General features: G+C 42.3%; 1 protein-coding gene and 3 non-coding genes across 5 annotated transcripts; 3 read left to right on the top strand and 1 right to left on the bottom strand.

The window, feature by feature from the left end:
* The first annotated feature begins 27764 nt into the window (after positions 1-27764).
* LOC119948559 lies at positions 27765-27902 on the top strand. Its single transcript, XR_005456948.1, has one exon. It is a non-coding gene; the product is annotated as a small nucleolar RNA SNORA7 (small nucleolar RNA).
* Positions 27903-58636: 30734 nt separating this feature from the next.
* LOC119948327 lies at positions 58637-58774 on the top strand. Its single transcript, XR_005456731.1, has one exon. It is a non-coding gene; the product is annotated as a small nucleolar RNA SNORA7 (small nucleolar RNA).
* Positions 58775-82939: 24165 nt separating this feature from the next.
* Positions 82940-208295, top strand: ANXA1 (annexin A1). 2 transcript variants are annotated; one of them, XM_038769939.1, is made up of 14 exons: positions 82940-83030; positions 135359-135533; positions 196404-196483; positions 196609-196717; positions 198314-198408; positions 199234-199347; positions 199867-199957; positions 202166-202245; positions 202428-202484; positions 203831-203924; positions 204197-204292; positions 205066-205124; positions 206643-206765; positions 207931-208295. In XM_038769939.1, the coding sequence occupies exons 3-14, from the start codon at positions 196418-196420 to the stop codon at positions 207985-207987; spliced, it is 1041 nt and encodes a 346-aa protein (XP_038625867.1). In that variant the 5' UTR covers positions 82940-83030; positions 135359-135533; positions 196404-196417; the 3' UTR covers positions 207988-208295. The 2 variants fall into 2 exon arrangements, with proteins under 2 accessions (XP_038625867.1, XP_038625866.1); XM_038769938.1 differs by lacking the exons at positions 82940-83030; positions 135359-135533 and adding an exon at positions 190799-190871.
* Positions 142574-142709, bottom strand: LOC119948379. Its single transcript, XR_005456779.1, has one exon. It is a non-coding gene; the product is annotated as a small nucleolar RNA SNORA7 (small nucleolar RNA).
* Positions 208296-216693: the final 8398 nt, after the last annotated feature.

Below are 216693 nucleotides of genomic sequence, written 5' to 3'. Positions count from 1 at the left end.
CCCTTCCATTCCCAGCAAACCCTGGCAGTATAGTCCATGGGCAGTTAATTGTCTACAGTCTTCACGTATACTCTGCTTAGCTGGCGCCAATGTCTGATAGGCCTCAGGGTTCAGAGGTAGTAAGGGAAGAAGAGGGGCAAATCAAGGGCCAGGGCTACAGAACTGCATTCTAGAGGTTTCTGATGAGGTCAGGTATGAGGACATCTCTCTGGACTGGACTTTGATTTGCTCAGGATGAATCATTAATGCTTCCGTAAGTTTGAGTTCCCAGTGCCTTGGGGGGAAAATGACATTTTCAGCCATTTACTATGAATTAGTCTCTGCTAAAAATAGTTTCCCTGGTCAACTGCTAAGATGTTATGCTAAATATTTATTTGTGTGTTTTATCTTGCTATTTATATGGTGCCAAGATAAACAGCAAGAAGGAAATATACTCTTATAAGGTTTTGAAAAACAATATGAGGTTTCCAATCAAATGGAGTGCTTCAACTGCTATTCCTGTGGAAATAATGTATGTCAGTGACTTGAATTAATCTTTCTCTCATCAGCAAAGGCCAGCACAGTAAGAAACTTTCCATAGTAAGGTGCCATTTCACATCGAATGCCTGAGATTCTGAGATGTGGAAGCTTAATCCAATAATAGACCTAATCAGTGATATTTGCTGAGCTTTTACTGCGTGCAGAGCACTGCACTAAGTGCTTGGGAGCAAACAATAGAGTAAGTAGACATGATCCCTGCCCTCGAGAGGCTTCCAAATGCTTTTCTTCTGGGAGGTGGTCTATTGGATTTCAGATTTCCTGTTCTCCATATATATATAATTTCAATCAATGGTATTTAGTGAGCATCTACTGTGTGCACAACACTGAATGAAGCACTCAGGAGAGTATGGTAAAGTTAGAAGATACAATCCCTGCCTTCAAGGAGCTTCCAATCTAGCAGGAGCTTATGTTCTAGTACTAAGCTATTTAGGGCAGATACATATGAAGGAGGAATCACATCCTATCCCCTTCTTGCCCCTTTCCTTTTGGAAAAATCCACTAAGGAAGAGCAGGAAATCTTGTTTATAACATGAGAACCTAAGAAATGACATTATTGGGTCAAAACAACGATAGTCCATCCGGTCTAGTATTTTGCCTCCAACGAAGGCAACAGGATACTAGGAAGCACAGTGCATTTGGTGATGTTCTCCTCCCACCTACCCTGACATCCATCTTTATTGTTAAAGATGACCATTAAACAGCCCTAACTTTGTTTTCTATGTTCATTATTCCCTCAAGTAATCCATCTCTTATGTGCCCCGTGAAATGCACAGAATATCTCAGTGTAGACACAGCATAGGTTTATATAGTGGCCAATCTATCCCTTGTGTTTTCTACCCCCTTCCTCATGATATCCAATACTTTGATGGCCAGCAAAAGAACAGGAGCCCTATATGCCTCTTTGGACTGGGATGAGTCCAGTTCAGTTCATTTTGACTCCCACCCCAAGAGCTGTTTTGTCCAAAGTGCTGCCACTAATTTTGTTTTCATCACCTTCCTCATCTTCTCCACACTCCCAGTGGCTTGACTTCAAATTGGCTCACTCTAAACTCATTTTAGTTCATACTGTGTCTCTCACTAGTGTCCTGGCAAGCCCATACAGGAAAGAAGGGTCTAATTCCACTTGAATCCTTTGAATTCATTTGGAAGCAGTCAACCCAGAGCAATCGATCAATCAGTGCTATTGAGTGAGCACTTAGTTCAGAGCATTGCGCTAAGTTCTTGGGAGAGTACAATACCATAAAGTTAGCAGATATGACCTCTGCCCATGAGAAGCTTACAGTCTAGAGGGGGTGGCAGATATTGAAAGACATTACCCACATCCTTGGGGGTGTCCTGGAGAGTCAGTCATTGGTATCTGGGCTATTCTGGGATCCCTTGTGATATGTGGTTGTTTCCAGATCCTCTGGGGTGGGAAAGATGGGAAGGTGTAATCTTAAGGTCACTGAGTTCAGGGGCTTCTGTTCATTCATCACCCAGGTTTCGGGCTACATTGTCTACTTAAAGTTTATGATCACCCTGGGCACCTCCATGGGGTCCCAGAATTCTCCAGTTTTCTCAGGAGGCTTGATTTCTATATTTATCCACCAAGGAATACCTGAACTGGACCACTGTGAACTTCTGATTGAAACTATGGTGTTATATTAGAAATGGACCACACAAAGAGAAAAAAATAGACTTATTCTGAAAAACTTGTGGAAAGAGTACTGAACTGGAAGTCAGGAGACCTGTGTTCTCCTCCTGGCTCTGTCACTTGCCTGCTCTGTGATTTGGGGGAAGTCAACCTGTCTGGTCATTGGTTTGTTCATCAGTAAAATGGAGATAAAATACTGGTTCTCCCTCCCTTTTAGATTGTAAGCCCGGTGTAGAATAGGGACTGTGTCTGATCTGATTAACTTGTATTTACTGCAGTGTTTAGCACAGTGATTGGCATATAGTAAGTGCTTACTAAAAATGTCATTATGAAACCCGTGAAAGAAATCCCATTCAAGAACAGTTTGTGTCTGTGCCCTTCATATCTCTTATATTCTGTCTCTCATCTCACATTTGTCTGTATCTCTCATGCCTCTCTCTGTTTTTTATTTTGTTTAGGCCTCAGCCCATCAGTAGTCAGTGTCCTTGCAGTTGCATGGAAGTCCTTCAGGGACTAAATACAATCGTTCATTTAAGAAACACTGGCCTAGAGTCAACATAATTTGGTTCATTGTTCACTATGTGCAGAAAACTCTATGAGAAGCACAAAGGGTTGACACTGCCTAAACTGTACATAGTAGGTTTTTCACCTCTTAATGTCCTTAAATGTCAGATGTCATAGGCCTCCTCACTCCCAAATCTGGGAAAGTTACAACGAGTCTGGGGCAAGTCACAATAACAGAGATACCCCCAAACTGGTTAGTCCACTTTGAAATGCATACCTGCCATTAGTCTCTAAGGAGAAGGATAAAGGTCTTGAGATCCACAAGACATAGTTCATTTAGAGTTTGGGTACAAATGGTAATAACGTATAAAGTCGTATCCAAAAATGGTTTCTAGTCAACAAACAAGTCTAAACAAGTCCTGTGATGTACAGTGGTCTCAAGGGGCGGCTCACAAAAGCATTTCATTATTTGTGATAGAGTTCAGAGCTATGTTAGTATTGGCACACTGTAGGTAAGAGATATGACTATAAATTTTGTCACATTGGGTTATGTAAACTGAAGGATGAGGTAAACTGGCAGCTTTAGAGGACAAATGTCCAAAAAGATGCTGTATCATCTCTGTTAAACTCCAACACGTGGGAAATAAATCAATCAATCATATTTATTGAGCGCTTACTGTGTGCAGAGCACTGTACTAAGCGCTTGATAAATAAAGTACCCCAGATGGACAAAAGGGTCACTCCCTGGTGTTTAGAATACATCCAACTGAAACCACCTCAGTTTATGGTCTTCTGGGTTAGATGTTATGCAATGGCTCGTTTTCTCGAGTGGAATCTGCCGTGATGTACTTGGTGGTTATTAGAAAGGTACTTCCATAAACTACATGTTTAATACCTGTTCTCCCTCCTACTTAGACTGTAAGCCCCACGTGGGACCTGATTATCTCATATCTACCCTAATGCTTAGTACAGTGCTTGGCACATAGTAAGCACTTAGCAAATGCTACAATTATTATTAATTATTATGACCCCTGGAAATTCCATTTGAGGAACCTCTGATTCCACGGAGGAACCATTTGCATTCTTACAAATGACACAATCCATGTAGGTCCTTAGTTTGAACAATATAATCCGAGGCTACGTCCTAAAAGGCAAACTGAACACCAAGCTATTTCTTAAAGGCACAGACCATATTTAGCTCCATAGTCAGCTGCTAGATAATTTGATAGTCATCCTTCTATTGTAATTCAGCATAGAAGGGCTTGAAAGCATGAGGTTGTGGTTGGGCAGACAGGATTGGTTTTCTGTGAGACTGTGCCCTTGTACTTGCCTCTTCTGAGAAGCAGTGTGGCTTAGCGGAAAGAGCATGGACTTAGGAGTCAGAGGTCATGGGTTCTAATCCCGACTCCGCCACTTGTCAGCTGTGTGACTTTGGGCAAGTCACTTAACTTCTCTGTGCCTCAATTACCTCATCTGTAAAATGGGGATTAAGACTGTGTATCTACCCCAGTGGTTAGAACAGTGCTTGGCACATAGAAAGCACTTAACAAACACCAACATTATTATTCCGAGGAAAGGTGTAGTTATTGCTCTTTTTATCTCATCTCTAGCCTATTCCTCTAGTAACATGTTGTGGACTTAGCATCTGATCCTGCCTTAACTCTGCCCTCTCCTTTGCCAGGCAAAACTGTTTCTCCTCCCTTTTTGAAACCCATGCCCATCATCCCCATCAGCTCTTCTGTACATTTAACTCCTTCTCAGGCCCCCTGTTCCTCCCCCTCCTCCATCCCTCACCCCCAACGATCTGGCCTCCTACTTCATTAAAATTAACTCCATCAGGTCTGAGCTCCCCAAAGTCACCCCTCTCCCTTCTCCATCCCCACCCTCAACCCTCAACCCTCTCCGCTACTCTCCCATCCTTCCCAGCAGTATCTTCAGTTGAGAGCTCCTCCCTCCTCTCATGTGCTACTCCATCCACCTGTGCTTCAGACCCCATTCCCTCTCATCTTATGAAATCTCTCACCCCTTCCCTCCTCCCCTCCCTAACTTCCAACTTCAATCATTCACTCTCCACTGGTTCCTTCCCCTCTGCCTTCAAACATGACTATATGTCTCCCATCCCAAAAAAACCATCTCTTGATCCCACCTCCCCTTCTAGTTATCGCCCTATCTCCCTCCTACCCTTCCTTTCCAAACTCCTAGCACGAGTTGTCTACACCTGCTGCCTTGAATTCCTCAACGCCAACTCTCTCCTTGACCCCCTCCAATCTGGCTTCCGGCCCCTACACTCCACCGAAACTGCCTTCTCAAAGCTCACCAATGACCTTCTTCTTGCCAAATCCAACGGCTCCCACTCTGTCCTAATCCTCCTCGACCTCTCAGCTGCCTTAGACAGTGTGGCTCACTCCCTTCTCTTCAAAACGCTATCCAACCTTGGCTTCACAGACTCCGTCCTCTCCTGGTTCTCCTCTCATCTCTCCGGCTGTTCATTCTCAGTCTCCTTTGCGGGCTACTCCTCCCCCTCCCATTCCCTCACTGTAGGGATTCCTCAAGGGTCAGTTCTTGGTCCCCTTCTGTTCTCTATCTACACTCACTCCCTTGGTGAACTCATTCACTCCCATGGCTTCAACTATCATCTCTACGGTGATGACACCCAGATCTACATCTCTGCCCCTGCTCTCTCTCCCTCCCTCCAGGCTCGAATCTCCTCCTGCCTTCAGGACATCTCCATCTGGATGTCTGCCTGCCATCTAAAACTCAATATGTCCAAGACTGAACTCCTTATCTTTCCTCCCAAACCCTGCCCTCTCCCTGACTTTCCCATCACTGTAGACGGCACTACCATCCTCCCGTCTCACAAGCCCACAACCTTGGTGTCATCCTTGACTCGGCTCTCTTGTTCACCCCTCACACCCAATCCATCACCAAAACCTGCCGGTCTCACCTCCGCAACATTGCCAATATCTGCCCTTTCCTCTCTATCCAAACCGCTACCTTGCTGGTTCAATCTCTCATCCTATCTCGACTGGATTACTGCATCGGCTTCCTCTCTGATCTCCCATCCTCCTGTCTCTCCCCACTTCAGTCTATACTTCAATCTGCTGCCCGGGTCATCTCTGTGCAGAAACGCTTTGGGCATGTTACTCCCCTCCTCAAAAATCTCCAGTGGCTGCCTATCAACCTACGCATCAAGCAAAAACTCCTCACTCTCGGCTTCAAGGCTCTCCATTCACCTTGCCCCCTCCTACCTCACCTCCCTTCTCTCCTTCTACAGCCCAGCCTGCACCCTCCACTCCTCTGCCTCTAACCTCCTCACTGTACCTCGTTCTCGCCTGTCCCGCCATTGACCCCTGGCCCACGTCCTCCCCCTGGCCTGGAATGCCCTCCCTCTGCACATCCGCCAAGCTAGCTCTCTTCCTACCTTCAAAGCCCTACTGAGAGTTCACCTCCTCCAGAAGGCCTTCCCAGATTGAGCCCCCTTTTTCCTCTCCTCTTCCCCATCCCCCCTGCCCTACCTCCTTCCCCTCCCCACAGCACTTGTATATAATTGTACAGATTTATTACTCTATTTTACTTGTACATATTTACTATTCTATTTATTTAGTTAATGATGTGCATATAGCTTTAATTCTATTTGTTCCGACGATTTTGACACCTGTCTACATGTTTTGTTTTGTTGTCTGTCTCCCCCTTCTAGACTGTGAGCTCGTTGTTGGGTAGGGACCATCTCTATATGTTGCCGACTCATAGTTTCCAAGCGCTTAGTACAGTGCTCTGCACACAGTAAGCACTCAAAAAATACGATTGAATGAATGAATTCATCTGATCATACATTAACTTATCCAAACTCTTCTTGAATGATTGATATTTTCTGCTTTCACAGCTTCCAATGGTAAGACGCTCCATATGCTTCCCACCTGTTGAAATAAGCAAGTCTTTCCTTTTATTTCTCCTGAACCTAACAGCTTGCAGTTTCAATGGGCTCCTTGCCTAAATAATGATAGTAATAGTGATAATAATAATGATATATGTTAAACATCTCCTATGTGCCAAGCCCCGGTCTTAGTGCTGAGGTAATCAGGTTGGATATAGTCCCTTTCCCACAGGGGGCTCACATTCTAAGGATGAAGGAGAGCAGGCAGTTAATCCCCATTTTAGAGCTGAGGAAACTGAGGTCCAGAGAAGTAAAGTGGTTTAACCAAGGTCACATAGCAGGCAAGTGGCAGAGCTGGGATTAGAATCCACCAGACTACCAGGACTGTGTTCTTTCCATTAGGCAGCACTTCTGATGGTCATGACAGAAACTCACTGTGGGCAGGGAATGTGTCTGTTTATTGGTATATTGTACTCTCCCAAGTGCTAAGTACAGTGCTTTCCACACAGTAAATGCTCAATAAATATGACTGACTGAATGAATCCTAGTGAGGGGAGATTTTGGCCAACAATGATTTCAAATTTTCCCTGTCCACCCTTTTTATGATTTTGTTAAACCTTCACCCTGTGCCCTCACATTGTCTGAAGATTGGATTGTCTTAATTTTCTCAGTCTACCTTTCATCCCTTGACCATTTTCATTATTCTTCTCTGCACTTTTTTCAGCTTGTTACAGCCTTCTCAAGACTCAGAAACCAGAGATGTGCACAATATTTCAATATTTTATATTTAAATGATTCATATTTTTTTCCATGAAGGTGTACCTATCTGTGGTTAACCACACCAAATTTAACTCAGTGGATAAGAACCACTTACGTTACTAATATTTTAACAGTACTTGGGGTTTCCTGTTCCTCTGAATTTTGCACAAGTGCTTCTCAGTCTTGAAGAATATTGAGAGAAATAATTGCAGATTATGCAATTGGGTGAGTTATTAAAGTTGCTTTATTCCTGGTCCATAGTCATTCAGCAGAATTAATATGTCTGAATGCCTCCTTTAACTGAATTTTGATGGAAATCATTCTCAAGTTCCTTAAGATTTTTCTTTCTTCAGTGGTAGGGTGGCCTGCCAATTTCCTACTGCTTAATATCCTATGTTAATCCGGGGAGATTCTAATCTGTGTTTAGCTGTTTAATGATTATATTTCTTGATTTAGCTCCACTCCTAAATCCTTTGATCTTAAACAGCAGTTTGCTGGGGCCACTACTCACAGAGACTACCATTGTGTGTGTGTGTGGGGGGTTTCTTTCTGGAAATTGTGCTCTGAATAATTTTACTCCTGTTCTACCTTAGTGTTCAGATCTCTATCTGATTTCCCTTTGCACTTTGTGTTATAAACGATTTTCAGCTGTTACAAACACCACTCACTAGAACCTTAGTAATATGAAATGAGATGTGTTTATGAATAACTAATGACCTTTCTCATTATCTCTCTGTTGTATAAAAAAGCCTTTTTTCAGCTAACCACACTCTTCTCTTAGTTTGCATAGGTTAAAATTCCCCCAAGAGATGCAGACCACTGCTCACCCCTTCTTCAAAGTCCTACTGAAATCACTTCTCCTCCAGGAGGCCTTCCCCAATTAACCAATTAACCAATCATCACCCTACTCTTTTTCTCCACAACTGCCATTTCAGCACTTCTGCTTCACCTAAGCACTTGGAGACCCACTGCTCCCAACCCCAAAACACTTCTGTATGTATCTTATACAATCTATTACTTGAGTACTATCTCATGTTCACACACACACACACACACACATACACACACACACACACACACCCCTCCCCTTTCCTTCTTTCTCCCATCTTTAATTTATTTTAGTGTCTGTCTTCAGATCAAAAACTCCATGAAGGCAGGATTATGTCTCCTAACTCTGTTGTATCCTCCCAAGAACTTAATACAATGCTCTTCATAAAGTAGGTGCAGAATGAATTTTACAGACTGAGTGCAAGAGCTGAGAGGGACACCCTGGTGATTTCTCAAAAGTTGCTGCGTTGAGGGGGAAAGGGATGACTGAGCACCCCCATGCAGAAATGGTCAATTAGACATCACCAGGACAATCAGGAACCACACAAGAGGACACACTCTTCCTGTAATCCTGTTCATCTGCCTTGACCTCAGCCTCTGGTTTTTTCAGCCTTCGTGAGCTGAGCTGAGCTGAAAGAAAAAATATATTTAGCACCAAATCCTGGCTCATGAGTCACTTGGTGCCTGTGCTGTTAAAAGACAGGTGGGTTCTATGAAACCTTGCAAACTGTTATTAATTGGCCCAGTCAGAAATGGTAACTAAGACAGGCTGATAGGACTGCACTGGCCTTCTCCCCAGCAGCCAAATGTCAGGTGCCTGAGGAAAGAATATCACAGTGACACCAGGCTTACATTCTTCCAATGCAAGTGGGGAGACTTCTTAGCAATCTAACACGGAGATAAGGTTACAAATTATGTAGCGAGGAGCATGAGGAACATTAAAAGAGGTTTCTATGAAATGTAGTAATTTTGTTCTGTGCAGGCACATCCTGTTGTGTAGTGTGGGATAATTGATCACCAAAGTCAGGTATCTTACATTCCACTTGACAGCCATTTAGTTGGGAAAACGTTTGTTGCCTGAGAAGCTGACTATGTCTAAGGAGAAAGGGCAAATAAAGTCATGCCAGGTCTTTCATATCATCTGCTGCTACAAACACACACGCCACTTTCCTTTGTCATTCCCATCCAGCCAGGCAGTAATAGCAACAGGAGTGTTGACATTGCCAAGATCCACCCTTTCCACATTGCCAAGATCCGCCCTTTCCTCTCCATCCATACTGCTACCCTGCTCGTTCAAGCTCTCATCCTATCCTGTCTGGACTACTGAATCAGCCTTCTCTCTGATCTCCCAACCTCGTGTCTCTCCCCACCTCAATCCATACTTCATGCTGCTGCCCGGATTGTCTTTGTCCAGAAACACTCTGGGCATGTTACTCCCCTCCTCAAAAATCTCTAGTGGCTACCAATCAATCTGCGCATCAGGCAGAAACTCCTTACCCTGGGCTTCAAGGCTCTCCATCACCTCGCCCCCTCCTACCTCACCTCCCTTCTCTCCTTCTACAGCCCACCCCACACCCTCCGCTCCTCTGCCGCTACTCTCCTCACCATACCTCGTTCTCGCCTGTCCCGCCATCAACCCCCGGCCCACATCATCCCCCGGTCCTGGAATGCCCTGCCTCTGCCCATCCGCCAAGCTAGCTCTCTTCCTCCCTTCAAGGCCCTACTGAGACCTCACCTCCTCCAGGAGGCCTTCCCAGACTGAGCCCCTTCCTTCCTCTCCCCCTCGTCCCTTTCTCCATCCCCGCCATCTTACCTCCTTCCCTTCATCACAGCACCTGTATATATGTATATATGTTTGTACGTATTTATTACTCTATTTATTTATTTATTTTACTTGTACATATCTATTCTATTTATTTTATTTTGTTAGTATGTTTGGTTTTGTTCTCTGTCTCCCCCTTTTAGACTGTGAGCCCACTGTTGGGTGGGGACTGTCTCTATATGTTGCCAACTTGTACTTCCCAAGCGCTTAGTACAGTGCTCTGCACACAGTAAGTGCTCAATTAATACAATTGATTGATTGATTGATTGATTGACTCCCAGTTCCCCTGATCCCAGTTACCTCCATCATCGTGTTCTCATCACAGTACCTGACTGTGAAGTGTATGCAGGAGGAGATAGGAGGGGATGGCAGCAGTAACAGCAGGGCTGGTACAGTCACTACCACATCAGCATCATGAAGGTCTGTAGGAAATGCCCATCTTGGGATAAGCCTAGGAGTTGAGGTTGGAGTGGGAGAAATGAGCTTCAGGGATAGGGAGAAGAGCCTGAGGGGAGGCATGAAGTTGGGAGGAGAGGAGGAACTTCTGGAAAGGGGACAGCAAGTAAAATAGCCCTCAATCCAGATAACCCCTCCAAGGACTTTTTTGAAGTCTCTGGAGTTTAATACTTCTTCTGTGGCTGAATCACGGAGAGCTTTTCTCCAGAGTATTGCTACCAGATGGACTAGAGGCAGTGTCATACCTTGGGAACTTTGGGAATACGAGTTAGTTACATTGGAGTGGAAATGCACTCCAAATGCATTTCTCTGGATTTTTTCAGAAGCCAAATTTTGAAAATTAAAACTATTGGTGGTATTCCTGTTATAGCCTCCTTAGATGCTAATATTTTCCATTATTGGCACAGGGGACTCCCGCCTCTCAAGGTCATTCGACCTCATTCTAGAGAGGGCGGGGATCTTTCATTCATTCATTCATTCATTCAATAGTATTTATTGAGCGCTTACTGTGTGCAGAGCACTGCACTAAGCACTTGGGGAGTACAAGTTGGCAACATATAGAGACGGTCCCTACCCAACAGTGGGCTCACAGTCTAGAAGGGGGAGACAGAGAACAAAACAAAACATATTAACAAAATAAAATAAGTAGAATAAATATGTACAAGTAAAATAAATAAATAGATTAATAAATACATACAAACATATATACATATATACAGGTGCTGTGGGGAAGAGAAGGAGGTAAGGCGGGGGGAATGCAGAGGGGGAGGAGGGGGAGAGGAAGGAGGGGGCTTAGTCTGGGAAGGCCTCCTGGAGGAGGTGAGCTCTCAGTAGGGCCTTGAAGGGAGGAAGAGAGCTAGTTTGGCAGATGTGGGGAGGGATGGCATTCCAGGCCAGGGGGATGACGTGGGCCAGGGGTCGACAGCAGGACAGGCGAGAACAAGGCACGGTGAGGAGATTAGCGGCAGAGGAGCAGAGGGTGCGAGCTGGGCTGTAGGAGAGAAGGGAGGTGAGGTAGGAGGGGGCAAGGTGATGGAGAGCCTTGAAGCCTAGGGTGAGGAGTTTCTGCCTGATGCGTAGGTTGATTGGTAGCCACTGGAGATTTTTGAGGAGGGGAGTAACATGCCCAGAGTGTTTCTGGACAAAGACAATCCGGGCAGCGGCATGAAGTATGGATTGAAGTGGGGAGAGACAGGAGGATGGGAGATCGGAGAGGAGGCTGATACAGTAATCCAGACGGGATAGGATGAGAGCTTGAACGAGCAGGGTAGCGGTTTGGATGGAGAGGCAAGGGAGGATCTTGGCAATGTTGTGGAGGTGAGACCGGCTGGTTTTGGTGTGGCTTGGATGTGAGGGGTGAACGAGAGAGAGAGCGGAGTCGAGGATGACACCAAGGTTGTGGGCTTGTGAGACGGGAAGGATGGTAGTGCCGTCAACAGTGATGGGAAAGTCAGGGAGAGGGCAGGGTTTGGGAGGGAAAACAAGGAGTTCAGTCTTGGACATGTTGAGTTTTAGGTGATGGGCAGACATCCAGATGGAGATGTCCTGAAGGCAGGAGGAGATACGAGCCTGGAGGGAGGGAGAGAGAGCAGGGGCAGAGATGTAGATTTGGGTGTCATCAGCATAGAGATGATAGTTGAAGCTGTGGGAGCGAGTGAGGTCACCAAGGGAGTGAGTGTAAATCGAGAACAGAAGGGGACCAAGAACTGACCCTTGAGGAACCCCTACGGTAAGGGGATGGGGGGGAGGAGGAGCCTGCAAAAGAGACTGAGAATGAATGACCGGAGAGATAAGAGGAGAACCAGGAGAGGACGGAGTCTGTGAAGCCAAGGTTGGATAGCGTGTTGAGGAGAAGGGGGTGGTCCACAGTGTCGAAGGCAGCTGAGAGGTCGAGGAGGATTAGGATAGAGTAGGAGCCATTGGATTTGGCAAGTAGGAGGTCATTGGTGATCTTTGAGAGGGCAGTTTCCATGGAATGTAGGGGACGGAAGCCAGATTGGAGGGGGTCGAGGAGAGAGTTGGTGTTGAGGAATTCGAGGCAGCGCATATAGATGACTCGTTCAAGGAGTTTGGAAAGGAATGGTAGGAGGGAGATGGGGCAATAACTAGAAGGTGAGGTGGGGTCAAGAGACGGTTTTTTTAGGATGGGAGAGACATAGGATCTTGCAGTGAGGATGGTCCTACTTGAAGCAGGTTTTTGTGTAACCTGGAACAAGCTCTGCAGAATGCCTCCATTTCTGCAACCAGTCAGCTAGGAACAGATCGATCAGTCAATCAGTCAATGATATTTATTGAGTGCTTACTATGTGCAGATCACTATACTAAGCACTTGGGAGAGTGGAATACAACAGAGCTGGTAGATGTGTTCCCTACTCACAAGGAGCTTATGGTTTATCTTATGTCTGTTTCCCTTGTGTTCATGGGTTTTGTTTTTTTTTGAATGGAGGGACAGAAGTTCCTAACCCAAGACATGGGCATGGGCACTTAACCAGTAAGATAAAGGTGGTGGCTACTCACTGATAGAGTCACTAGGAAGAGCTTAGTAGAAACCTTCATTAGCAGCCCATTCACTCATCACCACATCAAGCAGAAACCCCTTACCATCAGCTTTAAGGTATTCAATCAGTTCTCTTCTCATATCAATCCTCTCTCTTCTCTTATTGGAACCCAACCCTCTAATACCTCTCTTAAACCAACCTACTCACTGAGCTTCAGTCTCATCTCTCTTGCTGCCAACTCCTTGCCCATGTCCTCACTCTGGGGTGGAACTCCTTTCCCCTTCGCATACCGACCTCTACTTTCCCCATCTTCAAAATCCTACTAAAATATCTCCTCCAGGAAGCCTTCCCTGATTAATCATTCATCTCCCCACCCTATTTTCCCTCCCTACTCTTCACCCCTAAGCAGTTAGTTACTCATTCCACCCACAGTCCCATCGCCCTCATGTACACATTTTCTACACTAGCTTGCTTTCCCTACTGGTAATTTAATATTTTTCTCCCCTACTAGATTGTAATCTCCTTGAAGACAGGGATTGTGTTTCCTTACACTCCCACGTGCTCCCACGTGCTTTATTGTTAAATTGTACTTTCCAAGTGCTTAGTACAGTGCTCTGCACACAGTAAGCACTCAGTAAATGTGACTGAATGAATGAATGTGTTTAGTACAGTGCTCTGTACAGAGTAAGCACTCAAATGATACCATTGATTGATTGGCAGTTGTCATGGGGTACAGAAAAAAAAAGCATTGCATCAGGAACAGCTTTTCTCTTCTTGTCCTGCTATGGGGTGGGTATTCCAGTGGCCCACAACCCAATATCATGTTTGAATCCTAAAGTCTCACGCAGTATATCCTTTCTCTCCATCCCACCTCACTGTGGGTGAGGATGTGTTTGCTTGAGGACTTATGAGAGTGTCTTGAAAATGTGTCAGGAAAGGGCACCCTTCCCTAAATAACCATTGGATCTGCTTGTCTGACCTGGTGTAGTAATAATAATAATAATGGTATTTTTTAAGCACTTACTGTGTACCAAGCACTGTACTAAGCACTGGGGTGGATACAAGCAAGCAAATCGGGTTGGACACCATTCCTGTCCCATGTGGGGCTCACGGTCTCAATCCCCGTTTTACAGATGAGGTAACTGAGACACAAAGAAATGAAGTGACTTGCCCAAGGTCATACAACAGACATGTGGAGGAAACAGGATTAGAACCCATCACCTTCTGACTTCCAGGCCTGTACTACATGGGAAGGCCTCTGCCTGAATCAGACAGGAAGGAAGTGCCCAGATCTGTCCCTTTAATCTAAAAACATAAAGAAATAGCTGGAATAAACGAGTCACTGCCCCTTCACCCAACTTTTCCCTTTCTCTCTACTGACCTGAGCCAGAGAAGAAATGAAGGGACCCAGGGACAAAAAAAAAAAAAAAAAGAGGCATGAAGGAATCAGGAAAAATGACTAGAGTCTCCTGATTTGTAAATTGTGGCTTAGAATATCTACTCCCTGACACTGCTAAAAGGGATTCTATGAGGTGGGAATGGAGACACTCCTCAATCTATTAAGAGATTGTATTTATTGAGCACTTACTGTGTGCAGAGCTCTGTACTAAGGAGTGCTTGGGAAAGTCAAATGCAATAGAGGTGGTAGACATGATCTTGCCCTCAAGGAGTTTACTATCTAGAAAGTGCAAGAATTATAATCCAAATTCTATCATTTCATTCTTTTTACAGATAATTGACAGTGGCTAATTTGAGCAATGTGGACTCTGCACTAAAAACTTAGTCAAATTGATAGATTTCCCTGACAAACCTTAAATGAGTCTTTTGCTCCTCCCTGGGCCTGCATAAATATATTTGCCTTACATGTGGCATTAGCCTCAGTTAAGAGTGAAATTGTTTTAAGAACAATTTTGATAGGAAAAAAGGCATTCACTCTATAGTGTAGAAATCTTTCATATCTTTCACTATATCGCTAATGATTTTCAGTAACCCAACAGGGGACTATGAAGGCTTGTAAGACCTCAATTGCATATTAAAAGAAAATAGGCAAAGTAACAATTAACGCTAGAGCTCTTCCTAATGAGAAAAATTAAGAATTTTAGATGCATCATTTCATCTTGCAACAAAAGTAATTATTGATTGAATAAGGTAGGTTAAAGTTTTCTCAAATAATTGTCTTATGCATAAACAAATAGATTTAAGCCACAGGTTGCAGATAAAGTTGTTAATTATCAACCTTCATTGCTATTAACAATAGCTGCTGTCAAGCCGCTTTAGTCATTATCTAAAGACCCTTTGTTTCAAAGCCAAGTTTTTGACAGCCTCACTTGATTTTACATAATTGTTATGTGTACTTTATCAGTCAGTGCAGTCCTGGAATATTATTCCCCTTATTAACTTGGATGTTGAGGGAAGAAGCCTTGCCTCCTTTTTTGGAGAAGACTTGAGGGAAGATTTCTTAAAATGTGGCACATCCTATTAGGTAGGTGGTCAAAGGCAGCACACATCCCCCTCTGACATTAAGCTGTTACACCATGAACAGATTTGTGCTCCAAAGTTTGCTTATGTTTTATCAGTGTAGATTAATTATGGACAGTCACATGAATTGAGTGCTAAAGTCCATAAAGGAGGTACATCCTTCTAGGGTAAAGTCCTGCCTCCCTCTTACCCATACCGCTCCCTGATCAGAAGATTGGGCAACCCAGTAATTTATACTCTGAAGTTGATCAAACAGGAGCCACTATAAACTGCTCATTTATCACATCATCTTGAAAGATTTCGCCTGTTGGTTGGGTACTAGGGCAAAGTGAGCCAATCCTTAATGGAACCCTTCTAGCCAGTTAAGCTCTTTAAGTTCTAACAATTCCGATAACATATATGTACCTATCATTAGCCCCCTCTCAGGAGAGTTTCCAGTACTCTTACAGGCTCCATTACAGGAGGGAGAGTCAAGCAGAGGCATACCCATTCCATTCCTAGCTTGGCCAGTGGCTAGTGAGTGGAAAGCAATCTGCCACAAGCCAAAACTCACCTGTGCTGGGAGGAAGTGGCATGGGAGAGAGTCTAGGCCGGAGACTCGAGTTTACTGTGTGGATGAAGGCAATGTTAAACCACTTTTGTATTTTTAACCATGTGGAGGAAACAGGATTAGAACCCATGACCTTCTGACTCCCATGCCCGTACTACATGGGAAGGCCTCTGCCTGAATCAGACAGGCAGTGCCCAGATCTATCCCTTTAATCTAAAAATATAAAGAAATAGCTGGAATAAACGAGTCACCATCCCTTCACCCAACTTTTCCCTTCCTCTCTACCGATCTGAGCCAGAGAAGAAATGAAGGGACCCAGGGACAAAAAAAAAGAGGCATGAAGGAATCAGGATACACTACCAGAATGAAGGCATATGGAGAGTAGGGCATTCTGGGAGAGATGTGTCCATGGAGTCGTTATGGGTCAGAGACAACTTGACAGCATGAGACAAGACAAGACCTATCGCAATACTCTATTACTTCCTTCTAAATGTAAATTTTTTGTCTGTCTCCACCACTAGATTTTAAGCTTCCAGAGGGCAGGGATTGTGTATCCTAATTCTAATTGTATGAAACAGAATGCTTTGCACAGAGTAGCTATTCAATGCTATTTGACTGACTAAGGCGCCGCCGCCCTTTCCCCCCTCTGACCCTCACCTCCGGGCCCCTCTATCCATTTTCCCTTTTCCTCTCCCCTTCCCTCTCCCTCTTTCTATTATTATTATTACTATTATTTAAAAAGGAATCTCATTTCCATCTTAAGGCTCCCCACTCTAAGTCTTCCCCAGTGTGTCATTCAGTTCATTCAGCCTCTTGCTTTGAAGCATGGGATAGGGTTACATGCCCTGTATTTCATTTCAGTCCACTGGTTATTTATATAGTCTCTCCTGGAAGTCGACCTTACACTTTACCAAAAAAAGAAAAAATATATAAATACTAAATCAAGTCAGATATCTGACAGAGTTATAAAAATGTGTTTTACCTGGATTACATTTGACAATAACCCAAAAGGATAATGACAATCTAATTGTAACTAACAGAGCTGTCTGTTGAATAACTTCAAAAGATTTTTGAAGAACAATCAGAATTTGACATCAAATTTCTCTCCTTTCCTCTTGATTTGAGAAGTCAAATTGAAACATGCACTTGAGTCATACTTATTCACTGTGATAATTTGTCAAAAACAAATGGTTTTCATAGTTACAGGTAAGACTCTGACCTTTGACTTAAGCAATCACAGGTGAACTTCACCATCAGTGGTGTCTTCAAATATGAAAAACAACTATATATAAATCTATCTCCCCCACGAAATACATACATATATGCCAATCAATGGTATTTATTGAACACTTAAATGATGTGCGGAGTACTGTACTAAGGTCTTGGGAGAGTTCAATACAATAGAGTTGGTAGACATGTTCCCTGACCACAAGAAGCATAACTTGTACTTCCCAAGTGCTTAGTACAGTGCTCTGCACACAGTAAGCGCTCAATAAATACGATTGAATGAATGAATGAATGAGCAGAGAGATTAGAAGAAGAGGAAGACACTGAAATGAATTAAAGATGGATATGAACAAACATTCTGTGGAGCTGGGGTAGGAATGCATATCAAAATGCTTAAGGGAACTATACACACACACACACTTTAGACAATCCTTTAGGAGGCCTTCCTCTATTCATTTCTTAGTGTCTTACTGTATATAATGATATTCAATACTTATGGTATCTGTTAAGTGCTTACTATGTATGACTACTGTTCTAAGTGCTGGGGTACATACAAGTCAATCAGGCCAGGAACTGTCTCTGTCCCACAGGGGACTCAGAGTCTAAGTATGAGGGAGAAAAGGTTTTGAATCCCCATTTTACAGATAAGGAAACTGAGGCCTAGAGAAGTGAAATGATTTGCCCAAGGTCACAAGCATTCGGCAGAGCTGGGATTAGAGCCTAGGTCCTCTGACTCCCTGGGCTGTGCTCTTTCCACTAGGCAACATGGCTTCACCATTCTATATCTCCCAAACTGCCACTTCAGTACTCCTACACGACCTAAGCAGCTGGATACTTACATCTCCTACCCACTGCTCTTAAGAATGTAGTTTTACACTCCATTACTTCCTCCTATCTATAATTTATTTAATGTCTGTCCCCTCTGCTAGATTGTAAATTTTATGTGGTCAGGGGCACAATGCTTTGAAGACAGTATGTGTACAATATATACTATTTGTTGAAAGAATGACTGAAGAATGCATATTCCACACCAGTGTTTGAGATTAACCCAAAAGAAATATTTGTGCAATCTACTAATACCTGAATTTTTCAAAGAAAACGAAAAGCTAAAATATAATTAGGAATGAAAAATGGAATATTAACTTACAACAATATGAGGGAAAATTTAATTTAACTTGTAAAGAATGACTAAAGAGAGAATAAAGAAGGCACTAACTTGAGGATAAGACCACTAGGGGAAAGAGGAGATTGACATTGATCAGATGGAAGGGATAGCAAATAAGAGAGGGGTGAGTACCTGAAAATTAAAAATACTGAAAACAGAAGAGTGCACATGCTGTTAATGCCCCCAAGGAATCAAGAGAAATAACAGAAAAATAAGAAGTGTGATTCCTAAATAGATGCTCAGTAAATTCCTCCAACTCTTAGCATGTACCAAGCAGTATCTGTAGATATAATAACTAGCTTATTTTCAGAGACAAGACTGCGTGATTTTATTTCACATATAATTGCTTCCGTTGAATACTTTTTTGTAGTTTCAATTTGTTGACTATTCAAAAAAAAGCTCCTATGTAGTATATTTTTAGTGGCATGCATTACATTGCTGCAATAAGTAGTAGAATGCCTTCCTACGCACTCAGTACCGTAAAGAGGAAAATGACAAAGCCTTTATTTTCTTTGAGAGGAAATTACTGACTGCTGCAATTTTCAGAGAGGAGGAGGAACAATTTGTGAAACTGGTTGCCCATGTCATCTGCCAGCAAATGTCACACGAGTTCATAACAAGTAAAATCCAGTTTTAAAGTTGCCATTGTGACTAACAAATCTATAGCCCTGAGATACTTGTTAATTGAGAATCTCAACCTGATTGTTAATCGAACACAGAAATATGAACATTTCATCAGTGACTGCTTGTGTGTGGTTAGAGAATGGTGAATTAAAAAAGGGTCTGGCAAGCCAGGAAGATAAAGAATGATAGTTTCGTCCAGTTTGGGATATGAGGACTTTAAAGTGATATATGAAACAGTTTTACAAAATTGTTCCCTTATAAAAATGTTGCCCATTTTCATTGTACCATTTGGAATATTAAAATTTATGAGAAAGGACAACATGCTATTTCTGCTCTTCTGTTTACTATGGGAGGAGATTTAACAGAAGTATTTGCACTTAGGATTTACTCTCAATCCTCAGAGCCACCTGAACAAAGGAACCACAGCATTTAATCTGTATTTGATGTTGAACCAATGACTTGGGAAAACAAATATTATTATATTTTACATTCCCTATCCTAGATAGAACATGCTTTTCAGATTTTCTTTGACCCTAAGTGATGTTTAAGGCTTTGTAAAAATTCATAGTATAGAATAAGAAAATAGGTAAAAATAGTTTGGATTCATACATCAAAGTAATGAAGCTGATTTGTTGGAATATGAACATTATGTAATTTATGACACACTGAGGGATGAAGGTAAAAAGAGAGGGAAACTATTTCAAAATGTAATGATCTTTGTTGCTGTCATGGCAATAGCAATAAGAGCATGTTTAACTGAACAAAGCGATCCAAACCTGGGAAGACAGAAAAGGTACCTTTTCCCTATGAAATGTTGTCTAAATATTCATGTGATTAGGTTCAAGGCTGAAGAATAGTTTTACAATAAACTCATCATTCAAAACTTTCATTTTCCTACTTATTTCACTTGCACTTCCAAAAATAACCAAATTGTAGGGGATATTGCATTCAGGACACCCCTCTTCTCCAAAATTTGATTTCCTGTCAGCTACAAATCACTTGTCTCACTTCTGAAAACAAAGAAATCTCAAATAGGAGAAAAATACATTTCTTCTGCAGTCATATGTTTATTAAGAAAAAAAATTTCATTTATTATAATGCTGGCCACTAAAAAGTGGTTCATTCGGAAAGGATAAATATCTCAGACATAATAACTTTGCAGTGTATACATTATTTATTCTTTTCCTTTTATTTTACCCTAGTATAAACTCGATATATCTTGCTGATCGGATTAGTTGTGACATATACCATAGCTATACCGTAGCTGTACCATAGTAGTTTCAACTACTTGGAGTGGCCATTTATTTCAGGTCCTGAGTATCCTTCTATGGTATTTTAAATCAATATTCTCTAGATGCTATGCTCTATCTTGAAGTAGCCGATATTTGATAGGGTTATTCTACTCCATGCCTCCCTGGTGATTGGGAAATATTCTGGAGTTAACAAAAGAGGTGAAGAGAAGAGAAGTTTAGCTAATATTGTACAAAAGTCCTTAAGCTCAGTCACCTAAATTTTTGAAAAGAAAGATAATGAAATAGCCAGAACGAAACACTTTATGAAACTTTATTCATATCCTACAGAACTGCTGGATGATCCCAACATTGCATCTATCACATGATTTGGGGCAAAAGTCAGTGCATGTTTGACTGTGTAATTTTACAAAAGAACATTTTCCTGAAAAGAAATCTGGATATGAGATCGTTTTCTTTCTAACTTCCCAGATGGTTGAGGAACCTGTTTCTCTTGGTGAGTTTGATTTATATCGATCTGGGAGATTGATTGATTGATTCATTCATTCATTCAATCATATTTATTGAGCACTTACTGTGTGCAGAGCACTGTACTACGCGCTTTTGGTCCTTGAACTCCACTTGCAGGCCTGATTATAGATTGCAAATACATTCATACTGAATTATGCTTGTAGGCTGAGACTTTTACGGTAACAGTTTCATAGCAAATCTCTAGGACATACCACCAGAAGATTGATGCCTGCACAATATTTACAAAGAGGTTTACTATTCAGAGATAAAATGGTGTAGCTGTACAGCAAATGTAGAAAGGTGGAGTAACATTCTTGGCTTTCTTATATCTCTGAAAGACATCACTATGGGACAGGGCATTTATGCCATCAATCAATAAATCAATTAAATGTATTTATTGAGTGCTTACTGTAGGCAGAGCACTGTACTAAGTACTTGGGAGAGTACAATATAACAACTTAACAAAGGTGGTAGACACATTCTGAGCCCAAAAAGAGCTTACAGTCTAGATTGTCATCTAGGTTGTCTCGTAGGGCCCTTCACTCTTCTATTTATTGAGTAAAATACAAGTCATTAAAAACTTTTAGGTATCATCAATAACACAAGATAAAATTGCTTCTATTTTATTTTGAGAGAAAATTAGCCACCAGGTGAATTGCTGTTTGAAATTTGTCCTGGCATGATTCCACAAATTGGGTCCTTTAGTCAAACAATTTAAGTATAACTATCATTATTACTTGAATTTAGTTCCGTTTTCTAACTAAGACCATTTTAATGCCAAACTTGAGCCTGGTACTGAAGAAAATAGCAGGCATACTTATTACAGCATCATCTGTTCTCTCCAGGTGCTCCATGATATTATAGAAAAGAAGATCATTTGGGGAAATGATTTTGAACTATAAATAGATGTTATCATCACCTAAATATACACAGCATACATATTAGCATTTACCATATTGTAAAATTTTGGTTAAATTGAATTAGCTGATTTCTTTTTTAACCAGAGGACCTCGACTGTGCATTAAAAAATGTTCTGGAAAAACAACTCATAGAGGTCCATCTTAAGAGAAAGGGCATTTATGTTTCTCTACTCTTCTTGTCTATTTTATGTATCTAGTACTGTACATTTGTTTCTCTTCACAAGTGCTCCATAGTCCCTCTTCAGTTTAACTTTCCCATTCAATTATTTTATCTGGACTTCTTGAGGGGAAAAACTCTTTAAATTTTTTTTCAGTTATTGTTTCTTCCCTGCTGTGAGTGCTTTCCTGGGGTTTTTCTTAGTTCAGCTGTATTTGTAAATTAGGGCAAAAAATCAGAATATAATAATAATAATGGCATTTATTAAGCATATATATATATATATATATATATATATATATATATATATATATATATATATATATATATATATATATATATATATAAAGCAGCCATAGCAACAAGTGAATATTGAGATCCTTACTTCAGTCTCACATTTATCAAGTGATATTACTCATAGAAAGAGATCCTTTAAGCAAACACTTAATCTGCCTTGAATTGGGATAGGATCTTGATGCCACATTGGAAAAAAGGAGCTTATTGTACAACAAGCTCAATGAAACTACCCACAGCTTTTGCACATACCACTCATTCTGTTAATCACGTAATACACATTGTCATTTTGACGTGTGGATCATTTCTCTTCTTCCAACACCTCCACATCAATCCAATTCATTAATTCTTACCAGTGTTGAAATGGGGAAAAAAGGGAAACTTGGAAAGGTTGTTATCCTCGATCTTCATTTACAGGACATTTTCAGTCCATTGAGATTAACCATTGGGAAGATGTTAGCTTGATAAGGGAAGCCCCACTGGCATTCTGTCTCCTCGAAACAATGAAATGACATAGCTGTGTCTGAGTTTCTCTTTTCAATTGCTCTATCTTAACACATAACAGATTGAGAACTAGCTACCAATCCTAATTAACTGAAGTTAAACAAATCAAAGGAGTGGGGAGGGGGAGTAACTGTGTGCTTTGAAGAAAAAAAGGAAAGGGCTCACCATTAGGAACACAGAGGAGACGAGATAAAGCATAGCAAAAAAGGAAGTAGGGATATACAAACTCTTGGACTATTTCTTTGTTGACTGCAACATCCAGGAGAACTAAATAATGGTTCAAAAATTACTTTTCTTCTACTTAGTCTTCAGAGTTTTACCAGAAACCAGTTCAGCACCTGGAGAAGAACAGCTCAGGTTACAAAATTAGGACTCATTTACAGATAGTTTTATCTTGAACTCACTAATGCACTTGCTATTTTCTTGGAGTGAAAATGTTTTTTCCGATTTTGGGAAATCCTACAGTCCATCAGATTCCATGAAGTATAGAGAAGGAAGACACGATTGGCATTTCAAGAGGCAGTTGAATGTTGGAAATGTAAGGAAAAAATTGATTCCGTGTCCCCTTTTTTGGACAATGTCTATTTGTTATTTGCTTAAATGATTTAAAAAAGAGATCTTGACTCTCCTTTTTGCTCAATGAGTGCACATTAACCAGATTTTTCATCCACATCCCCCCAAAAGAGCAAATTATAAGGTATCTTCTTCCCGATTCTTTTTTATCCTTGAAATAAGCGTCACTTACATGGTCTTGTGTTCTTTACTGAACGTATTAGAAACTTAGTTATGGATAATGATGCTGATATAATTGCAGTACTGTTTTGGATCTTTATGGTATGTTTCCACTGGCAAATGACTTTGAGAGTTGTTATCCACTGAATTCTATGGAATCAATCAACCTGGATTATTTAGGCTAAAAAAGATAACCTCTTTTCTCCGTGACATCTTTATGCTTGAGTTGTCTGGAAACCTGCCAAAATTCTTTCAATTACTTTCCTGTGTAGTCAGAGCCACAGAGCACATCTTATACCCCAAATCTCACAGTGCTTAGTAGATACCATTATGTCACATCTTATCTAGCAAATACATTTGGGGAATCAATACCTTTTTGGACCAAATTATCTCCATAATAGCTTCAGTTTTTCACTTAGTCCATTTTGCAGGTGGGAAACCACGGGTATAATTTCTTTTAGATATGGAGATCAGTATTGCAGAGTAATAAAAACAAAGGGGAAATTAGGCAGAAAAATGAAAGGGGTATGGAAACATCAAATATTCTTTTACAAAGGGCTCAGCTCTTTTCTGAATAAGTAGTACTATGTGGAAATGATCTGATGGTCAGTTACATTTCATTTCTTTCAATCAATCAATCAATCATCTTTATTGAGCGCTTACTGTGTGCAGAGCACTGTACTAAGCACTTGGGAAGTACAAGTTGGCAACATATAAAGACAGTCCCTACCCAACAGTGGGCTCACAGTCTAGAAGGGGGAGACAGAGAACAAAACAAAACATATTAACAGAATAAATTAAATAGAATAAATATGTACAAGTAAAATAAATGAATAAATAGAGTGATAAATACGTACAAACATATATACATATATACAGGTGCTGGGGGGAAGGGAAGGAGGTAAGGCAGGGGGGATGGAGAGGGGGAGGAGGGGGAAAGGAAGGAGGGGGCTTAGTCTGGGAAGGCCTCCTGGAGGAGGTGAGCTCTCAGTAGGGCCTTGAAGGGAGGAAGAGAGCTAGCTTGGCAGATGTGGGGAGGGAGGGCATTCCAGGCTAGGGGGATGACGTGGGCTGGGGGTCGACGGCGGGACAGGCGAGAACGAGGCACGGTGAGGAGATTAGTGGCAGAGGAGCAGAGGGTGTGGGCTGGGCTGCAGAAGGAGAGAATGGAGGTGAGGTAGGAGGGGGCGAGGTGATGGAGAGCCTTGAAGCCGAGGGTGAGGAGATTCTGCCTGATGCGAAGGTTGATTGGTAGCCACTGGACACATGCCACATGAACACAGAGAACATCATCTATACATGAATAAGGAAACTATACATTGCAGTGTCATTAGAGGAAACTCCCCCTTTATAAGAAAATTAATTAATTTCCCTTCCAGTTCTGTGCATATGTGTGCATTTCTGTGTGTTGAGGAGGATCAGAGAGGGAAGGCTGGGGGGATTTGGGGGGGAGGGGGTATGAAGGGGCATGTGCATTACTCTTGCATACCAAGTGACTCATAGGAGATTAGCAGTGCTGGCACTATTTTTAGACAGGATTAGGTAAGAATAAGGCAGGACAATACTTGGGAAGAAAGATGGAGAAAAGCAAATAAAAACAGTTAAAGATCAGGAAAGAAAAACAGGATGAGGTAAGAGGTTAGGGAAAAAGAGGATCCTTTTTAGTATAAACACAGGTAGCTATTTAAGGGGGCATTGTTATATGGAACTGCTTTATACAAAAGTATTTTAAAAGCATATTCAATTTTCCCTTCCCCTTCATATCCATCAAACGATCATTCTTCCCACTTTCAAAGCTCTATTAAAATCACAACTCCAAGAGGCCTTCCCTGACTAAGCCATCATTTCAGCGTGGCTTAGTGGAAAGAGCCCGGGCTTGGAAGTCAGAGGTCATGGGTTCTAATCCCGACTCTGCCATTTATCAGCTGTGTGAGTTTGGGTGAGTTAAGTTACTTAACTTCTCTGTGCCTCAGTTACCTCATCTCTAAAATGGGGATTAAGACTGTGAGCCCCATGTGGGACAACCTAATTACCTTGTATCTACCCCAGAGCTTAGAACAGTGCTTGGCACATAGTAAGCACTTAACAAATACCATCATCATCATCATCATTTCCCCTATTCCTTCTCCCTTCTGCGTTGCCCTTGCACTTGGATTTGTATACTTGATTCACCCCATTCTCAGCCCCACAGCACTTAAATACATGTCCATAATTTATTTTAATATTTTTCTCCCCCACTAGATTGTAAACCCCTTGTGGGCAGGAAACAGGTCTACTGACTCCACTATATTGTACTTTCCCAAAATCTTAGTACAGTGCTCTGCACACAGTAAGTGCTCAATAAATCTGACCGATTGACTGATTGACAGTGCATTTCTGGGATCCGCAGAAAGCTTTGTCATATGGTGGCATTCATGATCAAAAAAGATTATCAAATGGGGCTTTACTATAATGGTAATGTAATGGATATCTGCAACTGCATTATTCTTGGGAGGAATTATTATTTCCCTTTTACTGTTTGTAAAACAGATAAAGAGTGTTCAAGTGAATTGCAGAGAAGTACAAGGGAGAGGCAGGAGAGAGCTGGGAAGCAATTGCTACCCACAACAAGAAACAATGGGTGAAGGGTGCACCCCTCTCTTTCAGCCCACATATAGTAGAGGGTATGGCTACAACCAGCAGAGAGTGTCATTTCAGTGCTTAGAACAGTGCTTTGCACATAGTAAGCGCTTAACAAATACCATCATTATTATTTCAGGGTCAGTCCAAGTTTAAAGTTAATTGAATTGGAGATTTGGAGAAGAGGGTAAAAATGTTTTTTTCTCTTTTTATGCCCAGGAGAACACATATTTAGGAAAGAAGACTGGCTTTGGGGTTTCCCCCTATTCTAAATCAAATTCAGTGAGAGGCTAAGATTATTTGTACATGACAGCAATGAACACTTTGAGAAAAAAATTAAGCTGTCCATATGTGTGTGGGAGATTTTTTTTTAACTTGGGAACTGGTTCCATTCTAATGTTCTAAAACATTGATCTAGAGGGAGGATTAACAAACAGTGAATCTTGTTATTGACCATCATCATGTAATTGGCCAGCATCTCGTGATTGGTCTTGAGCTACCCCTGATTAAATTCACAGACCAAGATCCCTAACCTGTCAGGCGAACACCCTCTCGTGGTTCTGTATAGGTGATCTCTATTGGGCCAAACAACCAAGTTCAGTATGAAAATGTTGGCCTCACAGAGACCAAGTTACTATCATCTCCATCTGTGCCTCTCCCCTTCTGTTCATGGGCCTGAAAGGAGTTAATAAAGGCCTGCCTCGTTATGCCAAGTGCAAGGGAATGTGACAGGTAACCAAGAAGGAAATTGCTGCCCGCCTTTAGTTGGCTGAAACTCTTTGTGCCTAACGAAGCCAACCCGTCGCCAGCCCGTTTGGAGATGAAATGAAGCGTTGGGTTGATGCAGGGGAAAGGAGGCGCCGGGTCCGAACAGGCCGAGGTGTGACCTGATGAATCCTAACCATTCCAGACATCTTCAGAAGAGCAAGTGGAGCTGGTCTAGGGGAGGGGGCAGACAGAAAGCCCAAGAGAGCTGGAGAAAGGGCAAGGGAGATTACAGATCATCTGGTTCTCAGATCTTATTCAAAGCAAACTAAAAGCACTACAGCAAATAAAGCCCCTGAGCTTTAGGCCTCTGAAAAGTTGTGTATTTGCTGAGTGCTTTGCTGCCTGATCTCCAGTGACTTGGTTAAAAGAGAGGGGTTTTTTTGGTTTGCTTTTCTATGTTTCTTCAGACACATCCACATGCAATTGGCAACATGTTTTCCTGACACGTCTACCCTAGTCAAATAAAATAGCAATTTTCTTAATGTCACTTTTGGCACCATTATTTGTATGGGGTTTTGTCAGGGGGCAGACACCTGGGTAACTTTTTTAATCCTTTTTTTTGCTATTGGAGATCTGACGAGGGTTATCTACATTTCTCTGAACAGTCGGTAAGACCCACAAGATCAGCCTGTAACCCGATCTGTCCTTGTATTTTCAGCATGCTTGAATTTTCAATATGATCATCACTCTAAAGGGACAGCATCAATGGGCTGATCTTTAAAGCATGACTCCTGGACATCTTCCTGTTTTACATACTCTGGCATGATCTGCTAAAAAATAATGGCTTTCATTCCAATAATCATTTTTCAGTCATTAAAAAATGATCAAATAATAAATAATATCATCTAATGAGGAAGGAATTTCCATTTTTTCCTGCCTTGGGGGTGTTGGGGCTGGAGTGGTGGCAGATTGATGAATGGAGAGAAAAGATGCAACTGCAGATTTAGCTAAATCACTTCAACCATTTGAGAATCAAGTAGGTAAAAACATGACATCAATACAAAGAAAAGCAACCTCACAAGGGCTATATCTATTTTCTTAATTCTCATAGCCCCCTCTCAGCATTGCATGTGGAGAGTTTCCAGTACTCTACCAGTCTTGGTGATGGGAGGGAGAGTCAAGCAGAGGCATACCCATTCCATTCCTAACTTGGGCAGTGGCTAATGAGTGGAAGGCAATCTGCTTCAAGTCAAAACTCACCTGTGCTGGGCAGCAGTGGCATGGGAGAGAGTCGAGGGTGAAGACTTAAGCTTACTGTGTGGAAGAAGGCAATGGTAAATGATTTCTGTATTTTTACCAAGAAAATCCTATGAATACACTACTAGAATGACTGCAGATGGAGAGTGGAGTGTTCTGGGAGAGATGTATCCATGGAGTCGCTATATGGGTTGGAGTGGACTTGACAGCATAAGACAATACAAGTTCTCATAGCTGACTGAATAGAGTAAGTAATTTTAAAATGGGTAGCGTTATATTCTTCACTAAGGAAGCATTTTTATATTCTACATTTTGGCATTTCCCCTTCTCCCACTAAGGAAGATATCAAAGCATTTTAGCTTACTCCTTCAGCTAAAGACATCTTTCCTTTTCTTTTGTTTCTTCTCTCCTCTCTTAAAATATGGGGGAAATGAGAAAATGGAATATCAAAAAGGAAAGCACTACTTGGATTTCATAGAGTTATTCTCCTCCATAGGTTAAGGTTCTTTAGATATCAATCCTCTCTCCAAAATGAAATTTAAAATTGATTCATCAATCAAAATTTAAGAAAAACAGGGGCCATTTCTGGTTATTTTATTTACCCCTAATTGTCACCTTGCTCTTTACAATTGTAGTTTATGCATCATCAACAAAGCAATAAAACAAATTCCAACAATCAAAAAGAAAACTTGATCAAATCAAATGTTTCCTTTATTGCACCCAAGCCTATTTCATCTTATTCCTTTCTCTTTCTCAGATCTAATTTATGTTTTTTAAAACTTTGCTGCAGTGAGTAATCCTTGCTTCTCATAATTCTAACCCACTACAATTTGTATTTATTGTTTTCTGTAGTTTTTAGTATCTTCACACATGACTTTCCTTGAAAATATCTCAAACCACTTGCTTATAATTTCTGTTGATAAGACATTTTCAAACCCATTCCTGATTTCTTTTAGAAAATTGCTGCCACCAGTTACTTACAAATTAAATGCTTTTTGTATTTCTGTGGTTCCTGCACATGATGCTCTAGGGAATGTGGGATTTTCACCCCTCTCGTCTTGATGTTCAGTCTTACTTTGTTGTAATTTCCCATAATGAATCATGCACTGATTATTTTATCTGCTTCTCAAGGACTCTTAATTCTAAAGTCGTTACACATCACATATTTGTACCTCCACTCATTCCCTTCCCCACAGCACCTGTATATATGTATATATGTTTGTACATATTTATTACTCTATTTATTTATTTATTTTACTTGTACATATCTATTCTATTTATTTTATTTTTTTAGTATGTTTGGTTTTGTTCTCTGTCTCCCCCTTTTAGACTGTGAGCCCACTGTTGGGTAGGGACTGTCTCTATATGTTGCCAACTTGTACTTCCCAAGCACTTAGTACAGTGCTCTGCACACAGTAAGCGCTCAATAAACACGATTGATTGATTGATTGATTCCAGTCTACTTAAAATATTTTGTCTCCCCCACTTGTCCCTTCTTTCTCACAAATTTCACCTCATATTTTTCAGAATATGGATTTATGTTCATCCTAATTCCTCTAAAGCTCCACACTGCCCTGTAAAATAAATGTTATGGAAGATTTTCCTTCTCTAGTTATTAAGATTGAAGCTAATAAATACAAAATCCAATGCAGTTTGGGTTTAACGTTTGTAGATTGTATCAATTTCTTTTTAAATATGCAATTGCCTTTTTGTAGGTTATTGTTTCTCAAAAGTGAAAAGCACTAGCTTCAGTGTCCAGTGCTTAGAACAGTGCTTGGCACATAGTAAGCGCTTAACAAATGTCATCATTATTATTCAGAGTGTAGCTGGGATACAGGCAACTGCATTCATTCATTCATTCAATCGTATTTATTGAGCGCTTACTGTGTGCAGAGCACTGTACTAAGTGCTTGGGAAGTACAAGTTGGCAACTGCATGTACTTTCCTAGTGGGGAACCTGAATAATAGGCGGTTTAGTTATCTTGCACAGCTTCCCACTTAACTAATATGTCGGATTCAAGTTGTGTGCCCTACATACTTTTCCCAGCTCCTTCTTAAATATGGCTGGAATTGGCTTAGTGTCTGTGTCCCTTTTTTGTTGGAAATAAGGCATCCTTTGAAACTGGGCTAATTTGTGTAGGCCACTATGATACCTTAATATCAGTAGATGGAAAAACAAGAGATGACATTTCTGTTGTTTCTTCCCGAAGAACATTTCTCCCTCCCTTTACTGAAAATGTCTAATGGAAAGTATATGGTACACGGCATCAGAAGACTTGTGTTCTAATCTTAGCTCTACCACTGACCTGCTCTTGGGCAAGTTACCCAACTTCTCTGTGCTTCAGATTCCTCAACTGTAAAATAGGAATAGGATAACAAGCAATAGATCAATCAGTGGCATTTATTGAGCACTCACTGTGTTCAGAGCACTGTACCAAGCGCCTGGGCGAGTGCAATGCCAGGAAGTTGATAGAGGGGAAGATAGATATTAATACAGATAAATTAGTTACAGATATGTACATATGTGTTGTGGGGCTGAGAATGATGTGAATACCAAGTGCCCAAAGGGAACAGATCCAAGCGCTTAGACGATGCAGAAAGAAGAGGGGATTGAGTAAAATTCTGCTCACAAATTATTCAGAAAGTCTTCTAACCTGACTTTTAAAATATTTTATTTGATAGCTTGTTAACACGACAAGGCTGCTAGCAAAGTTCTCTTACTGTAAATATCATATATATATAAAATTGAGTTTGGTTAAGCTACTGCTTATTTCAAAATTTACAAGGTGATTTAGGCATTTCATTGGAGGTTAGGTTATTTGACGTAACAGGACTTTTTAATGCCAGGTTTGTTTTAGTATACTTTTTAGATTGTGAAACTATGAATTTATCACTTGAAATATTATGTTGTTAAACATACCATTCCACTGCTATCAGGCCACTAATCTTGAGATTTGCTAAAGACATGATTTCTGTATTTTCCAGTAAAATTGCTGATTTTATCTACATAAGCATCCTGAATGCCATCAATCATCTTGTGGTGTCCAGAGGAGCAGTATAGCCTAGTGGGAGTCAGAGGACCTAATAATAATAATAATAATGAATAATAATAGTACTTATTAAGCACTTACTATGTGCCAAGCACTGTTCTAAGTGCTGGGGTCGATACAAGTTAATCGGATTGGTCACAGTCCCTGTCCTACATGGGGCTCACACTCTTAATCCCCATTTTACAGATGAGGTACCTAAGGCCCAGAGAGGTTAAGTGACTTGACCAAGGTCGCACAGCAGGCAAGTGGTGAAGCCGGGATCAGAACCCAGGTCTCTCTGACTCCTAGGACTGTAACTCTATCTACACTGCTTCTAATCCTGACTCTGCCATTTGCCTGCTGTGTGACCTTAAGCAAGTCACTTTACTACTTCCCTGTGCCTCATTTTTCTCATATGTAAAATTAGGATTCAGTATCTCCTCTCCCTCTTATTTAGACCATGAGCTCCATGTGGAACAGGGACTGTATCCTACCTGACTGTCTTGTACCTACCCCAGGGCTTGGTCCAGTGCTTGGCACATAGCACTTAAATTATCACAACTATTGTTATTATTATTGTTATTATTATTATTATTATTATTATTATGTGTGTGTGTGTGTGTGTGTGTGTGTGTGTGTGTGTGTGTGTGTGTACTTCCATGGATAAAGAAAGAACACTCGTTTAGATTTATTTAAGAGCCTACTGCACTATATTAATATCTGCTTGTATATATCAGCACTTTGCACACAGTAAGTGCTTAATAAATGCCATTATTATTATTATTATTATTATAATGGAAAGAAGCAGCTCAAGTGAAATCTTTAGAAGGAATGAGACAAGGAAACAAATGAGAAAACAGCAAGGAACAGTCTTTTTGCATACACACTGTGACCGTGGCCCTGGGTCCTGTATTGGCCTTTTCATCCTTACCATGCACTGGAAGGAGAATTGCACCATCAGTGGTGTTTTTGTCAATCAATCTGTCAATCAATGGTATTTATAGGGCGCTTACTATGTGCAAAGCACTGTACTAAGTACTTGGGAAACCAGAGACACTTAGAGGAAAGAGCCCCTTCTTGGGAGTCAGAGGACGTGGGTTCTAATCCCGGCTCCGCCACTTGTCTGCTGTGTGACTTTAACTTCTCAGTGTCTCAGTTACTTCATCTGTAAAATGGGGATTAAGACTGTGTGCCCAATGTGGGACAACCTGATTACCTTGGATCTACCCCAGCGCTTAGAACAGTGTTTGGTACATAGTAAGCACTTCACACACCTCTCAGGGTCACACCTGGAAAGTTTCCAGTACTCTACCAGTCTCGACAATGGGAGGGAGAGTCAAATGGAGGCATTTCCATTCCATGCCTAGCTTGGACAGTGGCTAATGAGTGGAATGGAATCTGCTGCTAGTCAAAATCCACCTGTGCTGGGCAGCAGTGACATGGGAGAGAGTTGAGGGCAGAGACTCAGGTTTACCGCACGGAAGGAGGCATTGGTAAACCACTTCCACATTTTTCCCAGAAAACTCTATGCATACACTACCAGAATGATTGCAGATGGAGGTGGGGCATCTGGGAGAGATGTGTCCATGGCATCACTATGGGTCTGAAACAACTTGACAGCATAAGACAACAACAAAAACAAGCACTTAACAAATACAATCATCATCATCATTATTATTATTATTACAACATAGAATTAGCAGACCTGTCCCCTACCCATAACGAGCTATAAAACCTGCTGGACTGTAAGCTCCCTGAGGGCAGGGATTGTGTCTACTAAGTACTTGGAAGAGTACAATACAATAGAGTTGGTAGGTACAATCCCTGCCTTCAAGGAGTTTACAATCTAGTAGGGGAGACAGACATTTTAGAGAAGCAGCATGGCTCAGTGGAAAGAGCCCGGGCCTTGGAGTCAGAGGTTATGGGTTCGAATCCCAGATCCGCCACTTGTCAGCTGTGTGACTTTGGGCAAGTCACTTAACTTCTCTGGGCCTCAGTTCCCTCAACTGTAAAATGGGGATAAAGACTGTGAGCCCCCCGTGGGACAACCTGATCACCTTGTAACCTCCCCAGCGCTTAGAACAGTGCTTGCACATAGTAAGCGCTTAATAAATGCTATCATCATCATTTGGAGTCAGAGGTCATGGGTTCAAATCCCGGCTCCACCAATTGTCAGCTGTGTGACTTTGGGCAAGTCACTTAACTTCTCTGGGCCTCAGTTACCTCATCTGTAAAATGGGGATGAAGACTGTGAGCCCCCCGTGGGACAACTTGATCACCTTGTAACCTCCCCAGTGCTTAGAACAGTGCTTTACACATAGTAAGCACTTAATAAATGCCATTATAAAAAACATTACAGATTGAGGAAGCAGCTGAGTATAAAGCTATGGACATAAAGTGCCATGGGGCTGCAGGTGGGGTAAGTAACCAAGCTCTTGAGAAGCAGCATGGCATAGTGGCTAGAGCCTGGGCCTGGGAGTCAGAAGGTCACGGGTTCTAAACCCAGCTCCGCCACTTGACTGCTCTGTGACCTTGGGCAAGTCGCTTTACTTCTCTGGGTCTCAGTGACCTCATCTGTTAAATGGGAATTGAGACTGTGAACCCCCACGTGGGACAGGGGCTGTGTCCCACTCATTCATTCATTCATTCAATCATATTTATTGAGCACTTACTGTGTGCAGAGCACTGTACTAAGAGCTTGGGAAGTACAAGTTGGCAACATATAGAGACGGTCCCTACCCAACAATGGGCTCACAGTCTAGAAGAGGGCTCACAGTCTAGATTTGCTTGCATTCACCCCAGTGCTTAGTACAGTGCCTGGCACACAGTAAGTGCTTAACAAATACCATCATTATTATTATTATCATCATCACCTACTCTAATGTTCTGTACCCTACCAGGTGCTTAGTACAGTGATCTGCACACAGTAACTGCTTAATTAATACCATATATATATATATACTGTATCTGACAAGTCAGATAAAATGTATTAAGCCTAGAAAAGTGGGTGTCTAGATTTCTGCTAATATTGACTAAACCATCTGTATTATTTCGTATCCTACAAATCAAGTTCTGCTCTGATCAAGGGATTTTTAGATGACTAGTAGTCACGAGTATAACACACATGGTACAACAATAGTTCTTAATTGTAGCTCTTGTTTGGTAATTTTCCTTTCTAGGGTATAAGTAAAATCAAGAAGATGGGCAAGAATCCAGCGTTTGTCCTTACTAAAGCTATTTTAGCTCTTTTTAATTTTTTTCCCTTTCTTTGGAATATGGGATTCACAGTTCTGCAGGAACTCTGCCAAAACTGCAATCTCAGCATTGATCTCCTTGTTGCCAAATCCAATGGCCTGTACTTCATTTTAATCCTACTGCCTGAGGCTTTGTTGACCATCCTCTTCTCCTGGAAACATTACCCAACCTTGGCTTCACTGACACTCTTCTCTCTTAGTTCTCCTATTTCTCTGGCCACTCATTCTCAATATATTTCACGGGTTCCTCCTCTGCCTCCCACCCCTTAACTGTGGAGCCCCTCAAGGCTCAGTTCTGGGTCCCCATCCATTCTCTGTCTACACCCACCCCTTTGGAGAACTCATTTGCTCCTGTGGTTTCAAGTATCATCTCTGTGCAGATGATTCGGAAATCTACATCTCCAGCCCTGATCTCACTCCTTCTCTGCAGTCTTGCATTTCCTCTTGCCTTCAGGACATCTCTACTTGGATGTCTCACTGACACCTCAAATTTAACATGTCCAAAATGGAACTTTTCATATTCCCACCCAAACCCTGTCCTCCCCATGACTTTGACACCACTGTAGACAACACCACCACTCTCCCTGTCTCACAGGCCTGTAGCCTTGGCATTAACCTTGTCTCTCTCATTCATCCCACATATTAACTGTCACCAAATCCTGTCGATTCAACCTTCACAACATTGCTAAAATCCACCCTTTCCTCTCCATCCAAACTGCTACCACGTTAATCCAAGCACTTCTCCTATCCGGCCTTGATTACTGCATCAGCCTCCTTGCTGACTTCCCTGCATCCTGTCTCTCTCCATTTTAATAATAATAATAATAATAATAATAATGGCATTTATTAAGCACTTACTATGTGCAAAGCACTGTTCTCACTCTGCTGCCTGGAACATTTTTGTACCAAACCTTTCAGTGCAAGTTCCCCACTCCTCAAGTACCTCCAGTGGTGGCCCATCCACTTCCACAATTTGTTTTAATGGTATTTGTTAAGCGCTTACTATGTGCCAGGCACTGTACTAAGCGCTGAGCTAGATACAAATTAATTAGGTTGGTCACAGTCCCTGTTCCATGTGGGATTCACAATCTTAATCCCCACTTTACAGATGAGGGAGGCAAAGAGAAGTTAAGTGACTTGTCCAAGGTCACATAGCAGAGCAGTGGCAGACCTGGGATTAGAACCCACATCCTTCTGAATCCCGTACCCATGCTCTAGCCACTAGGCCACGCTGCAACTCAAACAGAAACTCCTTACCATCAGCTTTAAAGCACTCAATCACCGCCTCCCTTCCTACCTTACTTCCCTGATTTCCTGCTGCAACCCAGTTCGCACACTTCGTTCCTCTAATGCCAACCTAGTCATAGAAACTTGATCTCATCTATCTCATGGCCAACCTCTAGCCCATGTCCTGTCTCTGCTCTGGAATGCCCTCCCTCCTCACATCCCACAGACTAACAATCTCTCCACCTTCAAATCCTTATTAAAAGCACATCTCCAAGAGGCCTTCCACGACTAAGCTCTCATTTCCTCTTCTATCACTCCCTTCTGCGTCACCCTTGCACTTGAATTTGCCCCCTTTATTCACCCCTCCCTCAGCTCCACAGAGCTTATGTACATATCCATAATTTATTTATATTAATGTCTGTCTCCGCCTCTAGACTGTAAGTGCCTTGTCGGCAGAGAATGTATCTACGAACTCTGTTATATTGTACTCTTTCAAGTGCTTAGTACAGTACTCTGTACATAATAAACACTAAATAAATACAACTGATTGATTGATACTCCAAATACGTCAACTATACTGTTGGAGGGAATCCATAGAGTAGAATGGTAGTCATCTATTTTGTGGGATAGGATACCTAATAGATAGAAACCCCCTCTCCTGGAACACAAAGGTTTTGAAAAACTTTTTTCACCTCTGCTGTAAAATGTTGTATTTATCTTTTCTAAAATCCTAGCATGAGTTACATCTGAAGAGACAGTGGTTTCAGTCTGTGATGTGCAATTAGACTGGCACAGATCAAATAATATAGCTCAGAGGTAAGTATTTGTAATTATTTCTTTTGCAAATAACATTATCTATGCTATCCCATTATTGCCTCATTAATGTTCACAGCCCCATGCATACAGACATCAAAGGGAACTCAATAATGTATTATATATAGCTGCCCTTCCTATTCAAGTAAAACACCACTGATAGCTAATTCACCCTCTAGTTCACATGTGATTGAAAAGATTAATGCAGAGCTCCCCCATCGTGGCCAAATTATGCACACAAAATGGCTGCTCCTTGTTGCGTAGTCCCTTGATGTTTGTAGTGCCTGATACTGTTTTCACTCTTTCTTCCTTGTCTCTGGTTCCTTATGAAGTTTTTGCTCAATGAGCCAAACTTCTCCATCTTTTGATTCAGCTATATGTACATCTGGACTTTCAACTGCTCCTGAAAACTTGAATTGGCAAGAAAACAGATTCTGCACAAGTCACCCCTCTGTGGAAATGTCATTTAAATGGCCACAAATTACATTTAATAAAATTTAAATGACCAGGTGTAACATTTACATTTCAAAGTCACATTTAAATGACCAGGTGTAACTAAATTTTGGTTTATTGCCATCTTGCCAATCACATTCTCTTAAAATCACTTTGGTCTACAAATGTCCCTTTAGATGAGGAAATGGCCAAAATATTGCTTTTGTTTTTTTGTTTTTATTGGTGACTCTGTGAATCAATTCAGGCCCCAAATCTTGGAGTGATCTTTAAGGTCTCCTTATCCATCAAACTTAAATCCAGTCCATCACCAACCTTTGCTGAAAAGGCCTTGTTTCCTTTTGCATTTTGTGACAGTAAAGGGATCCAGCTGTACAAAGGCCAAGAAGCTGTTGACCGGAGGCAAAGTTTAAGATTAGCTATGTTGCTGAATATTCACGGATTCTATATTTTACCCTCAAACACCAGGCAAAGTTAAAAAGATCTATTGTTCCACAAACTGCCTAGGCATTCCACAGACTGTTAGAATTTCAAACTTGGTCTTAGGCTTACTTCAATAAATCGATCAATCGTATTTATTGAGCCCTTACTGTGGGCAGAGCACTGTGTTAAGCACTTGGGAGAGTACGCTATAACAGAGTTGGTAGGCACATTTCCTGCCCACACGAGTTTACAGTCTAGAGAGGGAGACAGACATTAATATAATAATTGTCGAATTTGTTGAGGGCTTACTATGTGCTAGGCACCATACTAAGTGCTAGGGTGGATACAAGGTCATCAGGTCAGACACAGTCCCTGTCCCACATGGGGCTCAAAGTCTTAATCACTAGTTTACATTTGAGGGAACTGAGGCCCAGAGAAGTGAAGTGACTTGCCCAAGGTCACACAGCAGATAAGTGGTAGAGCTGGGATTAGAATCCAGGTCCTTCTGACTTCCAAGTCTGTGCTATATCTGCTCGGCCACACTGCTTCTCTAATCTCCGTAAATGCATTAATTTGATTCAATATTTAATATATACCTTTAATATTATGGCCACAAGGCAGCCTACTGTCTCCCAGCGGCACCCTCTGTGGAAGTGGGGGAAGGTTACAGGACATCTCCTCCATTCTTACACCTGCCATAACTACAGAGGTAGGGCCAGACAAACACTCCAGGCACTTGCGCTGAATCCACCAGGCTTGGCTCCACTCCCTCCCCGAGAGCTTTAATCGGGCTCTGCTCAGGGAATAAAAGAATGGACATAGCCTCTAGCTGAATCTACACAGATTCACAATGCATTTGGCCTTATCTTTTAGGTTATTTTGGTATTTTAATTATTTCCTTGTTTCTTTTTTTAAAATGGTATTTTTTAAGTGTTTACCATGTGCCAGGCACTGTATTAAGCACCGGGATAGATACGAACTTATCGGGTTGGACACAGTCTCTGTGCCACAAGGGGCTCACAGTCTTAATCCTCATTTTACAGATGAGGTAAATGAGGCACAGAGAAGTGAAGTGACTTTCCCAAGGTCACAAAGCAGACAAGTGGCAAAGCCAGGATTAGAACCCAGATCCTTCTGATTCTCAGGCCCGTGCTCTATCCACTAGGGCATGCTGCTTCTCAAGTTTCTTACATATCCATTGACAGTCCCCTTTCCTCTATATTTCTAGATTGTGGGTCCCTTGAGATCCAGGGATCTGTGTCTCATTCCCAACTCTGTCTACTTTCCCAGCACTCAGTAAAGTGTTCTGCCCACAGTAGGAGCTTCATAAATACTACCACTGTTACATTCATTCATTCATTCAATCATATTTATTGAGCGCTTACTGTGTGCAGAACACTGTACTAAGCGCTTGGGAAGTACAAATCGGCAACATATAGAGACAATCCCTACCGAACAACAGGCTCACAGTCTAGAAGGGGGAGACAAACAATAAAACAAAACAAGTAGAAAGGCATCAGTAGCATCAAAATAGATAAATAGAATTATAGATCTATACACATCATTAATAAAATAAATAGAGTAATAAATATGTACAAATATACACAAGTGCTTTAGGGAGGGGAAGGGGAGGACAGAGGGAAGGAGTGGGGGCAATGGGGAGGGGGGAGGAGCAGAGGAAAAGGGGGATCAGTCTGGGAAGGCCTCCTGGAGGAGGTGAGCTCTCAGTAGGGCTTTGAAGGGAGGAAGAGAGCTAGTTTGGAGGGTGTGTGGAGGGAGGGCATTCTGGGCCAGAGAAAGGACATGGGCCAGGGGTCGACTGTTGGACAAGCGAGAACTAGGCCCAGTGAGGAGGTGGGCAGCAGAGGAGCGGAGTGTGCAGGTTTGGATGTAGAAGGAGAAAAGGGAGGTGAGGAAGGAGTGGGCAAGGTGATGGAGAGCCTTGAAGCGGAGAGTGAGAAGTCTTTGTTTGATTTGTAGGCTGACAGGCAACCACTGGAGACTTTTGAGGAGAGGAGTGACATACCCAGAGCGTTTCTTCAGAAAGATAATCTGGGCAGCAGGATGAAGCATAGACTAAAGGGGGAAGAGACAAGAGGCTGGGAGATCAGAAAGGAGGCTGATGCAGTAATCCAGTCGGGATATGATGAGCAATTGTACCAGCAAGGTAGCAGTTTGGTTGGAGGGGAAAGGCAGGTTTTGGTTACGGATTGGTTCTGCTGTCATGGACAGAATCCAGAGCCCAACGGGCAGTGGAGCTAAAGTAGCATGGCCTAGAGGGTAGAGCACAGGCCTGGGGGGTCCAAAGATCATGGATTCTAATCCCAGCTCCACCACTTGTCTGCTGTGTGATCTTGGGCAAGCTGCTCCACCTCTCTGGGCCTCAGTTCTCTCATCTGCAAAATGGTGATTACAACTGACTGTGAGCCCACTGTTGGGTAGGGACCACCTCTATATGTTGCCAACTTGTACTTCCCAAGCGTTTAGTACAGTGCTCTGCACACAGTAAGCACTCAATAAATACGATTGATTGATTGATTGATTGATTGACTGTGAGTCCCATGTGGGGCAGGGACCGTGTCCAAACCAATTACCTCGTACCTACCCCAACGCTTAGAACAGTGCCTGGCATGTAGTAAGCACTTAACAAATACCATTATTGTTATTATTAAGGAGTGTTCCTCATGTTCTGGTATCCACATCCCATTTTCCTGGTCCCACCTGCCCACCCCAGAAGGGTATCATCCCAGGAGTATAGGGCACCTCCTTAGGTGGTGTAGTGCACTACGACTACGACTACAACTTCACAACTTTGCCCAGCAAAAGTGAAGTGCAGCATTGGCAATTGTATCCGGTGATTTGGGATTATGGAGAGAGCTGATAGACATTTTGCTCCTAAATGATCTGGTTGGGCTTGTGCATACAACCCAAATTCACTGGCTAATTGATTGCTCTCTGTTTCCCTTTGTCTGTGTAAACATGGGCTCAGTAACCTCAAAACTACCACAGAAGGGAAGGGGAGGGAGTAGAGGGAGGTGGAAAAAGGGTCTGGAAGAGGTGGCAGAGATGAAAACAGAGTCAGAATTTTTCGAGGTTTACTTTTTAAAAATATACATTTGGAGGATGAGTCACCACCAGACATTCTCAAGACACCTTTAGCTCCATTTGGGCTTAACTGTGCAGCCTCTGCAGTGCAGAATATGAATTGTTTAGGGTAGGTGACCCAAGCAGTATTTTTGGGTTCAGCAAAATATCTCAAATACTTTTTTTCAAATGCAATCGGCTCAGCCAAAACTCAAAACACATTTTGCATTGTTCTGGCATTTTTAAAACCTTGTGTATTTTGAAAGGAAATCTAATCTGTGGGTTTCTGATTCATTTACACTTCACTCTCAAAAATGTTTTGTAAGAGCCATTTGATGTGCAAGGAGCCTTGTGAGACTTTTTTTAATAAGCTTTTGTCAAGACTATTCCTTTGAAGTAGAATGCTGTGTTTTGCCAAGAGAAACCAGAACTCAAACCTTGGTGGGTTAGAGTTTCGTTCAAATGGGCTGAAAGTCTGGCACAGTGTGCCCTCCCGCCCCTAGAATTGCTTTCTTTCAATAGGAAATCTCAGCTTGCTGACTGTAATAGAGAGACCTCCACCGTCTAGTAAAAAGTTTAACCAGCAGAGTGGTCCTCTAAATTTAGAATGGGCAATTGAGTCCACATCTCACAAGCCAAGCAATTTATGTCCCTGGTCATTTTTCTCCCCTGACCTAGGCTTAATATTTTATCCTTCCTTCCTTACGGTTAAACACTTGGCTAGTCAATAACTGGAGCAGGGGTGTGGCTCTGCAACTAATCTATTATCTACTAAACCAGTTCTCTGTGCACTTGCCTCCTCATTTATAGTCTAATTCAGGTTGAAGAGTTAAAAAAAAAGCCATAACATATTTACTTATTCATTCATTCATTCAATCGTATTTATTGAGCACTTACTGTGTGCAGAACACTGTACTAAGCGCTTGGGAAGTACAAGTTGGCAACATATGGAGACAGTCCCTACCCTACTTGACTTCTTACTCGTTTGCCAATTAGATTGTTTAAATATTTTCCTCCTCCTTTACAACTTAATGCGAAGAGCAAGTACCTGGTTAATCTTGAAAAAATTCCCAATCATTTTTCTGCCTAGTTAACCTTTTCCATATTATCCTCTGGCTGTCCTTCAAATGCCAACATTTTAACCTACCCTGGAAGGGGTATTCAGGTTTACTAAAGGATTAAATTTAATATGAGGCTTTCCAATTCCATAGGCTCTGATTTCCTTATTTATATAACAATTCTCAACTTTCTCCTCTCCCCTCCCCCACTGTTTCTGTCTGGGTCAGATAACATTTGATCATCTGAAATGTTGATCATTAGGTGCCACCATATTTCTTTATTCTTTTCCTTTCTGTAAATTTTCTCTGAGGAGTAGAATAGTTAAGCATAGGACTTTCCACTCTCCTCCATCCTCCACTATCCTTGTTCCAAGTCAAAGCAGCATGGCCTAGTGGAGAGAGCGTGAGCCTGGGAGTCAGAACAACCTGCCTTCCGATCCCAGCTCTGCCGATTGCTTGCTGTGTCACCTTGGGCAGAGCACTTCACTTCTCTCTGCCTCAGTTTCCTCGACTGTAAAAAGGGGATTAAATACCTGTTCTCCCTCCTACTTAGGCTGTGAGCCCCAGGGACTGTGTCCGACCTAATAGTCCTTGACATGTAGTAAGCACTTAACAAATACCATTAAAAAAAGAGAAGCAGCATGGCTCAGTGGGAAAAGCACGGGCTTGGGAGTCAGAGGTCATGGGTTCTAATCCCGGCTCCGCCACTTGTCAGCTGTGTGACTTTGAGCAAGTCACTTAACTTCTCTGTGCCTCAATTACCTCATCTGTAAAATGGGGATTAAGACTGCGAGCCCCACGTGGGACAACCTGATTATCTTGTATCCCCGCAGCGTTTAGAACACAAAGTAGGCACTTAACAAATACCATTATTATTATTAGTATTATTACTACTTAGACTGTGAGCTCCATGCAGGACAGGGCTATGTCTGACCTAATTAACTTGCACCTACCCCAGTGCTGAGAACACTTTTTGACATATAGTAAGTGACAAAAAACAACAAACAAACAAACAAAAAAACCTACCATGGAGGCACCTGGTTACAGAGGGATCCTGTGAGAGCTTTGGAGCCCTCATTAAAGGTGAAAAAATAAGTCCTGTGGCTGGTGGGACAACCATGAATGCTTCTGGTGGAGCCCATTAGGTTTCCATTTGGGGCTGGGATGACAGGAGGGGATTGACAGCTGTGGCAATGGTGTGAGAGTAGGAGGGTTGAGGAGAGGTAGAGAAGTAGAATGGCCTAATGGTTAGAGTACAGGCCTGGGAGGCAGAAGGACCTGGGTTCTAATCCCCCCTCTTCCACTTAGCTACTGTGTGACCTTGGGGAATTCACTTAGCTTCTTTGTGCCTTAGTTACCTCATCTGTAAAATGGGAATTAAGACTGTGAATTCCATGTGGGAAATGGACTGAGTCCAACCTGATTAGCTTATATCTCCTCCAGCACTTAGTACAATGCCTGACACACAGTAAGCACTTGACGAATACCATAAAAGGAGGGCGGGAGCAGATATGGACAACTTGCTAAAAGAGGTTGGAGATTAATGATTAAGGGAGGTGAGATGGGGTGATAACTGGAGGGAGTTGTGGGGTCAAGGGAGGGTTTCATTTTAACTGTTCCCTGAAAAACAGGTAAAACAGCACAAGCAATATCATCTGACAATTTCACTCTAAGGTAGTGGGAACAGTTCGAGAACTCCTGAAGGAAGTAGATCGGCATCTCTCTCACTGCCCCCCTTCAAACACAAGAGTCCCACAGTAGCTTTGTTTTTATTTACTTCTTTCCCCTTCCTTCCCTTCGTTGTTTCTCTGCTCGTCAGTGCCTTTGTCTGAGGGTAAGGAAAAGAAAAAAGAGGTGCAACTCAAATCAATCTCTTTAGCTACTTGTTAGCCGCTCTGTGCACTAGAAGCACACACCCCTCCAAAAGACATGAAGTATCAGGCGAGAACTCTGGAATAGTGAGTCTGAAGAAAATGAAAGTAACACACTCAGTTCTTTCAGACCGTGGGCTTTTCCTACTTGTTTACTTCCTGCTGTGACAGCTTTTTTTTAATGGTATTTATTAAGCACTTACTACGTGCAAAGCACTGCTGCAGAGTGTAAGTAGCATCATCTGATCACGCATGTGTGAGAGGGTGTTTGTTTCTATCTCTTCCTCTCTTTCCTGCCACATTTTCCCCTATGAATCTTGTACTACTGACTGTCCCAGCCCCTGTGGGAGCCCTGGCCACTAACACTGAATCTGCAAGAAAAAAAAAAAAGAAGGTAGTTCCATTGGCTAATTTCATTTTGGTTTCTTTAATAATAATGTTTTAGGTTGCTAATTAATTGCCAAATCATTTATTAGCCTGTCAGTTTTTTAAAAGTGGGGGCAGCATAGGTTTATTCACGTTTGCAGCCTATCCATAAGAATGAGCTTGAAGTGCTTTGTCAACACACTGGTAGAGATCATCCATTGGCATCACAGAGCCGAATGAGATCACGAAATTCTGCTTTCTGGGCAGAGAAGTAGAAAACTTTGGAAGACTACTGGATGGACTATTGGCCCATGTGGCATTAAATACTGAACCGAATTGAAGATCTAGTCAGCTCTCTGCTATTTCATTCATTCATTCAATTGTATTTATTGAGCGCTTACTGTGCACCAAGCCTTGTACTGAGCACTTGGAAAGTACAGTTCAGCAATAAAGAGAGACAATCCCTGCCCACACCGGGAGTTGACCTCCTATATCAGGGGTGGACACAATACAGCCTGTGGGTCAGATTCAGCTCAAGTGATTGAATAAGGCCAGCAGTCTGGATTCACCCACAGTAGCTCCTAGCCAGCAGCAGATACAGTTAGCCGTGCCTTGGAACACTGAGGATCAGAACGAGGGCATGTGGGGGTTATGGAAGATACCCATGGCCAACTTAGAACCAGGAAGGACGCTTTTCCAGGAGATGCAGTTAGCTGTGCCGTGGCACATTGAGTTTCAGAATGATAGCATGTGGGAGTTATGGAGGATACCCACGGCTGGCTCAGAACTAGGGAGGGGCAATTAGCAATGCCTTGGCACCATAAAACTCAGAATGATTCATTCATTCAAAATCGTATTTATTGAGCACTTACTGTGTGCAGAGCACTGTACTAAGCGCTTGGAAAGTACAATTTGGCAACAGATAGAGACAGTCCCTACCTGGTATGTGGGAGTTAAAGGGGACTCTGGTGACCAGCTCTGAAGTAGGAACCGGCCTCATGCCACTGCCGGGAGTCACTTCTGCTTTTCATATCGTTGTGGGTAGGGAATGGGTCTACCGACTCTGTTATAGTGTAATAATAATAATGATGATGGTATTTGTGAAGTGCTTACTAAGTGCCATGCACTGTTCAGAGTGCTGGGGTAGATGCAAGGTTCTCAGGTGGGACACAGTCCCTGGCCCACGTGGGGCTTGCTGTTGTAGTCCCCATTTTACAGATGAGGTAACTGAGGCACAGGGAAGTGAAGTGACTTGCCCAAGGTCACACAGCAGACAAGTGGCAGAGTCAGGATTAGATTCTCCCAAGAGCTTAGTACAGTGCTCTGCAGACAGTAAATGCTCAATAAATATGATTGATTGAAAGATTGATTCAAATTCGCCCCCAGTCCTTCTCTTGCAATCACTTCTAACCCTGTTCTTCAATGATGGCTGGCTAGCTCCCATTTACTGTGGTATGTAATTCACACACCAAACTGGTTGCCCACCCTAGCTCGACAACAAAACCAAATTTTTGAGCAGGTCCATCATTGTCACCTGCACATTGTACCCAGCCTCAAAAAGTGAAACACAAAATGAAACCCTGGCACAAAGTCAGCTTACCAGCTTTCCTCAATCTGTCAATCAATCTATCAATGGTATTTGTTGAGAGTTTACTGTGTGCAGAGCACTGCACTAATTGGTTGGGAGCGCACAATAAGATTGGGTTGGTAGACAGTTGCATGGGTTTAGATCCCAGATCCCTGTCCTCCAAGAGCTTGCAATCAATCAATCAATCAAGCAATCAATGGTATTTTTTTAGCACTTACTATGTGCAAAGCACTGTACTAAGAGCTTGGGAGAGAACAATACAATCTCGAAGACCCACCTTACTCGGTGGGATGTGTGTCCAGAATGAATTTCAGTAGGACAACTCGACAGCTGTTCATTGGTACAACCAAGAAGCAGGCTTGACAGAGGATATACCGTCTCTATATGTTGCTGACTTGTACTTCCCAAGTGCTTAGTACAGTGGTCTGCACACAGTAAGCACTCAATAAATATGATTGAATGAATGAATATGTTTTTAGGGTGTAGTTAAGTGTAATCTCAGACAGCTCAGTATGGCAGCTGAATGTTGGGAGACCAGCTTCTGTGAAAAAAGGAGTTGCTCTTTCCTAACAGATATTGTGAGAGGATCATGAGATTAAAATGATAAACTGAAATGAGCACCAGGTATTGCAAACAGCAGTCATGCCCAGTGCAACAATGGACAGTCTTTGTGTATGTGCGAATAGTGGGGTTAGAACTATTGGTCATGCAAGACATTTTCAGCCACACCCATGTGTAAAATTCACCATAAGCACCACTAGCAGAATATTATGTATATTTAATGTTATTTGTAAAGCACTTACTATGTGTCAAACACTGATATATTTATATAAGCCTGGTCAAAATGGTGAAAAGTATTGAATAAATTTTTTTTGGATTATCAGTGCTTTTAAATTATCCATGCTATCAGCCAATTCATTATCAATTAGGTAGCCTGTCATTTCAATTATTTACAGATTTGTACTTCCCAAGCGCTTAGTACAGTGCTCTGCAAACAGAAAGTGCTTAATAAATACGATTGAATGAATTATTTACTGAATAGTTCAAATGCCATTCTTTTAGTTCATCCCTTTCCTGGAATTATACTTCTGGATACTCCATATTTTAGAAAATTGCAAGTGTATGTTATTGGATAGCAAATTCTGCACAATCTCGTAACAGGGTATAATAAATCAGGGGTTGGATGGACTAAGGACGGAAAAAGGATAGAGAAGGGGGGGGGGTTAAAAATAGTGGGGGAGAGGAGTAGAAAATGATGGAACATTACCTTTGCACCTAAACTGTACTGACAACTAAAAAGACCTGGAAATGAAAAAGAGCAGTGGGGCTTCAATTCTCCTAGAAAGAACAGTGGCACCTCCTGGTGGCATGAAGAAGGAGTAATCATTCTCGGAGATACAGAATATCAGAGTGTGTGTGTGTCTCTGTGTCTCCATAGTAATAATAATGATGGCATTTATTAAGCGCTTACTATGTGCAAAGCACTGTTCTAAGCGCTGGGGATGTTACAGGGTGATCAGGTTGTCTCACGGAGGGCTCTCAGGCTTAATCCTCATTTTACAGATGAGGTAACTGAGGCACAGAGAAGTTAACTGACTTGCCCAAAGTCACACAGCTGACAATTGGTGGAGCGGGGATTTGAACCCCTGACCTCTGACTCCAAAACCCGTGCTCTTTCCACTGAGCCATGCTGCTTCTCCATCTATATTGGTCTCTGCAAATCTCTCTCCTGTCTCTGTTTAATTTCCATGTAGCAGGTTGCTAGTAATTGTACTAATAATGTGTTTGTAATTTAGAACTTTTAAAAAGTGTGGCCCATGCATAAATGTATAGTGCTTAAATAGACCAATCATAGAAATGAATTGGACATACCTGCTCTTCCTGTTCACCTTATCTAAACTCATGCCACTGCTCTTTCTGAACTCTGTTAAAAGCCTTTCTTCTCCATGAAGGCTTCCCAGATAAATTCTGTTTTACCCTGGCCATTCCAATCGTTCCAGCTCCACCCTAGTCCTTATACATCGCTGAAAAGTTTTTACATGTTGTTCAGCCTCTTATGTATAAATATCCTTTCTGAACTAGCTATTTACTTCTTCCACTTTTTGCCCTCCATTAGAGTAAGCTTTACAAAAATTTGATCTTCATAAACTGGGGTAGATACAAGATAATCAGGTCCCACATGGAGCTCAGATTCTAAGCTGAGTTCTACATAGGGGAGAGAACAGGTATTGAACCCCCATTTTGCAGATGAGGGAACTGAAGCACAAAGACATTAAGTAACTTGCTCAAGGTCACACAGCAGATAGGGGGCAGAGCTGGAGTTAGAACCCAAGGCCTCTGACTCCCAAGCCCGTCCTCTTTCGATTAGGTTATATATTTTTTTCTTTAATGGTATTTGTTAAGTGCTTACTATGTTCTGGGCACTGTACTAAGCACTGGGGTAAATACAAGATAATCAGGTTGGACACAGTCCCTGTCCCACATGGGGTTCATAGTCTTAATCCCCATTTTATGGTTGAGGTAACTCTGGCCCCAGGAAGCTAAGTGACTTGCTAAAGGTCACACAGCAGACAAGTGGCAGAGCCCGGATTAGATCCCTGGTCCTCTGATTCCTAGGCCCATGCTCTTTCCACTGGTCTATACTGCTTTAGTTGGAAATCAGGACACCATTCTGATTGGGAAATCGGAACACCTAGCCCTTCCCTCTTGAGAAATCAGGGAGAGGAGGAAGGGACTAAGAGAAGTCTGCATCATGGGATTTAAACGTTTGGGACTTATGAGAGGCATCTGTTCATTCCAGCGGGTATGGTTTTAGGGGTTTTTGCTATTAGCTATTGCAATAAATCAATCAATGGTATTTATTGAGTGTTTACTGTGTGGAAAGTACTGTACTAAGTGCTTAGGAGAGTACAATATAACAAAGTTGCACAATATTACAGCCTCAATCTCTTAGACCCCACCAAAAATAGAAACACAGAGCGGGAAGAGAGCACCTCCTGCTACAGTTATTTGGGTCTGAATCCAGACTTAACTCACGCCTGGCTTTGTCCCTCCCACCAGCGAGTTTATCAACTGTGGTTTTTTGCTGAATGCAAGCCACATTGGATCTCTACCCCATCTGAGCATAAGCTCCTTGTGGAAATGTTATTCCTACTGCTATGGCTACCAGCCTGAATCAATCCTTCTGGCCCCCAATACCCAATTGTCTGAACATGTAAGTTACTAAGGCTGCTCCATCAAAGGTCTGTCAAAACACTAAGATCCAACAGTGCACAGTAACTAAAATTGAATCCTGTCCTTTGCGATTCTAAGACACCTAGTTTTCCCTTCTCCTGACCACCACCTGGTCTCCATTAGGACTTTCAGGTGCCCTTTTCTTTGGCCACCAGGGAAACCTGATGAGTCTGAAGGAGTTCTGGGAAAGTTTCAAAGAGAAATTATGTTTCTAACCCTTGAAAAATCCTCCCTCTTGGCCCCTCATTTGAAAAGCTGCCAATCTGGCAATATTTCTTTGGGTAACCAGCAGTGGGATGGGGGAATTGCCGAGTGTAGTACTAACAATGTGTCTGAAATAACTGAGATATTTTGACACAAACGACTGGGGAGGACATGGAACTTTTGCTTTGTTTTCTTTTCTATCCCATCTAGTCCATGAGAATGCTTTCCACCCTGCCCAATGAGGTAAGTGGCTAGTGGTAAGTAGGTCAGTACTTAGAACAGTGCTTTGCACATAGTAAGCGCTTAATAAATGCCATTATTATTATTATTATTATTATTATCATAAATCTAGCATGGCCTAGGGGAGAGAGCAACAAGCTTGGGCATCAGAGGACCTGGTTTGAATTCTGGCTTTGTCACTTTGCTGTTGTGTGTCCTTGGGCAAATCACTTAACTTCTCTGTGCCTCAGTTTCCTCTTCCGTAAAATGGGAATTCAATACCTTTTCTCCCTCCCCTTTAGACTGTAAGCCCCACATGGGACCGGGACTTTGTCCGAACTGATTGTCTTGAATCTAGCCCAGCACTTAGTACAGAGCTTGGCACTTAGTAAGTGCTTAACAAATACCACGATTATTATATTATTATTATCATAAGAAGGATCAGAAAGAGTATGATCCTGCAGCCACTGAAGGCTACAGCTTCCGACTAGGTTTTTGTTTGGAACTTGTCCAATCATAGTCCCTCCTGACCCATCCTTGCCTCGCAGGTCCCTTGCAGCACTATCCATCCAAGACCAGGAAAGCTGTGGAGCAGCAGGGGGACTAGACTGGACAGAGGAGGAGGCCTGGGGGAGGGGACCACTGCTGCCACCATGTGCCATCTCCACCAGTGCAAAGGTGGCACTGGGGCAAGGGTGTGCTTCAGGAGATACCTGCAGCAGGACAAAAGTTTTTTGTTTTGTTTATTTTGTGTGTGTTTGTTTTTTCTTTAAGGACAGGCTCAGGGTTACAGGGTTTTGCATGAGAGGGCACAGGAGAGATGTGGGTTGGATATTTTAAAGATTAACAATGGGCTGGGCATATCAAGAAAAACAAACAATAGGCTTACCTGAGGTGTGGGTGACAGTGTAAGAGGCCCATGACAGCAAGTAAAGATATCCCTTTGAGGGTCACCTTCTTTGAGAAGGGTTCTTGTGAGGGAGGTTGTGAGCAAGGAGTTGAAAGCAAGACGAGGTCGAGGTACAGCGAGTAGGTTGGCTTTGGATGAGCGAAATGTGCGGGCTGGGCTGGTGGGGGAGAGAGTTGATGGAGCTGATTAAATCCCAATGGCATATTTAAAGGTGGCAATCATGTCAGATTACTGTTTAAGCTTCCTGTCGACAATCTGAATTCGGAAGTATTAAATGGGAAGAAACGGGGCACAAGTCTCAGTGATTGATCAGATTCTTTCCAGCCAAGAATCAATTTCTGAGGATACCTGAATTTATCCTGGAGACTCTGTTTCAGCCTGTGACCCTTCCTGAGGGTTTCCATTACCCCCATTTACATATGATCCCATTTACCGCAAAATACCCAAAACCCACTCTAATAATAATAATAATGATGGCATTTGTTAAGTGCTTAGCACTGTTCTAAGCACTGGGGGGGATACAAGGTGATCATGTTGTCCCACGGGGGACTCACAGTCTTAATCCCCATTTTACAGATGAGGTAACTGAGGCACAGAGAAGTGAAGTGACTTGCCCAAAGTCACACAGCTGATAGTAGATCTTCTCCTTGGTAACTCAGCAGGTTTTAAAGGATGGGGTTGGAGGGATTGCATGCAAGAGGATGGCTTGAGGATGCTGGAACTTGAATCAACTTTTAATAATAATGATGATTATGATTGTGGTATTTATTAATCACTCGGTATGTTTCAAGTGCTGTGCTGTGTTAAAATGCTGGGGTGAATACAACATAAGCAGATCAGACACAGTCCCTCTCCCACATAGGGCTCACAGGCTAAGGGAGAAGGAGAACAGGTATCCTATCGCCATTTAGCAGATGAAGAAACTGAGGTCCAGTGAAGTTATAATAATAATAATTATGGTATTTGTTTAGCACTTACTATGTGCCAAGCACTCTTCTAAGTGCTGGGATAGATACAAGGTAATCAGGTTGTCCCACGTGGGGCTCACAGTCTTAATCCCCTTTTCACAGATGAGATAACTGAGGCACAAAGAAGGTAAGTGGCTTGCCCAAGATCACACAACAGACAAATGGTGGAGCCGGGATTAGAACCCGCATCCTCTGACTCCCAAGCCCGTGCTCTTTCCACTTAGCCACACCGCTTCTTGCCCAAGGTCATGCAGCAGGCAAGTGGCAGAGCTAGGATTAGAACCCAGGTCTCCTGCCTTCCAGGTCTGTGTTCTATCCACAAGCCTACCTTGTTTAAAGAGTTGGTGGTTTTCCACCGTCACTCCCAAACCAGCATTTAGAGCTCTGCAGTTCTGGTCTTCATATGCACCCTGAGGGGCCGACACTCAGTTTCAGAAACTCTGCCTCACACAGACTGCACATCTGTGACAAAGGTAGAAGAAAAATATGAACGGAAAAAGGAAGTTGAGTTTCCAAGGGAGATGTTGGTTAAATTTTAAGGTTCTTTAAGGATTCCTGTGTTTAGATAGGGGAAGAACAAATGATTAACTCAGAAGGTCATAGGAGTATAAATCAACAAGTGTTTCTGGAGTTACTGCAAGGTCATCGCCCTCAACTTTGGCAGTTGTGAGTGTGTGTGAAAGTTCTTTATTCTTTCTCTGAACAGCTGGGAGAATTCCAGAGGGAAAGGCCTAGCCTCCACATTCATTCATTCATTCATTCAATCGTATTTATTGAGCGCTTACTGTGTGCAAAGCACTGTACTAAGTGCTTGGGAAGTACAAGTTGGCAACATATAGAGACGGTCCCTACCCAACAATGGGTTCACAGTCTAGAAGGGGGAGACAGACAACAAAACAAGTGGTCAGGTGTCAAGTCGCTAGATGCACACCATTGACAAATAAAATAGAATAGTAAATATGTACAAGTAAAATAAATAGAGTAATAAATCTGTACAAACATATATACAGGTGCTGTGGGGAGGGGAAGGAGGTAGGGTAGGGGGTGGGGATGGAGAGAGGAAAAAGGGGGCTCACTCTGGGATAATTTTGGTATTTGTTAACTGCTTACCATGTGCCAAGCACTGTTCTAAGTGCTGGTGGAGATACAAGGTAATCAGGTTGTCCCACATGGGGCTCACAGTCTTAATCCCCATTTTACAGATGAGGTAACTGAGGCACAGAGAAGTTATGTGACTTGCCCAAAGTCACACAGCTGATAAATGGCAGAGCTGGGATTTGAACCCATAACCTCTGACTCCCAAGCCTGCACTCTTTCCACTGAGCCACACTGCTCCCTACATTAGCTCCCTACTCCACCTCAACTTTGGAAAGAATTTCTGTTGGAATGGATTTTACCTATGTCAACCTATAAAGAAAAAGGCATCCATTCTGAATCTTCATTTCTTCTTCTCAGTCGTGTTGGATAAGAATGAGCTCTTTCTGGACATTATTCTGTGTTCTCCCTGCCACAGCAATGAGACTTTTTAAAATGGCCTTAATGTTTTCTAAAATATCACTTTTCTTTCTATCAGTGGAATTAGATTAACTAAAATTAATTTAGCAATGTGATACATGGAGCTGGGTCAACTTACAAACATGAAAATGTTGTACTGATAAAGTAACTCACATGAACAAAATTTTGCCTCTGATAGCAGTTATCCTGGTTTTTACTTCAAAATAATGAATGAGCTTTCTTAAATTTTTATTAATTTAAAGTGTATGGGCACACTTTTTATGGTATTTGTTAAGAACTTATTGTGTGTCAAACACTGTTCTAAGCACTGGGGTAGATACAAGTTAATTAAGTTGGACAGAGTCTCTGTCCCCCGTTAGACTGTAAGACCATTGTGGGCAGGGATTGTCTCTGTTGCTGAACTGTACTTTCCAAGCACTTAGTACAGTGTTCTGTACACAGTAAGCACTCAATAAACCTGATTGAATGAATGAATGAGGCTCACAGTCTCAGTAGGAGGGAGAACGTGAGAATGTGTATTCAGGTACAATATTATATTCCTGTAATACTCTTACAAAAGTCTACCTTGCACTTTTTATAAGGTGCTAGGAATACACCAAAAGACTAAGTAGCAAGAGGAGAACAGTTTGGCTTGGTAATAAAAATTTGGGATTTTTCAATAAATAATTTTAAAGACAAACATATGGGGAAACAAATGGGAAAATGAAGTACTTCATAAGGATTTTCAAATATGTTTGAAAATTATTTCAAATCATTAAAGACCTTATTTTTGTAGCTGTAGACTCTGTAAGTAAAAACAGATGCACTAAACAGGCCCTCAGTGCTTCTTTAAGGCACAAATATAGTAGGCAAAAATCCTTAAATTCTTTCCTTATTACTCATTTTAAAACAATAGACCTAAAATTACTGTGTTTAAATTTCATTAAGAAGATAGATACCATATATGACATAAAATATTTAGAAACATGGATGAGCTGGAAGAGAATTTTGAGTGGTCATCTCAACTAGTCCCTTGCCTCCAGGTAGATGAATGACTAAAGCATCCAGGACAGACAGTTGCCTATTATTTTCTTAAAAAGCTGCAAGGATAGAGAATCCACAATTTCCCTTTTCATCTATTTTTATTACCCTGAAAAGTCAAGGGATTCTTCTTTTTGTCAAAGTAAGATCTCTCCTGCTACAGTCTAAAACCCTCTCTCATTTGATCCCCAAGGAACATGGAGAATACCTGGTCAACATCTTATCCATAAAGAGACCTTTCAAAAAATTGAAAACCATTATTAAGTCACCCTGAAGTCTTCTCAAATTCTTTTAAATTTTCCCTCTCAGGGCCTATTTTCCCTTCCTTCAATAATTCTTTTCACTCTGCACTTGGGCCCTCCTTAGGTTGTGGGTTCTTGACATTATTTTTGTAGAGTAATGTAATGAAGTCCTTAAGAGGGGCTACACCAGCTGATGGAAAATCTTTCAGGTTTCTTTTAAAATCTGAATTTTGGAGGACATTTCTAACACTTTCTTGCAGTTAGGTGGCCATTAACCCGCCTTGTATTTGAAAGCAAACTTATTGCTATGAGCCAAAGGAACACCACAACACCCCCCCGCCACCAAACCCTACCTCCTTTGACTTAAAGAGAATGCCCTCAAAGTGCCTTTAGAAATGGAGAGAGACATACAATAATAATTATAATGATATTTTGTAGTAATAATAATAATTGTGGTATTTGTTGTGTGCTCACTATTTGCCAAGCAGTGTTCTAAGCAAGAGGGTAGATACAAAGTCATCAGATCAGACACTACCCCTGTGCCACATGGGGCTTAAAGTCATAATCCCCATTTTACAGATGAGGTAACTAAAGGCCCAGAGAAGTGAAGTGACTTGCCCAAGGTCACACATCAGACCTGTTGCAGAGATGGGATTAGAACCCTATTCCTCTGTCTCCCAGGCAAATGCTCTTTCTCCTAGGCCCTATTGCTTCCCCATTTGTTAAGGGTTTACTATATGCCAAACACAATACTCAATTCTGGGGGAGAGACAAAATAATCAAGTGGGACACAGTCCCCATTCCACGTTGTGCTCACAATCTAAGGGGGAGGAAGAGCAGGTGTTTTGAGTACCCATTTTATGGCTGAGGAAACTGAGGCCCAAAGCTTTGGCTTCAAAGTTCTCCATCACCTTGCCCTCTCCTACAGCCCAGTCGGCACCCTCTGCTCCTCTGCCACTAACCTCCTCACTGTGCCTCATTCTCGCCTGTCCTGCTGTCAACCCCTGGCCCACGTCCTACCTCTGACCTGGAATGCCCTCCCTTCACACATCTGCCAAACTAGCTCTCTTCCCCCCTTCAAAGCCCTACTGAGATCTCACCTCCTCCAAGAGGCCTTCCCAGCCTGAGCCCCCCCTTTTTTTCCTCTGCTTCTCCTCCCCTCCCCATTGCCCCCTCTCCCTTCCTCTGCCCTATCACCTTCCTTTCCCCACAGCACTTGTGTATGTTTGTACATATTTATTACTTTATTTTATTAATGATGTGTATATATCTATAATTCTGTTTATCTATTTTGATGATATTGACACCTGTCTACTTGTTTTGTTGTCTGTCTCCCCCTTCTAGATTGTGAGTCTGTTGTTGGTTAGGGACTGTCTATCTGTTGCCGAATTGTACTTTCCAAGCACTTACTACAGTGCTCTGCACACAGTAAGTGCTCAATAAATATGAATGAATGATTGAATGAATGAAAGGCCCAGAGATGTGAAGTGACTTACCCAAACTCATGCAGCAGGCAAATGGCAGAGCTGGGATTAGTACTTAGGTCCTCTGATCCCCAGGCCAGGACTCTTTCCACTAAGCCACGCCGGATATGGTTTTCAAATAAAATTAGGTTCATTGTAAATAGTGACCCAAAGAGGCATATTTACCTACTTACTGATTCAAATCATTCAAAGAGAAAGCTTTCCTTGTAAACCAGCTCTCCAAACGTTTTCTCTAATAGAAAATGAGAGGAAACATCCTTCAGTGAGAATTATGGGGAAAGATTGAAACTCCACAAGAAAACTGCATAGAATTCCCAGGGAAATCTGTCTTTATGAGGCCCCTAACTCTATCCGGCCCCAAGTATCAGAAGAACTAATATGATTTCAGACATCTGAGCTAGTGTATGATGGCATCACGGCATTTCTCAGTCTCTCTGCCATGAACGCAGCACCTTCATTGTTTCATTATTAATTTGTCATTTGCATCCTTTTCTTTGGAAAAAAGAGTACCAACTCTATGACCTCTCTTTCCACTGGATTGCTGAGTAAAACCACCGGGAACCACTCCTGTGAGATCCAGGACCCCCACTCCTGAAAAAAACCTTGTGTATGGGGCGGGCCATGGGAAATATAAACTGCAGCAGCGCAGCCCTAACAATCAATCAATCAATCACATTTTTTGAGCTCTTACTATGTGCAGAGCACTGTACTAAGCTCTTGGGAGAATGCAGTACAACGATAAACAGGTACATTCCCTGCCCACAATGAACTTGCAGTCTAGAGGGGGAGACAGACATTAATATGAATAAATATGTTATGACTATATACATAGGTGCTGTGGGGCTGGGAGCGGGGGTGGTGACTAAAGGGAGCAAGTCAGGGTGATGCAGAAGGGAGTGGGAAAAGAGGAAATAAGGTCTTAGTCAGGGAAGGCCTCTTGGGGGAGTGTTAAGCCCTAGATCTCTCTCTCTCTCTCTCTCTCTCTCTCTCTCTCTCTCTCTTCCCCCTCCCCCCCCACCCCCAGTGAAATCATTGGGACTCCAGCCACCTTCCTGCAACATCCCAGGGCTCCAGCTCCTGACATGCTCCATGCATGAGGAGCTGTGAGGGATTCTAGACTGTAAGCTCGTTGTGGGCAGGGAACATGCCTACCAACTCAGTGATACAAACTTCAGGATTTTGACTGTTTTCCTTTTGATCATTTGGCGACAACATAAAAGCAAAGAGTCTACTAAGCCAAGTGGGAAACAGGAACTGGAGGGCCCTTAGAGTGCTACCACCCGCATCATTTAAAGTCCAGTGATGGTCAAAACTTCCCTCACATTCTAAAATATGTAGGGACTGCACTCAGCACTGCTCAATTAATCAATCACTTAATCACATTTATTGAGCACTTATTGTGTGCAGAGCATTTTGGACAGGGAATGTGTCTGTTTATTATTGTATTGTACTCCTCCAAGTGCTTAGTACAATGTTCTGCACACTGTAAGTGCTCAATAAATATGACCCACTGACTGTACTAAGCCCTTGGGAGAGTACAGGTTTCAGATAACGATCAAGTTTTGCCACTAAGTGATCAAAAGGAAAAAAAAGTCAAAACCCTGAGGTTTGTATCACTGACACCTTTCATCTGCTACAATAACCTTAGAAAATCTAAAGGTCATTGGTCTGAGGAGGAGACAGTGGATAACAAATGTAGCCACAACAACCACTGAAAGGGTTGAAGGTTGAAGAAGAAGCATGTGGAAAACCTGTTCTGGTGTCTCCTGGCTTCTGTAGTTTGCACCTCATTTATTTGGAGGCAAACAATTTCACAGTAATACAGTTAGACCTTCCAGTTGGCATTAACATTAAATAGTTAATGCCAATACCTGCTACACAAACCTTTTTTTAAAGAGAATCATGTTTGCAATATTACTGATACACTGAGTGTAGTGTGTGAGAAGAGTAAAATCTGAAGGGAAAATGCTATTGCAACATAAAAATAGATTGTTTCCACAGTCTACAACAAATAGTTCACAGGAATATTGTATTTTGGGGATTGTTTCTATGATTTCTCTTACTATTCCATCATTTAGGAAAACTTCTGAGCATGTTTTCTGTAGGACTGACTCTTCATGGAATTATAGCATTAGAAAGGATGTTGAAGTCATTTCCTCTATTCCCATGCCTCGAGGCAGGACTGCACCTGAATTTTTCCAAACACATGGACCTATATGCCAGACAAGTAGCTAATTCTAGCTTCTTAAAATAGTTAATATCAGGAACCTTTTTCTTCCTTCTAATCTCAATGTTTCCTGCTCTAAATGAAATCAATTTCCTTATTTTCTGCACTGAGTGAAGATGGAGAGCACCTGGATAAGAATTTTTGCAGTTTTGCAAATAGTATAATTTGATACTAATTTCATTACTTCAAATCCTATGTATCTCCTCAGGAGAGGTTGATCAAGTGTTCTCTGTCTTTATAGATGTATTTGTAAGATTAAATGTTTCATGTTCCATGTAGAAACATTTCAGTGCAACAAGTTAGATTGTCCCAATTTAAGGAATAAAGCATTCAGAGCTGAGGAACAAAGTTGTGGGGCATTCTTGCTTACAATATCTTAGTCCCACATAAATACTACAGACTTGAACTGATATTACCTTCACAGGAGGGGAAAATTGAATGCACCATTTTATTTTTCTAATCTAACTTTTTATGCTAGCGAAAAGACTGATTTTTACTTTAAAAAATTGTGTCATCATTTCTTTAGAGTTTGCCACCTATCATGCCTTGGTGCATTTAATGACTGTATCAGGTGGTTAATCAAGGGTATTTATTGAGCACCTAGTGTATGCCAAGTTCTGTACTAAGGTCTTAGGAAAGTACATCAGAAACAAAACACAAGCTCCTTGTCTATGAGGAGTTTACAATATAATAGAGGAACCAAAAAGTTTACAGATTTGGGAGCAGTAGAAGGAAGAAGGATCTGATAGGTAATAAAGTAAATATGCCAAGATGATGTAACAAAATCAATTAGCATAAATAATTCAGCACAGTATGGATATGTATTCAATTATATGTGTGTCAAGGATAACTATACTTCATTTCATGCCTACTTCTGTTCAAGTAAACAGGATTTCTTTTTCTTTTCAATTAAACACATTAGGAATAACTGAAACAAGTCAATCAATCAATGGTATTTATTGAGTATTTATTGCATGCAGAACACTGTACTAAGCTCTTGGTAGAGCACAATATAACAGAGTTGGTAAATACAGTACCTGCCCACCAGGAGTTTACAATCAAGAGGGGGAGACAGATATTAAAATGAATTACTGCTACGTACATAAGTGTTGTGGGGCTGAGGGTGGGTGAATATCAAATGCTTAAAGGGCACAGATCCAAGAGCATAGACAATACAGAAGGAAGAGGGAATAGGAGAAATAATAGCTTAGTCAGGGAAGGATTCTTGAAGGAAATGTGATTTTAATAAGGCTTTGAAGGTAGGGTAAGAACATGGGTGAGGGGTCAGCAATGAAATAGAAAATATTAAAGTACAGTGAGCAGAAGGGGATCCACAGTTTAGGCTTGAGGGACACCCCATTTGGGGAGTGGGAGACAGAGGAGCCAGTAAAAACAAACCAAGGAGTGTACAGAGATAGGAGGAGGACCAAGAAAGGATCAAGACAAATCAAGATTAGAGAATGTTTCCAGGAGAAAAGGTAGTCGACAAGTCAAAGGCTACCGAATGGTTTAGGAGGATTAGGATGGAGTAGAAGTCTGTTCTCCTCTCAGGGTTGCACCTGGAGAGTTTATAGTACTCTACCAGTCTCGACTACGGAAGGGAGAGTCAAGCAGAGACATATCCATGCCATTCCTAGCTTGGGCAGTGGCTAGCGAGTGGAAGGCAATCTGCTACAAGTCAAAACTCACCTGTGCTGGGCAGCAGTGGCATGGGAGAGAGTCAAGGGCAGAGACTCAAGTTTACTGCACAGAAGGAGGCAATGGTAAACCACTTCCATATTTTTACCAAGTAAAATATGGATACACTACCAGAATAATTGCAGATGGAGGTGGGGCATTCTGGGAGAGATGTGTCCATGGTTTCTCTATTGGTTGGAGATGACTTGACAGCATAAGAGAAGACAAGATGTCTGTAGGAATTGCCAAGAAGGCCATTGGTGGTTTTGGAGAAGGCACTTTTAGTGGAGTGAAGGGGGCAAGAAGCCAGACTGAAGGGAGATCAAGGAGAAAGTTGGAGGAGAGGAAGTAGAGGTAGAGAGTGTAATCAGCCCTAAAAAGGCCTGAAACCCGGCTACTCCTGTTGTAATTATTGTCATCCTTGTCTTTTATATTTCTGTTACCTTTTTTCCTTATGCATCTGTAACCAATCCCTTTTCCCCTTATTCTTAGATTGTGAGCCCCCTAGTGCTCTATTCCAGCATTTAGTAAAAGTCACATAAAATTGGTTTTTTGCTTCCAATATAAATCATACTTATCCTCTTAATTTACCTTACAACTTGCTAAACTGAATGCAGAAATTTATAGTAATAAGAATAATAATTCTAAGAATTTATTAAGCACTATGTTCCAGACACTGTGCTAAGTGCTGGGGTAGGTACAAAATAATCCTACTGGACACAGTCTGTATCGGTCTCACAGTCTAAGAAGATGGAGGAATCTTATACCTATTTTATGACTGAGTAAACTAAGGTACAAAGAAGTTAAGTGACTTGCCCAAGGTCACATAGGCAGTGCCAGATCCAGAACTAGAACCTGGGTCCCCGACTCCCAGTCCTGTGATTCCACTAGGCCATTCTGCCTCCTCACAGATCAGAAAGATTGTTTCAAGTGTCTGGCTTAAAGCAGGTTTTGATTTTTTGGGGTCACCAAATCTAAAACATTTCCTTTAATATCAACCAATTAAAGATCTTGAAGAGTGCCTTTGTATCATTCTAATCCTGTTCATAATAACTGCACGCAGTAAGTGCTGAATGATTGATTATCAGAAATTTGGATATGAAGTGTCATATGAAGCATCGGTTATAAGATAGACAAGGTCAAGCTACAGTGAGTATGTTGGCATACTGTTCTCCCCACTGCTTAGATTGGTAGCTCCAGATGGGACAGGGTCTGTATCTGATTGGGTTATCATGTATCTAGCCCAGTGCTTAGTACAGTCCCTGGCACATTTTATGTGCTTAACAAATATAACAAATGCCATTATTATCTCTAGCACTTAGTTACTGATTTACACCCATCCTCAGTGTTTGTTTATATGTGTTTATTTCAATTATGCACTCAATCACCCAATCAATGGTATTTATTGAACACTTACCTTGTGCAGAACACTGTACTAAGCGCCCGGGAAAGTACAATACAATAGCATTGGTAGACATGATACCTGCTGACAGAGAAGCAGTGTTGCCTAGTGGATAAATCAAGGGCCTGGGTGTCAGAAGGACCTGGGTTCTAATTCTGGCTCCCACACTTGTCTGCTGTATGACTTTGGGGAAGTCACTTCACTTCTCTGTGCCTCACTTACCTCATCTGTAAAATGGGGATTAAGACCATGAGCCCCGTGTGGGACATGGACTGTGTCCAACCTGATTAGCTCAAATCCGCCCTTAGAACAGTGCCTGGAACATAGTAAGCACTTAAAAAATACCATTAAAAAAAGGCAGGGTGGGGATGGGGAAGTTTACAGTCTAAAGAAAGAGACAAAGAAATAAATTACTGATAGGGGAAATAGCACAGTAAAAGGATATGGACATACGTGTTATGGGATGGTGTGAGAATTCATTCACTCATTCAATCAATCATATTTATTGAGCGCTTACTGTGTGCAGAGCACTGTACTAAGCACTTGGAAAGTACAATTCAGCAACAGAGACAGTACCTGCCCACAGCTGGCTCATGGTCTAGAAGGGGGGAGACAGACATCAAAACAAGTAAACAGGCATCAATAGCACCAGTATAAATAAATGGAATTAGAGCTATATATACACATCAGAACAGGCAAAACGGGCATTAATATAAATAAATAGAATTGTAAATATGTACATATATACACAAGTGCTGTGGGGCGGTGGGGGGTGGCGTAGAGCAAAGGGAGCGAGTCCGGGGTACAGTCAAGGTGATGCAGAGTGGAAGGCTGGTAGAGGAAATTAAGGCTTAGCCAGGGAAGGCCTCTTGGAGTTGTGATTTTAGGAGGGTTTTGAAGGTGGAGAGAGTGGTGGACTGTAAACTGTAAGCTCCTTGTGGGTAGGGAACATGTCTACCAATTCTGTTGTATTGTACTCTCCCAAGCACTTAGTACAATGCTCTGCATGCAGTAAGTGCTGAATGATTGACTGTCGGATATTTGGATATGAAGTGGGAAGGAATTTCAGGCCAAAAGGAGGGTGTGGGCAAGGGGGCGGTGACAAGATAGACAAGATTGAGCTATAGTGAGTATGTTGGCATTAGAGGAGAAAGTGTACGGATTGGGTTATAGTAGGAGATAATTGAGGTAAGGTAGGAGGGAGAGAGCTGATTGAGTGTTTTAAATTCAAGGGTAATGAGTTTCTGTTTTATACAGAGGTGGATGGGCAACTACTGTAGATTTCTGAGGAATGGGGAGACATGGGCTGAACGGTTTATCAGAAAACTGATCTGAGCAGCAGAGTGAAATATGGACTAGAGAGCAGAGAGACAGGAGGCAGGGAGGTCAGCGAGGAGACTAATGCGGTAATCAAGTCAGGAAATGATAAGTGCCTGATCAGTGTGGTAGCAATCTGGATGGAGAGGAAAGGGTAGATTCTAAAGGTGTTGTGAAAGTCATTTTTACCATTCCATTTGAAAATATTTTTACGTCTCTCCAATTAAGAATATAGTCCCTTGTGAGAGGGAATGTGTCACTTCTTTGTGTTGGACTGCCGAAATGTCTAGAAGAGTACATCATACCCAGAGGGTGCTCAATAAATACCCCAGTACCCTTTTCTGTTTTTCCCTTCTTTTCTTCTCCCCTCTCCCTCCCTCTCTCCCCACCAAAAAATGACAAAGGTTGGGTCACTTAGGGAACAACTATTCTACTAACATTTTATGTGGTAAGGCCTTTCCTAGATTTTATCAGCAATACTACCGCTCCTAACTTATAAGCTTAACAGCCATCACTCAAAAGGCAAAAATCCTTGCTTCCAAATATTTAGCCAAATTGTGCTGTGAACTACAGGTTCCAAGATTTTCTTTCTGTCATGTAAATTACCAGTTTATACCAAGTAGAAGATCATCAAGGTCTTCCTAATTTGCAACATAATTCTAGCACCTTACAGGTGCTTTGTCAATTTTATAATAATAATAATATTAATGATGGCATTTATTAAGCACTTGCTATGTGCAAAGCACTGTTCTAAATGCTGGGGAGGTTACAAGGTGATCAGGGTGTCCCACAGGGGGCTCACAGTCTTAATCCCCATTTTACAGATGAGGTAACCAAGGCACAGAGAAGTTAAGTGACTTGCCCAAAGTCACACAGCTGACAATTGGCTTAAATCCTTCACAGTGAAAAACAACTTAGGTAAACTAAGGAATGGACTTGGGCTTTTACCTGTAATTCAAAAACTTTGTTTCAGCAGTTACTGGGATCCAAAGTATACAAATAAAATCATTTTGCACAGTTTCTGCTTCAGTTAAAAGCAACAATTACTAGCAATTTTAAAGAATGTCAATTATGATGACAAACTGAGAATGGTTCTAAAACCATAGAAGTTTAGAAAGGATCAGCATAAGCAAATTAACTTATGGGCTCTTATTGGCATTTTGAAGCCAATAAGCCTTTTCTAAGTTCCAATTCAATAGAATGGCAAAGAATGCAACTTTTTCATGATTTCCAAACTCAGTCAGATATCAAAACCAAACTTTTAAAAAATTTTCTAATGTTTGAAATATCCTTAGCAAAAGATATGAGCCAGAATCTTAAAGAATGTCCATGACCGAACACAAAATTGAAAAATGTCTTTTGATGAATAAAGGCTTAGTTGGTGGGTTACAAAGCAGACAGTATTCACCGTTCAGGGTTGAGAGGTTCTGTACACAAAATTCATTAACAGATGTGGGAACTGTCCGCAGATAATATTTTAACTTTTGGCAGATGAATTTGAACAGCAGCCAAATTGAAGGTGCTGAACAGGTGCCAAATCTTTAATCTAAAGGTAGATGTTTGTGTTACACATCATGATCCTGTCTCTCCCCACTTCAGTCTATGCTTCACTGCTGCCTGGATCATCTTTGTGCAGAAGCACTCTGGGCATGTTACTCCCCTCCTCAAAAATCTCCAGTGGCTGCCTGTCAACCTACACATCAAGCAAAAACTCCTCACTCTCAGCTTCAAGGCTCTCCATCACCTTGCCCCCTCCTACCTCACCTCCCTTCTCTCCTTCTACAGCCCAGCCCGCACTCTCTGCTGCTCTGCCGCTAACCTCCTCACCGTACCTTGTTCTCGCCTGTCCCGCCGTCGACCCCTGGCCCACGTCCTTCCCCTGGCCTGGAATGCCCTCCCTCCACACATCTGCCAAGCTAGCTCTCTTCCTCCCTTCAAAGCCCTACTGAGAGCTCACCTCCTCCAAGAGGCCTTCCCAAACTGAGCCCTCTTTTTCCTCTCCTCCTCCCCATCCCCCCGCCCTACCTCCTTCCCCTCCCTACAGCACTTGTATATATATTTGTACAGATTTATTACTCTATTTTACTTGTACATATTTACTATTCTATTTAGTTAATGATTTGCTTATAGCTTTAATTCTATTTGTTCTGACGACTTTGACACCTGTCCACATGTTTTGTTTTGTTGTCTGTCTCCCCCTTCTAGACTGTGAGTCCATTGCTGGGTAGGGACCGTCTCTATATGTTGCCAACTTGTACTTCCCAAGTGCTTAGTACAGTGCTCTGCACACAGTAAGTGCTCAATAAATATGATTGAATGAATGAATGATACAAGGAAACACAGAAGCCTGCGGCTTTTCTGCTCTTTTTTTCCTGGTCAACAGCACACTGATCATGAAAAGAAAATAGTTTGCCAAGCAAAGAGGAATAAATTGTCTGAACTCTCCCCCAACGGTCTAGAGAAGCAGCATGGCTCAGTGGAAAGAGCCAGGGCTTGGGAGTCAGAGGTCATGGGTTCAAATCCCACTCTGCCACTTAGCTGTGTCACCTTAGGCAAGCCACTTAACTTCTCTGTGCCTCAGTTACCACAACTGAAAAATGGGGATTAAGACTGTGAGCCTCACATGGGACAATCTGATCACCTTGTATCCCCCCAGTGCTTAGAACAAGTGCTTCACACATAGTAAGTGCTTAACAAATACCATAAAAAAGGCTCTGGCCTTAGGGCTCTAGCAAAATGTTTCCTGGTAACAATAGGATTCAGTAGAATCAATGCAATTACAAGAATAATGCCCAGACAGATATAACTGTTTCAGCCCTAGTAGTCTGTAACCAACCAATCAATCCTATTTATTGAGCACTTACAGTGTGCAGAGTACTGTAGTAAGTGCCTAGGAGAGTACACTATAACAGAGTTCATAGACATGTTTCCTGCCCAGAACAAGTTTACTATCTAGAGGGATGAACTTAGAGTCTAGAGCTTACAGTATATACTCAAAATATACTATTAATTGTCTGCTAGATGAAGTTCCTGGAGGGTAGGGATTGGGGCTCCTAATTCTATTGTACTCCCCCAAGTACTAAGTACAGTTCTCTGTACAAAGTAAATGCTCAAGAAATCTTGACGATTTATTGATTTGACTCTATGCATTCATTCATTTAATTGTATTTATTGAGCGCTTACTGTGTGCAGAGCACTGTCCTGAGTGCTTGGAAGAGTACAGTACAACAATAAACAGGCACATTCTCTGCCCACAACAGTCAATCATATTTATTCATTCAATAGTATTCATTGAGTGCTTACTGTGTGCAGATATTTAATATCCTCACACTTGATGTCCTATGGAGTTGATGGGAAGAAAAGTAGCCATCTCCGAGATACTCAAATGGGAGCCCCCCAGTTAAGATCTGACTGGGCCCCATCATTCTTCTCGCTCCTTTAGAATGAATGGTCTTGGAAGATTCCACTCTCATGGTGTCTGACTCTGTATTAAAGTTTTCCCAAGATAGCACAAATTGACTAAAGTAGGCTAATTATACTTTTAGAAAATGATAAAACACACTAAGTATAGTTAACACTATTAACTTACATGATCAAATCACAATAAATATGTACCAAGAAGAACATATGAAATTAAACACATAAACGTTCAAATATGCATACATAAAACATCATTAATTGTCTGTACCAAAAGCCCTGCACGAGTTCATTTGCTGCTCAAATGAGTTGAGGCCCTCCAACACAACCAATTTATTATCTGCTAGACTTAAACCCTTACAGTGTTTGCCTCCTGTAGCATCTGAGACTGGTATTAGAGACTGCATGTTTATCTTAGTCTTTTAGGAGATCCAGGATTAGACAGCAAAGGGCATTAGGCAGAGTTCCAAGGATGGAAGGGAAATGAAGAGGGTCGAAGACATCCTGCCTTTCCCTAACTCTGCACCCCAACCCCAAGTTGGCAGGGGTTGGGGGAGGGGTGGGTATGATAATGGGCCTTTATGGTCTTGCATTTCATTTTCACTGATGTCCCGCTGTGTATTAGAACTCGTGTGGGGGAACAGAACATAAAAAATTGTCATGATAACTGTGGTATTTCTTACCTGCTTACTCTGTACCAAGCAGTATACTAAGTGCGGGGGCAGATATAAGATAAACAAGTACCAGATGGGGCTCACAGTTTAAGTAGGATGGACGGAGGGACATCCAAGAAGAGATGTCTGTCAGGTCAGAGGAAATGAGGGACTGCAGAGAAGGAGAAAGGTTCGGGCTGGAGAGAAGCAGCATGAGAAGCAGCATGGCCTAGCAGAAAGAGCGCAGACTTGAGAGTCAGAGGACCTGGCTCTAATCCTGACTCTGCCAACTGCTTGCTGAGGGACTTCGGGCAAGTCACTTAACTTCTCTGTGCCTCAGTTTCCTCAACTGTAAAATGGGGGTGAAATACCTGTCCTCCCTCCTACCTAGATTGTGAGCCCCTTGTAGGACAAGGACTGTGTCCACCTTGATTAGCTTGTATCTATCCCAATGCTTAGAATAGTCCTTAACACCTAATAAATGCTTAACAAATGTAATAACAATGATAAAAATTATCATTTTTAATAATGGAAATAATGATAATTATGATATTTGTTAAGCACTTACTTTGTGCCAGGCACTGTACTAAGTGTTGGATACAAGCAAATCAGGTTGGGCACAGTCCCTGTTCCACGTGGGGCTCACAGTCTCAATCCCCATTTTATAGATCAGGTAACTGAGGCACAGAGAAGTGAAGCGACTTGTCCCAGGTCACACAGCAGAAAAGTGGTGGAACCAGAATTAGAACCCACCACCTTCTGCCTCCCAGGCCCATGCTCTATCCACTACCGCCATGCTGCTTCTCTAATCTGCATTGAAGTAGATGTTGAAGCCATGAAAGTGAACAAGTTCTCCAAGGGAATAGGTATAGGTAAAGAATAGATGGGGACCCAGAACTGAGCCCTGCAACAAATACCACAATTAAATTCCTTAGCTGGTTATCAGATTCAAACATTCTCCTTGAAGAAGTCCAGTTTTCTTTTTAGGAAAATGTCTGTGATCCATCTCAATGTTGTCAGTTGTAATCTGTGTATTCCCTTTTCAATTTTGAAAGATGGCCACTTAAACTGTTTGCTCTCCTGAAAAAGCAACCATTATTTTTTGCAATTTGAATTAAGATTTTCTACATAAATTTTTTCCTAGGCATTAATACCATCTTAACTGGCTTGCGGTGGCCTTTTATAGGCTTAATTCAGTTTCTCCAAATCAGATACCAATATACCAGAAATGCCATAGGGATAAGTTAAGAAAGCAGCAGATTCTATTTTAGGGGATATGGCTGATTGAAACTTGGAGTTTCTGTTACCTCGGGTTCAATGGAACAATTATCTGCCCTACAATTTTCTCTTGTTTCCATTAATCTTATCTTGTAACTAATGAATATAAAGTATAAATTGAGGCATTACCTTTTCCATTAAAAATGTTATTTTTATGTTCTCTTACATTCATGTTCTTGTTTATAGAAAACAAATTGATGGTCTGCATTAGAGTCTCAGCCTTTCAATAATGTAGGGCTAGCCACTTTTCACCCTTTCTGCACTGTTTTCTCTTTGGTATTTTGCCTCAATTAACATTTTCCATTAAGCAAGTTTTTGAGCCATCAAAATGGAAAGGTAACCAATTTCAGACAACCACAATTATTGAGAAGTAACCCACTCAGAGCAAGAATGTTAAGTAATAAGAAAACAGTAACGTGGCCATACACTGAGACTGACAGACAAGATCGGCAGCATTCGTTCATTCATTCATTCAATCATATTTACTGAGCACTTACTGTGTGCAGAGCACTGTACTAAGCACTTGGAAAATACAGTTTGGCAACAAAGCATTCCAACTTGAATATAAGTTGGAAGGATCTTCATTTCATAGCCTTTCATTAGAAGTGACTGAGAGATCACGAGGGATCCCCTAGATTAAAATGGAAATTGTAGAGATCTCGAAAGCTCCTTCAACCACAGATTATATTTTGATGCTGTTGGATGTCTGGTTCTATGCAACAATCTCTGACCAAGACTTCAATTTCCATTCATGTGGCATTCAATAAAAGCTAGTGAAAGATATGTGCCTTCACTTTCCCAAGCACTTAGTATAGTGCTCTGCACACAATAAGCACCCAATAAATACGATTGATAGATTGATTCTTCCAGACATCTTCGAAACAGCTCAAACAAATTGAATTACCTACAAAGGTAGAAAAAGAGAAGAAAGCTAAAACCAAATCTAAATGCTTCAATTTCAGGATTTATACAGATTTCAATAAATAATACATTCATAAACTTCTATAAATTCACAAAACTTCCCTAGATACCCAAAGGTCTATGGACCCCAGGTCCCCGGGGTCTGAGCATGTCAGATTTATGAAAACTGAGTAAAATTGGAGCAGTTTTCTCCCAGAAACAATGTTCTAAATGTGGGATTATGAAAATTACTCAGAAGAGCGTACTCAGTGAATTATAGATGAGTGATATAACTACATTAATGCATTTATGTTGAGTCAGAGAGGTTTGATGATAGGGTAGATGACTTCATCGGAAGTGAAATGGATGTGTCATCTCTCTCTGGTAATCAAGTAACCCCTTTCACCCTCCTTAAACTTTCCCCACCCCCCCGCCATTAATTCACTTTTAAAATGGTTTCTCCATTGTCCTGCAGCTGCCATTTACCTCCTCAACTCCAGTGAATATTGCACTATAGGTGAGAAATGGTAAAATTTAGATCGATATGCTGTAAACGTGAAACAGAGTATAGATTTAGATATGCCATATGTATCATTTGTTATTCAAATCAATTTAAATTGAGGATTGCCTGTATTTACAATTCATCATATAGAGCAGGCCATCCAGTTGAGTTGCGAGGGCATGTCTCAGCAGGCAAAAAACAGGTGAGGCTCAAAGCCCCTCTCCTCCTGAATTTAAAAGTTCTGTCTTCCTTGCTGAGTGGTTATAATTCCCAAAGGATTATGAGAAATGTAATCTCTGGTCCCTGTAAAACAGAGTTCCTTATAGGCAGGGAATGTATCTACCAACTCTGTTATATTATCAAATTGTATTCTAAGTGAAGGCACATATCTACCACTAGCTTTTATTGAATGCCACATGAATGGATATTGAAGTCTTGGTCAGAGATTGTTGCATAGAACCAGACATCCAACAGCATCAAAATATAATCTGTGGTTGAAGGAGCTTTCGAGATCTCTACAATTTCCATTTTTAATCTAGGGGATCCATCGTGATCTCTCAGTCACTTCTAATGAAAGGCTATGAAATGAAGATCCTACCAACTTATATTCAAGTTGGAATGCTTTGTTGCCAAACTGTATTATCCAAGCGCTTAGTACAGTGCTCTGCACACAGTAAGTGCTCAGTAAATATGATTGATTAGTAAAAGAAACTGTAATAGGCTATTACAGTAATAGACTGTAAACTCGTTGTGGGCAGGGAACATGTCTGCTAACTCTGTAGTATTGTAGTATTGCATTGTAGTATTAGAAAAGCAGCATGGCTCAGTGGAAAGAGCCCAGGCTTTGGAGTCAGAAGTCATGGGTTCAAAACCCAGCTCTGCCAATTGTCAGCTGTGTGACTTTGGGCAAGTCACTTAACTTCTCTGTGCCTCAGTTATCTCATCTGTAAAATGGGGATTAAGATTGTGAGCCCCACGTGGGACAACCTGATTGACTTGTATCCCCACAGCACTTAGAACAGTGCTTTGCACATGGTAAGTGCTTAACTAATACCATCATAATAATTATTATTATTTTTATTGTATTCTCCTAAGCACTTAGTACAGTGCTCTGCACATAGTACATCCTTAATAAATATCGCTGATTGATTGATTGATTAATGGATGGTCAATCTTTTTGTCAAACCACAGCACTGTGCTGAATCTACAAAATGGTTCATAATGATCCACATGACTTGTGCAGGTGTCTCAAGAGCAGAACCACCAACACTCTGGAGATCCCAATTAACAAATCAATGGTGTTTATTGAGAATTTACTCTGTGCAGAGCACTGTTCTAAGTACTTGGGACAGTACAATAGAGTAACTGTCTGTCTGAAGGATAACTGTGTCAAACACTTTGATGGTGCTTACTTGAGTTAGAAGTTTTCTGGTGCACCCAAAGCATATTCTGATGTTTGCCGCCAGATTCCTCATTACATCCGCAAGCATGGCAGGCTAGAATATGTTGAACAGGACTGGTCCTAGAACACAGCCCTGTGTCATGTTAACGGTGTTGGGGAAAGGGCCAGCTCTGAGTTTACTAACCACACCATCGTGGAGAAACATACTTGGTGAATTTTTCTGGACAGCCAAATTTGCTTAGCTTTTGCCTTGCCAAAGCCCCAGTCTATTGATGGTGTCAAATGGTTTTGTAAGCGTTATAATGCCTATGAAAACAATATAGAGGTCTTGAATTACTCCTATTTGCCGTGCTGGGATTCTGTAGAACATACACTGGGCTTTAAGTAGCGCACGGTTGACTCGGTTCTTCAGAAATCTGTTCAGAAGGATTCTGGCTGGAATCTTGCCTACACTGAAAAGCAGAGTCTCAAAGAAGTTTCCACAATCAGCTCTCTTCTCTTTCTTCTCGAAGATGGTGATCTTTAAACTTTAAAGCAGTCTATCATACAATTACTTAATTCTGCAAATTTTCCCTTGGAAAATGATATCTTTTCTATGTTCCTTTTGGTAACTATATTAAGTACAGTTCCTGAAAACCACATCTTTTAAGCTGGAAGGTTGTAAATCAGAACCAATTTTTTCATAGGAAAAAAATGTTACAAATGGAGTATTGGCTCCTGAGCCAAGGTCAAAATACCTATTTTTACCAAAATTACCTCAGATTGTGTACTCAGTCAATTCTAGATGATAATAGAGCTACATTAATGAATTTATAATGTAAATATCAATCATAGGGTCATAAGTATCACATAAAACATAATGCTGTACTATACAATGTAAATTACTTCTAACAACAAATGACAAATGTTCATCTCATGTTACTTTACATACCCTGCATTCATCATTCCTTGGTTCATGGGTGGATCTGATTGGTGAGGTTTCCGGGGGGGTTTGAGGTGATTTAGAATGACTTTTTGAAAGGTTCATGGCTGGAGTTTTCTCAGGAGTCGTGACTGTTGCATTTTTTTTTTTTTTTTAGTCTTGTCTGCTGTCTTAGAGAAAGCATCCAAGGAAGTTTGGATAGGTGTTTTCCTCATTTCCCTGTACATTTATCTGTAGCAGCTCTACATGTTGGCTCTCTCCCTATTCACTGATGGGTTTCATTCAGTATCGGGTCATGTTCCTCAAATAGGTACATGGCAGCTTCCAAATATTGAAACACTTCAGTCAACACTTGTGTTGTCAAGACTTTCCAAGAAGGAATCTCTTCAGTACAGAAATAGTGCAACTTCTTCCTCTTTGGAAATGTATGTTCTTCAAGGTATATTTTTCTAAAAGTGACCAGTCATTTCATCAATCAATCATACTTACTGAGTGCTTACTGTGTGCAGGGCACTGTACTAAGTCCTTGGAAGAGTACAATATAACAGGGTTGGATTGGCACATTCCTTGCCCACTAAATCCTCAAATGCATCCCCGTGGGGAGGTTTTTGCTCTATCTGCCTCGGATAATAGTGAACATTATATGGTCAGTAATTTTAGCCCTAGTTCAGCCGTGTACACCTGGTGGCCCTAACTTTGATACTTTGTGGAAAAAGCCATGGGGGAGTCTAATAGTAAGGAAATTTCAAATTTTCAATGTATAACTCTCAAAGACTTTCAGATTGTTCAGCCCTGGAAGGTTTCTAAGTGAGAGTGGCAAAGTCATTAATAAAATTTGTGGTCTTTATCACCTGCCTGCCATGTGCCAAGTACTACACTAAGCACAAAATCAGCAGGTAACACATAGCCCTGTCCCACATGGGGTTCACAGTTTAAGTAGGTGGGAGAACATTTCATCCCAATTTTACTGATGGGGAAACTGAGTATAAAGCAATCAAATTTATTGAGCGCTTACTGTGTGCAGAACAGTGTGCTAAGTGCTTGCAAGAGTACAGTGTAACAGAGTTGGCAGGCATGTTCCCTTGCCCACAAGGAGCTTACAGCCTAGAGGGAAGTTAAGTGACTTGCCCATGGTCACACAGCAGGCAAGTGGTAGTAACAAGATTAGAAGACAGGTCTTCCAACTTTCAGGCCTGTGTTCTTTCCAAAAGGCCATGAGATTTGTCTTTCCATGAGAGATCGGGGCCCACATTGCAGCAATCTGCTGAACATCATCTCCTGAAGTGGTAGAAGTGAGAACAGAGTCCCCGACTTCCTTGGAGATGTATTACAGTTCTTGGCACATAGTAAGCGCTTAACAAATACCATCATTATTATGATCGGGGAGGGGATTAGGGGCAAGTGAGACAACAAAGGTGGGGGTAGAGGAAGGAAACAACAGATAATGGCAACAGTAATAATAACAATCCTGATCCTGGTTAATTGAAATCTGTCATTGAATTTGTCTCCCCAATTACAGTGCAAGCTTCTTGTGGGCAGGAATCATGTCACTTCGTTATTCTGAACTTCCCAAGCATCTAGTATAGTGCACCACACCAAGCAGGCACTTAGTATATTTTGCTGATGCTATTACTACTACTACTATTACTACTACCACCTGCCCTGCCGCTGACCCCTGGCCCACGTCCTCCCCCTGGCCTGGAATGCCCTCCCTCTGAACATCCGCCAAGCTAGCTCTCTTCCTCCCTTCAAAGCCCTACTGAGAGCTCACCTCCTCCAAAAGGCCTTACCAGACTGAGCCCCCCCTTTTCCTCTCCTCCTCCCCATCCTCCCACCCTACCTCCTTTCCCTCCCACAGCATCTGTATATATGTTTGTACAGATTTATCACTCTATTTATTTTACTTGTACATATTTACTATTCTATTTATTTTGTTAATGATGTGCATTTAGCTTTAATTCTATTTGTTCTGATGACTTGACACCTGTCTACATGTTTTGTTTTGTTGTCTGTCTCCCCCGTATAGACTGTGAGCCTGTTGTTGGGTAGGGACTGTCTCTATATGTTGCCAACTTGTACTTCCCAAGCACTTAGTACAGTGCTCTGCACACAGTAAGTGCTCAATAAATATTGAATGAATGAATGAATGAATGAATTTTCAAATGGTTTGCAGCTAGAGAAGAAGTAGGAAACCAAATCAGGAAGCACATCAGTTGCTTTGGGAAACTGGATTATGGCCCACTTTAATTAATGTTTACAAACTCATGAAGGGAAAGGAAAGGGCAAACATAAATTGTTGTTCCCTATATCCCACAACATAAGAAACCATTGGTGTACAGTTCAAAACAAACAAAAGAAAAAACATCCATATATACAAGACATGGAATTTGTCACTACAAGAAGTTAAGCAGGCCAAAAATGTTGGAAAAATTAATGGATGAGCAATCCAAAATGAGTTATTGTAGAGAAAGTTAGGGATTTTAGAGGGAAGAGTTAGATACAGGCAGCCTTTGGACTTACAACACTATTGGTTTCTAAAAACTCTGCCTTAAATTGAAATGTAAAGCAGAACCAATTATTGAATGTGTCAGTAACTCCAGGAATGAAAAAAACTCTTCTAGAGCATTGATCTTATTTTTCTGCCAGAGGACCTAGTCATTAGGTAAAGGGCATATTAATGTAATCATCTGTACCATAAGCAAATCATTTATAAGCATGAGTCATGTGTCATGCCATTCACCTCTGCCTAGAGATAGGTTATTAAACTCATACATACTATTTTGTACTTCCATTTTCAAAGTACTTTATGCTCACCTGTCATTTTTCACATTTCTGATGTAACATTGGCTAGAATGAAGAACTTCATTTTTCAGATTAAATAAATTGAAACGTAGGGAGATTCAATTATATATCCGTGGTTGTCAACTTTTGCGTTTATTTTCAGGACTGACTAGATAACTACGCAAGTTGTCATGGGGAGGAGAGAGAACTTTGCTTAAATATAATTTTACTACACTGCCATCCTCCTGCTTCAAAGTCTCTGGAGAGCATGGCAAATTTTGCAGAGAAGGATGTGATCGTCTTATTAATGCAATGTATCAGGACAACTATAGGATATTATGGCGGGGGGTGAATGAGGTCTGGATACTCTCCCCTAAACTCTGGCATTCCCAGATCCTATGCCCTCTACTACTCCTAGTGCTGCCAGACTTCTTTCTCTTTCCCCAGACTCAGTGCTACCAGACCCCTGAACCTTTTTCCCTCCTCACAGAACTATGTATCAGGTACATCCTAGCTTCCATTCCATTCCATTCCATTCCATATTTATTACTCCATTTATTTATTTATTTATTTATTTTACTTGTACATATCTATTCTATTTATTTTATTTTGTTAATATGTTTGGCTTTGTTCTCTGTCTCCCCCTTCTAGACTGTGAGCCCACTGTTGGGTAGGGACTGTCTCTATATGTTGCCAACTTGTACTTCCCAAGCTCTTAGTACAGTGCTCTGCACACAGTAAGCGCTCAATAAATACAATTGATTGATTCCATTCCCATTCTGTGAGCCCGTTGTTGGGTAGGGGTAGAGATCATCTCTGTTGCCAAATTGTACTTTCCAAGTGCTTAGTACAGTGCTCTGCACAAGGTAAGTGCTCAATAAATATGACTGAATGAATTCTCCTCAATCTGCCAGCTACCCTAAGTGGGAATGTTACCAGGAGTGAGGAAGCCCAGGGCAGGGCCAGGCTTGTGTTCAGCTGATCCAGCAACTTGGGGCAACTAGGTCGAATTTGTCAAAGGGCAACAGCATTCCTAGTGTTTGTGTAATTAACTGTAATAATAATAATAATGATAACAATAATTATGGTATTTGTTAAGTGCTTACTATGTGCCAAGCACTGTTCTAAGTGCTGGGGTAGTTACAAGATAATCAGGTTGTCCCACATGGGGCTCACAGTCTTAATCCCCATTTTCCAGATGAGGTAACTGAGACCCAGAGAAGTTAAGTGGCTTGTCCAAGATCACACAGCAGACAAGTGGTGGAGCCAGGATTAGAACCTGCATCCTCTGACTCCCAAGCCCGTGCTCTTGCCACTAAGCCATGCTGCTTCTCTACCCTGTACCCTCTCACCCTTCTGCTAAGAGTAGGGAAAACTAAGGGATGGCTTAATATATGTCTTAAAGTAAATGAAAACATTTGATGAGAACAATAGCTATTCGCTCCTCATGACTAAAGAGAACCAAAAAGGGGAAAGGTGCTTGAATGAATACAGAATAAATATAGAATAAAGAAGAATGCCTTGACTGTCAAGAAGATAAAAGCTGGAATGGACTTCTGAAGGAGGTTGTGGGGTCTCCATCCTTAGGACTGTTAAGTGTTTTCTATGTGCCAAGAATTATACTAAGCACTGGGATAGGTACAAGATAATCAGGTCAAGTAAAGTAGCTGTCCCACATGGGGCTCTTGATGTGAGGAAACTGAGGTGAAGAGATTTGAAGTGACTTGCGAAGGTCACACAGCAGGCAAGTGGCAGGGATGGGATGAGAACCCAGGTCCGCTGACTTTCAAACCCATTCTCCTTTCCATTAGGCCATGCCACTTCAGATAATCAACTTCAGATTGCCAACTTTCTGGATGATTTAGGCATACCACTACCTGAATCAATCAGTCAGTCAATCAATCAATCAAAGGTATTTAGCGAGTACCTACTGCATGCATAGGACTCTACTAAGTGCTGAGGAGGTCACAAATGAGTTAGAAAATACTATCCCTGTCTCAAGGATCTTACAATCTGACAGAGGGATAGGGGACAGACACAAAATAAATTACAGATAGGAGAAGAAAGAGAATGGAAAGATGGTTATGTTGTTGGTACCTTTTCAATAATAATAATAACAATGATGGCATTTGTTAAGTGCTTACTATGTGCAAAGCACTGTTCTAAGCGCTGGGGGGATACAAGGTGATCACGTTGTCCCCTGTGGGGCTCACAGTCTTCATCTCCATTTTACAGATGAGGGAACTGAGGCTCAGAGAAGTTAAGTGACTTGCCCAAAGTCACACAGCTGACAATTGGCAGAGCCGGGATTTGAACCCATGACCTCTGACTCCAAAGCCTGTGCTCTTTCCACTGAGCCATGCTGCTTCTCTATACACTAAAGTGCTGCAGAAAGTTGAGAGGGCATAACTGTTGGGGTGGTGTGAAAATGCAGAGGTGGTGGTTGGAAGGATATGACCTGCGGAGAAGAAAAATTAATAGAAGAAGGCTCCTAGAAGAGGTGGGATTTCAAAAGGACTCTGATGGCAGGAAATATAGTCCCCTGACTGATGAGAAAGATAATGAAAATAAGATATGCTGTTGATATATCAGAAAATAAGAATATGCCTCTCCAGCTTTTTGCTGTAAACAGTCCCATATCACTCTACTTCTGACAAACGATAAGTATTCTGGGAACCACAGAGGTTATCATCATCATCATCATCAATCGTATTTATTGAGCACTTACTATGTGCAGAGCACTGTACTAAGTGCTTGGGAAGTACAAATTGGCAACATATAGAGACAGTCCCTACCCAACAGTGGGCTCACAGTCTAAAAGGGGGAGAATAATAATGAGGTTATCCTGTCTCAATGCTAATTAAAGAAACTATTTCCAACAAATACACTGCTAATGCCAAGATTCAAGTTCAGCACAAATTTGCCAATAAAACTACTTAGGTGATCATAGCAAAAGGACCAGCATTTCATGAGCACTGCTAATGCTTTCTCCAAACCTAATCTGTTCTCTGCATTTGGCACTTGAATAGGTCCTTTCACAAAGATTGTTGTGTCTGTTTTTGGAGGGATTTGTTTGTACCGCTCACTCTCCACTGGTTCCTTCCCCTCTGCCTTCAAACATGCCCATGTCTCTCGCATCCTAAAAAAACCCTCTCTTGACCCCACCTCACCTTCTAGTTATCGTCCCATATCCCTCCTACCATTCCTTTCCAAACTCCTTGAACGAGTTGTCTACACGCGCTGCCTAGAATTCCTCAACAACAACTCTCTCCTCGACCCCCTCCAGTCTGGCTTCCGTCCCCTTCATTCCACAGAAACTGTGCTCTCAAAGGTCACCAATGACCTCCTGCTTGCCAAATCCAACGGCTCATACTCTGTCCTAATCCTCCTCGACCTCTCAGCTGCCTTTGACACTGTGGACCACCCCCTTCTCCTCAACACGTTATCTGACCTTGGCTTCACAGACTCCGTCCTCTCCTGGTTCTCCTCTTATCTCTCCGGTCGTTCTTTCTCAGTCTCTTTTGCAGGCTCCTCCTCCCCCTCCCATCCTCTTACTGTGGGGGTTCCCCAAGGTTCAGTGCTTGGTCCCCTTCTGTTCTCAATACACACTCACTCCTTTGGTGACCTCATTCGCTCCCACGGCTTCAACTATCATCTCTACGCTGATGACACCCAGATCTACATCTCTGCCCCTGCTCTCTCCCCCTCCCTCCAGGCTCGCATCTCCTCCTGCCTTCAGGACATCTCCATCTGGATGTCCGCCCGCCACCTAAAGCTCAACATGTCGAAGACTGAGCTCCTTGTCTTCCCTCCCAAACCTTGTCCTCTCCCTGACTTTCCCATCTCTGTTGACGGCACTACCATCCTTCCCGTCTCACAAGCCCGCAACCTTGGTGTCATCCTCGACTCCGCTCTCTCATTCACCCCTCACATCCAAGCCGTCACCAAAACCTGCCGGTCTCAGCTCCGCAACATTGCCAAGATCCACCCTTTCCTCTCCATCCAAACCGCTACCCTGCTAATTCAAGCTCTCATCCTATCCCGTCTGGACTACTGCACTAGCCTTCTCTCTGATCTCCCATCCTCGTGTCTCTCTCCACTTCAATCCATACTTCATGCTGCTGCCCGGATTATCTTTGTCCAGAAACGCTCTGGGCATATTACTCCCCTCCTCAAAAACCTCCAATGGCTACCGATCAATCTGCGCATCAAGCAGAAACTCCTCACCCTGGGCTTCAAGGCTCTCCATCACCTTGCCCCCTCCTACCTCACCTCCCTTCTCTCCTTCTACTGCCCAGCCCGCACCCTCCGCTCCTCCACCACTAATCTCCTCACTGTACCTCGCTCTCGCCTGTCCCGCCATCGACCCCCGGCCCACGTCATCCCCCGGGCCTGGAATGCCCTCCCTCTGCCCATCCACCAAGCTAGCTCTCTTCCTCCCTTCAAGGCCCTGCTGAGAGCTCACCTCCTCCAGGAGGCCTTCCCAGACTGAGCCCCTTCTTTCCTCTCCCCCTCGTCCCCCTCTCCATCCCCCCGTCTTATCTCCTTCCCTTCCCCACAGCACCTGTATATATGGTTGTACATATTTATTACTCTATTTATTTATTTATTTATTTATTTTACTTGTACATTTCTATCCTACTTATTTTATTTTGTTGGTATGTTTGGTTCTGTTCTCTGTCTCCCTCTTTTAGACTGTGAGCCCACTGTTGGGTAGGGACTTTCTCTATGTGATGCCAATTTGTACTTCCCAAGCGCTTAGTACAGTGCTCTGCACATAGTAAGCGCTCAATAAATACGATTGATTGATTGATTGTGATCTATTCAAATCATCAAATGCTCATGTGGTCAGATAACATCTACATAATTATGTGCTTTAAGTGTGGCTCAGTGGAAAGAGCCTGGGCTTGGGAGTCAGAGGTCATGGGTTCTAATCCTGACTCTGCCACATGTCTGCTGTGTAACCTTGGGCAAGTCACTTAGCTTCTCTGAGCCTCAGTTCCCTCATCTGTAAAATGGGGATTAAGAGTGTGAGCCCCACGTGGGACAACCTGATCACCTTGTATCCCCCCCAGCGCTTAGAAACAGTGCTTTGCACATAGCAAGCACTTAACAAATGCCATCATTATTATTATTATTTAATTGACTGCAACTGTTACTCCCTGATTTATTGTTCTTATTTCTCCAGAAATAGCATACCCATTTCTGTAAAGGTTGGACTCTCACCATCAGCAGTGCCTCTTTAACATACAAAAGACAGCTATGTGCATTACAGATCTCAGTTTATGGTTTTAAAATAATTTCAGGGAGAGCTATCATATCTTAAAAATACTTCTTGGAAATAGCCATTCAAATGGGTCTAAATTCTATATTATATTAAGGAACTGATGCAATCTTCCTTTCACAGAACATGATTGTCTATTTCCCATCCTATGGTTAAAGTGTGATTTTTCACTAAGCAAAGTGCTTTTTGGATGCAGGGACTGTGTCCGACCTAATTATCTTGTATCTTTCCTAGTGCTTGGTACAAAGTAAAGGCTTAACAAATGTCAGTTATAATTGTTATTATTATTATTATAACAGTTGTACTCTCCCAAGTGTTCAGTGAAGTGCCTACTATTCAATAAGTACTCAATTTGATTTAAATATATAAATGTCTCGAAAAAAGAAAACTGTGCTATCAAGTATGTTTTATGGAAAACTGATGTAAAAACTGTCTGGTCAACAATCACAGGATTGTAGATATGCTATAATGCATTTCTATTCTATTTAAAGTAGCTGCCTGGGAAAAGTAAATGCCAAATTAATGGTTAATAATAACGTAACCATAATGTAATATTTATTTACACTGACATTATAAATAGACTATAAAGTGAAAAGTTCTTTTGGGATATGAGAAAGGTTCTTTCTGATGGGGGAAAGTGATACTTGAAGTTATCTCTATATTAGGGTAAACAGTGGTTATTGAACTGGGATATAAAAGGATTATAAACTGATACCCTATTGTGGCTCAAATTTTTAAATAGTGAAAATAATTTTTCCATACAATATTACTGTGTGCCAAGCACATAGTACTGGTGGGTAGATACAAGCTACAAGTCTTTGTTCCATGTAGGGCTCACAATCTTAATCCTCATTTTACAGATGAGCTAACTGAGGCTCAGATAATTTAAGTGACTTTATTATTATTAATACTACTAATAATAGTAATAATAATAATAGTATTTGTTAAGTGCTTACTATGTGCTTACTATGTAAGCACTTACTAAGTGCTTACCAGCTCCACCACTTATCAGCTGTGTGACTTTGGGCAAGTCACTTAACTTCTCTGTGCCTCAGTTACCTCATCTGTAAAATGGGGATTAAGATTGTGAGCCCCAAGTGGGACAACCTGATCACCTTGTAACCTCCCCAGTGCTTAGAACAGTGCTTTGCACATAGTAAGCACTTAATAAATGCTATTATTATTATTATTATTATTATTATTATTATTATTATTATTATGTGCCTAGCATGGTTCTAAGTGCTGAGGTAGATACAAGTTAATTCATTCATTCATTTAATCATATTTATTGAGCACTTACTGTGTGCAGAGCATTGTACTAAGCACTTGGGAAGTACAAGTCGGCAACATATAGAGATGGTCCCTACCCAACAACGGGCTCACGGTCTAGAAGGGGGAGACAGACAACAAAACAAGCCCCTGTCCCTCATGGGGCTCATACTCTTATCCCCATTTTACCAAATACCACAATTGTTGTTATTTTTATTATCCCCATTTTCCAGATGAGGTAACTGAAGCCCAGAGAAGTTAAGTGACTTGCCCAAGGTCACACAGCAGACATGTGGCAGAGACAGGATTAGAGCGCGAGTCCCTCCGACTCTCAGGCCTATGCTCTATCCACTAAACCAAAGTGGCAATGCTCTTTACCTTATGCCACACTGCTTTTATTGTTCTAGTGGTGCTAAAGGTTAGATCACCTATATTACAGCCTATTATCAAGCCTGTCAATTTTTTTGATTACCTAATTTTATTAGAGAACACAGATATGCTTGGGTGATAGGACATTAGGAATGAGAGATTTATGACACATGAAAACACTGAGTAGAAATCATGGGTGAACGGTCACTTGGAAGCCTACGGAACTGGGGCTATTGAAAAATGATTGAGTTTTCAAAATGGGAGCTATTTTAGTAAATAATATAGACCCCTAACTCCTAAGATATCTGTGAGGGTTGTGGCAATGTATGTGCCTTTTACAAAAGATAATAATGAAATTAATGAAACGTGAACTTGGGAGATGGCATGGGCCTGGGAGTCAAAGGACCTGGAGAAGCAGCGGGGCTCAATGGAAAGAGCCCAGGCTTCAGAGTCAGTGGTCATGGGTTCAAATCCCCACTCTACCAATTGTCAGCTGTGTGACTTTGGGCAAGTCACTTAACTTCTCTGTGCCTCAGTTCCCTCATCTGTAAAATGAGGATTAAGACTGTGAGCCCCACGTGAGACAATCTGATTACCTTGTATCCCTCCAGCACTTAGAACAGTGCTTTGCACATAGTAAGTGCTTAACACCAAAATTATTATTATTATTATTATTCCCAGCTCTGCCACTTGTCTTCTGTGTGATCCCGGGCAAGTCACTTAACTTCTCTGTGGCTTAGATACCTCATCTGTGGAATGGAGATTAAAGCAGTGTGAACCCCATGTGAAATATGGACTGTGTCTAACCAATCAATCAATCGTATTTACTGAGTGCTTACTGTGTGCAGAGCACTGTACTAAACGCTTGGGAAGTACAAGTTGGCAACATATAGAGACAGTCCGTACCCAACAGTGGGCTCACAGTCTAGAAGGGGGAGACAGACAACAAAACCAAACATATTAACAAAATAAAATAAATAGAATAGATATGTGCAAGTAAAATAAATAAATAAATAGAGTAATAAATAAGTACAAACATATATACATATATACAGGTGCTGTGGGGAAGGCAAGGAGGTAAGACGGGGGATGGGGGGGCGAGGGGGAGAGGAAGGAGGAGGCTCAGTCTGGGAAGGCCTCCTGGAAGAGGTGAGCTCTCAGTAGGGCCTTGAAGGGAGGAAGAGAGCTAGCTTGGCGGAGGGAGGGCATTCCAGGCCAGGGGGATGACGTGGGCTGGGGGTCGACGGCGGGACAGGCGAGAACGAGGCACGGTGAGGAGTTTAGCGGCAGAGGAGCGGAGGGTGCGGGCTGGGCTGTAGAAGGAGAGAAGGGAGGTGAGGTAGGAGGGGGTGAGGTGATGGAGAGCCTTGAAGCCGAGGGTGAGGAGTTTCTGCCTGATGCGCAGATTGATTGGTAGCCACTGGAGATTTTTGAGGAGGGGAGTAACATGCCCAGAGCGTTTCTGGACAAAGACAATCGGGGCAGCAGCATGAAGTATGGATTGAAGTGGGGAGAGACACGAGGATGGGAGATCTGAGAGAAGGCTGATGCAGTAGTCCAGACGGGAGAGGATGAGAGTTTGAACGAGCAGGGTAGCGGTTTGGATGGAGAGGGAAGGGCGGATCTTGGCAATGTTGCGAAGCTGAGACCGGCAGGTTTTGGTGACGACTTGGATGTGAGGGGTGAATGAAGAGAGCGGAGTCGAGGATGACACCAAGGTTGCGGGCTTGGGAGACGGGAAGAATGGTAGTGCTGTCAACAGTGATGGGAAAGTCAGGGAGAGGGCAGGGTTTGGGAGGGAAGACAAGGACCTGATTGTCTTGTATCTACTCTAGTGTTTAGTAAAGTGCCTGGCACATAGCCAGTACTTGATACCATTATTCCCCCCCTCCCCCCAAAAAAAACCCAAAACAAACCTCTTAGCCTCTGAGATCTTTATACAATAAATTTTCTCTCATTAAAAGAATGGTGCATTCTCATCCTTTCCTTTTCTTCTACTTTATCGTTTTGTTGGGTGACTTTAACAAAGGCAATGTTTTCAGAATGAGCCCAACTGCAGGCCCTATCTCTGGCAAAATTTGAGTTTAACCCCCGATTTCACAGTTTCCTACTTCTCTCCCATCCTTTACCTCATTTCTAATATTACATTCTCTCTACCTGCTGCCTTCCACTTTCCTAGCAAGTTTCCTTACTGCCTTGGCTTTCTTTGCTTTCCCTCTCTGGTTCCCCTCCTCACTTGCACCCAATCTGCTCTCCTGATTGCTTCAATCTGGTACTGCTGCTCTGCTCCCTCCCCTTATCCCTTCATCCTTTCCCTCTCCTGGTTCCTCCCTCCCCTTCTCCCCACTCCTTCCCCTGTCATCCCATAATTCCTCTTCTCTCTCTTTTCCCATTCCTGCTTCCCAGTTTCAATGAATTCCCTGCCTATATCCTCCAACCTTAACACCTTCAACACAGGCCCCCATCACCATTCCTTCTTAATTCTTGCTGGCCTGGATGATCTTCTAATTTCCTCCCCAATGGCATCCTCTCCCTCCCCTCCTCCTCCCCCTTCCCCACCCCCACCCCCCCGAACCTCCCTCCCACAGCACTCGGGGCTTGTTGCCAAGGAACAAAGTCTTCCACCACGGTGCACCACTCCGGACCAGGGAGCCCTGACCTACTCCTGGGCCGGCTAACCCCCTCCAGCAGTGTGACCAGTAGCATGCCCAAAGCCTTGCCCTCCCAGGACTGCAGCAGACTTGACAGGAGTTGGGGGACAGGTGAGCCAGCCCTTTGACACTTCCTTTCCAGGCTTGGGAAAGGCAGAGGACCTGGTGATCCAGCTCTTGAAAGCTCAAGGGGTTTGTTTGGTGGAAACCAGGTCAGGTGCCTAGAGGCTGGCACCCCGAGATTGCAGTGGGTGCCCTCTCTTTGGGGTTCAGTCTGGCTCATTTGGTCGGATTATGCACGGATCACTGAGTTTGAACTTGTATACAGTCAGCGTTTGCCCTATACCCACCCCCTCCCGAGCAAACACAGCTTCAGATTGATTCCAAGAATTGTCTTAGGAAGGATGCCAGCAACTCTGCCTCTTAGAGCTCTGAAGAGCACTAGAGAAAAGAAGCCTGCTTTGGCTGTTCCCAAGATTACAGAAAGAACAGTTTGTGCCGCGTCCAGAGATAATGCATTATAAACATTCCTGAGACTATTTTGATCGTGTACTTAAAAAGTGCAGAGTTCCACCTAAGGCACTCCTCTCACCATGTTTGCACTTCTCCTTACTATTATCAAAGTTTTATTTGGTAAATACAGTTGATTATTATTCACATTAGCAAAGAGGAAGTTTCAGCTCTTTGTCCACAAGGCACAGTAACAACATAATACAGCTGAGCCTTAAGTAAATAACAAGCTAAACATGATTAAACTTGAAAGACGAAAAAAAAACGAAACAAGGAAATGAATTGGGAAATAATGGTCTGTGAAATTAAGCATTATGAAAGCAGGCTTCTGGAACAAAGTATGATAGATCGGACCAAAAATGAACAGAAATCTTTGTGTCTCTTCTCCTTTCTTGATTTTCTTGTTAATGAAAAATGTTACCATGTGGATCGAAAACCATAGGTGCCAACTTTTGAGTCTGAGGGGGAATGGCATATTCATCATCATCATCATCATCATCAATCGTATTTATTGAGTGCTTACTATGTGCAGAGCACTGTACTAAGAGCTTGGGAAGTACAAATTGGCAACATATAGAGACAGTCCCTACCCAACAGTAGGCTCACAGTCTAAAAGGGGGAGACAGAGAACAAAACCATACTAACAAAATAAAATAAATAGAATAGATACGCACAAGTAAAATAAATAAATAGAGTAATAAATATGTACAAACATTTATACAGGTGCTGTGGGGAAGGGAAGGAGGTAAGATGGGGGAGATGGAGAGGGGGACGAGGGGGAGAGGAAGGAAGGGGCTCAGTCTGGGAAGGCCTCCTGGAGGAGGTGAGCTCTCAGCAGGGCCTTGAAGGGAGGAAGAGAGCTAGCTTGGCGGATGGGCAGAGGGAGGGCATTCCAGGCCTGGGGGATGACGTGGGCTGGGGGGTCGATGGCGGGACAGGCGAGAGCGAGGTACGGTGAGGAGATTAGCGGCGGAGGGTGCAGGCTGGGCTGTAGAAGGAGAGAAGGGAGGTGAGGTAGGAGGGGGCGAGGTGATGGAGAGCCTTGAAGCCCAGGGTGAGGAGTTTCTGCCTGATGCGCAGATTGATTGGTAGCCACTGGAGATTTTTGAGGAGGGGAGTAATATGCCCAGAGCGTTTCTGGACAAAGATAATCTGGGCAGCAGCATGAAGTATGGATTGAAGTGGAGAGAGACACGAGGATGGGAGATCAGAGAGAAGGCTGATGCAGTAGTCCAGATGGGATAGGATGAGAGCTTGAATGAGCAGGGTAGCGGTTTGGATGGAGAGGAAAGGGCGGATCTTGGCAATGTTGCGGAGCTGAGACCGGCAGGTTTTGGTGACGGCTTGGATGTGAGGGGTGAATGAGGGAGCGGAGTCGAGGATGACACCAAGGTTGCGGGCTTGTGAGACGGGAAGGATGGTAGTGCCGTCAACAGAGATGGGAAAGTCAGGGAGAGGGCAAGGTTTGGGAGGGAATACAAGGAGTTCAGTCTTCGACATGTTGAGCTTTAGGTGGCGGGCAGACATCCAGATGGAGATGTCCTGAAGGCAGGAGGAGATGCGAGCCTGGAGAGAGGGGGAGAGAGCAGGGGCAGAGATGTAGATCTGGGTGTCATCAGCGTAGAGATGATAGTTGAAGCCGTGGAAGCAAATGAGGTCACCAAGGGATTCACTGTGGATGACGTGGGCCTTCTAAAGGGGAAGCAATGTGACCTAGTGGATAAAACACTGACCTGGGAGCCAGAGGATCTGGGTTCTAATTCCACCTTCTCTGCTTGTTTGCTGGGACTTTGGGTAAGTCACTTATACATTCATTCATTCAGTCAGTCATATTTATCGAGCGTTTACTGTGTGCAGAGCACTGTACTAAGCGCTTGGGAAGTACAAGTCAGCAACATATAGAGACGGTCCCTACCCAACAACGGGCTCGCAGTCTAGAAGGGGGAGACAGACAACAAAACAAAACATGTGGACAGGTGTCAAGTCACCACAATAAATAGAAATAAAGCTAGATGCACAACATTAACAAAATAAATAGAATAGTAAATATGTACAAGTAAAATAGAGTAATAAATCTGTACAAACATATATACAGGTGCTGTGGGGAGGGGAAGGAGGTAGGGCAGGGGGGATGAGGAGGAGGAGAGGAAAAAGGGGGCTCAGTCTGGGAAGGCCTCCTGGAAGAGGTGAGCTTTCAGTAGGGCTTTGAAGGGAGGAAGAGAGCTAGCTTGGCGGATGTGCAGAGGGAGGGCATTCCAGGCCAGGGGGAGGACATGGGCCGGGGGTCAGATCCGATTTACTATTGCCAGGCAAACTGGGATGAATTGTGACAAAAATCACTTTACAAAACCATCCCTCGCCCCCAATCAATGACCCTAAAGCTATCAGCTCAGGATCTTTTTCATATTACTGCATACATTTGCATGGTGTAGACAGGGTAGAAGTGTTTTCTGGAATCAAAATCAATGAGGATTTTTAAGATTTAAGATTAATCTTAGAATCTTGAAACTCCTATTTGTTCTTTGAAAAATTTAATGTTAAATAGCAGTTACAAAAGTGAAGTATAGCAATTGTTTCGGAGAGAATGAAGATACCCTTTGGCAGTCTTTCCCAAATTTAGGATCCTTATACTGGGTTCATAACTTACGCGGCATTATTTCAACTCTCTCTTGACCCCACGTCTCCCTCCAGTTATTGTCCCATCTCCCTCCTTCCATTCCTTTCCAGACTCCTTGAATGAGTTGTCTGCAGCCACTGCCTCCTATTCTGTCCTTGAGCCCTTTTAATCTGGCTTCCACTCCCTTCACTCCGTGGAAACTGACTTCTCTAAGGTCACTGATGATATCCTTCTTGCCACATCCAACAGCCTCTGCCCTATCCTAATTATCCTTGCATTTATTCCTGCCTTCAGGACATCTTTATTTGGATGTTCTGCTGACACCTCAAATTGAACATGTCCAAAACAGAACTCCTGATATTCCCACCCAAACCTGTCCTCCCCGTGACTTTCCCATCAATATAGACAACACCACTATCCTCCTTATCTCATGAGCCTGTAACCCTGGCATTACCCTTGACTCATCATATTTCTTAGGTAATGGATGTGAACTCACGCAATAAGGACTCAATAAATACGATTAAATGAATGAACTCATTGAGCAGGAGCTGTATTTCTGGAATATACTTTCAGTGTCTATCTCCCCCATTAGACTGCAGGTCACTGAAGGCAATGGTCATGTGTATTAATTTTATAGTACTCTCCCACACACCTTTACAGTGCCCTATGTAGTAGTAATAATAATACTGGTATTTGTTAAGCGCTTACTATGTGCCAAGCACTGTTCTTAGCGCTGGGGTAGTTACAAGGTAATCAGATTGTCTCATGTGGAGCTCACAGTCTTAATCCCCAGTTTGCAAATGAGGGAACTGAAGCACAGAGAAGTGAAGTGACTTGCCCAAGGTCACACAGCAGACAAGTGGTGGAGCCAGGATTAGAACCCATGTTCTCTGGCTCCCAAGCCCGTGCCATTTCCACTGAGCCACCCTGCTTCTCTAGTAGTAGTAGTGGTTATTGTTTTCTAGTAGTACTAGTGATTGTAGGTGCTTCATCAATGCCATTTATTGACTGATGCTTTTTGGGACCTAATAGTCAGTAGTAATTTTTCATTTTGCTTTCCCAGTACTATAGCAGATACCATGCTCAATGGTTACTTCATTCCCCAGAAAACCTGCATTTTTGTTAACATGTATCAAGTTAACCATGATGAGTAAGTATCCCTGAATGAGTTTCACTGAATTGTTTCATTTATGTTGCCAACTTGTACTTCCCAAGTGCTTAGTACAGTGCTCTGCACACAGTAAGTGCTCAATAAATATGAATGAATGAATGAATGAATGAATATTAATGTGTCCTCAGTATTAGAAGGTAGTCTTATCTGAAAGAATTGCAACACAACAACCTTTCTTTAGCATTTGTATAGCTCCCATTGCCTTTCACAGGTTCAGTATTTTAAGGTTTAAAAAGGTACCAGAAAGGAGAAGCAAGAATTTGAATTTTTGCAACATATAGCTAAGTCAAATCATATAGTTGACTTTTCCGAGTAGCCAAATCTACTTTTGTCCAGTCACCTGAACTTTCCTTTATTTATGAGAAGCTGAGTGGCCTAATGGAAAGAGCATGGGCCTGGTGAGTCAAAGGATCTGAGTTCTAATCCTGACTCTGCCAATTACCTGCTCCGTGATCCTAGGTAAGTCACTTAACTTTTCTGTGCCTGAGTTACCTCATCTGTAAAATGGAGATAAAGTACCTGTTTTCCCTCCCTCTTATGCTGTGAGTCCCATGTGGGACAGGAACTGTGCCCAGTCTGCTTATATTGCATCTACCCTAGGGCTTTGTAGAGTGCTTGGCACGTAGTCAGCGCTTAACACATACCACAGTTGTTATTATTATTACTATCTCAATGTAATGCCACAAATATTCACTATATTTCAAAACCTACTGTATTTTTCTATTAGTCAAATCTGTAAATAGGATTTTATGATCCATGAGCTACTGTGCCATCGTTTTGAAATATTTTGAATTATGTTTTATGAGAAACTTGAGCAAAAGCCTTTTGAAAGGCTTAATTATATGTATAAGCATACTTATAGCATTAACTTGTAAATAATAAGTTTGTGGTATTTAAGCACTTACTATGTGTCAAGCACTGTACTAAATGCTGGGGAAGTTACAAGATAAACATGTTTGACATAGTCCCTGTCCCAAACAAGGCTTGCTTAGAACGGTGTTTGGCACATAGTAAGTGCATAATAAACGCCGTTGTTAGTGAAAGAGGAAGAACAGGGATTTAATCCCCATTTTGCAGATGGGGAAGGAGAGGCACAGAGAAACTCAGTGACTTGTATAAGGTCACACAGCAATCAAGTAGCAGAGGTAGGTTTAGAACCCAAGTCCCCTGACTTCCAGGTGCATACTCCTTCCTCCAGGCCATAGATTTGTTTCATTTAAAATACACTATTTTGTCTGGTGGATATCCCAACTACAATAATGCTTTGGTCTTGATGGCTATTTTTAAATATAGGGTGTGATGATGGAGTGTCCTGTTGTAAATGACAAAATAGCTTTGGCAAAGAAATGAAGACTTTGGGACTGAGAATTGGTGCAAAGGAAGTGATTATAGCTCTGATGGTTTGTGCATTCATTCAATCACATTTACTGAGTGGTTACTGTGTGCAGAACACTGTACTAAGCGCTGGAAAATACAATTCAGCAACAAAGAGAGGCAATCCCCGCCCATGGTGGTGCAGTTCCACTCCCCCTCTCTTGCCTCTGCCATTTGTGTTTCTGCTGGGGCAGTGAGTGCAACAAGCAAGTAGACAGGGAGGAGTGCAGCACATGGGAAGGTGAATGCAGGAATTTTTGGTACAGAACTCATTTTTGGCCAGAGTGAAGCAGCACAGAACCAATGTTACGCCAGAGTACCAACCAACCACCACCAGCAGGGAGTTTCCAGGGTAGCCATCTTGGTAGCTCTGCCACCTTTCTCACCCTTGTTAAGCAGCTGTTTTCAGGATTTCCTGCTGAGCCTTTCCACCATGTGAGGCACCATAAACGATCGTATAAGTCAGTTCCTTCAACAAGGGTGGCCTAGCCCCAGCAGGCATTCATTCCCAAACTCCTGGCTGTTTGACCCCCTTCCTCCCTTCCATCACATTGAGGAGTGGGTTAGACTTTGGGAGGGAGATCATCTTTCTGTAATCCAGATAAACTGTAAATACTCCAGTCAGTTCTCTATAATGTGGGGATGCGTTCTTGCAGAATCCTGAGTTAAGGAAAACCTGGGCTGAGGTACTTTATGTCTGATGCCCACACGTATGCATACAGCCATTTCTTCTGGTACCTTATTTAGATTTGGGAGTAAATTATAGTTAACTACAAGTCACAATTGAACATTTATAGCAAATGGCGATTAGCAAGAATAAAGTGTGTTATATATGGAAACTAATAATAATGATGTCCCAAACAACTGTGCTTCTGTTACATAGTCTCCAAGGGTCACTTAAAAAAAAAACCTTTTCTTCTTTTCCCTCCCGTTCAATACAGGACTCTTTGGGAGAACCCCGACCTCCTGCTTGCCAAATCCAATGGCTCAGACTCTGTCCTAATCCTCCTCGACCTCTCAGCTGCCTTCGACACTGTGGACCACCCCCTTCTCCTCAACACGCTATCTGACCTTGGCTTCACAGACTCCGTCCTCTCCTGGTTCTCCTCTTATCCCTCCGGTTGTTCATTCTCAGTCTCTTTTGCAGGCTCCTCCTCCCCCTCCCATCCTGTTACTGTGGGGGTTCCCCAAGGCTCAGTGCTTGGTCCCCGTCTGTTCTCGATCTACACGCACTCCCTTGGTGACCTCATTCGCTCCCACGGCTTCAACTACCATCTCTACGCTGATGACACCCAGATCTACATCTCTGCCCCTGCTTTCTCCCCCTCTCTCCAGACTCGCATCTCCTCCTGCCTTCAGGACATCTCCATCTGGATGTCTGCCCGCCACCTCAAACTCAACATGTCCAAGACTGAACTCCTTGTCTTCCCTCCCAAACCTTGCCCTCTCCCTGACTTTCCCATCTCTGTTGACGGCACTACCATCCTTCCCGTCTCACAAGCCCGCAACCTTGGTGTCATCCTCGACTCTGCTCTCTCATTCACCCCTCACATCCAAGCCGTCACCAAAACCTGCCGGTTTCAGCTCCGCAACATTGCCAAGATCCGCCCTTTCCTCTCCATCCCAACTGCTACCCTGCTCATTCAAGCTCTCATCCTATCCCGTCTGGACTGCTGCATCAGCCTTCTCTCTGATCTCCCATCCTCGTGTCTCTCCCCACTTCAATCCATACTTCATGCTGCTGCCCGGATTATCTTTGTTCAGAAACGCTCTGGGCATATTACTCCCCTCCTCAGAAATCTCCAGTGGCTACCAATCAATCTGCGCATCAGGCAGAAACTCCTCACCCTGGGCTTCAAGGCTGTCCATCCCCTCGCCCCCTCCCACCTCACCTCCCTTCTCTCCTTCTCCAGCCCAGCCCGCACCTTCTGCTCCTCTGCCGCCAATCTCCTCACCGTACCTCGTTCTCGCCTGTTCCATCATCGACCCCCGGCTCACGTCATCCCCCTGGCCTGGAATGCCCTCTCTCTGCCCATCCGCCAAACTAGCTCTCTTCCTCCCTTCAAGGCCTTACTGAGAGCTCACCTCCTCCAGGAGGCCTTCCCAGACTGAGCCCCTTCCTTCCTCTCCCCCTCGTCCCCCTCTCCATCCCCCCATCTTACCTCCTTCCCTTCCCCACAGCACCTGTATATATGTATATATGTTTGTACATATTTATTACTCTATTTATTTATTTATTTTATTTGTACATACCTATTCTATTTATTTTATTTTGTTAGTATGTTTGGTTTTGTTCTCTGTCTCCCCCTTTTAGACTGTGAGCCCACTGTTGGGTAGGGACTGTCTCTATATGTTGCCAACTTGTACTTCCCAAGCGCTTAGTACAGTGCTCTGCACACAGTAAGCGCTCAATAAATACGATTGATGATGATGATGATGACTTACTTAGGCCTGAGATATTCCTGAATGAAAATGGGGAGCTGAACAAAGGTCTTGTCGAGAAAGTTTTGATCTTTGGATTGGGAGTAAGAAAGTGTTTGGGAGAAGATGTGGCTCGAAATGAGATCTTTATTTTCATTACCAATGTTCTGCAGCACCTGAAGTTGGAGAAGTGCTCTGGAGCCCAGCTAGATTTAAACCCAGTGTATGGGTTATCCATGAAGCCGAAGCCATACCATCTTAAAGCAGAACCACACTTCTGAACAATTTTTGTAGTCTGGTTTCTCAATTTGGCTAGAGGGAATTATTACCCTGAAGGAAATTTTATTGCACAAGTATTATGGAGGTTGAGTAATCCAATTCATGACCTATGCTATTACTTCTTATTGTTCCTTTCCCATATGTGGATAAGCATTAGTATTTTCCCCTGGAGCGAAACAGATTAGTACTCCATCTGCTTTTCTTTTAAAGCTATGGGAATTGCTCATACTTGCAGATTGAGTCTAAAAGTATGGAAATTGTTCATACTTACAGATTGAATTTAAAACTATGAAAATTGCTCGTGCTTATAGATTGAACTTGTCAAACTAGAGGCACCCCCTTGATTCCCTACAACAGAATGCTGTGATGGGGGAGTGGTCATAGTATAGACAATTCTGACAAGTGAAATTGGCCCCTTTGAGCCTTCTTTATTAGAGAAAGTTTGGTGGGCATCTCCCCTCACTGTGACTCAGATGGAGCATTTATCAAACTTATCATACAGCTAAGGGGAAATACTGTATGTCAGGCATGCTGCTCCAACACAACTTTTTCAAGCGTGATTTGGATAGAATGTGATGGAGGAATAGGGGAACATAGTAATTCAGTGTGCTCCTTCCTCACTACTTATCTTCACTCCTCTCCCAATACAACCCAGCCTGCACACTTCACTCCTCTAACACTGAGCCTCACTCTCATCCTTCTCACTGCCAGCCTCTTGCTCACTCCCTCCTTCATGCATTGGACTCCCTCCCTCTTCGTATCCACAGACCACTACTGTCCCCATCATCAAAGCCCACCTAAAATTGCATCTCCTACAGGAAGGTTTCCCTGGCCAATCTCTCATCTTCCTATCCTCTTTTTTCCTCCCCCACTGCTTCACCCCTGTGCTTGAGTCTGTACTTACCCTCATAAAACAGGGATGGTTTTGAAATGTGAGACCAAACATAAGAAAATGAGCTCAAATTAAAACAGAAGTGATTTTTTGGTGGGACATGAGCAATCATTTTTTGACTATTGGAGTGATAAATCCTGGAATGGGCTTCCATAGAGGCTATGGAGTGTCCATCTCTGAGATCTAGTTATGCCTAAAATTTTGCCACTCAAAATGTTTACAGTTTTCCACTATGCTTCTTTGGAGTTTAAAATTAGATTTGTCTTGTGGTCGGGGGTGGGAGGAAGAAATAGACATGTTTTACAAGCTGTCCTTTGTGTAGGTCACCGGTAGGTGGTTAGTACAGTTTTCAGCTCCCTCTAGGGCTCCCATCTATCTGGCATTCTACAGGTATGCCATAGTCCTGAAAAGTGCCATTTTTTATGGGAAATATTTCATGGGGAATTTGTACTCTTGACTGCAGGGCATTGGTTTTATTCCTGAGAAACCTCAGCAGTCAGGAAACACACAGAGCTTGTGGTCAAATATCAGCTAGCAAACCACCGTTCTGCAAAACTCTTTTCTACAAAGAAAAATCCAATTTTTTTTAACTTTTTCAGTATTTTTATGTCGGCTTTATATGCCTGCTTTATTCAGGTATGAACACTGTGACTGCATGCCATTTTAGATCCTAATTATCAGTGGGTATTCTGCCTGCGCTTAGTAAAGACTAGACATTCCTGCTTAATTTCCCCCTTAGGGGCTGCCTTTCTACATACTGGTTGTTTTACTCAAATTTAATTGATAATTATAAATATTTTTCTTTAGTCCTTGCATGTCCCTCCCTGAATGTCAATTTAGACATAAAATATCAAAATTTCTAGTGTTGCTAATCCATTTCACTTGTGCTCTACACTAACAATCAGGTTTTTTTTTCCTATTCCTGTACCAAAATTTATTGTGTTTCCAAATTCAAATAAAAACTTGCTGGGTGTCCAATACATAAGCTATTAAGCATCCAAATACATTTAAAATATTGTGTCTGGCATCCTATATAATGGATATTTTGTGGGGTTTCTTGGGTTTTTTCCAAACCATCTTTTTCTTCAGTTCCTAGCTCAGTTAGTATAATTAGAGAATTTCTCATGAAATTGAGGTGAATTTTACTGAATTGGTCTTGCAGCATTATTTTCACAGGAGTTGTTATAAACAGAATACTAAAACATTTGCTTATCACACATTGTATAACTCCTTAGCCTCTAAAGGATGGTAAGACGATAGAATGATGGATTAATTCCAAGTTGGGAAAGCTAGGCCAAAGGACTTCATGACAGGCACACTTTTGGGTGGGGGGGGGTGGGGGTGTTGTTTAGTTGTTTTTTTTTAAGCATTAACATTTCAACATTAGCTTGACCATCTCTAGTCTACAGAATGATTGAGGAGATAAAATCCCCAAATGAAAACCAATTTTATTGAAAATAAAATGGTATGTATTGTAAAGAAAAACTGCAGTAAAAATTCAGGTTAGAAATCCTTAAGACTGGTCTATAAATATTTAAGCTTTTGCTATGGAAAAACGCACTGTATTTTTTTTTTTAAACTTACTGCCTGACATCCTATACTTAGAACAGCAGAATTTGAGGAACATCCAAGGAATAGAGATGTCAATAATAATAGAAGGAAAAGAAAATAGCAGTCTCTGAAAAGCCCAAAAGAAGAAATAAAGTGATTTTTAAAGGTTGTAAATATACGCCTGAAGTAAAATTGTCTGCCTCAATTATTTGAAAATTCATCCAATTTGAGGGGATTGTGGTACTGGGGATAGTTTTGCCAAAAAATCCTTCATTAGGTATGTTTCCCTGAAAACTTAGAGTGAGAAAAGACCCAAAGCTTTTTCATATATCCCCCTTTCCTAGAGTACCCTACATGAGCCACCCAGTTGATTTGGAAAGGCTAGAAATGAATCTGTCCTGAATGATTTAGTTATGTATTTGCCTAAAGGTAAGGTGCTGGTCCAGGTGATTTCTTGAGATTAAATCCAGCTCTATAATTCCATGATCTTCAACGGACTGTCTCTGATAGGTCAGGAATGAGGCTGGAAAGGTTCTAGGACAAATTGGCGCATTTTACTCTATGACGTGTTAGACAAAATCCTTCAAGATGATCTGATATTCTAATAGTTTATATTGGTTCCTGATCAGTTGTCTTCATAGTTTAAAATACTAGGTCACCAGGTCTTGCAACAAAGGGGTGGCTCCAGGCAAAGAGGAAGGTGGAACTTTTTGTGGCCCTGCTCCTGCACTGCTTTTCCCCCTCCTGCCAGGGGTGTTTATGAGCTGGGCTCTCAGACCTCCTGGAGGAGGAGCCTAGTTGACTTCTGCACACAGTCCCTGCCACTGTGGGGATCAGCTCTGGAGGAAGGGTTCTGGGTCTGTCTCCAGGAGGGGTAGGAACCCAGCTCACAAATGCCTGATTACAGGAGCCTTTCTACACCATGGGGCAGAGAGGCAAAATCCCCCAATACAGGCTCGAGGGACCCGAGTCTCTGGCCTGCAGTCTCCTCTGCTGGGGATGCGTATGACCTGTGGGGGTGGGACCGAGTAACAGGTGCCAGACAGGCATCAGATTGCCTCATATGACTGGCAGGTGTCAGTCATAGGGTACTCAGCTCTTGTTGGGTCGTAATTCAACCTCTTCTACTAGGGGTTTGGTAGAACTGGATAGGGCACCCAGTCACATTCATCATCCAACCAAATACCTCTTATGCAAATCGCACCCCTCATCACTTACCTGCTGCAAGAATCTTTCAATGCAAACGGTCAGGCAAGCAGGCAGGCAAGGACAGTCATATCGAGATTTCTGGGGCGATACAGATGCGTTTCATCAACACTGTATTCCCCCTCTAGACTGTAAGCTTGTTATGGGCAGAAAATGGGTCTGCTAATTCTGTTGTATTCTGTCTCCCAAGCACTTAGTTCAGTGCTCTGCTTATAGTAAATGCTCAAGATTGATTGACTGACTGATGAATTCCCCTCTATCAGCCTGACTCCCTGTGAGTGGTCATTTACTTTTGAGTATTAACTATGTTCCATGAATATTCAAATGATAAATGGATATGTTGAGGAAAATCATCGTCTCAAAAAATATGCTTGCCCTGTCTAGGCTCAATGGACATGGGGAGGTCATGCTTTCTGAATAAGGTGAAATGCAAGGCCATTCATGCTCAATTGCTATCAGGTTCTGGCTGTTTGTTATACTGTGTGGTTCTCAGTAAGTACTGTACTAAATGCTGGAGTATATATAGAGTATAAGCAGGTAGGATATAGTCCCTGTTCCCCTTGAGCTTGCCTTATGACAGTTCTGTCCTTAAGTTTTGTGGCTACTGCCTCAGTTTCCCAGTTTATAAAATGGGGCCCACATATCTCTGGAGAACTGCGAGGAGTAATATTAGAAAAGGTAAATATAACATGCTTAATTATAACTACTAAATGATATTATCTCCATACTAGGAGATTTTTTCATTTTTCTTCTTTATTTTTATAACCATAAACAAACAATTTTTTCTGCTCTGCCGCTTGCATGCTATCTGATCTTGGGCAAGTCACTTAGCATCTCTGTACCTCCGTTTCTTCACCTGTAAAATGTAGGTTCAACACCTATTCTCCTCCTACTTAGATTGTGATCCCCATTTGGGACAAGGACTGCATCTAATCTGGTTATCTTGTACCTACCCCTGTGCTTAATACAGTGCTTGGCACATAGTAAGTGCTTAATAAATGCCAGAAGTATTATTAATATCATTATTATTGTTATTGTTAGTGATAACAAGAATACAAACAGCGTGCATAGTGGAAAGAGTGCAGGCCTAGGAGTCAGAGGATCTGTGTTCTAATCCTGGGTCTGCCACTTGCCTGGGCAAGCCACTTGCCTGGGCAAGTCACTTAACTTTTCTGTGCCTCAGTTTCCTTAACTGTAAAATGGGGAGTCAATGTCTGTTCTCCTTCCTCCTTAGACTGTAATACCCCTGTGGGACAGGGACTGTGTTTGGCCTGGTAATCTTGTATCTAGCCCAGTACTTAGTTCAATGCTTGGCATTGAAAGTGCTTAACAAATGCCTCAATTATTATTATGCACATGCTATTTCATATATTTGCAGAAATAAGAAAGATGATGTTCATATTGATGTTAGACATAAAGAAAATAATTGGTCCTAATGAATTATAAGGGAAAGAATTATTGGTTCTATGCTCATTATTTTACCTTATAATTATATTGTTGATCTAAAAGTATCTGTTTATGACCAATGCACTGATTTAGTAATTGCACTTTGTATTTAGTAACTCACATTTAAATGCTTTAATATGTGACAAATAAAATTCCATCTGGAATAGGGTGTGTGTATCTTTTGTGATGATGGTGTGATATCAGGCTTCAAAATGAAACTGAAGGTTTATAGAGCTATAGTGTTATCCCAAACTCCTTCAACACGTCGCATGCACCCACTGTCTTGATTTTCTCTCCTCCATCTCCCTTCTTGATCCTCTTCCATCCAATTTCTGCCCATTTCACTCCTCTGAGACTGCTTTCTCCAGGATCACCAGTGCATTTTTCTAAAGGATATTTGTGACGCACATACTATGTGCCAGTTGCTGTACTAGGCGCTGGGGTAGATGCAAGCTAATCAGGTTGGACACGGTCCATGTCCCACATGGGGCTCACAGTTTTAATCCCCATGTTACAGATGCGGTAACTGAAGCACCGAGAAGTTAAGTGACTTGCCCAGGGTCACAGAGCAGACAAGTGATGGAGCTGGGGTTAGAACCCAGGTCCTTCTGACTCCCAAGCCTGTGCTCTATCTACTAGGCCCTGCTGCTGCTTGCTAAATCAAAGGGATTCTATTTTTTCCTTATCTTCCTCAAACTCTCAGCTGCCTTGACCACTGTGGACCAATCCCTTCTCTCTAGCCTCAGTTTCACTGACCGTTTTCTACTGATTCTCTTTTTGCCTCTCTGGCTGATCCCTCTCAGTCTCTTTCCCTGGTTCTTCCTTTGCCTCCCACCCCAAACTATGCTTGTCTCTCGAGGCTCTGTTCTGAGTCCCCTTCTGTCCTTGGAGAACTCATCTGCTCCCATGGCTTCAACTAGCACCTCTGTGCAGACCACTCTCAACTCTACCGTGCAAGCTCTGACCTGTCTTTTCTGTGATCTTTCATCCTCTCCTGCCTCCAGTACATCTCTATTTGGGCATCCATTTAGCACCTCAAGTTCAGTATGTTCCAAACTGACCTCTTCATCTTCCCTCCCAACTCTGGTACTCCACTTAACTTTCCCAACACAATCAACAGTATCACCATCCTCCCCATCTCTCAAGCCAAGAACCTTGGTGTTATCCCTGACTCCCCCGTCTCTTTGGAACCCCAAATTCAGTCTACTGGTAAATCCTGTCATTTCTTCTTCCACAACTTTCTAAAGTCTGTCCTTTTTGTCAAATGACCACCATGCTGGTCCATGGGACTTGTCATATCCTGATTTAATGCATTAGCCTTTTCACTGATCTCCCCACTTCCAGTCTCTCCCCTCATCAGTCCATAGTTCACTTTGCTGCCTGGATCATTTTTCTAAAACATCATTCTGCACACACCTTCCCATCTCTACAGAAAGTAAGCACTCAATAAATACGATTGAATGAATGAATGAACAGAAAGACTTCCTCTCTGCATTAAGCAGAAACTTCTAATCATTAGCTTTAAGACACTCAACTGGCTTTGATTGACTACTTTATTTTTTTCCCTCCTATTTATCTACTCTCTTCTCCCACTACACCTCAGCTTGCAGTTTTCATTCATCTCAAGCTCAACCTAACTGTACCTCATTCTCTTCTTTCCTGCCATCTACCTTTTGTTCACACCCTCCCCTTTGCCTGAAACTCATTCCCTCTACATATCCAACAGAGTATAGGTCTGCCCATCTTCAAGTACCTTTTGCAATCACATCTCCTCCAGGAGGCCTTTCCTGATTGATTTGTAATCTCCCCACCTTGTCCCTTCAACTTCAGCATTTCAGCCACACCTAAGGACGTAAGTACTCATAACCTCTTGTAGCATATTAATGTGTCTCATAAACTCTATTACTTCCTCTTATCTGTATTTATTTTAATGTATTCTCCCTGTTCAATCAATCAATCACTTATGGGCAAACATCTAAGAGCAAAACAGGATCACAAAAACTATATATTGCTTTGAAAAACATTTTAAAATTAATTAGATCCTTTGGGAGAAGTTCCCCAAGACCAGCTACAGTAAGAATCAGTAGGGACATTGTATTTTTACTTCACTTGTTCCACACTAATACAGAGTTCATTCTGTTCCTTTCATGACAACATTACTTAACTACAGGGATTAAGTCTATACCATAAGCAGCATGTATTTGTAATTTCAGAATCAGCCAGTGATTCATTTTATAAATCACTGTCAGCCTCTTAAAGAGGAAAAAAATAGAGCCAGTACATTGCATCATCATGAATTTGAAAATAGCAAGAACATTTTTTTATTCCCTGAATTTCAGCAATAGACATACTTTTCAGTGACTTATAGCATCTGTATTCTGAGTATGTAAGTTTGCAATTTCACATGAAGTACCTGGCCATGTTTCTCTTGCCATACTTAACTTTGGCATTTCTCAAATTAATTGACTTGGGGTAATTTTCATTCCCCCTCCCTCCACCCAAAGTATCCACCCATTAGAAAGATGGGCTCCTTTGTAATGAATGGACAAGAGGAAGTTGTGAAATCTTTTTCAAATGCATTGAAATGTAAAATGTTGGCAAAGTTTAAGGTAACTTTGTTGGAACACAGAACTTGAAGGTTTTGGAGGCAGTAAATACCAACAGGTTCAAGAGGCGATTAGACAAATTGAGGTTAAGTGATTGCTAATGGTTTACTTAAAATGGGGTATTTAAGGAAAATCTAGAGAGATTTAGAAAATTCCAGAAGCATTTAGGTGGGCTCATGATAACAGATCCATATGGGTTATTAGAGGAAAGAGCTAGGGATATTAGGAAGGACATCCCTAGCCATAAGGATGGATGGATATAACAATTGATCAATCAGTCATATTGACTGCTTAGTGTGTGCAGAGCACTGTACTGAGCGTTTTGGAGAGGACAATATAACACTACAATAGCCACATTCCCTGCCTCCCATCACTCTTCCAATATTTGTTTGATTTAATTTCTGGGGCCAGAATAACTGAGTTGGAGGGACCAGAAATACCATTTGTATTGGTCTTGAATTCTTAGTCATTTGATCATATTAATTGTGAGCTTACTTTGTGCAGAGCACTGTCCTAAGCACTTTGGAGAGTACAGTATAACAATAAACAGACACATTCCCTGCCCACAATGAGCTGTACAGTCTTTGGTGTTGGCAAAAGCACAGGTCTTGGTTGGCTCTGAGACTTTTAGAGAAGACACATAAATACCATTTCAGACCGAGCTGAAGTGTTGAGAGAACATTTTAATCATTCAAATGAAGGGTGCTTATGTGGTTGCTAAGAACCATTACCAGTCACCTTTTTAATGGCAGAAAAATCCATCAATCAGTTGTATTGGTTGAGGGCTTATTTATTCAAGAATCCTCAATTAGATCTAAATTATTGTACTCTTCTATATTTGAAAGAAAGATACTCAGACCTAGGCTTTCTCTTATCAGTAAATAATGCTAGATTTCTCTTCATTACAATGATGAATATTAACCACCCTCTAGGATAGCAATGGAAGCTGGTCAATATTTACAAGCTAAAATTAATATTGATAATTGAGGGATTATAACAGTGTTGAACCCTTGTTAAATTTTAGTTCAGGCTTTGTTGAATTATCCTTGTGTTTTCTGTTTTTGGTTCTCCCTGGAACTGCACATGAGAGAGGAAGGGATTGTTTATTTTCAACAATGGTTGCCATTAGCACTGCTAGTTGCTGCTGGCATGATAAAGTTTTATCTCAATTTCCTTTTCTTGGCAGATTATAGAGATAGAGATCAGGAGGCCTTCTGGAATTGTTTCTTGTTTTAAGATGGAAAATGAAGCAATGAAAAAAATGGATTGCTCAAAAGGAATCTGTCTCATCTAGCTTTTTAGTGTTCTAAGTTGCCCACAGATGCTTGGTTTTTCTCATATTCAGTGAGAGGAATTTGTCGGTGATGATCACGATTACTGACAGATTTTTGTTCATTTAGCAAGTAATGGCAATCCATTACTCCCCTATTTTCTTGTCAAAACATAAGACTGTATTGCTCTGTTACAAACCTATGTGCTGAAATCCAAGCAATGACTGGCTTAACTGATTTTGAGGATGAAAAAGATTAATTGGTCACTGTACAGTTTTGCCCTTTCCTCATTTAAGTAGGGCAGGGTGCCTGTTTTTCAGAAGTGAATTGCTAAATTTTAGCGGTGCTGGTGGTGGTAATGGTATCTACTGAGAGCCCAAGGTGCACAAGTGCTTGGGAAAATACAAAAGAAGTACAAGACATATTTCCTGCCCAAAAGGAGTTCACACTCTGTGAGGAGAGACAGAAATGAACATATTTACAAATAATGGATCTGCAGAGACTTAATGTACACTTGAATGTACATATATGCACAAGTGTTAAGGATGAATATATACGTTGATATGGGTTGAAAAACAGCATGTCGTAGTGGATAGAGCATGGGCCTGGGAGTCAGATAATCATGGGTTCTAATCCTGGATGATTAGGAAACACTGAGCAGATTTCCAAATATGAGAAAATCAATCATATTTATTGAGTGTTTACTGTGTGCAAAGCACTGTACTTAGCACTCGGGAGAGTATAGTATAATAGAGCTGGTAGACATGTTCCCTGCCCCCAATAACCTTACAGCCTAGAGGGGAAGATAGGCATTAATACAAATAAGTAAATTATGGATTTGTATGTAAGTGCTATGGGGCCGAAGGAGGGGGTGAATAAAGAGTGCAAATCCAAGTGCAGGGGCGAGAAAATGAAAAAGCATACAAATACATCAAACTTTGAAAGTTCCAGTGCTAAACTCTGCATAATTCACCATTGAACAGACTTTTAACATTTCATAATGAATGTGTTGAATAAAAGTGAGTTTTCATTATTTTCCACATAAAATATACATTTTTAAATGAAAAAAATCATTTTACTAGGCATTTTTGTTCTCAAATTCTCCCTGCCTTGAGTCAACCTTTCTAAATCATTTGTCCCGGAATAAGAAATTATCGCCACCTGCTCTTGTATGACAACAATCCATGGTTTTGAGAATAATGACCCTATACTTTAGCTCCATCTCTTGGGAGTTTATTTCTGGAACCTGAAATTATGCTCCATAAAAAGGTTCAGATGCATTTTTATTGCTCAGCTTACCTATTTCAAAACCAGATAGAATTATTAGAGTATAAAATTATGTACATAAGTGCTATGGGGGATTGTGAGTACATAAGTGTTTAGGTGGCACTGAAGTGCTGAAGAAGCAGTTGAGAGACTATACTGTACGTGAGATTAGAAATTAATCAGGGAAGACCTCCTGGAGGAGGTACGATTTTAGATGGGTTTTGACAACAGAAGGAGCAGTGGTCTTTCTGATACAAAGAGGGAGGGAATTTGAGCCAGGAGGGAGGATGTGAGTGAGAGGTCGGTGGCAGGAGAGATTAGAACAAACCACAGTGAATAGGGTAGTTTCTGAGGAACCAAGAGAATAAATGGGAGTGTAATCATTGAACAAAGTGGGTAGGTTGGAGGGAGAATTCTGAGTGAGTGCCTTAAAGTCAATGGTCAGGAGTTTTTGCTTGATTCCAACAGAAATAGACAACCATTTGAAGTTCTCGAAGAAAGGGAAAACCTAGGCAGAATGAAGTTTAAAAAAAATGATCCAGGCAGCAGAGGGAAGTATGGACTAGAGAGGGGAGATCCTAGAGGCAGAGAGATCAGTGAGAAGGGGGAGGCCATAATCGAGCTGGAATATAGCATAGGGAGAAGCAGTGTGGCCTAGTGGAAAGAACATGGGCCTGAGTTCTAATCCCAGGTCCTCCATTCATCTGCTGTGTGATCATGGGCAAGTCACAACTTCTCTGTTCCTCATCTGTAAAAATGGGAATTAAATCCTACTGCCTCCTTCCTAGACTGTAAGCCCCATATGAGACAGCGACTGTGTCCAAAATGATAACTTTGTAAAGCATCTAACAAATACCATAATTATATTATAACAAATACAAGAATTTTTATATATGTGTATATATATATATAATATAATATATTGAAGCAGTGTGGCTCAGTGGAAGAAGCATGGGCTTGGGAGCCAGAGGTCATGGGTTCTAATCCCAGCTCCGCCACTTGTCAGCTGTGTGAATTTGGGCAAGTCACTTAACTTCTCTGGGCCTCAGTTACCTCATCTGTAAAATGGGGATTATGACTGTGAGCCCCACGTGGGACAACCTGATCACCTTATATCCCCCCCAGTGCTTAGAACAGTACTTGGCACATAGTAAGCACTTAACAAATGCCATTATTATTATTATTATTATTATGTGAAAAGTCCTGGGCAAGGTGGTGGCTATTTGGATGAAGAGTAAGGGGCTGATCCTGAAAATGTTGTTGAGGAAAAACCGACAACATTTGTTTCATACTGAATATTGTGTGTCTGTTAATTCTGTTGTCTTGTACTCTAAGTGCTTAATACAGTGCTCTGCACATAGTAGGTGCTCACTAAATGCCATTTATTAAAAGAGAGGGAGGAGTCAAGGTTAATGGCCAGGATGGAGAGAGAGGAAGGATGGTGATGTTGTCAACTGCAATGGGAAAGTTAGGTGGAGGACAAGACTAGGGAGAGATGGTGAGTAGTTAATTTTTGGATATGATGAAATACTGGGAAGGAAAGTGCATGGGCAGGGAATATGCCTATCCAACTCTGCTTTATTGTACTCTCCCAAGTGCTTAGTATAGTGCTCTGCACAAAGTAAACATTCAATAAATACCACTGATTAAGTGTTTGACTCCATCCAGAGGAACTCATTTTTGTGAACCAGGGCAAAAGTGATCTTCTCTCTACTACTGACCTGGAAAAGGAAGAACAGAAACAATGACATCTGTCTGGTGCGCAGGAAGACTTCTGCACAGTTAAAGAATGTAATGATAATGTCCATTTTTTTTCCATAACCAGGGCCCATTTCCTATTCCCTATTTTTCCCTATATAAGTTCGTGGCATCATTTTTGCCACTGTCACTGCTCCCTCTGCCAGCTCTGAGGTCCATTAGACACTTGAACTCTACTTCTCCTGCTGGTCCAGTTAATCAGATGCATGAGGAAGAAATAACTCCAGCAGGACTGTTTCTGATAATGCACTTAGACATGGTCATAACAGCGTGCATTTTATATATTTTTAATAAAGATGCTTCTAATATATCACCCAGGCTGAAATAAAGTGCAATGCTAATAACTCTGGGCAGTTACTTTCTGTCTAAATCTATTGTCTCAATCCTTTACCTAACTGGATCGTTTGTAAATGATCTACTTAACTCATATTAAGTGATTTTGAAACATTCTGATATAACGAACAGGACAGCATGTCTGAAGGGAGCATTCAGTGAAAATATATATGAGTATCATCTCACCTTGTTATTTTGGTCTAGCATTTCACTTTCAGCACTGCTTTCAGTTCGATTAGAGAGATTAGAGGTTACAGTTTTACCGGTTCTAGCATTGCTTATGTACTTCAATCTCTAAACCAGCAGAGGGGGCATAGAGACAGCAGAGGGACAGTGGCTTCATGCAGAAAAAGCCTGATTTTAGTGCTGGGGTAGCATAATTGAGGATGATTTCAATATGACCATAGTGAGCTGGGCATTCGTCAATCCCCAACATGCCTATTTCTTGCCTTCAAGGGTTTTACACAATTTATTGCAAAATAATCAACTGAAACTGGGGGGTTGAGAAAAAAATTATGTGGAAACAAATGCAGTTTTTTTGTTTACTGAAAGGCACAGTCAGCATTAACTTGTCATTCCCAGCCAATAGATGGTAAAATTAAAACCACAATATTCCCCCTTGGATGAGGGAGATAGAGGCAGGGGAGGGCAGTATTGGGAAGGGTCAGGTGAGCCAGGTGTTGTTGACACCTGAGAGAGAGAGGGTTAGAGATCTGCGGATGGGGAGAAGAAGCATGGCCTAGCGGAAAGAGGATGAGCCTGGGGAGTCAGAGAACCTGGGTTCTAACCCTGGCTGCCAAATGCTTGCTGTGTGACCTTGGGCAAGTCACTTTACTTCTCCATGCCTCAGTTCCTGTGTTCTCCCTCCTACTTAGACGATGAGCCCCATGCCGGACAGAGACTGTGTCCAAACTAACTTGTATCTAACCCAGCCCTTAGAGCACTGTTCAACACATGGTAAGTACTTAGCAAATACTATTTTTAAAAAAAGGGAGAAAAGGGACCTGGAGTGAGTGTGGTTAGGTGGGAGGAATAAAGGGGAGAAAAGAAGGAAAGAGGGCAAATCACAGAGCCCCCAAAAGCTGGCAACTTACCAGTCCAGTATTATCTATCACTGTGAATCTTCTATCAGTCATATTTATTAAGTACTTACTGTGGGTAGAGCGCAATGTTAAACCCTTAGGAGAGTACAGTAGAATTAGCATATGTGACCTCTGCTCTCAAAGCACTTATGACCCATCAGAAGAGGTGAACACTGAAGTAAATTTTTTTATAGGAGGAAGTAATAGAGAATATAAGATATGTACATAGTGTTACCTGGGGTGTTGTGAGTACCAAAGTGCTGAGGTGGTGTGAAAGTGCTAGTGAAGCAGTTGAGGGATAAAATATGGGAGATTAGAAGTTAATTAGGGCAAGCCTCCTGCAAGAGATGTGAGTGCAGAAGAGAGGTGTGTGTGTATGTGTGTTTGTGTGTGTACGTATGTATATAGGGAAGCAGCATGGCATAGTGGATAGACTACAGGCTTGGGAGTCAGAAGATCATGAGTTCTAATCCTGACTCCGCCACTTGTCTGCTGTGTGACCTTGGGCAAGCTGTTACACTTCTCTGGGCCTCAGTTACCTCATCAGTAAAATGGGGATTGAGCTTGTGAGCCCCATGTGGATAGGGACTGTGTCCAACCCAATGTGCTTGTATCCACCCCAGTGCTTAATACAGTGCCTGGCACATAGTAAACGCTTAAAAAATCATTATTTCTGTCTCCTTTGAACTTTGGGCTCTTTTTATCATTGGGAAGCAGAACTCAGAGTCACTTTGAGAGGACTTCCAACTACCTAGTTCTAGCCTTAAGTAGAAGTAGCTACATCTGTCTGTCTGTCTTCATTTCCTGTCATAGTTTATTTTCAGGCTGAGCTGGACTAAGGTGGAAGCAGATTGGTGGTAGGGATGATGATGTGGTGCAGACAGATGGCTTTAGTTTTCCTGTGATTAGGAAAGATCAGAGGTCAGAGAAAAAGAGAAGGTAAAAGGGGAGGAGAATTGAAACAAGAAGTGACCAAAAGAGATGTTTTGTTGCCAATGTTATGTTTTTTCAAGCCACCACTTTGGGGATTGTGACTGAAGCAATCCTTTCCATCAAGTCAGGAGCACATTATAATCAAAGAAACAATCAATCAATGATATTTATTGAGCCAATACTAGTGTAGAGCACTGTACTAAGAACTTGGCACAGTACAATACAACAGAATTGGTAGACATGTTCCCTGCCCACGATGGGCTTATAGTCCAGAGGGGGTGACAGACATTGATATAAATAAATTACGTTTGTGGACATAAGAGTTGTGGAGCTGAGGATGGGGTGAACATCAAGTGTCCAAGGGTACAGATTGAAATGCATAGGTGATACAGAAGGGAGAAGGGGTTGGGGAAAAGATGGCTTATTTGGGGAAGGCCTCTTGGAGGAGATGTGGCCTTAATAAGGCTTTGAAAGTGGGGAGAGTGGCGGTCTAGCATATATGCAGGGGGAGGGAGTTCCAGGCCAGAGGGAGGATGTGGAAATGGGTAGGTGGTGAGACAGACAAGCTCCATGCATAGTGAGCAAGCTGATGCTAGAGGAGCAAAGTGTGGGGGCCAGGCTGTAGTAGGAGATCAGTGAGGTAAGGTGGGAGGGAGCAAGGTGATTGAGTGCTTTATAGCCGATGGTAAGGAGTTTCTGTTTGATGAGGAGGTGGATGGACAACCACTGGAGGCTCTTGAAGATTGGGGAAACATGAACTGAATGTTTTTTATTTTTTAGAGAAATGATTGGGGCAGCAGAGTGAAGTAGGGACTAGAGTGGGGAGAGGCAGGGAGGTCAACGAGGAGGCAGATGAAAGAGACAAGCCAAGATAGGATAAGTGCTTGTTTCAGCATAGTAAAAGTTTGGATGGAGAAGAAAGGGCAGATTTTGGCAATGTCGTGAAGGTACAATGAGCAGGATTTGGTGGTAGATCTAATATGTGGGTTGTATGTGAGAGATGAGTCAAGGATAATGCCAAAGTTAAAGGCTAGTTAGACAGGGAGGATAGTGGTTCTGTCTACAGTGATGGGTAAGTCAAGGGAAGGACCGGGTTTGGGTAGGAATATGAGTAGTTTCAGTCTGGACATGTTAAGTTTGAGGTGCTGTCGGAACATCTAAGTAGCGATGTCCTGAAGACAGGAGTTAATGTGGGACTGCAGTGAAGGCTAGAGGTCAGGGCTGGAGAGGTAGATTTGAGAATCATCTGAGTAGAGATGGTAGTTGAAGCAATGGGAGTGAATTACTTCTTCAAGGAAAATAGAAGCACACTGAAAATAGAAGGGAACCTGGAACTAAACCTCAAAGGACCCTCAATGTCAGAGGACAGGAGTCAATGACACCATTTACTCAGGCTGATCCTATCTGCTCTGCTATTATTAGTGGGTCTTGTTTGCCCCTGAATAGTCACCTCAGCCCCACAGTACTACTATTTCCCCTCTCCCTGATCTATTTTAATGTCTGTCTCCCCTCTAGACTGTAAACTCCTGGTGGGCAGGAAATGTATGTTACAGCATACTTTCCCAAGGGTTTAGTGCAGTCCTCTGCACAGAGTAAGCTTGCAGTAAATACCATTACTTGATTGATTGCAACTATTTCTTTTCTATCTTCTCTTCTTGCTTGGTCAAAGTGTGTGATTTCTCTATATAAATATGTTCTTCACCTAATGTGAATGTTTTCTCCATAATCTGAGGAAAAGGTTTATGTGAAATGGAGGATTCCTGATAACAAAATATCACTAAATTACAATCACCTCATCAATTTGTTTTTTATTGTTTATGGACCAGGTCCTTTGCCTTACTGGAAAATAATTGGGAAGAACGGGGATTTTGAATTTTACCAGGCTAAATTTACGCGATTTAGTTTTTTCCAGCCACATTCACAATCAGGCATAGGATCTCATGATCACTATCTTCATCTTTGCAAATAAAGAGCAAAACACACTTTATATAGGGTATCTGTATATATTAACATATTTCTTAGCCAATTAACTCTTCATTGCTGTTCACACCCTGTGGAACTTTGGAAAAAATTGAGAACTAGACTTATGCAGTCCATGCAAAATCTCCAGTGGTAGACCTTCATCCTTTACAAGATAGAGTTAAAGATTATGAATGATCTGATTAGACAGAACATTTAGAATTTAATAGCTCAAAGTGAGGGTTCAACTCCTCTCTGCTCAAGGGTAATGGCAGAATTTTTGTGATGATCCAATCAGGGATCTCTCCATTTCTCACACAGTCCAAGGCTATTTTCTCTATTTCACTGTGGGCCAATTGAGACTTTGCCATCACAAGATTTCTTGTAAGTTCTTTCCAAAAGGAATCCCTAAAATGGAAAAATCAAGCATTTATTAATAATCAAATCAGGATAATTTTCTGATGGAGTTCACTTTTTCCAAGATTCTGGTTGTTTCTTATTTTTGAGTGTTATTCGTAGAAGACACCACTGACAGTGAAATTCATCTCTAAGTTCATGTGTGGCTGAAAAGGTCAATGCGGAACCAATGGTTCTGGCCACATAGGGAACAAAAAAGTTGAGATAAAAGGCTGTAAAAAACCCACAAGGAGTTGAAATGACTTTATTTTAACAAATAATCTTCCCAAATGAATATGGATATGAGGATTTTGTTAAAACAGAGTCTTAGTATCTGAAAAGCAACTGTTTCTTAATACTGTACAACTGAAAAGGAAACAATAAAAAGTATTGATTTAGTTCCATCTGGAAGCCCTAAAGTGCATCACTCTGAATCACAGGCATGAGAAGTCTAAAATAATTCTCCACCCCTACCCCTCTCACAGACAGACCTAAATCCCCATGGTATTCCCAGGTTACTCCCAAACTTCCCCAGGGTAGTTTGGGGAAAGAGTGGCCCTCACAAGCAGGCTGGCATCGATTTGAGCATCAAGCAGTTCATTCACTAGAGCTCCCTTGTGGGGAAATTGGCACTCCTGTGGGAAATGCTTCACTTATTTCCATTTTCGTTCAAAATGTTGAAGATCTAGCCAAATCTTCTGATTGCCTGCCAACAGGTGGTTTTCTCCCACTGCCTTATAATAATAATAATGGTACTTATTAAGCTCTTACTATCTGCAAAGCACTAAGTGCTGGGGAGGTTACAAGGTGATCAGGTTGTCCCATGGGGGGCTTACAGTCTTAATCCCCATTTTGGGAAGGGACCGTCTCTATATGTTGCCAACTTGTACTTCCCAAACGCTTAGTACGGTGCTCTGCACACAGGAAGCACTCAATAAATATGATTGATTGATTGATTTTACAGATGAAGTAACTGAGGCTCAGAGAAGTGAAGTGACTTGCCCAAAGTCACACAGCTAACATGTGGTGGAGCCAGGATTTGAATCCATGACCTGTGACTCCAAAGCCCGGGCTCTTTCCACTGAGCCATGCTGCTTCTCTACCTTATTCATTCATTCAATCATATTTATTGAGCGCTTACTGTGTGCAGAGCACTGTACTAAGTGCTTGGGAAGTATAAGTTGGCAACAACTTGTCTTATCTTCAACACCCACTCTAACTCCATGTGCACAATCTGCTGGGAAATGATGCTTTGGCCCAAGGAACTAATGCAGTTTAGAGGCTCTTGTGTGATTTTACCTAGCTCCATGGAGTATTTCCAAGCACAATGAAGTGGGCCATGTTTCCATCAGGCCAAACCAGATTTTGGGTTCTTCAGAAAATTTGGGCAATCCAGATCAATCAGGCCCCAAGCTCTGTAACCTTCTTTTGCATTGCCCCTGAAGTAGCAGAGAAATATCATTTACAGTCTTCTAGACAGGAAACTTGTTGTTGGCAGGGAACATGTCTGTTATTTGGTACTCTCCCAAGATCTTAGTACAATGCTCTGCACACAGTAAACTCTCAATAAATATGATTGACTGACAGATTGAAAGCTATAGTTTGAGGTTAAATTCTTAATTTTAGTTCTCATTTAAACTCCCAATATAAACACCCAAGTTTCATGGTACGGAATTCATTTTTCTCCCAGGTACCTTTTAGAATCCTCTGGGGTATTCTGGTATAGAGCTTCATGGGAAAGGATGTTTGCTTGGGCAATATCAAATGCGTCCTTGTCGTCAGCCCTTGTAGCGTCATTGTTCTTGAGCAACTGGTGCAGCCGGCACTTAACAGTATAGAGTATGGACCTAATATGAATTAAAAGGTTAACCTGCTGATAGACAAATCTGGATTTACCATCACTCCACATATCAGACTGTGTTTTCAATATGCTCTTTCTAACTTCAGCTGTTACTAAAAATAGCAATTAGGCCTGAGAATGAAAACCTTGTTTTATAGTGAGAGATTGATCATTGTACCTTTAGTATTAGTAGTAGTAATAGTATTGAGTAAGCACTCAGTGTGTGAAAAGCATTGTACCAAGCTCTGGAAAATAACCTATAGGTGAAAATTAGACAAGGGTCCCTGGTCTACAAGGGGTACTGGCAAGAGACACACGAGAAAAAATAAAACCATAAACCCAAAATCAGCATTAAAGATGAGGATAGGGATAAAAGCATGGTTATGAGAGCCATCTTTATTTTGACCTTAGTACATTGAGCGAGAAAAATAAACCTACCATTCTCTCTGCCATTTGGCATGTTCCAACAAGTATAAGGATAATTCTTGCTAAAGAAATCTGAACATTTTACCCTGGACAAGTGTGCCCAATTTTATTTTCAATCAGTTAATCAGTGGCATTTATTGAGTGCTTATTATATGCAGAGCACTGTACTAAGCACTTGAGAGTACAATGCAACAGAATTAGCATATGTGTTCCCTGCCCATAACAAGCTTATAGTCTAATATACACAGACTGTGATTTACCATTTGCTTTATGAAAAGCAAAGAGTTGCGGTGTGAAGTCAAGAATAGAAGCAGTGAGTAAAGTATGAAGGATAATATCAAGATAGAAGGAGAGTTTCTTTGGTTCTTTAGCATTTGGTGTAAGGAGGTAATGCCTTGCTTTGCTGCACATAGTAGCATTTAGTCACTGAATTGTTTTCATTTAACCAGACTAGGTAGTGTTACCTTGCCATGTCCCCTGTCCATGGCTTCTGGCAAGTTGTATTTGGGAGAAGCTCCCATTATCTATTGGTCTTGTAGTTAGAGTTCTTCAAAAAGACCTTGGTTGTATTATCACAAAACTCCTGGCAGGTGGTGTCTTCATTCTCCAGGAGCTTGACATTAAGTTATTCTGGTCTTTCAGATGCTGCTTTTTTGTTTGTACTGCTTTCTTCTGGAGAGTAAAGTCTTCATGATGATGGATATATGAAGAAGAGTTCTCTATATGTGTATCTGTAGATATCTATATATTTACCAAAATCTTTATATATGTGTGTGTGTAGATAAATAAAGATCTAGAGATCCAAATATATGCATATATAGCGGTACCCCACCTTTATAGTATATCAGACAAATACCAGTCCAACACATGAACCCTGTGAAGACTACAGCCATCAGTATGTCTCTCAAGTTGGACCTCAAAATAGTAATACAATCAGTGAGGAGCCATTGCCTAGCTCCAAGAAGCTTCCACAATATCTTTCTCTTATGTGTTAGAGAGACATGGTGTTGGTGATTATGAACTGAAGTTTGCACATTCACTGAACAGGAGTAGACCATGGCTGTTTAGCCTTCCAATCAGGTGCCGTCTGATGAGAATTTTTCAACGGTTCTACCCAAGTCATCTGTGCGCTAGGATCTATACCTTTTGAGCACTTGGTGTTCACCCCACCTTCAGCCCCATAGCACTTACGTACACATCCGTTATTCATTATTTCATTAATGTCTCTTTCTCCCTTTAGAATGTCAGCTCCTTGTGGGCAGGGAGCATGTTTACCAACTCTCTTGTTTTGTACTCTCCCAAGCCCTGAGTAAATGCTCAAGAAATATAATTGTCTACTTGAACAGGCATTGAAATCACCTATGATGATATAGTCATTCATTGTCATATTTACTGAGCACTTACTGTGTGCAGAGCACTGTACTAAGCGCTTGGGAGAGTACAATATACCAATAAACAGACACATTCCCTGTCCACAGCATAGTCAGTTTTTGGTGCCACTAACTTCAGCCTGCCAAATCATTATAGAATTTTCCGTTCTCTTTGTCAGTATTAAGGAAAGCACATTGGTTAGGATAGCAGAGTACTTTTGTGTAGAGCTAGACTTTTGTTTAAAGGCAGGCCATATATGCCTTCAGACATATTTGGGAGGCTTAAAACTAAAGCTGTTTGATTTGCAAGCACAATTTCTATAAGTCTAAGGAAGTAAGAAATATCAAGAGTAAAATTCAAAGCCTCAAGACTGTGGGTAGCATGTTGAATAGTAAACTACAGTACTATCTTTTGATATGGTAACTACTTTTTTTTAACAAGAACGTTTCTGATTTTTATAAACCATAGCTGTAACTGACTTTCCCCTTGGCATTTTCAATCCTCCACTTCTCTTTTCTTTGAGAAAGTACATTGGAGATGTGATTTGGCATCCTTTGCAATCAGGAGGCTTGATGGGTTAGATGGGGAAAAAATGATTTCTGAAGGTTCAGAAATTTTTGAAACAGGTAATAGTCAAGTGCCAACTCATCAGCTATCTAATGTTCAGTTGTTGGCGGCAAAATCAAATTGATCAAATCAATGGTTGAAGCCTCCAAGCTCATCAGGGAATTCCCCCATGCCTTCCCTTTTCTCTCCCCCCTACCAATCTCCACCCAACACACACACACACACACACACACACACACACACACACACACACACACTCCCCCCCCCCCCCCATTTGCACTCCATGGTGGAGGAATTTCCACTCCAAACGTTACGCAGACCACCTTCTTTCCTTATTGCTTCCTCTTCCCCAGTGGGAATCCCCTCCTTTTGCTTTTCCTTCCATCAAGGGAATTCTCTGCTCCTGAAGAACCTCAGATTTGTAGCTGATTTATCAAAGCAATTATTCCTGATCAAGAGTACTTTCTTTGGGGCAAGGATGCATTTTTAAACTTCAGCCATTTTGAAATTTGCTTTTTTCTGTTAATGATCTTTTAAATGAAAGCATTTTGTTCCCCAAAGATCTCTGAACCTTCCCCCAAAGTTCTCTTTTAGGCTTTTCTATATGGACAAAAGTAAAATTTATGATTTGACAAACTAGAGAATACTGTGCTTTGTATACAGCGTGCATTATTTACTAAAATATGCAAGGCTGTCCTAATGTTTATATAATGTATTGTGTTTATATGAAAACACTATAAGCTCTGAATATTTTTCATATGGACTTCATTTTCCCTGGGTACAAACAGTCATGTCAATTTTCCAGGTAATTTTGAACATATTTAAAAAAAGTCCACTAGTTTTTCTGAATTTTTCAATAAAGTGCAATTGTGTTAACCTGGCCTTTAGTCTATAAGAAATTGTTTCTGCCCAAATTGCAGTATACTGAGAAAGCTCGAAGTGGACACAGATGTATGCATAAATACATGCACATTAAACTATCATTTATTGAGTGTTTACTATGTGCAGTGCACTCTACTAAGCACTTGGGAGAGTACAATAAAGTCAATACACATGATCTCTGCCGTAATGGATCTTACAATCTATCAAATTAACACTTGGCTTGATACTGTAACATTTAAATTACTTTTACTTCAAAAAAATAATATTGTTCAGTCCCCTAGATTGTAAGCTCCTTCCGTTATATTGTACCCTCCTGAGCGCTTAGTACAGTGCTCTGCATACAGTAAGCAGTCGATAAGCATGATTGATTGATTGATTGAGGAATCCTACGTTTTAAGGAAGGGATTGGGAACCTATGCTTCTTGAGCTATATCTGGCTCTTTGTAATACCAACGTGGCTGTCCTGCATAGGTGGACAGACTTGACACCTTGAGGATAACCCCATTTATTCTCTCTCATGGCTTTCTAGGCAGGAAGTCACTTGCCCGCTCCACCCCTATGAGCCTCAAGGCAGAGGACGAGGAGCAAGGGAAGGAACTGCTGCCTCAGTCAAATCTCTATTTCCTCAGGGATGTGCAGGGAACCAGAGCTGGGGCCTGCCAGAGAAGCCCATCCCCTCTCTCCCCTTTGCTTCCTTTCCTGGTCCTGCTGTCCCACTCCTCCTCGCTCTCGCATACGGTGACATGTATGCCCTTTGAGAGAGAATTGATCTGGTCCAGGGAAGATAATGAAGGATGGCTTTGAGGTGAAGGCAGTCACGATATGCCCTCTCCTTGCCTCTGCACCCTGTTCACCTGATCTATTATGCTGGTAGCTACCACAGTGATTAGCACAGTGCTTGGCATGCAGTAAGCACTTAATGAATACCATAACTGTAATAATTTAGGTATTTGTTAAGCGCTTACTGTTTGCCAAGTACTGTTCTAAGCACTGGGGGGGATACAAGGTAATCAGGTTGTCCCACATGGGGCTCACAGTCTTAATCCCCAGATGAGGTAACTGAGGCACAGAGAAGTTAAATGACTTGCCCAAAGTCACACAGCTGATAATCAATCAATCAATCAATCATATTTATTGAGCGTTTACTGTGTGCAGAGCACTGTACTAAGCACTTGGGAAGTACAAGTTGGCAACATATAGAGACGGTCCCGACCCAACAGTGGGCTCACAGTCTAGAAGCGGGAGACAGAGAACAAAACAAAACGTATTAACAAAATAAAATAAATAGAATAGATATGTACAAGTAAAATAAATAGAGTAATGAATACATACAAACATATATACATATATACAGGTGCTGTGGGGAAGGGAAGGAGGTAAGGCGGGGGGGATGGGGGGAGGGGGAGAGGAAGGAGGTGGCTCAGTCTGGGAAGGCCTCCTGGAGGAGGTGAGCTCTCAGTAGGGCCTTGAAGGGAGGAAGAGAGCTAGCTTGGTGATGTGGGGAGGGAGGGCATTCCAGGCCAGGGGGATGACGTGGTCCGGGGGTCGACGGTGGGACAGGCGAGAACGAGGCACGGTGAGGAGATTAATGGCAGAGGAGTGGAGGGTGTGGGCTGGGCTGTAGAAGGAGAGAAGGGAGGTGAGGTAGGAGGGGGCGAGGTGATGGAGAGCCTTGGAGCTGAGGGTGAGGAGTTTCTGCCTGATGCGTAGGTTGATTGGTAGCCACTGGAGATTTTTGAGGAGGGGAGTAACATGCCCAGAGCATTTCTGGACAAAGACAATCCGGGCAGCAGCATGAAGTATAGATTGAAGTGGGGAGAGCCAAGAGGATGGGAGATCAGAGAGGAGGCTGATACAGTAGTCCAGACGGGATAGGATAAGAGCTTGAACGAGCAGGGTAGCGGCGGATCTTGACAATGTTGCGGAGCTGAGACCAGCAGGTTTTGGTGACGGCTTGGATGTGAGGGGTGAACGAGAGAGCGGAGTCGAGGATGACACCAAGGTTGCGGGCTTGTGAGACGGGAAGGATGGTAGTGCCGTCAACAGTGATGGGAACGTCAGGGAGAGGGCAGGGTTTGGGAGGGAAGACAAGGAGTTCAGTCTTGGACATGTTGAATTTTAGGTGGTGGGCAGACATCCAGATGGAGATGTCCTGAAGGCAGGAGGAGATGCGACCCTGGAGGGAGGGGGAGAGAGCAGGGGCAGAGATGTAGATTTGGGTGTCATCAGCGTAGAGATGATAGTTGAAGCCGTGGGAGCGAATGAGGTCACCAAGGGAGTGAGTGTAGATCGAGAACAGAAGGGGACCAAGACCTGAACCTTGAGGAACCCCCACAGTAAGGGGATGGGAGGGGGAGGAGAAGCCTGCAAAAGAGACTGAGAATGAACGACCGGAGAGATAAGAGGAGAACCAGTAGAGGACGGAGTCTGTGAAGGCAAGGTTGGATAGCGTGTTGAGGAGAAGGGGGTGGTCCACAGTGTCGAAGGCAGCTGAGAGGTCGAGGAGAATTAGGATAGAGTATGAGCCGTTGGATTTGGCAAGCAAGAGGTCATTGGTGACCTTTGAGAGGGCAGTTTCCGTGGAATGTAGGGGATGGAAGCCAGATTGGAGGGGGTCAAGGAGAGAGTTGGTGTTGATGAATTCGAGGCAGCGCGTGTAGGCGACTCGTTCAAGGAGTTTGGAAAGGAATGGTAGGAGGGAGATGGGGTGATAACTAAATGGTGAGGTGGGGTCAAGAGAGGGTTTTTTTTAGGATGGGAGAGACGTGGGCATGTTTGAAGGCAGAGGGGAAGGAACCAGTGGAGAGTGAGCGGTTGAAGATGGAAGTTAAGGAGGGGAGAAGCGACGGAGCGAGAGATTTCATGAGATGAGAGGGAATGGGGTCAGAAGCACAGGTGGCTGGGGTAGCACTTGAAAGGAGGGAGGAAAGCTCCTCTGAGGATACTGCTGGGAAGGATGGGAGAGTAGCAGAGAGTGTTGAGAGTGCAGGGGTTGGAGAAGGCAGGGGAGTGACTTTGGGGAGGTCAGACCTGATGGATTTAAGTGGTGGAGCCGGGATTAGAACACATGACCTCTGACTCCCAAGCCTGTGCTCTTTCCACTGAGGCACATCTAACTAGGAGAGCCAAAGCCAATCTAATATAGCCTCGAAAAGGGGAATAATTGTTCTTCAACGTCACCTGACCGCTTCAGACCGAGTTACTCTTAAAATGGATTTACCTTGTTCACAAGAATTTTAATCAATGTTGTAATGGCCACTTGAGGGTTACTGGATGCGGGACATTCACTTTCATGTTGCAGAAACTCAGCAATCTCTCTCTGACGTTTGTATAATGACTGTTTCACTTTTTCTAGAGAAACCAGGGCTCTCTTGATGCATCTAACAAACAGCAAATGTCCCTGCTCCTCCATTTGGTTAAGTGCCTGGAAAATAAGAGAATAAATTAGGGCACCAGTTACATTTGTATCTGGGCAGTTAATTTTCTTTATCTATTTAGAGAGATGGATTAACACAGAGCCAGACCACCTATAGGTGAAAGAGGAACTGCAAACTAGAGGCAAAGAAAAATTTCAGTTTTGCAAGACAATATTTTTTTTTAATCCTCAGGGTCATGTTTTGAAAGTATTTAAAATATGTGTTGCTAAATGAAAAAAGAAATTAGCAAAGCAGCACAAATCATTTGGGATTTTGAAATCAATGCAAGGTCGTGTCTGGGTAATGTTTAGCTCATTTGTAAATTGGACTATATTTTTAAACTATAAAATGCCTTTAAAATTACCTTCTAAGCCATAAAATATCCCTTTGTAAAAGAGATTCTCCCAAAAAGCCTGACACTCTAATTGACAGAAAAATTCTAAATCTTCTACAGTTGAATATAAACCAATGAGGGAAATTAAATAGTATTCTTTTAGCAAAATGGTTTTTACCAAAATCGTCTCCGAGCTTGAAAGTGTCTGTTTCCTGAGGCTCTTCTATCATGACAGTAGCCCAATTTTCATCTCTGATTTCCTCTGGAAATCGTTTTCCTACATATAGATTAAAAACCAAATGAGTAACATTTTTCATTTTATCAAATTTTCCTTAGAAATATCACAGTGAAAAACCTTTAAGGGCATAAACCATAAACAGTGGAGACCATAAACAGTGGTCTTCAGCCACTTTTGCCTATGTTATCACTATGTTCCTGATACAGTAAAGGGGAATTATGTGGTTCTTGTCCCTGTATACTGCATTTCACACCTGTACTAGTTAAAAAAAAGTCTTCCAAATTTCTACCCTTCCCACACTTTTACTAACAGTTCCCACATTTTATCTTATGGCAGTGATGTGTTTCATGACTATAAGCCTCAGATGGGACAGAGACTGTTTCTGATCTGATTATTATTTTTTTTTTTACTCCAGCACTTAGCATGGTACTTGGCACCAGAGGAAACCCTTAATAAATGCCATAAATAAAACAGAAAAAAAAATGAACTGTAGCTTGGAGAAACACAAATTGAGTGCTTGGGTAGTCTTTAAAACATAGATTAGGATTCTTCCTTGTGAACAGACTCATCTGTTTCTAGATATTTATTCATTTAATGGAATGAAAATTAGTTGTTCAGTATTAATAGGCATGTATGAATAATATCAATTTAACATTCCTTGATTGCTTTCAGTGTGTGTGGAACTGAATTAAATGCTAAGGGATTTTCACAGTAGAGAAACATTTTTTGTCTTAAGGAGTTTAAACTCTAAAGAGGAAGCCATTAATTTAGACTGTGAGCCCCGTGTGGGACAGGGACTGTGTCCAACCTGTTAACCGTGTATCTGTCCTCATGCTTAGAAAGGTTCTTGGCACATAGCAAATGCTTAACAGACATAGTATTATTGTTCTTCTTAGTAGTAATAATAATAATAATTGAAGATAATTAAATGGAGTCAAAACAACAACTGTATACTACAGTGCCTTTATCTTAAGAACATGAGAAACAGCTTGGCTCAGTGGAAAGAGCACAGGCTTTGGAGTCATGGGTTCAAATCCTGGCTCTGCCAATTGTCAGCTGTGTGACTTTGGGCAAGTCACTTCACTTCTCTGTGCCTCAGTTTCCCCATCTGTAAAATGGGGATTAAGACTGTGAGCCCCCTGGGGGACAACCTGATCTCCTTGTAACCTCCCCAGTGCTTAGAACAGTGCTTTGCACATAGTAAGCACTTAATAAATGCCATCATCATTATTATTATTATTATAAGAAGCAACATAGCCTAGTGGATACAGCATGGGCCTGAGAGTCTGAGGGACCTGGGTTTTAATCCCACCTCTGCCACCTGTCTGCCACGTGACCTTGAGCAAGTCACGTAACTTCTCTGTGCCTCAGTCACCTCATCTGTAAAATGAGGATTGAGACTGAGAGTCCTATGTGGGACAGGGACTGTCACTGACCTGATGATCTTGTATCTACCCCAGTGCTTAGTACAGTACCTGACACATAGAAAGTGCCTAATAAATACCATAAAAAACACCAGGTCAGGTCAGTGGTCCAGGCAGTCCAATATTCCATCTCTGACCCTGGTATCAGGATGTTTGGATGGACTATGTTGTGGCTGCCCTCACTAATATCCCATCTTAATAATAATAATAATTTTGGTATTTGTCAAGCGCTAACTATGTGCCAAGCATTGTTCTAAGTGCTGGGGGAAATACAAGGTCATCAGGTTGTCCCACATGGGGCTCACAGTCTTAATCCCTATTTTCCAGATGAGGTAACTAAGGTCCAGAGAAGTGAAGTGACTTGCCCCAAGTCACATAGCTGACAAGTGACAGAGCCGGGATTAGAACTCCCAAGCCCGGGCTCTTTCCACTGAGCCATGCTGCTTCTCTAATACTTAAGGAGGTTCAATCTAACATCTCTAACTTTGCCTCTAATGTATATAAATCACCTTGGTCCTCAAAGTGGACACTGACAGTGAACTTCACCTGTGGATGGATGTGTGACTAAACTGTTTAGTAACCCATTATGGATCACTTGTCTGTCAATTTTTCCAATCCCAAAGCACTAAGTCGTAATTTGGTGCCTTTAAAGATTGGGTCTGCTGTTGTCACTCACAACCTGTTATGCGTGCCTCTAGCTCACTCTAAGATCACTCCAGAAAAGACTCAGAAAAGCCCTGTGACCTTGTGGAAAGAGCATGGGCCTGAAGTCAGAAGACCTGGGTTCTAGTTTTGGCTGCCTTGTGACTTTGGACAAGTCATAAAGCTTCTCTGGGCCTCAGTTTTTTCATTTGCAAAATGGCCATTAATTATCTGTTCTACCTCTCATCTAGATTATGTGCCCCATGTGAGACAGAGACTGTGTCCAACCTGATTATCTATCTCATAAGCATAGAGAGAAGCAGCGTGGCTCAGTGGAAAGACCACAGGCTTTGGAGTCAGAGGTCATGGGTTCAAATCCCGGCTCTGCCGATTGTCAGCTGTGTGACTTTGGGAAAGTCACTTAACTTCTCTGGGCCTCAGTCACCTCATCTGTAAAATGAGGATTAAGACTGTGAGCCCCCTGTGGGACAACCTGATCACCTTGTAACCTCCCCAGTGCTTAGAACAGTGCTTTGCACATAGCAAGTGCTTAATAAATGCCATTATTATTATATCTTCTCCAGTGCTTGGCACATACTAAGTGCTTAACAAATACCTAATTATTATTACTATGATTATCTCCTCCTTTGTTATTATTATTGTTGTAGTCTCCCTCTCTAAACTTTAAACTCCTCGTGGGCAGGGAATATGTCTACCAACTCTGTTTTACTGTACTCTCCCCAGCACTTAGTGTTCTGCAAATGCTCAGTAAACACCATTGATTGATTGATCTCCAATCACAATTAATTTGGATGGACTTGTGAGTGTATGCTAAGTTTTTTGGTCATCATTGCCATTTTTTTCACATCTCGTGCTGAGCAATATACAAATGGCCCTCTTCTGGAGTCAGGGCCAGCATCAAGCATTTAGTACAGCTCTCTGCACACAGTAAGCGCTCAATAAATACTACTGAATGAATGAATTAGGCTAAGGTGAATTGTGTCAAGCCCCAGGCTGTAGGAGACTGGGAGTAGGAGACTGCTGCACTTCCTGATAAACAATTCTGCTCTTCTGCACTCATAGGGATACCCCTGTCAGGAGTTCATTGGCATTGGTCTGCCGGTAACAGGCTGTAGACACTTCCCCTTGGAAACCTCAGATCTTATCTAGACTATGCACTGAAATTGTCCCAAGGAGGAGGCATGCAGTGTTTGAAAGTGCATCAACTCCTATTTGTTACTCCAATCACCGATATGATCACTACAATGTTAGTTAGAACATTATAGTCCTAATGTCCTGGGAATTATTTGGAGGGGTGAAAAAAGGATTACATTTTGCATCTCCTTTTCAGTACTTCCTTGCTCAGCTTCAGAACACAGAACCGTATCTGGTGTCACTGATGGATTTTGCTGACCCAGTGGAAATTTCAGGATCCATTGGATTTTTTCCAATTCGGATCTGGTTAGCTGTAGTTCTTGAAGAGCTGAAAGGAGAAGAAGAAGAAAGTAAAACAACCCAATCAGAAGAGTGATTTAATTTGTTTTAAGATGGAAAACTCCAACTAATAGAATGAAAAGAAACAGAAAGAGTCATATATACTTGCTAGTGCTCTTAAATGTTTCCAAACACATTTGAAAAGATTTAATTTAACATAACTCCAGAGCTATTAGAAATTGTTTCCACTCTAAATAAGAAGGAAAAAATGTTTTCCTTTCCCTTCCTGCGAATTCCTTCTTTCTCATCTGGGCCTTTCCATCCCCATCCCAGGTGGTTTGATAGGAACGTGGTTTTCCAGCCATGAAGATGCAGTTTTCAGTTTAAGCTGAGGGTACTATTAGTAATATTATTGAGTACTTACTGTGTACAGAGCACTGTACTAAGAGCTTGGGAGAGTACAATGTAACAGTATAACAGAGTTGGTAGACACATTCACTGCCCGTTGGTATTTGTTATCAGTTAATCAATTGTATTTATTGAGTGCTTACTGTGTGCAGAGCACTGTACTATACGATGCAATATTATGACAGACACATTCACTGTCTGCTGCTTAATATATACCAAGCACTGTTTGAAATATGGGGTAGATTCAAGATAATCAGGTCGGGCACAGTCGCATTGGTTCATGTGATAGTTGTACCCCCTTCTAGACTGTGAGCCCATTGTTGGGTAGGGACCATCTCTATATGTTGCCGATTTGTACTTCCCAAGCACTTAATACAGTGCTCTGCATATAGTAATACTACTACTACTAATAATAATAATGATGGCATTTGTTAAGCGCTTACTATGTGCAAAGCACTGTTCTAAGCTCTGGGGAGGTTACAAGGTGATCAGGTTGTCCCACGGGGGGCTCACAGTTTTAATCCCCATTTTACAGATGAGGTAACTGAGGCACAGAGAAGTTGTGACTTGCCCAAAGGCACACAGCTGACAGTTGCCGGAGCTGGGATTTGAACCCATCACCTCTGACTGCAAAGCCCATGCTCTTTCCACTAAGCCACGCTGCTTCTCTATGATTGATTGAATGAATGAATGACTGGACCATTTTGGGGAGGAGTAAACAGCAGTCACTTCAGGAGGGATTGGCCCAGAACTTGGCAATGCCATGGAGGACTTCTGGCCTTAAGCACCTCAAAGGACCTTGTAAGTGACACAGCATTGCCTAGTGGATAGAGCACGGGCCTGGGAGTCCGAAGGTCCTGGGCTCTAATCCCAGCTCTGCCACGTGTCTGCTGTGTGACCTTGGGCAAGCCATTTAACTTCTCTGTGCCTTGGTTACTTCATCTGTAAAATGGGAATTAAGAGCGTGAGCCCCGTGTGGGACAGGGACTGTGTGCAACCTGATTAACTTGTATCTACCCCAGCGCATAGAACAGTGAGTACTTGGCACATAGTGAATGCTTAACAAGTACCATCATTATTGTTATTATTAGATCTGGAGAATCAGGGTAAGCTTTATCTACTAACATTAAGCCCAACTTCCTACCCACTCAAGCACTTGAGTGATCTTAGGGACAAAAGACCACAGGTACAGAAAATGTACAACAAAAAAAAAAAGATTGCCTCTTGAATTAGCTCCATTGTTGTTCTTGGCTGTTAGGCAGGGTTGAGTTCAACAACTTCGTCCCACCCAAATAGAAGACTGTTAATGGTAGAGAGAAATAGAATGCAACCCAGCCTTGCAGGCTTTCCCTCTCCTCATTCTGGGAACTTTATTTCCATTAATTACTTCAAGAGACACATTACTTACTCAAAGAATGCTGAGTATGTTGAAGATCCAGTTTTTGAGAAAATGTTTCTAGAAGCCAAGTCTGCAAAAGATATATTTCACAAGAATATATCTGAAATGTAATGACCTCTCACCAGTTCTTCCAAAGTTATTCATGCTCTAATTTTGAAAGCACCACTCTGAAACTCAATGACATAATATTTTAGCATTTTCATTTGACACTTCTGTCAAATGTCAATCATATTTATTGAGTGCTCACTTTGTGCAGAGCACTGTACTAAGTGCTTGGGAGAGTACGATATAACAGAGTTGGTAGATATGTCCCTGTCCTCAAAGAGTTTACAGTCTACAGGGCAAGACAGAGATTAAAATAAATTACAGCTATGTATATAAGTGCTTAGGTAAATCCACTAATCTTTTCTATTTTTATCAGATTCTGTTCCTTAACCTTCAAATGTTTGTTCTACTGTTTGTTCCATTCTAGTGATTAATGATAGTACGATTAATGCTAATTTTAGGGTGCAAGTTGGGAGGAAGGGGCTGTAGATTATATTGACGATTCCTTGCTATCTTCAAGACGTGGAGTTGCTTTTATTTTGGACTTGATTCTCACTGTTAATTATTTGACTCTCAGTGTGAAGTGCTTAATATTTAAGTGTTTTAAAGTTAGATCACATCAAATGTAGCTCTTCGTTTTCTCAAAAACACTTGAGTATGCCTACTGATTAGTATTCCCATAAGCCTTATTGAAATCACATCTCCTCCAAGAGGCCTTCCGCTACTGAGCCCTCATTTCCCCTCCTTCTCCCTTCCGCATTACCCTTGCACTTAGATTTGTATCCTTTATTCACTCTACACTCAGCACTTATATAAACATCTGTAGTTTATTCTAATGTTTGTCCCCGCCTCTAGACTGTAAGCTCTTGTGGGCAGGGAATATGTCTACCAAATCTGTTAAATTGTACTCTCCCAAGCAGTATTTTGCACACAGTAAGTACTCGATACCATTGATTGATTATAATAATAATAATGATGATGGCATTTGTTAAGCGCTTACTATGTATGAAGCACTGTTCTAAGCACTGGAGGGGGATACAAGGTGATCAGGTTGTCCCACGTGGGGGCTAACATTCTTAATCCCCACTTTACAGATGAGGTAACTGAGGCCCAGGGAAGTTAAGTGACTTGCCCAAAGTCACACAGCTGACAAGTGGTGGAGCCTGGATTAGAATCCATGACCCCCGACTCCCAAGCCCGGGCACTTTCCATGGAGCCACTCTCCTTCTCTAACACCTAGTGTTATAACACTCAGTATTAGTATTATAACACCTAGTATTTCCCCAAATATTTTACTCACATCCTTCACCTTCCCTATTTATATTGCATATTGAAGACAGCTATTGGAGAAGTTTAAGTGCTTTGTACAGTGTTCTTCACATAAAAAGTGCTCCATAAATAACCATTAATTGATGGATACTGTCATGCCACTGTGGGGATGATGATGATAGGTGTGCCATGGTCAGTATACCCAGGGACACCTGGCAGTACCAGCCTGCAATGCAATGGCTCTCAAACTTTTTCCACTGGGCTATAAACTCCATGAGGACAGGGATCACGTCTACCAACTCTATTGTACAGTACTCTCTTGAGAGTTTAGCACAGTGCTCTGCAGGAAACACTCAAATACACCGGACTGATTTCTTTTCATACCTGCAGGTCTCCTGTGACTTTTTTTTTTCAAGTTCACCATTCAAGCTCACCGGAGAATTTTAAAGTCACAAAGGAGAGAATGCAGGGATGGGCCCAGAAGGTGGAAGAAGCTGGTTCACTTTGTTCCTGTTCACTTCATTCCTTTCACCCTGGGTTCACTTTTTAAATCTCTGTACCTCCTGCATCTCTGACCCACTTCGAGGTTCCCACCCCTGTTCTGCTATAAGGAAATAATGACAGCCTTGCATAACACAGAATGATGTAATTCTTTGAGTATTTTGAAAATAGGAAGCAAAAAATGTATTTTGATGAAGATTCAACTCTGCCTAGATTACATTTAGTTTGGTCTGCATTATCCCGTAGTCCCACAGAGAAATGCCGTGGCTCAGTGGAAAGAGCACGGGCTTTGGAGTCAGAGGTCATGGGTTCAAATCCCGACTCTGCCAACTGTCAGCTGTGTGACCTTGGGCAAGTCACTTAACTTCTCTGGGCCTCAGTTCCCTCATCTGTAAAATGGGGATTTAGACTGTGAGCCCCCCGTGGGACAACCTGATCACCTTGTAACCTCCCCAGAGCTTAGAACAGTGCTTTGCACATAGTAAGCACTTAATAAATGCCATTATTATTATTAGTCTTTCTTACCGTTTATACAGTTTTTCCTCTTTAGAATGGAAAGTGCTCTTTCTTATACAGTGTTAAAGAGGTATAGCAGGAGAAGGGATTCAAAAAACTCATAAATAGCAAATGAAGACTAAAGAATTCCCTACTTTGGAGAGCAAAATAAGCTTACCTTTTCTTTCTCCCATACCTCAGTCTCTTGATTTATTTGAAGGCAGAGCTTCTTGTTCTCTTGCATCAGTTCACTGTTCTTCTCCGTTAGTACCTGAACATATTCAAAGAAGGAGGACAAAACACCAGGCAATGATGGTATATTAGCCAAGCATGGCTTGAAAATTTGCAATTTAAAAGATGCTAATGTGAATGATGATGATGGTCTTAATTAAATGCTTACTATGAGCCAAACACTGCACTAAGCTATGGGGGAGATACAAGATAATCAAATTAGATAAAGTCCTTGTTCCACATGGGGCTCACAGTCTAATGTTGCTGACTTGTACTTCCCAAGCACTTAGTACATTACTCTGCACACAGTAAGTGCTCAAAAAATATGATTGAATGAATGAATAATAGGAGAGTGGGTATTTTAGTCTCAGTCAATCACATTGATTAAGAGCTTGATATGTGCAGAGCATTGTACTAAGTGCTTGGGAGAGTACAGGATAACACTGAGACATTCCCTGCCCACAACGAGCTTCCAGTCTGGGGAGGAGGGGGGAGACACAGACATTAATATAAATAAATTACAGGTATGTACATAAGTGCTCTGGGGCTGGGAGGGGGGAATGAATAAAAAAATAAAATCTCCATTTTACAGTTGAGGAAACTGAGGCAGAGAAGTAAAATGACTTGCTCAAGATCATACATCAGACAAATGGTAGAACTGGTACTTGAACCCAGGTCTCATCACTCCCAGCCACTAGTCCACAATGCCTCTTTGGGCAGGTGACAGTTTGCATCTCAATTTTACCTTTGTCGTTTCTTGCCAGCATCTGATTTTCCTTTCAATTTGCTCCTGATATGCTTCTAGCCTGGCTTTCAGGATCTTCATTTTGCTGCTGTGGTCATTCTTTATAGTGAGGATGGCTTCCTCCTATTTGGGGGGCAGAGAGACAGGCAGAAAATTCCTCGACTTGATTTTTCTGAGTAGCACATTTTAGATCCATGAAAGAAACTCAGTATATGGGACATGCACAATCACTGATCATTTTTGTCATTTTCTGAGGAAGGAAATGTACAGATTTTCTCAGTAACCTGTTCTAGGGTCAAGCAACTTTGACTGCAGAAGTTGATGTTTGGCCAAAATTTCTCCTGCTTCAGTGTAACCCCATTTCATCTTGTTCGATCATTGGTGAAGAATAGAGAACAGCTGGACAATGTTCTCCTCGTTTCACTCATCCCCTTATAGCAGCACTTCACAGGCTTGAAGACCAATATTGAGTCACCCCCCTTAGCCAAACTATAATCACCAAATGTCTCAAAGTAAATAGTGACCTGAGTACCCTACAGACTTCCCTTGTTAATAAATATGCACACATGCCAGACTTGGAAAGGTTACCTTTTGGCTTCAAAAATCTAATCTGAATAGCTTAAACCCAGAGCTTCAACAGAAGTTAACATTAAACATAACCCCCACCCCCCACCCCCCCGCAGTGTTCTGTACACATGCATTTCTGCTCTGATCTTTCTTGCTCTTTCAAAACCTATGGGATTTTGCTGAATCACATTTTATTTAGTAATACTCTTTGATTTTAACTCCTTGTTAGGAAGAGAGAGGAAGATGGAGAAGGTCCATTGTTTGGAGATCTGCAAATGTTTGGGGATTTTTTTGGTGGGGGGAATTAATGGTATTGATTGAGTGCTTACTGTGTGCAGAGCACTGTACTAAACAGTTGGGAGAGTCCAATACAACAGAGTTGGTAGGCATGTTCCCAGTCCACAACAAGCTCATGGCCATTTCTATATGCAACACTCCCACTGACCAATATTTCAAGTACTACTGCTTCTGATATTTGTGTTCTCTTTCCAACTTTCCCTTCTTCCCACTTGAAAATGAAAGCAGTAAAGAAGGAACGTCACTCCCTATAGCTTTCTCTTTCACTCTAGCTTAAGACTCCTTTTGGGCAGGGATCATGTCTACCAAACTTATTGTATTGTACTTTTCCAATGATTGATTGACTGGAGATGAATACTTGAGATAGAGAATTAATAGGACCATGGTTGACCAAAGTTCCTCCATCACTCTTACTTTTTGCTTCTTCCTAGATGTCTCTCAAGAGGTCTTCTCCTGCAGGCTTTCAAAATGTATCCTCTCTACTACTAATCATAACAATAATTGTGGTATTTGTTCGGCACTTACTATATGCCAGGCATTGTACTACACCCTGGGGTAGACACAAGTGTATTGGGTTGGACACAGTCCCTATCCCATGTGGGGCTCGCAGTCTCACAGTCTCAATCTCCATTTTACAGATGAGGTAACTGAGGCACAAATAATAATATTAATAATAATTGTGGTATTTGTGAAGTGCTTATTGTGTGGCAGGCACTGTACTAAGCACTGGAGTGGATATAAGCAAATCGGTTTGGACACAGTCCCTGTCCCACATGGGGCTCACAGTCTCAATCCCCATTTTACAGACGAGGTAACTGAGACATAGAGAAGTGAAGCGACTTGCCCAAGGTCACACAGCAGAAAAGTGGCGGAGCCAGGATTAGAACCCATGACCTTCTGACTCCCAGGCCCGTGTTCTACCCGCTACACCATGCTGCTTCACAAAGAATGGAAGTGACTTGCCAAGACCACCCAGCAGACAAGTGGCAAAGCCAGGATTAGCACCCATGACCTTCTGACTCCCAACCTGTGCTCTATCCACTACACCAGGCTGCATCTCTCTACCTGTGTCTTAGACCTAGCCCCTCTCACCTCATAAATACACTTGTTTCTGCTGCCCTCACTGCTATCTTCGACTCCTCACTCTCAGATGGCTCCTTCAAATTGCTCATCTGGCTCTGTTCAACAGTACTGTTTCTACAGCACACAGTTGGTTCAGTGCACTGTACTAGCCACTTTGGAAGTAAAATAAAGTTGTTACATGTTCTCTTCCCACAGGTAGCTTGCACTCTAATGGGGCGACAAAATAAACGTGTTTACAACTAGTGTGGCCAATACAAATAACTGCCAACAACTGCTGACATTCTCCCTGTGTCACAAGCTCAAAAACATGACATTATCTTCAACTCATCCTCACATTAAATCTGTCACAAAATCCTGTCAGCTGTACCTTCACAACATCTCCAGAATCCACCTAGTCCTTTCCCTGCAAACTGCTGCCAGGCTGATTGAAGCACTTATCATATTCTGCCTTGATTTCTGCCTATGCCTCCTTGATAATCTCCCTTTCTCCTGTCTCTTCCCATTCTTAAAAAATCATTCAGTCCATGTCTCCCCACTACTCAAGAACCTCCAATGGTTGCATATCTACCTCTGCATCAAACAGAAACTTCTTACCATTGGATTTAAAGCACTTAATTGGCTCGCTTCCTCCTACTTTGACTTACTGATCTCCTACTACAGCCCAGCCCATGTAATTCACTCCTCTAGTGTCAGCTTACTCACTGTGCCCTAATCTCATCTATCTTGCCCCCGACCCCTTTCCCACATCTTCACTTTAGCCTGGAACTCCCTCTTCAACCATATATGCCAGACCATCAGTCTCCCCACCTTCAAAGCCTTATTAATGAGGTTATGTCTCCTCCAGGAGGCATTCCCTGATTAATCCCTCTTTCCCTCAGCTCCCTCTCCCTTCTGCATTGTCTATGCACTTGGATCTGTGATCTTTGGGCATTTGATATTGGCCCCATCCTCAACCCCCTAACACATGTTAATAACTATAAATTATATATCATAAATTATTTCTATTAATGTCTGTCTCCCACTATAGACTGTAAGCTCATTGTGGGCAAGGAACCTGTCTACATACTCTGTTATATTGCTGGATCATAATAATAATAATGATGGCATTTAAGTGCTTATTATGTGCCAAGCACTGTTCTAAGCGCTGGGGTAGATATAGATACAAAGTAATCAGGTTGTCCCATGTGGGGCTCACAATCTTAATGTCCATTTTACAGATGAGATAACTGAGGCACAGAGAAGTTAAGTGACTTGCCCAAAGTCACACAGCTGATAAGTGGTGGAGCCAGGAATAGAGCCCATGACCTCTGACTCCCAAGCCCATGCTCTTTGCATTAAGCCATGCTGCTTCTCTGATCTATCTATCAATCGATCCATTATTCAATTGATCATGTCCTCGTTCTGGCTTGGAACTCCCTCCCCATTCATATTTGACAGAACACCTCTCTCCCCATGATCAAAGCCCTACTAAAATCACATCTGCTCCAAGAGGCCTTGCCCAACTGAGCCCTCTCTTCCCTGTCTTAATTAATGATGGTATGCGGTAAACAGTATGTGCCAAGCACTGTACTAAATGCTGAGGTAGATACAAGATAATCAAGTTGGACACATCCCTCACCCACTGAGGCTCACTGTCCAAGTAGGTAGGAGAACAGATATTGAATTCCCATTTTTGTTTGGGGAACATGTCTACCAATTTTATTGTATTGTACTCTCCCAAGCACTTAGTACAGTGCTCTGCAAATAGTAAGCACTCAAGAAATACCACCGATTGTTTGATTTTACAGATGAGGTAATGGAGGCACAGAGAAGTTATTGCCTGAGGTCACACAGCAGGGAAGTGTTAGAGCCAGGATTATAACCTAGGTCCTCTCTTTCCACTCCCAGGACAGTCCTCTTTCCTCTAGGCCACTCTGCTTCTCAGCCCTCTCATCCTTCACCTAGGGACTTAGTTCTGTTCCTCCTAGGCACTTTGATATTCACCCCTCCCCAGCACTTATGTACATATCCATCTGTACTCTATTCTAATGTCTGTCTCCTCCTCTAAACTTGGGAGCTCCTAGTGGGCTAGGATCATGTATGACTACTCTTCTGAATTATAGTCCCCCAAGTGCTGAGTACAGTGCTCTGCAAACAGTAATGCTTAATAAATACCATTGATTAAATGATTGAATAAACATATACATGACTGCTGAGGATGGGTGTCAGTAAGTTCATAAATGCTAAAATTGATGGATTTATATGGTTCAGGGAAATTAATGAGGGTTAGTTTTGTTGGAGGAGGTGGAAATAGCATTTTAGAAAGGCTTTGACTCTGGGGAGAGCCGGGGTGTGGCGGATTTGGAGACAGAAGGAGGACCAAGCTGGGGGAGCAGTGTAAGCCAGGGGATGGAGGCAGGGGACACGTAGAAGATTGGTTTGGGAGGAACAACAGCGAGTTGGGAAATAATGGGTAAGGTGGGGCAAAGTGGTGGAGAGCTGTCAAGCCATTTTGAGAAGCTTTTGTTTGTCATGGTGAGAAACAGGAAGCCAGTGGAGAGGAGAGAGATGAGGAAGATGATCTGGCATGCATCTTGACTTAAAAGCAACTCCACTAACCAGATGGACAACTCTTCTTAGAAGTGATTAATAAGGGACACTTGAGAGGGGTTGAACAAAAAGAAGTGCAGAAACAGTGGCATGGCCTCTAAGAGTTGTGAAACAGGTGACTCATGGGGCTAACTTGATGATAAGACTAATTTAACTGTTTATAGGGACAGCTGGTCCCAAAGTCAGCCATTATCCCCCAGGAGGGAGGCCTCATTGGGCAGAATAGTTAACCTGCATGCTGGGACCTCTGGTTGAGAGGGCGATCTCTTCCCCCGGAAGGGAGGCTTTTCTGTTAGATCTCCTGACCACAAACTTATATCCTCAGTGAGCAGAGAAGTTGTAGGAGGCATTTTTGAGAGGGGGAGGTGGCTACTGTTCATTCCAATGGAAGGTTTAGCCTGACTTTCTCACTGTCTCCCTTGTCCTTGGCAGGCGGATTGGGAATTGACCACAGATTTTTGCAAAATGAAATCCCCCATTGTTTTTTTGTCAAAAGCACAGACATATGCCTCAACTAATGCCGTCTTGGGCTGCCTGTTCAAACCTGACAAAGTCACTGTCCCACCACCTGTTGGGGATTTTCCATGGTAAAGTTAACTTTTGATTCCTGAGAGTTTCCAGGTGGACAGCGAAGAGTCCTGGAAACGGGGGGGGTTCTTGGCGGCAGATTGTCCCAGGGCCACTCCACCTGGGGAAGCTGGAGTTGAAGCAGCATGGCCTAATGGATAGAGCATGGGCCTGGGAGTCAGTCATTCATTCAATCGTATTGAGCTCTTACTGTGTGCAGAGTACTGTACTAAGCGCTTGGGAAGTACAAGTCGGCAACATAGAGAGACAGTCCCTACCCAACAACGGGTGAGTCAGAAAGACCTGCCTCTGCCACTTGTCTGCTGTGTGACCTTGGGCAAGTCATTTAACTTCTCTGGGCCTCAGTTACCTCATCTGTAAAATGGGGATTCAGACTGTGAACCCCATGTGGGAAAGGGACTGCGAGCAACCTGATTAACTTGCATCTACCCCAGTGCTTAGAGCAGTGCTTGGCACATAGTAAGTGCTTACCAATAACCGTAATCATTATTATTATTATGTTGGGTAACTTCCCACACTGAGAAGCAGCTTGGACTAGTGGAAAGAGCCTGGGTCTGATAGTCAGAGGACCTGGGTTCTAATCCTGGTCCATCACTTGTCTGCTGTGTGACCTTGGGCAAGTGACTTATCTGTACCTTAGTTACCTCATCTGTAAAATGGGGATTAAGACTGTGAGCCTGATGTGGGACAAGAATTTTGTCCCACTTGATTATCCTGTATCTAGTCCAGTGCTTAGTACAGTGATTGACACCTAGTAAGCGCTTAACAAATACCACTAAAAACAACAAAAAGAATACAAAAACTTCACTATGGATGTGGCCTGCCGTGCATGCCCTAAATGCCAACCCATTTAATTTCACCCACAGGCCAGGTCTGAGCCAGCAGCTTCCATCTACATCTTTTTCTAATAATAATAATAATGACGGCATTTATTAATCACTTACTATGTGCAAAGCACTGTTCTAAGCGCTAGGGAGGTTACAAGGTGATCAGGTTGTCCCCCGTGGGGCTCACAATCTTAATCCCCATTTTTCAGATGAGGGAACTGAGGCCCAGAGAGTTAAGTGACTTGCCCAAAGTCACACAGCTGACAATTGGCAGAGACGGGATTCGAACCCATGACCTCTGATTCCAAAGCCCGTGCTCTTTCCACTGAGCTACGCTGCTTCTCTGTGAGTGTGACATCCAAGTACAGATGTCCTAAAGTGAGGAGGAAATATTAGACTGAAGAGGAGAGAGAACAGGGCTGGAGATTTGGGAATCATCTGCATAGAGGTGGTAGTTGAAGCCATGAGAGTGAATGAGTCTTTAATGGGAGTGGGTGTAAATGGAGAATAGAAGGGAACCCAGAACTGAACCTTGAGGGGCTCCCACAGTTAGGGGGTGGGAAGCAGAGTAGGAGCCCATGACAGAGACTGAAAATGAGCAGCCAGAGAGCTAAGAGGAGAACCAGGAGAGGACAGTGTCAGAAAAGTCAAGGTTGGATAATGTTTCCAGGAGATGGGGGTTGTTGACAGTGTCAAAGGTAGCTGAAAGGCCAAAGAGGATTACGATGGAGTAGAGGTAGTTGGATTTGGCAAGAAGATCATTTGTGACCATTGAGAGCTGTCTACGTGCCAGGCACCGTACTAAGCTCTGGAGTAGATACAAGCTAATCAGACTGGACACAGTCCCTGTCCAATGTAGGGATGACAGTATAAATCCCCATTTAATAGATGAGGGAACAGAGACAAAGAGAAGTTAATTGACTTGCAGACCATTGGCAGAGCCAGGATTAGAACCCAGGTCCTCTGACTCCCAAGCCCATGCTCTTTCCACTAGGCTTCTTAGCACTGTACAAAGCTCTGTACGAGATAATGAGATAGGCCACAGCCTCTGTCTCACATGGAGCTCACGGTCTAAGTGTGAGGGAAAGCAGGTATTTTATCTCCATTTGACAGATGAGGCAACAGTGGCTCGGAGAAGTTCAGTGCTTGCCCAAGGTCACACAACATGCTAATGGCAGAGTCAGGTCTAGAACCTGGTTCTCTTGTCTCCCAGTCCAGTGCTCTTTCCACTCTGCCCATCATAGACACTCAATAAACACTAACAATTGATTAATGAAGAGGTGTTTAAGTAATAGTGATGATAGATACTTTGGGAGTTTGACTCTTTTAAGCCATCAAGTTTTAACCCAAATTGAAAGTGTATAGAGTTCAGTCTTTTCTCCAAGGTGCCACATCTGACTTGTAGTCTCCTCAGAGCCATCCAGTGCTACACTTAACATCATTTGACAATATAAACCACAGACTGTGAGATTCTGGTATGGTCAGTCTACTGGTACCTAAGCAATGCTCTTCACCACACCTTCACTAGGTGAAGAGAGAAGGAGCAAAGAATGACAGCAGCCAGATACCCTAAAAGCTCTTATGTAGTGAGCCAAAGTGGTGGGGAGGCACATAATGATCACTTTAAAGACTTGCTGATGTGGTGATTTGTACTTCCCAAATGCTTAGTACAGTGCTCTGCACACAGTAAGTGCTCAATAAATACGATTGATTGAATGAATGAATAGATGAATGAATGTGGCATCGCTGTAGACTGCAGGGAGTTAATAGCCACAAATTTGTGAGATGACTCCCTTAATAATAATAATGACAGCATTTATTAAGTGCTTACTGTGTGCAAAGCACTGTTCTAAGTGCTGGGGAGGTTACAAGGCGATCAGGTTGTCCCACGGGGGGAGCAGAGGCTTCTAGAAAATCACAGCACGAAGTAACAAACTCAGAAATAACACGAGGCACTGCAGATAAAAAATGCAATAGCACGAAAAGGAACAGCCTTTAAAGGGACAAGGTATGAAAAGACCTCAGTCAGTCAGGCTTCACCCAGACACATAATAGCTCACCGTCTGTCTTCTTCAAGGCCCAAAGACTTACATGCATGTACACATACATGCACGAACACACACACACACACACACACACACACACACACACACAGAGAGACAATACTAACACTGGGGGGCTAGCAATTTTGTGGCAGTCACCTCTCTTCTGCATGGCGTTTGTTTGGTCATTTCCATGTGCTTCATTTGCATTTGCTGTATGTCTTTTGCCATCTGCAAAGAGTGAGACAAAACCACTTTTCATCCTGCATGTGCAATTGTATCTACTGGCATCTACCCCAGTTGAATTAAGACTTAGAATATTAGCACTATCTTCAATGCAGAGATGGATTTCTCTCTTGTCTTCCCTACTTCCTCCCCTCTTTGGGAATTGAACTCTCTGCTCTTTATCATAGAGTCCTCACTTCTTGTGAATCTCTGTCAGAATGCTCCAGTGTAGTATTTGCACCCTTTGGTGTAGCTTCCAACTGATGGTCTAATGGCTTCAGACAAATTCTTGATTCCTAGGTAAGTCTATTAGTGGCTCTACTCCAGGAATTGATGTCACAGTGCCCGATACCTTGCCAAGCGAGCTTGGATTAACCAGTTCCCAAAGAACGCTTATGTCCTCCAGTTGTAATTTCATTATTAGTTTCAAAGAAAACAAGAATCACCAAATGCCTCCAAATTACCACCGATTTACTTAATGCTCATGTCTGGAATGATCACCCCTTGGTTGCAAAACTCTGAATAGCTTAAATGCATGCCTTTACATGAACCCCCACCAGAACATGTTGAGCCTGACTCTCCAGTTTGCAGGTCCTGGGGAAGCAACTACCCCCTGGAGAGTTGACCAGGGTGGTAAAAACACTCTTCACCCACTCCCTGATTCTCTGATTGCCAAGCCTGTGCCTTTTTTTCAGAGACTTTCTGGTCAGTCAGAGGCCAGACTAGCTTGCATGTTGGGTCAGCAGAGAGTCAACCTAGTTGGTTTTAGGTGGGTTCCTGTGTCTTCTCATTCCATCCCATGCCCCAGCTGAATAGTTCATCGGGAGGGACAGTGGGTGGGGGCAGAGTGGGGAGGGGAGGGGAAGGGAAGAGAGTGGGAAGGAATCAAATGCATATTTACTTGTTCTCTGTTTTGGTTCAATCTTCCACTGAGCTCAGCTTTCTGCCAGATAGATCAATCAATGCTATTTATTGAGCCAGATAAAGGCAAAACGGGAAAACCACCAGAGCAAACAGGAAGCCATTTAAAGAGATCATGCCCCCTTTAATACATCAGGACACACAGGCAAATCTTTAGAGAATTTGGATCCCAAATGCATCAGTGCCTATGAACATGGACCAGGGAGGGCCTGGATCAAGTAGGGTGAAGCCCAGAAAGTCCAACCCATGTAGGGCCCCATGCATCGGCAAAGAGCTACATCTCCGCTTTTAGTGCCCTCTCCTGCGGAGAAACAGGACCTGATGGCCCACTGAAAGGAAACCTCCCCCCTCCCCACCAGGAGTGCCCATTAGGAACGTGCTTTTGACTGGATGGTGGGAGGGGATGTGACAGCTGAGGAGGCGGCCGCATGCAGAAAAGCAAAAAAGTGGAGAAAAAGATGGTACAGATTCCAATTCTGGTATTCCTCTTCCTCAGCATCCATCACAGATGCTGCTGCCGCTGGCACCGTGGTAAAGGTCACTGCCTGGCTATTTCCCACAGGTTTTCAGGATTACCAATGTGATGTTCAGTGACACCTCCAGGATATATTTGCCACCACTTAGTCAAGGAGGCCCGGCACCACATCTTTTCATCTTGGCACTGGCAACGGGAGATCTGCTGGCACGGCTCTGGTGACAAAATTGGGACACCTGGTGGAATGGACCAGGTGGAGGTGGTAAGGCATTTGTTGGTGTGTATATCTGGGTCGGAGTCTATGAATGTGTGTGATTGTGTTGTGTGTGGGAGTGATATGTCTCCGTGAATAGCCTGTGTGTGTCTGTGTGTCTGTTGTTTTTATGTCACCCTCCACCTCTCTTTGTTCTCCCAACCTCTTCTGTACCTCATTTTTCTCTCTTTGTCCCCCCACCATGCCCTTACTGTGTCCCCTTTCCCTCTTCCTCTCTGGAATTCAATTCTTCTATCTGACTGTCTTTTCAGTCCCATGCCTGTCCCTGTTCCCTGTCCCACTTTGTGTTCCTAATGTGGCATTTTCTGAGATGGATTGCTTGTATATCAAGGGGCAGAGGGGCGAGAAAAGGAGGGGCTAGCTCTGGCTGCCATTCCAGCGTCTGAATCACCGTTAACACGTGCTGACTGCCTCACCCTTGGCACCACCCCGAAACAGCCCTGTTCACAGACTCCAGGTAGAGTCCACGAGAAGAGTTTAAGGAGGGACTGCATAGTTGCATTCTTCGGTTTCCCTCCCGATCCTCTGGGGTAAGTCTACAGAGCTGTCCCTTTAGAGATTTATGGTAGCCAGCCCTTCCTCTCCATGGAAGGGAGAGTTGGTTTGACTGTATCTAAAAAAGACATAAACCATGTAATCCTCCAAATTCCTGCATCAGAATCCTTCTGATCGAGTGAACCAGATTTTCTTGTGCCTATGTTGCCTTGGAGCTCCATTCCCTTAAAGATATAATGAACATATAAAAATTCATTCCCTTCTAGGACCACTCATAGTCAGTGACTGAAAACTGGAGATCTAAATAATAATATAATGATGATGATATTGGTAAGTGCTTGCTATGTGCCAAACACTGTAATAAGTGCTGGGGTGGACACAAGATAATCAGGTCCCACAAGGGGCTCACAGTCTAAGAAGGGGGGAGAACAAGTATTGAATCCCCATTTTGCAGATGAGGGAACTGAGGCACTGAGAAGTTAAATGACTTGCCCAAGGTCGTACAGCAGGTAAGTGGTGGAGCTGGGATTAGAACCCAGGTCTTCTGACTCCCTGGCCCATTTTCTTTCCACTAGGCCATGCTGCTTCTCGATTGGTGGATTTTAAAATATGGTGTTCATTATGCATTTGCCTATAATCTATAAGATTATGTTAACAAACAATTTATGTTAAAAAAATATTGAGGACTTTTTGTGGTATTCTCCATTCCAGGTTGAAAATCTGCCCAAAAGAGGCCTTGCCCTGAATTGCTGATTCATTCTACAGTCCTTTCACGATTTTTCAATTGCATTGTCTTCCTTGCAGCATTTCTGGAACCATAGTAGAGGGCAGGTGGTTGGTAAATTATATCCAATGAATTTCCCCTGACACCCTAAGGGATATTTTCCAAGTTCCAATTTCTTCGTTGGAAATAAAGTTTAGCACACCTGAATTGAAAACATTGCTCTAATAAAATAATATTCTATCCCCGCTCCATCTTTCTGTTAAAGAGTTTCCTTAATCATTTTCAAGAGTGAGACAGACCAAACGAGAACCATAGATCAAGAAGAGGGATAGGAAAAAGGATAGCGGGGGGTGGGGGGAGAAAGGATGAAAGGGAGAGAGTAAGGGGGAGGGCGAAAAAGTGGGGTCCCCAGAACCCAACAACTGAGCAGAAAAGGCAGCATTAACAACAAGAAATGATAGAGCAGCTAGGCAGGAGAAAGCAAACCAATTCAAAAGACAACTCTGTTTCGGTAGTCCCTTTAGTAGGAGCTTTAATCTAGGAGGATATAAAAGGAAAGAACACAGAGCTGACCTCCATCGCAATCTGCCTCGCTCCATCTCTGTGGGAAAGGCAGAAGCCACAGCAGCACACACCTTGGCCTGCTGATCCACCAGGCAGCCAAACCACTTTGCTGGTAACCTGCGCTGCCCCTCATCACATCATTCTGGGGCTTCCTTTCTGACCTGCCTTGCTCTATCTTGGCAAGAAGGACAGAAGCAGCAGCAGCAGACCACCTCCACAGACTGCAAAACAGCAGGAAGGCCACAGCTGTGGCAGCCATTCTGACTAAGACTTTGGGACTCTGAAGTGCGAGAGGTCTGAAACTCTGCTCTTCTAGCCACAGTACCCTACTGCTTTGATTTTATTTTGGGTTAATCCCTGTCCTCATCTTTTATGTCGATTTTGTGTTTTTATTCTGTTATTTCTTTCCTATGTGTCCGTCACCAGCCTTCCTTCCCTCCTTAAGCTTAGTTTGTAGCATTGATTGATGGAGTCGTTCCGCCTGTTAGTTCTGCCTGAAGATGGCTAATAATAATAATAATAATTGTGGTATTTGCTAAGCGCTTACTATGTACCAGGCACCATACTAAGCGATGGGGTGGATACAAGCAAATCAGGTTGGACGAAGTCCCTGTCCTACGTGTGGATCACAGTCTCAATCCCCATTTTAAAGATGAGGTAACTGAAGCACAGAGAAGTGAAGTGACTTGCCCATGGTCACACAGCTGACAAGTGGCAGAGTCAGGATTAGAAACCAGGTCCTTCAGTCTCCCAGGCCCATGCTCTATCCACTAGGCCATGCTGATGTGAGTGAGTATCACACATTCACTTCGCAATGCGCTGCACTCCTGCCCATCTGTTCGCTCACTGCACCCTGTGCCCCAGAGGGAACGTGATTGACAGAGTCAGGAGATTGTAAGTGATGCTGACAAGCCCCCTCCCTAAACTCACTTCCTACGTGCAGGTTCGCCATCTCGAAGTCTCAGGATCAAGGCTCGTTCACCATTCCTGATGAGATATTCCATCTGTTTGATTAAATTTATATGGATATATATTCACTCCACACTTCAAACTGTAACCACCTACTCATGTTTTAACCTCCGGCTGCTTTCCATTCAGGCTAAAATAGCATAAGAATATAAGTATTTTTACCTTGGTGATAAACAACTTAGCTAATGCATATGGAATATATGGCTGCTTTTCCTTTGTCGTGAAGCCTCCCAGTTCAACAGGACTCTGGTTGTCTTCATCACTGTTGGGTAGGGACCGCCTCTGTATATTGCCAACTTGTACTTCCAAAGTGCTTAGTACAGTGCTCTGCACACAGTAAGTGCTCAATAAATACAAGTGATTGATTGATTGATTCATCAGTTATTCCAGCAGGGTTTGGAATATTTACTAAATATATATAAAATTAAACAATGAAATATATGAAGAAAATGTTCAAATGCTATATTTCCTCTGATTCATTTAATATATTTGTACATAGGGAGATATGCAACAGTACAGGTTCACAAAGATAAGGAAAACATTTGAAAATTTCCTATTCCAGAAATGTATTTTACCAGAGGTATAAAAATAAGTATGATGATGGTAATGCCTTTTGATAATGGACACCCTTTTTCATGAATAGTTGATAAATTATGAGTTTATATAAACAGTATGATTTGGGGAAGTTAGTATGTTCACTGCTTGGACTTTATTCTGCAAGATTTGTGTTTCTTGTTTGTTTTATGGTACTTGTTAAGTGCTTACCATTATAAAACACTGTTCTAAGCACTAGGGTAGGTACAATTCAATTAGGTCAGACCAGTCCCTGTCCCGCCTGGGTCTCACAGTCTCAAGTAGAAGGGAGAAGAGTTATTGAATCCCCATTTTACAGTTGAGGCACAGAAAAGTTAAGTGATTTGCCCAAGGTCACAGAGCAAGCAATTGGAAGAGCAATTGGCAGAGCGGAGATTAAAACCGAGTCCTCTTATTTCCAGGCCCATGCCCTTTCCACTAGGCCACACTGCTTCTCTTGTAATTGTACCTTCCTAGTACTCAAAATACCTTCATTAGTTCTTCCGACACTCCTGGCATTTAGGCTGGTTATATGTCTGCTACTAAACTGTTATTTACCATCTGGGTAATTGGTTCTCACATCTGGGGAGAATTGTCCTGAGGTAGGGCTTTAGCCTGTTATTTCCAAGGTCGACACACAGGGACAAGAAGAAGAGACAATGAATGCTAGAACCATGGACCTCTACAGAAAACATTCCAGGATTCCACTATCTCTTCCCAATATGGAAGTCAATTTCCCAAGATGCAATTACACTATGTGGAATTTCTATGCATCAAACTTGGTTCTGAGGATTAGTAACTGTAGGAAGCATGGAAGGAGGAAAGGAGAGGCAAAGATGTCACTACTCCTTCCTCTGTTGCCCTCAGAGAAGTGTGGACATCTGAATGCTACCCTGCTCGTTCAAGCTCTCATCCTATCCCGTCTGGACTACTACATCAGCCTTCTCTCTGATCTCCCATCCTCGTGTCTCTCCCCACTTCAATCCATACTTCATGCTGCTGCCTGGATTGTCTTTGTCCAGAAACGCTCTGGGCATGTTACTCCCCTCCTCAAAAATCTCCAGTGGCTACCAATCAATCTGCGCATCAGGCAGAAACTCCTCACCCTGGGCTTCAAGGCTCTCCATCACCTCGCCCCGTCTTACCTCACCTCCCTTCTCTCCTTTTACAGCCCAGCCTGCACCCTCCGCTCCTCCGCCGCTAATCTCCTCACCGTACCTCGTTCTCGCCTGTCCCGCCATCGACCCCCAGCCCACGTCATCCCCCGGGCCTGGAATGCCCTCCCTCTGCCCATCCGCCAAGCTAGCTCTCTTCCTCCCTTCAAGGTCCTACTGAGAGCTCACCTCCTCCAGGAGGCCTTCCCAGACTGAGCCCCTTCCTTCCTCTCCCCCTCGTCCCCCTCTCCATCCCCCCATCTTACCTCCTTCCCTTCCCCACAGCATATATATGTATATATGTTTGTACATATTTATTACTCTATTTATTTATATATTTATTTTACTTGTACATATTTATTCTATTTATTTTATTTTGTTAGTATGTTTGGTTTTGTTATCTGTCTCCCCCTTTTAGACTGTGAGCCCACTGTTGGGTAGGGACTGACTCTATATGTTGCCAATTTGTACTTCCCAAGCGCTTAGTACAGTGCTCTGCACACAGTAAGTGCTCAATAAATACGATTGATGATGATGATGATGATGGGAAAGTCAGGGAGAGGGCAGGGTTTGGGAGGGAAGACAAGGAGTTCAGTCTTGGACATGTTGAGTTTTAGGTGGCGGGAAGACATCCAGATGCAGATGTCCTGAAGGCAGGAGGAGATGTGAGCCTAGAGGGAGGGGGAGAGATCAGGGGCAGAGATGTAGATTTGAGTGTCATCAGTGTAGAGATGATAATTGAAGCCGTGGGAGCGAATGAGGTCACCAAGGGAGTGAGTGTAGATCGAGAACAGAAGGGGACCAAGAACTGAACCTTGGGGAACCCCCACAGTAAAGGGATGGGAGGGGGAGGAGGAGCCTGCAAAAGAGACCGAGAATGAATGACCAGAGAGATAAGAGGAGAACCAGGAGAGGACAGAGTCTGTGAAGCCAAGGTTGGATAGTGTGTTGAGGAGAAGGGGGTGGTCCACAGTGTCGAAGGCAGCTGAGTGGTCGAGGAGGATTAGGATAGAGTATGAGCCGTTGGATTTGGCAAGCAGGAGGTCATTGGTGACCTTTGAGAGGGCAGTTTCCATGGAATGTAGTGGACGGAAGCCAGACTGGAGGGAGTCGAGGAGAGAGTTGGTGTTGAAAAATTCGAGGCAGCGCGTGTAGACAACTCGTTCAAGGAGTTTGGAAAGGAATGGTAGGAGGGATATGGGGCGATAACTAGAAGGTGAGGTGGGGTCAAGAGAGGGTTTTTTTAGGATGGGAGACACATGGGCATGTTTGAAGGCAGAGGGGAAGGAACCAGTGGAGAGTGAGCGGTTGAAGATGGAAGTTAAGGAGGGGAGAAGGGATGGAGTGAGAGATTTCATGAGATGAGAGGGAATGGGGTCAGAAGCACAGGTGGCCGGAGTACTAAGCACTTGGAAAGTACAATTCAGCAGTAAAGAGAGACAATCCCTTCCCACACCGGGCTTACATATTACTAGTGTAGCCATGGCCTAAAATATTTAAGGGAAAGGGTGTAGAGTGGTGATTATAATTCTCCTTGGAGGGGAAGAAATAGGTAGTATTTCTGTTTTGAATACATAGGTGGTTATTCAATAAATACAATTACTACTATTACTACTACCATTACTACTACTGCTCTTCTACTACTACTACTACTACTACTACTACTACTACCACTACTACTACTACTACTACCACTCTCATATAGGCTGGGTAAAACAGTAGCAGACTTAGGGTTCCTGAATGACCTTATAGTACTGTAGCAGAGAGATGGATTGGCTTCTGAAAATCCCTGGTTGAACCACACAATGTACTGATATTTTTGGATTATTTCTTTTTTTTCTATTAGTGGAGACATTTAGTAAGATGAATTAAGAAGAAGCAGCCTGATCTAGTGGATTGAGCAAAGGCCCGGGAGTCAGGACTGGGTTCTAACCCTGGCTGTGCCACCTGTGACTTGGGTAAGTCACTTAACTTCTCTGTGCCTCAGTTATCTCATCTGTTAAGTGGGGTAAGACTGTGAGCTCCATGCGAGACATGTACTGTGTCCATCCTGATTATCCTGTATCTACCCCAGAGCTTAGTATGGTGCCTGACACATAATAAGCGCTTAAGAAATGCCATAAAAAATTCTTTATTAAAAAAAAATCAGTGGCAGGCAAGTATTCCCTAAATATTTCCCTAATATTTCCCTAATTCCCTAAAGTATTCCCAATCAGGGTCCCACAATCACACCTCCTGGTAAGTGGAGCTTCAGAGCAATTTTGTTTTAATGGTACTTGTTAAGTGCTTAGTATGTGTCAAACATTGTTATAAGCACTGGGGTTGTTGTTGTCTTAAGCTGTCGAGTCGTGTTGGACCCAAAGCGACGCCATGGACACATCTCTCCCAGAACATTCCTCCTCCTTCTGCAATCATTCTGGTAATGTATCCATAGAGTTTTCTTGGTAAAAATATGGAAGTGGTTTACCATCGCCTCCTTCCGCACAGTAAACTTGTCTCCTCCCTCTACTCTTTCCCTTGTTGCTGCTGCCCAGCGCAGATGAATTTTGACTTATATCAGATTGCCTTCCACTCGCTAGCCACTGCCCAAGCTAGGAATGGAATGGATATGCCTCTGCTTGACTCTCCCTCCCAGTCGAGACTGGTAGAGTACTGGAAACTCTCCAGGTATGACCCTGAGAGGTGAAGCACTGGGTTAGATACAAGTTAATTAGGTGGACACAGTCCCTGTCCCACATGGGGCTCACTGTCTATGTAGGAAGGAGAACAGGAGAACTGAGGTACAGAGAGGTGGACTGACTTGCTGGAGGTCACACAGAGCCAGCATTAGAACCCAAGTCCTCTGACTCCCAGGCCTGTGTTCTTTCCACTAGGCCACGCTGCTTCTCAAATGCCACTATATGGAGCATGAGGCATTGAGAGATAGGTGGGAGTGATCACGGGCTTGAGCCTGAGGAATGGGCAGCTCCTTGCTTCCCTCACCTACATGTTGCAGCAGCAGCATGTCACTGGGGCTACCTCTAATATGTGGGGCCTGGAGTATCTGGAAACTCATCCGAGGAAAGGAGGAGATGGAGAAAGGAGCTTTAATGGCAGGACAGCTACTATTTAAACCAACTCACTCCCACCCCCTACCGATGGGCCTTACAAATGAGTTCATCTCTCTAGACTGTAAGCTAATTGTGGGTAAGGAAAATGTCTACCAACTGTTCTACTTTCCCAAGTGCTTAATACAGTGCTGTGCACACATTAAGTACTCTGTAAATACCATCGATTGATTGATTGGTAATAATAATAATGATAATAATAATGGCATTTATTAAGCACTTATTATGTGCAAAGCACTGTTCTAAGCATTGGGGAGGTTACACGGTGATCAGGTTGTCCCTTGGGGGACTCACAGTCTTAATCCCCATTTTACAGATGAGGCAACCGAGGCACAGAGAAGTTAAGTGATTTGCCCAGTCACACAGCTGACAGTTGGTGGAGTCAGGATTTGAACCCATGACCTCTGACTCCAAAGCCTGTGCTCTTTCCACTGAGACACGCTGCTTCTCTAGCCATGCTGGTCCCAGTGATCCCTTTGAAGATGGTCCCAACGGCGAGATAGGGCCAAGAGTCTGGGACTTTGGCTAATGCAATTATTAGACATAACAGATGCTGCTTATTTGTTTAAACAAAAATTACATAGTAAAACAGTGGAATTTTCACCCCACTAATGCAGAATATAATTTCTTACCTGGTCCACATTCTTCATCATGTTCAGTGCCTCTTGTCACCCAGGAAGAAGAGGCTTGCATTCAGTTAACTACACTTCCCAGCAACAGAACACTGGACACATTTACCATTTCCATGGGTTTGACATCAGTTCTTCTCACTGAGCATTTACTACTACTACTACTACTAATAATGTTGGTATTTGTTAAGCGCTTACTATGTGCGAAGCACTGTTCTAAGCACTGGGGTAGGTACAAGGTAATCAGGTTGTCCCACGTGGGGCTCACAGGCTTCATCCTCATTTTACAGATGAGGTCACTGAGGCCCAGAGAAGTGAAGTGACTTGCCTAAGGTCACACAGCTGACAAGCGGTGGAGCCAGGATTAGAACCCATGACCTCTGACTCCCAAGCCCGTGTTCTTTCCATTAAGCCACACTGCTTCTCTAAGCCACGCTGCTTCTCTAGATGGAATGGTTTGGGAATCGCAAGTGTCTGAAATAAATGTGAATCATCAGAATAGAACTTGGAAACAGACAAACCAATTTTAATATTATTTCTGCATATCTTTTATATTTTAGTTTCTTTTAAAAAAATTGTACATGAGTCAGTGGTATTCATTTAAGGCTTTCTGTTTGCTGATAGTAAGTGCTCAAAAATACAATTGATTGATTGACTGCAGACCACTAGGTTGCATGACATTTTTCTGGACTTCATTCCTCGACATGCTCATGAAGTATATTCCTTTGAGATTCATTCATTCATTCAATCATATTTATCTAGTGCTTACTGTGTGCTGAACACTGTACTAAGTGGTTAGAGAAGCAGTGTAGCTTAGAGGAAGGATCACGAGTTTGGAAGTCAGAGGTCATGGGTTCTAATCCTGGCTCCTCCACTTGTCTGCTGTGTGACCAGGGCAAGTCACTTAACTTCTCTGTATCTCTGTCCCCTCATCTGTAAAATGAGAATTAAGACTGGGAGCCCCACATGGGACAACCTGATTACCTTTTATCTACCCCAGCCCTTAGAACAGTGCTTGGCACATAGTAAGCACTTAACAAATACCATCATTATTATTATTATTACACCATAACAATAAACAGACACATTCCCTGCCAACAAAGAGCTTATGGTCTAGAGGGGGAGGCAGGCATTAATGTAAATAAATATCTATATTGAGATGATCCCACTGTAAGCAGCCATTTATGGAGTTGTACCACCAGGTCTCTGCAAACTTTATACTATGAGGTCGCCTGACTTTCCAAGCGGCAGGCAGTGCTGGGGAAGAGAGAGGCGGGACGTTGAGCTGCAAGTCATGGGATACGATCCGGACCGTCCCAGGTCCCAGGGTGAGGAAGGCTAAGTTTAAACTGTGCCTCCCCCAGCGGTCCTGTCTGTAGCCTGAGCCAGGCAATGTGGTGGCTGCCGTTTGTTTGTGAGATGGGCTGGGACCCCCGAGGAACTGTTTCACTCTGTGGAGAAGATGGAGGTGGAGAAATGGGGGGTGGGCGCATACAGGCAGGAGGACAAGAGATAGACATGACAAATACTTAAATTATGTTCCTCTAACATTTTCACAAATTTGGGAATTAATAGGAAGCCATCTGCTTTGGACTCTGTCTTTCATCTCTCGCATTCATTCGTTCAATCATATTTTTTGAGCATTTACTGTGTGCAGAGCACTGTACTAAGCATGAGTCAAGCTCATATTGTCCTGGGCACTGGAGAAGATGGCTTTAAATTGTAATGTACTACTTGAGCAGTATGAATTAAAGTAGTCCTTTTTTTGATCTGTTTATTATTCTGACCATCCCCTATCATGCTTTACCTTCATTTGTATTTTAAGGCAACTCTGGCTGCTACAAATAGAGGTCTTCCCTTTAGGCACTTGATATTTAGAAGCCCTTATGTACGCATCTGTAATTTATTTTAATATCTATCTCCTCCTCTAGACAAACTGTGGGTGGGCAGGAAATGTGTCTACCAACTCTGTTGTGTTTTCCCAAACACTTACTACAGCACTTTGCACACACAGTAAGCACTCAATATCATTGATTGATGGATATGAAATTCAGTAACTGATTTATGACTTGTTTTAGTATCATAAGGAAACTGAGGCACAAAGGAGTTGAGTGATTTGCTCCTTTTCTCCTCTCTCACTATACCACAGCTAACAATCCTATTCCAAAACCCACTCACCATGCTTTCCCAAGTATTTAATGCAGTGCTCTGCACTCAGTAAGTGCTCATTAAATAATTAAATAATGATTTATAGATTGGTCTGAGTGGTTCTAAAACTTTCAGCAGGCAGCTGTAGAGAATTGATAGTGGGGTGAGTAGCGGAAGGGTGCGGAAAGCTAGTTCAGGAGCCCTCTCCCCACAGCATCATTGCGCCTCAGACCTCCAGATATGGGGGGGAGGGGTGGAAGAGAGGGCACCATGAAATTTCCATCATGATTATGGACCTTCCCTGCCTCTCTCAGAATTCTGGCTCATGTTAATTGTGACAGCAGGGACACCTTTATTTACATCCCAGAAGTTCTCAAAAAAAACCCCAAAAAACCAATCTCAAAATAAATTCCAAAATGTTTGAGAATTAATGATTACATACAACATTCCTTCTCAATGGTAAACCAAATTACTAAATAACCTACCAGTGGCTGTTTCTCTCTGTGTAAAAAGGCGTTGGATGCTAAAATCCTTGCAGCTGGTGGGAAGAAACCTTAGACAATGAACATTAGCATCCCAAACCTCTGGCTACATATATACTGACTATTTATAGTCAATGGGTTTGGATGGGATGAAAGAATTGATTATTTGTAGAAGCTAGAGTTTAATTCCCAAAAGCTTGAAAATTGATTAACTGACATCTTGCCACTGGATTGAGGGAGACTGTAAAGTCTCCAGGGCCCGTGGAGTGGAGTGGAAGTGGGGGCAGCAACTAGGAATTGTATCATACAATTGAGGAAAGGGGTTGGGGGAGGCAGTGCCATGTAGGAGAGTAATTCGACCCCTTTGCCTCGAGTTTAATGGTCTTGTTAGGGTGCCCAGCCAACCACAGCTACCCCAACAAGGCAGTGCTCATCCCTGTGAAATATGGAGCTGAAAAAAGTGACCCATCATATCTTTGTGGGAACAGAGTGAAACAAATTTTGCAATATAATTTGGAATGTGACTTGTTAGGAAAAACCAGACAACCTTAGAAGCCAACAACACGATTGTCATGCAAATCGCACTCAATCTCTCTTTAAAACACTCAATCACCTTGCCCTCTCCTTCCTCACCTCCCTGCTAGCCTACTAAAACCCAGCCTGCACACTTCACATCTCCAAAGCCAATCCACTCACTGCACCTCGAGCTCATCTATCTCACCACAAACATCTCACTCCCATCCTGCTTCTGCCCTGGAACATCCTCCCTCTTCATTTCCAGCAGACAATTACTCTTCCCATCTCCAAGGCCTTATTGAAGGCACATCTCCAAGAGGCCTTCCCTGACTAAGCCCTCATTTACTCCTTTCCCACTCCTTTCAGCTTCACCCTGATCTACTCCCTTTATTCACCCCTCCCTCAGCCCCATAGCACTTATGTACATATCCATAATTTATATATTTATATTAATGCCTTTCTCCCCCTCTAGACTGTGAGGTCGATGTGGCCAGGGAGCATGTCTTGTACTGTAATCGCCCAAGCACTTCACTGACACTGTCCTCTCCTGGTTCTCCGCCTATCTCCCTGGATGCTCAATCTCAGTCTTTCAAGGGCTTCTATCCTGCCTCCCATCCCCTAACTGGGGTGGCGGGGGGGGTCCTTCAAGGTTCAGTTCTGGGTCCCCTTCTTTTCTCCATCTACGCTCACTCCCTTGGAGAACTCATTCACTCACACAACTTCAACTATCACCTCTGTGCTGATGACATCCAAATCTACAGGGAAACAACATGGTGTAGCGAGTAGAGCACAGGCCTGCTAGTCAGAAGGTCATGGGTTCTAATCCTGGCTCTGCCACTTGTCTTCTTTGTGACTTTAGGCAAGTCAGTTCACTTCTCTATGCCTCAGTTACCTCATCTGCAAAATGGAGAATAAGATTGTGAGCACTATGTGGGACAGGGACTGTGTCCAACCCAGTTTGCTTATATCCACCTCAGCGCTTAGTACAGTGCCTAGCATATAGTAAGTACTTAACAAATACCATTATTATTATTATTACACCTCCAGCCCTGATCTCTCTCCCTCTCTGCAGTCTCACATTTCCTCCTGCCTTCTCTACTTGGATGCCCTCCCGTCACCTCAAACTTAATATGGCTAAAACTGAACTTCTTATCTTCCTACCCAAACCCTATCCTCCCACTCACTTTCCCATTACTGTGGATGGCACCACCATCCTCCCTGTCTCACAAGCCAGTAACCTTGACATTATTCTTGACTCCTCTCTCTCGTTCCACCCATATATTCCAGCCATCACTAAATCCTGTCAGTCCTACCTTCACAACATCACCAAATTCCTACCTCACCTCGCTACACTCCTACTACAACCCAGCCCACACACTTCATTCCTCTAATGCTAGACACCTCACTGTACCTCGATCTGTATATCTCACCGCCTACCTCTCGCCCACATCCTACCTCTGGCCTGGAATGCCATCCCTCCTCATATCAGACTGATAATTGCTCTCCCCCACTTCAAAGCCCTATTGGAGGCACATCTACTCCAAGAAGCCTTCCCTGACTAAGCCCTCCTCTCCTCTTCTCCCATTCCCTTCTGCATCACCCTGACTTGCTTCTTCATTCAACCTCCCTCCCATCCCCACAGCACATATGTATATATCTGTCATTTATTTATGTATCTTCATGTCTGTCTCCCCCTCTGGACTGTGAGCCCACTGTTGGGCAGGGACTGTCTCTATATGTGGCCAACTTGTACTTCCCAAGCGCTTAGTACAGTGCTCTGCACACAGTAAGTGCTCAATAAATATGATTGATTGATTGATTGACTGTGAGCTCATTGTGGGCAGGGAATGTGTATGTTTGTTGTTTTAATGTATTCTCCTAAGCACTTAGTGCAGTGCTTTGCCTACAGTAAGCGCTCAATAAATACGATTGAAATCACACCCTTGTCCCTGCACCGAGCATTATACTAAGCCTAGTAAAGTACAGTACAACAGAGTTGGTAGATGGGAGTCCTGTCCAAATGGAACTTACTGTCTACAGGGGGAAGACAGACTCCAAAATCAATTGTGATGGGGGGAAATAGTGGCTTATGAGGATATTTACATATGTGCTGTGGGGCTGGGTTGAATATCAAAGTGCTTAGGGGCTGCACAGCCAAATGCACAGTTGACACAGATGGGAAGGCAGATGCATCTGAATTTCTTTGAAATCTAAAACAATGTAAATTACCCTACACTGGTAAGGGGCCCAGATACACATTTTCCCGGGAGGCAGAAGAGAGCTCAGCCAGACTGGGCCCTTTCCCTGACGTAGTGACTGAAGCAGGTCTACCTCCACCTCGCTCACTGACTCTGACTGGCAAAAGTTATTGCTCAGGAGGGCAGAGTTAATGATATAAGTAGGCTCATTGGTGTTTCCTGGGATCCTTTCACAAAGACAAAATTACACCTGCTTATTCAGAGTGGAAACGCAAGGGCAAAGGATGTTGCTGAAAAGTTGCAGAAACCTAGAGGCTTTAGCTGTTCCATAATTGAAAGAGAAAATGGAAAGGAAAAAATAAGAAAGATAACTCTAGAGATGTAATCAGAGGGGTACCTGATGAAAGCCACCTCTAGGTACAGAGTTCAATATATCTACGTCTCTATAAATGGATGGTTCTGGCAACAACTACTCCTTGATCCAAGTGAACAATTTTAACAGTTATAATGGATTTGAAGCTGTTAGGTCTCGTTAAAAGTTGGTCACTTCACTTTGCATTTAGGTAAAAGTTGAGGTAAGTCACATTGACCCAATGGTCAACTTCTGGCAGAATATTTTTCTTAGATAAAAGTTTTGTCTACTGAAACTGTTTTTACAAGAGACCACCAATGTCCTATTTTGTAGAATAAGAACCAGGTCATGAAATAACATGTTTTTTTTTTTCCAGCTAATGTACCAGCACAGCCAAGATTAGAATTCAAAAGGTTCTGATGGCAGATTCTGAAGGTCTAAGAGCAGTTAAGAGCAGTTTCTAAATTTGGCTGAAGTCAGTGTGCTGGTCTTCATTTGTTCCCCAGGTAGCATTCTACTATTCAAAGTCTCCTCTTAACTTTTCTACTTTGAAATTATGGATGTTGATGACAATGAAGCTAACTGTGGAAAGAAAATAATGTTAAAACTCTTCTTGCAATTCCCCATAATAAGGAGGAAGTTAATATTCTTGAACAAAGTCTAGCACTCATTAAATTGGGAGTATGTCAAGACTCATAACTAAAAATAGTTTGTAGATTCAAATTGGCCTATGTTGATTGATTCAAGAAACTTTAATGTGAATGTGGTATATAATGGATAAAGTAAAGGTAATATTCAATAAGACTGGATATTTTGTGACTCAGAACTGGCATGCTTTAAAATAATGCTCAGATATGTTGAATATGGACCAACAATAATCATAAAAGGGAGCTCACTTTAACATCCCAAGTTCAAATGAGCAGAAATATTCAGAGGATGGAGAGAGAGAGAGGGAGAGAGAAAGAAAGAAAGGAAATAGTTATCAGATGTTAGCAGATCCCAGGACCTGTTGAAAGCTTAAAAATGCCAGTTCCCTTCTGCTTAGGCTCTGAGCCTCACGTGGGACAGGGACTGTGTCTGACCTGATTATCTTGTATCTACTCTAGTGCTTAGTTCAGTGCTTGACACATAGTAAGGGGTTAACAAATACCATTATTATTATCATTATTTAAAACAAACCGTGATTTTGAAGATACTAGAGTTTAGTTAGGATATTAAATCGTGTTGTTCTTTTTTACATAAAGGCCATTATAACTTATTAACAGAAACTTTGAAATAACATTTTTATCAGTTTTGCCCACTCTCTTGTCCTCTACGGAGCAGTGGAAAGGATACTTTGATTCATAGGCACTGGCTCTCCAGGGGAAAGGAGGGTCACTCCCTCCATGGGGTTTGCACTGAGGCGGTGAAGCCATAAGACTTTCCCCTCCATGACATTTTGGGCAGCTAGAAAGGGACCAGAAATGTAGCTAAGAAGGCGACTAGACCTCTTGCTCCCTATCACCACAGGAGAAGCACAGCGCTCTGCATATGGTAAGCACTCAATAAATGCAATTGAATGAATGAGGAGGAGGAGGCTATAACCACACTGCTGCTACTGCTTTCCGCCACCTTCCTGGGTTTTGGACCAGGCTCCAGTAGTTCCTCTCACTCTCTTCCCTGCATGCCCTACAGTATTTTTTTATGGTGTTCGTTAAGTGCTTACTAGATGTCAAGCACTGTTCTAAGCCCTGGGATACATACAAGTCAATCAGGGGAATAAGGTCCCTGTCCCACTGGGGCTCACAGTCTAAGTAGGAGGAAGAACGGGTATTGAATCCCCATTGTACATTTGAGAAAATTAGGGCACAGAGAAGTTAAGTGACTTGCCCAAGATGACACAGCAGGCAAGTGGTGGAACTGGGTTTAGAACCCACATCCTCCAGCTCCCAGGCCCGTGGCCTTTCCACTAGGCCATGCTGCTTCCCTAGTTTATATACTTATCATTATACTTGGTTGTTTTTTTCTACTTGTAATTTATTTCAGTGTCTGTCTCCCCTGTTAGACTATAAGCTCCTTGAGGGGAGGGACCTTATCTACCTACTCTATTGTATTGTACTCTGGGTTGATCTGTAGTGGGTGTAGAATTGCCTTTACACTTGAGCAATACCTTGGTACTACTACTCCTTTAGACTGGAACCAGGACTGTGTCCGATCTGCATTTACTCCAGCATTTAGTTCAGTATTTGGCACACAGTCAGTAATAATGATTGTGGTATTTGTTAAGTGCTTACTATGTGCCAGGCACTGTACTAAGTGCTGGGGTAGGTACACGATAATCCGTTTAAACATAGTTCCTTCCCACATTGGGCTCATAGTCTTATTCGCCATTTTACAGATGAGGGAACTGAGGCACAGAGAAGTTAAGTGACTTGACCACGGTCACGCAGCAAACAAACAGTGGAGCTGGGATCAGAATCCAGGTCCTTCTGACTCCAACTCCTATGCTTTATCCACCAGGCCTCAACAAATACCATCATTATCATTCTCATGCTACAGGACAATCAATCAATGCTATTTATTGAGTACTTACTGTGTACAGAGCACTGTGCTAAACGCTTGGGAGAGTACAGTACAATAGAGTTGGTAGACACAATTCCTGACCACAGTGACCTTGCAGTCTAGAGGGGGAGACGGACATTAAAATAAATTACAGATAGGGGAAACAGCATTGAAGGGTATGTATATGAGTGCTTAGCTCATAGTAAGAGCTTAACAAATGACATCATTATTATTATTATAATTGCTATGGAGTTGGGGTGAGGTATCAAAGTTCTTAGGTGTACAGAATCTAAGGCAATGTAGAAGGAAGGGTGAATAGGGTGAGGGAATGATGGGTTAGCCAGGGGAAATGTTGTAATGTTAAGGTTGAGATATTAGAATGTTGGGCCATAATATAAAATTCAACTACAAAGGGCTGGAGGGGGGAGGGAGGTTGCAAGGCCTCCTGAACAGCAGTGAGAAGGTATCAGCTCCATTTCAAGCACAGGTCATAGAAAAAGAATGTATATTTTCACTTTTAATTTAGTCTCCTCCACTGAACGTGATGGATATGCAAAGGAGGGAAGATATATTTTAGAATTAAATCTGCTATTGCAAAGAGTATGAGCTGTGTTTTCAGACTGCGAAGAGTATTATTTCACTTTTAAAAGTAAACTGTTCTGTGTTAATTAAAATTGCAAATGATTGTTCAACTAGAAAATCATTTTCTCTGTTCATAGTTTACTGGTTATAGATTTGGCCTGTAGGAAACTAGAAAGGAAATAATAGTAACAATGATAATGAAACTAGAAAGGAAATAAGTTTTTTAATGCAAGAAATAGATTTTATTAAGACTTTTCTGTAACCCAATCTCAACATTGTGTCTCTATGAGTTGAAACAGCTTATTTCTGAACATTGAATTATTTCTGAATTTGTATCTACCCTACTACTTAGTTCAGTGCTTGACACATAGCAAACACCTAGCAAATGCCACCATTAATATTAATTATTATTATTATTTTTGAGCAGTGATCCAAAAGAAGGCACAGGAGAGAAAATGGTTATAGTCTGCTAAATAATAAGCAATTTGTCCATCTGATAGTTTGGGTATAATATGAAATTGTCTATTTAGAAAAATGCCTCTCATCTCACTGTTTTAGCATTTCAAACTATGGCCAGGGTTTATTTACTTAGTATTTACTAACAGCATGGCCAAGTGGACAGAGCATGGGCCTGGGAATCAGAGGCCCTGGGTTCTAATGCCGGCTCTGCCACTTGCCTTCTGTGTGACCCTGGGCAAGTCACTTAACTTCTCTGTACCTCAGTTTTCTCATCTGTAAAAAGGGAATTCTATACCTGTTCTCCTTCCTACTTAGACTGAGGCCCCTGCAAGATAGGGAGTGTATCTGACCTAGTTAACTTGTATCTATCCCAATGCTTAGAACAGTGCTTGACACATAGTAAGCGCTTAACGGAATTTATTATTATTAGTGTCAGTGTCAGATATGGATCCTGAAAAAGAAGAGGGGAGCCTGCAATAACCTGCTAGGTTTCAATGAGGAAAACTGTGAAATAACCTAATGTAGGTAAAGGTACCATTATTACATAAAGACTTTTTTATGGAATTTGTTAAGCACTTACAACGAGCCAGGCACTGTACTAAGTGCTGGGTTAGATACAGAGTAATCAGGTTGGACACGGTCCATGTCCCACATAATAATAATAATGATGGCATTTATTAAGCGCTTACTATGTGCAAAGCACTGTTCTAAGTGCTGGGGAGGTTACAAGGAGATCAGGTTGTCCCACGTGGTGCTCACAGTCTTAATCCCCATTTTACAGATGAGGGAACTGAGTCCCAGAGAAGTTAAATGACTTGCCCAAAGTCACACAGCTGACAATTGGCAGAGCTGGGCGGCATTCAAACCCATGACCCCTGACTCCAATGCCTGTGCTCTTTCCACTGAGTCACGCTGCTTCTCTGAGCCATGCTGCTTCACATGGGGTTCACAGTCTTAATCCCCATTTTACAAATGAGGTAACTGAGGTACAGAGAAGTTAAGCGACTTGCCCAAGGTCACACAGCAGACAAGTGGCAGAGATGGGATTAGAACCCACGTCCTCCTGACTCCTAGGCCTGTGCTCTATCTGCTAGACCATGACACTTCTTCTGGCCTCTTTGGTGTCTATTGTGTATTACTGAGTGCTTAGTAGAGTGCTCTTCATTCAAAAATCCTGCAATTTGTGAGTTATGCTTGTATTCCAACAGACTGGGCCACAGACCTCCATGTCTCACTGACTTCCAAAAATACAAGTGTGTCCTGCCCCAGTTTGGGAGTCTTTATCTCCCTGAGAAAGGCATGTGATGGCCACCAAAATCTTCCAGCCAACACACATTTGAACAGGAAACAGTGGGATTAGGGCGAGGAAGCCCCATGTCAGCTAAATCCTTGGTATTTTCTGAGAGAAAATAGAAAGTTCTAGGGGCTTAGTAATAAATAAAAATGATTGCAATATTTGTTGTGTTCACTATGTTCCAACACTCTACTAAGAGCTGAGGTAGATTCATGATTCATGTAATTAAGTCAGATACAGCCCCTGTTCCACATGGGGCTCCCAGACTAAACGGCAGGGAGAACAGGTTTTGAATCCCCATTTTACAGATGAGGAAACTGAGAGACACAGAAGTTAAGTGAATTGCCCAAGGTCACACAGCAGGCAGTCACAGTCAGAGTGGGGTTAGAATCCAGATCCCCTGACTCCTAGACCTGTGCTCACTATTGGCAGGGAATGTGTCTGTTTATTGTCATATTGTACTGTCCCAAGCACTTAGAATGGTACTTTGCACAGAGTAGCACTCAATAAATGTGATTGACTGACTGACCGACTGCTCTTAGAGCAAGAGGCACCTGTCTTGAGCCATTTGCGCAGCCAGCGGGTAAAGAGAAAGATGCTATCACCACCTCAACTTTGTTCTCAGACCTGAATCTTGCTGGCTTCTTGACACTCTTCCTTGGCAACCGATGAGCAGGGAGAGCCAGGTGGATTTGGCAGTAGTCTTTTACAACTTCAGCCCCAAGCAGTCACCTCCCTTTACCCCTGAGCCAGGAGCTTTGAGCTTCACTCCCTGCCTTCCCTGGCCTGCCAGGCTAGTTCTAAGTTTTCCTTCACAGTTGGCATTGTACAACTGCCCGCATAGCACATAGCTTCAAAGGCTGCTCCAAAGCAGCAAAGGAGGTCAGAGAGCATGGAATGGTGTCCAGAGACAAGACAAAGGAATGAATAGTATGAATTCATTCATTTGTTCATTCAATCGTATTTATTGAGCACTTACTGTGTGCAGAGAACTGTTCTAAATGCTGGGAAAGTACAATTCAGCAATAAAGAGAGACAATCTCTGCCCACACTGGGCTTACAGTCTATGAATGAATAAGGAGTAATAGTATTTGTTATGCACCTTATAATAATCAAAATTGGATTTGTTGTACACTTACTATGTGCCAACACTGTGATCAGCCCTGAGATAGATACAGTACAATGAGAAGCAGCGTGGCATGGTGGATAGAGCTCAGGCTTGGGAGTCACAAGGTTAGGGGTTCTAATTCCGGCTGTGCCACTTGTCTGCTGGGCAAGTCACTTCATTTCTCTGGGCCTCAGTTACCTCATCGGTAAAACGGGGATTGAGACTGTGAGCCCCACGTGGGACAGGGACTGTATCCAACCCGATTTGCTTGTATCCACCCCAGCACTTAGTACAGTGCCTGGCACATAGTAAGCACTTAACAAATACAACAATTTTTCTTCTTCTTATTATTATTATTATCATCGTCATCAAACTGGTACCTGTCTCACAAGGAGCTCGCAGTCTGAAAGGGAGGGGGAACAGGCAATCCCCATTTTATGGTTGAGAAAACGGAGGCCCAGTGCCCAAATCACATAGCAGATAAGTAGCAGAGCCAGAATTAGAATCCTTACTCCTGGTCCTGTGCTCTTCCCACTAGGTCAACTACTGTGTGCAAAGCTCTGGGAAGAAATACACGGGTGAAGGGTTAGACAGAGTCCTGGTAACATGAAAGAGTCAAAATCTAAGAATAGATGGAAGGAAAGGGTTGGTGACAGTCACTTGAGGAAAGATGAAATAAGAAACACAGAAACTTAGGCTGTAAGCTTGTTGTCGGCAGGGAATGTGTCTGTTACATCATAGTGTTGTACTCTACCGATTGCTTGGTAAAGCATTCTGCACAGAGTAAGTGTTCAATAAATATGATTTATTGATAAAAGATAATGTTAGATATGAAAAAAGCACTATTGTTCTGAGCTAAGAGGAGCCAAATTTCAAGCTTCTCAGCATGCAGTCTAACAGTCAGAACAGCGGCAACAGGCTTCCCAACATTCTAAAGATTAAAAGAAGATTGTGAGCTGCCGGTGTTTTCTCATCCTTTCTGGGCTGGAGCAGAGCCTGAAGGGAAGTCTCAATGTGGTGGAGACTGGGCAGGTTTTCTCCCGGGGGACAGACCTTGGTGGTCCGGTGGAGAAGGGGACCAGCAAAGGCCTCATGCTGCTGGGTTTTAACTCCCTTTTTTTAAGTCCAGAACGAGGTCTGACCTCCCAGGAGGCTCTCCTTTCCCAGTGATGGCAGCCATCAGAGGAGTTCCCTGCAATCTGAAATGTCTCCCTTCCAAGGTGCCCTCTCTTTCCAAGTCCTCCCCCAAGACCTTTGCACACTGCTCTTCCCCAGGGTTTCCTGTTTCTACATTTTCCCAGTTGTCCTGCTGTCTTTTTTTCTACATTGCCACCGTTCCTGCTCCCCTCCCATCGAAATGCTCACATTTGGTTCTGAAGGCATCTTCTGCTGCTCCACAGCCTTGGCATGGCCAAGGAAGGAGTGGACAATCCCTGGGCTTTTTTCACATTGCTTTCTCTTCAACATTTCCCCTCTTCCAGGCCTTGCCATGACGACCCTCCTCTTGCACTATACTGACAATTAACTGGGATTTTAGTAAAACAGAAAGAAATCAAATGATAAACTTCCATGTCATCAGAATAAGCTGGATGACCATTCCCAGTTTGAGGGAATGGTTGTTTGTTGCAGTCCTTGCCCACCTTTGCTCCACTTGCTTTTCCCCAGTTCTTTTCTATAGATTTTTATTTTACTATGACTTTCAAAAGTTGCTGGCAGCTGAAAAAGCAGTTCAGGGAGGTTCTGGGAAAGGAGAAAACCAGGCTCAGTGGCCAATTAACCCCCTACAACAGGTGCATGCATGCATAGAGCTGGGCTCAATCATTCTTTCAGTGATATTTATTGAGCACCTACAGTGGGCAGAACACTGAACTAAATGCTTTTTAAAAAAAATATCTGCTAAACACTTACAATGTGCCAGGCACTGTTCTAAATGCTGGAGCAGAACCAAGCCAATCAACCTGAACATAGTCCTTGTTCCCACATGGGGCTCACAGTCTTAATCCCCATTTTACAGATGAGGGAAATGAGGCTTAGAGAAGTTAAGCGACTTGGCCGAGGTCACACAGCAGACAATCGCAGAGCTGGGATTAGAATCCAGGTCCGTCTGACTCCCAGGCCCTTGCTGCTTTCCAATATAAGAGTACACTATAACAGAGTTGATAGACACATTTCCTGTTCACAAGGAGCTTTGTCAGGCAATCATATTTATTGAGTGCTTACTGTGTGCAGAGCACTGTACTAAGCACTTGGGAGGGTACAGTACAACAATAAACAAACACATTCTCTCCCCACAGCAAACTTACAATCTATAGGGTCTTTGCAGAGTGGAAAATGCTTTGTTTAGTATTTGCAGGGTAAAGCAGATGTGAAGAAAATCAGAATCAGTTCTGTTTACAGATACTGTCCCCATACACTAGTGTTTTGGTGTTAACCACATTTGGTAGGCTCTCTCTTATCATGCTCCAAGGACAATCTTCGTCCAAGTGGAGGTGGGTACAGAAGGATATCTATCTTAGACCTGAGAAAATGTGGCCATTTTAAGATTTCTGTATCATGAGTAGGAATCAACCCACGTTTTCTCCATTTCTTCCATTCGTATCAAGGTTCTGGTGATGACTGTGATACAGGGAAACTTGAACAGCTGCCTTTTGGCAGCTACCCAGTCTTGAGTTTGGATTTGGAAATAGAATGAGATCCTTGTGCCTGTGTGTATCTTAACTTTATAATTAGTTTAATTACATAACAGATTTTTAGATAGCATGACTTACACAAAATTACCTGGGTAGAGTAATTAGCTTAGGTGTGAGGATAGTTTAAACTCAGGGTTAATTGGATAGTTATATTGGATGATTTTGCTGAAGCAACTCCCTTTTCTCACCTCTTCATCCCCTTCACCCCCAGGGCTCAGGAAACATGGCTGGATTGGAAGTGATGACCAAGACTGACCTCCTCTCATAAAGCATGGCATGAGCAAAATCAGTGAGAGCTATATAAATGGAGAAGGAAGGTGGGGAGAAATGGCAGGCAGTACAAGGCCAATGCAGCTCCATGGGAACTGTCGGAAAGGAGGCCTTCCATGAGCCTGATAGCAGGGGCTTTATCTCCCTCTCCTCAACTATCCAGGGAGAAGAAACTCTGCCTGCTGCATTGGGAGGGGGTTGAAGCCCACTTTTATTCAGAGGTGCATTTGGAACACCAGTAACAGAGACTGTGGGAGACGGGCAGGAATCCTTATGTATTTGCATATCCATTAAGGTTTATTCTTCTTTTTGAGAACTGTTCAAAATTGAGGGACTGATGAATTTTTTCCCAAGTGTTGTCTCCTTCCTCTCCCTTAGAGTGGCAACTCTGTGCTTTCTAGGGAACGATTCTTTTTCATCAGCTTTATAATCTTCCCAGTTGTGTGGCCTGATGGAAAGAGCATGCATGGTCTGTCTGGGGTTGGGAATGAAGTTTCAGAGGACCTGGGCTCTAATCCCAGCTCTACCACTGGTCTGCTGTGGGACCTTGGGCAAATTACTTAACCTCTCTGTGCCTCGCTTTCCTCAACTTCACAATAGGTAGAAGATATCTGCTCTCCCTACCTTAGATTACGAAGTCTAGTAGTAATACTCCAGCCACCTGTGCTTCTGACCCCATTCCCTCTCATCTTATGAAATCTCTCGCTCCGTCCCTCCTCCCCTCCTTAACTTCCATCTTCAACCACTCACTCTCCACTGGTTCCTTCCCCTCTACCTTCAAACATGCCCACGTCTCTCCTATCCTAAAAAAAAACCCTCTCTTGACCCCACCTCACCTTCTATTTATCGCCCTATCTCCCTCCTACCATTCCTTTCCAAACTCCTTGAATGAGTCGTCTACATGCGCTGCCTCGAATTCCTCAATGCCAACTCTCTCCTCGACCCCCTGCAATCTGGCTTTTGTCCCCTACATTCCATGGAAACCGCCCTCTCAAAGGTCACCAATGACCTCCTGCTTGCAAATCCAACGGCTCCTACTCTATCCTAATCCTCCTCGACCTCTCAGCTGCCTTCAACACTGTGGACCACCCCCTTCTCCTCAACATGCTATCCAACCTTGGCTTCACAGACTCTGTCCTCTCCTGGTTCTCCTCTTATCTCTCCAGCCGTTCATTCTCAGTCTCTTTTGCAGGCTCCTCCTACCCCTCCCACCCCCTTACTGTAGGGGTTCCTCAAGGGTCAGTTCTTGGTCCCCTTCTGTTCTCTATCTACACTCACTCCCTTGGTGAACTCATTCACTCCCATGACTTCAACTATCATCTCTACGCTGATGACACCCAAATCTACATCTTTGCCCCTGCTCTCTCTCCCTCCCTTCAGGCTCGTGTCTCCTCCTGCCTTCAAGACATCTCCATTTGGATGTCTGCCCACCATCTAAAACTCAGTATGTCCAAGACTGAACTCCTTATCTTCCCTCCCAAACCCTGCCCTCTCCCTGACTTTCCCATCACTGCTGATAGCACGATCATCCTTCCCGTCTCACAATCCCATAATCTTGGTGTCATCCTCAACTCTGCTCTCTCGTTCACCCCTCACATCCAATCCATCACCAAAACCTGCCGGTCTCACCTCCGCAACATCGCCAAGATCTGCCCTTTCTTCTCCATCCAAACTGCTACCCTGCTGGTTCAATCTCTTATCCTATCCCAACTGGATTACTGTATCAGCCTCCTCTCTGACTCCCATCCTCCTGTCTCACTCCATTTCAATCTCTATTTCATGCTGCTGCCCGGATAATCTCTGTGCAGAAACGCTCTGGGCATGTTACTCCCCTCCTCAAAAATCTCCAGTGGCTACCAATCAACCTATGCATCAAGCAAAAATTCCTCACTCTTGGCTTCAAAGCTCTCCATCACCTCACCCCCTCCTACGTCACCTACCTTCTTTCCTTCTACAGCCCAGCCTGCACCCTCTGCTCCTCTGCTGCTAACCTCCTCACTGTGCCTCGTTCTTGCCTGTCCCGCCATCAACCCCCAGCCCATGTCCTCCCCCTGGCCTGGAATGCCCTCCCTCTGCACATCCGCCAAGCTAGCTCTCTTCCTCTCTTCAAAGCCCTACTAAGAGCTCACCTCCTCCAGGAGGCCTTCTCAGACTGAGCCCCCTCTTTCCTCTCCCCCTCTTCCCCCTCCCCATGCCCCCACCTAACCTCCTTCACCTCCCCACAGCACCTGTATATATGTTTGTACATATTTATTACTCTATCTTGTACGTATTTACTATTTAATTTATTTTATTTTGTTAATATGTTTTGTTTTGTTTTCTGTCTCCCCCTTCTAGACTGCAAGCCCACTGTGGGTAGGGACCATCTCTATATGTTGCCAACTTGTACTTCCCAAGCGCTTAGTACAGTGCTCTGCACACAGTAAGTGCTCAATAAAGCAGCATGGCTCAGTGGAAAGAGCCCAGACTTTGGAGTCAGAGGTCATGGGTTCAAATCCCAGCTGCCACCTGTCAGCTGTGGGACTTTGGGCAAGTCACTTCACTTCTCTGCGCCTCAGTTACCTCATCTGGAAAATGGGGATTAAGACTGTGAGCCCCCCGAGGGACAACTTGATCACCTTGTAACCTCCCCAGTGCTTAGAACAGTGCTTTGCACATAGTAAGCGCTTAATAAATGCTATCATTATTATTATTATCAATAAATATGATTGAATGAATGAATGAATAGTTTTTACTAAATGCTTCTTGTGTTCAGCACACTATTCTAAGCCTGGCAAAGAATGAACAAGTGGGAGTTAGGCACACAGTTACTGTCCCTCAAGGGCCCACAGTCTGAAAATAAGGAATTGGAAATAGGGACTGCATATGAACTGAGTATCTTTACCTATCCCAGTGCATCCCAGTACAGTGCATGGCACATAGTAAACAATCAGTGTGATTATTATTATTGGTTCAATGTTTTGGTCTGAATAAATGTTCGATAGTTGCTTGTGGTGATGCTTTTGACTGAGATATGGCCCAGTGCTGAGACCACAGAGGCCTTCCAGGCAGTATTATACAAAGCTGAGGAACTGCAACCTGTAGTTTCATTATCAATAGGTATTGAAGACAATCAGGGTGAATAGAGAAATAAGAAAGTTTTTTTATATAATGACAGTGATTATGATTACAATTTTTTTGTGGATTTCCAAAGAGATGTTTGTCAGGAAGCATTCCCTCCTTCACCAGTTTTATTGAGAGGCAAGACCTGGGGGCTTTTTAACAGTTGGCAGAACTGTATTCAGAGTGATAGAAATCAGACATACTTTTTTTAATGGTATTAAGTTCTTACTATGCACCAGGCACTGTACTAAGTGCTGGGGTAGATACAAGATAATTGGGTTGGGCACAGTTCCTGTCCAACAAAGGGCTTAGTCCTAATCTCCATGAGAAGCAGCATGACCTAGTGGAAAGAACAAGGGCCTGGGAGTCAGAGGTTGTGGGTTCTAATCCTGGCTCTCCCACATGTTTGCTGTGTGATTTGGGGGAAAGTCACTTAATTTCTCTGTGGCTCAGTTACCTCAGTTACAAAATGGGGATCAAGACTGTGAGCTCCATGAGGGATAAGGACTGCGTCCAACCTGATTACCTTGTATCTATCCCAGTGTTTAGAACAGTGCTTGGCACATAGTAAGCCCTTAACAAATACCACTATTATTATTTTACAAATGAGGGAACTGAGGTGAAGAGAAGTTAAGTGACTTGCCAAGGGTCAAGTGGCAGAGCCAGATTTAGAACCCAGGCCCTCTGACTCGCAGCCCATGCTCTTTCTGCTAGGCCACGCTGCTTCTTATGTGATGCAGAGACTGTGTCTGATGTCATTATCTTGTATCTATCCCAATGCTTAGTTGAGTGCTTGGCACATAGTAAGCACTTAAACACCACAACTATTATTATCATTCATAATCGAATGACTCCCAAGTCTCAACCTCTTCCTTTACAACCTCAGGTTTCCTCCTACCTCAGGCTATCTCTATTTGGCTGTCCTGTTGACACTTCCAACTCAACACGTCCAAGACAGAAATCTTCATCTTTCCATCCAAACCTTGTTCTCCCCCTGATTTTCCCATGACTGTAGACAACACCACGATCCTCCCATTCTCATAAACCTGTAACATTTACATCATCCTTCACTCATCTTTCTCCTTAACCTGACTATTCAGTCAGTCACCAAATCTTGCCACTTGTACCTTCACAACATTTCCTCTTCCAAGTGCCATCCTGTGAGTCCAAACACTTGTCATATCCCATCTCAACTACCGTATCGACCTCCACACCTACCTCTCTGCCTCCAGCCTCTCCCCTCTCCTTTTCCTTAGTCACTCTGATGCCGATATCAATTTGAATACATCATGCATCACTCTCCCCACCTTAAAAGCCTTTATTAAAATTACAACTCCTCCAAAACACCTTCCTCAACTAAGATCTCATTTCCCCTACTCCTTCTCCTTTCTGCATGTCCTATGCACTTGGATCTGTACTCCTTAATAATAATAATGATGGCATTTATTAAGCACTTACTATGTGCCAAGCACTGTTCTAAACTCTGGGGAGGTTACAAGTGATGAGATTGTCCCACGGGGGGCTCACAGTCTTAATCCCCATTTTACAGATGAGGGAACTGAGGCACAGTTAAGTGAGTTGCCCGAAGTCACACAGCTGACAAGTGGTGGAGCCGGGATTTGAACCCATGACCTCTGACTCCAAAGCCCTGGCTCTTTCCACTGAGCCATGCTGCTTCTCTTGATATTCACTCCACCCTCAGCCCATAATCATACATATTATACATATCCATAATTTATTTTAATGTCTGTCTCCCTCTGTAGACTGTAAGCTCATTGTGGGAACGGAATATGCATCTACCAGCTCTATTGTACTGTGCTCTCCCAAGCGCTTAGTACAGTAAGAGCTCAATAAATACCATTATATATATATATATTTTTTTTTTCATATATATACAAATATATACAATACCTATATATACATATATATACCTATATATATATATATATATATATATATATATATATATATATATATGAAGAATCAAGACATGTACTCTTTCAAGAGCTTAGTACAGTAGTAGCAGCTTGGAGAAGCAGCGTGGCTCAGTGGAAAGAGCCCAGGCTTTGGAGTCAGAGGTCATGGGTTCAAATGCCGGCTCCTCCAATTGTCAGCTGTGTGACTTTGGGCAAGTCACTTAACTTCTCTGTGCCTCAGTTACCTCAACTTTAAAATGGGGATTAATACTGTAAGCCCCCTGTGGGACAACCTGATCACCTTGAAACCTCCCCCGTGTTTAGTAAGCACTTAATAAATGCTATCATTATTATTATTATTATTAATAGGATTAGTAGGAGTAGCATATGTTAAGGGCATACTGCATGCAGAGCACGGTACTAAGCCCTCTATAGTGTTCTGCCCACAATAAGTGCTCAATAAATATGACTGAATAACATATTGGCAGTAAATAGGTCTCTAACCACTGGCACTGTTCTAATTGGCTGAAAATGCAAATCATATAGGCAGGACCTTTAGATTTTATTTGTTCAGTAATCTCAGAAACTACTGCAACCAGATGCATTCCTTTTCCATTGCTAGGGACATTGTCAAGAAAGAAACAAAAGTCCAGTGTTGGTTTCTTTAAGAGTACATTTGACCCTGCTGCTTGGAAAGTTATTCCCTGAATAATTATTTCCATAGTAACCAGCTAAAGAAGTGGCACCACACCCTAAAGTTAAGGCAAAAAGGATCAAGTCAGAAACATGTAATAACTGGCTGAGGGCTCAGGATCAGAATTTAGTTTTTGGTTTGGGTTCAGAAGGGCAGGCAATACTGCATATATCACATTATCCTGTGCTGTTATTTCTCTTTTTACTTTAAACTCGATAGTTTGTTTTTCAACTGCCTCTGCAGCTCTTTCTAGGACCCCGGAGGCCTTTCTTCCAGTTTTTTCTTCTGTTTTTTTTTTTTTTAATGAGTTTGGTTACTCTTTTTTCTCTTTCTACTCCTCTTTTCCTTTGTGACTCATTCTTTCATCAGAAAATGGGAAACATTTGTTCCAAAGTGCGACTTACAAACGTAATTAAGAAAACTGGAATAATGAAAGGATTCATTTGATTTGTTTCCATTTTTAAAAGATCCTTTTCTACTTATTTTCTCTAAAGCCTGAGTTCTCTTCTTCCCTTTCAAAGTTTGAGCCATTATGTGTCTTTGATCACGCAGAAAAGGTTTAGTGAAATAGAGACATAACTGCCTTCCTGTCATTGATGCGGGATTTCAGTTTCATTAAGGGAAACTAGATTTTTCCGTGAAAACTGCTTTTCCAAAAAGATCCAAATTGTAAAAGACCTGAGACAAAATGATCTCTCTGATTTGAGCCCATTGTTATCTTCAATAATACTCATTTCAAAATGCCGTACCTGATCCCGACCCACAAGAACACATTGTTCCAAGTCCCAGATTATGACCTTTTTCTCTAAGAAGCTTGAATCATTATTTCACATGAACTTCTAAATCCTTAAAGAAATCCCCATCATCATCATCACAACCATTGCATCACCCCATGGGAAGGAAAAGAACAAGTGCTAGGATTTTGGTTTGGCAGACAGGGAAACTGAGACAGAGAGGGATGAAATGACTTTCTCAGAGTAGTGCTTAGACTTGGGGGTTAACAGTTTGGGTTTTCTGTTGATCAATCTAGTGCTCGGCCTATATCAGTCATGTCCCAGGGCCAGGAAAAGTTCACAAACTTAATTACTCAAAAGAGCTGAAATGATCAGGGTTTTAAGAAAGAAATTTCAGAATTTACCATTCTGAAATGAAACTGGAAGGCAAAGCAGAAAGTGTGGGAGCAGAGAGTGGATGGTTGGATGACATTTTTCAAAGGCTTTTCCTGCTTGTTGTGGGCAGGGAACTTGTCTACCAATTCTGTGGTACTGTACTAACCCTAGTGCTTAGTACAGTGCTCTGCACACAGTAGGTGCTCAGTAAATACCATTGATGTTGACAATTTTCCCACGTCCAGTATGTAAGGAGAGCTGCAGAAGTCCATAGAGTAAAGGAAGTGGTTGGTTAGGTGTACATATGTCCACTCTCACCAAGAAAACCCTGCAATTTAGAGGGAGTATGGAAAAGGCCTCTCCCATTAACTCACATTATGCACAATCAAATCAAATGCACATTATGCATTTGATTATGCACAATCAAAATTGAAATTTGGGTAAATTCTTGTGAGACGTATTCCTTTTTTCAGTCTTTTTGAATTCTAGTTGCAACTAACATCCAGTAAAGCACAAGTTAAATTCATATGTGCCAACCAGTCTTCCTGAAACTCTAACGCATTTGAGTTCGAGTTCAGTTCAGATTCTGGTTCATGGAGTGTTTTTTTCCTTCAAACCAGTTTGTCCATCCTTTGTTCTCTCAGCTGTGTAAGTCATAGGCTTCATTTCCCACCAGGAAGACTCTCACTGAGTCTTATGAGTATTCATCACCGATTGTACTTTAAAGGCCTCAATGAACCAAGGTGGTTCTCTTTCTTCATCAAGGCCCTGGTGCCTCAGGCAACAGTTCACTTAATGATGGTGTAATGTTGCTTTTAACCAGATGTTCAGGTGAACTCAAGGTGGCAACACCCTGTTGAGCCAGTTGTAACAAGTATAGCTTCTACTTCCTTCTGATGGAGAGGCTCTTGCTCAGCACAGTTGTCCATTCCTCCTGCAGTTACAACACAAGCTTGAGGCAGAATACCAATCCCTACATGGAACTTTGCATACGTGCAGAGAGGGTGCCTCCTTAAGGCCCTGTCACAAGGCCCACGATTGGAGGATCAGCCATGTGTCATGTCTGGTGACATGGGAAGTTCCTCGCAATCTTTCATGAAGAATGTGGACTTCTAAGAAAAAACTTGTTATGGTGCTGTCTTTTCCTTCTTTGGCAAATTCCCCCAGTGCCAAGTACAGGATTTGGCCTTGAGAAAGAACTGTTGATGATGGATAAGGATGCTTGGAATCTCCTTGAAAACCTCCCCATCCTCTGCTTTTGCTACAGTACTTTTTCTAAGGGTAAAATGCAGCGATACTCACCCCAAACTGACAGCTTGCTCATTTTGCTCTTCTGTTGAGGGGCAGGAATGACAGAATTATTTTTCTTCTTCCAGAAACAAGATCGTGATGACAACAGAAGCTTTTCCTCTGGAGAAAGAAACATAGCTAGAAACAAATGAAAACTGTATTAGTCAAATTCAGGTTATTTCAGTTAGCCAGCACGGTAACTGTGGAAATTTTCAACTGTTCTGGGCACTGGTTTAGGCGAGGCCCTTAAGTAGAGGAACTGGTCTTGCTTAACAATTCTGATGTTCTTTGAAGCACCTGTGATGGAAGTCTCTCCCAAAGAAAGAGATAAACTTGGGCCTCACGGCCTGGTAATTAGGACTCATGGAGTTCCAAGAATATGCTACATGATGTCACTACATCAATTAGACCATCAGCAGAATAGTATTTCCTGCTCTGTATTTCTCACGGTCACAGGAGTCTTGTAGTGATAGTAGAGGTAATAGTAGTAGTAGCAGCAGCAGCAGAGCAGCAGCATTTATTGCCCGCTTTTTGAAGGGCACTGTATTACGCGCTGTATTAGTGCCCACAAGGAGATTACACTATAGAGTGAGATAAACATAAAACTATTTACAACTAAAAAGGTCAAAATTAAATGCATAAAGCGGAGAGATTTACGTGAGTACTAACGAGGGTGTAAATAAGTTCATAAGTGCTAGAATTGCTTGAAGGGATGATATGAATCAGGGTCGTGTGTGTGTGTGTGTGTGTGTGTGTGCATGTGTGTGCATGTGTGTGTCCTTCATATATTTCAATCCTAAAGTCTGGTTGGGAAGCAGCATGGCTCTTTGGAAAGAGCCTGGGCTTTGGAGTCAGAGGTCATGGGTTCAAATCCTGGCTCCGCCAGTTGTCAGCTGTGTGAGTTTGGGCAAGTCACTTAACTTCTCTGTGCCTCAGTTACCTCATCTGTAAAATGGGGATTAAGACTGTGAGCCCCCAGTGGGACACCTGATCACCTTGTTACCTCCCCAGCACTTAGAACAGTGCTTTGCACATAGTCAGTGCTTAATAAATGCCATCATTATTATTAAGCAGCGTGGCTCAGTGGAAAGAGCCCGGGCTTTGGAGTCAGAGGTCGTGGGTTCGAATCCCAGCTCCACCACAAGTCTGCTGTGTGACCTTGGGCAAGTCACTTAACTTCTCTGAGCCTCAGTTCCCTCATCTGTAAAAATGGGGATTAAGACTGTGAGCCCCACGTGGGACAACTTGATCACATTGTATCCCCCCCAGCGCTTAGAACAGTGCTTTGCACATAGTAAGCGCTTAACAAATGCCATCATTATTATTATTATTATTTTTATTATCAAGTTCTGAATATGCCTTAATAGGAGCCTTATGGGCTGTAGTCCAGACCACACACTCACATTTTTACCCCTATGCTATGTCTTAAGAGTTCACAGGACAAAATCATTGTCAGGGCTGGTATTAAATATTGCAATGATTACCATTTTTTTAATCATTAAAATTAGTGAGAAAGAAAAACAGGGGTTGAGGACCCTCTGAATGATTCCCACATTGACTGAGGCAGAAAAGAGGAAAGAACAGATGCAAAAAAGACAGTGAAGGAGTGACAGGAGTTGAACTGAAAACACAATCAAAACCAAGAAACTGAGTTACTCTCAGCCAATCAAACTGGCGATGAAGTCAAAGAAGGGTTGTTCTGCTATATCTTTGACAGCAGAGAGTTCAGGATAAAAGAGGATAGAGAATCAAAAGTGTTCCTTGTCAAGTCTAAGAGCACCAGCCAAACTTTCACTGAGTTCAAAATGTAAATTTAAGTGCCCATTTGTTTCGTACACCCAGTTTCCTTTCACCTGACATGTTTAAGAACTAAGGGGCAGAATAATTTGAAAAATATTTATCTTTCCTATGAAAATAGCTTCAGAATAAACTGTAGCCTTTGCTGGCTTGTCAAGAATAAACACATGTAAAAGGAAAAAGAAGGTTATAGTGAGCAAAGACAGCAATAGAGAATCACTTCCTTTTTGTCCATAAAAAAGTTTTCATTTTCACGCCCAATAATGTAAGGAGTTTGGCACAATGCAATTCTCCTGCATTTGCTTGGCTTCTGGCATGAAATGAGTCATGGAGAGGTATAGCTTTATTTTATTTTAGGGACACAATTCCATGCCCAAGACAGGCCAGCATGCAGTAAAATAATCCCTCTCCAATTTGGATGATACCTCAAACCAGAATGGTTATTTGCTGTATTGATTTTTCACAGTGATAAATTTCAAGATGTCTTTAATTATTTTGGGGCAGGGTATTGAGATGATTATTTAAATTTGCTTGAGATTTGGAAATTCCATCTCTTCCGTTTTAAATGGCTATTACATCATCATTCTTTCAATCAATCAATCAATCGTATTTATTGAGTGCCTACTGTGTGCAGAGCACTATACTAAGCACTTGGGAAGTACAGCTTGGCAACACACAGAGATGGTCCCTACCCAACAGTGGGCTTACAGTCTAGAAGGGGGAGACAGAGAACCAAACAAAACATATTAACAAAATAAAATAAATAAAATAGATATGTACAAGTAAAATAAATACATAAATAGAGTAATAAATACATACAAACATATATACATATGTACAGGTGCTGTGGGGAAGGGAAGGAGGTAAGGTGGGGGGAATGAAGAGGGGGAGGAGTGGGAGAGGAAGGAGGGGGCTCAGTCTGGGAAGGCCTCCTGGAGGAGGTGAGCTCTTAGTAGGGCCTTGAAGGGAGGAACAGCGCTAGCTTGGCGGATGTGCGGAGGGAGGGCATTCCAGGCCAGTGGGATGACGTGGGCCGGGGGTCGACGGCGGGACAGGCGAGAACGAGGCACGGTGAGGAGATTAGCGGCAGAGGAGTGGAGGGTGCGGGCTGGGCTGTAGAAGGAGAGAAGGGAGGTGATGTAGGAGGGGGCGAGGTGATGGACAGCCTTGAAGCCGAGGGTGAGGAGTTTCTGCCTGATGCGTAGGTTGATTGGTGGCCACTGGAGATTTTTGAGGAGGGGAGTAACATGCCCAGAGTGTTTCTGGGTTTCTGGGTTTTGCAGAGATTTGGGACCAGATTCTCCAATTAGGAATATATATCAGTCAAGCAGTGAGAGCTGCATACCTGCAATGAAAGTTTTTTAGTTTTGTTTTGATTTATTTTTGTAATGGAACTTGTTAAGCGCTTACTATGTGCCAGGTACTATACTAAGCACTGGAGCAGATAAAAGGTAATCAACTTGGACACAGTTCATGCCCCACATGGGGATCACAGTCTTAATCCCCATTTTACAGATGAAGTAACTGAGGCACAGAGAAGTGAAGCAATTTGCCCAAGGTCACACTGCAGACAAGTGGCAGAGACGGGATTAGGACTCAGGTCCTCCGACTCTCAGGCCTTGCTCTTTCCACTAGGCCGTACGTCTTCTGAACTCAAGCCCCTAAAGGAAGTTTGGCTATTCATGTGCCATGGGAGCCCCAGTACAACAGTTTCAGAAGTAACTGGGCTTGGAACCAACAGATTTAGAGGTTCCAGGGCTATTTCCTCACCATCATAAATTATGCATGAAGCATAAATTATAATGAAGCAGCGTGGCTCAGTGGAAAGAACCTGGGCTTTGGAGTCAGAGGTCATGGGTTCAAATCCCAGCTCCCCAACTTGTCAGCTGTGTGACTTTGGGCAAGTCACTTAACTTCTCTGCACCTCAGTTCCCCCATCTGTAAAATGGGGATGAAGACTGTGAGCCTCCCGTGGGACAACCTGATCGCCTTGTCACCTCCCCAGCGCTTAGAACAATGCTTTGCACATAGTAAGCGTTTAATATATGTTATCATTATTATGCCCTGGAAACCCATGTTTTGCTTCCTTTTAGCAGCATGGGTCAGTGTAAAGATCCCGGGCTTGGGCGTCAGAGGTCATGGGTTCTAATCGCGCCTCCACCATTCATTCATTCATTCATTCATTCATTCTATCGTATTTATTGAGCGCTTACTGTGTGCAGAGCACTGTACTAAGTGCTTGGGAAGTACAAGTCGGCAACATATAGAGATGGTCCCTACCCAACAAGGGGCTCACAGTCTAGAAGGGGGAGACAGACAACAAAACAAAACATATAGACAGGTGTCAGAATCGTCAGAACAAATAGGATTAAAGCTATAGGCACATCATTAACAAAATAAATAGAGTAGTAAATATGTACAAGTAAAATAGAGTAATAAATCGGTACAAATATATATATATATATACAAGTGCTGTGAGGAGGGGAAGGAGGTAGGGCGGGGGGGATGGGGAGGAGGAGAGGAAAAAGGGGGCTCAATCTGGAAAGGCCTCCTGGAGGAGGTGAGCTCTCAGTAGGATGGGAATAGGACATAGCTGTGCAACTCTGGGCAAGTCACTTAACTTCTCTGTGCCTCAGTTCCCTCATCTGTAAAATGGGGATTAAGACTGTAAGCCCCACGTGGGACAACCTTGATTACCTTGTATCAGGGAGAGATCCTGTTAGCTCCTATCTTACTAGCTAATTTAAGTTAATTTCCACTGGATTCTGCTTTTGCCTGAGTCATCAACCAATTAATCAGTTGGATTTATAGAGCACTAAACGCTGGGGAGAGTACAGTATTACAGAGTTGGTAGACATGATCCCTGCACCCAAGAAGCTTATAGTCTAGAAGGGGAGAGAAACATTGAAATAAATTATGGATAGTAGAAATAGCAGATTATAAGGCTACGTAGACACCAGTGCTGTGGGGCTGATCGTGGGGTGAATTTCAAGTGTTTAAGTAGGTACAGATCCAGGGGCATAGGGCGATGCAGAATGGAGAGCAAGTAGGGGAAATGCGGGCTTAGTCGGGGAAGGCTTCCTGGAGGAAATGAAATTTGAATAAGACTTTGAAGGTAGGGAGAGTGATAATCTGTCACCTGTGAAGGGGGACTGAGTTCTAGGCCAGAGGAGGATGTGGGCAAGGAGCCAGCGGCAAGACAGACAAGATAGAGATACAGTGAGTGGGTTAGCTTTGGAAGAGTGAAGTGTGAGAACTGGGTTGTAGTAGGAGATCAGTGAGGTAAAGTAAGAAGGGATGAGCTGATTGAATGCTTTCAAGCCGATCTAAGGGATTTCTGTTATATGTGGAGTTGGATGGAAATGGATGAGGAGTGGGAAGACATGGGCTGAAAGCTTTTCAGAAAATTATCTAACAGAGTGAAATATGGACTGGAGAGGGGAGAAGCAGGAGGCAGGGAGGTCAACGAGGAGGTTGACACAGTAGTCCAGCTGGGATATGCCCGTTGTTGGGTAGGGACCGTCTCTATATGTTGCCAACTTGTACTTCCCAAGCACTTAGTACAGTGCTCTGAACACAGTAAGCGCTCAATAAATACGATTGAATGAATGAATGAATATGATATGTGCTTATATAAGCATGGTAACACTGATTATATACGTATGCATGCGTGGGTGTTTAGCTGTGCTTATTTTTCAAGGATATTACTGACGATAAGATCCTAATCATGCTAAGTGTAGCCTTCTCTCTGATCTCCCATCCTCGTGTCTCTCTCCACTTCAATCCATACTTCATGCTGCTGCCTGGATTATCTTTGTCCAGAAACGCTCTGGACATATTACTCCCCTCCTCAAAAACCTCCAATGGCTACCGATCAATCTGCGCATCAGGCAGAAACTCCTCACCCTGGGCTTCAAGGCTGTCCATCACCTCGCCCCCTCCTACCTCACCTCCCTTCTCTCCTTCTACTGCCCAGCCCGCACCCTCCGCTCATCCACCACTAATCTCCTCACTGTACCTCGCTCTCGCCTGTCCCGCCATCGACCCCCAGCCCACGTCATCCCCCGGGCCTGGAATGCCCTCCCTCTGCCCATCCGCCAAGCTAGCTCTCTTCCTCCCTTCAAGGCCCTGCTGAGAGCTCACCTCCTCCAGGAGGCCTTCCCAGACTGAGCCCCTTCTTTCCTCTCCCCCTCGTCCCCCTCTCCATCCCCCCGTCTTACCTCCTTCCCTTCCCCACAGCACCTGTATATATGTATATATGGTTGTACATATTTATTACTCTATTTATTTATTTATTTATTTATTTTACTTGTACATTTCTATCCTACTTATTTTATTTTGTTGGTATGTTTGGTTCTGTTCTCTGTCTCCCCCTTTTAGACTGTGAGCCCACTGTTGGGTAGGGACTGTCTCTATGTGATGCCAATTTGTACTTCCCAAGCGCTTAGTACAGTGCTCTGCACATAGTAAGCGCTCAATAAATACGATTGATTGATTGATTGATTGATTGATTGAAAGGACTGATGCTACCTTGCACACTGTTTGTATGCACACAATAAAGTAAGAGAAGTTAGAGAAGCAGCCTGGCTCAGTGGAAAGAGCACAGGCTTTGGAGTCAGAGGTCATGGGCTCAAATCCTGGCTCTGCCAACTGTCAGCTGTGTGACTTTGGGCAAGACACTTAACTTCTCTGTGCCTCAGTTACCTCATCTGTAAAATGGGGATTAAAACTGTGAGCCCCCGGTGGGACAACCTGATCAACTTGTAACCTCCCCAGTACTTAGAACAGTGCTTTGCACACAGTAAGCGCTTAACAAATACTATTATTATTATTATTAAGAGGCACGGTCCCTATCCACAAAGCGGTTGCCATCTACTGGGGAAAAGCTGGGAATAGATTATTAAATTTCCATTTGAAGAAATAAGATAATGATTACTAGTAGGAAAGTGAGATTCTTTTAGTCTTTTCATGATCTTTATATCTATCCCCAGTGTTATCAATCAATTATTGAATGCTTACTGTGTGCAGAGCACTGGACTAAGTGCTTGGGAGAGTATACTACAGCAGAGTTGGTAGACAAGTTCCTTATTATCTGGGAATGGGACATTTTAAATAATCCTGAAATCAGGAAAACCTGAAAAGGGCAGAAGGCTGCTCCAGACCCTACTGCATAGTTTCTACCTGAAGCCATAATCTTTTCTCTCTGACAGTACAATTACCTGGTAGAAAGGGATTGCATGCTGAAGGTGATTATAACTGCAGGGGGCTAGAAAACAAAGAGATTAGCTCCTTGTGAAAAAAATATGATACATTATATTCTTAGAAAAAAAGGGGGGGGGGGGAGAAAAAGCCAAGGTCAAAGACACTATCTCTCAAAAGAATGAATTCAACATATTGTCAAAAAGCGCCAATGGCTTCTGCAATTTTTTTAAAAAATGGATTCTCTTCCAATTAAGAGCAATACGATCTCAATTTGGGCTCTCCCACTAGCAGAGCCATGCACTGTGACAATACCCTTCTCAGGACCCAAAGCCTGGTGGATTCAACGTTCCAAAGCCATCATCACAGCACACCAACACAGCAATAGATGATAATTTCCCTGCTCCAATTTCTATCCAAACTCCTGGAACATTATCATTTACAACTGCTGTTTTTACATCCCTCTCTTCCAACTCCCTTCTTGACCCACGACAATCTAGGCTCCACCATCTTCATTCTTCAAGTCACCAAAGCAGCTTGGCCTGGTAGAAAGAGCACAGGCCTGGAAGATGGGGATCTGGGCTCTAATTCCAGCCCTCCCACTTGCCTGCTGTGTGAATTTGGGCAAGTCACTTCACCTCTCTGTGCCTCAATTTCCTCATTTGAAAAATGAGGATTCAACACCCATTCTCCCTCCCCCTTAGACTGTGAGCTCCTTGTGGGGCAGGGACTATGTCCTATCTTGTATCTACCTTTTGTGCATAGCACAGTTCTTGGCACATAGTAAGCACTTAGTAAATGCCATTATCATCATCATTATCATCACCTCTAATTGCCTCTAGACATGCTAATCCTCCTTGAACTCTCAGCTGCCTTTGCCACTCCCTCCTTTCTCCTAGTAACACTATCTAATCTCCAACTCAGTTCCTCCTTCCCAACACAGTTTCTTCATTGTCTGTAGCTGCTTTCTCAGTCCCATTAAAAGGCTCATCTTCTGCTTCTCACTCCCTAACCAGGGATGTAACCACAAGGGCTTGTTTTGGAACCCTTATTCATCTTACTTTATACTCATTCTCTCAGAGATCTCATCAGCTTCCACCGCTGTGTGGATTACTCCCAAATCTATCTCACTAGCCCCAACCGCTCCTCCCATCTGCAAACTTTCATATCATCTTGTCTGCAAAACATCTGTATATAGATGGACCATTGGCAGTTTAAAGTTCAATATGCCAAACATTGAACTCCTCAACCATTTTCCTAAAACCTCTGCTCCACCTAACCTTCCCATCCCAGGTGACACCACCACCACTGTTCTGAAGTCCACAACCTTGACATTATCCTGATTTGCTCATTCTCTTTCAATTCTCACATCCAGTCTATTGTTACATCCTATCATTTTTTCCTCCATAACATTTCTGGGTCCAGCCTTTCCTCTCTATGCAATTATCTGGCCACCAAACTGGTCCAAGCATTCATTACATTCATGATTTGATAAATCTATCATCCCCCTCACAGGTCTCCTTATCTCTGGCCTCTCCTGGGTCCTGTCTATACTTTTCTGCCCAACTCATCTTTCTAAATTGATATTCTACACAGGACTCCTCTCTCCTCAAAAAGCTCCAATGGTTATCCATTCATCTTCATAACTATAGACAGTAGGAGTAGGAGGGAACATATGCAGTTGGTAGAACAAGAATATGGAAAGATGGGGTGCTGGAGGTGAACTAGATTATCTCAAAGTCCTTTACACTCTGAGGATTGTGTAATGCTATTGCCTTGCTAATGGTTTGGTTGATGACAAAGGTCCCAACACTCTTGTTCTCCACCAGCAGAAAGATGACCTGAAAAGGCAGCATGCCCTAGTAGTAAATAAAAATAATAATAATAATAATAATGATGATGGCATTTGTTAAGCGCTTACTATGTGCAAAGCACTGTTCTAAGTGCTGACCACAAGACTGGAGAGAGGAAACCCAGATTCTAATCTCAGCTCTGCCACTAGCCTGCACTGTATCCTTGGGCAAATCAATTACCCGCTCAGTGCCTCAGTTCCCCCATCTGTAAAGTGGGGATAAAATAACTGTTCTTCATACCATTTAGATTATGAGCTGTGTGTGGGGCAGGGACTATGTCCAATCCAATTACCTTGTTTCTACCCCAGAATTTAGCAAAAGGATCAAGTTGAACATCAGAAACATTTGAATCTCCCATCTTGAGGTTTGCAACTATCTCAGAGGCACCCGAACAAATGCCCAGTACTATATCATTTATAATGCTAACTTGTCACCCAGGGGCGATCCCAGGATTCAATTTTTTATCATGACAACAGTTATCAGCAAGGGAGCGATTGGGAGTAGTGGGAAAAAGTATGATTTTGGTGCCTTGAATTCATTCATTCATTCAATCATATTTCTTGAGCGCTTACTGTGTGCAGAGCACTGTACTAAGCACTTGGAAAGTAAAAATCGGCAACAGATAGAGATGGTCCCTACCCAGCAATGGGCTTACATGGATTTGACCTTCTGGAAAGTGCTGGAATGGAAGACATTTCCAAATGCCCATTATCTAGCCACTTTACAGGTGCAGCGTGGCTCAGTGGAAAGAGCCTGGGCTTTGAAGTCAGAGGTGATGGGCTCAAATCCTGGCTCTGCCAACTGTCAGCTGGGTGACTTTGGGCAAGTCACTTAACTTCTCTGTGCTTCAGTTACTTCATCTGGAAAATGGGGATTAAAACTGCGAGCCCTCCGTAGGACAACCTGATTACCTTGTAACCTCTCCAGCACTTAGAACAGTGCTTTGCACATAGTAAGCACTTAACAAATACCATTATTATTATTATTATTATTATTATTGAGAAGCCAATGCCAATTGAAAGGATTCCTTTGACTATTGTGCCAGCTCCAAACTCAACTGCATTTGTCAGCATGACCCTTGGCATGGAGTAAGTGACACTGAGAGTCCTCTACAAACTGATTAAGGGCAGAAGTGCAGTCTGGGGTGTCTGCCTAGGTCTCAGCCCCACTAGCCTCGTGTCTCTCCCCACTTCAATCCATACTTCATGCCGCTGCCCGGATTGTCTTTGTCCAGAAACGCTCTGGGCATGTTACTCCCCTCCTCAAAAATCTCCAGTGGCTACCAATCAATCTGCACATCAGGCAGAAACTCCTCACCCTCAGCTTCAAGGCTCTCCATCACCTCGCCCCCTCCTACCTCACCTCCCTTCTCTCCTTCTACAGCCCAGCCCGCACCCTCCACTCCTCTGCTGCGAATCTCCTCACCGTGCCTCGTTCTTGCCTGTCCTGCCATCGACCCCCGGCCCACGTCATCCTCCTGGCCTGGAATGCCCTCCCTCCCAACATCCACTAAGCTAGCTCTCTTCCTCCCTTCAAGGACCTACTGAGAGCTCACCTCCTCCAGGAGGCCTTCCCAGACTAAGCCCCCTCTTTCCTCTCCCCCTCGTCCCCCTCTTCATCCCCCGTCTTACCTCCTTCCCTTCCCCACAGCACCTGTATATATGTATATATGTTTGTACATATTTATTACTCTATTTATTTATTTTACTTGTACATATCTATTCTATTTATTTTATTTTGTTAATATGTTTGGTTTTGTTCTCTGTCTCCCCCTTCTAGACTGTGAGCCCACTGTTGGGTAGAGACTGTCTCTATATGTTGCCAACTTGTACTTCCCAAGCGCTTAGTACAGTGCTCTGCACACAGTAAGCACTCAATAAATACGATTGATTGATTGATTGATTGATTGATAGAGTGCTTCATTCAATCCATGGCAGAGCACTGTACTAAGCATTTGGGAGAGTACAGTGCAATGGAGTTGGTAGACACTGTGTCATGGGGCAGCCCATGGATCAGAGTATCAGTACAGTACAAAATTTTCTGGTTTCATGTGAATTTTCCATCACCCACTGAGCCAAAATGTCCAGAAACTAAAGGAAAAATTATCTTAGCCTTGCAGCGAGGGCTGAGGACCCCACAGAAAGTCTCTCTGGGCTCTAGAGAGCATTTTTTCCTGTCCTTCCAGGGTGCCAACTAGATAAATGACTTCTGTTTTATAGGCCATTGCAACCTACAAAGAATTAAGAAAGAGGAACATAAGAATCTGTCACGAACCTCTCATCCGTTAATTGATCCCACCCCTTCTTGAACTACGGATCTTTTCTGCCTGGGCAACTTTCTGTGGTAATGAATTCTACACACATACCATTTGATCTGTGGAAAAAAAAAAGGCTTTCCTTTTGTTTGTTTGAACCTATCACCTTCAGGATTCAGTAGGTAGCATTGAAGGGTATAGACAGGCAAAAGTGGAATTGTTCCCTAAATCCCACCCATAGAAGCCTAATCTCTTCAGTCTATCCTCACATAAAAAACGTTCAAATCCCCCTGTTCAACTTGGAAGTCCTTCTCTTAACATTTTCCAGCTCTATTATGTCCTAAGATGCAATAATGCTATGGTGTTGAAGTTGAAGTGAATGAATTCCAGCTCTCCTCTTCCTAAGTACCCAAAAAAGTATGTTTACTGTATTTTATCACGCACTATAGCTAATGTGAAATCTACTAGGCAGTTTTGTCATCGCCAACCCCCAACAAATACCACAAATTCTTGTTGCTCTATCTCTTGCAAAAATAGCCCATTTGCAAAGATCCTCACACTTTGATAACTTTACAAAAGATTTAGGATTGCACTTCTAGTGTCAGGTTCTAAACTGGATATGTATTGTTACTTCAAGAGTAGGTCAGGTGTTCATACTGTTAGCTTGAAAAAGAATTTAGAAGCATATGGAGAACAAGGAGTGGCATTATCATAAGTATTTGATCTGTTTTGAGATCTACCCTTTATCCAAGCCTGGTTGAGTTGTTCAAATCCTCCCCCTTGCAAATGGCAAAGTGATGAATCATCAAACCACAGCAATACATTCAGTTCCTCTGCGATTCTTAAGTGAAGCAAGTTTGCTCACAAAATGGATACTGATGGTTAATCTTCTGACACATTTTCTCATGCTGGGGAAAGAAAAGTGAACATCACTACAGCACATTTGCTTTCAATAGAGCTCTTTCCAGAGAATCTTTAAAAGTAATGGTCCTAATCAAAGTAAAATTCAATACACTTGTCTGTATGTATACCCATTTACCTATATAGATGTTTCAGTTTGATGAAAGTTTAGATGAAACTTTACATTTTCAAAACTACATAAGACTATTCTTCCACCAGATTCTGCTTTTAGTTCCCATACTGTAAATATCAAATGCTTTTCTTAATATTTGTCTAACCCATCTGTGCAATCCCAGGGTGATCTACATGTTTTTATTTCTGAGCTAATCTTTTATCCTTTCTCAGGCATGTAGTACTTTGAGCAAATTTACCTGGGTCCACTGTTAACAAGCCACAGCCCCAGGCAACTGACTTCTTGTTCCCCCAGATGGAAATGAAACTGAAATGTGGATAACACAGGCACCTGCCATGGGGCACTTAAAAATGCATAACTTTAATGAGACAGCAAGGTACTGTTTCAACGAGAAAGAAAAGCTTCTGGTGTATGGGTTGTTGTTAGTGCTCTGCACATAGTAAGCGCTCAATAAATATGATTGATTGACTGTTAGCTGCATGATCCCCATAACACCACCACCACCTTAAATTTGTTAGTGTTTTTATTTTTCCAGAAAGGGTTCCACATAATTTACCCTTTTGCCCTCATTTTTTCAGCCCTGTGAGTTACAGAAGAGGAAATTGAGGCAAAAAGAGGTTAGGTGACTTGTCTGAGGTCAAACAGCAGGCCAGTGACACAGCTGGGGCTAAGAATCGAAGTCCTGGGATTGTCAGGAACATGCTCCTTTAACTAGGCCATGCTGCCTCTTTTGCTCTTAAGTACTCTGACCAAAGTCCAAGAAATGGTTTCTTTTAAATATTTTTCCCTATATTTATTTCCTCCGATGCCATGTGTGGCAGTCACAGGGAAAAGACAAACACAGGGATATAAAAAAACCCTCCACAATCACAGGATGGAGAAAAAACAGGTGAGGCACAAGTATTGTACAAAAAAACCTGTAGATCAGAGTTGACCACAGGCTAAGTCAGCAATATAGTACCATTAATTTATAAAGGCACAAGATTATGGTATTTGATTTGGAAGTTCCATGAAGTAATCCTGTTGTTCTGTTTGTGTTGGTCATATCTTTGTTAGAGCTGTTATCTAGTTTGGGCCATGGCTTTCTTAAAACAGATAACGGAAAAACTGGGGAGCATCCAGAAAAGAACAACAGAAAACTTTTATAAGGATGGAAAATAGTACATGTGAGAAAATAGTGAAGAATTTGGAGTTGTTCTGCCTGAGAAAAATCTATCAATCATATTTATTGAGCACTTACTATATACAGAGCACTGTACCAAAAGCTTAAGAGAGTACACTACAACAGAATTAGCATACAAGTTCCCTGCCCCTAAAAGACAAATAAGGGCTGATATAACAGTCTTCAAGTGTTAAAAGATTTTTGGGGGGAGGATGCTGACAAGAAGTTTTCCAAGTCCACAAAGGATCAAAGAAAGAGAGCTTAAATTAAAACAGGAAAGATTTTAGTTGGCCATAAGGAAGATCTTCTTGACAGTCTGGATGATAAAATGCTTTAACAGTATTGTGGAAGGAGGCCGCAGAGTCTTTATTCCTGGAGATCTTTAAGAACAGAATAGACAACCATCTGTGCTGGGTGCTTTAGTTATTTTCTGCCTGGAGGCAGAGGGCTGGACTAGTTCATTTCTCCAGATCCCTTCCAGCTCTGTGATTTGATAAAAAACGTTGGAACTGACTTTCCTCCTCAAGGCTTAGTGATGTTGAGCGATAACAGACATTCTGACAGCAACACTCCCTTTACTGCATGGCGCTGACTTCCTAATGATTGTAGATCTAGGGCTGGAATAATTAACCAAAATGAATAAAGGCCTAAAATGAGGAAAAACCATAGCTTGCAGTGAGTCCCAGTGATATGGTGATACTTTGATTGTTTCTCCACAGCAGTGCAGGGACATTTTAATTGAAATGGCTGATTTCTGGAGATGTGATTTTGCCCTTTTTACGTAGGCAAGAGGGGGCAAACAACAAGCAAACAACTGGCAAATCAGGATCAAAAGAAATGATATTCTGAAGCATAGGCTGTCTACCGGCATTTAAACCAAGCAAGTCCTCATCACAGTGCAACTTCATTAGGCAGAATATTTGAGGAGAATGGATGACCAAGATTAGGCCGTATAGTGAGCTCAATGAGGGATGCCAAAAGCAAGGAGGGCAGAGGAAATGCTTTAGATACCCAATGAAGAACCATCGCAAGCAACCGAGCAGAGCTGTGGCTTGCTGGGAAAACAGCTCATCCTGGTATTTGGCAAACAGTAGCTTCAGTAGGATTATGATTCCAAGAGGCACAATTGAAAACAGCACCAGGCAAGGGAAATTGCAAACCAAAAGATTACATTCACACACACACACACACACACACACACACACACACACACACACACACACACACACACACACACGAATTGTCATTTACACACATTGGGAGACAATCCCACCAAATGTTGTCTTCGAAAAGTGAAAAGAAAATGGGCCTCAGAGTCAGAAGGTCATGGGTTCTAATCCTGGCTCAGCCACTTGTCTGCTGTGTGACCTTGGGCAAGTCATTTCACCTCTCTGTGCCTCATTTACCTCATCTTTAAATTGGGGATTGAGACTGTGAACCCCAAATGGGACAGGGGCTGTGTCCAACCCGATTTGCTTGTATCCACCCCAGTGCTTAGTACAGTGCCTGGAACATAGTATGAACTAAACAAATACCATCATTATTAGTATTATAACTTTGGCTTTTGATACATCAATCATCAATGGAATTTGTTGAGCACTTACTGTGTGCAGAACACTGTACCAAGCTCTGGGGAGAGTATAGTACAAAAGAGTTGGTAGTGACGTTCCCTGCCCACAGGGAGTCTACTGTCTAGAGGCAGAGATGGATATTAATATAAATAAGTAAATTACGGATATGCACATAAGTGCTGTGTGGTAGAAGGTGGGGTTGATATCAAATGCCAAAGGTCACAGATCCAAGTACTTCTATGATGCAGGAGGAAGAGGGAGTCAAGGAAAAAAGGGCTGAATAGGGGAAGGCCTTTGGGAGGAGGAGATGTGACCTTAGTAAGGCTTTGAAGGTGTTACCCCTATGGCAATAGCAAAAATATTTTGGGAGCATTAATGTGATGACCACACCTCCTCAGGTTCCTTCCATACAGGTAAATTTTGCAGCACTTCTATGACAATAAAACCCTGTCACTGAGTTAACCCATTTGGGCTACAGCCTTAATCACATGTCAGATTCCCTAAAATGCCAATTTACCTAAGAAGAAAGTTTTATTTTCAGTATTTTTCTCCTTCTCAAAGATTGTGCCTTGACTATCTTGCCCCCCAAATTTTAAATCTTGGTGTATCAGTGAAAAATATTTTTCAGAAAGATCTTCATCCAAGAGCCATTATGGATACAATTTGAAGCAAGGAATTGCTCAAGCTTTTTCATTATGTGCAAACCTGGAGAGCATAGTATGATCTAATTTAAAAAGTTCCCAGACCACACCTCACCTTCATTCCGTGGAATTAAGGAGTTGAATGGAATTAATCACAGCGATTAGAGAAGATGACGCAACTCTCTGCCCTCTGTATAACACAAAGAGGAACTGAAATGGGGTAGGCTAACCAAGGATATCAAAGTGATTTTGAAACCATGTCAGTAATCCCCATGTTGATAGGTACTCTCTCAGTGAGTCACCGATAGGTAGGGTGACTTGTTTGAGGTCACAGAATAAACTGTCAGAGAATCCACTAAAATCCAAGGTCTTCGAGGTACACTCCTTCTCACAGAAGGAAATGGTGGTGGTGTGATGGTGGTGGCAGTCAATGAGGTGGGTGGGGAAGGAAATTGTCTGAAGATACGATCTCTCTAAAAGTATCAATATAGCTAGAGTATGTTACAGTCTTTGTCTCTTTCCTAAACCTCTTCTTCACAAGAGCTCCCTCTTTAAAAAGAAAAAAAAATCCCAGCACCACTGATGATAATAATAATGGTAATTGTTAAGCGTTCACTATGTGCCTGGCACTGTTGATGATGATGATGGTATTTGTTAAGTGCTTACTATGTTCTAAGCACTGGGGTTGATACAAGCAAATAGGATTGGACACAGTCCCTGTCCCCCACGGGGCTCACAGTCTTAGCCCCCATTTTACCGAAGAGGGAATTGAGACACAAAGAATAATAATAATGATAATAATTATGGTATTTGTTAAGCACTTACTATGTCCTGAGCACTGTTCTAAGCACTGGGGTAGGTACAAGGTAATCAGGTTGGACACAGTCCTTGTCCCACATGAGGCTAACACTCTTAATCCCCATTTTACAGATGAGGGAACTGAGGCACAGAGAAGTGAAGTGACTTGCCCAAGGTCACAGAGCAGACAAATGGAAGAGCTGGGATTCGAACCCATGACCTTCTTACTCCCAGGCCGGTGCTCTATCCACTGGGTCATGATGGGCCAGGGGGCAGCTAAGATACTATGGGATGTAGGGCTTTTGTTGAAGTAAAAACATGCGTTTAATCTGTCTTTATCAATCAGGGTATTAGCAAGCAAATTGCCCTCTAACATTTATTCACGGCTCTAGTGTCTGCACCACATGAAAGCAGGGTATGCAGACAGTCCCTGCTTTCAAGCTTATCTGACTGATTTCAACATCAATTGAATGTGCCTCCTAGGTTTATCTCCTTAGTCAACAGCCATGCCTTCCTGCGAACAGATCATTTTTGAAGGGAAGTTTTCTCTGAAAAATTTTCCTTTGGGGCTTAGATCAGCACAGGACAGAGTTAGGGGCCTGTGCCAATCAGATGTCTTTACTCTGCATGACACTGGGACACAGTGTGGCTTAGTGGAAGGAGCAGAGGCCTGGCAGTCAGAGGACTTGGCTCCCCAACTTGTCTGTTGTGTGATCTTGGGTAAGTTACCTATCTTCTCTGTGCCTCAGTTGCCTCATCTAGAAAATGGGAATTAAGACTGTGAGCCCCACAAGGGACATGGGCTGTGTCCAACCTGATTGCCTTGAATAATAATAATAATAATAATGGCATTTGTTAAGTGCCTACTATGTGCAAAGCACTGTTCTAAGCTCTGGGGAGGATACAAGGTGATCAGGTTGTCCCACATGGGGCTCACAGTCTTAATCCCCATTTTACAGATGAGGTAACTGAGGCACAGAGAAGTTAAGTGATTTGCTCAAAGTCACACAGCTGACAAGTGGCGGAGCCGGGATTTGAACACATGACCTCTGACTCCCAAGCCCGGGCCCTTCCCACTGAGCCTTGTTGCTTCTCTGCTTGTATCTGCCCCAGCACTTAATACAGTGCCAGGCACATAGTAAGCACTTAATAAAGACTATTAAAAAAAATAGTCCCAACATAGAGCCTGATTGTGGAAGCCTGGCATCAGCATGTCCAGTTGATAGACACATGAAATTTAAAATTTTTCTAGCTGTTTACTACCCCCCTCACGGTCAATTTTGAGGATTCTCAGGGGCGTCGCCAAAATCTCGCAGGCTAACAAACTGGGTGAAAAATCAGTGAACTTTCCCAGGCAGAAGTTATCAATCAAGAGGCCTCCTGAACCAATCAGACCAATCAGGACTCTTATCTAGAGATGTAATAATAATACCTTGAATTTGTGGAGAATTTAGTTTTCCAAGGCACTTTCATATTACTTTTCTCATTTTGTTCTCAACAGCATCCCTGTGAGGTAGAGGCAGGTACTATTTATCCCCATTTTATAGAGAAGCAGAGTGGCTCAGTGGAAAGAACACAGACTTTGGAGTCAGAGGTCAGGGGTTCAAATCCCGGCTCTGCCAATTGTCAGTTGTGTGACTTTAGGCAAGTCACTTAACTTTTCTGGGCCTCAGGTACCTCATCTGTAAAATGGGGATTAAGACTGTGAGCCCCAGGTGGGACAACCTGATCACCTTGTATCCCCCCAGCGCTTAGAACAGTGCTTTGCACATAGTAAGCGCTTAATAAATGCCATTATTATTATTATAGATAAGGAAATTGAGGTTCAGAGGGGCTAGGTGACTTGTCTAAGGTCACAGTGGGCCAGTGGCAGAGCTGAGAGTAAGGTCCAGCTCCCCTGGCTTCCAGACCTATGCCCTTGCCATTAGACCACACTTCCTCTCAAACTCTCCTTTCTACACCAGCACTGTTAGTGGTTTGGCTCCCATCATGCTTCATTTTAACAGAACAGCCTAACTAATGGTAGTTAACAAGTCTGTGAGAAAGTCTGGCCCACGTGAAACAGGGCCTGTGTCCAACCTGATAAACTTGTATCTACCCCAGCGCTTAGAACAGTGCGGTACACATAGTAAGCATTTAACAAATGCCATAGGGCATGGGCCTGCGAGTCAAAAGAACCTAGGTCCTAGTCCCGGCTCCACCGCTTGTCTACTGTGTGATCTTGGGTGAGTCACTTCACTTATCTGTGCCTCAGTTACCTCATCTGTAAAATGGGGATTAAGACTGTGAGTCCCATGTGGGACAGGGACTGTGTGCAACCTGATTAGCTTGTATCTACCCCAGTGCTTAAAAATGTACTTGACACAAAGTAAGTGCTTAATAAGTGCCATCATTATTATTACTAAATAATAGCTAGGGACATCATTATTATGAAGAATGGAGATTCATAATAAATCATTCAGTGGTATTTATTGAGCATTTACTGTATGCAAAGCACTAGACTGCGAGCCCATTGTGGGCAGGGATTGTCTCTGTTGCTGAACTGTACTTCCCAAGCACTTGGTATAGTGCTCTGCACACAATAAGCGCTCAGTAAATATGATTGAATGAATGAATTAATGAGAAGATGCTGAGAAGCAGTGTTGCCTAGTGGAAAGAGCACAGGCCTGAGAATCAAAGGACCTAGGTTCCAATCCTGGCCCCTCACTTGTCTGATGTGTGATCTTGGGTAAGTCACTTAACTTTTCTGTGACTCAGTTAACTCATCTTTAAAATGGGGATTAAGACTGTGAGAGCCATGTGGGATATGGACTATGTACACCTTGAATACCTTTCCTCTGGCCCAGGGCTTAATACAGTGCCTGGCAAAAAGTAAGCGCTTAACAAATACCATTATTAAAAAAAAAGACATGATTACATTTTCTCCACTCATCAAGGTATTCTCATACAGAATCAGCTAGCAAAGCAAATGTTTGTGTTCCTACAGTCTGATTTTGACCATTATTTTCCAAGTTGCATCTCATCTTCCTTTCTTTTTAGGGGTGCTCAAATGAATGAATTTGATAGCACTTGACTGCCTTTGCTTCTGTTAGAAATATTTTCCTCTACTGACAAGGCGAAAGTCTGATGCCTCTTAACGGACCAAAATTTTCATATTTCTTTTCTTTAAATATCCAAGGAAAGAATAGAATAAGCCATGAGCCTCTCTTTACAGCTTTTTTTGGCCTGGAAGAAATAGGGGAATAATGATGATGGTATTTGTTAAGTGCTTACTATGTGCAAAGCACTGTTCTAAGTGCTGGGGAGGTTACAAGGTGATCAGGTTGTCCCACGGGGGGCTCACACTCTTAATCCCCATTTTACAGATGAGGTAACTGAGGCACAGAGAAGTGAAGTGACTTGCCCAAAGTCACACAGCAGAAAAGTGGCAGAGCCGGGATTAGAATCCATGACCTGTGACTCCCAAGCCCGTACTCTTTCCACTGAGCCACACTGCTTCTCTTGCTTTCCTTCCACTAAAAGGAAAAAAAAAATGACCTGGAAACATCTGGTCAGCATATTCAGGATCTTGACTAAAAATTGTTTTGTAATCTGGCCTTTTTTTTTAAATTTCCTTCACCACAACCTCTTCATATCTAGTCCTTTTGTTTAACTCTTTAAAGATGCAGAAAGGATGAAAATGATAAAAAGGGTATTCCTTAATAACAGCTGCTACTCCTCCTTTTTTAAAATGGGTGAAACTGACTGACTCATCTTCCTGAAACTGGAAGGTGTGAGTCACTATCCTAGGAATGTGGTTCACAACACTTCTCTCCCGTAGTAAAAAGTATAATCAGTAATTGGTCTTTTCATTTTAATATCTCTGGGCATTAATTGTGTTGTCATTCTTTTCTGCCAATAGGTCTGAGGTTCTCTTGTTTAAATAGGTTTGAAGAACCCATCTCCCTACCTTATTACTACATGATTAGTGTTTCTTTTTCCAGACTGGGAGTTTCCCATTGTAATGATGCAGGCTTGTCTTGCAATTAGAGCAGTCAGAAAATAAATCCTTCCTTGTTATTTCTAGTCACAAGTTCTATGTGCTTTTCATAGCTGTTAGAAGAGCTTTATTTTCCGATGAAATACAAATCCTAATAAATAAAACACACCCTTTGATTTACACTTCTGGCCCTGGAAAACATCAGGGACATGTTTCTTTCAGCCGACTTTTTCAGAGAGTGAGTACTCTTTAACTTCAAACAACTTCAAACACATTACCGCTTGGGAGTAATAGGATATAGGAATGGTGAAGTGGCTAATTCCAAATGGCCAACAGCAAAGGTTGCTGTTGCTTCCTTCTGCAGACAAAGGAGGAAGGGGCGTAACCAATTTTGTCACATTCTGTGAAACTGCCACAGCTAAGTTTAGTAACTCAGAAATATTTAGGCTGGCAACTGACCAGATACATGTTGGGCTTCAGTTTCATGGACTATATGCTACATGCCTTTTTACAAAGATCAGTTTGCCGGGTCAGTTCCCCACTCCCAACAAAAGGCAGAATCTTAGTTTGTAAATCCAAGCAGGTGATGATTTTGGTACTTGTTTGGAATTTCTTGGATCAAACAGTTAGGCAGTGGAGATGTATCTCACTTGTGTCTGTACAATAGCAACTGACGTATTCATTTTGCAAAACTGATTTTGCCTCGTATCTGTGAAATCATCTTACGACATCTATTTAGGGAAAAAGGAAGGATATGATCAAGGGATTGAAGTAAGGGCTTGGGGGTGAGGGATGGAGGGGGAAAGATAGAGCCCCGCTTGGAGATTGAATTCTGAAAGCCAGGGAATGGGCGGCCTTGATGGCATTGGCCTTGTCATGTTAGCTCCTGGGTAATGTGCAAGCTTTCTTGGTTGAGGGGACTCCCAGAAGAGAGCTCCTGAAGCTCCTGATTTTGGATTGGCAGCTGTGGGAGTTTCCCTTTCCAGGAGAACCACATCTCAACTTCTCCTCAATACTTTCCCTTGGTCTAACAAGGTAGTCACTAGGGCCCTGAATTGGCCTGACCACTTCTGCCACTACCTCTGACTGGCTAGGGCAGATAGCAGTGTGGTCTAGTGGATAGAGCATGGGCCTGGAAGTCAGAAGGACCTGGGTTCTAATACTGATTCTGCCACTTGTATGCTGTGTGACCTTGGGCAAGTCACTTCACTTCTCTGGTCCTCAGTTGTCTCATCTGTAAAATCGGGATTAAGATGGTGAGCCCCATGAAGGGGGACATGGGCTGTGCTCAATCTGATCCGTTTGCATCTACCCCAGTGCTTAGTACATTGAAAAAAAAAATTTAAAAAGATAGGTCTACGTGAGGAAGGAGGCACATAAGGATGAAAAGAATCTGTCCCCCCCACCCACCTCCCCATCTGTTTTCTATTTTAATGTCTTTCTCTCCCTGTAGACCCTAAGACCTTTGTAGGCAGGGATCATGTCCACTAACTTTATTGTACTGTACTCTCCCTAGTATGTAATTCAGTGCTCCGCACACAGTAAGCATTCAATAAAAGTCATTGCTTGATTGATGCCAGGGAAACAACCCCTTATAGTGGCTAAGGGGCCCCAACCACCTTCAAACTGTTTAAATGTATGGATTCCTATTTAACTGGACAGACCTGTGTCACCATGGGATTCCACCCTCTTTAATCCCTTTCCCATCATCATACTATTCTATTGCAATATTTCGTACTTACCTCATAAAACATTGATTCATTACTGAGAATGTAAATGCAGAATCTCCACCCTTATACCAGGCAGGAAACTTCATACAATACTAAAATACCGGTTCTTAACTGTACTTACTTCTACCTTCCATTAATCATTTCTAGTCCCCTTACATTTCAACATGGATGAAAGCACTATGACTTCTCACCTACCGGAATTTACGTGTAGCTGGATCCACATAAATTAATTAAAGTAGATTCTTCCCCATACAGTGATACTGATACTGATGCTTAGCTTTCACCTCATGCACATGAGTTCAAAAGTATGGGTTTTCATTTACCTTTCTACTTAGACTGTGAGCTCATTGTGGGACATGGACTACACTTGATCTGATTATTGTGTTATCTACCCCAGAGCTTAGAATACAGCTTGATACATAATAAGCCTCTAGAAAATGCCATAATTATTATTATGATTAGTGTTATAATTATTATTCTGTTGGGAAAATATGCCTCTTCTTACTCTGCACCCAGTAGTAATAATAATAATAATAATAATAATAATAATAATAATAATAATAATAATAATAATGAAATATGCCAAGCACTGGGGTAGATTCAGTACAATCATCAGATCAGACACAGTCTCTGTCCCACATGGGGTAAACAATTTAAGGTGGAGGGAGAGCAATTGTTTAATCCCCATTTTACAGATGAGGAAATTGAGGCACAGAGATATTAAGTGACTTGCCCAAGATCTCACAGCAGGCATATGGCCAAGTTGTCTTTAGAACCCCGATCTTCTGAGTCCCAGACATGTGCTCTATCCATTAGGAAAGCTGTGTGGCCTAGTGGAAAGAGCACAAACCAGGGAGCCAGAGGACCTGGGTTCTGATTCTGGTTCCACCACTTGTCTGCTCTGTGACCTTGGGCAAGTCACTCCACTTCTCTGTGCCTCAGTTTCCTCATCTGTAAAATGGGTATTCAATACTGGTTCTCCCTTCTACTTAGACTGTGAGGCCCATTGAGACAGGGACTATGTCTGATAATATAGTATCTACCCCAGTACTTAGTACAGTGCTTGGCACAGAGTAAGTACTTAACAAATACCACAATTATTATTATCAGACCATTATGTGTCTGTCCCAGGCATTTTGTTTCTGGACAAGAGCGATGATGAAGTGATAGGCATATAATGAATGACATTATAATATTTCTTCTTGGAACATAAGAAATGCCACTATTGGGTCAGATAAATGAGCTTTGCCAACTCTGTTGTATTGTACTCTTCACTATACTTAGTGCAGTGCTCTGCACATAGTAAGCACTCAATAAATACTATTGGTTGATTGGTCTTGGCCAGTCACAACAGTATGCTTGGAGGAAGCATATAATGGCTGCCTTCTTTAATAATAATAATAATGATGGCATTTATTAAGTGCTTACTATGTACAAAGCACTGCTCTAAGCACTGGGGAGGTTACAAGGTGATCAGGTTGTCCCACAGGGGGCTCACAGTCTTAATCCCCATTTTACAGATGAGGTAACTGAGGCACAGAGAAGTTAAGTGATTTGCTCAAAGTCACACAGCTAACAATTGGCAGAGCCAGGATTTGAACCCATGACCTCTGACTCCAAAGCCTGTGCTCTTTCCACTGAGCCACACTGCTCCTCTTTGACATCCATATACCATCAAACATTCTTCTACTTGTTCCTTAAACTCCCCTTTGAACCCACTGATATTTTCTGCCTACAGAACTTCCTGTATCAAATAATTCCGTTTACCACCTACTGTGTGAAGACGTGTATCCTTTTGTTCATTTTTAGTAAGTAGTAGTAGAAGTATTTATTGAGCAACCTCTTGTGCAGTGCACTGCATTAGGTGCTTGGGGAGTACCAAATAAGTGTAAAATGAAACATTCCCAGCTCACAAGGAGCTTACGCTCTAACAGGAAGACAGGTGAAAATAGGGACAGATATGCGAATGTCTTTAATTTCTTCATTTGTAACTACATAGCAAAAAAAATGGCACATGGCATAACTGTGGATTCTAGCCTGGTTTTTAAAAGCAAACAGGTAAAAAAAAAACCCCACAAAAATGTCAGTCACTTCCATTTTTTTATTTTTTCATTTTAAAATTTGTCTGTGAGTGATTATCCAGTGAGTGATTATTCAAGAGTTGCTTTATTTTGTGTTGGGTATGGCTGACTCATAAGCATTGGCAACCAATCACTGAAGCTGTACTAACATTCGGGTTGCTAGGCGTGGGCTTGCAAAGACTATATAATTCACAAGCCTAGGGCTCAGTACTTCTACTTTGAAACTTCCAGAGGAGGTTCACCAGCTGTTTGAGAAACCAAAGTAAGTTGCGCATTTCTTCCTGAGGGTTTGCCTGTGACTTTTAGAAAACTTTTTTTCTTTAATAAACCATCTGAAACAGCTGATTTGCAAGTTACTGCTGGGCACAGAAAGAGAAGAATGTGTTCTGGCCATTTTCGTGTCTTTTTTGCAGAAGCTTTGGAGGAACCAGATTTAGCATTTCAGTTTGGGGACACTGCTTTACTTTGGAGAAGAAACAGAGTAGTCTGAGTAGAGAAAAGGGCAAGCCTAGTCAAAACTGGGTTGCTCCCTTTCTGTGAGTTCCATGGAGAGGAATTCATTTTTTTCCAGTCAGCTATGAATTGTGGGGGCTGTGTGTGCCTTATATGGAAACTGGAAAAAACAAATCAACTTGTGGTTACAAGTTAACTGCTTCCAGACAGCAGCCTATTCAGTGCTTGCCATGATACCACTTTAAGGGAAAATAAAAATCAGTTTATGTGTTTTAGCACTCATTAAACTTTGAAAAGTGACAGTCTGCTTTTTGAAATGACCGTTTTATTTGTACAGCATAAATTAGGTGTAACCCTGCTCCCTATTTCCTTTAAAAGAGGGTGTGGTCACTTTTCTCTTCTCAGGAGTTCCTGTGTGCCAGAGGGACACGTTTTTCCAGTCCTTTGGTATATACTTGAGGCAAAGGAAATGTACCACTTCCTGGGTGGCGGCTCACCGAAGAATAGGAGGGCGAAGTAAATCTCGCTCACTCTAGCAGTACTTAAAGCAGTTTCACAAACCCTACCAAAACATCTCACAGAAATGGATGCTCAGATGGGAGATTGTCGGTCTTCGTTACCATGTAAAGGAACCACGATCCTCCAAAACAATTCTTGCATAAGCCCCTTTTAAGAGTAAAGGAAGATTTGATAGATGATTTTCCAATTTCCGGTCATCATTTCACTTTGGAAACATTTTATGACAGCTATGTTAGGTCCAAGAAGCCATGGGACCACTTTTTAAAATTTGAGTTTTTTCTATAAATTTTTTTCCCATTCGAATTAAGGCCAGTTCTATTGCAGATGATTTGGGGGTGGTTCTGTCAGGCTAGAAATGATTGCTTAGCCCAATCTATGTTCTATGTTAAGCACTTACAGTGTGCCAATCGCTGAACTAAGTGCTAGTGGAGATACAAGGTAATCAGGTCAGACACAGTCTCTGTCCAGTGCAGGGCTCAAAGTCTAAAGGGGAGGGAGACCAGAGATTGAATCCCCATTTTACAGATGAGGAAACTGAGGCACAGAGAGGTGAAGTGACTTGCCCAAGGTCACACAATAGGCAAGTGTCAGAGCTGGGATTAGAACCCAAGTCCTCTGATACCCAGGCCCATGCTCTTTCCACTAGCCCACACTGCTCTCTAGCATTTAGGAAGTTGGCTAGAAACGATGGTTGAGTTGATAAAAATGACCTCATTGGGGGGCTTCCTGTTTCTTAGTTGAAAGTTTAAAAATTTGTTTCAAGTTCCAAAGAAGGAGTTTATAAAAATGTTGTTTTTGACATAAGATTCAGGCATCCTTTCTCAGAGCAGTAAAATGATAATTATTTTATTTATTTTTGGATAGCATTTGTTAAGCGCTCACTATGTGCAAAGCACTGTTCTAAGTGCTGAGGAGGTTACAAGGTAATCAGGTTGTTCCACAGGGGGCTCACAGTCTTAATCCCCATTTTACAGATGAGGTAACTGAGGCACAGAGAAGTTGTGAGTTGCCCAAAGTCACACAGCTGGCAATTGGCGGAGCCGGGATTTGAACCCATGACCTCTGATTCCGAAGCTCGTGCTCTTTCCACTGAGCCACACTGCTTCTTATTATTCCATCAAATGAGAATTGTAGATCTGGAATAATCCAGCTCTTCAGGTAAAAGAATGACTTAAGCATCCAGGAATGAGGGTTAGCCGGTGTTTTCTGAAAAATCTCCATGGATGGAAACCCCCTCAGCCTGAGCCAGTAATTTCTCGCCTGAAGAGTTTCTTCTCTTCCTTCCATTTATGTTTTCAACTTTTTCAACAAGTATCCATTTGAGATAAACTCCAAGTGTTTGAAAATCTTTTGATGGGGTTATGGAAGGTGAGAAGTATTTGGGCCTAAATGTGAGGGGACCTTGGTTCTAATCCCAGCTCTGCTACTTGCCTGCTGGGTGACCTTGAGCATGTAACTTAACTATTTTCTTCTTCAGTTTCCTCACCTGTAAAATATGGATCAGGAACCCATTCTCCCTCTTCCACAGACTTTGAGCCCTGTGTGGTCTAAGGTCTGTGTCTGACCTGATAGATCTTGTATCTATCCCAGCACTTGGTACGTTGGTTGGCACATGGGACTTGACAAATATCTCTGTTATTATTATTACTGTACCTCAAAAATAGGCAGTGTTAAAAACAGACAGATTCATGTGGGACTATAAATTTGGGGCCTAGGCTGAATAAATATTTTAATCTATCATGAAAAGTAAAATTTGGCATTGTAAAGATTTTCAGCCACCTTTTTGATATGGAGAAGTGTGAGCAAGGAAAATTATGAGAGCTGAAATAATTTCGAGTCAGTCTTCAAAATTCAGATTTGTTTGAAAGACTTTAGCTTTAGCTTTCCAGAGGGTATGTACTGCAGGATTTAGGTAGTCTCGTATTCCATGTACAATGGCTGGCAACGACCCATCTTACCTGAAATATCATGAAAACTTAGCTGAAGCTACTGGAGTTCTATATAATTGTAGGATGGCCGCATTTACAGGCTAATTGTCAATCTGCTCTGGGTTTGAGTTGTTATGGCCGTCTTGTGCTATAAAATGTAATAGAGCCATTACATTGGAATAGGCTCAAATTAGCATTATCCCACTGGCTCTGCACTTTTAAGCAATAGACTTAGAAACTCAGGGGATGAGAGCTCTTCTGAATTCGCTTTGTGATGTTAGGCGAGAAAGCCAATTAATCACTTTGTACCTCGGTTTTGTCAGTTTTGACCCGGAAAGTATATTGCAGCATGTTTTTGTATACTTCTCAGAAGAGTCCCATTAGGCATTGTAGCTTGGAAATCTTATGAACCCAAGATTTTCCAATATTGACAGAAACACAGTTTTGCATTAAAAATAATAATACATTCTGTAATCTTTGTTTTGGAACATCTTGACATTTTCCTATTCAGGCAGGAAAGAATGGCAGCATCACAATAAGTAATTTACAGTAATGATACTAAAGCACATTACCAATGTAAAGTGCTGCTGAATGCTAAATAACATTTATTATGATAATGATTAATCAGGGTAGAAATGGCATAATCAGAATAGAAAATGCAAAGCATCTGGAACACTGCCAGAGAGCATGTGAAGTTTCATGAAGCTGGGAGTGTCAGGTGAGGTTGGTTGTAAATGAAACTTAATGTGGACAACTACAATTACCCCAAGGCTCAGACCATAGAACCTGCAGATACAAGGCTGTGTTATTATTATTATCAAGTGCCGTCGAGTCATTTCTGATTCATAGCAACTCTATGGATGTGTTTTCTCCAGAACGTCCTGTCTTCTGCCATAATCCGTAACCTTGCTAACGGTTCTTTCATTATCGTTGTTATGGTTTCTATCCATCTAGCTGCCATTCTGCCTCTTCTACGTTTTCCCCAGACTTTTCCTGGCATTAGTGTCTTCTCCAGAGATTTAGTCCTCCTGAGGATATGTCCAAAATATGCTAATCTAGGTCGGGTCATTTGGCCTTCTAAAGGCCACTTTGGCTTAATTTGTTCCATAACCCATAAGAAGCATTATACTGCTTTTTAAACTCAGGAAATAGAAACATAAATATTTTGACTTTGCATATATGTTGAATCATCCAGAGACAATGACAATCAATTTAATGTTGTCCCTTTGGTCCGAGTATGATGCTGCAATTAGTATAATTGTCATCAGGCCTATTGTTTTGATAAAATCATAATTTATTGACTTTCAAGCCTGAAGAAAGATTAACCAAAGTGTTTCATTATAAGTGGGTATTAGAACTCACTGGTATATGTTTGAGAAGATGCAGAAAAATGGACAAAAAGGTGGTATATGTCACTACTAAAAAAAAGAGCACTTACATTTTAAAAGGGCTAATGAATGTTTGATTGATACTAATGACTTAGCTTATTTCCCTTAAGATAGAACAGCCCATAGTTATGCAGTATTGCATAATTGATGATTAGTTTTTGAAAGAGCATGGCCTAGTGGAAAAAGTTCCATCCTGGGAGTCAGAAGACCTGGGTTCTAATTCTGCCTCCGCCACTCACCAACTCTGTGACCTTGGACAAGTCATTTAACTTCTCTCTGCCTCAGTTCCTTCTTCTGCAGAATGGGGATTCAATAGGTTTCCTCCCTCTTACTTAAACTGTGAGTCTCTTGTGGGACCTGATTATCTTATATCTACCGTAGCACCAAGTACAGTGCTTGGCATATAATAATAATTCTTATTAATTATTATTAGAAGCAAACACACTCTTTTCTTTCTTATTGTTCAATTTGCCACTCTCTGTAAAATGGCCCTAATACTCATATTTAAAGTTCCACTATAGTAGTTGTAAATTAAAGAGTTGTATTTTAGATTGAGGGCCCAAATAGTCAATCTTCATAATACTGATTGTGGTATTTCTCAAGTGCTTACTGCGTGCCAGGAACAATACTAAAACACTGGGGTAGATACAAGTTAGGTTGGATGCAGTTCATGTCCCACATGGAGCTCACTGTCTTAATTCCCATTTTACAGATGAGGTATCTGAGGCACAGAGAAGTTAAATGACTTGTCCAAGGTCACACAGCAGACAGGTTATCAGGCTGGGATTAGAACACAGGTCTTCTGACTCCCAGGCCCCTGCTTTTGCCTCTAGGCCCATTGCTTCCGAGTGGTGTTTTAGTTAATCATACCCTCATTTATTCTATGAAGAAAATGAAGGTAAAATGTTCTCTAGAAGACCTTTGGCACTGAATTCACTTCCATTCTCAGGTCTACAGTTAAGGTCCTTGTTTTAAATGCCTTCTACTCTAGCTTCAGGGGTAAGAATGCAACTAACCAATTGAAAGGGTGTGTTTTTTTTTTTTAATCTAAACATTCTCAATAAGAAAAACAAAAGCTAAAACAGAGAAAGACTTTTCCAAATACATTTTATATGCTATCTGATACTTTAAAAAAATCCTCTGTAGCTCTGGTTATAAATTTTCCTGTTTTCCAATATATGTGTACACTATAGCATGACATTAATGGAACCATAAAATATTAAAATACCACAATCCACTTGTACCTTATTGATCTTCTAGTGGGAAGTAAGATATCAATCATTTCTTCCACCTATCTATCTCAGATTATGTTTTTCATTCCTTGGGGGAACTTGGCTCATCTTTCAGAGTATGTGTGATCAATAGGTGAGTGCAATTTGCTGCATCCAACTAACCCACTTTATTGTGTTCTTTGCAAAGAACTCTGGGAAAATAAACACGAAGGGATTTATTTAATGCTGGTTTCTTTTTGACTTAACTGTTTTTATTTATTTCCTTTTTTTCCAGAAACTTCTGTCAAAATGGCAATGGTATCAGAATTTCTCAAGCAGGCCTGGTTCATGGACAATGAAGAACAAGAATACATTGTGAGTGTGGAAACTGTTCAGCAGTGAAAGACATGACTTAAAACCTAGAACTGAAAACAGACATTGGGTGATATGAGTCATTTACAGAGATTCCACTAAAACATCAGACATTCTTTTTCCTCTAGAAAACCACAAAAGGCTCAAAAGGTGGATACGGGTCAGCAGTGAATACCTACCCCAACTTCAATCCATCTGCTGATGCTGCTGCGCTTGATAAAGCTATAACTGCTAAAGGTAACGTTGTCATATCAAAGTATATGGTATAGAACTTCAGGTCTTTGAAAATGTTGCAGTATGATTATCCATAAAGCAATGAAGAAGCAGAAGTAGCAGCCCTTCTCCACCCAGGTCTTTCAGGGAGATATAGAGTCTCGCCAGGATCCAAATGGAAGCTCCACCTATTCCTCGTTGAACACAGTGGAGAAGGAATTTCCCTACCAAATAATATTTCACTCTGAAGGGTTTACTTGAAAAGGAATGTGAGGGGAAACAGAGTTAAACCATGAAACCCAGAAATAAAGCACACAACCAGAAAGCCAGCCCTAGGTTACTTGGATTAACCTTTCCCACAAGGTGATAAAGAGCTTTCTTGCCATGGGGTAAGCCTCGTTTGACGGCAGAGGCAGAAACAGAACAGCTCAGCTCACCTCCTGCTCTTGCTTTTGGCAAAGCCTGAGCCAGAATAGTCACCTGCTGTCCCAAGTGAGGAGGGGGGAAATTAGACAAGTTTCCTTCAACTCCGTCCAGTATTCTCTAGCTGATGCTGCACTCCTTATTGAGAAGCTCCAGACAGTGGTCAATAAACCCTTCTGGGAACACAAAGCATGTTTCCAGGGAAAGACTTTCTCAGGTGAGAAGGCTGGTGAGGCCACTTGAGATATCACAGAGAAGGATGCTTACTGACTTCTCCATCTCCTTGAGGTGTTTCCCAAACAAGCCAGTGCTTCACACCAAGTATGGCTGGGAATTCATTCTCCACATAAGCCCAAGGAGGGCTTTTCTCTGGGTGTTCATGTTACATCTTTTCCCTTATAAAAATGATTATGGTATGTATTAAGCTCTTAGTATCTTCCAAGTACTGTGCTAGGTACCAGATCATCAGATTGGACAGAGTCCCTGTCCCACACGGGCTCACAGTCTAAAAGGGAGGGAGAACAAGTATTTTCCCCCCATTTTACTGATGAGAAAACAGAGATGAGGAGCAGTTAAGTGACTTGCCCATGGTCAAACAGCACATAAATGGCAAAATTGGAGCCAGAACGAGAACCCAGGTCTCCTGACTTCCACCAGCCTATACTACCATTTTCCTCCATAAGGATAAAGCAGGGTTTGGAAGTCATTCATTCAGTCGTATTTCATTCAATCATATTTATTGAGCGCTTACTGTGTGCAGAGCACTGTACTAAGCGCTTGGAAAGTGCAATTCGGCAAAAGAGACAAACCCTACCCAGCAAAGGGCTCACATTCTAGAAGTGGGGGGAGACAGAAAGCAAAACAAAACAAGTAGACAGGCATCAATAGCATCAATATAAATATATAGAATTATAGATATGTACACATCATTAATAAAATAAATAAGATAATGTATTGTATACACAAGTGCTGTGGGGTGGGGAGGGGGGTAGAGCAGAAGGAGGGAGTCGGGGTGATGGGGAGGGCAGGAGGAGCAGAGGAAAAAAGGGGTTCAGTCTGGGAAGGCCTTCTCGAGGAGGTGAACTTTCAGTGGGGCTTATATGAATATGGGGTATGGGAGAGCTCTGGGTTCATTAATTCAGGTGAAAGCAAACATAATGAAAATCATTTAAAGGAATTATTCCTCATAATTTTCAGGTGTGGATGAAGCAACCATGATTGAAATCTTGACTAAGAGAACCACTGCGCAGCGCCAGCAGATCAAGGCAGCATACCTGCAGGCCAAAGGAAAGGTAAACACTTTGTTCTCATATGAGAGCTAGGGTTTTTGTTTCCTTGCATCTTGAGCTAACTATTCCTCATTTATAGGTGGTTTCTGAAGGATATTTACATCTCAGGATGCACTGGGAGATGGACAGGTGAATAGCTTCATTCACAGTGGCTTCTAGGGAAATTCTAGAGGGTGCAAAGCTTTAACAGGAGAGATGAGGAGCATAGTCTGCTTTCATTGAGCTTTCCCTCAGCAAAAGGAAAAAGCCCAGCAGAAGACGTGCCTTTCACCATTTACGGAAGGACTTTATTTTGAACTGAGTCTATGAGAAGTTTATGTATAAGAATCCAGACATATTCCAGGTTTGTGGCCACCTTATAATACGTGCAGCATGGTGCCTTGTCCCGCATTATTTGTAAACTTACCTCAGTGTATGTCAGTCCTGCCCACCACATTGTGTTCAGTCACAGTAGGTCAAACAATTTCCTTCTCCCATCCTCAAGCTATCCAGTCAATCAATCTGATTTATTGAGCATGTACTGTGCAGCGCACTCTACTAAGTGTTTGGGAGAGTACAATGTAACAGAGTTGGCAGACACATTCCCTGCCCACTCCCATGGTGGTTTAAGGATATCAATTCATTTTATAAAAGGCAATTTGAGCATATTAAAACAAAAAATAGGGGATGCTCTTAGTTGTAATGGAGGCTAGGATCTTTTCAGGGATGCTGAGGCAGATTTTGCAACATCTCTGGAAAAATGCTGAAAGTTACCAAAATCAACAAGGGTCTAGATCACTGGAGCTCTTTCAGTTTTATTGAAGATTGATTTGGTCTTCTCTTTTATAGCCTTTGGATGAAGCTCTGAAGAAAGTCCTCAAAGGTCATTTTGAAGAAGTTGTCCTGGGTCTGCTGAAAACTCCAGCCCAGTTTGATGCTGATGAGCTCCGGGGTGCAATGAAGGTAACAATATGATCACAGACAAAATCCTAGCTAAATGCAGATAATCATTTCATCATCGTTGTCTTTGCCCTGTGGCCAGTGATAACACTCAAAAACACGTGACAGGGAGATACATGTTAGGTCACATGTGTTGCATCCCACCTGCCATCCTCCACACTTGCTCTGGAGCCTTTTCATTCCTCTGAACACAGACACTGCTTCCAAGCTGTGGAACTCGTGGATGGGCTTTGGTGGGGGGAAGCTGAATGCTAAAATTGAAATAGTGACCATCCAGTTTCCTATCTGTACCAAAGAGAGGTCAGAACACAGCTAAAAACTGGACTGTCTAGTATAAAGCCAAATGCCTAGCCACTCTACCTGAGGAACACCATCCATTGAGCTAGAATTTTAGTAGGGTTAACTCTCAGGGTTAGTGAATTATGCAGTTAGGACCAGCAGCTCAATATTTCCTAGTATTTGTGCAAATCCAAGTAGGGTATTGATCTGATGGAGTAATGCCTTATTTATTGTTTTTGATAGGGTCTTGGGACTGATGAAGACACCCTGATTGAAATTCTGGTTTCAAGATCCAACAAGCAGATTAAAGATGCAAGCAGAGTCTACCGAGAGGGTAAGTCAGCTTGTGCTCATCCAAACATTCAGGATTTGTAAATGGCAGTAATAAAATTAAATGAGCATTCATTGGGTGCAACTCACTGCACGCAGCACTTGAAAAGCACAAAAGAAAGAAATAATACATTATCTGCCCACAAGAAGCTTACACTCTAATGGGGGAGACGGACATAAAAGCATTTATCATGGAGCTATCTGGTTTTCAAATGTGCTTGCTTAAATGGACTTTGATGTAGACAAGTCCAATTCATACCCTGGAATAGCATAACTCATTAATAAAAGGCATTTTGATCATAAAAATAGATTGCTAGAGGGAGGTGACTAATAAAAACCACAAGAAGACAGATACATATAAGTCCATATTGGTTTTGCTGTATTCTTTAGCACATTTTTTTTTAATGGGCCTATCCAATGTACTTTGGAGTTGACATTTCAATCACTTCCAGAAACTTATCCAGTGCCATTGGTTGCATTTTGGGAGAGATAGTCTTGCAAATGAAAAAAAAATGACTATTTTCCTAAAGAGGAAAAATATCTAGTGGTTTAAAGAGGAAGTCAATTCCTGAGCCTGGCCCAGACAGAGTAAACATGAGCAAAGCATCCCTAAGCAGTTAGGGATGAGGCTGTCCATGTAAATCAAGCATCCAGAGGAAGGGCTTGAGGACAGACCAATGTGGAAAAAAGTGCTTTATTAATGTAGAATAACTTTGGCTATCAACAATATACTAGGCTCGGGACAGGAGAAAGAGCAAAATGTGATCCCTGTTTTAAATTCAGTTCAATAAAGTAAATGAACCAGATACGATTCTAAATAATCTTTGAAATCCCTTTAAAGACAGGAACAAATTGTTACCAATATTTGTATGCTCATTCACTGGGGTAGCAGTGATCGGAATTGGAAAAGGGATTTTTCCGATGACTTTAAATCAGTCGTATTGAGCAGTGTACTAGGAACTTGGGAGAGTCTGATACCATAGAGTTGCTAGACATGATCCCTGCCCTCGAAGAGTTTACAATCTCTGTATGGCACAACTTTCCTTAAAAGGAAAAACATAATTAACTGGGATTATGTCCTCAATGAATCCCGTGATGTGGAAAACTTGGTTTATGGTGTTACAGTGCCTTGACCAATGCCAACACTGAGCACACCTTTTTGAGCCCCTTCCTTCCTCTCCCCCTCGTCCCCCTCTCCATCCCCCCCATCTTACCTCCTTCCCTTCCCCACAGCACCTGTATATTTGTATATATGTTTGTACATATTTATTACTCTATTTATTTATTTATTTATTTTACTTGTACATATCTATTCTATTTTATTTTGTTAGTATGTTTGGTTTTGTTCTCTGTCTCCCCCTTTTAGACTGTGAGCCCACTGTTGGGTAGGGACTGTCTCTATATGTTGCCAACTTGTACTTCCCAAGCACTTAGTACAGTGCTCTGCACACAGTAAGCGCTCAATAAATATGATTGATTGATTGATTGATTTTTCTCCCAACATTGTATTCCATTTGATTCCAATAAATGTGTTTTGCTGGAAGAATCTTCCCTAATTCCCTATTGATTTTCGGTTCAAAACACATCATGAAAACATGCATTTGGAAGAAGTGAGTGCATTCAGAAAAACTTCCTCTATTTCCACCTGTCCCTAGTGTACAATTATGTCACTATTTGTAGGGCCTCCACATTTGTATTGTTAGATCCTTAATAAATGATAAGGCTAACCAATTGAGATGGTCTAAATACACTTTATGCCCTCTCCCCAAATAGGCAGAATAAATGAAGAGCCATGTTGAAATATTTTCCACCATCATTCATCACCATATTCCTTTTTTCTGTTTCAGTCTGCATTTGAAACAGAAATAATTTCTGCTCAGTGTGTCTGTTTGCACAATAGCTGCTGGTCAGGAATATAGTATTTATTTAGAAAAGGATGTAAAGATGATGGGCTTTATTTGTCCAGCTGTACAGGAGATGAGTTTGAAGCTTGATGTGGGCAAGGAATGTTTCTGTCAATTGTATTGTACGGAACTCTCCCAAGCACTTAGTAAAGTGCTCTGCATATAGTAAGCATTAAGTAAATACCTTTGATTGACTGATGTTCAGATAAAGTTTCACCAGATCTAATTTTTGCCATTCTAAAGAAGAATGATTGTGTGGCTATTTCTCATGGATTCCATGCATAATATTCATTTTATTCCCAACACAGAGTTTAAGAGAGACCTTGCTAAAGATATCACCTCTGATACATCTGGAGACTTTCAGAAGGCTTTGCTTTCTCTTGCCAAGGTATGTTATGCTCAAATCACTTCTGAAAATCAGCTGTTCTATTGTGAAAGTGAAAACACACATTTTCAAATTATTAATTGAATGACTTTTTATTTGGAAATGGGACAATATTCCAAGCCATGATAATGTAAATGTCATGATGAGATAGTGTTTTATCTGAAACAAACTTTGAATTATTTTAGGGAGACCGGAGTGAAGATATTGGGGTGAATGATGAACTGGCGGAAAATGATGCCAGGGTAAGGATGTGATCTTCATTTGGACAAATCTGTCATAATATTCCTTGCTCAAACTAAGCATTTTCAGGTAGGGCCACTTTATCTCTCTCTGCATTGATAAGTTTATCAGGAGGAGCTAATGTGCTCTTTCCCTGAAGTTTGATGCTTTTTCTGATATATCTTTTGTCCATATGGTCAACACCAAGCAGCAATAACTGCCAACCACAGTATTCGCAGTGTGGAAGAGACTGTTGACCTTTTCAACCACACCTGTCCATGTGCCAAATAAGAATGACAGTCACACACAGACACATGCATACACACATATCTTAGTGATTGAAAACATGAAGGAGAGTCTTCTCTGAAGATGAGAGCTGTTGACCTGATTTCACTCCAGTTATTTGCTCTTATAGCAGAAAACCCTTGAGGGAAGAATGGCAAGAATCAGTATTGAGGTGTCAGGCCTGAGAGCCAGTGGATGCAATCAGCACCAATTTTCCCACAGTTAAAAAGAGTTATCATCTTGGGGCTGAGGTGATAAAGGAGGCCAATTCTGGTATGAGTCTGAACAGCCTCCTTTTGAAGTTAATAATGGGCCTTATGGATACAGTTAGCTGTTGAACCTGTTGGTGTGTTTTAATCTGTGACTCATTTTTGGCCGGAATCAGAAGAGTTTAGCCCTGTTAGGAAGTGGAATTTTTGCTCAAACTATTATTTGGAAATACTTTTCTCCAAAGAAACTCTTTATAACTCAGTCACGATGAGTCAGCTGGGAACGAGATTTTGTTTTCTTGCTTTTGCTGGCTCCCCTGTTTGCAGATATGTGCTGCAGTTAGCATATGTGAGCATGTGGGGAAAGGTTCCAAGCTGCTCTTGTAAATGCAGGCTCAATCCTTGCTGACTTCAGTAAGGTCTCTGCAAGAGCAGCAGAGGGCAGAATTTAAGCTTGAAAGGAGTCCCCTAAAATCAAGAGCTATTGTTGTCTACCAATTACAGAGTTCTTCTCTGCTGGGTTCTTTTCCATTTCAAAAGTGCCCTTGATTTGTATGTGTGTTTATAGAAGTTAATGGAGAGCTGAACATATGAGAACCATTAGGATATTAGATGTCCATCTCATTGAGGTAGTGATTCACTGGGAGTTGATAGGCGAGTTCCAATCAACAGAGAGAAATGAAGGATGATGAAGAATAGGGATCCTTCTTTGTGATTCCCTAGAACCCCATGAGATTTCTTTGAAAGGATAAAAGAGGCCAGCACATATGCAAATTTCTGCCTTACTTGGCTTCTCTTTTGTCTGAGTGCCTAGTCATGAACAGCATTTTAGTTCCTCTAATGGAATAAATATAAACATCTGTGCATTACCCCAGGCCTTATATGAAGCTGGAGAGAAAAGGAAGGGAACAGATGTGAACGTGTTCATAACCATTCTAACGACAAGGAGTTATCCACATCTCCGCAGGGGTGAGTAGACCTTTTTGCTTCCGAGAACCAGAGGAGCAGGATATCGCTTTCTAGCCTGATTCATCTTTGCAGAAGGGCCGATCCCAGACACTAAACTTTACAAATGTTTTCTGGCCATCTTTCAAGTGAAACATATAACTGAGCACCCTAGCCACTTATAATCTTTTAATACCTGTGGTGATCTTCGGGGGAAGAAGTAGGGATTAATTGTAGAATCTTTGGTAAAGATAAGGTTTATTTCTTGTGTTACTCATCTTGATTTCCATATTCAGTGTTTCAGAAGTATGCCAAGTACAGCCAGCATGACATGAATAAGGTGTTGGATCTGGAGCTGAAGGGTGATATTGAGAACTGCCTGACAGCCATTGGTACGTAATCCTGCCTTTTACATAAAGTAGCTGCTGCTGAACTGTAGGTCATTCTTCCTTTTAATACTACAATGAGAGGACACCAGTAGCTGAAGTTTAGGTGGAGTGAGATGGCCTAAAATCTTGCCAAAGAGGATTCTATCTTTCTAGGTACCGCCTGTCTTGTCCCTTCACTATAAAAAAAAAAAAATGGAAAGGGGGGTGGAAGAACTGGAGTTTAGTTGGAAAGTTCTTGTTGACTTTCAGTTAAAACTGGGGTGTTTCAGAAGGTGGAAAATCGAGGATCAGGATCACAATTTACGTTGCTGCCATATGCTAAAGGTGCATGAAACATAATTTGATTAAGGTATTTTTTAAATGCTTACCGTGTGCCTAAGCCCAGGCAAAACTCTAGGATAGACACAAAATAATCAGAACAGACACAGTCCTTGCTACACATAAGGCCGCCGGTCCAAGAGGTGGGGAGACTAGGTACCTTATCCCCATTTTACAGATGAGGTAATTGAGGCTCAGAAAGGTTAAATGGCTTGCCCCACATCGCACAACAGGCCAGTGGCAGAGCTGCTAGAGCCTCGGTCTTCTGCCACTCAGATCCCTGCTCTTTCCATTAGGCTGCCCTGCCTCCTCTCTATCCATCCCTACATATGTGTGAAGGGACATTTCTCTTTGAACACCCCTTCATATCCCCAAGCCCTGGTGTCAAACTGCTTGTTCTCTCTGTCTATTTTCAGTTTCTACCGTGTCCATTTCATATCCATTTCTTATCTTTACAGTGAAGTGCGCTACATGCACACCAGCTTTCTTTGCTGAGAAGCTGCACTTGGCCATGAAGGTACAGTTCAGATAAGATGGCTAATTTCTATTTTGAATCTAAGGAATTAGGAGTTACTATTATTTTCCATGAGCTTTGGGATTTATTTGGGTGAGTTTCACGAGTATTTTAGCCACAGAATTGGACACCACTTGTTTGAAAATAAGCAAACCTAATTGGAATTTTTTAAAAATGTGGACTTCATCTGGCAAAGGAACTTTGAAATCCAAATTGTTTTCGTATGGATGAAAGCCTCTATGTACTGTAATCTACGATGACCGCAATGTCTAAGTCAGGTTGATAATGGTAATTTGGTTTCCTGCTATGCCTCACTTTAAATGGAATTGTCTACTTCTTTTCACCTTCCTTATTATTCAGTTCAATTTTTTCTATTCATTACCCTGTCCTCAGAACATGATTTGCTATAAGGGTTTCTCGAGTGTTGTCTTGCCCTTATAATCTGAGTAGAAGAGTCACTTGAGTGGAAGAGTCACACAGTTTCTTGTTACTCAGTTAATGGTAGGGCATGTTCTCTTGTGCACTTCTGTCTTTTGCTTTTGGAACCAAGGTGTGTGGGTCTCTGCTAAACTATGGAGATGTTCCATCTCAATTTTCAAGTAGAACAGGAACCAAATATGCCCAAAGAACAGGAAAGCTACCTCTTTAGTTGGGATAGAAGTACAAATGAATTTGAGAAAATCCCATGTTGCCATTATACTTGCAACTCAGTAATTACTTTCTGGCTCAAGTAGACCTTTGGCAGAAGATCTGGATTTTTGAAATCTTGCCTAACAGCAAACACTTTGTTCCTGACCACACTACTGAAAATGTAATTAAAATTGCACTGAATTAAGCGAAGCAAAACACAGCCTTGAAAACAGAACACAACAAAGTGCACCAACCATTTTTCCCTCTTGCCAGTTGTATAGCAAAGCATTTGATGGTAGTGAGTGTCAATTGCTTGCAAAAGCCCAACATGAAGACTTTGGGAGGCATTTTGAAATGTTATAAAATTCTTACTTGACAACTTCCTATTGTTCTCATACTTAAGTGTTCTGATTATTCCATTGAAACCCAATTAGGGACCAACTACTAAAAGAGGAAAAACATCTTAGGAAATGGAAACAGTGTAGTCAGAGATGGGACCAAAACCCTGAATGCTTTATATTTTTTTAAAAAAACAAACCAAAGAACTTCATTAGAGGGAAGTTCTTAAAGAGGATTTTTCTCTAAGCAGATTAAGAAATATAAAGTGACTTCAAGGAATAAAATCAAGTTTAAAAATTCTCAAAATGGTCCAGACCCTTTGAGCCTAATAAAAATACATGAATTTTCTGGAAATGCTCTGCTAAATTGAGGTGATAATGAATTTTTCCTCACACAGAACAGTGATTTTTGTTCACATTTAAAAAAAAAATGTTCTTATGTATCAAATGTATATTGATGACCAGCAGAAGAAACTAAGTTAATTTGTAGACCCTGATCAAAGGAGAGCTTGCAGGATTTAAAATGATGAATAACCATCATTCATTCGAACAGGGCGCTGGAACTCGTCACAAGACACTAATCAGGATCATGATTTCCCGTGCTGAAATTGATATGAATGAGATCAAGGTCTGCTACCAGAAGCTGTATGGTGTATCTTTGTGCCAGGCTATTCTGGTAGGTCTTCTCCTTTGCTACTGTATGAATGCAGTAGGACTCTTTGGTTCATGGTTAAAACAATTGTTGGCCCCGAGGAGAAAGGCAGACTCATTCTGTCCATGAATTTGATATTCAAGGTCGGTACACAGGTTGTGTCACAAAGCATGTATCAGGCATTGTTCCAGAAACAGTTTATATCTAATCTAAGGTTTCAAATATCCAGTAGGTTCATTCTTCCTCTAACAGGGGAAGGGTCAGCTGATTATCCTGTGCAGATCAGTGGGGAGGATAATAATAATAATAATAATGGCATTTATTAAGCTCTTACTGTGTGCAAAGCACTGTTCTAAGGATGTTCCAGACTCCCGTAGGGTTTCATGGGCTGAGTACTTGATCAGTAGATTTCCAGGCCCATCACTGAGTTTAACAATCATGAACAAGTCATTTAATTCTGTGAGCCTCCATTTCCCTATTGGTGTGATAAAGGTGATAAAACCATCCCTTTAGGCAGGGGGAAAAAAAATGAGATAAATGTAAAACAATTTTAGCTTCTGGAAAAAGCAGATGCTATTGACATTTAAGCTATTGTTTTAAATCCACCCCAATCCAAATGTAAAGATCCACTCTTATCACCCACATTTCAGATGGGTTAACCCAGGGGTATCTGTTTGCATCATGTTACTTCTTGTAACTTCCAAAGGATGACATTGGATCCTACTATCCTGTGTGGTCTCCAGTTGCATTACAATGAACCAATCAAAATATATATATATATATAGAGAGAGAGTGACTGAGAAAGAGAGAGAGAGAGAGCTACTCTGTGCAGAGCACTGTACCAAGTGCTTGGGAAAATACAGTGTAATAGAGTTGGTATACACATTCCCTGCCCACAAGGAGCTTGCAGTCTAGAGGAGGAGCATACAATGACAATGTAAAAATACCGAAATGTCCAATCTATCTATACAGTATTAGCTCACCTTCACAGAAATCAATCCAGCAAATTATGTGCACTTGGAAAATAGGAAGTGCTTAATAATATGACGTTCAGTCTCCATCATTTATGTCCCCAAATAGAACTAGAGTAGCAATTTTTCGGACACAAGGGCATTTTTATGAGAGTCCTCATCATTTTGGTTAGGTATCAGCCAAAATAAACTCTTTTCCTCTGTTCTTGATTCCTTAGGATGAAACGAAGGGGGACTATGAAACCATCCTGGTCGCTCTGTGTGGGGGAAACTAAGCTATATTAGTCGGCCTTCATCACCAAAGATTATTTTGACAATTGTCTCAGCTATTTACAAGATGCAGCACTCAACGGGGAAAGGTCTCTGTTCAGCTTGATTTGGCCCAGACATAAGCTTTCTGAATTAAAATTGGAATATGTATTTTTATATCCTAATTCTGTATAGTAGTGCTAGGTTTTTATATTTATCCAAAACAAAAACTTGTACCTAGTGTCCTAGTTGCTTTAGTAACAGTAGATGGTACAAATTTTGCCTGAGCAAGATGTTTATATATTATTGAAAATAAAATGAACTTGCAAAAAGATTGGGTTGTCACTGGCCTTCTCTACTGATTTCTCTTTTATACCAAAAGTACATATGTGGTGGAAAAAAGCCTGAATAAGTAGGAGAATTCATACCCTTTGAATAAATACATTCTCTGCAACTTTCAGAAATAAACAATCTCCTTTAAATGCATTATTCTGGAGTGGGCTTAATGCAAGCAGTGTGTATCAATATTCTAATGTCTGGCAGATATTTGAAAAGGTAACCCATAAAAAAGATTACCCAGAAGGAATAATCTTGGTATGTCTTCTACTAAGAAAAGAGAAGACAAACATTAAAGAACACCGTTCTTCATCTATGAACTCTACTATTATTGCCTGGATCTATAACAAACCTTGATTGAGATTAAATGAGAGATACAGAGCTAAGCAAACTTTAGGAGCTTAATATGTGGCTTTTTTTATTCAAGTAGGAATAACTTTCCTTGGTTGAGGATAAGATTTTGCAAGTGACTCCAATGAGCAGCTATAGAACAGAAATTGAAATGTTGAATTACCTCAAAAATGAATGGTCCCCTGATATACACACTCACAAGGCATATTCACCATAGGTTGTTTTGCATTTAAAAACTTTTTCAAACAATCAATCAAGCAACAGAGTATAAGACTGTATATGTAAGTGCTGTGGGTGTGGGGTGAGTAACAAAGTACTTTAGGTTTGTTATTGGATCAGTGACGGAACTCGGAGAAGCAGCATGGCTCAGTGGAAAGAGTCCAGGCTTGGGATGCAGAGGTCGTGGGTTCTAATCCCGGCTCCGCCACTTGTCAGCTGCATGACTTTGGGCAGGTCACTTCACTTCTCTGTGCCTCAGTTACCTCATCTGTCAAATGGGGATTAAGACTGTGAGCCCCATGTGGGACAACCTGTTTACCTTGTATCCCCCCCCAGTGTTTAGAACAGTGCTTGGCACATAGTAAGTGCTTAACAAATGCCATTATTATTATTATTATTATTATTAACTTAAGTAACCATCTTGTTGGTAGTTTCCCAGAGAATTGGCCAGAAGTCCTATAAACAATTGGGCCTGCTAACAGCACTTGTAAAAACAAGGATGGAAATGAGAGAAGTTGAAACGGGCAACTGCTTGGTGCAAGGAATGTGGCCTAGTGGAAAGGGCATGGGCTTGGGAGTCAGAAGGGCTTGGGTTCTAATCCTGACTCTCCCGCTTGTCTGCTTTGTGACCCTGGGAAAGTCACTTCTCTTCTCTGTGCCTCAGTTACACTATCTGTAAAATGGGGTTTAAGACTGTGAACCCTATGTAGGAAATGTACTGTATCCAACCTGATCAACTTGTATCTACCCCAGAGCTTCGTACAGTACTTGGCACATAGTAAGCGCTTAAGAAATACCATTAAAAAAAAGCTTGAGAGACAACTTCCTGCAGTGGTTGCCCAAGAGTGGCTCTTTGGTCTTCAATGATCCCCTAAGCAGGGTCTACCAATTCTGTTATATGGTTCTTTTCCAATGGATTAGTACAGTGCTCTGATACAGTAAGTACTCAATAAATATGATTGATCGATTTATCATCCCAGGCATATCCCAGGTGGCAAAAGCCCTCCACTGATTTTTCATTGCATCTTGACCCAAGGTAACCACTCCCTCCCTCTCCAAACACACCTGAACACACTCAGGAGAGCAGGTTGGAATGGAAGGCAGAAGGATTGGAGATTGTCAATTGACCCAGGTACTGACAACTATCTTAATAGCTCTGATATTTGAGCTATGGTTATTAATTTTCGTTTATTCATTTGCTGGCTTTCATTTGACCATTCAGAATGGAAATCATTCTCATTGCACCCAAATGGATCTTCTTATTCTTATTCTTATTATTTTCATTAATTGTATTCATTGAGCACTTACTGTGTGCAAAGCACTGTACTAAGTGCTTGGGAGAGTACAATATAATATCAAACACATTCCCTGTCCACAATGAGCTTGTTATGAATTCTTTCTTATAAAGCAACAGGGAGTGGGCTGGAGTCTCATCTAGGTATCTGGGAATAGGAAAAGACAAGGAACTTGAAAAATAATTTTTTCAGCTCTACTGGCTACATAGTGAATAACGAGATAAACATTAGTCATCAATCCTTAGTGTAAAAATAAGCCTAATGCTGGGATATGTTTGTATGTATTTATTACACTATTTATTTATTTTATTTGTACATATTCTATTTATTTTATTTTGTTAATATGTTTTGTTTTGTTGCCTATCTGTTTCCCCCTTCTAGACTGTGAGCCTGCTGTTGGGTAGGGACCGTCTCTATATGTTGCCAACTTGTACTTCCCAAGAGCTTAGTACAGTGCTCTGCACGCAGTAAGCGCTCAATAAATACGATTGAATGAATGAATGAGTTGAGATTCATAGCCCAGTATAGACTTACCATCCATGCATTTAAGTGAAAAATAAGGGGAGATAAAGAGAAAGTAAGAGAACTTAGAAGATTCAATAAGGGTTTGGATCGATTTTTATTGTTGTTGTGCTGCAGCTGTGGCTGGCCTCTTCCCTATCGAGAGGATGGGGAAATGGATTTGGGAACATAGGGGTGGAGTGATGCATGGGAACTGTGGAAGGATGCAGTGAAAAGTCCCAAACCTGTCAGAGGCTGAAGTTAGGAAAGAGGGGGGAAGGAGAGGATAGAGTCGGGGGAGGATAGGGTCGGGGGGGAGGTGGGGGGAAGGGCGGTGCATGGGGTGGAGGTGGGAGACACGAAGGGGGCATCCACGGATGCCAGGGTAGAAAAAAAAAACAATTTTACTTCTGGCAGAAGCAAATGGCAGCCAACCTCTATTGCAATGACTAAACTATCATGCTTCATATGTCTATAATGGTGGATTTTGATCACATTATATTATAAATTCCTTGTGGGAGGATATATGTCTTTGGCTTCCACTGTGGTTACCGAGTGTTTTGTCACCTGGAGAAGGCAGTTCCAAATGCAAGCATTTATTTATATTAATATCTGTCTTCTCCCCTAGACTGTAAATTAATTGTGGACAGGGAATGACTACCAACTCTTGTTCTGTACTCTCCCAAGCTCTTAGAACCGTGCTCTGAACACAGTAAGCTCTCAATAAATACCATTTATTAATTGATCGTATTTTCCCAAGCACTTATGACAGTGCTCTGCACACAGTAGGCACTTAATAACTTCCACTGATTGATCGATTGGTTGAGGGTAGTTGCCTAAGAGTGGTGGACGATCTCCAAAAGAAAAACAACATGATTCAAGAATTACTACTAACTGAAAAAATGATTCTAATTCTTTCCAAAATGGGACTTAATGGCAAAACTGCCAAAAGCAAGAAAGCCTACTCTCCCTCCATCTTAAGTTCTGAGTCCCGTGCGGGACAAAGAGAGTATCCGGTCAACGTGTATATATCTATAATTCTATTTATTTATATTGATGCCTGTTTACTTGTTTTTATGTCTGTTTCCCCCCTTCTAATAATAATAAATAATAACGATGACATTTATTAAGCGGTTACTATCTGCAAAGCACTGTTCTAAGCACTGGGGAGGTTACAAACTGATCAGGTTGTCCCATGGGGCCTCGCTGTCTTAATCCCCATTTTACAGTTGAGGTAACTGAGGCCCAGAGAAATTAAGTGACTTGCCCAGAGTCACACAGCTGACAATTGGAGGAGCCGGGATTTGAACCCATGATCTCTGACTCCAAAGCCCGTGCTCTTTCCACTGAGCCACGTTGCTTCTCTTCTAGACTGTAAACCCAGTGTGGGCAGGGATTGTCTCTCTTTATTGCTGAATTGTACTTTCCAAGCACTTAGTACAGTGCTCTGCACACAGTAAGTGCTCAATAAATACTATAGAATGAATGAATGAATGATTATCAAGTAATAATAATAATGATGGCATTTATTAAGCACTTACTATGTGCAAAGTACCTTCTCCACAATCTACACAAGTGCTCACATGGTAAGTATTTAATAAATACCATAATAGCAACAGAACCAACAATAATTATAATTACTATTAAAATCTATAGCTACATTAGCATCTAGCAAACAATAAGCATATAATAAATATGGTTATTATTGTTATTATGCTCCAGCATAAATGCTTTTACTCTGTTGCTGATGGTCCTGTTTATTTATTTATTTATTTGATTTTGTGGTATCTGTTAAGCACTTATTATGTGTCAAGCACTGCTCTGGGTGCTGGGATAGATGTAAATCTATCCATTCAGACACAGTCCCTGTCACATGTGGGGTTCACAGCCTAAGTAGGAGGGAGGATAGGTACTGAATCCCCATTTTGCAGTTGGGGAAACTGAGGCACAGAGAAGTGAAGTGACTTGCCCAAGGTCACACAGCAGGCAAATGGCAGAGCTGGGATTAGAAACCAGGTTTGCTGGCTCCCAGGCCCTTGCTAGGTAGGCTACAGTGCTTCCCAGGTGAGAGCCATGTGACCATGCATGGACTAGGAAAGAAAACTATTTGGCCTAGTCAGGAATAAGGCAGAAATAGAGTCCGTTGGCTCAGTTCTGTTTTCCCCTTCTATTCTCCATGTAAACCCACTCCCTTGGTGAACTCATTCACTCCCATTTGTAGATTCCCAAATCTACATCTCCAGCCCTTATCTCTCTCCTTATCTGCAAGCTCACATTTCCTCCTGCTTTCAGGACAGCTTTACTTGGATATCCAGCAGACACTTCAAACGTAGCATGTCCAAAACAGACCTCCTCCTCTTGCCACCCAAACCCTGTCCCCGACTGAATTTCCCATCACTGAAGACAACACTACCATCCTCCCTGTCTCAACCCATCCTTGGCATTATCCTTGACTCATTTCCCTCATTCAACCCAGATATTCACTCTGTCATGAAACCAGGTCAGTTCCATCTTCACAACATGACTAAAATCCACTCTTTCTTCTTCATCCAAATTGCTGCCATGCTGATCCAAACCTTTACCACATTCTGCCTTGCTACTGCATCAATCTCCTCACATACCAACAACCTCCTTTCTGAACTCCCTACCTCTTTCTTCTCCCATCTCGAGTCCATATTTCACTCATTTTTTAAAAAGAATATTCAATTAATGTCTCCCCCACCCTTTAAAAATGATTGCCCATCCACCCACACATCAAATAAAAACTCGATACCATTGGCTTTAAGGCACTCGATTATCTTTTGCCCTCCTACATTATATTCTACTTTGTATTCTACTCTCCCAAGTTCTTAGTACGGTGCTCTGCACTCAGTAGTGCTCAATATATACAACTGAGTGATTGATCAGTTGCTGGTCTCCTACTACAATCCAATCCACACATTTCTCTCCTGTAATGCCAACCTAAGCACTTAGTACAGTGCTCGGCACACAGTAAGCATTCAATAAATTCAATCGAATGAATGAACCTACTCTCTGTACCTTGAGCTCGTCCATCTGGCCATTGACGCCTTGACCATGTCCTCCCTCTGGCCCGGAACTCACTCCCCCATTATAGCCAACAGACCACCTCTCTCCAACCTTCAAAGCTCTACTAAAATCATATCTCCTCCAAGAGGCCTTCCCTGACTAAAGCCTAATTTCCCTTATTCTTCCTCCCTTCTGCATCACCTATGCACTTGGATCTGTACCCCTTAAACACTTGATATTCATCCCACCCCCATGGCATTTCTATACATATCCTTATTCTCTCCCATTTCCCCTATGTATAATTTATTTCAATGGCTGTCTCATCCTCTAGACTGTAAGCTCCTTGTTATGGTTATGGTATTTCTTCAGCACTCACTAGGTGCCAGGCACTGTCCTAGGTACAAGCTAGTAGGGTTGACCACAGTCCATGTACCACCTGGGGCTCTCAGTCTTAATTCCCATTTTATGGATGAGGCAACTGAAGCATGGCGACGTTAATGATTTGTCCAAGGTCACACAGCAGACAAGTGTCAGAGCCAAGACTAGCTCCTATTTCCTTCTGACTCCCCAGGCTGTGCTCTATCCACTAGGCCACACTGCTTCTCAATTCCTTGTGGGCAGGAATTGTGTCTACCAACTCTGTTGTATTGTGCTCTTCCAAGTGCTTAGTACAATGGTCTGCCCACTGTAAACACTCAGTAAATACCATTGATTTATTGATTGGTTGATCAATATGTATTTAGGTTCCTGGAGTACCCTATTAACACACTCTATTAATCAGTGTCACCTTGATTAAAAAGCTATATTAGTACCCTAATGGATGTACCTGGTCAGCATTTGGCTCTAAGGTTTTTTTTTTGAAACTTAAGTGTTCTGATATGGGTATTACTTAGCGTGGCTGAGTGGAAAGAGCACGAGCTTTGGAGTCAGAGGTCATGGGTTCAAATTCCGGCTCCGCCAATTGTCAGCTGTGTGACTTTGGGCAAGTCACTTCACTTCTCTGTGCCTCAGTTACCTCATCTGTAAAATGGGGATTAAGACTGTGAGCCCCCCATGGGACAAGCTGATCACCTTGTAACGTCCCCAGCGCTTAGAACAGTGTTTTGCACATAGTAAGTGCTTAATAAATACCATTATTATTATTGTTATTATTATTTAATGGACGCCTTTAAGGGAAGAAAATCAATAAATGATAATGCTCTTCTGCTGATGTTAATGGTGAAGCTAGAAGCATAGTTTCTTTGTCGTGAAGCTCTATGTGGTTTTACAGTTAATACAGGTACCTGGCAGACTTATTACTATTCCTACCTTGATACACCTAAGTCTCTTCCAAGGGAAGCAGCATGGCTTAGTAGAAATAGAATGGGCCTGGGATTCAGAGGACCTGGCTTCTAACCCCTGTTCTGCCACGTGCCTACTGTATAACCTTGGGCAGGTCACTTAACTTCTCTGTGCCTCAGTTTCTTCAACTGTAAAATGGGGATTCCATACCTGTCCTCCCTCCTACTGTGAACCCCATATGGGGCAGGAACCGTGCCTGGCCTAATTAACTGGTAGCTACCCCAGTGCTTAGAACAATGAAAGTGCTTAACAAATACCATAAAAATACCCCAAACCAATATTGCTTGGCAATTTTAGAATTGTTCCAGCCATGAATACACACTTCCAACAATTGTTTCTGAATAAATACCAACTAGAAAATCTACCTTACAATTTTAAGTCCTTTTTGTTAAGCAAAATAAATGTTAATATATCCTAGCAACTCAGATCCTAGTGTTCTTTATTATGCATCCATTATTTGTCTAGGCATGGAAAGAGACAAACCCCAGTTAAGGTGCTGATGCTTTAAGATTTGCTAAAAAGATGTTCTACTTACCTTTTTTCTTCCCCCTTAGACTGTGATTCCAGACGGGATAGGGACTGTGTCCAGTCTGATTATCCAGTATCTACCCCACTGCTAAGCCCAGTGTTTGGCACATGCTTAACAAATATTATTATTATTATTAGCTGCAGTATTCTTGTTATTAATATTCTGCAAAGGGAGTGAAAACAGCAGAGGTCATGTTGAGATAAATTTTCTGGGAAAAGTGCACCTGCATTCACTTCTCCGTCTCCCACCCTTTCCATGATACGGCTCCCAAACAGAGTTTTGTGTTTCCATAGTGTTCCATACTGAAAACATGGCGACCAGAGGAAATGTTTTAAGGATACAGTGAAGCATGCCTGTATCCCACCTGAAAACTGGGAGTCAACTCCTGAAGATGGACCAGCATGGCATACTGCCATTAAGAAAGGAGTGGCTCTCTTCAAGCAAGAGCTTTGTAAGGAATGAAAGATAAGAATGAAGAGAAAAGAGTGCAATGTGTTCATTCATTCAATCGTATTTATTGAGTACTTACTGTGTGCAGAGAACTGTGCTAAGCGCTTGGGAAGTACAAGTTGGCAACATATAGACATGGTCCCTACCCCACAACGGGCTCACAGTCTAGAAGGGGGAGACAGACAACTAAACAAAACATGTGGACAGGTGTCAAGTCATCTGAACAAATAGAATTAAAGCTAAATGCACATCATTAACTAAATAAATAGTATAGTAAATATGTACAAGTAAAATAGAGTAATAAATCTGTACAAACATATATACAGGTGCTGTGGGGAGGGGAAGGAGGTAGGGCCGGGGGGATGGGGAGGAGGAGAGGAAAAAGGGGGCTCAATCTGTGTGTGTTTGAAAAGGCCAGTGCAGGACCTGGAGTCCCAGCCACACTGTGCTGGCAAAAAGTCTGTTCCTTGTTGTGTTATCATGCTTTATATTTGCAGTGCCTGGCAGTGTTTTCTCTTTTGCCTCTTTGTTCCTCATTCCTTGCAAAGGTGGTGCTCATTGAGCTACTCCTTTCTTGATAGCAGTATGCCATGCAATTCTGTCCTCAGCAGTTGATTCCTAGTTTTCAGCTGGGATGCAGCATTGTCTGAGACTTTGATGTGCCATGTCCTTAAAAGGTTTTC

The sequence above is a fragment of the Tachyglossus aculeatus genome, chromosome X4 (assembly GCF_015852505.1).
Source record: "Tachyglossus aculeatus isolate mTacAcu1 chromosome X4, mTacAcu1.pri, whole genome shotgun sequence".
Lineage (NCBI taxonomy): Eukaryota > Metazoa > Chordata > Mammalia > Monotremata > Tachyglossidae > Tachyglossus > Tachyglossus aculeatus.
This window is presented reverse-complemented; position numbering and strand designations above follow the sequence as displayed.

Bases quoted from the DNA above. Each gene is read 5' to 3' on its own strand.
- ANXA1 (XM_038769939.1), top strand. From the start codon at position 196,418: ATGGCAATGGTATCAGAATTTCTCAAGCAGGCCTGGTTCATGGACAAT. The intron at 196,484-196,608 runs GTGAGTGTGGAA...TTTTTCCTCTAG, and splicing joins ATGAAGAACAAGAATACATT to AAAACCACAAAAGGCTCAAA. The intron at 199,348-199,866 runs GTAACAATATGA...TGTTTTTGATAG, and splicing joins AGCTCCGGGGTGCAATGAAG to GGTCTTGGGACTGATGAAGA.